The sequence below is a fragment of the Mustela erminea genome, chromosome X, assembly GCF_009829155.1.
Source record: "Mustela erminea isolate mMusErm1 chromosome X, mMusErm1.Pri, whole genome shotgun sequence".
Lineage (NCBI taxonomy): Eukaryota > Metazoa > Chordata > Mammalia > Carnivora > Mustelidae > Mustela > Mustela erminea.
In genome coordinates, this window is record NC_045635.1 from 35,137,636 (window position 1) to 35,381,428 (window position 243,793).

A 243,793-nucleotide genomic window follows, 5' to 3' on the forward strand; every position below is an offset into this window, starting at 1 on the left:
ACGGACACACATGGGTTAAAGTTTATCTTCCCTCCCTCACGACCAGGTGGTAACATGTGTACACCTTTGTTGAAGAGAGTACCACCCAGTGTTACATTTTTTCTCCCACCTGTCTTCTCTCCGTTACAGTTATCTATTGCTTCATAACAAATTACCCACAATGTAATGGTTTAAAACAGCAACATTTATTTTGCTCATCAATCCGTGATTTCAGCAGGTGTGGTGAAGACAGCTCATCTCTGCTCCGACCCACGGAAGGCTGGGGCAGCTGGAAGGCCCCTCTCGTGTCTGGGGGTTCACACTGGCCTTCACCTGGGGCTGGGGTCGTAACCCCTCCCTCTGGCTTCTACACATGGCTAAGTAGGTCCTTCCCAGCATGGTGGCAGCTTCTGGGAGCGAGCACCTCCTAGTGCATTTTATGGCTTCACCTTGAAGGCCACGCGGCATCACTTCTACCATAATCACAGGCCCTCCGATGCGCCAGAAGGTTCCCTTGACACTTCAGTAGAGAAGTTGTCAGTGGCGAACTGGGAGACCCGCATGTCCCACAGCCTGTATGTCCTGTATGTCCACACAGCCGTCTTTGGAAAGTACAATCTTTCACATTCTGCTGCTAGACTGTAGGATCCATGAGGACAGGCAGCATTGGGTCATGCAAAAAAACAAAAATCAAAGGCTTACAGAGGAAGGAAAGGTGGGAGGGATAGAGGGAGGGATTTTATAACAAAAGTGGAGACTCTTTACAGTTGGAAGTTACTGGGGGGGGTCACTAGTCTAAGCCGTCCATTTTACAGATAGGATAACTGAGGTTTAGAGGTGTACATACCTGCCCAAGTGCACAGAGCCAGTTCAGTAAGATCTGGTCTCTGAGTCCCTCTCCTCCCCAAGGTGGGCGGGGTTCCCCTAAGGCCTGAGGCCTCCCCCAACCCCCGACCCAGTGCCCTCATAGTACTGGGGGCACATCAGCCCCTCCTTGTACTCAGTCTCCCCAGACTCTGTTTCTCAGGCCTGGTCCTCACTACGTCTGTGCCGCAGTCCCTCCCTGCCTCCCCACATGTGGGCCAGGCTGGGGCCAGTGGCAGGGCCAGGCTGCGGCCAGTGGCAGGGCCTGGAGCCGGAGCCTGCCCTGGGTCTGGGCCTGTGCTCAGCCTTCCCAGACCGCTCTGGAGTCAGCCCATCCTGAGCTGCGGGAGCGTCAGACTCCTCCCTCGACCCTCCTCCCAGCCCGCCCCAGACAGTCCAGGGTCAGGGAGAGAACCCTGGCTGGGGAGCCTGACTGGTGTCAGTCCAAACAGGCTCAGGTTGGTGTGACCCAGGAACCGAGGCCTCCTGGCTGACAAACAGGGTGGATTGAATGGAATCTCCAGCCCTGGAGGAATCCAGTGGCTCACTGGAGGTGTTCAAAAATAGCAGTTCCTCGGGGTGCCTGGGCGGCTCTGTCCACTGAGCGTCTGACTCTTGGTTTCAGCTCAGGTCATGCTCTCAGGGTCGGGGATCAGACCGAGCACTGGGGGCTCTGTGCTTGGTGGGGAGTCTGCCTGAAGATTTTCTGTCTCTCCACTCCCCTCTGTCTGCCCACAAAGAAAGAAAGAAATCTTTAAAAAAAAAAAAAAAAGGAGAGCAATTCCTTTTCTCCACCTTTCCCTGATCCTCTCTGGCCGCAGGCGTGGCAGCTGCCCCCAGCCGGGGGCTTTCCTGGATTCCAGAACATTCGCCTTGGGAGGGAAGAGGATGTCTGTCCTCTCAGCCCTGGCCAGTCAGGGAAGGTGGCAGAATCCACCCTGCTCAGTCTATGGAGGGGACAATGAAGGCACTCGCCCCCCAACCCCAGTCAGGCAAGAACATCCCTCAGCATCACGGAATCCCCTTCCCACCTCGATAGTCACCAAATAGTCCACTATCTATCGCGGCATAACTAATGACCCCAAAACTTAGTGACATAAAACAACCATTTTATCATCTCTTGTGATGTGGGGGGGGTGAGGAATGCAGGCAGGGCTCAGCTGGACAATTCTTCAGCAGGACCTGACCCTGACCAGGGTCACTTGGTGGCATTTGTATGGTGCCTGTACTGTCTGGGCTATCCAAGATGGCAGCGTTCCTGTGCCTGGTGCCTTGACAGAGGACAGTGGGAGGCCGGCTCGGCGGGGCCGGCCCTCTGGCCATGGGACATCATGACCTCTCCACAGGGTCTCTCCAGCAGCGTGGTCCCACTCTGACACGGTGGCTCAGGACCACAAGAGACCCAGGCTTCGTTGGCATCACTGCTACCCTCTGGAGCCATCCTTCCAGCCCAGACTCGGAAGAGGCGACAGACTCGGCCTCTCAGCAGGAAAAGGGTCAAAGCATTCAGGAGTCAAGTGACCTTCAGACCCAAGGCCCAGGGCTCCTGGGTAGGTCTGTCTGCCCTCCAGGCAGCTCTGTGGGCAGGGTCAGTCCCACGACTCACACCAGACTGAACTGGTTAAGAGTTGAATTGTGTCCCCCACCCCCACCCCCAAATTCATATGCTGAAATCCTAATGCACAGGACCTCAGAAGGTGACTGCCTTTGGAGACACAATCTTTAATGAGGTGATTAAGCTAAAATGGGCCCTTAGAGTGGGCTTAATCCAATCTGACCTTCGTCCTTCTTTTTTTATTTTTTAAGATTTTATTTATTTATTGGACAGAGAAAGACACAGCGAGAGAGGGAACACAAGCAGGGGCGGAGGGAGAGGGAGAAGCAGGCTCCCCACTGAGCCTGGAGCCGGAAGCAAGGCTCGAGCCAAGGCCCCCGGGATCATGACCTGAGCCGAAGGCAGACGCTTTACCAACTGAGCCACCCAGGTGCCCCTAACCGGTGTCCTTCTAAGAAGAGAAAACGTGGACACACAAAGAGACCCCAAGAGTGTGTGGACACCCAAACGGAAGACCACGCAGGGAGAGAGTGAGAGGGTGGCCATCTGCAAACCAAGGAGAGAGGTCTCAGGGGAAACCAGCCCTGATAACCCCCTTGATCTTGGACTTCTAGCCTCCAGAACTGTTGGAAAATAAACGCCTGCTGTTTAAGCCCCTTAGGGGTGGCCTTCAGTTCCAGCCCTGATACAAACCCCCTCCAGGTCAGTAAGGACCGGCATGTGGCAGTCATCACTCCCCAGGGGATTTGGTGAAAAGTCTGTTACTCTGGGGCTTTGAGACTTTAACTGGCATGACGAAAATTCACAGAATGGGTAGAGGAACCGAAAGTCCAGTGGGGATCCTGCAAAGGTGATGCTTGGGGAGCCCCGCCAGAAGCAGCCCAGGGGAGAGGCTGCCTAGAGCAGGCAGCCAGTCAGCGCCCGCCCGGGGCCCACAGTGCCCCCCATGCCAGGGTCCAGTGAGGAACAATGGGCCTCAGCCGGGCCTCAGCCGAGCTCACACTAACCTGTCAGAGAGACCCTGAAAGGACAGATTAAGGGCAGGTCTGAGACTCGGCATTCGGTGTCCCTGCACAGGCAGGGGTGACCCATGTCTGTCACCAGGACCAGAGAGGGCTCCCCCATGGATCCCCTTCCTTCGGCCCCTCCCATGGCCCCCTCCACAGCTCTGTACCACAATTGGTCCCCTCTCTACGTGGACTGGTGCTGTCCAGCCCCAAGGGAAGGCCTCCCAGGTGCAGTGTCCACAGAGACTTTGACTTCTAGGGAGCAGGAGGTGAGCACCTGGGTGGTGACGATCGCTACGGCTGTCATTTCCAGCAGGAGCACCTCTGTGAGGCAGCCATGCCCCAGGCCAACTTCCAGTCAGCTTGCCCCACTGGCCTCCTCCGGGGTTGGGTCCCTTGGTGAAAGTTCTCTGTACCCAGAGAAACAAACAGGGCACCAAGAAGGTCACAGCCTTGCTGGGAGTCCTGCCTCTCAGAGAGCAGGACTCCAGCCCCTGGGCCACCAGCCTGGACCTTATGCTTCCACCAGAAGTGACCCACACACCCACCCAGGGTGGCCTGGCCTCCCAGGCTAGGGGAAGAGGGGCACTCAGATGGTGTCCCACAGAGCAATCTCTTCTGGTAGCTGGGGGGGATGGGGGGATGGGGGGTAGGGAGGAGGGAGTTGGGCAGGCGGACACCCCATGGAAGAAGAGGTTTTAGCTCCCCCTTTCCAAAAGTATGACTGGCCTATGGCGGGTAGAAGCCGAGGAAAGACAACCACGAGAGCTCACAGCAGAGACCCGTGGTTCCTGAGCTCTGGCTGAGAGCTCAGCCCATGGCCAAGGGCCTGAAGGACCAAGTGCAATCCCCCCACCCCGCCCCCGCCCCCGCGCCCCCAGCAACTTCCACAAAACATGCCTTAATTTAACTTCATTGTATAAGGTCAAACTGAAGCTAGGAGAGGGGAGGCGATAGCTTTACAGTCACACAGCTGGTAAGAAACAGAGCCCAGGTTCAAAGTCAGGCCTATCTGATGCTGTTTCTGGGCCCTTAAATTCTGCCCAGGGCTTGGAGACCAGAGTAAGAAGGCCCAGGAGTTGTGTGTGCGTGTGCCTGTGCGTGTGCGTGTGTGTGTGTGTGTGTGTGTGAAAGAGAGAGAGAGAGAGAGAGTGAGTTTGGAGTCTTGGAAATAGATTTCAGCACAATACAAGGAACAAATGACACTTGCACTATTTTAAAAATTCATCAGCACTTCCTGCGCTTAGGGAATTTCTCTCTGGCCCCGATCCACGGCCATGTTCGCAGGCTTCTCTCCTTTGGTCCCTCTTGTCCCCCTGCCCCTTTCCTCCCCCACTGGCAGACCGCCCCCTGGACGGTTTTTCCTGACTTATTAGGCAGAGCAATTCTGTCCTCCCTCTGCCTCACCCACCCACGCCCAGACTGGGGAAATGCCCAAGAAGCCTCACCAAAGTGTTGCGTTGATTTTATGCTGGTCCGAGAGAATCCTCTGGCCTCTGCCCATCGCAAACCTCGGTGGCCTTCCTTACTCTCTGCAATTTGAAACCCTTCAGCTGGAGAAAGGCCAGCATCAGCTAGAGCAACGGTCTCACTTTCCATATGAGGAGACACTGAGGCCCAGATTGGCGACATGGTTTGCCTGATGCCAAGGAGGATGTTTCTGGAAATTCGGGGCCAGAACCCAGGGACGGAGATACTTAGGTGCTACCAACTAATTCTTAATATCCTATGGGTCATATCTGCAGGATTGTCTTTGTTTGCTCCAGCGACAGGAAGCCTGTATTCATTACCTATTGCTTGGTAACAAATTGCTCCAAACGTAGAGGCTTAGAACAGCAGACATTTATTATCTCACATGGCTTCTGGGGGTCAGGAATCCAGGACCAGCCTGTCTGGGGGGTTCTGTCTCAAGCTTCCGTCAAGCTGGTGTCTGCAGCAGCCGTCTCTCAGGTCTTCTCTGGGATAGAGCGATCGGAATCCAAGCACACTCATGTGGCTGTTGGCAGAGGCCTCTGTTTCTTGCTACATGGGTCTCTTCATGGGGGTGTCAGAGCCAGTGACCCATGAGAGAGAGAGAGACAACCCAAGTCAGAAGCAGCAGTCTTTTTATAACCAAATCTCAGAAGGGACATGCCATCACTTCTGCCATATGCTATTGGTCATAGAAACCGACTGAATTTAAAGAAAGAGTTGATCCCAAACCATAAGATACCTAAGAATAAACCTAACTAAAGAGATAAAGGATCTGTACTCTAAAAACTATAAAACACTTATGAAAGAAATTGAGAAAGACACTAAGAAATGGAAAAACATTCCATGTTCATGGATTGGAAAAATGAATATTGTTAAAATGTCTATGCTACCTAGAGCATCTACACATTCAGTGTGATCCCTATCAGAATTTTTTCACAGAGCTGGAACAAATAACCCTAAAATTTGTATGGAACCAGGAAAGACCCTGAATAGCCAGAGAAATGTTGAAAAAGAAAACCAAAACTGGGGGCATCACAACGCCAGACTTCAAGCTCTATTACAAAGCTGTGATCATGAAGACAGTATGGTTCTGGCACAAAAACAGATGCATAGATCAGTGGAACAGAATAGAGAGCTCAGAAATGGACCCTCAACCCAAAGGTCAACTAATCTTCGACAAAGCAGAAAAGAATGTCCAATGGAAAAAAGACAGTCTCTTCAACAAATGGTGCCGGGAAAATTGGACAGCCACATGCAGAAGAATGAAACTGGACCATTTCCTTACACCACAAACAAAAATAGACTCAAAATGGGTGAAAGACCTCAATGTGAGAAAGGAATCTATCCAAATCCTTGAGGAGAACACAGGCAGCAACCTCTTCGACCTCAGCTCCAGCAACTTTTTTCAAGACACGTCTCCAAAGGCAAAGGAAACAAAAGTGAAAATGAACTGTTGGGACTTCATCAAGATAAAAAGTTTCTGCACAGCAAAAACTAAAACGTAACCTATGGAATAGGAGAAGATATTTGCAAATAACATATCAGATAAAGCGCTAGTATCCAAGATCTATAAGGAATTTCTCAAACCCAATACCCAAAAGACAAAGAATCCAGTCAAGAAATGGGCAGAGGACATGAACAGGCATTTCTGCAAAGAAGACATCCAGATGGCCAATAGACACAGGAAAAAATGCTCAACATCACTCAGTATCAGGGAAATACAGATCAAAACCACAGTGAGATACCACCTCACACCTGTGAGAATGGCTAAAATGAACAAGTCAGGAAACAACAGGTATTGGCGAGGATGCGGAGAAAGGGGAACCCTCCTACACTGTTGGTGGAAATGCAAGCTGGTGCAGTCATTCTGGAAAACAGCAGGGAGGTTCCTCAAGAAGTTGAAAATAGAGCTACCCTACAACCCAGCAATTGCACTACTGGGTATTTACCCCAAAGGTAAAATGTAGTGATCCAAAGGGCACCTGCAACCCAAAGTTTATAGCAGCACTGTCCACAATAGCAAAACTATGGAAAGAGCCCAGATGTCCACTGACCAATGAATGGATAAAGAAAGCATACACACACACACACACACACACACACACACACTAGAATTTTATTCAGCCATCAGAAAGGATAAAATCTTACCATTTACATCAACATGGATGGAATTGGAGGGTATTATGCTGAGCAAAATAGGTCAATCAGAGGAAGACAATTATCATGTGGTTTTACTCATATGTGGAATATAAGAAACAGCACAGAGGATCATAGGGAAAGGGAAAGAAAACTGAATGGGAAGTCCTCAGAGAGGGAGACAAACCATGAAAGACTCTTAACTCTAGGAAACAAAGTGAGGGTTGCTGGAGGGGAGTGGGGGTGGGGGGATGGGGTAACTGGATGATGGGCCTGAAGGAGAGCATGTGATGTGATGAGCGCTGGGTGTTAAATGCAAATGACAAATTATCAAACACTACATCGGAAACATAACAATGTACTATGTGTTGCCTAATTCAATTTAAATAAATAATTTAAGAGGGGGGAAAAAAGGCCCCTTTCCCTTTAGGAACACCACCTCCCAGAACTTTCAAATGTCTACTTACATTCTCTTGGCCAGCAATCAGTCACAGGTCACCTCTAGCAAAGGAGTCTGGAAAATGTAGTCCAATGCCAAACATGGCTTATGTGTCCAGAAAGAATTCAGGGGCTCCATCACTTGAAGAAAAGAAAAAAAATAAATAAATGTTGGAGGTCAACTAGCAATCTTTGTCTTTGATAACCCAGTAAAGGCTATGAACCCTTTCACAGATAAAAAAGAAATCACGTACACCCAAAATTGTGCATACAACGTCAGAGGGCTTGCAGACACCCATGACATCAGTTCATGGACATCGTGTGCAAAACTTCTGCAGCTCTGGCCAGGACCTCCCCCTATTCCCGTGTGTGGACAGTATCGACTCAGTCTTTCTGGTCAGGATCCCCTAAGAGGGCAAGGAACACCCCAAGACAGTTCCAACACATTTCCTCAAAGGTGTGTGAGCAGCCCCATCCTCCCCAGCAGGTGTTTGAGCCTGGGAGGTGGGGGCGTCAGTGGGGGTGCTGTGCCAGCTTCTGGCAGAGTGCAGACCTCACTCTCCCACAGTGCAAAACAAGTGTGATAGGAGGAGACGGAAATGGATTGGTGTCATGTATTACATCGAGAGACACCCTATTGGTGTTTACAGAGATCAGCAAATAGTGTTCATTGGAATTCCTACTCGGCTTTTCTCTGTTGATATTTCAAATAACAATCACACAGGCATGGAGCCATTCTCAACATGGCTCGAATTAATCATTCTGTTCCTGGAACTGAAAAACGGTCCAAGGTTAAAACCACAATGTGAAAAGGCTTCACATCTGCTGGGATGGCTAAACTAAACACGATTGACAACACCAAGTGCTGGCGGGGCGAGAAGCAGCTAGAGCTGTCAGACACCACAGACGGGTGTGTAAAATGGTCAGGCCGCTTTGGAAAGCAGTTTGGCAATTTCCTCTAAAATGATGCACGCAGTTGCCGTAAGACCCAGCTTTCTCGCTCCTGAGCACCCAGGCGAGAGAGATGAGGGCATTGGTCCACAAAAAGACTTAAATGTGAGGGTTCATAGTGACATCACTCATCCCAGTGCAGACTGGAAACGACCCTAAAGTTCAACCAACAGGTTAGTCAATACACCAACTATGGTACATCTGTACAGAGGAAAGTACTCAGCCATCAAAAGGAGCAAAGTCTTGCTAAATACAACTTGGGTGATCTCAAATGCATTCTGCTCCCTGAAAAGAGCCAAGCGTGAAAACGGAGACACTGTATCATCCCGCTTCTGTGAAATTCAAGAACAAGCAAAATTAAACTATGGTAATGAAAGTCGGAAAAAGGAAGGAGAGGGAGAGAGTGCGCTGGGGATGATGGAAATGAGCTATGTCTTGATAGGATCCGCTACGCCAGAGTAGACTTTTGCCAAAACTCCTCGAACCCTAGCACTGAAGGTGGGTGCGTTTCCCTATATGTTAGTTACACCTGAACTTAAACAAGGGGAAAAAATGGTGGGCTGAAACTGCAGGAGGTGGCACCCCACGGACCAAACTGTAGCCAGCTGCCTGCCCTCTGAGCAGCACCAGGCTCGGCGCTGGGTCAGCCGTGGCAGTGCACACTGGAAGCTATCGAGGTCCTCCAGGGAAGACGGTTACACCCTGGCCCTCCCCGAGACAGCCCCAGCCAGTCCACATGTGAGTAGTAATGATAGTAACAGAGCAGCCTGAGATCCCACCTGTCCGACTTCTGCTGCCTGTGGTCCCTCTTCCCGGAGCAAGTGGCTCCCCAAAATGCATGAGGGGCTCAAGCTGGGACCACTGCCTTAGTGTGTCCTTTTCATCCCCTTCAGCCTCAAAAAGACCACCAGCATGACCAGGATGGAGCCAGTGTGGACACTGCCAATGTTGGCTCCCCGAGGACCTCCCTGTCAGCTGCCTCTGACACACACGCAATCTAGAAGCCTCGCCCTGTTCCCTCTCCCTCTCTCTATGACTCTCTGGATTTAATATGACCAATGCCAGAGCAGCTGCTGTTCGTTGAGCCCCTACTGTGTTCAAGGCACTGCATCTGTTAGCTAGAGCTTCTCCAAACAACAGAAACAGAGTCTGGCTAACTTGGACAAAAGGGAATCTACGGTGGGTGCCTGGGTGTCTCAGTCAGTTAAGCATCTGCCTTTGGCTGAGGTCATGATCTCAGGGTCCTGGGATTGAGCCTTGCATAGAGGTCCTGGCTCAGCGGGGAGTCTGCTTCTCCCTCTGCCCTTCACCCCTGCTCGTACACTCTCGTGCGCTCTCTCTTTCTCTCTCTCAAATACATAAATAAAATCTTTTTTTAAAAAAAGGAATTTACTGGAAGATGATCGGAAATTGGCATTGTAAATTGGAAGTCTGGATAAGAATGTTTGGCATTGTCGGGGACCAAGGCAGACCCAGAGACAGACAACCTCTTTACTCTTCTGCTCGAAGATTCAAATGGCAGCCAGTAGTATACAACGGCAGGACCCTCCACACAATTGCCTGGCATCTTCTCACAAGGTTAAACCTACAACCGTCCTAGAATTCAGCCATTCCAATCTGAGGTATTTACCCAAGAGAAATAAGAGCGTATGTTCAGGGAAAAAAAAAAAAAAAGTTGCATGAGAATGCTCGTAGACACGTTATTCGTAATAGCTCCAAATTGGGGTCAACTCCAATATCCATAACTGGTGAATGGATGAACGAGCTGTGGTGTAACTGGGTCACAGAATAGTACTCGCGATATAAGGGGATGTGCTCGTGGGGCTCCCAACAATGTGAATGAGTCTCGCAGATGTTATGCTGAGCAAAAGAAGCCAAACACAAGAGAACACATGCTGGATGATCCATTTATATCAAAACCAAGAAGAGACAAAAACGAACCCAGGGTGACAGAAATCAGAACAGGCGCTGCCTCTGGTGACCGACACCATTGCCTGGGAAGGGGACGGGGAACTTTGGAGGCTGGTCAAATGTTCTGTGTCTGGTGCTGGTAGTTCCACAGATGCATATATTCGCCCGAATGCATCACGGTGTACACCTCTTGTGCATTTCAATGCAAGCAAATGAGGCTTTAATTAAAAAATTAAATTAAAAGGAAGCCCAAACAGAACTTGTGCCAGGAGCAGGAGATATGATAGTGAACATGGCAGACAGAGTCCTGTCCAGAGGGAGCTTCTGTCTGGCCCCAGAGCTAATAAGTGACAGAGCTGGAGGCGACCTGACATCCTCCTGGACCCCAAGTCACTAGCAGCCTGCCTTGGAGTTGCCTGGGACAGCAAGCCCCAGAGCATGATGGGAGCTCCCAGGAGGTGGCGGGCGGCTGCCCCAGAGGCCAGAGGCTGCTCCCACAAAGGGTGCCAGGCTGCCCAGTGCCCTCCAGCCCGCAGGCTCAGAGCCCATTCCTACCCCGCATGGGGTTACCAGGCCCCTCTCTCTGTCTCTCTCTCTCTCTTTCTTCTCCTCTCCTGAAGAATTCCTTCCCCCAGGACCTCCCACAAAAGGGAAACTTCAAATTTTTTTTGAAGATTTTATTTGTTTATTTGAGAAAGAAGGTGAGTGAGAGAGAGAGAGAGAGCACAAGAGCAGGGGCAGAGGGAGCTGGAGACGCAAACTCCCCTGCTGAGCAGAAAGCCCAATGTGGGGCTCGATCCCAGGACCTGGAGATCATGACCGGAGCCAAAGGCAGGCACTTAACCAACTGAGCCACCCAGGCATCCCGGGAAAACGTCAATCTTTTATTTTTGACCGGAGGAAACAAAAAACACTCAGGACCAGAATCAAGAATGTCACTTGGAAAGTACCAGACTGTTAAAGGACTTTTCTCATCCATTCTGGCCAGTCAAGAGGTGGGCGGAGAAAGGTCTAAATCAGAGATGGGGAGAGCCAAGGACACTAGGAAGAATGGAAAGGACCAGGCGTCGGCTCCGGCGGGTGTGGTCTGCCGGTCATTACCTGCCAGCTCCCGGACTGAGATCCTCACAGTAGCACCTGGCAGTGGTCTCTTACTGAATGACCATTCAGGCTTTTGTCACTCTGGCTATTGAGCCTTGAGAGGCCGGAGTGGCCAGGATAGCCTGCCACAGTAGAAACGGTCATCCACATAAGCCCCAGGCCCCCCAGTCCTGGCTGGGTAGCAGCACACCAGGGAATGTTCTCAAGACCGCCACCGTAATTCCTTCCATCTTAGAGCAACTTACAGCTCATGTCACCCCACTAGCCCCACTTTACTGAGCTCGGCATTGCTGTTCCGTATAAGATAGATGCAGAAAGCAACTCTGAGAGACTTTTTTCTTTTCTCTGACATAAAAAAAAACGAGAAAGACAGTCAGGGCAAGTACTAAGCTCTTGCAAGTCTCAAGTTTGAAACTCTTCTCTCCAACACTTGTTTGTAATGATGACGGCAACTTTCTCAGGCCCAAGAACCTTCTAGAATGCTGGGGGTGGGGGAGGGCCTGACCGCCGTGGCAGGCGGCCTCTAAGATGGCCTCCAGTGATCCCCATCTCCTGGTACTCACACCCCGTTGTGGCTGGGCTGGCCTGAGGGACAGAAGTAAGAGGCTGTCACTTGGGAGATTAGGTTGCAAAAAGACGATGACTTCAGTCTCAGGCTCTCTCCAGCACACTCACTCTCTGTCCCTCAGGTCGCCAGCTGACATGTCATGAGGACACTCTGGCAGCCTCTAGAAGACCCACATGGGGAGGAACAAAGGCCTGACAGCAACCACATGAGTGAGCTTGGAAACGGACCTTCTGATGCGTCCTGTCAACGGCCACATGTCTGAGCCGTTTTGGGAAGCGGGTCCTCCAAGCCGGGTCAAGCCTTGAGCTCACTGCAGCCCCATGGCAAACCCTGAGCCCGAACCACCCCACTAAGCCACTCTGGTGTCCAGACCTGAAGAAACTGTGTCTTGTTTGTAAGCTGTTCAGTTGGGGGGTAGTGAGTTTTTCAGCAACCGATAAAAAACTCAGCTCTAACGAAAAGCCTCATACTACATGCTAATAACTAATTCTCCCTCCGCCCCAAGACTGATGGGGCCAGAGCACATGGCTCTGACTTCCCTGGCCTGCTAAACACACACACACACACACACACACACACACACACACACCCCTCCTTGGATACCTTTGCATTATTTGACTTGGTTTCCTTTTCCCGTTCTTCCCTCTTCCCTCTTCCCTGAAAAGCACATCAAAGTTGGTCCTCCATAGAGAACGTCTGAACTCGCAGGTGTGTCATCCCAGGGGTCTTAAGGTACCACACGCCATCCCCATTACCCTGGCTGCCTGTGCTCGGTCCCCGGCGCCTTTTGCGTGACTGCCTTTGTTTCCAGCACACCCTAAATTGCCACTGTGCCAAACGCTGAATGTGACCAGAAATGACACGGGATGAATAACGTGGCATATAATTATCACCACATTTCAGATGAGGGCAATATGCATTTTTCTCGGAGCCGAAGGGATGCAATTTTATTTTGTAACACAAAACGCTCCATTTGGCGGTCAGTTTTCAAGCAGCCCTTCATTCTGAAGCAATTTCACGTGAATAAAAGCATTTGTATTCATGCACTGCGTCAGGACCATTATCCCGGGCCCGACTGCCAGCGTAGACTTCTCCGCATGACTCCGGCTCTTTGCCGTGAACCAGTCCCGAACCTGAATAGGAGAAGGTGTCTAGGAAGATGTTTTTTACTTTTCCCAGGTCTCTAGATCTTTATCTCCATCTCTGCCCAGGAGCAGAAGAGCCGCATTATTACAAACTGCTCTCAGACCCTTCCCCACCCCCACACCCCCGCAGAGACCAGGTCTGTAACAGCCAAAATAAGACCCTGGCAGCTTGAATGTGGCACTGACCTTCTGTTCCCCGGAAAACGATGGCCTAAACCTCCCCCGCCTCCAAAAAAGCAGATGTGGGTGCAGGTAGGTGATTTTGTCTGCTGGGGCCGCCGTAACAATAGCCCAGAAGTGAGGGAACTTCCAGAATGGAGATTTATCTCTCGGTCATGGTCACGGAGGCTGGAAGTTCAAGATCAAGGTGCCAGCAGGGTGGGATTCCTCTGCGGCTTCTCTCCTGAGCTTGCAGAACTCTTGCCTCCACTTCACAGGGTCCTTGAGAGAATGTGTAGAGCATCACAGAATTGTCCCACCAAAGCATGAGGGAGCCGGGCCACCTGAGGGACCCATGGATTCCCAATGGTGTCAGTTAGGAGTTTACTCCTGGAGGCGTTTCCTCCCAGGCATCCCCCAGGCTGCTCGCTCCCCCTCGAGCGGAGACTCCCCTCAGGGAGAGCCACCATACCCAGAGTGGTCTGCAGAGGAGACGGCAGAAATTCAGAACGGGAGGCCAGCCGGAAGAGAAGAGAGACCATCCACAAGATTTTATTCCCAGGTTTGAAGTGCTTGTCATCAAAAAGTCACAAGAATAAAATGACCCCAGCTCAGAACCGGACCTGTCTACTTTAAGCCCCTTAGGATACAGATAGGCAGCTGCAGCCCAGCAGGGTGACCTGACGGGCCCAAAGTTGATCAACAAGAACGAAATGAGGAAGAGACCGTAATCCCCAGACTCCCCGGGCCTGCGCCACCCACCCCACACCAAGCCAACAGGCTGCTTCCTTGTGTTAATCTCTTGCACGCTAAGAGCACACCCAGAGCTAAGAGTCCCTTTGCTAGCTAATAAACTCTCAGCTCACTGGAAAATGCAAATGCGCCACACAGGACATCGAGGAAAGGTCAGCGGTCATTCCCTTCCCGACTCAAACTGTTTCCATGCAGCCAGCAGACTGGGAGGCATGCAGAGAAGCCAGGCTACCCTCCCATCACAGAAAACTGCACACAGAGTCATATCCAAGCCCCATCTGTGAGCAGCAGAGGCTTTGAGAGCTACAGGACCTTGCCCAAAGGCACCAGATTCTTCTAGGGCTCCGCAAAGGTCCCCCATCCTGCAGAGCAACAGGCTTGCCCCAGGGAGTCTGCTCCATCAGTGACAGCAAAACCAGACACTTTTCTAGGTTTCCTAATTTATGTCACCCATTTACCCCTCACACAACAACTGGGCCAGGTCAGTATCGCTGGCCCCATTTTATGGATGCACGAACTGAACACCCTGTCCCAGTGAACGTCATCCAAGACCATGCCTTCAGGTGAATTAAGCCCTTCACATTGAAACTGGAAGGCTCCCGTTGTGAGGCAAGTTTCTTCCTCTAAGGCAGCTGGCAAGAGTTGATGGGAAAGTGAGGCTCTCTCATTTCCATCTGTAAGGTGCACCCAGGGCTGCTGGCACCAGCAGTGAAGTTAAAACTCATGAATCTCTTGCTGGGGCCCAGGCAGTTTCTCAAATGCTCCAAGAGCAACAGCCCAGCAGGAAGTCATGCAGAACCGCTGTCCGTGACCAGCCACAGCAGAGCAAGCTGAAAGCCATGAAGAGTCACTTGCATCTCAAGAGAAGGAAAATGGTCGGTGATCACTGTACTGTCCACATCAGGAAAATCTAAAGTCAGCTGAGGAGGAAGAAGTTGAATTCCAGGACTGATGACCATGGAGTTTCTGGAGTCTCTTTACTCCCAGACTTAATGGTCACTCCATCAGTCCATTCCTCCATTCTTCTTTCATCCAACAGATACTTGATCGGTGCCAACTTGGTGCCTGGCATAGCTCCAGGATACCAAACAAACTTTCTGCTCTCGCAGAGGCTTACAGTCCCATGGGGATGGATAGGCAATAATCAAGAAAGATGGGGCGCCTGGGTGGCTCAGTGGGTTAAGCCGCTGCCTTCGGCTCAGGTCATGGTCTCAGGGTCCTGGGATCGAGTCCCGCATCGGGCTCTCTGCTCAGCGGGGAGCCTGCTTCCTCCTCTCTCCCTCTCTGCCTGCCTCTCTGCCTACTTGTGATCTCTCTCTGTCAAATAAATAAATAAAATCTTTAAAAAAAAAAAAGAAAGAAAGAAAGATGTGGGGTGCGTGGGTGGCTCAGTCGGTTAGGTATCTGCCTTCAGCTCAGGTCATGATCTCAGGGTCCTGGGATCGAGCCCCATGTCGGGTTCCCTGCTCCATGGGAAGTCTGCCTCTCCCTCTCCTTCTGCTCCTTCCCTCTGCTCAGACTCGCTGGCTCTGTCTTGCTCTCTCTCTCAAATAAATAAATAAAATCTTTTTTTAAAAAAAGATGCATAATCCCTTAAGTGATAAGTGCTAGGGAGGAAGAAAAGCGGGGAGAGGGGTAAGGAGTGCTGGGGAGAGGAATTCAGTTCTCCAAAGGGCTGTGGGAGAAGTGTCACTGATCAGGAAATGGGAAGGAAGGGAGAGGACTCAGGGAGGAGCATTTGCAAGTGCAAAGGGCCTGGGGCCAGATGTGTCCAGGGAGCAGGAGGGAGTGGAGTAAGTGAGGGGGGATTGAGAGGTGATGAGGTCAGAGAGGTAACAGGGACCATTCTGTAGATGGTCACAGGCCATGGGGAGGTCTTGAGGCCCCCTGGAGCATAATGCAAAGCCACCAGAGGGTTCTGAGCAAGGATTGCCATGATCTGACTTCTGTTTAACAAGATGGCCTGGCTGTTGTGTGGAGAGAAGGATCAAGAGGCACCAAAAGGAGAAGCAGGGAGACCAGTGGGGTGGGGGTGCTGCCTTCATCCAGGTGAGGGAGATTAGAGGTTGTACGGGGAGGGGAGGACCCTGAGAGAGGCCCACTGTGGGCTGCACTGTAGCCGGTGACCGCAGGCTTTGAGAAAGTGGCAGTCTGAGACCTCTCGGCCTCACTCAAGGAGCCACGGGCCCCAGAAGTGGATGGACCTAAAAGTCTAGGAGACCGGGTCCAAAGGAAGAGACAGCAGGTCAGAGAACAGCCTCCGGGAGTTTCCTCCATCAGCACTTTGGGGTAGCAAGGCAAACGGGACACCTCAGGCCTAAGGGGCAGAGGGGTGAGGAATCCATTGGTGTGCACACAGCAGGGGGTGAGGGAAGAGGGGATGGGGTGGAAAGGACCCCTTTCTGGTTTCATGACTTGCCAGCTTCAGGCAAGGCACGAGCTCTAGGACAGGCTGTTTGAGGCCGACCCAGGCTGGTAATGGCCAGTTACATATGTCTCGATCGACTGGAAAGCAATAAAATGAATGAATTCCTGGCTTAACGATTTACAGACAGACTCGGAAGGCAACATCCAAGCTGCCTCCTGACAATAGAATAGGGGTGATCCAGAAGGGGCTGGAGAGAATTCTTCTAGAAAGAGGGAGAGCGAAGTCCTGTGGGCAGCACTCACAGAGCAGGCCTGGAGGACTGTAGCTTGGGGCCACTCTGAGCTGCGGATTTAGCCATGCAGGCTGAGGACAGGGAGGCTTGAAGCTGGAGAGGTAGAGCCGAAGAGGGGCGATAACCCACCAAAAGGAACTTGGCCTCCGTCTCCAGGCACTGGAAACCGCACAAAGGGTTTTCAGGAGGGAATAACAGAGTCCAATGTGCATTTTAAAGAGATCATTCAGGCAGTTCTGCAGAGAACAGATTTGAAAAGCCTGGGCCAGGCAGCCCAGAAGCCTGCGGGAGGGGGTGGGGTGGAGGTGGGTTCCTCTGACCCAATCAGGGGCTTCTCCCCGCCCCTCCCCGCGGAATCCAGTGGGTCAGGAATCTCTCGCCTTCCCCACAGAGCCACTGTCAACCTGGGAGCCCGGGAGAGATATCATAAAAGGAGCTCTGGGGGGAGAAGGGGCGGGAACCTTCTGTGGGGTCGCCCTCATCCATCAGCCCTCCCAGCAGCTGCTGACAGCAGGCCCCTTGGGAACGCTGGTGACAAGGGGTCCCCAGGCTGAGCAGGAGGCTGAAAGGCGAGGCGGGAAGGTGCCCTGCTTCTCAAGTCGGCCTCTGGGCAGCACAGGAAACATTCATGGCGGTTGTGGGCAAGAGGGGTTAGTGAGCCACTGGAGAGCACCCCCAGGAGAGAGCGCACCTTGATTCCGCAGACTCCTTGGTCTCCCGAAGGGGAGAAAGGGGATCCAGAGCAGTCCCCAGGAGAGCACCCCCTCACCCCACTTAGCCTCCTGGTTCTGCGTGCTTTGAAGGTGGGTACTACATTCCCAAATCAACACAGTGGGGCCTACTGGGTAAGAGAAGGCAAACCAGGTCAACAGAGGAGGACTAGCCACCCCAACTAAAGTCAATGCTGAGAATTTCCATCTAGACCCTGCTCCCCCAATCACTCCCTCCCACCAGGCACACCCCCTCCTCAGAGCGCCCCCCCCCACCCCCAAGTCCTTTCTCACAATTACTCTTTGTTCCCCACCAGGATCCCTCATCCTGGTTCAGGGAAGGCTGTAGTGCTTGCCGGTGTTAGCTCTGGTCTACACTGCAGGCTTGGGAGATTAAAGACCTTTCCCCAAATCCCCCAGCAAATCAGAGTAGTGCGAGGGTAGCCACGACTCCCAGGCAGGGAGCACAGAGCAAATCCCATCCGGGCACCAGGGAACCCTCTCTCGGGCCTCGAAAGGCCTCAGAAAGCCACGGGCCGGCCAGCCCGAGACTTCATTAAAACCGCTCGGTGGCCTGGGTTTGCTGCAAACCCATTAAACAGCCAACCTAATCCATTCATACATAAAAATAAGGGAAAGGGAAGGAGCGCAGTCCCACAGGATGTGTGTCTGGGAGAAACAGTTTCCATAAAAATCCCAAACAGAAATGAAGTTCACGGGGAGGTTTTGGCTGCAGTTGCTTTTTGGCTTCTGGAAATTCTAGCCAGGGAAAGATTCCCTTGGTGGCCCATTTGGAAGGGCTCTGACTCAGATTCGCAGAAACAACAGAGGGGAGAGGGGCTCCCTGTGTCTTTGCTGACCACCCTGCAGCTGAGGAATTGTTCTAGACACCTGGGGTACTTGTTCAAGGCGGCCAGCTGGGGTTCTGGTGGCAGTTCTGGGGGCTGGGTGAATGATGGTGCCACCACAGGGTTACCACGGACCGACCTCGGCCACCCCCAAGCCAGGCCACTGGGCTGAGTGTCCACAACAGCTGGGGCTATGGAGACACTCCCAGAGCTTTGGAAAGAGGGAGGAAGATGGCAAGATTTAAATAACTCAGGCAGCAGAATCCCTGTTCCTTCCCATGGGAAACTAGCGCACAGGCCAAGAAACCCCACCAACAGGACCCCTCTCTAAGGACTTCGCCAAGGCCAGCAGCCGTGCCATGTGTACGCGTGCACAAAGACACGTCGTCTTGCAGAGGAAGAGGTTAGGAGTCATCGGATTATTTTTTTTTTAATAAGCTGGTAAGCCACTATTTTTATTCTCTGTCATCTTTAAGAGAAAAAAAAAAAAAAACCAGAAGAATGCAGCTAGTTTCTTAAATTAGAGATCTGTTGTGTAATTAGCCCATTTTATCTTCTGCGAGTTGTTGCTGTTTTCTCTCCGTGGTTTCCAGAAATGTCATTGGCTAGGCTTAAAAGTAGGGTTTTTTTTTTTTTTTACTTCCAGAGAAAAATTCTATAAATATTTTCTCCCTTTTAGCATGTTTTAAATTTGAACGACATATTGTAAAGATAGCAAGAGTTAGGAAAGTCTCTCTTGGCCGCCAATGAAATGCAGTGGGAAAACTGATTAGAGAGGGAACTTCTGTCCATGGAGAACACCACCGGGCCACTACCCATCCCCCCACCAAGGGTTCAAGAGCCAGTGTACCCCAGCCATCTCTGCTCAGCTGGTACTCAAGCTTGAGAGCTGGAGAGAGGGGAGGGCCATTCCCAGGGTGAGCTGGCAGCCTCTACTCAGGCAAATGGTGTCACTTGTTGATGGTCACAATTCCACGCTTAGTGATTCATTTCTTTGGATATGCTTTTTAGGCATGGATCTTCCATAGTTAGGTATGCTTAATGGTTTTTCATTTTAAACTGCACACCTTTTTATCCAGCAAAAGTATACAGGTATACCACATGTGAGTAAAAGCCTATGTAAAGGAATATTCATAGCTGGGTTATTTGGAGCCCTAAAGGACGAGAAACAACCTGAATGAATATCCATTAATAGGAGACTGGTTAAATAAAGCCTGCACAGCCTCATAATAGAATGTTATGCTGCCATTAAAAAGAAGGGCACTAGAGCTCTAGGTATTGCTGTAGAACATTCTGTGAGACGAGTGATAAGTGAGAAAACAGGATGTATAGAACTTTATCATATGTTTATAGTATCCCATCATTTGTCTTTTTTAAAAGGATATATATGTATCCCCTTGTATTAGATGTTGGCAGCAGGGGTGGCCTTCAGGAAGGGGAAGAGAGTTAGAGGCTGACTTACTTTTGTATATCAATATACATGATATAGATGTGTCCTATTGTGCTGCTGGCTTAAGGTGTGCTCTCCTTTGCAGTTTTTGCAAAGGCTACATTTATATACAATCGCATACGCACATCCTCCTATACCCCTGGAAGGATCCAGAACTTGGGGTGAGGGCGGCACAGGGGAACATCTCTTGATTCCAAAGAACGACCTTGAAGTCATTTCACATTGTAAAGAGGCTAGTCTCCCAGGCTGGGGAGGGCGGGGGGCTGTGGTAGGGCTGGTTCCGATCCCAGGCAGGTACACCGTGGCCTCAGAAGGTGGGAGAATGCACTTCATGCCGCTCCGTGTGGCTTCGGGTCCACACAGGGAAGCATTCACAGGAAGTTATGCTCCCAAATGTCCCACGTGCCCCTACTCTGGGCCCGCCCTACCCTGTGCCTTCTGCCACTCCTAAATGCTGGTGACCGGCCTATTTGCCTGTCCCCGCTGCAGGAAAGAGTGCTTCTTGCAGCTGAGGACGAAATGCATTCCTCTCTGCGGCCCCAGGGCCTAACACGGGGCCTGGCACCTTCGAGGTAGGTGTTAGAGCCAGTCAAGCCGGGGGCCCACCTCTGGGACCTTGGGCAGGTGATTCAACCCCTCGGGAGCACTTTCCTCATCTGTGAAATAGGAAGGATGCTAACAGGTTCTTCGTAATGCCGCTGGAAAGTTAGATCACTGTGCCTGGAACCTGGCGGGGACGCACACTGATAACTTCTGATAACTTCTTACCAGTTGAGACCCCTTCGGCTTCCTGAGAACACCAAGTACCCAAAGACTGAGGGCAGGTGCGCGAGGACGGGGTATGCTGGCCACCGAGGACAGAAGAGAAAACACACCAATGAATGAGAGCGGCTACGGCGCCGAGCACCTGCTGTGTGGCAGGCATGGTGTGCCATGCTCACATCGGAAGGACTCTGTTATTGGCCCTGGTTTACACACCAGGAAGCTAGGGATCAGGGAAGGAAAATAACTCACTTGAATTGCCATCCCGGAGCCGGGATTTGAACCCATCTGATTCCCAGACGCATCACCTAACTGCCTGCCTGTCACACCCCAGAGCACCAGTCCACCAAACACCAGGGCCATCTTCAGGCCAAAACAAATCTCTGTTCTGGGCCCGTGCGGTTGGCGGCGGCCAGGCCCTGGGGAGCGCGCCTCCTCGGAGCCATCACCTGGAAGGCCAGCAGCCTTTTTGGCATCTCCGCTCCCTCTCCCTCTCCCCGTTGGCTACTGGGAGGCTGCTGACCATTTAGAAATCACTGAGCTCTGATCGGAAATCAATGCTGGAGCATGAGGAGTATGGGGGGGTGGGAGGAAGAGAATCCAGGCTGTGTTTCCTTTCCCCCTCTAGCCTGGCTTGAGAACATTCCAGAAGTCCTGGAAGAAAACTCCTAACTCCCCGAGGTTGGATGAACTAAACTGCCGGGTGTTTGGCAACTTGTCCTCAGCCAGGCCCTCCCAAAAAGGACCCATAGCCAGGCAACCCTCTGTCCCCCCACTCCTGTATCACCTTGCCTCGGTTTCCCTTCATGTAGACTTGGGGTGCAGAGAGCAACAGGATGAGGGGGAAGAAGATGCCCGGTCAGCATACACCACACACACACACACACACACACACACACACACACACACACATGCACGCACATGCACACACACACACACGCGCGCGCTCACAGTGGACCTCGCTGGGCCCACAGGAATTTTCAGGTGCTCTATTAAGGGGCCCACGCAGCCAGGAGCCGGTGACCCAGCTCCGGTCGGATACTCCTCCCCATGGGAGAAGGCTCAGGCTGCTAATATGACACCAGCAGAAGGAAAGTAAAGGGCATCAGAATTTTAGACAATATCTTGAATTGGGCTGGTTTTGTGTTTCCCTCAAACTCAAAATGTGCAGTTTCTGATACCTGAGCTCCTACAAGGAAAGAAAGATGTCTCTGCTCGGTGCCTGCCTTTGGAGGGAGAGATGGGACACACAGGAGTCAAGTGGTAGGGACAGGGGCAGGACAGCCATCCATAAGCAGAAGAACCATCTGCCTGTTCACTCAGTCCAACAAATGGCCAAACAAAGATGAGCTTCTGAGTGACCCCAACAGCTGAGAGCAGCCAAGGCCAAAGTCCATGGTGGGAAGACAAAACTCGGACACCCAGTAGCTTACAGGTCAACATTATGCTCTCTCTCTCTGTGTGTCTGCAGTCAGCAAGAGCACTGGAAGCCAACAAGCCAGATGCAGCCAGTCTGGAAGTCAAACTTACAGAAAGAAAAACTCAGTCCTCAAGGTACACATGCAGAGTGCTTAGCAGCAAAAGATCTAGAGGCCATAGTGGACCCCCGACTTTACAGATTTTAGAAGCACTCTGCTGTTGGACAGTTGTCTAGGTTCATTCTGGAGGGCTTTTCTGGGCCTGGTTGTCCTGTCCTATGTGGGGTACCATTGGGCCTACCCCTCAGCAAACTCAACCCTTAAGCACTGAAGTATGCTAGGGTTCCTTGGTTCCAAAGATAGGTCTGAACCCCAGCTCTTCCACCTACTAGCTGCGGTCTTTTGGTAAGTTATTCGCTCTCCGAGCATGACTTTCCTCTTCTGGAAAATGAAGCTAATAATTATACTGACATCAAGGTGGCATCATGAAGTTTAAAGAGCATTAAGAAAATATTCAGAATTTAGCCCAGTGCCTGGCACAGACTAGGCCCTCAAGAAACAGTACCTCCAGCACCCCGGAATCCTAGCCAGGGATAGCTCGGGGGCCTGCTTGCTAAAGCTCAAAGCAGGGACACAGCTGCCAAGGTGAATGTTCCTCACCGGCTGATTTTTCCAGAAGGCTCTCTGAATCTATGCATCCTACACTCTGTCCTGAAGAGGAAGCCAGACCCCCCACCCTCCCCAATCACCACCTCATCACCCTGCACCTTCCTCAATATCAGAGCACATTTTAGGTCTTGCTGACACATCTGCCCAGTGCCTTTCAGTTTGGGGGGGGGGGCTCTCCCTGGGCCTCCAGCGGAGGGAGCACCCATCAGCAGGTCTCAGAGGAGCTGGGCTTCTGTGCCCAGAAGAACCGTGGCCGCGGCCACCACCCACACAGGTGATGTTCCAAAGGGGCTGCATTCCGACATATCCGGAGGGAAAACTGTGAGACAAGCGTTGCGCTTATTGGTGCCATAAATCACCAGCCATTCAAGTTCCGCTGCACCTCCGTGCCCCCGCTCCCTTCCAGCCAAACCGTCCCCAGGGCCCCCATGCCACCACCCGCCCTACGTGACTTCCCGCACAGGGGCCAGAGCCAACTCCTCACTTGCAAGCAAGATGAGTTCAGCTAAGTTTATTTTTTCTCCTCTTTTTCACAGATCTCAACAGCCTTTGTTCCTGGACGATGAGCAGTGTGCAGCGGCAGAAGGTGGAAGGGACCAACGGTGGGGGGATGCAGAGGGAGGGTAGCGGGGGGGGGCAGTAGGGGAGGGCAAGGGTGTGTGCTAAGGACCAGCGCTCAGCTGAAGGCTGACTCCCAACCAGACCCCCCTCAAAGCTGCTTTCCTTAGCAAGTACATTGTCTCCTACACTGTCCACCGCCCTTTTAAAAAACTGGTTACGGAGTTCGACTCCTAACCCAATACAGGCCCCATTCCTTCCTTTGGGAAGCCAGGGTGGGGTCTTTGGCCGCATCACCTTCTGAATCCCAAAGCCTGCCGACCTGCCGGCTGGCCATGTACAGAGCAAGTGTTACCTCTGAGGGTGCCTTCCTTCCAAGGGCACTGCCACCAGGTGGTCTTCCTGATTTCCTCTGCTTCCGCAGGAAAGACCAGGCACCAAGAGACCTCTTTTGCTCAAGAGTCTTTTTGTGGGGCGCCTGGGTGGCTCAGTGGGTTAAGCCGCTGCCTTCGGCTCAGGTCATGATCTCAGGGTCCTGGGATTGAGTCCCGCATCAGGCTCTCTGCTCAGCGGGGAGCCTGCTTCCCTCTCTCTCTCTCTGCCTGCCTCTCCGACTACTTGTGATTTCTCTCTGTCAAATAAATAAATAAAATCTTTAAAAAAAAAAAAAAAAGAGTCTTTTTGTGACCTGGGCAGCGGAGACTGGTTGTGTCCTGGAAGGAAACCCTCCAAAAGCAGAGAAAAAGCCCCAAATCAGAGCCAAAGCAAGGAAGAGAGAAAGGATGAATGAGGAGATTGTCAGGGCACAAGGTTCGTCACAGACCTGCCGTCGAAGGCCATCCGGCGTGATGCGTGCGCACACGTTACCCAGTTAAGGAGTTCTCCAAAACCTCAACAGTGGTCATCTCCAGGTGGAAGAAGGCTCTGGGTGACTTTGGTTTGCCTCTATATCTCAGCTCCCCGTGGCTAGCTCTTATGATTTAGGGGACGTTCTCTATTCTCTCCATGTTTGGTTGCCTCGTCTGTAAAATGCGGGCACAACAATACGCGTCACAGCGTGTTGCAAAGACTCACTGAGTTTATATATATCAACATCTTGGAGAGGTGTCAGGCATATGTGGTCACAGAATCAATAAATACAACAATCATAGGGGCGCCCAGATAGCGCAGTCAGTGAAGCATCCGACTCTTGATTTCGGTTCAGGTCGTGACCTCAGGGTGGTGGGTTCGAGTCTCAAGTCGGGCTCTGTGCTTGGTGGGGAGTCTGCTGGAGATTCTCTCTCTATCTGCGCCTCTGTCCATTCTCTCTGTAAAATAAATAAATCTTTAAAAAATATATATAACCATTGTAATTTTTTTCTCGATTTCCTTAGCCTTTTACAAAGTATATGCATTGCTTTTGAGATTTGTAAAAAAAAAAAAAAAAAAAAAAAAAAAAAAAAGTTTTATTCCAATCCATGAAAGTAATACGCAATTTTTAAAACTTCAAACAATTCCCGGGGAAAAGGTGAAACTCTCCTCTTAGCATCCTTTGTGACATGGCCCAGCTCTGTAGGACCCTTCCACAAAGGTCAGCCCGGCCATGCAGCTCTAAGCCGTTCTCTCTGCATTTATACAGAGACACACAGATTGTTGGATATAAGGGAACTTGGGCTAGGCGCACGGATTTGCGGTTTCCTTTACTTGCTTCATGTTTCTTGAAGAACATTCCATGTCGGGACTTGTTACTCTTTCGAACTGATGCGTAGTATTTGCTGGCACCGATGCTCCTCATTTACTTACCCATCCCCTTCTGCCGGGCATTTAGCTTGTTCTCTAGTTTGTGCCCAAAAACAATGATGCCGTGACCATCCCTGGATATGTGTCCAACCGCTGGCGTCGGCTTGGACGAATGCGCATAGATAAAAGCCAAACTGTTCTCCAGAAAATGCTATCCCGGTTTAAACCCCACCAACAGCATAGGACAGCACCTGTTCCTTTCCACCTTCTCTACTGTCCTTCTCCATCAGACCGCATATAAGTGTCTTCACCTATGTTGTGGGTCATTTGTGCAGTGAACCCTCCCTACCCCGCAATCATTAAGTAACCCCACCGTGAGATTTCATCCAGAGTTTTGATGCTTTTGGGAACGTTGGGATTTTTAATCTCCTTGGTATTTATCTTTGTGGAAGGGTCCGACCTTTAGGCTAGAGTTGCTTACAAATACTTTTTTAAAGAAGGAGCCATTTGAGAAGAAACGCCCTGGGGCGCCTGAGTGGCTGTCGCTTGAATGCCCGACTCTTGATTTTGGCTCAGGTTGTGATCTCAGGGTCATGAGATCGAGGCCCCAGTTGGGGGCTCTGCTCTCAGCAGGGAGCCTGCTGAAGATTCTCTCTTCCTCTGCCTCTGCCCCTCTGCCTGCTGGGGCTCTCTCTCTCTCATTCTAAATAAACAAATAAATAAATAAATCTTTAAAAAGAAAAAAGGAGGAAGAAGAGGAAAGTCCCTGCACACGGACACCCGCGCACGCACGCACGCACACACCTGCTACTATGCGGGAAGGAGAAACCCACGAGACCCCCTGAAGCCCCAGCAAGCAGGCGTCAGCTAGAAAAGAGGGCTCTGACCATCTTTCCAGCCTAGACTCCCTCCTGCCGCCCTGCTGGGCCAGCCCCGTTTTCTGACCTGCAGGATTTGGGAAATCGAGGACACGGTTCTGACTCTTCGCCCTGCCCCCAGCACACTGACCGCGGACCCCACAACTAGACCCAGGCTTGGCAGGAGGACCTGTCCACAGAGCAGCATTCCAGAGCACAGACTGAGAAGGAAGGTAAACCCAGACACCAGGAATGCAGTCGGCCCCTGCAAAATAACACTGCTGGCCGCCCAGATCCCCATCATAAAAGTTTAATGTAATTACGCAGGAATGAGGAACTTCCGGTCAGAGGCAGGCTGAAGAAGGCGTTCTGAGAAGGCTGGGCCCGCGGAGGCAGGGGAGGCAGCGTTTTGTGGAGGAACAACTTGCCTTCCGTCCCCACCTAGCCCACCCAGAGCCTGGCGCGGGGCCAATTTCCAAAACAAAGGTCCCGCCCAGCCCAAAGAGAAAGGCTTGGGACAGCCTAACGCCAGCAGGCAGTGTGGCCCCCCACAGGCCCAGAAGCCCTCAGGCTCCCTGGGGCAGAGGGGGAGGAGAGGGGTGTTGTGACAAGGACTCAGATGGTAAGAGGGGCGTATGCTCTGTGATAAGGGTGTGCAGGAAGGGTTAGGGAAGGAAGGAGCAGGGCAGCCTCACGCAGCCTCAGAGGTCAAGGAAAGTTCTGGAGGAGGTAGTGTGGAGTTTGCTAGCCGGGGGAGTGAGGAGGGTGTGCCTAGCAGGAGATCTGATAAATGCCAAGTGTGAGTCCGACAGAGGGCACAGTGAGGCTGGGACGAGGAGTGGGGGGCAAGGCAGGCAGCTGGTGTTGGCATGCCCACCCCTAAGAGAGGGGCCAGAAGCAGCACAGAAACTGCCTTTTTCATAGCCATCCCCTTCTCGGTCCACCTTGACCACCAATGCCTCTCAAAAACCCTCCCCCACCACTGAGATAGACCACTATTGACCCGTCCTCATAGCCGTTGCTAGCCTGGAGACAGCTCTTCTTTGAAACTGGCATGAGAAGTCTAAAACTCCTTGGTGGGCCTCATCCCAGATCCTCTCTGGAGAGACAACCACAAGCCAAGTGGTCTCCTTGGTGCCCCCCACCCCCGTGGAGCTTCGCTTCCAGTGGCAGAGACGCAAACTAAACATCTCGACAAACCGAAGTGCCTATAATTAAAAGCTGCAGGAAGGATGATGCAGGCCCAGCAGCGGAAACCAGGAAAGAATATAATAGGGACCTGTTTCAAATTGGGGGCGGCAGTGACACATAAGTAAGCCTCGAGCTGGAGTGAGCCAGAGGAAGCAAAGAGAGAGCAGCGTGTGCAAGGGAGCTGAGGAGGGAAAGAGTTTGGAGCTTTTAAGGAACTTTAAAAAAAAAAAAAAAAAAACCACACACACACACAGCGTGCCAGAGGCCCAGGGAACGAAGGGAGGGCCACGCAGCAGAGAGCATTTTCCGAAGCATGGAGAGATGGGGGTCTATGTCCCTTTGCCTTGGATCTGGATGGACTTCTGTCGGGTCCGCAACCAAGGGAATATGGCAGAAGTGACAGCACGTGACTTTGGAAGCTGGGTCAGAGAAGGGGAATCAGCTAGCACCTTGGGGACTGGACCAGTGGATCCCTGGGCGGCCATGTGGGAGATGGGACCACCCTGAAGTCGCCATGCTGTGACAAAGCCTGAGCCACAGGGAGGGGCTGGGGCAGGTGCCCCATTAGCCATCACATCCCGCCACGGGGTAGGATGGCGACAGGTGCGAGCATAAACCTGCAGCCAGTCCCACCCGGCAGCCCTCCAGGCTTCCTGCTGAGTCCCCAGACACCGTGGAGCAGCGGTAAAACCTCCCTACTGTGCCTTCTTCAAATTCCTAACCCGTAGACTCTGTGAGCATAATAAATGGTGGTTGTTTCATGCCTCTGAGTGTGGGATGGTTGGCTATGCAGTGATAGTAAGCGCAACAAGGCTGGAGAGGAGGTTGAAGAGGCAGAAAGAACTAGAGCAGCTGGGTTATGGGCCAGATCAAGGCTTGGGAGCTGTGTACATGCACTCGGGAGCCATTAAAGCGCCGTGGGCAGGAGAATGGATGATCCAGTTTCTCGGTTTGCGGTGTAGAGAAGGGTCTGGAAGGACGGATGTGGCAGAGCAGGTAGAAGGCATCTCAGTGGTCCAGGAGAGAGGAGGGGGGTTAGATGAGGGGGCCATGGCCATGGGTACAAATGAATGGACTCGGGGCTCATGCTGGAGGAAGATGGTCAGGGCCAGGAGCCAAGTTGGACTCGAGGCATGAAGTACCAAGGATGGCTCCCAGGTTTCTGGAAGGAGCCCCTGGAGGGCTGGAGGGAGGGGCCGTTGACTAAGGTGGGAAATCCTGAAGGAGCAGCGGGTTTGAGCCGGGGCTGGTGGGGAAAGGAATCAGGTGTTCCGCTTTGGACACATTAGGTTCAAGATACCAGTGACCCTGACAAAAGGGATGCCAGTGGGCAGGGGGGCTGTGGACATCTGGACCTCTGAGAAGAGGTCTTGTCTCAAGTGACCTGCACACGATGGCATTTACAAAGCCATGGGAGAAAACGAGATCTTCCAGGGAGAGAGGCCAAGGGAAAAGCAGAGGGCCAGAGACAGCCAGCACTTGGAGGGCAGGCCGAGGAGGAGGCCCCAGAAAAAAGACTGAGAGGGAGCCCTGGAAATTCCAGACGCCGTGATGTCCTGGAAGCCAAACCAAAACACAATTTCAAAATGGTGAGGATGGTCAACTAGGCCACGCGCATCTTCCTAACATCCTGTACCCAGGACCTTTCCCTCCAAATGCACAGTATGAGTTGACTTATTAGGGACTACTCTTTGCAAAGGGCTCTTCTGGGTCCTAAATGGAGCTGCTCTAGATTTAAAGTCAACAGCAACACAAAGAATGCCGTTTTATATCAGGGTCCCGGCGGCAAGAGCCTTTCTTGGAAACCGAATGCCCACCTTCTAGAAGCTTGTGGGGTACATGAAAGAACAAGTCACATAATAGAGCCATACAGTTAAAATGGCAATTACCACCTCGAGCAGGGACTTCTTGCCACCCTCCTAGATCTGTCTTCCCCTCTTCCCCTGCAATCAAACTCTCAGATTTTTCCTACACACAACCACATAGAACAAAGACTACATTTTCCAGCCTCCCTTGCAGGTAGGTATGGCCATGTGCCTAAGTTCTGGCCAATGGGTTGTAAGAGCAGGGAAGGCCTACAAGGACTTGGGAAGGGAAAAGCGCAAAAACAGAGGGTTTATGAGCCCAGATTCTGAAATGAGACTGAGTTCAAATTTTGATTCAGTCACTTCTTAGCTATGTGACCTTGTGCAAGTTACTTAACTTCTCTGTGTCTCCATGTCCTTATTTGTAAAATGAGGCAAATAACAGCACTTACTTCATAGGGTGATATGGTACTTGGAACAGGGGTTGCCACATGGAAAATGATGTATAAGTGTCCACTATGATTATTATTATTACAAACCTTAAAAGAAGATGGCATGCCCTTTTCCTTGCCTTTCCTCCTTCTTACTGGCTGGAATGTAGTCATGATGGCTGGAGCTGAAGCAGGGATTGTGGTCCATGAAATGACCCTGGGAACCAAGGCCCTCCCTGGTGGACTGGGCTAGCTGGAATCCTCCTCGGGGAGACGGAAGAGAAAAGAGTGTCTCCTAAGGTCCATAGGCCAGGAGGAACAGAGAAGTAGGCCACATCAGCTAGCAGGACCCCAGCTGCTCAAAAAAGGAGGCAGTGTCTGCCTAAGAAGAATACTGACTTCAGCAGGCAGTGGGGAGCCACGGAAGGCTTGGTGAACAGAGGAGCAGCAAGACAAGCACAGGCCCTGGGAGCCTGGCCACGCTCAGCGAGCTGGTGAATCAGAGGAGGGAAGACCATGCACGGGGCTGCTGATCAGGGCCACCAAAGGAATCCAGAAAGGAGAGGAGAGGGCTGTGCTGGACTGAAAGTCACCAGACCTAAGTGACGCTGCTGTCTGCATGTGTGCAAATCACAACTTACTATTTCTTTTCTTTTCTTTTCTTTCTTTTTTTTTTTTTTTTTTTTGCAACTTAGTATTTCTGAGCCCCACCCCATACCTAGGACTGCTCCAGTTTCCTCCAGTATCCCAAAGAGCCAGTGAGGTTTCCATTCTGAGGTTACTGGCCCAGGGGACTGAAATCACCAGGGAACCTGATGCCCGAGGCTGCTTTGGCCTCTCAAGCAGAGTTCTAGCAGAATCCGCACATTAGCCTCCCACAGTTGGGAGAGAAGGTGTGCCCCCAGAAAATGCCACCACCAGGACTGTGGACGGGGCCGAAACGATCTGGAGCTCCTAGCTTTACAAACCGCCACCCCCCCAGCCCCCGGCCCTGGGCCTGAACATTCAGTACGCTCAAGGGTGAGGAATCGAATAAAACAAACCAACAACAAAAAGAGGAGGGGACCATTCCCACGCCAGCTCACAGACATAATGTGGGTCAAAAGAAGCCAGACACAGAAGGGGGCACAATGCTTGCGTGTGACCGGCTCTGTCGGTGGAGCGTGCGACTGTTGATCTTGGGGTTGCAAGTTCAAGTAAAATAAAATCCTTTAAAATTAAAAAGAAGAAGAAGAAGAAGAAAAAGGGGACAACGCTGGATGATTCCATCTTGCGGTTAAAAAGCAGGCAATCCATCTCCGGTGAGAGAGGTCAGGCTAGTGGTCGTCTCTGGAGGAGTTGGGGGGTGGGGATGGGGAGGTTCTAACTGGGAGGGGCATTACAGGACCTTCTGGAGCGATGGGGAAGTTCTGTATCTTGACCTGGAATGATAGAGGCATGTGGACATAACGTAAAACTCCATCAAGGTGCCGGCTTATCTGGTTGGATGCTCTTCCTTCTATCCATCGCATACTTCAAGGAAAAAGACAAAATACAAAAAGGCAAGAGACTCCCCTGAGGGGAAGGGGGAGTCGGTAGCCCAAGTGATCCAAGCCCCATGCAGAAGCTGCAGCCACCCAGCCGAGCTCTGCCAGGCCCCTCCGTCTATTAGCGTGGCTCTCCTCGGCTGCAATGTAATTAGGGGAAAACAATGTCTGCGGCCCAGATGCCACTGCGGAAGTGACCAGGAGGAAGAGCGGGGGAGGGGGCCGGCCCGCGGGAGCAGCAACAGCAGACGCCAGGCAGAGCCCGAGGAGCCTCGCCAGCCAAACCTCCCCAGGCCAGGCCAGCAGCTCAGGGAAACTCTGTCCCTGAGAGCAGAGGAGCCCCAGCCTTGCAGGGGAGGGCGAGCTGGGAACCCTGCTGTCGTCCGCTCTCCTGCCACTCCGCTGAGGCGGCGACACAGGACAAGACGTGTTTAAACATAAATAAACGGGAGCAGCAAAAGGAAAGAGAGAGAACAAAGGCGAGGGAGGTGGGGGAGGTAGGCAAACAAGACCAACGGCTGGAAAGCAAGCCAGTCTCTTGCTGTCATCCGGAGGGCTCCATGACTGTCTGTCCAGACACACCTCCAGGCTGTGGATGCAAGGGAGAAGGCGGGCACCCCACAAAGTGCCAGACTGAGGCAACCCCCAGTTGCCCAAATGCTCCAACCCCCATCTGTCCCCTCAACTGTTATTTCAAGACGGCTCCTGCCAGTCACAGGGGTCCCGGACGCCAGCCATTTCCGCCCTGCTGTCCTGCCCCGCCCCGCCCCGTGGAGCCTTGGGGCAGTCCTCACGTGTCCGATATAGGGACTATTTCACCCACAAAACTGCTAAGCCTGGGAACTTTGTGGTTTCGGGCTTGCCAATGATGAGAAGTATCTCCAGATCTGGCAGCTCCAGAAAAAATCAAAATTTCATATATCGATGGGCTAGTTTTAGATTTTCCCCCCAGAGCAGACCCAGAGACAGGGGTTTGGGTCACAGGTAGTTTATCTGGGGGGTGATCCCAGGAATCACCTGGGGAGGAGCCGGTGAATCATGCTTTGTTTTACTGAGTGGGTTTCCCGCTGCAGGCTACTGGGGAGTGATCCTGCTGGGGACCCTCTCAGGGAGACTGTATAGAAGGAGCCTCCAGATTGTCTTCTCAAGGGGCAAGGGAGCCAGGAATATGTATGCATCCACCTCCATCCCTCATTGGAAGAGGGTCACCCCTGAGTTATTAATTCCCGCCCTTTTAGAACAACCTCCCCTCCCACCCACCACCCACCCATGCACACGTGTGCACACACAAGCACACACACACATGCACACACACAGTCCATGCATGGTCCTAAAGCCAGAGAAGACCTCAAGCAGAAAGATACAGGAAGCCACTGGCCTGTAAGGAAACAGTCTGTCATGACCTCCAGCATGGGCCAGCAGGTCATCATCAGCACCTGCTAGATTTGGTCACCATATAGAGGAGCTATGCTCTGCCGCTCTGAGATGCCAAAAGCAACCCCCAAGTTTGCCCACTGCACTGCAAACAACACAAACCCACGTCAAAATAGATGAAACAAACAAACAATTGGGAATTTACTGACATAATGGGTGAGTCCAGAGAGAGGGGTGGCTTCAGGCATAGCTGGATCCAGGGGCTCAAGGGACTCCACAGCTCTGCCTCCCTTCATGGTTTGCCTTGACCTGACTCCATAGACAGGCAGGCCCACTAATCCCATAGAACGAGATCCACGGCCTCCTGGCTTAACAAGCCTGGCAGAAAGAAAGAACAGCCCTCCCCAGTGGCTCTGGCAGAGATGCCCTGGGGGAGATTTTGATTGGCCTGGCTCGAATCACATGCACATTTCTTACCAAATCACCACAGTCAGGGGAATAAGCCGTTCTGATAGGCCAGGCCAGGGACCCATGTTCCATGCCTAATGCCACAAGAGAGTGGGCCACTATGATTGACAGCCCCTTGTGCTACAAGGAATGGGACATGGGCCATTTCACAAGAAAAAAGGCCCCCACAGAAGAGTGACTTGCCAAAGGCTATGCAATTCATCAGATGCAAGGCCAGGACCTTGACCTAGTTGCTTTCTTCCCAAGCAAAGGCAGCCTGTTATCAATGAAGAGACATGGAGTGGGTGTCCCAACAAACAAGCTTCTTGTGTCATCTTGACCAAAGGTCTTAGCCTCTCTGAGCCTCGGTGTTCTCACCTATAAAATGGGACAAATAATCCTTGCACGCAGGATGGTCGAGATGACCCGACAGCATCTGGAAAATACTCAGCATGGATGCCCGCTGTATTACTTGTCCTATTCCAAAGCCACACGTCTTTGTTTTCCAGCTTCTGACATTCTTAAAAGCCAGGAGGAAAAAAGAAAGGCATCGATGAAGTCTTGGCAGCTTTCAAAAGACATTCTGAAGGACAAGGAGTGGTGTCTGTACCTACTGCTACGTAAAAAACGACCTCGAAACGCAGTGGCTGAAAACCACACACATCTATTATCTCGGAGTTTCTGTGTGCAGGAGGCTTCGGTTCTCACCACGTGGCAGCTGGCTTCCCCTTCGAGGGGAAGGGTGTCAAAGAATGTGTGGACTTCGCTTTCAAAGCACCACAGCGTCCAATCCAGGGTGGAGTTTCCACCAGCTCTTTCCTCTCCTTCCCTAAGGCCTGTCCGGCTGGGATCCCGACCCCTCCCCCCCAACCCCCGCATGGGTCCCGTTCTCCATGAAAGCAAGTTGCAGAAGCAGACGTGGCTTGTTTCAGAAGTGACCACATAGGTCATGCGAAAGAATAAAGAGACAGGCGCTGCATAGTGTTTGCACTGCTGCCCTTGGGTGTCTAATGAGCGAGGGCCTGTTGGGACTGCATTTTGCACCAAAAGTCAGGAGTTCCTCTCAGCTTTCAGTGCCCACTGTTGTGCTCTCACAGGACAAAGGCCACTGCACTGCCTGGTGGCTACAGTGGCCCCTGCCAGCGGCTGGGCTCAGAGGGAGAAGCAGACTCTCCGCTGAGCAGGGAGCCTGACACGGAGCTTGGGACTCGATCTCAGGACCCTGAGATCATGACGTGAGCAGAAGGCAGGTGCTTCACCCACTGAGCCACCCTGCACTTGTTTTCATATAAATGCAACATTAACCGCGACTTCAAATCAAATACAATTGATCCTCCAGGAAGCCGGGCCACCCTGACCCCTCTGGTCCCAAGTGTCCTGTCCCCCCTGAGAGACGGCAGCGTGCACAGACCTCCAAATGAAATCACAGATGAAAGCCCCCAACCAGTAGCTGCTCCTCCTGCTCCCACGACCTGAGCCCCACCCAATCCCTGGGGGGGAGGTACCCCCCCCCCAGCTCTGCTCTACACTGAGGCAGGAAGGGGGAGAAAAGGGTGGGGATGGGGACTTCTCCCACCTTACTGCGGCACTCACATTCCCCTCCCTTTGCTCCCTCCCCGCCACCCCTGCCCCACATCAGCCCAGAACAGAACTCTGTACATTCTGGAACCGATCGCAGTCAGCTGCCACCGACGCCTGAGAGGAAGGGGTTAAAAACATCTTTCATCTCTCAGCAGCGCCTTTATATAGCCTACGTGTGACTCTGAATGGTTATGGCTTTATATAGAGCGCGCTCTGTGCGGAGGGAGAAACCGCCATAGTTAAGGGAACAAAGACGGTTCTAGTCTAACGACCTGCTTTTATTTGTAGGGACCGCATCTCCAAGGGCGGCCTTCAGGTGACATCTGCCACGACGAGTGGGCGGCTGGAGAATTACACCAATAAACACCGGAGATGCAAATGTAAGAGGGATAAGAACGGACACAAATAAACCCAAGCCACTCCTGTTTATTGTTTCTGGGAGGAAAAAAAAAAAAAGAGAGAGAGAGAGAAGAAATCACACGTTTCCTTTTGGATGTTTTCACACATAGCCGAACCTTCAAATGTCAACTTTTGCAGAGTGTTTGACCTAAAAATAGTATAATTTCTGTGTCATTTGAAAAGCTGTTTAAAATGACAGACTTGAGCCTGATTTTTCAAACATACGTCTTGGAGGAGAGACTGAAGTTGCATGATTTAGGGCACCATCTCTGAGAGAAGCCGCTAGGCCTTCATTTTGCTAAAATGTACCTGTTCTGTGGTTTCTCATTGGTAAAATTCTGCTTGGGGGTGAGTGGCGCAGGGTTTCCTCTTTGTGCCTTGGTGATTAAGAGAAAGGTGAGGTGGAGGAGGCATGGCAGCTTAGGAGAGGCAGAGGGAGTAGCAGTCATGTCCTGGAGGGTTCCCCACACTTTCGCCTGGTAGATTAGCGCCAGCGCCAGCTTCCTCCACTCGCTCTGGGGAATGGAAGGCCACAGACCTGCCTTTATACTGGCGAGTTCTCCAAATGAGCAAAGCCAGGAGTTCCAACCCAACCCACCTTGCCGGGCCAGAGGATGTCACAAGCACCCTGGCAGGCAGGCTGCCAGAAGCTCGTGGTTTGTTTAGACAGCGCAGGTCATTCCTGTCCACACCCCAAGCTGACGCAGCTTTATAAACACAGAGCACAGAATGCAGTCTGTAAAGTAACCCGGGTCAGAGATACACACTGCCGATGGGGAAGAGCACAGCGCCGTGGACAGGTTCCGGAGTGAGGGGTCCAACCGGTTCTGCTCAGAGACAGGCACACTTCGCCACCGCTGAAAGGACCCCCGGCTTGACACAAAATGTGCCAAGCACCGGTGTCCCTCCCCAGGATGGCGGTAAGCCAGGAGAGGCAGTCACCGTACTTGAAAACCACTCCAAATGTGATCCTTAATCCCAATGTATCAAGGCAGGGGCAGGCTGGACTCCTGTTGGCAGCCCCACAATCCTTGGGAGCCCCAAACAGGGAGGCAGGAGCCCCAGGTTAAAACCTTACACTGCTGGTAACTGGCTGTGTGACTTCGAGCAAGTCACTTAACCTTTCTGGACCTCCAACATCTCAATACGAGAATTAGGCTGGCTTCCAAAAGTCTGATCGTTCTGCTGGCTCCTCGATTCACATTCATGAAATGTATGAATGAACAACAGAATTCGTGTATAACTGGCCCACAACGGGGACCCCAAACCTGAGCCACCTCTGCCCTGGGTTCAGCCTCACATCTGCATCCCTTCCCACCGTCTACAACTTCCTGAGAGCCTCTCATTGTGGAAAAGGTAAGCGCTTGAAAAATGCTTCCTACGAACGTGAATTCACAGACACATTTTCAACGCTCCAGCGCCCAAGCCTCCCCCCTCCCCCCACAACCCCTCCCCACCCCCCCCCACCTGGAGCATTTACCCAAGGCCATGCTCTCTGGGGTTTCTCCAGCCCACTTGGGCAATCCAGCCTCTGCTTCCCGCGCTAGAGCCCCAGGGAGCCGCAGGGAGCCCCAGGGAGCCCCAGCCCACGAGCTGCTCCACCAACCACGCTAGAGAAACAAACCTGCCGCCCTCTCTCTCCTTGCGCTTCACCAGTGGGTTCGTTTCAAAGCCTGTGGGTGGATTTCAATGAGAACAACATGAAAACATGGGCGGATTCTTTTCTCTCTAAAAGAAAAAACCTGGAACAATAAGCTGAAGTAATAACAAGGCAGAATGTGGACATCTGCTCCCCGCCCTGCACGACTCCCCAGCTCACTCCTCCCCAGCCTTGTCACCCCACCCCCCACCAGGCACAGATTGCCAAAAAGTCCAAATTAATTCACCTGTGTTGACTAGGCATCATTATCTGCTGATGTGGGGCTTGCTACTTACTTGTTCATTTATTAAACTAGAATGTGGTATGCCCTCCCTAGGTGCAGGGTGCTGCATGTTGGGGGGCTGTGTGAGGCTTCATTTTGAACATGGCTTTAAGGAAGACTGCAGTCTAATGGAGGCGCTTAGACAAGCCCATTAATAACTATGATACAGGGAGAAACGAGGCAAGGCATAAGTGTTGGAAGTGCTGGAGAAGCAAAAAAGAACATTGGTTTGTGGGGGGAGGCTGGAAGGGATGGGCAGGAAGGCTCCATGGAGGAGGTGGCACCTCACCTGGGCATTAAAGTCTGGGTGAGATTGCACAAGCATGGCTGGAAGGGCAAGTCTCTGGACAGAGTGAGGAAGGGGACAGAGGTGGCAGATGCTAGTGACAGGGGTCCCCTTATCATCCACATTCAGTATGAGCCTGTGGGGACCACAGCAGAAAAAGGCCAGAAAAGTGGACAGCAGAGGACCCAAAGCATGTAGAAAGACTCTGGAGTTTGGAGTCTATTTAGTAGGGAGAGGGAACTACAGAAGGCTTCTTTGCCAGGGAGTGTAGATAGTCACTTGTCTCTCTTCCTCTCAGATCCATTCCCTGCCCTTCTCCTGTTCTGCTTGGCATGGCAGGGAACTACATTTCCCAGGCTGCCTTGCACCTGTCCTCTAGCTCCTTTCAGCCAATGAGAGAGATCGGGGGGGCAGGAAGAGGGAGAAGCCAGGGTATTTCTCCCCACTCTATGCCAGCATCAGTTGCTTCTCCAGCATCTTCTCTGTGGTTCCAGCTCCTATTAGCTTCTAGGTTCCTGCCACACTCCCTCTCCTGTTGTCCCTCCAGCCCTGGGGAGGCCAGCAGCTACCTGATGTTACTAATCTCTGGGTTGCTAATCTCTGTGCTACCTCACTATACCCTGTTCAGCTTTCCAGCTCCTCCACTTGTCTGTGAAGCCAGTTACCTGGATTAAATTCCTATGTTTAAATACCTAGAGTGGTTCTGTTTTCTTGGTTAGACCCTCACTAATACTGGGTAATTAGAACTGATTTGGCTTCAGAAGACACATTGGCTGCAGAGGACCCCATTCAACAGGTTTTCCCATCATCTCCCAGGAGAAGGATGAGGAAGGCCTGAAGAAGAGTGGTGGCAGGAGAAAAGACAAGGGAAAAGATGTTCAGAGAACCCCAGAAGAGGTGCCGCAGCTGGACCTCCCAGAGGAATGTGGTGGGGGGGTCCGAAGGTGACGCTGATCCTCTGCTTGGGCACCCGGGGAAATGGCCAGGGGACCCACAGAGATGGGAGGGTCGGGGGAGAAGCTGAACTGGAGAGGAGCTGATGAGCTGGACTTTCCTTTATTCTTTTTCTCCTTTTTTTATTGCTTTTTTTCTTTAACTAATCCATGCACTTGGCTGTTGGGCTTTTCCTCATTGATTTTGGATTGAGGAGATTGATGGAGTAGACCTCTAAGGGAGAGAGCCCCCGGAGACAGAAGCAGGAGGCAGAGCACACCTTGGGACCAGGAGAAGGGCTGAGCCCGACTTGGGGGCACACAGGGAAGCAGGGAGGGGACACTCAGGAGCATGGAGAGGCCCACGGAAAGTGGAGGGCCTGAGTGCTGAGCAGGGGGCCAGAGGGTTGGGGTGGGGAGAGCAGCAGGACGGGGCACACGGACCAACGGGGCCTGCAGGAAGCAGGGTCAGATGCACACTGTAGGTCACGACGTGGGGACAGTGAGCACAGAAGGGTGGGTGACAGCAATCCAGCAGAGAGAGGAGAGGGAAGGCTGGGGAAGACTTGCTGGTGGCTGAGGCAGATTTGAGCCTGTGGGAAAGGACCCAGTGAAGAGCAAGGACCCAAAGGGCCAGAGTGAGAGCATCCATTCATTCCCTGAACAACTTTTGCCCACATGGCTGACCATGCTGAGCACTGTGTTGAGCCCTGGGGACAGAGCAGTGAATGACAGCAGTGAAAAGTCCCCGCTGGCTCAGAGCTTCCATGTGAATGAGGGGAAATAGACAATACACAAAAACACTTCAGATATGATACCCTGCAGATGATGGTAGAAGCTACAGAGCAGGGCGGGGGTGGGGAGGTAAGTACAGGAAACAGGACAGAAGGATGGGCTGTTGTCATTTCAACAGCATGTTAGGGAAGGGATCGCTGGGAAGGAGAAGAAAGGAGGTAAGGAAACAAGCCAGGAAGATAGCTGGAGGAAGAGCATGCCAGGCAGGAGGAACAGTCAGTGCAAAGGTCCTGAGGTCAGAGTGTGCCTGGTGTGTTCCAGGAAGGATGAGGAGGCTAAGGTGGCTGGAGTAGGGGGAGGAGAAGGGGGTGTGGTAACAGGATATGAGGTGAGGGAGGTAGGAAGAGGGGCCAACCAGGGAGACCTGGTCAATCAGAACAAGAACTGGAACTTTTATTTGAGCAAAATGGGGAGCCACAGAAGAGCGCTGAGCTGGAATATGATGTGGTCAGGCTGAGAGTATGGACTGAGGAAGGGAGGTGAGCGATCTGAAGACTGGGAGACTATAGTGGCAAACTGCCTTCCTGTGGGAACCACCGCCCCTGAGGGCAAGCCAGGGCATGCGTCCTGGGAGACAGATGGCTTCCCTGGGGGCAGGTAGGAAGGGGCTGGGGCCCAGGAGTATCCTAAGCCTTTGCCATGACTGGGGTCAGGGTATGCCAGTGCGCTGGGATTTGACGGCACACAACAGGTGCTTCCCACCCCACAAACGGCCCTCAAGTGCCATGCTCACAGTTCCACAGTACAAAGTATTAACGAACCTCCTGGCACCTCTCCCTTTCCCAGAGGCCTTAAGCGGGGGTCTTTACTGTTCATCCTCAGTGTCCACTTGACAGGGTGGGAACCATGAGCATCCAGCCCTCCGGACTCTTCTGCTCCCAGAACTCCCCGCGCTGAGGTGAGGCCTGCCTTCACACCCTCCCCTAGGTCTCCAGGCTCCTTACTGACCTGTCAGAGAGGCCACCCACACACCAGGACATCCTGATGCACTACCCACAGGTTGGCCCAGCCCCAGGCACCATCCTCTTTCCCTGTATACCATCCACCCGTGCTTGTGGTGGGCCTCACTGGAAAAAGCTCTCACCCTCCACTCCTAACATGGCCTGCCTCTGGGAAGGCCCTGACTTCTACAAACCTCTGGCCAGCAATGGAACCCACAGAGCCAGGATGTCAACATGTTAGGGAAGAAAAGAGCTCATCTGTCCTTGGCTGGCTGTGTTTCACTCTAGAGCTTCAGCCTAACCTCTTCTCCCAGTCTCTTTGGGCATCCATAAGAGTGTATAAGTCTGTGTCCATGTACACAGACCTACTAGACACCTCCTTTAGAAGAGTGGCTCTTGGGGCACCTGGGTTGCTCGGTGGATTGAAGCCTCTGCCTTCGGCTCAGGTCATGATCCCAGGGTCCTGGGATTGAGTCCCGCATTGGGCTCCTTGCTCGGCAGGGAGCCTGCTTCCCCCTCTCTCTCTGCCTGCCTCTCTGTCTACTTGTGATCTCTCTCTCTGCCAAATAAATAAATAAAATCTTAAAAAAAAAAAAAATAAGAGTGGCTCTTCACAGCCTGGGACAGCAGTTTCCCCTCAAAACTCTGAGAAGAACAACAGTCCCTGGTAGGTACTCAACAGCACTAATCGGGGGCCATGTTGGAACAGGCAGCCATGTTGGAACTGGTGGCCGTATTGGAAAGGGTAATTCTGAAAACAGACACTGAGATCTCCACTGTGGACCCAAAGGTCTTTGTAAAAATGGGGCTGCTGCTCTCCATCCTCACAACCCCAAACTCTCAGGCTTGGGGAGCCCAGATATATTTGGCTGGGTATGGAAGGCACCACTGTTGGCTTTAGAATCTGTTGCTAAATCCTCCAAAATAATAAAGTTTAGTCTCCCTGCTTGCCTTATGAAAGTTGACACTTTTTGTACTCTACGTAAAGTTGAGCGTTAAAAATAATAGCTTTTGTGTTGGAGTACACACTTTCAATATGCATTTTCCACGCTTCAGGATAAAATATATGACCATTAAGTCACTATAATAAGTTGAAAAACACAATTACTGCTTTCACATCCTGTGTGGGTTGCTAATCATCTTGCTATTATCCTGACATTATGGTCAAAAGCTATCGCTTTTAAAGTTATTGGGACAGAATGTGCCCAACATCATGGTTTTCTGAAAGGGAAGACAGAAAAGGGGAGACTATGATTTTATTGGGGTGGCTGTAACGTCTTTTCAACCTTCTTATTATGGAGAATTCCAGACATAGGCAAAAATCGAGAGAATCCAATAAGGAACTGTCGAGAAGCAGCAGCAGCCTCACCAGCCTGCAAACCCAGGCCCACTCTCTGTCGTCTCGGGCCCCAGACACCACAGACTTCACCCGCCTGGTCCTGGGTTTTGTTAATAGCGTAGCTGCAGATTATTGTCAAGGGGTGAAACCTCTGTCCGTAGCCGTCCCTCTCTACTGCAGGGAAACCAAGAGATGAACTTCAGCCCATCCAATCCCCAGGAGGCTTCAGTTTCCAGACCCGGGCCACCTGGACCTTACAGCAGCCTGGACAGAAGGTGTGTCTGCGGCATAATGAGGGCCAGAGAGGGAAACAGGGATGGAGGGCTGCATGCAAGGCCTCGCTCAAGTGCCCGCCCAGATCCCGGCTGCCCGTGGGAAAAACACTCCATCTGTAAGACATGACCTTTGGAAAAGAGCTCATCTGATCCCATCATTTAATATCAGCTTAAAATTATTCATGGGGCTTTCTTCAGCCCTCAGGAGCGAGGCCAGACCGTCTTGCAAGCTCCAGCTCCGAGGGTCTGCCCCCCCCCCACGACACCACCCCCCCCAGCCCTCATCACACGCACGCGCTGAAGGGGAGAGGCCCCGGCTGGGGCCCGCACTCCAGGTCCCTAGTGATCTCTTCGTCGGGAATACACAAATCCCTTCCTACCAGCTATACAACCCCTGATCGGTGAAAAGTCAGCTTGTGGGGGCACCTGGGTGGCCCAGTCGTTAAGCGTCTGCCTTTGGCTTGGGTCATGATCCCAGGGTCCTAGGATCGAGCCCCACATCAGGCTCCCTGCTCTGTGGGAAGCCTACTTCTTCCACTCCCCCTGCTTGTGTTCCCTCTCTCACTGTGTCTCTCTCTGTCAAATAAACAAATAAAATCTTAAAAAAAAAAAGTAAAGTCAGCTTTTGTCACCTCCTCCTGGCAGGCTTTAATGGAATCCCCAACAAAAGCCAGCCTCTGTGCTCCTAGAGCATGCTATCTTGCTTATCACGGAATCATTTCCTCTCAACAAATATGCACAGGTTTTCTAATGTGTTTTAGGTATGGTGCTAGCCACTAGTGATATGAAAGTGGAAGGAAAAAATATCAATAGGCACGTCCCCTCCCTGGCATCCAGGCAGGTTTGCAACTGCTTCAACCAATAAAATTCCAAAGTAGGCAAGAGAAGGCCACAGAGTTTCTGCTTGGTTCCCACAAATGCTCATGCTGGAGCCCTGAACAGCCATGCGAGGAGTCTAACTAGCCCAAGGCCACCATGCTGTGAGAAAGCCCAAACAGCGAGAGAAGCCCCATGTCTGTGCTCTGGCCAGCTGTCCCAGATGAACCAAGGCTTTGAGTCACCGCAGCACAGGTGCCAAAATCCTCCAGAAAAGTCCAGGGCCAAGTGGCCGGTCACCACCAGGCTTTATGTCTTCTCAGCGGAGACTACAGTCACAGTGGAACAGAAGCAAGCTTTTTGTGCCCTGACTGTACTCCTAACTCCTAGAGCCCGTGAGTGTAATAAAGTCCTCATTTCAGGCCCCTAACTTTTGCAGTGGTTCGTTATGCAGCAGGAGTAGCAGAAACACACTGAGTTGTGAACAATGAGAAATGACAGACAGGCAAAGAGCTGGGCGTGAAGAGCCCAGCACATGCAAATGTCCTGAGGCGAGACCAGGCTTGGCCTCTTGAGAAATAAGAAGCCCCTTATCACAGGCTGTGTAGAAGAGTCAGCATTTTATTCTAAGTGTTACAGGAAGTCATTTGGGGGGTTTGAGCAGGTCAGAAACAAGGTGATGTATGCTTTAAAAAGACTCTGCAAACATGCCAAGTGTTGCTAACATATGGAGCAACTGGAACTCTCGTCCACTGCTGATGGGAGCCTACATCTTCTAAGAAAGAAATGCCATTTTGGGGGTCAGGCAAATGGTCCAGTGTGGTCCCCAGAAAACCCTGGCTGTGAGGGGCAGGCTACCATCCCCAGCTACTCCCTCAGCTCTGTCCCAGTGCTCATGGTGCTTCTCCCACTTCCCTCAGAACCTCCAAACTTCCCCCCCAGGCCATCAGTGGGGCCAAGTGGTCTGCCTTTCCCTCACCTTCCCGCCTTCCCCCACACCTTCTCCCTCACCAGTAGCCCAGGTGAGTAGCTTCGACCTTCACCTCTCGGCTTTGGTTGCTCACCTGGACTATGGCAATAGTCTCCTCCTGAGTCTGCCTGCTTCTACCCTTAACGCAATTCCTGGTCTCCGTACAGCAGCCTGGGGGAGTTCTGTAAATAACCTTGTATTTGAAGCAAAATGTTCACAAAGAACAGTACCCATGTCATAAGCGTATGCCTTGGCAGCATCTCGCAAAACGAACTTACACTCATGTCGTCAGAGTCCCAATCAAGAAGCCAAGGAACATGACTGGCAGTCCAAAAGCTACCTGTGGCCTCTTCCAGTGACTACCCTGCGTCCCCAAGGGTAACCATTGTCCTAGCTTCCAACAGCCTAAATTAGTTCAGCCTGTCAATTTATTGACCCATTCTACTGCTAATAGGCACTTGTGTAGTTTTTGAGTTATTTTGTTTATTTGTTTGTTTGTCTGTTTTATAGGTAGGGCTGTAATCATATATTGACCCTGAGGGAAACTTTCTTGAGGCATAAGGTGACACATGGCAGAAAAGAGCCAAGAGACTGGCAGATAAATGGAGTTGGAGCCCTGATCACATCACACCTGAAGCCCATCCAACTGTCACATTAGTCAGTTACTGAAATCATTATATCCCTTTATTGTTGAAGCCAGGTTGAACTGGATTTTCCATCATGTGCAGTGGAAATCATTCTAACTGCTTCATTAGGCTAAGAAGGAAATGGCCTTGAGGAGGTGGAAGGAATGCTGTAAAAGCATGTATAGGATTGGAAGATGTGAAGAGCCTTCGATCAAGGCAAACAGGAAAAAGGGTATGTGGGTTCATTCCAAGACCAGAGCACCACTAGGAAGGGTGAAAATTTGAATTATAGTTTAGTAAATATTCACCCCCATCCCTCTCCCTCTGTGGTTTAGAGTATACTACTGCCTCTCCCCAGTTGATGGTGTGCTGGACCACGTGATTTTGTTTGGCCAATGAGATGTTGGCAAATTCTGTGAGAAAGGACTTAAAATGTGCTGGGGTGGCCAAGTTTGGCCTCTTGTGCTTCTGTCGTCACCATGAGAAAAAGGTGCTCCAGGTAGCCCAACGGTCCGACAAGGATACACACGGTGCAGATCTGAATCCAACCTGAATGCTGTAGATCTGGGGAGTGGTTTGTTACACAGCAGGATTACAATAGCTGACTGATACATAAGGCAAGAGGAAGTATCTAGAAGAACAGGAGAATTTCACCTAGGAGGGTAGATTCGTTTGCTAGGGCTGCTGGAACAAAGTTACCACATGCTGTGTGGCTTAAATAACAGAAATGTGTTATTTCACAGTTCTGGAAGCTAGAAGTTTGGTCACAGAGTCAGCAGGGTTGGTTCCTTCTGAGAGCTGTGAGGGAATGTGTTCCAGGCCTCTTGGCTTGTAGAAGGCCATCTTCTCCCTATGTGTTCACATCCTCTTCACCCTGTGTGTGTCTGTCTCTACCCAAATTTCCTCTCTCTATGAGAACACCAGGCATATTGGATTGGGGACCCACCCTAATAACCTCACTTTAACCTGATGACCTACATAAAAACCCATTTCCAGGGGCGCCTGGGTGGCTCAGTTGTTAAGCGTCTGCCTTCCGCTCGGGTCATGATCCCACGGTCCTTGGATCAAGCCCTGCATCGGGCTCCCTGCTCAGCGGGAAGCCTGCTTCTCCCTCTCCTGCTTCCCCTGCTTGTGTTCCCTCTCTCACTGTCTCTCTCTCTGTCAAATAAATAAATAAAATCTTCAAAAAAAAATAGAAAATATAAAAACAAATAAAGAAAACTAAATCAACTATATGTCCAGACATAAGCACTGGTAACAATTTTATGTCTTTTCTATCCACCTTTTATACCTTTTTTTTTTTTTTTACTAATGAGATTCTATTGAATATACAGTACAAAGCATTATAGAACAATCAGTTCTCCAAAAACGTGATGTTACCATTCTATTTTGTTTCCCTCACTTTTTTTTTTTTTTTCTAATTTAACAATACCATGTAACCACTGTGGAAAATTTGGAAACTACCAGAAAAGCACAGAAAAAGAAATATAAATGACCTCTAATTGCAAGCCGAGGATTTTCCACGGGTAGCAAAGCCCCATGTTCCTTTTCAGAATTGTTTTTCCGCACACATTGCGCAGCAGTGGTTTCTGATAAGATCACCCCACCACATTCCCAGGTACTCTCTACCCAGAAGGGGGAAAGGTATTTCTGGTGGGACCTCTCCCCCAAACCCCCCCCCAAGCTGCTGAACTCGAAGGGCAGCCTCTGGGGTGGGAAGGCTCCGTGGGGGTCTGGCTAGAGGCGGTTGGCTGGGGGGGGGCATTGGGGGGGCCACCCCCACCCGCACCCCCACCTACCCCAGGCCCCAGGGCCTTTTGTGTGCCCCAGGCCTCCCGCGAAGCCGCAGAGGCCTGGTGTACTTTTGTAACCTGATCACCTTCATCCCTGCGTCCCTGCAGGTTTCCTTAACAAGGCCAAATTTATGTCCCCCAAAGGGAACCCAAGCTGTGGAGCTGTCCTCTTCCCCTGCCCGGAGCCCACCCACCACCGCCGCCACCACCACCCGCCCCCTGCCAAAGCCACAGGGCATTCAGGGGGTCGGGTGGGCTTTGATAATACCGATCAAAGATCAAACCGAAGCCGTCCCTGGTGTCTGGTCGGAAACTCCACCTCTCTGAGCTCTGGGGACACAAGACAGGGAATCATAAACAGGAAGCATTGCCACTGTGCCTAGTGGAAGGCAAGTGGGGCTGCTGGATGAATTCAAGTTTGCAAAATCCAGAGCCACTGGGTGAATGTTTGGGGCCACCCTGGTGGGTGGGTCGTGGTGTTGTCAGGGGGCTTCCAGTTGTCATTTCTACCTGGATGGCGTGAGGTCAGGGTGAAGGCGGGGGGTTGTGATGCTCGGCTCTGCCCCCCAACCAGGGGAGGTAGGTGGGCAGTGCCAACATCCAAACATGTCCGAAACGGGGGTAACCCCACCCCGAAAGCCCAGGATAAATCTTTGGTGGCAGGAAGCTGGCCCCCAGCCCAGAGCCACGGGAAGAGCTAGCTGAAGCCACCACAGCTGTGACGAGGAAGGCCGTCCCGAACTCAAGCCTCCGGGAAATGCCTTCCTGGAGTCACAGAACACAGGAAAAATCAGTTTCCCGGCCTGCCATACAGTTCCTAGAACTCCGCCTCTCAGGAAGTGATACTTCCAGGAGCATTCCGCTCACTCCCCAACAGTGGGTGGGCAAAAAGTCTGGTGGTGACCGGAGGTGAAGAAGAGGGACATCATGGGAACAGCCCATGTTTCATGGGGAAAATTCCCGAAGGAGACATCCCTGATGGAGTGGGATGTGTTTGGACACCCGCCTCCAGCCACGCCTCTAGCCAAATCCCGCCCGACCAGCAGGATCCAGATTTGTCACCAGCTCCCTCCTGAAGCCACTCAGAGCGTAGAATCCAGGTATCAGAACCGCAAAAGATTTCAAGCATTGCCAGTCAAGGGTTTCTCAAAGTGTATGTTAGGAGAGCCAGTCAGATGTACAGAGGAGTTCCTTGGTCAGGTGACTCTGGGAAACACAGTGCAGTAGGGTACCATGGTGATCCCAATTCTTTGCCCCTCCGGGAATCGATGCCCTTTGCCAGGAAGCTCTGTAGTGTCCTCCCACTGCAGGCGGGGACACCTGTCCAGCCCTGGGCCTGTTGGCCAGTATCATGCTAGCAGGCCTGAGGGAAGGAGGCTTACAGTGAGCTGCCATGTTGAGGCTACTTCTCTTCAGCCATCACGAGAACGTGTTCAGGTAGCACGCGGGAGGAGGAGCTACCGGCGGGACAGAGCAGACCGGCCGGGGCCATCCCACACAGGACCAGCTTAGGTGGCCCTCCAGCCAGCCACCCCCAGACACGGGAGCGTGCCCAGCCAATCCCCAGCTGATTCTAGACCCGTGAGCCATATATATGGAATGTGGTAGGGCGTTGAGGTTTCATAGTGTTGTTGAAGCAAAAGACAACTGATACAACATTGCATACTAGAACTCTCCAGAGACAAGTCACAAAGCACTTTAGTTACAGTAAAGGCCCTGGGATATTCTATATAGTGGAGAAACCTGTTGAATTTTGCTGAATCCAACACTCCCAAACTCATTTGCTAATGGAACACTTTGTCCAAAGAAACACCTTAAGGAAGCAATGTTCTGAGAGATATACAGCAGGAAACACGAATGAAGGCATGCCCCTCATTTTATACATGAGAGAACCAGACCCAGAAAGGGGGCTGTCCTGGATTCTGGTCACAATTTCTTCTCTCGGGGAAAATGCCACTTGCTTCAGGCAACAGTGGCCTCTCCCTCTACTGAATTGAGGTCTGAACCACACATGTGAGTATTTGCTGTATGTTTTTTTCTGATTCAATGAAGTTTTATTGAGGACCTACTATGTGCAAACAACATAGGACTGTGTTTTCTTGGTGAAAGCCAAGCCTAGCACCAGGATCACCAAGAAAAGACAGAGTCCCTATCTTTAAGCAGTTTTTGGTCAAGTGGAGGTGGAAGGCTCAGAAAGAGATGCTGATGACCCAATGGGAGAAGAGCCATGAAGGGAAGTGTTGGGTGGTATTGGGCATGAGGGATAGGGAGGTGACATACATATCAGGGAAATCTTCCTGGAGGAGGTGACATGTGAACGGAGTCTTGAGGAATGAGTAGGAGTTACCTACATAAGGAAGATGAGCTCAAGGGGACAGAGTGGGATAATGGCATGGGCAAGAGCCTAGAGGCAGCAGGAGTGCAAGCGTGACTGAGCGGAGCTGTGCTGGTCAGGGGTCAGTGCCGAGACTAAAAGCCACTCCAGGTAGTTTAAACAGAAAGGGATTCCTGGGGTGCCTGGATGGTTCAGTGGGCTAAAGCCTCTGCCTTCAGCTTGGGTCATGATCCCAGGGTCCTGGGATTGAGCCCCACATCGGGCTCTCTGCTCAGCAGGGAGCCTGCTTCCTCCTCTCTCTGCCTGCCTGTCTACGTGTAATCTCTGTCTGTCAAATAAATAAATAAAATCTTTAAAAAAAAAAAAAAATATATATATATATAAACAGAAAGGATTCCTTATAGGGTGTTAAGAGGCTTACAGGGTTATTTGGAGGCCTGAAGAGACCCACACAATGCCGAGCTTCCAGAAGAGTCCCCGAAAGCCACCAGGACCAGCTTGAGAACCATGTGGCCTCAGCCACAATCCACATAAGCAAAAGGCGTGCTTCTCTCCCTCTTTAACTGAGATCCGAAGTCAAATTTTACACAAGAGCATCCAATCGGCTAACCCTCATCGCAAGGAAGTCTGCGCGATGTACCGTGTCGCTGTCTAACGCAGGGCAAAGTAGATGCCCAAAGTCAATCCAGCGTGTCTTTCCCAAAATGCACTTAAGGAAAACAAATTCAGCACATAGTTAGGACTGATATTCCCAGAAATATTCTTAGCTCTTATGGCTTCTTTTTTTCTGTCTCCCTCATGGCCCCTTGCCCCACTACAGAGCACGCCATAGGCGCTCATTAAAGACCTCCAAAAAGCCAGCCTCCTCGCTGCTTGATCTCTGGGGAGGGCAGGTCTCAAGATGGATAAAGGTAACCTTTTTTTTTTTTTTTTTTTTTTAGTCTTGCCTGGAATAAATTGCTACTTTCTTGAACACACAGAAGGATGTATTATTATGAAGGTGTTCTGTATTATTACCAAGAACAATTATTCAGAAGCCAGAAGCCTAGAGCTGACGAGGTTATATTCTCTGAGGAGAAATTCCAGAAACCATTACTCATTAACTTTTTTGCCCGTGAAAATAACCTTTTCCTTTCCCTGCGTGGCTTTCTACCCAAGGAAGGACTCAGCCCTCCGTGGTGGCACCACACTGGTGAGTCAATGACCGGGAAGGCGGTGGTCTCCACTCTGATGCCAAAGCCAGCAGGCAGTCACCGGATGGAGCCTCGCTGTGGTGCTCCAAGGAGGAGGACTCACAAAATGGCACGTGGGCTTGGGAACACCTCGCCCGTGTGTTTCCACCGAATTCCCACGATCACCCCTAGGAGTGAATCCCCCATCTGCCCAGGCTTTTCTGGTGGCCACAGGTCAGGTGGTATGGTGCTCTCCTCACTGTCCAACCAAACCCCTCGCACTCTGCCCTGATACCGGGAAGACGGGGCCTCTGGAATCAGACATCTGTCCAAACCCCACAGGAAGCGCGGCGGGCCTAATTAATTAATGTCTGTGGAACACCTGTACAGCCTCAAATGAGAGGTGCGAGGCGACCACAAGCCCAATTAATTAGCACCACTGATGGAGGCTTCCGTCCCCCCTCCTCTTCCATTCCAGCCGCCTTGCCCTGTCTCAGGGCAAAGTCAGGCCGGTGGTGGTGACGGGGCCACTGAGAGGCCAGAAGAGGATCCCACACCACAGGGCCGGCCACCAGCCCTTGGCATTCCCTGGACATTTTCTGGACACGACCTTTTTCCTCAGAGACAATGGCTGTCTTCCTCAGAGCCTCTGAGCTTCTTCCTCAGATTAAATTCCTTCTCCCTCAGATGGGAGTATGAGCACCAAGCCAGGCCACTGACCTCAAACTCCCGCCCCTGCTCGAAGCGGCCTGGGTCTCCTGAAAACGTCCGCAGAGGCCAAGCCCTCCAAGGGCGGCGCTTCCGCTCCCCGCGGATAAACGCCAAGTTCTGACACCTACTGAGTTCTCTGCTTCCGACCTTCTCTTTTTCTCCTCCACTCTCCGCTGTCACGGCTCAAGGGGAGGGCAGGAAGGGAAAGGAGAAAATGGACATGAGGTTGGGGGAAGGAATGTTTTATTAAAGCAAAGCACGTATGCAATCATCCATCAATGGAGCGTGGGAAATCAAACGGGGGCCTATTTCACATCGGATTCCTTGTACCTTTTATTACGTAAAAGATTGCTGCGTGTCTAATTGTCCAGCACAGACTTCAGCCGGTCCAGCTCCCTGCGCGTAAGTTCAAGGCTGCCGTGATGTTCCTTGGCTCATGGGTCACCAGAGTTCAGCAGGCCTGGCGGCTAGCACAGCTGGGACCTGGGGCATCAGGGAAGCTGGAGGCGAGAGCACGAGGCGAGAGCGGTAAGGTCAGGGTCTGTGCGACCCGGGTGTGCATGGCACTGACGTCACTACCCCTCCCCAAAACCAGTCTGAGGCCTCCTCGCCCGGAAAAGGGGGGTACCATTCAGCTCATAAGAAAGCTGTAAGGCTCAGGGAGCGGGGGCTGAGCTGACGAGGTGTTGGGTTGTACGTGAGCTCTCCTCAGGGCAACACTTCCATGCACAGGGACCCCTAGTCCCCCTTCTCTTTTGGCCACAAGCCTCTCTCCTCCTCAGGTTCCCCACCCCCCGCCCCGCATCCACCTCCTGTTTTTCCCTCCGCCACCAGCTGTTTTCCTGTCACCGGGGAGGATGAGGACAAGCCTGGAGCCGCGCACAGTGGCCCAGGCAGGCACTCCTGCCCCTCTGGGTGACAAGAGGGTTGTTTTCCTTACCTCTCCTGACCTCAGAGAGCAGGGGCCTCCGGCCACATGGCTCGGGCAGGGGAAGGGCCTGGGCCTGCTGGCCTTGCAGGCTGGGGAGAGACACGCTCAGAAATACCAAGAAAGGAACTGTCAGCCTTCATTATTAATCCCCAGTGTTAATATTTAATGTCAGAAAACTGCAACTCCCTTCTCCGCACAGGTCACGCCAGCCAGAACTCTTCTGTCTCCGTCCTCACAGCCGCACGCCAAGACCAGCAGAGCAGTCCAGGTTGAGTTCAAACGCGAGGTGCGAAGTGAATTCTAAAAAAACAAAAGTAAAACGACATAAGACTAAGAAACTATTTCACGGCTCTTGAAATCAACCTTGCTCTTTAAACGTCTCTAGAACTACGCGTTGGAGCGCCAGAAAGTTTCGAAACGAGGCCAAGCTTACGTGTAACCTTTAAGCTAGAGAAGGGTTTTGATCTGCGCAGGGTTTTCGTGCTGTTGACGTCGCAGACAGATTTCTTAATGGACATCCCGAGATGAATTCAGGGATGGAGCGCTGGGCTGGCTCTGTTCAGCAGAACATGAGACTCTTGATCTCAGGGTCGTGAGTTCAAGCCCTACATTGAGCACAGAGTTTACTTTAAAAGAAACTACCCCCCCCAAAAAAGGATGAATTCATGGAATTGAAAAAACAGGAATATCTGCCATCGAGGCAACCGATTAACTCTTACCAACCAAAACCAGCTTGTTTCTGGGGCGCCTGGCCGGCTCCGTGGGTTAAGCAGCTGACTCTTCATCTCAGCTCATGTTTCAGTTTCAGGGTTGTGAGTTCAAGCCCCACGTTGGGCTCCATGCTGGGCATGGTGACTACTTTAAAAAAGAAAAAAAAAAAAAGGTTGTTTCTCAACCCGGGTCACACTGTCAGTATCTGGGGAAGGACAGTCCTTTATTGCACAGGGCTGTCCCACACAATATCCCTGCCCATTCACCCCGTATGGGCCCCTGATGTCGTGATCCTCAAAAACACCGTTTCCAAACCCCCCTAGGTGGTAGGCAGTGCAGCTCTGGGTTGGGAGCCCCTGATCCAGGTGCACGGGGCTCTCAACGTGGGATTTTCAGTGGGCAATGAAGGCAACAGGGTCTGGGTCTTGCCTCTACAAGGTGAGCTGCAGGGTATCTTGCTCTGGTGCCCACCCCACTGAGACACCAAGCCCACCAGCCCGACCCCAGGGCAGTGGCCTCCGCCCTTCTTGGCCCAGAGTGGGCTGCCACTTCCATCAGCGGTTGGGGAGTGGCTGCGGTATGCAAAGCTTTCATCTCTAGAACTTCAAAGAACAGCCTCGAAAAAAAGCCCAGGGCACAATTTTCCAGGATCCAGGAAACCAGATGAGTCACCTGTGCCTTCCTCAGCTGGAACCACATCTACCAGGCCCACACCTCACCTTGCCACCAACAACTAGCAGGCTTTCTTAAAGGTCCTATTACACCCAGAGCCAGGTTCCTGACTTGGTCAGGAAAGTCATTTCGAAGGATAGAAAGAGAAGATGAGGGGCGCCTGGGTGGCTCAGTGGGTTAAGCCTCTGCCTTCAGCTCAGGTCATGATCTCAGGGTCCTGGGATCGAGCCCCACATCGGGCTCTCTACTCAGCATGGAGCCTGCTTCCCCCTCTCTCTCTGCCTGCCTCTCTGCCTACTTGTGATCTCTGTCTGTCAAATAAATAAATAAAATCTTTAAAAAAAAAAAAGAAAGAAAGAGAAGATGACTGAATTTCAAGGGACTCTTCTCCCTACTTTGTTGTCTATAGGACTTTATAGAGAAATGATTTATATCCAGTAAAATGCAGACATCTCAAGTGTGCAGCTTGACAAATTTTTACAAATGTACACACTCAGGATACCTAGGTGGCTCAGTCGGTTAAGTGTCTGCCTTCAGCTGAGGTCATGATCCCGGAGTCCTGGGATGGAGCCCAGAGTTGCGCTCCCTGCTCAATGAGAAATCTGCTTCTCCCTCTGCCTGCTCCCCACTTATGCTCTCTTGCTCTCCCTCTCTCTCAAATAAATAAATAAAATACTTTTAAAAATGTACACAGCCACATTCCTTATGGAGTCTTAAGGTACATAAAAATGAAATTTTTAAAAAGATTTTATTTATTTATTTATCACAAGTAGGCAGAGTGGCAGGCAGGTGGGGGGGAGCAGGCTCCCCACTGAGCAGAGAGCCCGATACAGGGCTCGATCCCAGGACACTGAGATCATGACCTGAGCAGAAAGCAGAGGCTTTAACCCACTGAGCCACGCAGGCGCCCCATAAAAATGAAATTTTAATTAAAACACACACACACACACACAAGCTGGGATAGATGACACCAGATATCGGCAAGGAGGTAGAGCTGTGTCTGATTGGACTGGAAACTGGTACAACCACTTTGGAAAATGTTTTTTTAACAAAGTTGAACAGAAACTTACCAGATGACCTAAGCATTCCTCTCCCGGATGCCTCCCTGGGAAAGATGGAAATACAGGCACACAAACGTTCATGGCAGATTCATCCGTAAGAACCAAAAACTGGAAACAACCCAAATATCCACAAACGGATGAGTGGTTAAACAAATTGTGGTATATCCGCACGGTGGGGTACAACTCATCAGTAAAGGGAACAAATACGCAAGACGAATAAATCTGAAAATAATCACGCCGAGTAAAAGAAGCCAGAGAGTGCATACTGCATGTTTCCATTTATATTAAATTCTAGAAAATGCAAGCTAGTCTACAGTGACAGGAAGCAGATCAGCTGTTGCCTGGGGATGGGGAACAGGGAGAGGCAGGCAGGAGGGATCACAGGGGGGCACGGAGAAACCTTGGGGGGCAGTGGATATATTCATGATCTTGATTACAGTGATGGTTTCATGGGTGGACGCATATGTCAAAACCGATCAGATTGTATCATTTAAATACATGCAATTTATCGGATGTCAATTAGACCTCAAAAAAGCTGTGTTTTTTTTAAATGTGTGTTTCACTGTACAAAAATTATACTTCCTTATTTTAACGCTGGAATTCTCCACCACTCTCCCCTCGGAACACAATCACATACAAGTAGAGGCCATGAGGTTCCACATATCCTCTCGTCTTTGGGATCAGGCAGGAGAAATCCTACTTCAGGCTCAAGGCTGTATGGCTTAAGCGTGGCTCTTCCTTGTACCTGGGGCTGAAGGGCACGTCATAACCACACGATCCTTCCTGGGGTTAGCCAAGTACAAGGCACGCGTTTCTACCTTTTCCTCTCTCTGATGCTTCTGGTCCTCCTCCTTCTCGGGTGACTATTCACGGCTGGGGCACGGCAGGAACTCTACACCAGCAACCAAAATACTACACCGTGACAACTTCATCTCTTAATTACAGTAAACATTTACATAATGCGCGGGCCCAGCCAGTGCAGAAAGATTCGTTAATGCAGAAACATGCCCTTTAACCATCCCGTTTTATTACACAAACCCCCCAGGGACCTGAGCAGCCCACGATTTGCAAAAGATGATGCAGAAATTGGCTGAGATATTAAGCCCCTTTCCAGGTGCAATTAAAAGTGAGACAGAGAACCGCCTGCTCGCCCAGATAGATATTTTCTTCCTTCTGAATTCACACTGTAAGGATTCCGGGGACCTAGCTGCTGTCGGAATGCTAGCATTTGCCGGAGCCGGGGCTTTGCTTTTATTCTCTTCTTCCCCTTCGCCATTTCTGAATTGACAACCCGGCAGGTGTTGCTGGGAGGTCTAATATTTCCGCAGCCGTCCAAGCACAGGGGTTTATTCCAACATTATGAACATTCTGCTTGCTTCGAGCCTTTGATTCTTTCAAACAGACCCTCTCTGGAGAGACCAACTTTAATCACATTTCCTAGAGCCAAACCCAGCTGGCCTGGGGAGGGACAGCCCAGGCCAGGCTGAGAGCCGGTGAGGATGCACAGGGTAGCAGGGCCGGCTCCCTGCTAGCAAGAGGATTTAGGCCAGTGCACAAGGGGGGGGGGGGCAGATTTGGGGAAAAGTCAAACTTGAGCTTCCTCCCAGCTCCCCCCACCTCCTCTCCATCCCCAGCCTCTTCCTGGTTGTGTGAACTTGGGAAAGTGACTCTGGCTCTCTCTGTAAAGCAAGGACAATGGTTCCTCCTTTGCCAGGATGTGGCAGGCTTCAGGGAGGGGACTCTGTACAGAGTCTCCAGCAAGGTCAGGGCCACACACGCGAGGCTTGATGGCAGCTCAGATGTCCCGTTATTATTTTCCTACCACCGGTAGTATGATCGCCACACTTCTCAAACTTTAGGCAGCCGGAGGGATCTCTCATGCCCAGTCTCACGATGAAATGATACTCGAGTGCTCTTAAGCCATTTCTCCCTTAGTGACTGAAAAGAGGAGTTGTACATCAAATCAACCCACGAAAGCCACCTCCAGGGTTCCCACCCAGACTGGCAAGAAAGCACCTGGGCTGCGGCTGAGATTGGAAAGGGCAGCTCTGAGCAGTGTGCCATCCAGGGATGTACACAGCTACTGGGCGTGAGAGCAGCCAGCTGCGAGAGCATGGGGTAGACAGGCTGAGAACCAGGCTAGCCAGGAACCTAGAAGGAAGTTCAGAGTCCAGGAAGAGTGAGACCCCAAGGCCATCAAATTCATGTTAAATTTATTCATTTAGTCTTCATTACCACTCTACAAGACTAATAGTGTAAGGATCCCCATTTCACAGATGACTCAGCCGAGGCTCAGACAGGCTCATTAACTCACCCAAGTTCACAACGTCAGTAGGCGGCAGAATTGGAATTCGAATCCAGGGAGTGGGGCTGCGTGGCCCTCACATCCCCGAGCAGGTAATACCCGGGGTGGGGCATTGCAGGAGGCAGAGACTTGGTGGGGCTCGGGCCAGGACTTGAAGGATCGGATCAGACAGGGCAGGTAGGGAGAGAGGGGAGAGAGGCCAAAGGGCTTTGCAGGTGGAGGGCAAGAACTCGCACCAAGACTTAAGGCTGAAATGAAGGCCACATGGCTGGCTGGGAAGGATGGGAAAAAAAGAGTTCTTGTCATTCAGTGGGGGATGGAAAACTAGGGTGTCAGGGATAATTTTGACTACAAATTATGGAAAACACCTCCACTCAACCTGGCGTTGGTCCTTGGCTTTAAAACTCTTTGACCACAGCCCACAGTGAGAAATACCCTTTCCATTCTGGCTCTGTGCACGCTCAGCCGTACCACCAGACAAAAGTTTCACAAAGCACTAGGGGTCGTGATGTGCCCTGATATCTTCGATTCTCCTCTTCCTTCATCTAACTCATTGTTTTGTTTTGTTTCTATTATTGGTCGTGATGCACCCAGTTGATTTCATGGCTCTTTGATCGTTTCAGATCTACAGCAGGGAAAATGCTGGCTTGAACACCAAGAGAACTGATGATACCACGTGAGGGACACTCATCACCTCAGCAACATCCACAAGGACCTGAGTGCCCCCATCTGCCCACTCAGCTGGCCTCATGTCAGCCTCACACTCAGGCCGGTTTCTCTGGAGGTCATAATGTGCTTCTGGCCATCCTAGACAACACATTGTGGCAGACACAAGTCCAGAGGCAAAAACAGGCAGGCAAGGGGCACACGGGTGGCTTGTGGGTTAAGCAACTGACTCGTGATTTCAGCTGGGGTCATGATCTCAGGGTCCTGGGATCCAGTTCCGAGTTAGACTCCACACTCAGCAGGGAGTCTGCTTGTCTCCCTCACCCTCTGTCCCTCCCTATGCTCTCTCGCACTCTCTCTCTCTCTAAAATAAGTAAATAAATCTTTAAAAAGGAAAAAAAAAACACACACAGGCAAGACTCTGAGCATCTTCCTTAGGAATAAGTCAATATCAAGTCAGTATTTTTCAGAAGCCCCTAGGTCCCGCCCCCATCATGTCTCATTGGTTAGGACCAAGCCACAGGTCCGTTCCTGACCCAATCCCTAGCCAGATAAATAGATGGGCCACCCAGCAGGGTGACAGGCATCAGAGAGTGAGCCACCATGCCTTCCACATGCCCACAAGAGCAGGCCGTCATTAATGGATGCCAGCCAAGAACCACCAAATGGATCTCATGGGGTTTGCAGCAGAGGTGACGGGGTTCCATGTGGCCAAAGGAATGGGACCCAGAATGGCCACCCAGTGAGAATGCTGGGCTGTGGGAGTGGGGCACATGCTGTGGGAGTGGGGCACTCACTGCAAAGCAGGAGTTGGCAGTGACTCACTTCCCCCAGGGGCACCCCTACCAGTCCGAGGAGGCTGCCTGGAGGGCTAAGGACAGTACATGTGTTGAAGGGAGCACCGGGGCACCCGTCCCAGCCCTGCCTCTGGGGAAGATGTGGGGGGATACCTGCTTGAGTGTGGGTCTGGGGGCGTCTGAAGGGAGAAAGCCCCAGGGGCCAGGCCTGGAAAAGGGGCGGCAAGAAGCAAATTGAGTTTGAAGTGCAGCCAATCGGCAAGAAGGAACGTGGAAGCTGTAGGACTCTAAAAGGAGGATCCCAGGGCCAGAAGTTCATGTGTGTTTCAGTTGTCTATTGCCAAGCAACCAACCACCCCCACACTTGGCGGCTTAAAATAAATAACAATCACTTTACTTGCTCACAATTTTACAATTTGAGCATCAGCTGAGCTGGAAGGCCCATTTCCTAAAGAGCCAGCAAGTCGACGCAGGCTGCCGTCTGCCAGCTCGGAAATTCATTCTCCCAGGTCTGGAGGCCACGAGCCCCAAATCCAGGTGTTGGCAGGATTGGTTCCTTCTGGAAGCCCCAGAGGGAGAGTCTGTTCCAGGCCTCTCTCCTGGCTTCTGGGGCTTGGTGTTCCCCATCTTCCACTCTGCCACCCTGATCTCTGCTTCTGCTGTGACAAGCCATAGCTGTGTGCCTGTGTCCATGTTGTTCCTCCTTGAAAGCACACCTGCCATTGGATTGAAGAGCCACCGACTCCGGACCTCACCTTAACTTGATGACATTAGCCACCAGCCTGGCTCCAACAAGGTCCCGTCCGCCCGCTGGCAGTGGGGGCTGGTACTCCAATGTGTCTTTGCAGACGTTGGGGGGGTGGGGACGGCCCCGCCTCCCTGCCCCCTGCGAAGGGAATGACAAGGAAGCTGCAGCTACTTTGAAGCCACCACGATCTGCAGGATGCTAACAGGAAGGGAAATGAGGGCAGAGAAGGGAAAGGCGGTTGTTCCTGCAGGCCACTGGGTGGGACAGAGTCCCCCAGGGGACCTCCGGCAGACAGTGTAGAACACGCCCCTGAACTTGCCCCCAGCCAGCAATAAGGCAGCTGTGCTATTTGTCCGCTGATTCCCTCCTTCCCTGCTTTGTCGTGCTCTACGCTGCCCTGGGGAACCCCCACCCGCCCCACCCCAACCCCCACCCCCGGCAGGCAGGAAGAGTGTGCTGCCAGAAAAATCTCGGGGCAGAGAGTCATAGGTGTTTGCCGTGAGCAGCCTCCCAGAGCACGGACACCGGGGCTACTGGCAGGTGGGTGGGACCGCGAAAGAGTCTGCTGCCAAGGGCAGGTCAAGGCAAGCCTGCAGAAGGAGCAGAGCCGCCCTGCCTGCGCAAGCGCAACCTGATGGGTTAAGCCGCTGGGAAAAGGCCGAGGGGCACAGGGGTCGACATCCCTGAACCCCAGGGGCTGCTCCCGACGATTTGAATCAGACCAAGAGGAGCCAGTGAGGGAATATTATGGACTCCTCTTGGGTGAGCCGCTAGAGGCCAGGCTGAGGACAGATCTGCCACCAGGCCAAAGAGGGGCCTGGACTGTGTGGCCTCAGCCAGATCAGGGGCAAGCTCCAGGCTGAGCCATGGGGGAGCAGCTTATGGGCCCGGGACGCGGGAGGGAGGGGGCGACAGTGGGGAGAGGACCCTACCATTGCCATGCTTCATTCGGCTTTGCCCAGCCAAAACAGCAGCTCTGCTGACCCAGGCCTGGCAGGGGAGGCACGGGGGCGCCCACTGGGAGGGTAGAGGGGATGGGAAAGCAGGCCGAGTGGTTTCCCTCTCTGCTTTTCACCTTCCCTACCAGGCGCTCGTGGCCTGCGAAGCCGCCTGCAGAAAGCACAGCTATGAGTTTCTCATGAATGATTTTAAATGATTCTTGTTCTGTCCGTGGGGGGAAATCACGTATTGGAAATCCAGCAAAAGCGAAGCCAACTGAGGACTGCTCCGGAGGGCTGCTGAAGAGCAGACAGCGTGGCCACTGGCGTTCAAACAGCAAGGGGCCCTGTTGTGTCTGCTAGTGTTTGGTTGATGTTTGATTCCCTCTGGGACTTCTTATGCTTCTGGTCTTTTCCTTGGAAGGAAAAGTGGCCTGAGTCCGGACTTGAGGAGTCAGATGGCCTGGCTCAGCCGAATTCAGGGCTCTGACACCCAGCCATGGGCAGGGTGGTTTCCAGAAGCACAAATCTGGGTTTACCTCCTCCTGCCGTGAGTTCTTTTCCCCTCCGTGACCCAGAGTGGCCAGACCTTGGCGTCTCCAGCCTTTGGGCTTTGGTGGGCAGGGTCTTGGCTGAAGTTGCTGGGCACCCAGGAGCCAACCCCTCCCAGGCTTTTGTTTTCACCAGCAGCCAAAGCTGCAAAAGGATTATATGGGATCAGCCGTTCCCAGAGCCTGTTTTGTATACCGCTGGAGGTACACAGACCCATATTTTTTAATAATTATGGTTATGTATTTTGATGTGCTGGGAAAAAAAGAAATGGCACAATCAACCCATGACTTCATGAATATTATTGCTCAGGAGGAGGCTAAAGTATTTTGGCTGGTTTTTTTTTTTAAGATGATTTAAATTAAAAATGTGATGTTACTAATACCATAAGAAGTACAGAATACAGCCAACTTTTGTGGAAGGGCTACAGAAGGCGGCTGCGGTAGGTTGTCTTGGGTCGGGGAGGAGAATAAAGGGACGGGCTTCCCCTCCCTGCTCCAGCAATCCAAAAGGGTTTTAAAAATATATATCCTTTTAATATAATGGAAGAACAGGCACACAGCAGAACGTTACTACGTACAGACCATCAGAGAGGTTAAAATAAAAACCTCACACTCTCACCTCCCTGATATCACCGCCATTAACACCTAAGTGCACATCCGTCTTGGCTGCCTACAGCTGGGTAGCAAATGACCGAAACTTTGGCAGCTTAAAATCCCATCCATTTACTACCTGTCACCTCTGCAGGTCAGAAGTCCGGATGGACTTGGTTCTCTGCTCTGAGCCTCAAAAGACCAAAGTCAAGGTGTCAGCCAGGCTAGGTTTTTACTTGTAGGGTCTGGGGAAGAATCCACTCTCAAACTCATCTGGGTTATTACCAGAAGTCAGGTCCTTGTGGCTGCAGGACTGAGGTCTTCCCAAGTTCCTTTCCGGCTGTCCTCTGGTTCTTGCACGTATTCAAGCCAGAAACAGCCCATCTAAACCCTTCTCCTGGGACACCTGGGTTGCTCAGTGGGTTAAGGCCTCTGCCTTCAGCTCAGGTCATGATTCCAGGGTTCTGAGATAGAGCCCCACATCGGGCTCTCTGCTCAGCGGAGAAGGGGAAACCTGCCCCCCACCCCCCCGCCTACTTGTGATCTCTCTCTGTCAAATAAATAAATTAAATTAAAAAAAAATTTTAAGGGCACCTGGGTGGCTCAGTGGGTTAAGCCGCTGCCTTCGGCTCGGGTCATGATCTCAGGGTCCTGGGATCGAGTCCCGCATCGGGCTCTCTGCTCAGCAGGGAGTTTGCTTCCTCCTCTCTCTCTCTCTCTGCCTGCCTCTCTGCCTACTTGTGATCTCTCTCTGTCAAATAAATAAATAAAATCTTAAAAAAAAAAAACAAATAAAATCTTAAAAAAAAAAAAAAAAAATTTTAAACCCTTCACCTGCTTCGGATCTCTCTGACTTCTCCTTCTGCCTGCCTCTTTTGCCATGAGGCAGAGAAAACGCTCCACTTTTAAAGGGCTCTTGTGATCAGGTGAGGGATAATTTCTCAACTTTAAGGCCAACAACTGTACCTTATCACAGGACGTGATCACAGGAGTGAAATCTCCCTGGCACAGGAGCTGAGATCAGGGTGTGGATACCACTTACCACACTATCTTTCTACATTTCTCTCTGCACATATATATATATTTTTTTTTCTTTTTTATTTCTTTCTGCACATATATATTTTTAAAGACATATTTGTAAGGCACCTGGGTGGCTCAGGGGGTTCAGCACTCAGCTCTTGGTTTCATTGGCTCAGGTCATGATCTCAAGGTCCTGGGATAGAGCCCCTCTTTGGGCTCCCCGCTCACTGGGGGTCTGCTGGAGATTCTCTCCCTCTCACTCTCTCTCACTCTCCCTCTGGCCCTTTCCCTGCTCTCTCGCTTTATTTCAAGTAAATTCATAAATCTCAAAAAATAAAAAGAGAAAAAAAAAAAGGCATACTTGTATTCTAGATACAATAAGCAACCTGCTTTTTCCAGTCAAGGATCTCTACCTTTCCATTTCAGGAAATCTTCATCTCAACTAATACCCAGAACATACCTATAGCTCCTCAGCTCTGTGCATCAGTGTACCCACAAACGTTTTTGCAAACCAGTATCCAGTCGAGACCAGACTTCATCTGGTGATGTCACTTCAGTCTGCTTCTGTCTGGCAAGGTCCTTTTTTGAATGAACCTAACATATTGAAGGGCATAGGAGAGTCGTTCTGCATCATGTCCCACCTTCTAGAGCTATCCGGTGGCTTCATTGTGACACCATTTAGCTCGTTTTCCTATCCCCTGTATCTGCTCTCAGTTGGAGGTCAGACACTGGTGTGGCGGCAGATGTTTAACACCTGGGGCGTTGGCCCATTTCCATGGTGTAAATGCTTCCCCCGTGGCTGCTTTTAAGCTACCAACGTGACACCCCAAATTTTGAGTTAGAAGGAGATGCGCACCATCTGCCAGCTCAAACCAGTTCCGGCAGCCACTGCTTGAGGGATGGGCTAAGGTTTTGGGAGGGGAAGGAGGGCGGCGGAAGGCTGTCTAGAGAAAGACTCGAAGAGCTTTCCCACCCCTATCCCCCAAGACTGTGGAGGAGACAGGACAATGCGCTCCAGGGCCCCTCTTACCTCTAAGGGGAATGTCGGGGGTGGGGTGGGGGCGCCAGGAGGGGGTTTTGGTGAAGTGGATCTCGCAAGCTGTGGAGCGTGGCCAAGAAGCAAGCATGGCAGCTAACCCCCCTCCAATCACCCTGGCTCCTTGGGTGAGCTGCTCTCCTCGATGGCCGCAGACCCCCCGCAGGACTGAGCCCCAGCTGCCCACAGTGCTGAGTTCCCAGATAACCATGGCTTTATTGGTTTTCTTTCCTCCCCTTCCCGGGCTCATCTCTGCGCCCCTCTCCTGGGACTTCTTGAGACCACCTCTTCCATAAAGGGCTGGCCCTCCAAGCTGTGTGTCGGGGGCCTGCTTCCCAGACCCGAGCCGAGACCAGAGGAGGCAGCGAAATGGAATTGGCAGAAGGCTATTTCGAGGCTTTACGTTTTTTACAAAGGCACGTACTCATTTATTATTAATGCAATTAAAAATCAATTTTAAATAATAAATTTTTAAGAGGAAAAACTATAGCTAGAAGCCACGGAAGATTCTCGGAGAGAGGCCACAGCCTCGCTCCCTATCCGCTCGCCCTGACAGAGAACGCCACTGTCCCCCTGACCCTCATACCTCTCCCCGCACACCCCAGGATACGACCACAGCAGGTGATCATTTTCAGAGGAGCTAACATTTGTCGAGCAGCTACTCTGCAGAGCGCTTTGCCCAGATGATCTGTTTTACATACTAAGAGCACATGTATTTTTCTCCCCCCCCAAACTCCCTTTACTATAATCATGAAAGAACAAAAAAGGTATAAACCCACAATAAGGAAGGGGGGCGGGCAGGGTGTCGCCAGATGAGGGATTTCAACACCCTTCTGGGAGACAGAGAGCAGAAGGAAGGGTGGTGACAGGTGACACAGAGCAGAAAGAACCGCGGCTGGAATCCTCCCAGGCGGAGAAGCACAAAGAAGAGACTCCGGGCTGAGACTGCGCACCCCCTGCCCCCACCCAGGGCAGGAATGGGAACTGGGGCTGGAAACAGGATTGACTGAGGGTCTGCAAGCAGACCGGCTGCCCACCTCACCCCTCCCCCGCCCCGGCACCAACACCACCATCCCCACCTCGGGGAGTAAGAGAGCCGTGAGCCATGAGTCTTGGTTTCTTCAAGTTGACACTGGAGTTCATGCCAAAGCGGGAGAGACCCTCTTCTGAAGAAATGGAACATGCTGTCTGAGGAGAACTGGAGTGGCTTGTGGGCACATAACTGGGCTTGGGAGAAAGCCCCCCACGACCCATCATCTGGGAGACCTCAGTGCCCCCAAAGGCTCACCTAAATGGAGTCCACCAACCACCAATCCCCACCCATGCAAGGCAACGCTTCTGGTCCATGTTCTTCCTGCTGCCCAGGAAGAGACACCATCCCCAGCTGTTCATCTAAAGAAAGCCTTAACATCGAAGAGAAAGAAAAGAACAACAGGAAGATTGATCCTGGTGGAAACCGATGATTTGGTAAACTGGAGAATTTACAGAAGGATGAGCAAGGCGGGGGAAGGCAGGGGGCGGGGAGGAGGAGAAGGGAAATAAATTCTTCCAGATCCCAGAGCACAATGAAAGAGACAGAAACCGTGAGAGAGAAGATAAGAGACGTACAGAATCATCCGAGAGGTGCCACATGTCAGGTCTAGCAGGATCTTCAGAAAGAAAGACTAGCGAAGACGAAGGGAGAGAGCCTGCGGACTATCCCAAGCAACCTTGTGGCTTAGGACAGTGCTGGAAGGGGCAGCCTCTGCGAGGATGGGTGTGACCATGGACTTCTGCACTTGGTAAACTAGACTGTTTTTATGTTTTGTGTATTCTGTGTCAATGTCCCTTTGGATCCCCCCTCCCTTAGTGCTTAGAGGTCTCAAGAGATGCCAAGCTTGGGTGGGACCCAAGGGGGAGCCCAAGGTCAGAGCTCTTCACTCCTTATCCCGCTAAGAGACTGTCTTTCCAGAACTAGACCCTAGAAGCCCTCAGTTTTGTTTGGAAAAGGAGGGGAGTTTTCCCTTACAGCTTCTCTTTGGGGGGGGTGGTTCAGCTTGTCTGACATGTCTTCTATCCAGAGGCAGCAATTATAAAAGACTTCCCAGCAGATGTTTCTAATACCAAATAGGCTGCCTGGCAAAGGAGTGAGCCCTCTGTCACTGGGGTATTCAAGCAGAATCCAGACAAACATCTGTTGGGAAAACTAGAAAAGCAACTGGAACCCTAGAACAGGTAAATTCATAGAGATATAAAGTAGAATAAAAGTTAGGCCAGGAGGTGCACCTAGGTGGCTCAGTTGGTTGAGCATCTGCCTTCAACTCAGATTGTGATCTCAGGGTCCTAGGATTGAGCCCCACATCCCTCTCTCTCTGCCTGCCTCTCTGCCTACTTGTGATCACTGTCTCTCTGTCAAATAAATAAATAAAATCTTATAAAAAATAGTTAAAATGGCAAATGTTATGTTATATGTACTTCACCACAATTTATAAAATTTAAAAAAGGGAATTGGAACCCACATACACTGCTGGTGGGGATATAGATGGTACAACCACTGTGGAAAAGAGTCTAGCAGTTTCTCACTAAAGTTAAACATACAGTTACCATATGACCCAACAATCCTGCTCCTAGGTATACACCCAACAGAAATGAAAACACACGCTTGGTATATGCCCGAGAGAAATGAAAACTTACGTCCACAAATGTTCAGAGCAGCACTATTCGCCACAGTCAAAAGGTGGAAACAACCCAAAGGTCCACCAAAAGATGAGCGGAGAAACCAAACGTGGTGAATCCACATAGTGGAGTGTTATGCGGACATAGGGATAGACCCTGGAAACATTGTGCTGAGTGAAGGGAGCCAGTCACAAAAGACATACGCTGCCGGCTTTCGTGTCTACGAAATCTCCAGAACAGGTAAACCTTTAGCAACAGAAAGTAGATGAGTGGTTGCCTGGGACCGGAGAGTGGTTGAAGGGAGATGGGGAGTGACTGCTAATGGATATGAGGTTTCTTTCAGGCATGATAAAAAGTGATGATGGTCGCACTCCTGTGCGAATGTACTAAAAATCACTGAATTGTACAGTTTAAATGGGGGGATTGTATGGTATGTGAATTATATCTCAATAAAGCTGTTGTTTCGTTACTTTTTTTTTGAAGAGGAATAGAGGCAGGGCGTCTGGGTGGCTCAGTGGGTTAAGCGCTCAACTCTTGGTTTCAGCTCAGATCATGATCTCAGTGTCATGGGATCGAGCCCTGTGTTGGGCTCCAGGCTCCATGTGAATCCTGCTTGAGAGTCTCTCCCTCTCCCTTTCCCTCGATCCCTCCTTTTCTCAAATAAATAAATAAATAAATCTTTAAAAAAAAAAAAAGAGGACTATAGGCTTCCCACCAAGATGGGAACTGGGGCTGGATGACCTCTTTCCGTCCCAAGGCTAGGTGATTTCTATTCCAAGGATGGATGCCCCTCAAGGTTCGGCCCCAGGAGAGCTTTCTCTCATCCCGGTGCCTGCTAGTGGCTGAGTCAGAAGCTTTGAGCAGCCCCGAGCTGGCACCCCCAGCATCACACTGTCATTCTGGCCCCCTGGGCTGGTTTGTTTTTCCAGGGCATAAACGTATTTTATGGAGAAATAAAATGCACAATAATAAAAAGGGGGAGGGGAGTGTTTCCACAGGCTCACATTTTATCCAAAGGGGCCGTGATTTGGCATCCTTGGCTCGAATATGAAATTATTACCCAGGAATTGACTCTCGGTGTCTCCGATGCTCCCTGGGATGATTGCTTCTATAACTTATGGAGACAGCTGAGCGTTTGTATTCAAGTGATCACATAAATTAATATCCATATGTGGAAATGCTGGGCTGGGAGCACACCCGGTTTAAGAATGCTTGCCTTGTAATGATCCTTGCACCTGAAGGAAAAGGCCCATCCCGGGCTCCCAGGGAAGGTCTGGTTCAGAAGGGTTTGACGTGAGAGACGGCATGCAAAATATTTCCCCTTCAAAGTGGTGCAGAACTGTGTGCTGTGTTCAGCCGTGATGTCATCCGAGGGAATGAAGGGAACAGCTTTTTTGGAAGAAAAAAAAAAAGTAAAAATAAATAAATCCAAAAGCATGTGCCTTAAAATGTAATGTTTTGCTCTTCGGGGATAGGTTTAGCCCAAAGTTCTAATTATACGTGTGGCAGTAAAGGCCTCCCAGGCTTCGTGCTTGCCAAACGCTTTGATTTTGCTACGTGACAGGAGACAAAATTATTCCTTCCTCCGTAAGAGATTGCCAACATCATGCCAATGGAGAGACGGGGGTGGCGGCGGCAGCTCCCGCTGGAATTAACGATGGGCTTCTCGAGGGCAGAGCAGGGGATCAGGGAGTTGAGGACCCAGACCCTGCCCTCGAACCATGGACCACGGACCACGTAGGTGAGGCCACAAGCCATAACCTGGGCAAGGCTGCCCCCACGGGGGGACCTACAGAGTCATGGGGGCGCAGTCCGCCTTCACAGCTTGGGGGACCCAGAAAGCTTCGCTGAGTGAAAATACAGGGGACCCAGAAAGCTTCGCTGAGTGAAAATACATGCAAGACTATTTCCACCTCCAGCCCCTCACTCCTTCATTCAGTGAGTTCCTTGAGCTCTCGTCCTGTTGGCAAAGCCCCAAACCTGAGGTGAAGGGGGGTCAGCCCACAGAGCCCTCTCACGTGGTACACCTCTAATTCCATTTCATTCATTCTGGAGCTTTTCAACACTGCGTAGATTTATAACCTTTTCAGGAGGTGAATGACAATCGTGCACTCCATGGGAAAGGACAGATAGGGACAGCCCCCTGCAGATCCAGTCACTCCCGCCATCCCCAGCCTTCTACTGGTCCCTTGTCCAGCGAGCGGCCCCCAGCCTCACCCAGGGCGTGCTGAATTTAAAAATGAAGTGTTTGAAGGCTTCTTTTCTATATCAAGAGGTGGGGGCACCTGGGGGGCTCAGTCGGTTAAGCGTCTGATTTCTGCTTGGGTCATGGTCTCAGGGTCCTGGGATCGAGTCCCGATGCGGGGCTCCCTGCTCAATGGGGAGACTGTTTGTCCCCCTGTTCCTACCCCCACTCATGTTCTCTCTGTCTCTTTCTCAAATAAAGAATTTTTTTTTTTTTTTAAAGATCTGAACAGGGGCACCTGGGTACATCAGTGGTTAAGCATCTGCCTTGGGCTCAGATCATGATCCTGGGGTCCTGGGATCCAACCCCGCACTGGGCTCCCTGAACCGCAAGGAACCTACTTCTCCCTCTCCTTCTGCCCCTGCCCCTGCTTGTGCTCTCTCTCATGCATGCTCTCTCTCTCTCTCAAGTAAATAGAATATTTTAAAAAGGGAGGGGGTGCTGAACAAACATGGGATAGTATAACACCTTCATTCCTACACACACACACACCCCTTGGTTCTCCCATATCCACCCCACCCTGCTCTCAAAGTCTCATTCTGCCTTTACAAGCAGAACAGTAGACTTGCAAGAAACTCCAAGAAAGATGCTTCTAAGGACCTGACGGCACGCACGGACGCATCCCTCAGCAGCAGCAATGTTCTGATAAACATTTAACAATGGGCTCCGGGGGAGGAGAAAGCCTGTCGGTAGTGTTTGCCCATTTCTGTGGTGTAAATACTCCCACCGGGGCCCGATTTCAAGCTCTCGACTTGACATCGCCGACTGCAGAGTTGAGAGATGTGTATAATTGGTTCTCCTCCGCTGGTGAGTCCCGACTCCTTCATCGACCTTTGGGAGCAAGCCTGGAATGAGTTGACTGGGGAAGCAAAGGAGGGTGTGGAGTGTCGTCATCAGCTGTTAGAGGGCCAAGTCTCTCCCTTGCACCGCACGGACTCTGAGATGCGGGAACACATTGGCTCCCCTCCAGACTCTGTTCCCAGGAGAAGCAGTAAGAAGAATCTAGAAACATTCCAGGAAAACCTCAGCCGTTCCCCCCTCATGCCAAGAAGATCCCTGGCTTTTCTCTCTCTCTCTTCTGGCTTTTGAAGGACTCAAAACACCAGACACCTGCGAGAAAACTCTTTCCACTCCAGAAGCTTCACTGTCATTTCTTTCCAAAGGTTCTGCCTTCCCCCAGTCTAATATTTCATACTAAGTAACCGGCAATCAAGATTATTCCCCACTAAGATGAACAGCGGAATGACCGAGAAATCACGGAGTGGGGCAACTGACTGGCCATGTCTGCCACAGATTGCACGTCCTCACCTGGACCTGGCTGAGCCCCGCTTCCACCCGAGACTGGATTTACTTCAGAGCCATGTGCTGTGTTACTAGGAGCACAGCGCACGCAAACCATGAATGAGGCATGGCGGGTTCTGATCCCAGCTCCCAGCTCCTCCCGACTAAGGGGCCCATGTGAGCTCTGACCGAGTTTGGCTTCCTCCCAGATCTGCTCGGACCGTCCCACACAGGCCAGTCCTGCCCCTCTGACTCCAGAGCCTTTGGAGCCAGACCCCCCAGTCTCTGCATCTGTGCCGTGTCATTGCTCAGCAAATGCTCCCTCCTCCCTCCTCCACTCCAGCCCCCACCCCCACTCCAGCCCCCACCCCCCACTCCCCCACCCCCCGCAGGGGCAGAGTAGACTCCCCAGTCTTGCTAATGCTGGCTTCGGCCAAGCGACTCACTTCAGTCAATGGAATAGAAGTCAACAGGGTACAGAGAGAGGTCTTAAATGCGCTTCCTTGTTCTGGCCTGGACTCCCGACCCCCAGCCGCGGCCATGAGGACAAGCCTCCGGCTCGCAGTTGGTGCTTCAACAGGGGACTCTGGGATGAGAGATGGGGCGTTGGTGATGCAGCTGGGGGTGGCAACAGTTATTACGTCCGTTCCAGGCTATGTCTACATGTAGAGCCTCGATCAACTTGTAAATACAGAACACGTGGCTTTGCACCACCACGGTGGCGGAGACGTCCTTGCAAACCAGCTTGCAAGCACCAGCAGGTAAAGAGTTACGGAGCGGGGCGCCTGGGTGGCTCAGTGGGTTAAGCCGCTGCCTTCGGCTCAGGTCATGATCCCAGGGTCCTGGGATCGAGCCCCACATCGAGCTCTCTGCTCAGCAGGGAGCCTGCTTCCTCCTCTCTCTCTGCCTGCCTCTCTGCCTACTTGTGATCTCTGTCTGTCAAATAAATAAATAAATAAAATCTTTAAAAAAAAAAAAAGAGTTACGGAGGACACCTCTGCCCACCTATGACCACACACACACACACACACACACACACCTTCCTGAAGTAGCAGCGGCGTCTGGTTTGTTCTTTTGGTCTGGCGAGTCATTTGCTAAGCGCCTGCTGTATACTACATACTGGATGGCGGGTACCTGAAAGCCATCTTCGAGAAGGCAACAGAGACACTTGGGAAGGCAGGTACATAAAAGGCATAACATGCGAAAGTCTAAGTGAATGACACAGAGCCAGAGGGCAGGGAAGTCAAGAGAGAAGACACCCTCACTTTTAAGATTCCAGGGAGAAGCAGTGGGAATGCGGGAAGGTCTCCCAGAAAAGGAAGAAACGGAGATTAATCTGAAAGGAAGACCTGGTCTCTGATGCCAGCTGCAGCCTGTCATTCCAGGCAGGCGACAATGAGTTCAAGTGTGCCCGTGGAGGGTGTGAGGGACACTGCACAGATCAGACCAGCCCGGGGTTGGGGTGGGGGCGGGGGTGTAAACTGAGTCAGCTCCCGGTCAAAAAACTCAGTATTCTCACTCCATCTGATAGGAAAGATCACTCAGAGCTACAATAATCAAGACAGTGTCATACTGAAGGAGGGGCCGGAGGACGGATCCACAGCGGTGAATGCAGAACCCCTAAAATAAACCCACACTTTTACCGTGTGATACTCTTCCTTATTCTTTTTTTCTTAAAGATTTTATTTATTTATCTGAGAGAGAAAGCATGAGAGGGGAGAAGGTCAGAGGGAGAAGCAGACTCCCCATGGAGCTGGGAACCCGATGTGGGACTCGATCCTGGAACTCCAGGATCATGACCTGAGCTGAAGGTAGTCGCTTAACCAGCTGAGCCACCCAGGTTCCCACTCTTCCTTATTCTTATGTCAATGTCCTTGTCATTTCCTACAAAGTCCACTGGACCCTCTTACAGATACACGGGAGAAATATACACCTATTTTCTTCCGGTTCTGTGCTTGCTGTTGTTGATGTATTTCTGCTTTGGGTTTTTTTGTTTGTTTGTTTGTTTGTTGTTGGTTTTTTTTTTTAAGATATTGCTTGTTTATTTATTTATATAGAGAGAGCATGAGTGTGAGCCTGAGACCATGAGTGTGAGTGGGGGGAGGGGCAGAGAGAGAGGGAAAGATAACCTCAACCAGACTCCCCACAGAGCACAGAGTCGGATACGGAGCTCAATCTCATAAACCCAAGATCATGACCTTAGCTGAAATCAAGAGTCGGACCCTTAGCCGACTGAGACATCGAGGTGCCCCCTCTGCATGTTTGTATAGTTAAGTCTAACTCATCCAGAATTGGGGAGGGGGGGCAGGGGAGGATAGGGTCTGGTAGGGGATGCAAATACAAATCCAAGTTAGTCCTCTATACCAATAAGTTGTACTCGTGGCATTTGTTAAAGAATTAGACCTTTCTATGCTACTTGGTGATTTTGGTTTGTCAGGGATTTGGTTATCACAGCATTTTATATCTCTTCTAGAATCACTCTAATTCAGTGGATCAGTGCTCTGTTTTAGGCCAATGACATCAGATCTTAGTTATCACAAAATATATCCACCCCTTGATATCTGTAGGGAATAAAGAAAAAGGGACACAGGGCTCTATTTTGTGGGTAAGAAGAACCATCAGCAATTTTCAAGCGTAACAAGGCAGACGTCCTAGATTTGAGGTTAATCGGAGGGTGGTGTGTGAAATGTAGAAGGAGCGGTCCTTCGGGAAGTCAGGAGACTGGGTGGCAAGTGTTGGATGATAAGGCCTCAACACAGGAAGAGACAAGGGGGAAAGACAAAATCTACTAAAGCATGCGTACTCACAAATATTCATGCTACACGTGAGGAAAGCAAGGCCCAGAGAGGTGAAGTCATTCATGCAGGACCACACTGTGAGTCAGAGCAGAGCTGGAACAGAGCCCAGGCGTATCAAGTTAAGAATGCTACAAGCAACAGAAATCCTGGGGTGTCTGGATGACTCAGTCCCTACAGCGTGCAACTCTTGATCTCAGGGTTGTGAGTTCAAGTTCTACATTGGGTGTGGAGCCTACATTAAAAAAAAGAAAGAAAGAAAGAAATCCCACGAACAGTGGCTTGAGTAAGGGGTTGATTTTTCTCCTCTATGAGAAGTCCAGAGAAACACACAGACCAGGGCTAGGTCATCTACTTCAGTTAACACAGACCTCTATTTTCCTGCACTGCTGTCCACTATTTGTGGGGTTCATCCTCATGATCCCAGGATGGCTACTGGACCTCCAGGCACAGCCTCTGTATTCCAGCAGGGAAACAAACAAACAAACAAACAAACCAAAAAAGACAAGGAATAAAGGTCTTCTCAGTTCCAGGTTTTACCTATTTGGGAAGAGTAACCCTTCCCAGAGACTGTTGCTTAACTCTCATTGGTCAGAACTGAATCATATGGCCACCAAGGGAGCCTAGCAATTTGAGAATTTCACTATCTAGCCTCCATGGTAGAGAATGAGAAAGCAGAAGGGAGTTGGAATGGGTGTGAGTGAGACTAGCTAGGGTATTTGCCTGATACCAAGTCTCTTATCTCCTGTTCCAGGCCTCTTGGTATTTTACACTGAAGACAGGGCTGGCCGCGCTGCGGGGGAGGGGGGGTTAGGGATGGTGGGTAAGGGGGCCACAGTAGTTTATCTAGGCCAGAGCCAGGGAAGATGGCCACCCCTTTCTCAGATATTGATAAGGTTTCAAGAAAGACTTGAGGCCCTAGAAGCTGCTCAAAAGAAGGGAGACAAAGTATCGATGTCTGGTGGACAAGGCGAAAGAAGGGATATAATTCACACAACAAACTAACAATTACCAGGCACTTACAACTATGTGCTAGGCACTGTCTCCAGACCCCGGCCTGGGAAGTGTCTTTAAAGCAGAATATAGAAGATCAGATTAAAGGAATGGATGGGAGTCAAGAAAATGTCCTTGGAATGAGGGCAAGAAAACAAAACAGAAAACCAAACGAAAGGAAGTTAATCTTGGGAGGACAGCTTAGGAGGGGTTTGAGAGTAAAGCATGAAATCCTAAACAGTCCCGGCCAGAAAGAAAAGCAAACACTCCCCCCCCCCCCCCACCAACCATGATGAAGATGCCCCAGCATACTAAGTTTACTTCTGGATCGGTCCTTGGAAACATCTAGAGGCCAGAGAAAGAAAACTCAAATGATAACAAAGCTCAATGAGCCAAGCACGGTGGAAGGAGTGATCTAGGTTCCCATCCTGGCTCTCTACCACCTGGATTTAACTTCTGGGAACCTGTCTGGGGGTAGTGACCTCCAGGTTTCCCCACGGTGGCAGGTAAATCAAGTGACAGAAAACCCAGGTCAAAGTGATCTCAGGAAAAAAAAAGGAATTTATTGTCACGTAAAACTGAAATTTCCGAGGGCAGGGCCACTTCAGGTTCAGTGGGATCCAGGGGCTCAAACAATGCTGTGTCTGTCACCTGGCTCTTCTTTGCCTTTACTGGTTCCATTCTCAGGCAGCCAGCCAGCCCAGGCTTACAACCTATCTTTTCAGTAACCCCAGTAGAAAGTGTGATTCTCTTTTCCACTAGAAACAGCAAGTTCTGAAACGGTCTCTCTGGGTCACACTCAGGTCACCTACCAACCTCTGAACTGATCAGTGTGGCCAGAGTGGGGTGAGGGGACAGGTTCAAATGCCCCATTTATCCCACTTCTGCAGCCAGGAGAGGATGTCAGACCTGCAAGCTAAAATCAGAAAGGAATGGTTTCCCCAAACACAGTGTGGGTTCTGGATCTTGAAGGGGAACCAAATGTTGGACAGGCAAAGCTAAAACTGTCTACCACAGTGGTTCTGGGGAGCTGCCAAAGAACCCATAAACACCAAAACCTCCCAATCAACCAAAAACTGCCTTCTTATATCCAGTCTTGAGGGTTAGAATCCCAGTTCACTTTCAGCCTTGTCAAACAAATTGTCAGAAAGTCTGAGCTGAAGAGGACCTTTGAAATCATCTCTCCCCACACCAGGGCACAGAGAGGGGAAAAGGCCTGCCTAAGCCTGTAGGGCTAGATCAGCCCCAGAACAGACTAGAAAGACCTACAAAAATTCAGCCAAGCATTCTTTCACTTCCGCCCGCAGCTGCTCTGGGAATGGCGCATAAAGGACTAAGCAAAAGCCTGGAGAATGTCACCAGAAATGGGAACAGGTCTGGCCAGCCTACTGTGATAGCTCAGTGAGGAATTTCTTTAGGAGGAAAACAAATCCTCTTGGGAGTGAAGGAGACTAGGCTGCAGAAAGAGCGGGGATGTCTGAGGCCCTCAGGCCCAGATCACACGTGGAGGGTGTGGCCAAAGAGGGGGGAGGTGGTGGCACGGCACTTTTCCAAGACAGGCTGATCCAGGGCCGAGGGACCCCTTTGGGACATCACATTACAGACTGCAATGGCAAAAAGTTGGCCGAAGGAACTACAAGAAAGCACACACCTTCTTTCTTTTTGGTTTAAGGTAAGCTCTCAGCCCAAGATGGGGCTCAAACCCACGACCTCGAGATCCAGAGTCCCATGCTCTACCAACTGAGCCAGCCAGGCGCCCCAACACACCTTCTTTCTGATACCAACAGCCAGGTGTCTCAACAGCATTGCCTCCAAAGGCCTACCACTCTATCCGGTTCCCCACAATGTGATCCATTTCCCCCGGCTCCCCAAGAAGGTCAGGCATTCTCTCCACATTTTCACCCAAAGGAAAAATCTGGGCCCCCAACCTGGCTTCCCTTTGATCTTTCCCTTCCCTGCCAATATCCAGGCCTGACAGTACCATTGTTCAGAAACTGGGGGACACACTTGGTAAGTTTACCCTGATAACACAGCCGTGTCAGGAAGGAAAGTTTTCCAAGGGATATGTCGTAATGCCCTTTATCATGGGCTGCCTCTTTCTCTCCTTGTCTTTTCTTTTAGGGAGAAGGACTCAAGTGGGAACACCAAATGGCTTCAGACCCTAAGGACTCTGAAAGGATTATCATGATTACTTAAGCAAGGCTTCTCTGGAACTCCCAGCCAAGTGGGAGACAGAAGGCAACTTCTCAAGTTATATACCCTTTCAGCCTTTGGTTAGATAAGTATGGGCCTGAGCAAACAGACAAACTGTGAACATTTCTTCCATTAACTCTTTCAAGGTCAAGAAAACACACGCTGGAGGCCTTTCTATATCTCACGGGGCCCTGGTACTCCAGAATTTACCAAGACGAGCCTTCATTCCTTAAATAAAAGTTCATGAACCAACCCTTTTTCCACCTGCTTCGACTCCTCCCGGGTCCCCCCAAATAGTCAGGCCATCTCTTACTTCCAGGTAAAAAGTACCCCACTTCTTTGTGGGGTGAGGGATGATTTAGCAGGGAGTTCTGTGTTCGGTCACAGGAGCACCCCACTTCACCTTGCCCCCTTCTCGGCTGCTGCAGGGCTAGGCAGAGGCTAGCCGCCCCAGAGGCCTCACAAGGGGTGCTGGGGAGAGACATCCCACCTGCTGGTCACCCCGGCAGGAGACCCGCATGGAAAGCTTGGCCTGGGGTGCAACTGTGCACAGCCTCCCACCACTCCTCACCTGAGTCTGAGGAACACTTGAGAGGTGCCTTCAAGCCACACAGCTCATCAGGAGCTTTTGCTAGAAAAAAAAAAGAAAAATGCTGGAGACAAACGTCCCAGTAAGCGTGGTGGCTGACCTTTGCCCAGGCAATGATGTCACAGAGCGAGGCGCCCCAATGTCAGAGCATAAAAGGAAGGATTCTCTGCTTTCAATTTCCCCTCGAATTTGCAGAAAAGAAAAAGAAAACCAGAAAATCAAGAGGGAGCCCTAGCTGTGTAAACCTGAGGGTTCAGAGTCCTGAGTCCAGGCCTGCCCGTGGCTGGGGGGAACCCTGGCTGCTTCGCGGGATGGAGTTTATGCAACGCATAGGAAGAGAAATTGATATATATATATTATATATATGTGTGTGTTTTTCAGTTCTGGTAACCACCATGCTGCAGGAGTGCACCAGGACAGGAAGGAGCTGTAAGTGTCCCAGAAACTGGCAATCCCTGTGGGCCTTGCCAGTTCCCCACCTGGGAAAGTGGTGGGGGAGGCACAGAAGGGGGCAAGTGGGGGTCCCACGGGGTGTGGACAGAGTTTGATGAACCCCTGTTTAGGCTTCCTGGAAATGAGCCCATCCAAAGCCAGCCCAAGGCAGGGGCCTCCCCAGACCACGATGCACTGAGGCCTCCTTTCTCCCCTGCCAGAGCCACGAGGGGCCTTGAGTTCCACCGCCGAGGGAGGGGCCCCCAGAACCCTCCCCACCCCCGCGCCATTTCCAGGCCTGTGGGCGAGGGGGGTCAATGTCGTTCAAGTAATTTCTCTGCGAACACAAGATGGCAGCCTTAAATAAATGCAACCCTGCGCAGCTTTTAATCTTACACATCATTAAATTCCTAATTTACACATTATGTTTTCGTGGGCCAACCCATAACTCATTAGTGTTGAACTCACGAGGTATAAAGACCAACGCACGACGGGCGCCGGGGCGCCGTCACCTGCCTGGGTTAACAGTTCCTGCCGCGGGGGCAGGGAGGAAGGCGCTAGAGGGCCGCCTGGGCGCCCACGGGGCCGAAGCTGGGGCGCGGTCGATCCCTGGGTGCCAGGTCCCACGCTGCACGCCGCCGAGGCGGCACCGGGGCCGGCTCCCTCCCTCCTCTCCTGAGTCTCTTGAGCGCGCGCCCGCGCGCGCACGCACACACACAGACACACAGAGACACACACACACACACACGCACGCACGCTTACACTCGCACTCGCATACTCGCACACCCGGGTGGCCGCGCGGGTCTCCAAGCGGCGCAGGCCTCCTTGGCAGACATCTTCCTGTGGGAGGATTTCAAACGAGCCGTGAAAGCCAGAAACTACACGGGTTACAAACTCCGGAATCCCTGGCCGGCCCGGGCCCCCTTCCCACCTCCGACGCTGCCCCTCGCCTTGGCGCGGGGCCAGGAAGCCGCCAAAGGGCAAAGCGCGCCCGCCGACGGCGCGGGGAGATCCGGGGGTGGGAGGGGTGCAGGGGATGCCCGATGTCCGATGTCCCTCCCGACCCGGGGACCGACGGCCCAGTGCCGCGCAGCCCAGCTTGGCCTCGCCCCGCTGGGGTGGCCCAGGAAGACCCGAAGCCTGGGATGGGTGGAGGGCTGGCCGCCGCTCTCCAGGGAAAGACGTCACCGGGGCGCCGCTGACCGCCCCAGGCCCCGGCCCAGGAGCTCCACGAGGCGGAGGGAGGCTGGGGCCTGGAAGGGCCTGTGGGCCAAGGGAAGCGGCCTTCGCGCTCGGGCCAGGCCCCAGGCCGCAGTGCAGAAGCCGGCTGTTCCCGCGGCGAGGGCTGGGAGCCACCTCGCCCCGCGCGGAGTCGGCCAGGCCCTCGAGGTGCTCCGCGCCCTCCCAGCCGAGAGCCAGCTCCGCTCGGCGGCGGAGTGGGAGGGAGGAGGCCGGGCGGGCGCCCCGCCCTCGCCGCCCGCGGTCACAGGGGCAATTACACTCCTCGCTGCAGACGGTTACCAGTTCGCCCGCGCATCTCTCTCCCCCGCTCCTCTCCCCTCTCCTCCCCTCCCCTTCTCCGCGGAACTGCTGGCTCCATCTTAGCCCGCGCGCCTGGGAAGCCCGGCCGTGGCCAGCTGCCTCTGGGGACCTCCCGAGGCTTCTCCCGCGCGACGCGCCCCCCCGGGGGGCCCGGGCAAGCCTTCCACACCCCGCAACGCGTCCCACGAGCGCCGCAGTCCCGGAAGCGGCTGTTGCGGTCCGGAAAGGGCGACAGGAGCCTTCTCCACGCGCTGCAAGACCCCCGCATTCCCGCTTTGCCCCGCAATTCTGCCCCGGGCCAGTGCAGCCACCCTAACGCCCCAAATCCCAAGCTCGCCTCCGTTTTCCAGGCCTCTCCCGGGTCCAGCCGGTCTTCTTTCCAACTGCCAAGTGGACGCCTAGACCACTTGCCTGAAACGTCCGAGGCCTTTGCGTTACCAGGCGTCCTCTGCTGCACGGAAACCGCGCCGCCCCCCCCCCGCCCCTTTCCCGCTGTGGTTTTATACCATTCCGGAAGGTGTCTTTGAGGCTGTGAATGAAAACTCAGGTTTGGGATTAAGGGCTTCATTTCCAACCCACTGCGTGATTTGAGGCAAATTTCTTAACCTCAGTTTCCTTATCTGCAAAATGGGAGAAATGGTGCCCATATTAATGCGTGGCTCTGAGGTTTAAAGAAGCTAGACGTCTAGAGAAACTACCTGGCACACAGTCCTGGTGGTTAGCATTATTATTACCATCTGGCCACAAAGTGCGGCGGCACTGAAAGAGGGGTGGCCTCCTTCCGACCAGGAGCTAACCCATACGGAGTCCAAGACCACAGCTCCCAAATCGGGCTGAGCGCAGGCCACCAGCTAGGCCTGAAGGGAGGACAGAAGAGACGAGGGGCAGCCGAGGGAGCGAATCACTCAGCCTTCCGCCTTTGCAAATGAATAGGGCTCTGTCTGCGGCTTCCGCCATTCCTGGGCCAGGTCTGCGACGCCTAAGGCTTCAACCTGGCGCGGCGGTAAATTTCGCCTGAAGGCAGCGCCTCCTAAGGGGCGGGGACGTCTCCTCGGAGGAAAGAAAGCAAACTGGGTAAGAAAATGGAGTTGCCTCTAGGAAGAGGAATCGGGGAGAGAAAACATTCAGGGCCGCTGGCAGTCCACTGGCAGAAAGAAATCGGACGCAAGGCGGAGGGGGGGAGGCTCCCCAGAAATTGGGCCACCGTGGGAGCCGCGAGACAGACTTCCCATCTGGGAAGGGCTGCCTACGGGTAATTGGGTTTGCTCGAGTTGCCTCTATAATTAATAAGTGATTTGACTTGGAGATTGGAAATAGTCGTTGAAAGGAAGCCGCGGGCGTAGGGGTGCGAGGCCCGCGAGCCTCCCTCCGAAATCCAATGACCGCGGAGGAGGACGGTTTAAGGAACACGAGGAATGTGATAATATTGGCATCTAACCTTCTAGTGTTTGAGTAATTCGTTGCTTAGCTACTTTGGATAGGCCATTATTTTGCAAACTGGAAACATTTGCAAGTGGTGATATTTTGCTCCTGCCTGACGCAGGGGCTGCAAACCTACCCCGGCTCTGCTGAACTCTTCGAAATATATATGCATAAATTGTTCCTAATGAGACCATCTGTTTTTTATGGCCCCTCTGGAAGCAGGAGGAACCCGAAGACTGCTCTGTCTTGCAGAAATCTGTAGCCAGGCAGGCCCGGCAAATAAATAGGGAAGATTAGAAGGGTATACATGATTTAACAATATGCAGAAAGGGGGTTCGGTGGTCGAAATGTATACTCGGGTTCCCAGGGGTGCGGAGCACATAGGGTGACTCCGAGCTGACTGGAGCCTGCGGCTTCCAGCCGGCAGATCTCCTAGAAGGCCCAGGAACTGTGCGGGTTTTCAGTGCACGCACGGACCTCGTTTGTGCAGGCCTGGAACGTCACCAGAGCCACCACGGGAAACCGCGAAACAGCGGCCCGCTGGCGGAGACCCAGGATACTTACCTGGAGGGAGGTACCCCTCCCCCCCCCGCCCCGCCCTGCGGGCGTCGCCCACCGGCCTGGGCCTTCCCCTCCTCCCCTGCGGAGCCTGGGACTCCCAACCGGAGAACGCGCCTCTCCACCCTACCCCGGGGCCAAGGCCAGGCGCTCACCCTCGGCCTATCCCAGAGGCTGAGCTTTCTGCCCGACGCGCGTCTGGCAGGCCCAGCGGCGCGACCGGAGCCTGCACCAAGGGTGGCAGGGCAAACACTTTTCACATTACCCGGTGGCTGTTAATTGGGCAGTGCAAAAGACGCCGAGCCTACCCCTTTGTGGCGGGGGGGAGGGGGGTCAAGAGTGGGCAGTGGGGGCTGCTTAATAATAGAGGGGCTGCCCTGGGGAGCCTCAGATATCGGTAACCCCCATGATTAATTCATAACTCTCCACTGCGCCTGGCACCGTCTCGGGTCTTTAATCGGTTCTGAATGTCAGCGAGGCTTCCCCGACAGGCTGAGCGCAGCCTTTTGAATGTGTTGAAAGTCGCTGCGCGCACACCAGGAGACAAAGTTGCCATCTGCTCCGGGGACCACGGCAACTGGGCGCTGGGAGGGGCCTTCCCGCGGCTCCGGCTGCCCCGGGCGGCCTCCTCCTCCCGGCTGGCCCCAATCCTGCCCCGGAGCCAACACTGGCCCCGCGCAACATCCCCCCGCGCCCCCCCCCCCCGCGCCGCCTCCCAGGGCGCGCGTCTGGTGGAAACCCGGGCTTGCGGCGAAGTAGAGCGCAGGGCGGAGACGCGCTGGGAGCCTCGCCATCACCCAGACCCAGGCCTATGCTAATGAGATTATGAACCGGGGTTGTCTGTGTGCTCGGACATGGTGGGGCCGGGGGGTGCAGATAAAGTGTGGAGACCAGAATGAGTTAGGGAAGACGGGGAAAGCCCTTGGAGAACAAAGCTCCGGACCGTCGGCCTCTAAAGAGTCGCCGAAGTGACCTGCACAGGCTCGTGCGCAGGCGGAAGTGGGGGGGTCGGGAGGGGGGGTCGGGAGAGAGGCTGGGCCTAAAGCGCCCTCGCCGGTCTGGAGAACGCGGAGAGGGCACGGAGGGCAAGGGTGGGGGGTCGGAACCCGCTGCTCAGTGTTTAGCCCTTGGGCTAGTTTTTAAGGAAATGGATCTCAGGAAGGGGAGGAGGCACACCGCGCCGCGGAGAGGTAGGCGGGAGAACCCCGGCCCCCTCACCCCACACCCCAATCCCCAGCCAGCAAAGGGTGTGCAGTGACCCACCTCCCCGCTTGGGACCAGAAGGGGGGACGGTGCCGTCTGGCCGCCGCGGGCCTGTGGCCTGTGCTTCCGCACTCCCCAGCTCTGCGCGTCGCCTGTCCCCGAGCGCCTCGCCTCCCAACTGTAATTCCACACTCCCGCGAGCGCTGGGGCTGCGGAATCGTTTGAGAGAGTTGGAACTGCTTCAGATGAGCACGCCGGGAGGTGAGACAGGGTAGGAAATAGTTGAAACTTTGAGTTGTGAGCCGTCGCCTCTAACCACCCACTCAACACACACATAATTTCCCCCTCCCCCTTTCCAGCCGCCACCTCCCCCACCCTGTCGATTCTTCAAGGTTTGCAGCCCAGTCCTGTCATATGGTTTTGTTTCTGTGCTGCTGCTTTTTTTCAGACGCGAAAATTGGACACGTGGAGAATTAGCCCGGCCGGAGAAGCGCTGGGTGCAGATTCAAACAATGGTTTCCAGCAGCGAAGCTAAAGGCAGCACCTTCCCACTTCACCCCCAGTGGCAGCAGCCTCCGCCGGCGGTGGGAATACCCCATGATTGCCCACCCCTCCCTCAGAGCCTAAGAAAGGTCCAGCGTGGCTTGCCCCCTTCAGGAGACACACAACCCTAGGCGCCCTTTGGACCAGCATGCTGGCTCAGAGCATTGTCCTTAGGGTCTTTGGGGACTTGTAAATAGCCTATTTTCCCCTGGGAAGGTGTGGTAGGAAAGACACCACCTCAGATATTCATGTGTAAGGACCCAACCAGGCTCCACGCTATGGTTTGGCAATTCTGCCCTTCCTAGGCTGCTTGGAGCACCCCCACCACCCCCCACCACCCCCCACCCCCGTAGCGCGCCATAGAATGAGCCAGTCTCCAGGTCGCTGGGCCTCAAGAGCAGCTTCCTTTGGCCATTGTCTTCTCCAGAGGCCCCATCCTCCACTGCATTCCCAACCTTGGCCCCCACCTTCTGTGAGCCACCACCCTCCCTCCGCTGGACTGGCAGCAGCCACAGCTACCTGTGCCCCTCGCCAGGGCACACACACCCCACACAGAAGCTCTCTGCCTCCCAGAGCTGGTTTCCTCTTACAGGCTCCTGTCAGGCTCCTGTCAGAGTCGCTGGGGCTATGGCAAGCCTGCTGGTGGCTCCCCGTACAACCTGGGGTCTCCCCGCAGCCCAGGTGGCAAGCTGTGAATCTGCCTTCTCTTCCCTTCCTGCAAAGGTCAAGCCATCTCCTCTCACCTGGCCACAGTTCCCTTCTGGCCTGCCGAGCAGACACACTGAAACTTGGTTGTGGGGATGGGGTGGGTGGCGTGCATGGGAGAGGTCACCCCCCCAAGCCAGAGGGCAGGGACCAGGGGATGTGAGATGCAGAAGGGGGAACACTGCAGCAAACCCCCAGGAAGCCTTATTCAGGAATTGCAGCAGGAGACTGAAGAAAGGGAGAGAAACCCAGGCCCAGGCTGTTGGGCCTTGGCTCCTGAAGAGTAGGCCTTTCTCCCCCAGGGGCTGCCCTAGGGACCCCAGTGTGTGCACTGTGTCCTGTTCAGAGGGCCGGAGCACCTCCTTGGGTCAGGTTGCGTGCAGGAGTCCAAAGCTAACAAACAGGATAGGACTTAAAATTCAGAGGCGGGCTGCGCCCCACATACAAAAGAGAGACCCCAGAGAGGCCTTTCTTCCAGGCCAGCTCCAGAGAGGCTCCTGAGTTCTGTAAGGAGCTCAAAGACTACATCTCGATATGGAGAAAAATGAGAGGAAACGCCATTAAATTTGCTTCCTCCAAAAAGCACTACCCCCAGTTTTCTCTGAACTGTACCTAAGAAGTCAGGAGAGAGAACTCGTTAACTTTTGTTTGGTTTAACATTGCCAGCTTCAAGTCAACCGTGGGCCCCCCGAAGGTTTTGTAAAATATTTAATCTAGCTCAGACAATTTCCTGCAGTCCCTAACCGGACCACCCCATTTACTGAAAAGCTGCCAGAATGCAGGCTTGACTGCAGGCGGGCAACCACAGGCCTTATAGCGGCCTGGCCCGCAGGGTACCCTGCCCTCAGGAGCCTGGAGGAGGTCCGACTAGAATCCGGAGAGACCTGGATCCGGGTCATCCGGGAGGTCCAACGCGGTAAGGAAGCAGCCCAGGAAATGAAGTTAAAGAGGCTTGCTTGCTGTGTGACCTGCGGGCCCCTTGCCCTCCCTGAAGTCTGTGCAATGGGTCTGCAGATGTCTCCCCTTTGCTGGGGTGCTGTGTATTTGGATGAGCAGCACTACAGGACGGGGGTGGGTGGCCCAAAGTGTGCGCCCCAGCGCCCTCTACTCCCAGCCGTTCCCCGTCTTCCTCCAAAGCATCTCACTAGGGAACCTAGCCAGCGGGAGAGGGATGCTTCGACTGCGCTGAGCCTCAGCCCCTTCCAAACGTGAGGCTCACGGGGAGAACTCCTGCTCTGCCCAGTTTCCATTCCCGCTTCCAGAATAACGAGCCGAAAACATGTGTACTGTAAATAAGCCTGTCTAAATAAAGCACTCGGGTAAAGGCTGCCGAGAAAACACTCGGCATCGCTCTGTGCTCAGAGCGTGAGTCAGCTTCCCAGCTCCCGGGGAACAATGGGGACCTTGCCAAGGGTCCCCTTCTGTCAATCCCCGAAGGCCCCCAGGCCCGTGTAGGTGGCAGAGACGCCGGCCCCTGGGGACCTGGGGCCTGGAGATTCGGGAGGGGGAAAGGGGAGCTCCCGACGGCGCGAGGTTGGGGTCCAGCGTCAGCGCCGCCAGGAATCCGTCTACCCGCGGCTGCCGCGGAAGGGTCGAGGGTTAAGCAAACACGGGGCAGAAGAGCCAGTCTGGGGTGCAGTGGGGCTGCGGCCCTCGCGCAGCAGACATCAGGGAGAAGGCGACGCAGGGGGCGCTCGCTACGGAGTCTCCCGGAGGGAAGGCGCCCCCTCCTCGTTCCCGAGCCAGGCGTTCGCCCGCTTGGCTGGCCGCCTCTCTTCCTCCGCAGCCTCCCCAGCCTCGGCGGAAACGAACGCAGCCGCCGCCGGGGTCACCTCACTCCTCTGCAGTCCCCATAGGCCCCTACGCGTACACCAGCCGCCCCACACACGTGTGCTGGGCACTGAAGGAGGCCCGGCTCGCGGTGCGCGCCAAGGCCAAGAGAAACGGCGTCCCTTTGAGGGAGGGCCGTGGTGGGACTCGTGGCGGCCTCCGCGCTCTGTCCTCTGTCCTCCGGGCTTCCGCAACGGAGTTGCGCACTCCCCCCCACACACCAGAAGGGTTCCGACTGGGGCGGTGGCCTCTGCTCCGGCGTGGGCCGGTGGTTTCCCCAGGCCCGGTGACCTTGAGGGTCAGCGATCCACCCCGCAGGCCCGCGGTTTCCGGAGTCGCGCGGCCAGCCCTTCCTCCCAGCCTCTCCGGCCAAGGCCGCTCAGCCTAGTCGCGCTCAGCCGGCCGGCTCCCGACCCGGGGCGGGGGCGCGGGGGTGAAAGCACTGAGGGCCTCACCCACGTCCTGCGGACACGCGCCCCGCCGGGGCCGCCGTGGGCGCTCCAGCAGCCTGAAATTGCCAAATCGGCCCTGGGCAATGTTGGAGGCGAGGCTTGGGAAGAGGGCGACGAAAACAAGTGAAACGGGAGGGGCGGGGTGGGGTGACGGCTCATAAATCACCCAGCCCCACCCTCGGGCCTCACCGCAGAGGCGCCCCAGCCCCGCGGGGGATGGAGGGTCAATGGGCCACTCTTGGCGGACCTCTGAGCTCTCCCAGAGCCAGTGCCCCACCCTGAGCTCAGGCCGCGCTAGGACCAGCTCGCGGCTGGGATCGTAAACCATCCGCCCGATTCGGCGGGAAGCCGCCCTTGGACGCAGCGCGCATCCGCCCAAGGGGAAGTTTATTTATAGCTTGTAAACGTAAAGGAAACCAGACCGCGCTGGCTCGCCGCGCTCCGGCTCCTACGCTCCCCACCTGCCCACCAGGGAGGGCGCGGCGGGAGGCGGAGGGGGTGCCTCACATCTCTCCCAGCCTCCCAGCCCTGATCCGCTCCCGGGGGAGAACAGGGCAGGATACTAAGAGGCTGGCAAGCCTTAAATTTCTCTCGGGGTGCCTATCAATGCCGTGAAAGCCAGAGAGGGAGGAGGAGAGGGTCCAGGCACCGGCGTGCTGAGGGTAGGGACGGCCGAGCTGTCCCAGTTGGCGAGCTCCAGCCGACAGACCCGGCAGTGCGGCGCGGGATTCCGCAGCTCCCGCTCCGGGCCAGAGGAAGTCCTGGAGAGCCCGGGATGGGGGCGCTCCGGGAGCCTCTCCCGGGAAGGCGGGATGCATCCCCTGTTCCTCCCGAGCACGTGTCGTCAGCAGAGACGGCAAGCGTTGCGCGCCTGGGGCTTCGATCCGCGGGGGACAGCGGCTGAGAGCGCCCCTCCCCACTCCCACCGTCGCCGCTGCTTCTGGGGAGCTCGAGGCCCTGGGGTGCGCTCGGGGCAGGCCCGGGGAGACAGAGAAAAGGAAAAGTGCCGGGGAGAAGACAAGGGAGAGAAAACATTAAAAAGCCCAGCCCTAAATAGACGAGCAGCACCCCCCGCCCTCGGCCGCAGCGGCCTCTCCCAGTCCCCGCGGAGCGCACCCACCCCCGGCCTCGGCCGGGGAGGCGGGGGTGGGTGGGGGGAAGAATTCGTGTGTCTGTGTGTGCGTGCGCGCGCGCGCGCGCCGGGCGGGCAGTTGCGAAACGGGCTCTTGGCTGCAGCGCGGCATAATGGAGGTGGCTGGAACAATGCGCGCTTTGTGCGCGCGGGGAGTTGTTTTCCACCCGCCTCGCCCCCCTCGCTCGGGCCGTATGGCACTTTAATCCCCGCCACGGCTCGGCACAAATGCACTTGTGTCCTGTGGGTCACCGAGGGCTGTGCGGCTGGAACCGACCCCCTCCATCCGCGGACCCCACCGCCGGCTGCCCCATCTCCCTTCCTGAGTACCCACCACCTCCACAATTCCCGGCGTAGCCGGGTCAGCCGGCTTGGAAGCTTCCGGGCCCGCGGGCCACTTTTCTTTTCCGTGGAGACGGCGCGCTCCACCCCCACCCCCTTCCTTCGCGAGCTCACACAAACACACACTCGGGCCGACTGCAGGCCCCACACCCGCCACCCTCCCTCTCCTCGCCTCCATCCCGCCCCCGCCCCGTGCTCCGGACTCCTGCGAACAATAGTAAATGTCAACAGATTCCGCGCGGCGAGTGTCTGACTCGGCCGAGATAAGGGTGCGCGGTTGGCCCCGCGCTCCGCGCCGCCGCGGGGGGAGCCCGCCCTGACCCCGGCAGGAAAAGAGCCGGCTGTGACGAAAGCCATGCACGGGTTGGGGGCGGATAGGAGGGGAGGCCACCAGTCCCAGCCGGGTGGGGGAGTGTCGCCGGGAGACCAGGCCCTGCCCCGCCCCCACCCTGCAGAACCGGGTGCTAATCGGGGGTCGACGGGCACTGGGAAAGCGGCCGGGTGGACGAGGCACTCGGGCCTGCTTTCAGCTCACAATTCCAGAACCCCGCGGACGCCGGAAAAACGCCGATCCGGGTCCGGACACAGGCAGTTTGGGCCCTACTGGGAGCCCGCACCCGAAAGACGCGAAAGATTCGACCGCCTGTCTCCGGAAACTAATTAAAATACATTTTTTAAGCGCGCACGCACTTTCGCAGGTCGTCCTCGGTCGTCCGCAGCCCACCACCCAACCGAGTTAAAATTCGCAAATTGATTCTCACGCGTTGGTATTAATGGGTTGTTCCTCTTAAATTGTTGCCAACTTTGTTAATGGATTATTATTTAAATGATTTCTTTTTTATAAAGTACGTGTTGTTTTATAGATGCGTATTTACTTAAAGAAATCAACTGCATCTATTAACATATTAAAGAGAGAATAAAGCATCGGGGCCGGTGTAATGTACTGTTCAGCCTTACTTTGGGTGCTCGCGAAGATAGGAAAATCTTATTTGTTTAATAATAAGTCACTCATGAATATGCAAATGACACCGGTGCAGTACCTCACTTCTGTCACTATTAATGAGTTGCAAATTAATGTGACAACAAAAGGAAAATCTATTTAGTGGAGGAACTCGGGTTCCTACCTGGGGAGATCACAAGCCGGCCTGGAACCTGGGTCTCCGGGAAAGACTGGAGGGGGCATGGACGCTTCCCCACCCAGTCTCTTCCTGGAGTCTCCACTATTGTCTGGTCTCAGGGACGTGCTTTGTCAGGAGCCCCTTAAAATTCCTGCCCCAGGCCCGAGGACGAAAGGCTGCTCCAGGGTAATTAAGGCCAAGTGTGATTAATGGAAATCAGCCCACAGTTTGAAGTAAACCAGTTGGTGGAGCAGATTTTGGAGGGGGAGCCCCCCCCCACTGCCACCCCCTACCCCCAGGCTTCAAGATTCCCCAAAGCCCTTTTGGCCTCTGTTGCTTTGGGCAGTTAGGACTCTAAGTACCGAATCAGGCGTCGCAGGCCTGACCACAGGTCTTAAGACAGCACCCCGTGTGCTTGCATTTTACGAGGTGACTCTGCTGATGGGGAGTTTAAGAGCAGATCAGCTCATTTTCCTGCCGACCTACTTCCAAGAGGTTACAGACTGCAATCTGGTTGCGTTCCATTTGAGCTTCGGCTTCTTCCTGGCCCGCACATCAGAGCCTGTTTTTATTTCATCGACGGATGCTGGAGAGAATGCTTCTAATCCAGTTAAGTTTGGAAACGTCTCTGAGTGAAAATAAGCGCGAAGCTGCCCAGAGCTGTAGGCGACTAGTTCAGGTGCCTGGGTAGTATTTCAAGAAGACTTTTGACTAAGGGAACCTTCTAGGGAGATGCAAATATCCTGTATCTCTCCTGATGGATGGTTACACGGTTATATACAAATGTAAAAATTCATCAGGCTGTACACTCGGGATTTGTGCCCTTTACTGTGTGGAAGTTATATCTTGTTTTGGTTATCTATTACCGTGTAAAGCCACCTCCAAGCTTAGTGGTGTAAACAATAATCATCATTTATTTTGCCCAAGAATCTGCGATCTGGGCAGGGCTCGGCAGAGACAGCTCACCTCCAAACCATGCTGTGTCAGCCCGGGCGGCTCGACTGGAACTCGAGGATCCGTTTTCAAGATGGCTCACACACATACTTTTGGCAAGTAGGTGCTGGCTTTGCCTCTTCTCCAAGTGGGCCTCTCCAAAGATCACTTGGGCCTCCTCGCAGCATGGTGGCTGGTGGACAAGAGCGAGCACCCAAGAGAGGGGGGAAGTGGAAGTTGCCAGTTGCTTAAGACCGGAGCTTGGAAGCTAGTAGTGTTCATTCTGCCATATTCTATTGGTCCAGCAACCTCAGAGCCCAGATTCCCGGTGCGGAGGGCGGGGGTGGGGTGGGCCCTCCCTCCCTCCTAGCTTTCCATGGGGAGGTGAGTCAAAGAATCTTGGAGCTCTCTTTTAAAAGTGACAGAGGGGGCTCAGTGGGTTAAGCCTCTGCCTTCAGCTCAGGACATGATCTCAGGGTCCTGGGATCGAGCTGCACATGGAGCCCCACATTGGGCTCTCTGCTCGGTGGGGAGCCTGATTCCCCTCTCTCTGCCTGTCTCTCTGCCTACTTGTGATCTCTCTCTCTCTGTATGTCAAATAAATAAAATCTTTCTTTAAAAAAGGTGACACAGACTCGTTTTAAATGAAAATGGAACATGTGCCTTCCTGTCTGGCTTCGTGGCTCACTCCACCTGTCCCTTCTTCAGCCTCTCCTCCCACCTCCCAGCCGTCAACAGGAATTCCTTGACATCCCAGTAAGCTTGTGTGCATGAGTACAGAAAAGACCACTTACACTGAGATTTTTAGTTGCTATTAATCTGTGAGCGTTCCAGACTTTAAAATCTAGACAGTCACAAGTCTCTAACTTCCGCTTATTAACCTTGTTTTTATTTTTTAAAAAATGAAAGCAATCATTTTCAGAGCGGTCTTGATCAGACATGTTGACTAAACCAGATGAAATAGTCTATTTTCAGACTACATGTTCTTAAACTGGTCCATTCATATAGCTTTAGCTGATTTTTCCTAATTATTTTATTTTATTTTATTTTATTTTATTTTATTTTATATTTTTAAAGTAATCTCTAGGGGCGCCTGGGTGGCTCAGTGGGTTAAGCCTCTGCCTTGGGCTCAGGTCGTGATCTCAGGGTCCTGAGATGGAGTCCCGCATCGGGCTTTCTGCTCAGCAGGGAGCCTGCTTCCCCCTCTCTCTCTGCCTGCCTCTCTGCCTCCTTGTGGTCTCTGTCAAATAAATAAATAAAATCTTTTTTAAAAATAAAAATTAAAAAAATAAAGTAATCTCTACACCCGACGTGGGGTTCGAACTGACGACCCTGAAATCAAGGGTCACACGTTCCACCGACTGAGCCAGCCAGGTGCCGCTGGTAAATATTTTAGACTGCAACATACATATATACACGTATATATATGCATATGTTTATTTCGTTTTTTAATCTTCTTTTCAAGCATTCAAGGGAACGCTTGAATGGACAAACTTATGACCCTAATAAGCAAAACTTCCCCAAGGACTCAAACATTTGTAAATCAAATCAATTAAATTTGTAAATATAGTGAAGCTTCAGTTGTCTTAGACAATTGCCACTCTGCTTTCCAAGTCAAATCTTAATTCCTTTTACCGGAAACCTGCAAGCTTAAAGTCTGTTCTACAATTTCAAGTCGGAATCCTCAGGCTCGGCTGTGAGATTCTTTACTAACCCCTAAGTTTTCACAAACATTCCACATTAAATGGTATACGCAGATTGTTCTGGAACATACCAACTACCTATCACTGAAGTATGTTTGATTGATTTCATCTTCTCCCTTTTCCAGTCTCAACCTTCCGGAGATTAAGAGGACCCCCCCCCCCCCCCCCCCCGCCTTGAGGAACGTGTTTGGCCATCTCCAGGGAGTTGAGGTTACTCGAAGTCAGGGACAAATTTAAGGGTTTGGAATAATCAGGAGATTACTGGCTATTCTTTGATTGAAATGTTGGAGACTGAGGGGGGTGAGTGGGGTTGTCCGAACCTACTGGGACGTGACCCTTTGTCTTTCACTCTGCTATTTCACAACTCTAGAAGGCACAGATACCTAATAGCTCTGTGAATACTTCTGGCCTACAAACTAGCAAACAAACTATTATTTGGGAGAGGGACAACCCCCAACCCCAATCCCAAAAGGCAGTTTTGCATTCACTTGCAAATTTATTTCAATATTCCCTACTATAAATGTTTCTATTCCTGGAATTCTCCTCTGAATGGGTTGGAGCAGCTCATCCATTCCTTCATTTAATTAATGGGTTAAATAAAATCTTTAACACGTATTCATTTTACGTGTTATGAGAGTCGTGCTTCGGCCTTCTTTTGAGAATCTCCCTTTGACGTCAGTCAACAGTTCCTCACACTGTATGGATGCTATTTGTTGCCAGCTAGAAACTGGAGGCCACAGGACACAGGATATGGGCCCTACAGATCTCCTGGGAGAATTTGCTTATACCCCAGACAGACCCCAACAGAGCCCTTTTTAATCCTGTTTATAGTTGCTATGACAACTGAAGCTCCAGGACCATACCCTTCAGGTGGAATTATTTTCTTAACCTCAGGTTCCAAGTTCAAGGCAAATGCCAGGCTGCTTCTTTTCTAACCACCGAGCTCTCTGCATTCTGTCATCTGATTGGAGGAGAGGGAAATATGTGGTCACCACGTTGCCTCACCACTTGATTGGATCCAATTAACTTACTTACCATCTGTGCTGGTTTTTTAAATATGTCCACAAATTCTTTGCTTCTCCTCCCTTCAAAAGGTGGAACCTGATTTTTCCCTTCCCGTAGTTGTAGGCGGTACTCAGTGACTCACTTCTAATGGATAGAATGTGATTGTAGGTGACATCCATGCGTAGAATGCACAAGGCGTTGTGTCTTCTTCCTTGCTCCCTGGGGGAAGCCAGCTGCCCTGTCCTGCACACATTCAAGCATCCCTGTGGGACGAGCCAAGCGACAATGAACTGAACCTCCTGCCAACAGCCTTGGGAATGAGCCATCTCAGAAGAAGGTCTCGGGCCCCAGCAGAGCGCTCAGACGAGGGCAGCCCCAACCAACATCTTTTTCTTTAAGATTTATTTATTTATTTGAAAGAGGGAGGGATACAGAGAGTGCATGTGTGCACCCACAAGCAGGGGGGAGGGACAGAAGCAGAGAGATGGAGAGAGAGATTCTCCAGTGGACTCCCCTGCTGAGCATGGGGCTCCATCCCAGGACCCTGAGGTCACTACCTGAGCCAAAACCAAGAGTCAGACATTTAACCAACTGAGCCACCCAGGCGTCCTCCCCACTCCCTCAACCAACATCTTGACCCCAACCTCATGAGAGTTCCTGAGCTACAACCATTCAGCTAAGTGGCTCCAGAATTCCTGACCCACGGAAACGCTGGGATAATAAATGTTTGTTGTTTTAAGCCACCAAATTGCAGGGCGGCTTGTTAGGCAGCAGTAGATAACTAATACATGAGTCAGTCTTGCATTCCGACGTAGCTCTAAACCATTCTAATGACATGAAAGCATTTCTCTTTTGCCTAGATTGGGTGAATGTGCCTCTTATTAACCTCAGAGGAAAACACCCGCCCCTTGCTCTCAACCTTGAGAACCATTACCTAAATGCGGTGAGGAAAGCAACTGCATCACATTGCGGGGGGTCAGAGCGAAGGATGAGCTAAATATACAACAAAATAATGTTTCTGGCAAGAACAGGGGATGATAAACTAGCAGAAGAAATAAAACAGTATTAAAGAATTCTTTGATCGCTCTGCAGTTGGAAGTCAGATCTTTGTAAGAATTCATTACCATTTCAACTTACTGAGAGGAGCCGTGCTTGGAGACAGTCAGAATGAAACAAAACACACGTTCACAGCCTACTGGAAGCCACCAGAAGCGAGAAGAGCAAAACCTGGATGACTAAGTTCTAGAGGAGCGAATCTCCTGTAGGTATGCCCCAAAGTGGGACTTAAAGATTCAAGAACATTTCTACGTGCATGGTAGTTTTCAACGACCAAAATGATAAAACATTTGAAGGGTGACCTAAATGACTCAGGTTGCTTCCTGTCACAGGGACAGGGACTTGGTAGTGTCACCAAGACTCTCCTTCTCAAAAAGAGTGGGTAAACCTTCACATATTCAAATTACTTTTTTTACATTTTTTTTCCTAATGACTTTATTTATTCATTTGAGAGAGTGAGCGAGGGAGTGAGAGAGCATGAGCAGGGGGAGGAGGGGCAGAGGGAGAGAGAGAAACACACTCCCGGCCAAGCAGGGAACCCCCATGGGGGGCCCAAACCCGGGACTCCGGGACCATGACCTGAGCCAAAGGCAGACGTTTAACTGACCGAGCCCACCCAGGAGCCCCTCAGATTGCTTTGTTCCACTCCTTTCTGTGAGCTTACAGGGGAAGAGGGATGCTGTGTGTGTGTGTGTGTGTGTGTGTGTGTGTGTGTGTGTGTGTATTTCATACTTCCACAAAGGATTTGAGTAAATTTGTAAAACAAAAACACAAACAAAAAACAAAAAAGTAACACACCAATACAAAAGTATAAATAGTCAAGAACAGAATCTGGAATATCGAAGAATAGAAGGATGAGACAATATAATGACACAGAATGGGGCACCTGGGTGGCTCAGTGGGTTAAGCCTCTGCCTTCGGCTCAGGTCACGATCTCAGGGTCCTGAAATCGAGCCCCGCATCAGGCTCTCTGCTCAGCGGGGAGCCTGCTTCCCCCTCTCTCTGCCTCTCTGCCTACCTGTGATCTCTGTCTGTCAAATAAATAAATAAAATAAAATCTTAAAAAAAAAAAAAAAGACCACAGGAGGAGTAACTTCTTGTAGCAATTTATCAGCCTTCGGTATCCATTCATTTGAACAATATGTATCTCACAGCTACTATAAGGTAGACGGCAAGGACACACACAAAAAATTTAAGACGGGGCCCATGGGTAGAGATGCTCTCAATCTGGAAAAGGGAAGCAGAGACACAAAATATAGTGATATGCAATAAAGATTTGCAGACATTGCAACAAGTCTGTAGGTTAACTCACAAGTTTGTAGGTCACGGGGTATAAACGCAACCGGAATTGTGTACCCATGTTCATCAAAAGTTGGGGTTCGCTGCAGTGCTATTGGTAATGGCTTAAACTGGAAACAAACCAAATGCCCATCAACAGCAGAAGAGAGAAAGAAACTTGTGTCTTCCCACCATGGAATACCATACAGCGGAGAAGATAAGCAATCCAAAATCACACGAAGCAGTAGGAAGGATGTCATCACCATGACATTGAGCGGGAGAAGCCAGGCATGGAGAGGCACACACTGTAGGATTCCGCATGTGTGAAGTTTAAAACTCGCCTTGGCAGTTATAGGTCAGGATAATAATTACCCTCTGGGAGGAGGGCATAGTAACCAGGAGGAGACATAAGGGGCGCCTCCGAAAGATCGGGAAGGTTCTGTCCCTTGTCACCCGCACACCAGTGTGACAAGTCTTTTTGGCTTATGACAATCCTTTGAGTGATACACTTAGGGTACATGCGCTTTTCTGTGTGTGGGCTATCTGTCAATAAAATGTGCAAGGAAAAAATCCACCCTTCCATAGAGTGGGTGGGCGGATGAGGGAGAGAAGCAGTTCATTCATCTCAGGGTAGGGAGCTTAAGAAAAGCTTCCTGGAGGAGGTGATGCCGGCCTTGCTGGTCTTCACAAAGATGTCCGGGTTAGCCTTGGGGATGAATGTGGGAAGGTGTTCCCAGAGGCTGGATGTGGAAAAGCAAACCCAGAGAGGCTGGAACCAGCCTGAGCACTGGGGAGCTATCGGGGAAGGGTTGCGAGGAGAGAGGACATGACCGAAAACTGGAAGAACCTTCTCTGTGGTCCAGGTCGGGGATGGGGGGCGACAGGGGCCTGACCCCCTGGGTTCTGGGCACGGAGAGGAGGAGAAAACACTAAGGGAGAGCAAGAGCTGCCGTAGAAGAAAAATGAGAAAGAACATCAGAAAGTGAGAAGAATGAAAAACGGGTATTTTTAAAGCTTCCGGTAAAACACATTTAAAAATACAGTCTGTTCAGCTGTCTATAAAAGCAACTTCACTGAATTCTTAAGAAGGACAGAATCCGTCATCAAAGGGATGCCCCGATTTCTCTCTGAAATAGGGCTTCTTAACTTGGGATCTGCAGCTAGAATTCGGGGGACTTGTGAACTTGGATGGGAAATCTTTTTATTGTTCTTTTTATTCCTCTCTAAATGAAAGTTAGCACTTCCTTTGGCCGTGCCTGTGGGTAACAATTATAACTATATTAGTAGTATCTATGACTCGGTCACCAATCAAAATCAGAGACATTTTCATATCACATTATAGCTGACGCCAATATCTCAATATATTGATTACACTCATCGCTAATTTGAAATTATGGTATTTGTTAGGCCCGCTGCTAGATCTCGTTATTTAATTCCTAATTAAAGAGGCACATCAATTAGTGTTCTGGTTATCTTTGCTATGTAACAAATTGCCTCCAAATTTAGTGGCTGAAAACAGCAACAATCATTTCTTTTGCTCTTGAACCAGCCATGTGGGCAGGGCTCGGCGGACAGTCTTGTCTCTCCATTCCAAGCAATGTCAGGGGCCTCAGATGGAATGATCCAGATGACTGGGACTCCTTGGGCATTTGTCTGTGCCTCTAAGCAGTATCCCAGCATCTCCACGTGCTCTGTCCAAGCGAGCTCTCTCTCTATCACAGCAGCCTCTGGGACGGGGGCTTTATACATGGTGGCTCACAGCTCCAAAAAGAGTGCTCTAGGGGTGCCTGGGGGGCTCAGTGGGTTAAGTGTCTGACTTCAGCTCATGATCTCAGGGTTCTGGGATCAAGTCCCTTGTCAGCTCTCTGGGGGGAGTCTGCTTCTCCCTCTGCCCCCACCCCCCCCCCAAAAAAAAGTATTCCAGAGAATAAGGAAGAAGCTGCCAGGCTTTTTCTGACCCAACCTTAGAATTTCCAGAATGTTGAGTGAGCAAAATGGGCAAAAGGGGTCACAAGATACACACTTCCAGTTATAAAATAAGTAAGTCAGGAAGATATAATCTACAGCATGGCAATAGTAGTTAATAATACCAATACCGTATTACGTATTTGGAAGTTACTAAGAAAGTAAATCTTAAAAGTTCTCATCACAAGAAAAAAATTTTTTAAGAGATTTTATTTATTTATTTGACAGAGAAAGACATAGTGAGAGAGGGAACACAAGCAGGGGGAGTGTGAGAGGGAGAAGCAGGCTTCCCGCTGAGCAAAGAAAGAGCCAGATGCAGGGCTCAAACCCAGGACACCAGGATCACGACCTGAGCTAAAGGCAGACGCTTAAAGACTGAGCCACCCAGGTGCCCCCAACAAAAAACAATTTTGTAACTATACAAAATGTCACAAGGTGTTATGTAGACTTACAGCAGTTTCACAATACATACAAGTATGACAGCTTTGTGTTGTACATCTGAAATGAATACAATGTTATTGTCAATTGCACTTCAATTAAAAAAAAAAAAATTCCAAAAAGTCCCTTGTTCCATGTTCTATTGCTCGGGCAAATCTCTTTCCGGTCAGCCCAGTTACAGGCTCTCAGTGAGGGACACGTCAAAGACTCTGTACAGGGTCGCAATGACTCTATCACAGATTTGTGGGGTTTTGGTGTTCTTTGTTTTTTGTTTTTTTTTTAAGATTTATGTATTCATTTGGCAGAGAGATAATCCAAGTGGGGGAAGGGAGAGAGGGGGAGGATATCCAAGCAGACTTGTGCAGAGCACAGAGCGTGACACGGGGCTCCATCTTACGAGCCATGAGATCAGGATTGGAGCCAAAACCAAGAATTGGATGCTTCACCAGCTGAGCCAGCCAGGCGCTCCGTGTTCCCCTTTATTGTACTCACTAGAAGCCAGCTACCAAGTCTAGCCCACAGACAAGGAAAAGAGAATTTGGCTCTACTTCTTTTTTATTTTTTCTTTAAAGATTTTCTTTATCTGAAAGAGAGAGAATGAGTGAGAGAGAGAGCATGAGTACGGGGAGGGGGAGAAGCAGTCTCCCTACTGAGCCAGAAACCCAATGCGGGACTCGATCCCAGGACCCTGGGATCATGACCTGAGCCGAAGGCAGACACTTAACTAACTGAGCCACCCAGGCGCCCCTTGGCTCTACCTCTTGAAGGGGGAGATGTTAAAGAATAATTTGTAGACGTATTTTATAAGCCATCACAATTATCTACCTGGACAGAAAAGCATGTAGTATTAATATGATGGATGAGTTGAGACCATTTGCCTCTTCAACCATCACATCCTAAAGCTCTCTTATTCAAACTCCCCACAAATCTTTGACATTGGTGATTTCACCTGCCCAACCCCCAATGCAGCTTTCCTTACCTGCTGAGTACTTGGAGACCCTACACCTTCTGTGTGGAAATTTTATCCAAAGTTACAAGTACTTATTGTCCAACCATTAGGCTCTTTTTTTCGGTGTGCATTTATGGTCCCTACAATTGACCCACGGACTGTTGCTTTTTTTTAAAAGAGCATTTATTTATTTATTTGACATAGAGATCACATGCAGACAGAGGCAGGCAGGGAGAGGGGGAAGCAGGCTCCCTGCTGAACAGAGGGCCTGATGCGGGACTTGATCCCAGGACCCTGAGATCATGACCTGAGCTGAAGGCAGAGGCTTAACCCACTGAGCCACCCAGGTGCCCTGCCCCAACTGTTGCTTTTGAAAGCAAGCTTTAGTGGCCTTATTCAGGGACGCCTGGGTGGCTCAGTCTGTAGGGCATGCGACTCTTGATCTCAGGGTCATGACTTCAAGTCCCATGTTGAGTGTAGAGCCTACTCAAAAAACAACAACAAAAAAGTATAGAGACCACAGTTTGGACACTAGTATTTCTTAAGGGGCACAGAATGCCCAGAGTCAAGGCTGTGTAAGACTAAGTTCTCATCCATGGCACATAAATGGAGACGTTGGAGATGACTTCTGGGAGATAGATATCTTACAGGAGGCAGGTGTTACTCGTGTCTTTCTTTCCCCTGTTGTCTGGACTGTGAATATGATGATGATGGCCAGCACTCTGGCAGCTTCAAGGAACCATGAGGTAAAGCCGATGTGTGGAGAGAGCCAAAAGTTGGTATGGCAATACAGCACTGCTTACCTCTATACGTCCTTGATGTTGAAAGAGATTTAAACTTCTATCTTGTTAAAAAAAAAAAAAAAAACCTTCTATCTTATTTAAGCCACTCTTATTTTATTCACGTGCTGGTGTTGTTCACGCTTTTGGTTTGCGCCCTCAAACCCAAAGCTAGTCTTACTGTTAAAGCGTTGATTAAATACATCCTAGAACAATGAGATACCATGTCAACCGTCAAAAATATTGAGAAAGAGGTATATTCATTCATACTGGAATGTGTTTGCCACATATTGTTTTAAAAGCTGCTTATAAAGCACATTAAAAAAATTAAAAAAAAAAAAACAGATGCTCAGAAAAAGAAAGTTGAAAGCATGATCATGCAAACCTTGCCTTCCCCCACCCTCATGGGCCTACAGTTCATCTGTATAATAAAAAATTTAAAATTTTTAAATTAAAAGAATTTTTTAAACTCCCGCTGTACACTGGATTCACTTATTTATTTATCAGGAAATTAACCAAGACCCCAGGCTCACGGGCCTCACTGCACTGTTTCTCTGGGGAACATTCGAGGCAGAGGCCCTTGAAGTGATCTCCTTGCCCCTACACAGAGGGCGAATCATCCAGACACAGCACGAATCTGGAAATTTTTTTGCCGTATTTTTGTGTGAGTGAAAAAAGCCTGCAGGCCATACCCTGGAGTTTGCAAACTGGGGAGCTCGGGGCCAAACCAGGATGTTTTCATTTGGGTTACACAGCGTTCTCGTCAATGTCATGAATGACTGTGAGAGCCCACACAAAAGCCCGGATCACTGACTTCTCTTCTGAGAAGTCCGAAGACATAGCAACGGTCAGTGGCACCGGCTCCTTTCCCCGGGGTCCTGCTCAGCCCACGGGTCACCCCAGGACAGGCCCGCACAAGCAACCGGGCCCTCGTGCAGGTTGCTTTGTGAGACATTACAGCCCTCCACAGGCATTTCCGTGAGGTTCCTTGCTTTCCATGCATTCAGGGATTTCCCACCTGCAAAGATTTGGAGGTGTGTGGGGCAGAGGAAGCGTGATGGCTTTAAAACATGCCTCCAAGTTCTTTGACACTCTTCCCACAGAGGATGGAACCTAAGCCATCTCTTTCTTTCTTTTTTTTAAGATTTTATTTATTGGGGCGCCTGGGTGGCTCAGTGGGTTAAGCCTCTGCCTTCGGCTCAGGTCATGATCTCAGGGTCCTGAAATCGAGCCCCACATCAGGCTCTCTGTTCAGCAGGGAGTCTGCTTCCCTCTCTCTCTCTCCACCTACCTCTCTGCCTACTTGTGATCTTGCTCTCTGTGTCTAGTAAATAAATAAAATCTTAAAAAATATATATTTATTTATTTGTCAGAGGAAGAGCGCAAGCGAGTGGGAGCAGCAGGCAGAGGGACAAGCAGACTCCCTGCTGAGCAAGGAGCCCGATGTGGGACTCAATCCCAGGACCCTGTGATCACGACTTGAACGGAAGGCAGATGCTCAACCGACTGAGCCATCCAGACACCCCCTCTATTTCACATTTGGAAGCACTACCAAACTGTTTTCCAAAATGGCCACATCCTTTTATGTTCCCATTAGTGGCGCACAGGGTTCTAATTTCTCCATATCCTTGTTAACACTTGTTACTTTTGATTACAGCCATACTAGTGGGGGCGAGGTGGTAGCTCACTGTGGTTTTGATTTGCATCTTCACGATGACTAATGAGGTTGAACATGTTTTCTTGTAGTTATTGGCCATTTACATATCTTCTTTGCAAAAATGTCTATTCAAATCCCTTGTTTTTTTAAAAGGTTGGGTTTTTTTAAAGATTATATTTATTTATTTGACAGAGAGACACAGTAAGAGAGGGAACACAAACAGGGGGAGTGGGAGAGAGAGAAGCAGACTCCCCACTGAGCAGGGAGCCGGATATGGGGCTCGATCCCAGGACCCTGGGATCGTGATCTGAGCCAAAGGCAGATGCTTAACGACTGAGCCACTCAGGTGCCCCAAAAGTTTTTATTTATTTAAGTGAGTTCTCTACCCAACATGAGACTTGAACTCACAACCCCAAGATCAAGAGTCACACACCCCTCCAACTGAGCAAGCCAGGTGCCCCACCTTTACCCATTTTTCAATTGGGTAATTTAATTTGTCTTTTTATTATTGAGTTGTAAGAGTTCTTTATATATTCTGGATAGAAGTCCCTTATCAGATGTATGATTTGTGAATATTTTCTTGCAGCATACGGATTGTCTTTTCACTCTCTCGATGGTATCATTTGCAGCACCAGAGTTTTTCATTTTGAAAAAGCTCAATTTATTTTTTCATTGGTTGCTCATGCTTTTGATGTCACATCTGAAAAATCATTGCCTAACCAAGATTGGCTCCTGATTTTTTCTTGAAGTTTTAGAGTTTGGGTTCTCACATTAGGTCATTGCTCCACTTTGAGTTAATTTGAGGTATGGTGTGAGGTAGGGGTCCAGCTTCATCCTTTGCACATGGATTCAGTTTTCCCAGCATCATTTGTTAAAAAGAATATCCTCTCCCCCACTGAATAGTCCCGGCAACCTTGCCAAAAGTCGGCTAACTATCTATGTGAGGGTTGATTTCTGGGGCTTTCTATTCTATACTATTTCATTGTTCCATATGTTCTTATGCCAGTATAAGCCATAACATTTGGGGGTGACTGTCATTTTTTTCAACTAGTCCTTGATTAATAGTATGTGGGCTGCTTCCAATCTTTTGCATTTACAAAAACTGCTACAGGGACACCAGGCATCCTAAAATCTTGAAAAATCAAAACAAAACAAAACAAAAAAAAAACTGCTTTAAAGTATAACTTTCTGGATATATCTTCTCATATATTTTCCAGTAATATCTTTGGGATGAGTTCCTAGAAGTGTGATTGCCGGACCAAAGGGTAAAAGCATGTATAAATTCGCTTGCTGTTGACAAATTTCCCCGTATAATGGCTGGACCATTTTGTATTCCAACCATCAACGTACGAAAAGTCCTATTTCCACACCACCTCACCCACAAAGAGCACTGTCAAGCTTTTGGGCTCACGTCCATGTGACAGGTAAGAAGGGGCAACGTAGTAATTCACATTCTTCTTCTTATTAGCAAGACTGAACATCTTTTCGTATGTTTAAAGCCCATCTGCATTAATTTCTATGACCCTTCTGGTTACATCGTGTGCATTTTTCTATCACGCTGTTGACCTTTCTCTATACTACTTCCAAAAGAAGGAGCTAACGTGCTAAAGAAGGACAATAGGCACATCCACAGAGAATTACAATAAAATGTAATAAGATGGGGTGTCTTTTATGCATCTGTCACAAGTGGAACAGGGGCCAGCAGGGAGGGAGAATGGGTAGAAGGAACAGAATGAGGGGCGCCTGGCTGGCCCGGTCAGTAGGGCATGAGACTTTTGAACTTGGGATCAGGAGTTTGAGCCCCATGTTGGGTGTGGAGCTCACTTATGAAAAAACTTTAAGGGGCGCCTGGGTGGCTCAGTGGGTTAAGCCTCTGCCTTCAGCTCAGGTCCTGATCTCAGGGTCCTGGGATCGAGCCCCGCATCAGGCTCTCTGCTCAGCCGGGAGCCTACTTCCCTCTCTCTCTGCCTGCCTCTGTCTACTTGTGATCTCTGTCTCTGTCAAATAAATAAATAAAATCTTAAAAAAATACAATATTAGAAGAAATCAAGTGGAAGATGGGGAAAGAGAAAGGCAGCGAAAGGAAGGAGTGACAGGAACCTTCCTTGCTTCTTTCATTGGAGAACTGAAATCCAGGGGTGTAATCCAGCCACCAGGCCAGCTTAGAAAGTTCTCATCCTTTTACCCTGAAGCCTTTGGGTGGGAGCATTAGTAGCACTTGGACAGACCTTGCAAATCCAGTGGAGTTGGGCGGTGGGCAGAGGCAGAGGCAAAAGTTAAGCTTTGGGACAATTCCCTAGCCTCACGGTTGCCTCCAAAATGTGTTCGGGGTCGTGCTCCTGCCTGCCAGCAAGATTAATCTGCAGAGAAAAGCCATGCAGATAAGAGATCATGGCAAACTCTTAGGATTTTCCTTCTGGGACTGTAGACGAAGGATATGCCCAAAGACCAGAAACGGTTTACTTCTGTTATTTTAAGCACCACACGGGTTTTAGTCAAAAGAAACTTCTGCTTCCGAAGTTCATATCCTGACCATGCTTGCTTGCTAGCTTTCTCCTTTCCTTCCTTCCTTCCTTCCTTCCTTCCTCTCTTTCTTTCTTTCTCTCTTCTCCCTCCCTCTCTTCTTTTTCTCCTCCCTTTCCTTCCCCTCCTTACCCCTCCTCCCCGATCTGGTAACCAATTCCCTCCCTCTACTGCCCCCCTAGGTGACAACTATCCCGAATTAGGTATGTATCACTCCTCTTCTTGTTTTTATATCTTTACTAACTAGTCAGAAGCCCATTAAGACTATAACGGGATTGTGCCTGTCTGCAATGTTACATAAATGTGTCATGCCATGCGCATTCTTCTGTAAATTACCTTCTATTTTGATCAGTTACGTCTGTGACATGCATCTGTGTTGGTTGCCGTAGCCGGCGTCTACTATCTAGCTGGCTGACTGTAAGCCAATTTATTTATCCACTCGTCTGCTCAAACACCCCGTCCCCGGAGAGGCCTTCCCTGGCCTGCCCATGCATCTCGAGCCTGCCTTTTTATTCTTTTTCCTTTTCTTCCTCTAATAGAAGCCTGCGGAGAAAAAAACACCAGCCTCCGGAAGCAGATCTGGGCCCTGCTAACCCTGGCCCCAGTCCTTTCTCATAGCATGTGGGACAGAGGGAAAGTGTGTTCCTTTAGGTCAGCCAAGAAGCAGATGCAAGGTGGAACAGGACAGGAAAGCGCGTCTTGGGAGATGAAGCAGGAAAATGTGAGGGGAAGAGAGGTGGGACACTTGCAGAGGCGGGGGCGGGGGTGGGGGGTGACTATGGATGGGGTGCGGTTCCAGTTCAGCCAGAACTTGGGTCGTAAGAGCAGGTGCCCATTGGAGGAGCCCCACGTCTTGCCAGAATGAGTCTGCCACAGCACAGCTGCTGTGCTCAGTCCTTGGATGGGAAGAGCCCACAGGAAGTGTGGCCTTGGCCTGAACGTGGGGCGGGATTCAGGAGAGCGGGCGGCTTGGGGCAGCTGGGGACTGTGCCCCCAGAGGCAGGTGTGAGCAGAGCGGTTTCGTGGAGGGCCCACAGCCCTGACCAGGGGCTCCATTCTGGCGGCCTGGGTCCCAATCTATCCTCAGAAATCTGTTTGTGCAAACCAGGGGGCCCTGGGCAGGGGGGTGTTAGGAACTGAATATGCGTGTCCCCTGATCCCTGCCCAAATTCACCTGTTGAAACCCTACCCCTGATGTGAAGGTTCCAGGTGGTAGAACAGGTCCTAGGTGGAGGCCACAGGACTGGAGGACTACTTTTCCACCATGCAAGGACATGGTAGGAAAACATCTCTCGGGGGTGTCTGGGTGACTCCGTCAGTGAAGCCTCTGCCTTTGGCTCCAGTCATGACCCCCAGGGTCCTGGGATGGAGTCCAATGTTGGAGGTGGCTCCCTGCTGAGGGGGGGGGGGTCCGCTTCTCCCTCTCCTTCTGCCCCTCCCCCTGCTCATGCTCGCTCTCTCTCTCACTCAAAAAAATAAAATATTAAAAAAAAGAAATCTCCGTTGGTGAGGAGCTACCACTCTAGTGTCCTCTGTTATTACAGCAGCCTAATGAATTAAGACGGAGGGGGGTGACTTCACCATAAGAAGGAGAGACATCCCCCTCCGCCAAATCCAGACCCACATCCAACCCCCCAAACTCTGAACCTGGGCTTCAGGAGGGGCCTTGATGGAGAGGAACATGAAACCTCTTGGGCCTTCTGGTTTTGGCAGTATCCTAATACCTTTTAGAAAAAAGAAGAAGAGTGACAAGGTAATAAATGTTTTAACCTGCCTTTCTCTCATCTTTCCCTCAGGAAACCACTTTGAGAGGCGTTGAAAAAAGGCTGAGATGAAAATTACAATTTTTTTCCTTTTTTCCCTTCAACTTACTATTTTGAAAAATTTCAAATCCATAGAAAAGTTGAAAGAACAGCTTAATATACCCTTTACCTCGATTCACAATTAGTAATATTTTGCCATGCTTTTGTTATCTGTGTGTGTGTGTACTCTTTGCTGAACCATTTGCAAGTAAATTCCGGATGTCATGAAAATTCACCTCTAAACACCCGAGCGTACGTCGCCCCAGAAGAACATTGTCTTACATAACCGCAATGCCGTCATCACTAAGAAAATTTATGTTTACTCAATAATACCCTCTAATTTATAGCCTTTCTTTCAATTTCCCATTTAACTCTATAGTGAGAAAAATCACATTGGGGGTTGCCTGGGGTGAGGGGATCATTGAAAGCAAAGGGGCACCAGGAAACTTTATGTAAATTATACCTCATTAAGATTGATTTTTTTAAATTTCTCCAGTAGTCCCCAAAGTGTTTTATTTATACTTTTTAAAGATTTTATTTATTTATTTTTAGAAAGAGAGCAAGAGAGGGAGAGTGCAAGGGGCAGAGGGAGAGAGGATTCTAAGCAGACTCTGCCAAGTCTTCTCTCCCTGATCTCATGACCCCAAGGTCATGACCTGAGCTGAAACCAAGAGTCAGACTTTTACTGAATGAGCCACCCAAGTGCCCCCTCAAAGAATTTTATAGCGACTTTTTTCTCTGTCCTAGAATTCTAGCAAATTTCATGTGTTGCATTTGATTGCCTTGTCTCTTCATCTTCTTTAATCCAGAACATTCCCTTCTGCGTTTGTTTTGCATGACATGGATTAAAAAATAAAAATAAAGGAAGGTGGGCGCCTGGGTGGCTCAGTGGGTTAAAGCCTCTGCCTTCGGCTCAGGTCATGATCCCAGCGTCCTGGGATGGATCCCTGCATCGGGCTCTCTGCTCAGCAGGGAGCCGGCTTCCCCTTCTCTCTCTCTGCCTGCCTCTCTGCCTGCTTGTGATCTCTGTCCGTCAAATAAATAAATAAAATCTTTAAAAATAATTAAAAAAAAATAAAGGAAGGCTAGGCTAGTTGTCTTGCAGAATGTCCCACATTCTGGATTTATCCATCTCCTCATAATAGGATTCAGGTTACACATTGTTGAAAAGAACACTATGGAGATAATGCCGTGTCTGGACTCAACACACGTGTCAGTGTCCCCCTCCACAGGCAAGGCTCACTTTGTAGGCTCCTTGCTACAGACTCGGGGGCAGCCATTTCTTCAAGCAGTTCCTGGTTTTTGATGGAGAATGGTATTTAGAAACCAAGAACTTGCTACTAGATGTGCTCATTGTTACTGGAGCGTCAATGTTTTCTCAGACTTTTTAGTATACAACTTAAAAATCCACATCATATTTGTTTTATTTAAATCTTGAGTTGACAATTCAAATCCAACATCACAAGGTACTTTCTCTTTCCTCCATTCTATGTTCGTAATTCTCTTCTCACACAATGGTTTCCAACATCACCGATGTCTTTGCTTTGTCCTACAATGCACACAAAATACATTCAGAATGACAATACAAATATCACTACAGGAAACCTGCTAAGTAGAGTTCAAGGTAACTTTGCAGTAATTTTCTTTTATATTTATTTGACAGAGATCACAAGTAGGCAGAGAGGCAGGCAGAGAGAGAGGGGTAAGCAGGCTCCCTGCTGAGCAGAGAGCCTGATTCGGGGCTCAATCCCAGGACCCTGAGACCATGACTTGAGCTGAAGGCAGAGGCTTAACCCACTGAGCCACTCAGATGCCCCAGTTTTAAGACTTCCTAAAAAACTTTTTTATTTATTTATTTGAGAGAGAGAGAAGACAACATGAGCAGGCAGAGGCAGAGGGAGAAGCAGACTCCCTGCTGGGCAGGGAGCCCGACGCAGGGCTCAGTCCTGGGACTCCTGGGATCATGACCCTGAGCTGAAAGCAAACGCTTAACCAACTGAGCTATCCAGGAGCCCCAAGATTTTTTTATTTTTAAGTAATCTCCACACCCAACGTGGGGCTCAAGTTTACAATCCCAAGTCACATGCTCCAGTGGCTGAGACAACCAGGTACCCCAAGTGTCCAGCTTTTTTAAAAGGAGGAAACTAAGGGCGCCTGGGTGGCTCAGTGGGTTAAGCCTCTGCCTTTGCCTCAGGTCATGATCTCAGGGTCCTGGGATTGAGCCCTGTATCGGGCTCTTTGTTCAGCAGGGAGCCTGCTAACCCCTCTCTCTCTGCCTGCCTCTCTGCATACTTGTGAGCTCGTCTGTCAGATAAATAAATAAAATCTTTTTTTAAAATTAAACAAAAGGAGGAACCTAAACATTTATCCAGTGCCTACTATCTATTGGGCATTGTGCTTGGTGCTCTACATATATTATCTCATTTAATCCTGACAACTCTGAAAGACAGGTACTGATGTTCATTTAAAACATTTTTTTTAACTTTTTTTTTAAAGCAGGTTCCACGTCAAGAGTTGCATGGTCTACCAATGGAACCAGCGAGGTGCCCCATAAAAAATTTTTTTTATTGTAGAAAATTTCAAATATAACTAAAATTCAACAATTCAAAAACTCACCAGCTTCAACAATTACCAACTGATGATCAGGCTTGTTTTGTCTATACCTCTTCCTTACCCCTCCTCCTGGATGATTTTGATGCAAATCCCAGATATCTTATTTCACTCATAAATATTTTAACATCTATTACTAAAAGATAAGGACTCCACCAAAAATGTTCAGTGTTTTTATTTCCCTGGTTTTCACAAATGTATCTTTTAAAAATTCTATTTATTAATTTTTTTTAAAGATTTTATTTATTTGACAGACAGAGATCACAGGTAGGCAGAGAGGCAAGCAGAGAGAGAGGAGGAAGCAGGCTCCCTGCTGAGCAGAGAGCCCGATGCAGGGCTCGATCCCAGGACCCTGGGATCACGACCCGAGCTGAAGGCAGAGGCTTTAACCCACTGAGCCACCCAGGCGCCCCTAAAATTCTATTTAATTTTAACGATTTTATTTGAGAGAGAGGAGGAGAGCGAGAGAGCACAAGAGTGGGGTGAGGGACAGAGGGAGAAGCAGACTCCCTGCTAAGTAGGGAGCCCGATGTGGGGCTATGACCTGAGCCAAAGGCAGATGCTTCATCGTGAGCCACCCAGGCACCCCAATTTATTTTTAAGCTAACTCAATGCCCATCCTGGGGCTTGAACTCAGGACCCCCTGAGATGAGAGAGTTGTGTGCTCTATCAACTGAGCCAGCCAGGCACCCCTGGTTTTCACAAATATTTTTTTTAGTTTGTCTGTTCAAATAAGACTCTGAGATCCATATTCTACAACTCTTAGTGTTTCTCTTAAGTCTATTAGTCTGCAGGTTCCCCTCCATGTTTCCTCTTTACACTTTGAGGAAACGGAATCCTGAATCTTGTAGAGCCTCAGTCTGACTTGTGCTGAATTCATGCCCATAGCATCCTACCATGTTCTTCTGCCCCTGTATTTCCTGTAAATTGTGATTTGATCTAGACTCGCATTGTCCAATATGGTAGCCACTAGCCAAATGGGCTATCAAACACTTGAAATGTGGCCAGTCGAAGTTGTAAAGTGGTGTGTGTTGTGTGTGTGTGTGTCTGCGTGCGCACAAAATATACATTGAGTTTCTTTTTTAATGGTTTATTATTATTTTTTAAGATTTTATTTGAGAGAGAAAGAGAGAGCACAAGCTGGGGGAGCTGCAGGCAGAGGGAGAGGGAGAAGCAGGCTCCCCGCTGAGCAGAAAGCCCCCCCATGGAGCTCGATCCCAGGACGCTGGGATCATGACCTGAGCCTAAGACAAACACACCCAACCGACTGAGCCACCCAGGCCCCCCTCACATTATATTTCTACTGGGGACCACTGCTCTAGAGCCTTGATCAGTCTTCAGGTTCAAATTTTTGGCAAGACAACTTCAGATGAGGTGAAATGTTTTCCCTTCGGGAGGCTCACAATGACTGGTTGTTCCTTTTTGTATTTTCCTTTCTTTTTGGTAATTTTGGCATTCATAAACAATCACTGCCCAGATCCACTGTTTCATGAAGGGTCGTAAACTGGTAACGTTCTGTAATTTCTTCAGATCCTGGCTGGGACACTGTCATAGAACAAAACATTTCTTTCGTTTAGGAAAGGCAGGGAAAATGCTCAGTTCTTTCCCTTTGTTTGCCAGTTTTCAACTGATGAGGTTTTCCCCAACAGGGTTGGGGGTGGGGTGTCAAGGAGTTTGGTTTTGCCTACCTTTATGAACTCAAAATGGGAACATATTCATGCTTATTTATATTCACTGCAGCTATCCCCACTGATGCTCAAAGCAACCCATATTTATCCTATTGGGGGCTTCTCCAAGTTGGCTGCTGTCTTCCTGATAAAGCCCCACCAGCTTATTGTGCACACCCATACTCCCCTCCAACTGTCTCCCTCCTCAAACTGCAGTCAACCATTGCTCGAAGGGAGCTCAATTCTTTGTAGTGGGATAAGGTATTTAGAAACCACAGTCTGGGACATAGTGGTGCCCATTTCTAAAGGTCATTGTTTCTGGGCCTTTTCAGTAGACCGAGCTTCAATATATATTTTTGGTACGAAATGTATTTCTTAAAGATTTTATTTTTAAGTAACCCCCGCACCCAACGTGGGGCTCGAACTTGTGACCCTGAGATTGAGAGGCACATGCTCTGCCAACTAAGCCAGCTGGGTGCCCCGATATATTTTTTTAAGATAAAATTCATCACGACTTCATAGTGATACTACTTCTAATTCAGCTTCAGGACTGTGTAATTTGTATTCAACCTCACCAATCGTACATTTGCATCTCCTTTTTCCCTTGCTGAAAATCTCAGCTCCCAACAACAACAGATACTTTTCCGCTTTATCTCACAACACAAACAGGACCAGCTCAGAATAACAATGCGGATGCCACCACCAAGGATAGGATTACTGAAAACAAATTTGAAAAATTTTTTTTTTTTTGCCCTTTTCTGTCCTCAAGGTAAATCCACAAAGGATTATATAATCAATTGATTGTGTTCTAAAGTCACTTGAAATCATTCTTTTCCTGTGTGGTTGTGTTATCAACTGGGGTCCAAGTTAGGTTTGCTTCCTTTTGTTTTATTTGCAGGCATTGCTTACAGTTGAAAACTACAGAAACTCTAAAGTCAATCTATACAATAAGGAAATTCCGAGATGCTTAGCTCCCATCCTCTTTCACTTGTGGCCAGCTCTATTTTCCCCAGACATAAGAATTTTTTCAAAGGTGTTTCATGTTTAAAACAAAACAGAGAGGTGTCTAGGGTTAACTCCCCATTCCCAACTTGAATAGCAGGAAACCACGCATACTTTTCTTCCCCTTGTCTTTTCATTGAACAATCTCCCCAGGAAACCCCGCTGATGGAGACTTGGATGTCTCTGGTCCCCTACTATAACAACTATTAGGACAATTTGCCAACAGAGAACAAACTCAAAGTTCACACAGGTGGGAAGTATATGAAGGTGAGATTTGGGTGGAGCAGTAGAACAATTCAAAATGAACAGTGGCCTGGCTCGACATCACTTCCTTGTCTCCCACCTAAAAGCCAGGCAGGGGAGGGCAGGGATGGGGTTGTGGCTCCGTCACTCTAGGGCCTTGGGGACCCAACACATGGACAATGACTCCCACATTTCTTGGTCGAGGGATGCTGCTCAGGTAGCGGTCACAGCCAGTCTACCTGGGAGAGGGAGGACAGGACACCTTCAGAAGCAGAAAGAACCATACCGCTGCCCTCTGTCCGGGGTGAGCAGTGAATGACTCACTTTCCCTGTGGTCTCACCGCAGCCACGGGGGTCTACATGTCTTACCCTGCATCTTCACTGTCTACACCGGTGTCCCCTCGATTCCCACAGGGGAGCTTCTAGACTGTGCTATCTCCTCTGTACCCACGGTCAACGCTTTGGCTCTCCTTCATCCATGTTTCCACACACGCTGGCGGTTCAATCCACGTTCTTTAGGCTAACGCTCCTCCAGCCACGGGAACCACCGCCTCCAGTGTTTCCTGAACCAAGTGCATTACTCCCCCATCCATCCCTTAAACCTGGGGCTCCCACCTGTTTTCTTGGCCTGATTACTAAAAATGCCCCTCATCTGGGATGGAACCTCAGCTGGCCTTGAGCCCTCCTTTGCCTCCAGCCCAAATATAAAACTACCTTTGTAGTTAGTTTAACCCAAACTATTACAGAGCTGAATGCCTTGGCGTTTTTCTTTCCTTCTGTTTGGGTTCACTGGTCCTCTTGTGCTTAAATTATTTCCGAGGGCCTGGGTGACGGGTCTTGCTATTTGTTTTTACCTTTTTGCCACTCTCACCTGATGTTGGAAGGGACTTCCTAAAAGACGGTAACTCGGCAAATGATTATCGGGTTGTTTGTGGTAACTGAGTGGGAGATGGGCAGAAAAGGTGGCTGGGAGGGAGGCCAGGAGCCTGTATTTTTGAAATGTGTGGTTTCCTCCTTTCCTTCCTCCCTCCCTCCGTTTCTTTCTTTCTTTCTTTCTTTCTTTCTTTTTTTTAAAGATTTTATTTATTTATTTGACAGACAGAGATCACAAGTAGGCAGAGAGTCAGGCAGAGAGAGAGGAGGAAGCAGGCTCCCCGCTGAGAAGAGAGCCCCATGCAAGGCTCGATCCCAGGACCCTGGGATCATGACGTGAGCCGAAGGCAGAGGCTTTAACCCACTGAGCCACCCAGGCGCCCCACCTCCCTCCGTTTTTTACTGCTCAAAGAACTTTATTTGGGGGGGTGGATACTTTAAAAAAAAAAATTCAGTTAGTAAAAGGCATGGATTGTTTTCTTAATAATGAAAGTGGATTTCTTTTTAAATAGAAGCGTTAATGATTTATTTTATTCATTTGAGAGAGAGAGAATGCGCATGCGCACGAGCAAGAGCAGGAGGAGAGGCAGAGAAAGAAGCAAGCTCCCTGCTGAGCAGAGAACATGATGCAGGGCTCGATATCAGGACCCCAGGATCAGCGTAAGCTGAAGGCAGACACTTAACGGACCAAACCATCCAGGCGCTCCTGGAAGCATTAATAGATCAAAACCACTTGTTGGCTGCCTTTTGTCTTCAGGACCCATCCCAAACGTTATAGGTACTCCAAGCCTTCCCCAACAAGAGGCTCTCTCACTCCATACGCCAGGCTATCCGACGGTGCTAGAAGTCCCCCTTCCCAGCTCTGCCTCGCTGTTCCCGCCTACTGAGGCCTGCTGACGCCACCCTTTGTGCGCTTCGAGACCCCACTCCACCACATCATCCCTGCGGCCTCCTCCCAGACCCCAGCACCCCTGTCCGACTGCTCTGCTTTCGCGTTCTCAGCGTTCCAGGTAGGCCCAGAAAGCACTCAGGACATTCTGAGCACCAGTGGATTTGATACAAGGAAGCACATGCTTATAAAATCTTTGGGAGGGACCCCTGGGTTCCACTACAATCCACCAGGGTTGTCATCCGGGCACTGGCAAGCGGCCACCACGACCCCAACTGCTTTTGAAGACTCGATGTTGGAAGGCTGGTCTAGTCACGCCAGCCAGCCAGTGTGTGTCGATGAGCTCTCCAGGCTTGTTGGCAGCTACTAGAGCAGGAGGATGCCTCTCCCTCCCCTCTGCCTTCCAAACCAAACGGACGCTGAGATCCTAGCTGCAAGGGAGCCTAGCAGCTCTCAGATTTCCAGCCTCTGCAATGAAGGAAGGATGTAAAAGGACATGGGACAGAAACTGAGCACCAACCGAGAGAACCCAGCACGGATACTGCTAGAAAAGGGCGGGCGGCTGAGTGTCAGGGTGGTCAAAACTATAGGTCTGGACTGCAAAAGGTAACAAAAAGACATGAGGTCTAGAGGGAGAAGGGACGCAACCCCCCCTGTTTCTGGAAGGATCGCTCCTTAAAGACGAAGGGCTGGTCACGATGTTATTACTATAGTTCGCCGTCACGGCCAAAGACAATGTAAGGGAGTACCGGGGCATTAAGAGAAAAAGCTGGGAGAAGGATCCAAGAGACATCCAAATGTATTTAGAACAGGCCTCAAAACTTTGTTCTGAGTAAACTCCCCTGAAATCTTCCATCTGCTTTGGTTTCTAGGCACTACAGATTCCTCTGAAGTTCACTGTGGGGCCCTGACCATCATTGTTGCTTAAAAAGCATCTGTGACAACAGTAATGTTGCAGGGAAACATGGGACACGAGGTGCTTCCGTTTTCTCCTTTCCTCAACAGGTTTATTGCCTTTTAAGAAAATTTTTGTAAAATATAAATACAAAGGCAGAGAATTTACTTACAAAGTTAAAACACAGATTTCAAACATAAACACACAATTCAGAAAATTTTAGTTTTATGTACATTTTCAAGCAACCTCAACATATTATGTTAGTTCTCAATATTTTACAGGGTACAGAAAAAAATAGCTCAAAGTCTTCTTTAAATAAGAGCATAAAATGTTTAAACATATAAACAATCCGGTTTGATGCGTGAAAACTAATTTCACAGCTTTTAAATTAGGATATAAAAGTTTCATACAATTAGTTGTTGTGTGTGGCTATGGTCTGAATTTATATTACACGCTACTGGATTACATCCAATAGCATTTCCCTGGCCTGAGCAGGTACTCTGTAAACATAACATAAAAGTTACAACAATTGCCAAGTGCCTTCACCCAATTCACGCCCCCAAACCAACCACGGGGTTGTGGCCACACGTGAAACCATGGTGGTCGCGGTCACGGGAGCTTTGTGGGACACTGAGTCCAAGTGTGCAGCTCCTTTTCCTCATATTTTTGATTTCCTTAAAAAAGAAATGAAAAGAAAACTAATGTTCCAAGTAGAAATGAACATATCCCAGAAGCAGGTGTGCATTTGAAAAGTAAAGAGACATTGTAACAACTTCATACAAACCGATGGAGAGGTTTAAAAAGGAGAAAAAAACAAACAAGAAAACAAGAGAAAACCAAAACAGAGACAGAAACAGAACATGTTGCTAAGTCCTTCTGACTGTGGAGTCGTTTCTCTTATATAAAGAAGAGATATTTTCCTATGTAATAGTGTCCTTTCTTTACAGAAATAGTCATATTATGACACATATGCACAGAGATTAACACTATGACACACTGTACACGGCGGGCCCAGCCAGCTCACCAGTAGTCATCTGACGCCCCATCGCTCGGATGCAGCCACTCCATGGACGAGCCCAGCAGAGTCTGCAGCTCGCTGGTGAACTCCACCAGGTCTAAGAGCTCCTTGCTCTCGGGGTTAAAGGCCTCCAGGTCTTTGGAGCAGGAGAACAGGAGACTGGCCGACACCTGCCGGTAAAATTCGGCTTCGGCGATGGTGACAACTTCCACGTTGGGGAAATTGCAGCGGAAGATGCGGGAGGACATTTTCAGCTTCTTGAGCACGTCCGAGAGCAGCAGCCAGTTTCGAGGCCTGCAGATGAGACAGGAGAGTGGCTCGAGCTTCTGGGCCAAGCTGAAGGTGCCTGGAGCTACAACCCCCACGCGAATGGGCTGGCCGCTCCTGTGGGGACCCTGCCGGGACCCCGTCCCAGGGTCTCATCATCCCCAGAAAAGCTGGTGAGGAGGTGGGATGTGTCTGGATTGTGAAGCGACCATTGAAAGAGGACCGGCCGGACTTAGACAGCAGCAGGGACAGCACCTTGAAAGGAGCCTCATCTCGGGGAGTCCTGGGGCAGCCAGAGGCTGACAGGCAAACACACCTGCTCACGCAACTCCGAGCACAGCTCTCAGGTGACCCCTCTCCAGGGCAAGCACCTCACTCTGGTCACCGTGGGAAGCCTTCTGTATCCCAGCCCAAACGCCGCCCACAGACACCCCTCGGGTCTCTCCTGTCCTCTGCTTTGACCCTCCCGAAGGGAAGCATTATCAACACAACACAGAAGGCTGGCCGGCTGGCCTTCCCTTCCCGGCGCCTGCGCCTCCACCCCCACCCCTCGGGACTCCTGGGAGTGTCTCTTCTGAGAAGGAAGGTGTGACATTCCTCCCAGCTACCCTGCCAGGCTTTAGGACTTCTATCACGAGTAACATGTCACTGTAGCAGCATGCGTGTTTACGACTTTGGAATCTGAGGAGGAGGTTACTCATTAAGCACCTGTGTCAACACGCAGCCAAAGAGTCCCCTGTCGCGTACACACCCCCAAGGGACTGGTCATCTGCGGCCCCAGGGCCCAACCATCAGGGCAAGGCTGGATCTAACCATGTCCAAGGACAGTCAAGATCCCAGGTACCACAGAATGTTCTTTTCGATCTTATATGAGAGGGGGGTATATCAGCAGAGGCCAACAGACCGCAAGTATCTTGGAAGGTCACAACAGTGGCATGTTATGGGGGGGCTCATGAAGAGGACCCCTTTCCAAGTTTAGTGACTTAAGGATCCGAGTTGCCCCAACTCTTCCATGAAATTCCAATCACTGAATTCAATGTCCTTGGGGGGGGGTCCCCTGATAAGGGCAGTTAGACCATGCTATACTCCCCCACCCCCACCGACCTTTTCTAGAAAGATCTACTGCATTATGTGGGGTTCACAGCATTCACTCACCCACCCACCCTCACCTGCTGAAAGGGGTTTCTAACCCCTGCCCCTCCCCCTTTACCCCTCCCCCTTTACCCCTCCCCCGAGCAGCCCAGTTAGTTCTCAAGCACGTGACAGACAGCCATGCTCACCCCTGAGCGACGGACACTTGGATGTTGTAACACGGTAAGAGGGGGCTTTCCGAAAACTCAAATTCAAACACATCGCTGTAGGCTTCATCATCATCATCCTGGTCCTCCGGTCCTGGGGGGTTCGCTAAAACATCATAGCCACTCTCATCATCTGGTTCTAAGGGAGGGCAGACGAGACAGAAAGATGTCAGCAAGCAGCCGCCGAGAGGTTGGCTGTTGTCAAAAGAGGACTCTGAAAAACTTGCCCAACTCAGTCCTGCTTACAGCACCCGCTGCCCGCCAGCCCTCACCCACACCAGAAAGTTCTGTAACTCATTCACTTGCCACTGAACGAAAAAGGACAACTGCTCACCACACACAGAGCTGCCATAGAATTCCCAAGAGCCATTGGAGTCTTCGTCACTGCGACCCTGTAGGTCATTTAAATAATCTGGAAGGAGAAAAACAAGATAAAACCAGCTGTAGGGGAATGAAACGCTGGCCAAGGTAGGGGGCATTTCCCGGTGAGAGCTGGCACGGCGCTTCCTGTCTATCCCACAGTGCTCCTTCTTGGGCAACGCTTCCAAATCCCTGTTCTCAGCTACGTGTGCCCAGACCTACGTACCCGTCCACCTGCTTTCCAGACAGACGGACCACCCTCCCTGCCCCTGGCCCACCCAAAAGGCTAGATGGGTAAGTGAAGAATTTTCTCAGCCCTCGTAGGCAAAGACCGTACGTATCTGTCCTCTGAATTACGTATCCGTTCTCGGACAGACTAACTTTCCCCAGCAAGTGTCCCTTAAAGTGAAGGAGAGTGGGCCCAGTGAGGAAGGGGCAGTCCCCGGACATAAGTGTGTGAAGAAACTGTAGAAAACAGCTGGACTACTAAGACCATCTCCTGAACTTTGTCGTACCTGTTAAAAACTTTTCCATAAGTTCGCTGTGGGTCATTTTCATGATGGTTCTACCTGAGTACGTAGCCAAAGTGGGGTCAGCACCATAGGAGAGGAGCAAGCGGACAATTTCCAAGTGATCGTTCTCAACGGCATCATGGAGTGGTCTAGGAGAGACGCGTAGTAGGATTAAACCTGTGCTCGCCATGGGACATGTGTGCGTCAAGCCTCCCAGGCACCCTCTTCACCAAGGAGCTGTGCCGCTGCCATTCCGGACAGGGAAATGGAGGCCCTGGGAGTGGCCCAAGGTCAAGCAAGGACTTACTCTGCTACTTCTACACATAACCCTTTCTGAGGCAGGTGGAAGGGCCAATTTCAAACCTAATTCCCAAATGCAAATCTATTTTAATCCAGGGCCCAAGGGGGAACTCAAGCTAAAATGAAACTATTTTCAATGAACTTGAAGTAGCGACACAGACTGGGAAAAAAGAATTTAGGGCGGGGGCGGGGTGGGGTGAAGGACTCACACCATCATGGAAGCCAAAAAACCAAGCAACTTTTCTACCATAATAATAATAATAATAACAGAAGTAATAAAGGGTAAATCCTACTCCTTTTTAAAAAAATGAAAACTAGGTACAAAGTGGGGCCTCTCCAGAAGACGGCATGCCAGCAGATCAGAGATGAATGAGCCCGCCTCTGGCCCAGAAGCAGAGTCCCGGGCAGGGCAAGGGCAGTTGAGATCTCAGAGCCTTATGGCCCCTGTCCACTGGGGTCAGAACGCTGCCCGCAGTCCCATCTTGGGGGGAAATCCTGTTTGGAAACCACGAGACACCAAATACCTTGCAGTTTTGCTAATTTTACCCCTGTCAGGAAAGCCCTAGGCCCTGTCTCCCAGCTGCATCCCACATGCAACTGGGAAAGATGCTAGGGCTGACTTCGACCTGGGCCTCTGACCTGAGGTCAAGGACAGGATAGGGGACAGGCGTGGGGATGCCAGTGGACATAGCAGGTCCTACGGAGCCAGTGGCCGCTGGCCCTCCATCTGTATGTGTTCCTGAGACTACCTATTCACACGTATTTCATACACTGTGATTTCACAGATGCTGACAAAGGGGGCAGGGGTTAAAAAAGTGACACCCTCAGTTATCACAAAAGCTCTGACGTCTTTAGGACTTTCAGTCCAGGGCAGCCCTTAGTAATTTTTAGAGTTCCACCTACGTTTGCCACAAAGGTCTGCTTGATTCCGTTCTGGAAGACTCCAACATTGATGTGCTTAGGTTATCGCTCTCCACCTTCCCTTCTGGAGTTTACCCCATGCCCCAAGAACCAATGCCACTCACCTGGTTCCGTCCTGGGCGCTGCAGTTGACATCCGCGCCGTATTCCAGAAGGTGTCGGACGATGTTGAGCCATCCCCGTGCACAAGCCTCGTGCAGGGCGCAGTAGCCCGCGTTGTCTCGATGGTTCACATCACAGATCTTGTTCTCCAGGCAGTACAAGACCACCTCCTGTTGGGGGGGGGGGGGGGAGACGGGGACGCCATCAGACCTCTGTGCCTACAAGGGCGACCTCTCCAGAGCCTGGCAGTGCCTACTCTCAGAGGTGCACGCGCGTGTCCCTGGGTCCCTGAGCCCAAGAGCAGTTCGGGCCGGCGGGGGCCCTGCTGGTGAAGGTGGCAAGACACATGTGACGGGAGTCCGTGGGTGCATTCAGTAGGTGGTAGTGGAGAGAAAAAGGTAAAAAATATGGATGACCGACGCACAGAGATTAAATTAGCCAGAGAACATTCCTTCACACTGAGAAGGAGGGGCGGTGGGTTAGGTTAGCCAAGTCCTCCCGTGCTCCTGCTTGCGGGGTAAGCAGGGTCCAAGAGTGAGGCTCTTTCTGTACCGCCACTGAACATCGAGAAAGGACAGGACACCACTTCAGATAACCCCAATCTCTCCTTCACCTTGCGCTGCCCCACTGGGAGCAGAATCGATATGGGATATTTGCATAGCTACTTAAGTTAATAAAGACAGGGATCCGAAAAGTCGCACGCTGCAACCTACTCGTCTTGAGAACTAAACAAAACAAGTCTGCCCCTCCCCCCGCCATCTCAGAAGGTATTCTGTGTCAATGGGTTGCGTTAGAATCACTGTTATTAATCTGACTTCTTTGGTGTGTTAAAATATTAATACGAACAGCTCCTGGTAAGCAGAGCAGTAATTTATTCAATGTTTTATTACCTTGATTAAGAAAGTTTTCAAACACACAGAACAGCGTCTGCCACCAGAAAACACACGGCCCTGCTCTCCTACAAGTCATGCCCAGCAGAGAGCTGTCAGGCTCCCAGGGCTGGGGCTGCGCGAGGCTGGCCTACACACAGTCTACTTGCCAAGGGGGAGCTGGATGGGGCCGGAGCAGGCCTCCCTGTGACAACTTTGAAGTAACTCCTCTGTTAAACCCCAAACAGGGGTCATTCCAGCCACCCGCAGATGTAAGCTGGGATCTACAAACCTTTCGGGGTCTTTCCAGGCCCCATCCAAAGCGACCACTTACTTGGGAGCTAACTAGAATGTTCTACATGCTCACCCCGTGAACCTCATGTGGCATGCTGGCAGAGCTGGCCATCAGTGTCCTGTGGCTTCAGGTCACACCACAGCAGCTCCCCTCCGAAACAGGAGGCGGAAGAAAGAAGGCATGCCCACAGATGCGTTTCTCCGTTCGGGAGCCCAACCTGCCAGAAAGCCCACAATCCTCCGGGCTCCCAGGCCACCTGCCCCAAGCCCTCGTATCCAGGATACCGCATGAAGCTGCTGCTCTTTTAGCGGGCCCTCACTAGCCAGACTCGAGTGGACGGCTGCAAGCTAATGAGTTGTGGTGCCCTAGCCAGGGAGAGGCCTCGTCACGTGGCTCCGGGATCAGGTCCGAGCGCCACCGACTGCTGTGCGCAGATCAATTTACCCGGGTCCCGGCAGCCTGCCGGGTGTCCTATCCACTGGGGTTTATTTGCTCTGACAATTACGGCCTTCACCTGGAAACACCCCCCATCGCTACCAGGGTACCTCGAGGTACCAGGGTACCTCGAAATCAAAGGACGGCCAACCTGATGGGTAGGTTAAGTTGACTCTCCTCTCCCGGAGGGCAGAGGAGAGGCAGCAGGCACGGGACGGCCACAGGGCTTTGCCCTCACTGTGCTGTGCTATTTACAGCATTGTCAGTTTCCCCAAATGAGGATGTCACCTGTTACCCCACAGTAACCTCTGCAACAGCCGGAAGGGAAAGTGGCACCGTTCTCCTTCCACGCTTGGGGAAACTGAGGTCTGGAGAGATTAAGAGCCCCAAGTTCAACGAACATCATGTGCTAGACTTACAGCTCGTCTTCTGGTACCTGGTCAGTGGGGAGATTCAGAAGTCCCAAGAGGGCCCCTTGAGAGAGGGACGCAATCCAGCTGCTATGAGCAGCCTGCAAGCCTCAGTCTAGTTAGGGGGTCAAGCGGCCTAAAGAACTATGGCTTCCTCGCTGGGAGGGCAGCGGCCTATCGCCTGTCCACTGCTGTCATCCACAGAGAGGACAGGCAAGGCTGTCCACCCAACAGTTCCTGGCTTACGTTCTGTACTAGAAATGGGAGTGTTTGAAGGGCAGCTCACCCATTTCCAAACAAAATTAAACTGTTTTCGTTGGACAATTCTCTGTTAAGCGGCTATAAGCTGAATGCCATTAACCGCAAAATGTAACCATAAAGGCCATAAACCCGACATTGTTAATTAATTAAATGCCTCATTAACTTTTTTAAAAACATGATTTATTCAATTCATAGAAAATTTAACCATCACCACTAAACGCACAAGCATGTGGTTGCACACGGGCATTTTAGCCTAAGAAACAGAAGCCTTTCTACCGGGAGGGAAAAGCTTCGAGTTTCTCCAGCCACGCAAGTGCTCTATTTAACGTAGAGGGTGTTTCTGAACCTCAAGGAGCAGAGAAGCCCAACACAAAGCTCGGACACCCTTTTCAGGACACGCAGCACCCCTAGCTAAGCAAAAACACATGGTGGTATAAACGAACTTCGGTAAGACTCTTCCAAGTCAGTGCTTTCATGACACATGCCTTTCCGGCGTTAAACAAACGGTCCTTCAACCTTCAAAGATTGAGACTGCCCAATCTAAATGGCCATCCTCACGCGTTTTAAATTCTCCCCAACGAAATCCCAGAAAGTTGGGAGTTAAAAGTCACTACATACATGCTCAACGTCAAAACTGGTAATCTATGCAACTTACATGCTGAACTTGAGGCATGAAGGGAACCCCCCACCCACAGTTGTCAGGACATAAACATTTCCAAGGGTTCAGGTGCCATCAGAGGCCTAGTACGTAGCTTAAAAATGCATGGACTGAGTAAATGCTCCTTGGTCCAGGCCTCAGACCCACTGGTTCCACAAGAAAACCAAAATGGAAACTTCCTTAGAGAACCAACAAGGGTCTCCCTAGGTCTCTGGGCCCAAATGAAGACTGCTGGAAATGCCAAGATCAGAAGTGAAGCAGGGAGCCCTACCCTCCTGCTCTCACTCCTCTCATCCAATGTTTGCCGGGAACACAGACCCCTTTTCTCAACCACGACCAGTCATGACCCAAGGAGCTAATAATGCCGGGCACGCGGGGTGTAACTAGCTCAGCGTCGGGTAGAGTATCTGTCGGTCATCCTAGGTGCTGCAGCTCTCAGCTCACGGGAAGCCAACCAGCTGCCACAGGGACTTCACCACCCCTAAGAATCATTCCAGAGAGTTCTCTCCAGGCAATCCAGAGATCTCCAGAAGAGGAATACCACCAGAAAAGGCATCAACAATAGCATCTTTAACGGTCCACCAAAACTACCCTCAAGCTAAAAAATCACGGGTGCTCTGGACTTCCTACCAAGTTGTGCCCTGGGAGGGAAATGGGGGTGTGTGTGTCTGGCTTGGGGGTCAAGGCGGTCACACCAGGAAGGGCTCCCCCACACAGCAGACGGAGCCACAGAGCTGGCCAAGGTCTGGGGGCCGGGACTCCGGGCCCATCCCGAGCATCCTCATCTCGCGGGCCCTCATGGCAGCCCTGGGCCACACCTCCACACTCAGCCTGCTGAGCCCTCTTTTTTCCACCATTCAACTCCCAGAGGGCTGATGCCAGCATAAAAAATGCCTTTGCCCTGTGGGCTCTTACATCACAATTTCATCTGACAAGCGTGGTGGGGGAGCCGCGCGGGGCAGAGGGGGTAATATATCTCTCAGAGGGCAAGTCCAGCAGCGTGAGGCGGTCTGGGAGAGAAGCAGGCTGGGGGAGGGGGCGGTGAGTCTTAGGCATTGACCGAGTCCCCCCCATCCTCCCCCGCACGCCCTCTTGGAAAAAAAAGACTCTTCAGGTTGTCCCCCAACCCCAAGCCCTACCCAGACATCTCCTACCCCCTCCCGACAGGGGCATCGCTTTGCCCAGAACAGCACAGGCAACCCAAAATAGAGCTAATAACTTCTCTCCCCCTTGCTAATCAGAATCTAAAAGGGCTCATTAAAATTCCCCCAGTCGCCAAGCCCTGGGTTATGTCAGATTTTGTATCAGAGATAAGTGAGCGAGACTAGAGGGTGCCGAAGCAGCCTACCTGCCTGAACACGACGTGAACATCAGAGAGGCCTTTCTCTTCACGTGGCGACTGAACAAGCCGGCAAAGCGGCAGGAGCCGGGAGCGCGAGCGGGGAGAGCGCAAACACCCCGCTGGAATACCGGCCCAGTCCCGGGTGAGGAGGGGGCTGTGTCCGGACCCCGCCACTGCCCGCCCCCGCCCCCGCCCCCAGCCTAGAGGAGCCATGGCCAGGGCTCCTGGGATCCAGGCAACCCCCAACAAGGCCCCTCACCTCGTAGCCGAGCCTGGCGGCCCGCTGCAAGAGAGTCTCGCCCGCGTTCTTATTGACGATGAGTCTCCGAGCTTCTGGAGGCATCGGGCGCGACTGGGTGGTCTCTGGAGGGGAGCTGGAGCGTGGCAGCTGCGTGGACTGGGAAGCTGGCAGTAACTGTTGCAAACGGTCGAAGGGCTTCTGGTCCTGCTTGGCTGGTGACAGATCGTAGTCGGAACTGGGCTCAGGCCGCTTCCGGAACCTCCGGACGGTCACCTGTCACAAAACCGGGTGTGCGCACGGTTAAGCCAGGCTTCACTGACCCGCCTTCCCAAGTGACAGACCCGAACGAGGGAGGAACTTTCCCCCTTGCTTTTGTTTTGGGAAGAAAAGAGGGTTGCACGGAGCAGCCCTGGGGGGTGGGGTGTGATATTTGGGGGAGGAATGTGGGGAAAGAGAACCTCTGTCCCCAGAAGCAGAGGCGGCAAGCAGGTGGGGTGTGCGGTCCCGGGCCCAAAGGGGAGTGGGGGTAGGGGGTAGGCAAGAGGTACCTTGCCGTCCGTGTTCTCCACATAGTAGTCTCCCGCTAGGGATAAGCCCTGCCTGGGCTCCTGCGGGATCAGATGCTTGGTTTTGCACAGTCTCTTCCCGGATGGTTTCTCGCTGTTGTCGGTGAATTTCTGCAGCAGGGAGGCAGCCTGGCAATCCTCTTCTTCGTCTGTGCACAGCACATCTGTCTTCTGGCTTTCTTTAATTTTCTGCTGTTTGGCAGGCGGCCTCGAGGCTGGCGTGCAGCTTGGCTGAGTCTGCTTTTTGCCGCTCGCATTGGTGGATGAAAGGCTCTTCATGGGCGGAGAGCCGGAGAACACAGGCAAGCCTAAATCCAGAGGGGGTGGCGGCGGGAAGGAGGGAGGGGGAGAAGAAGCGGGCGTTACACAGTTGTAGCCGGTGCGGAAAGAAAAGCCCATTGTTAGCACTGATCACTGGAGCGGCTTCAGTTTTTAAAGATATACCAATTATGTTCCCAAAGCATTAATATTTTAATTATCCCACATTCAAACAGCAAGTAGGTTAACCCACAAAACGCCAAGTGGCCCCAAGTTTCCTCAAAGGACCTGGACAGGAGGAGGGCAGGAGCCAGCTCTTCCAGATCTCCCACCCCCCAACCCACGGGGCCGGGGTGTGGTGTGGTGGGGGGAGCTGGGTGCCCAGGACCTAAATAGACCTAAATAAGCAGACACAGGCTGAGGCTGGACCGAGGGCACCGGCCAGCCCGCTGGGGTTCCCCAGACGATGAGCTCCCCTCACTATACACTCCCTCCCCAGGGCAGGACGGGAGGTTGGAAGGATCTGAAAGGAAAGCACTCCCTGCCTGCCACGACCTGGTCTGTCCATTTCTCTGGCACTCGGCTCCTCCTGGGGCCCTTGCCCACGGGAAGGCCGGTGACCCACCCTGCAGGAGCGGGGCGGCCTCTGCGTACCTTGTTCATTGTCACTGGATTTGAGGGACTCCTCCGACCAGCTTCTGTTGCCTTTGGCCTCAGCCCTTTTCCTGCCGGGTTTCTCTTCGGGGCTGTTATTGCCCTGGACGGTGACCTCAGGCTGAACCGCCTGGGTCACTTCCTTCCTGCCCTGGCGGCCAGGTTTGCTCTCTGCTGCCGATACCTGCTGCTCCCAGCGCTCTCTAAGGTGCAGCAAGTGGCGTTGCTTTTTAGGATGGAGCCCTGTTAATTCAATGCACACCTTCAGGTTGGTCAGCTCACTATAATGTGGGTCTTCTAAGTGGTTAGAGGAACTGTTTGTCATTTCCCTCTCAGGCCAGTCATCTAATGGAGAAATAACTACAAATTAATCAAAAAGCCCCCTGGGGGGGGGAACAAATTGTCTTACGCATCTCTAATAGGGGTGGGGGTGGGAAGGGGAGTGAGCGGTCCCTGCCTCTGCCGGAGCCGGTCACCAAGTCTCTCGGAAGGGGACTTATTCGGTATCTTTGGCCATCTTTGGGCTCAAGCTCCTGCATCTGGCTTTGGGCACAGGGGAGGCATGAGTGGCTTCCCCAGGGCTCCAGGGCGGGAATGGGGGACCGCCACTGCTCCGCACGAGGGACTCCCCCTGGGCGCCCCGTGGTGAGGGCAGGCAGCACAGTTTGGGTCTGGCCGCCCCCCCACCCCCCGCATGCGCAGGCAGCTGAAGCCAACTGAGCTCACCTTTGGAGACCCGTCTCCGCTTGGCTTTCAGCAGAGGGTCCTCGGGCACCTCTTCCACAGCCGTCTCGGTGAGGCTGCTATCACCTGATACTTTGCGCTTTCTGTCTAGCCGGAGGGTGGGGCTGTGTGGCATGTCCACAGCCGCCTGGTCAGTGGGGGACTCGCTCACAGGCTGCCTGTCCACGAAATATTTCTCCACAGGAAGATCTTTGTCCTCTGGAGCTTCAAAAGGATCATGTTTGTTGCCAGCACTATATTCGCCTGGGGAGGGGGCGACAACGGCAGGACAAGGAATGAAGGCCCAAAGGTTACCGTGAGAACACAGGACCTCCGTGCCCATCCATGGTAATCTGCCACACACAGACCCTTCTTCAGAACACCGGGGCCCTCACACGTTGGAAGCACAAAGGCCACCAAAACAGAAGGTCCCAGGGCTAGGACAGCTAAGCAGAAAGCGACTATGACGCTCAACTTTCTCCTTGCACCTTTTTTAAATTGGGGCGCGAGGAGAATCGGAAGATGAGGCATCACAACTTCACGACGCTTAGGTCCCTTCCGGGTCCCTTCCCGCAGGCGGGCAGGTGACCCTGCAGCAAGAGCCAACCAAGCCAGGGCTGACCGAAGAAATCTCTCGGGCAACATTTGCTGAGGGCATTATTTTGAAATAAAAGGAAGGCTGTGTAATAAAGAGAACAAATAGCTCCTACATGTCATCTGCAGAAGGGACCGCATCTGTGTCCCCTTGGGTCAACTGGGAGATAGCGAAGGAGGGGGGCTGGGGCAGGGAGTGTTGGCAGGCAGAGAAGCTGGGGGACCAAGGGAGATGGGAAGAGGAGCCTGGGGAAGCCAAAGGAGGCTTCTTGGTGTGCACACGAGGGTCAAGGGCAATTTCGAAGAACTCAACCTTATCGCTACTCGTTCCCCGTCTTTCTCACATGGGAGGAAGGGAAAAAGTGGAAAGAGTGTATATTAGCCGCCCCCCACACACACACCTCAGTGACACCATGCACACCCATGGGACGTCAGTTACCCCACCTGGCACTCCCTTCTTGCCTTCCTTCACAAGCAAGCACCTGAGGACATTCCAAACACCAGGCTCCGCCCCCTTGGCCCACAGGTGTGTCTCCTTGCACTGCTCCCTCCAGCGCTCCCTAAGCCACGAGGGTGGCCTCACCTCGGGACCTTTCCTTAAATCACCTCAGCTCAACATCACGCGCTGCTGTTTTTCTAGTCTAAAAAATGGCTCACCAACGCTTTGGGTCACCTTTCTTCTAATACACACTTAATTCCCTAAGCATCGCTGGGATGTTAAGGAGCGGGAGCTTGGTATTCTGCTAACACTGAGCAGAAACTGTGCGAGTCCATCTCTCGATGAAGTCAGAAACACACTCTTCATATGCCAACCCCATTCCTCTTGCGTTCCCCACCCCCACCCCCGGGGGCCACTTCAAATATCCCTCCCTGCTCCTGACCAGCCCACGTGGTTCCCCAATTGGCTTTTTCCTGGGGACATCACCACCACTTAGTGGTGGTCAGTTGCGTGTGTGCGTTGAGGGGTGGGATCGATCCCTGGCCCCGGCTAGGCTGTGCTCTCAATGGTGGAAGGACCCAACCATGTGGGTCTACTGTCATGGCTGCGGGAGGATACAAGGCTCAGTGGCAGCCGGGGCGGGGGAAGCAGAGGGGTGGGCTGTGAGTGTCACACGCCCGCTGCTCTGTGACCCTCCTAACTGCTCCAGCAGTAACAGCTCTACTCTACAACTCGGCCCCCTTCACTTGTAAAGTGGAACTATTACCGCCAGCTGCCTCCCGGACTGGGCTTCATAAACACAGGCCAAGACCAGTGGAGAGAAAGGCTGGGGAAATCAGTGGACGGGACGCCAAGACTGTCAGACAAGCTTTCATGTTAGCCCCACTGCATAAAATCTGGAGCCGTGAGCCCTCCCAGTTGACACCATTTGGCGTCTCTGGTCGGCCTTCACAGAGAGCCCCGGGGGGAAGCGTTGGGGATCAGTGCACAAATATAGGAACCAGCTTATGCCATTTTAGAGTTAATTCAGTGTACGCGTTGTCCCCGCCCCGAGGTAGGAAAGATGGATCAAAGCAGGTGATCTGAAAGCAGGGGTGACTGGGAGGTGATGGACACCTTCTACGGTCATAGTCAGGCAGCAGCTTAGCTGGTGTGGGGCCCTGGCCACCTTGGTGCCCACACCTGAGACGTGCCCTGATCCGTTTACGCCTCTCTCCCTCCCAAGATGCCACTTCTGGATTTTACACTCTAACTGCAAGTGTCATAATCACCTGTACCTGTAACAGCCCCAGGTCCCCTAATGAGGCGTGCCTTGCTCCGGGAGAAGGCTTTCCGTGCATCTTCACCTCAGCTGCAAACTTGCAAACCGTGCAGTTCACGTCCCACCTAGCCTGCCCAGCCGTTCGCCGTGGTCAGCAAGCAGCAACCGACTGGACACATCAGCTCCCTGTTGCTCACTGCACCACAGTGTCCCCAACAAGCGGACAAGAGCCCTTCCCCAGGTCTCCTCCAGGCTTCCCACAGAGAAGCTGCCGCCTGAGGGCAGAGAGCACCCCGTTACCCACAAGGAGAGGGAGCAAAGTCGCACCCGTGCCCCCCCAGGAATCCTCCTGCCGCTATAGTCACAGGTTGACAAAATCACCTATTCACACTACATCACTGAGCTGCTGTCTCCCCTGTTCCGCTAGAGGGTCTTTCCCCAGACTAGGGTCCCCCATCCTTTCCACAGCTCCCAAGCCTCTCAGGCAAAGATCCCAATTGGACTGAGCCAAGACCTGCCTCAGTAAGAACCCTGAAGAGCAGCCACCACGAGGAACCAGGAGACACATCGCCACCAGCTAAGTTTGGGGAGGGGGGAGACTCCACATCACAAACCCGGCCCAGGGCTCGGAGATGAGCCGTTCTGGCCAGAGCTCATGGGGTTACCCTTGAGAGCGAAGGAGACAGAGAGCTGGATACAGGGGACCTAACCACTGGGTCGGTCACCACCACTACTCTCAGCCCTTCTACAGGCGGGACGGCACGCGCTCTTGGTCACCTGATCGACGCAGACGTGAATGTGGCTGTGTGGCTCGTGGCTTAACACCTGCTCCCTGTGGCGCCAGTCCCGTGACTCAAGGGCCTCCCACAATTTGTTCTGATTATGTCATAGCGCCACCTCACAGAAAGCTCGCCATGGCAACATTTATGCCTCACTGGGGGCAGCAAAGCAACCACCCCCGCTGTCAGGGGCCAGTCCCCCACCCCCCTCCCAGTGAGCCCTCAACAAGGCAAGAGGGTTCCCCATGATGGGAACTCCCTCCTCTGCATGTGACTGTAGCACCCCCGGTAAAGGCTAACCTTGTGGGGACTCAAGGCCTCTACAAAAGGGATACAGGGGGAACCTCTGATCCCAAACTCAGTCTAGTTCACCAACACGCAGGTCCAAGGCCCGAGAAAAGCTTCGTGAAGTCCTCTGACCGAGGCTTCCTCCAGGTCCTGCCCAGGCACCCAGACAGGGCAGATCCCGGGTCTGCTCCAGCCAAGTGGCTGCCGAGGGAGACCATCACTCCCGGTTCATGGGGGAAGGGACTGTCCCTGTCCCTCCCCACCTTCAGAATGCCACTGATGTTTCCTCTACTGATAAACTTCCAAAGCGGCAAAGCCTCCTAAAGGCATCAGCTGGACTTTTAAAATAAAAACTGACTCTGACCACGAAAAAGACATGAAAATCCCGACCATGGGGTTTCTGACTACATTCGCTCCTGTCAGGCCAGCCCCTCCCGGAAGCACCCATCATCTTAGAAGCTCCTGGGGTCTGCGGGAGGGAAGGGAAGCCTGGGGAGAAGGAAGTCATCTGGAAGGCATCCCGTAACTTCCTCAGAGCCCCTGCCCACCCCCACCCCCACCCCAGCTCCCACGTGCTCACAGCTTGGCTCTTGGCCACATGGACCCCTGTGAGGAGAGAACCAACGTGGGGCAGGGCCTGAGCCCACGTGGGCTCAAGACACGAGGGCCAAAAGGACAAGACAACCCGTTAACTTGAAGCCAAATGGATCCAGCACCTACTGTTCCCTAGTTGAGGACGTGACAGCAAGGACAACGGTTCCTCTAGGTCACTCCTCCACAAACTGCCAAGTCCCCATAAGACTGGGGATGGTGACCTACCCCCTTCTTTGCCCCCATCCTTGAAAGTGAGCCCCCACCCCCGCCTTCCCCAATCCTTCTCCGGCTCCTGGTGATGACCCAAGTCTTGCTGCGTGTCCTGGGTGCTCCAGGAAAAGAACCCAACGGACTGAGCCTGGAGGGACTCCGGGGAGGGGAAGGAGGGAGGCCTTTCTGAGTCATCTGGGCTCTCCTTCTCCATTGACCAGACCGAGTACTCGACTCTAGGATCAGCAGGAAAGATGCGGAGGACATAAACTTCCCTGGGAAGGCAGCCAGGGTGAGTGAGATGGGAAGAACAGCAGCCATCCCGGGTCTGGCCAAGTTACTCGAAACCCAGACAAAGGGCAAGAAGACTCAAGGCTGCCTAACTTGCTGCTCCCTTCCTCCAGCCTACCTCACCCACTCCCTCTCCCCTCAGAGAGGCACCTACCTGTTAACTCAGCTTTGCTCACGTCTATCAGGTCTCCCTGAGAGGCTTCCCCAAGAGCTGGCATTATGGGCAAATCAGAAACAAAGGCTGTCCTCGCTTCTGCTTTACTGAACAGCAGCTCAGACCCTCCAAGCTTCCCTATCAATCCCCCTGAGGTAGAAGAGTAAAGAAATCTTTACTCCAGGCACATCAGAGTCCCCGCCACTGACTAGCAACAAAAACTCCCTTCTTCTGAGACTGAAGGAGAACAAATGGTCCTGGCATGGCCTACCCAGAAACCTGGCCACAGGCCTTTGTCTGACCCCAAGGCTGACTGTGGGGGACGGGGGTTGGGGGCTGGGGGTGGTCTGTGCCCACAGCAGTAAGAAGCGCCCTCTCCGGGGCCACAAAGTCTCCCAAACTCCATCCAGAACCACAAATTCTCCCCCAAACACCATCAGGCACCAATGAACGCCAAACCCATGACGCCCAACAGCCCGGAGCCCGCACAAATGCATCTCCCATCCCTGCCTGCCCCGTCAGGAGGATTCTGCAACCCCCGTCACCTTGACACTCAGCCAGACACCCAAATTTACCCTCACGAGTGAGGTTTCCAAGGTCTGGAGCGCCCTTTGGGCTCCCACGCGTGCACATTTAAAAGAGACGGAGAAAGACCTTCTCCACTTGCCGCCCACACACCGTGGTGGCCAGGGACATCTCGTGGGCAAATCCCATGGCCCCAGACCACAGCGGGGAACCCACTGCTGGGCCTGAAGAGCGATTTGAGAAAAGCCCTTGCTTCCTCTCCATTTTGACCAACCCAACAGAATACCACCTCTGTCTGGCGGGAAGACCCCCTCTTTATATTGGTTTATTCCACACCCCTGGATCATGCTGTCAACATCTAACCGTGGCCAACAAACGTGCCACTGAAAACAATGATCTCCTCTCTCTGGTGCCCTCAACAGACCCTGTCCCATTTTAACAAAACCTTTATCTCTAGAGGGAGAACACGAGAACCCTCCGTTCCCTGGGAGGCTGTCGCTGTGGTGGGTGGGGAGGCACCTTTGGCTGGAAGCATCAGCCCACTGGTACCAAAAAGAAGGGCAGGGCAGCTTATCTGCACCCACTACAAATAGGACACAACACACATGGACACACTTATGTCTCCTGTGGTCATTCTCCTGCTGGTATCGTATCAGAACGTCACTAACTACAGGACCGGTATTTCCCTAGAAAAGGAGAAGCACCCCAGGAAGTCGTCTTCCACGGGTGCCTCCGTCCCTGGACACCACCTTGTTCAAACAGACGATCGGTCCTTCCCTCCTGGACTGGTGACAGCGGCCTATTTCTCTGAGCAGCCCATCAGCCACAGGGCCGCAGCAATGAACCGCTTCCCCATCGCCTCCCTGAGCTCTGGGAGCAGTGCCCCCCACCCCACGCACCACGGGTAAGCCGCTGGGGGTTTACTTACATCTCTCATTGTCATTCTGGTCGGCAATGGCCTCTTCCAGGGCGACCGACTTTGGCTTTTTGTCCTGATTTCCTTTCAACCTGTCCCAGTCTGCAGGGCTGAATTTGCACACCTCAGAGTCTTTGGCTGTCGGGTGGCCACCTTCTCTCTCTTTCATCTCCAGCTCTGAGAAGCGCATCATTGCACGCTAGAAAGAGAACGGAGACGGGGAAGAAAAAAAAAAAAACACGACACCTTACCATAAAAGCTATTTCATTTGCCTTACCTTAAAGGAAAGTAGTTTCAAAGAAAAGTTTGCCCAAAACCAACCACAATTTATGATACGACTGAGATATTTTAAAACGTAATAGATAAAAACGTAAGAGTAGCTATACGTAAGCAATCACACAGTCTGTACTCGTGAAGCCATATGTAGAGAGAGAGAGAAACGCGCTGTGTATGTGTAGCCACGCATACACCATAGCACAGAGACATTCTCGTTTGGAGGTAAATAAAAACAAAACAGAAACACAACGCAAAGGAAAACAAAACAAAAACAACAGAAAAGAAAACAAAATGCACAATGAATAAAAGACGACCATGGCCCACAAACTTCCCTTTGTATATTTGGAAATGAAATTTAACTCAAAAGGTTTATGTAAGATTCTAGTAATAAAAATTTGAAGAACTGACCTCACAGTAAGCAGCGGGTAGACATAAAATACTGTCCTCTTGTAATCCTTCCATCTATGTAATTAAAATGGGCACTCAATGGATCATTTAGATAACTTCATCCATTTTTATAAGCATAAACCAATTTTTTTCTTCACATTGCAACACAATTTGGCTTTATTTAGCTTTTAATTAAAAGTAAAATATCTTAAGGAAATTCCTATACAACATCTATCATTCACTAGCAAGTTAAACACATAACTCTATCCCTTTAAGCGAGGTTTTTTTTGGGGGGGGTGGAAAAAAAAAAATTGCCCGAATCCCACAGACACGCGGCTGCCACACATCTCCACCAAGTATCACGTAAGACATTTCTAAGCAGTATTGCTAGGCATTATTCGTTAACATACAGTAATGGCAGAGAAGTCAAAGCAACTGATAGGGGACATCATGCAGTCTTTAGCTAACCTTCGCAATCATTAATACTTCTGTTAGCAGCGTCTGCGTGGAGCTCTCTTAGCATCTACAGGATAACGGCAAGTGTCTGGACACGTGAACCTCCTAAGTGCTACCACTCACGTCCCCTTACTGGACACGTGTCATACATATATTTACGTGACCATAAGCTTTCATTAACCAAAATCTGCCCGGCGCCCTGCCCTACCATACTCCCCCAATCCTCTTTCCACATTAACAAAAACAGAACTGACAACTGGTAAAGTCACTGAAATTTGGGGGTGGGGGGACGGCTCACCTGCAAGGCGCGCTGCTCCCGGCTGAGCTGGCTGGAATCTGCGTACAGTTCGGTAGTGACACACTTGAATCGGTCACCCACGTAACCAGCGGAATTTGCGATCCTCTTTGCCAGCTTCGATGGCTTGGGTTTGAGAACTTTGCCATCGGTGGATTCGGCATCGTCGGCTCCGTCTTTGGTATAGGTAGGGGTGACGTCCACACTCGGCGGGGCGCTGCCCACGCAAAACGGTTTGGGATCCTCTGGGGTTTTCCCAAAAGTCACGGGTGGGCCATCATTCGCCAGAGTCGGCTCCAGGAAGGGAGTGGAGACGGGCAGCCCCAGGTTCTCCTTGGTGGTTCCTGCTGGAATGCTCTCCTTGCTTAAGCTGAAGACTGACTGGCCAGGGGCCTGCTTGAAAGCGTAAGCTTCGTGGAAATCACTGATGCGCCCCAACTCCTCCCTCAGGGCGACGAAATCGCGGTGTGGCTGCAGGGTGGGCTCAGCCGGGGGCTTACTGGGCTCGGTGCTCTGGCCCACGCTCTCGGCCGCGAAGCCCGGCTTGGCCGCGTTCACCTCTGTTTTAGCGTCCGTCTCCTCCCGGAGGAGGTCTACATAGACAAGTTTGTCGCTCTTGACTACCGTTTTCCCTTGGTTCCAGCTGGGGCTGGGCTTCAGGTTCTTGTCGGAGGGGACTTCTGGCTGTAGCTTGGTGCTGCTCGCTTCCAGCATCTCAGAAAACCGGTTCCGGAGGGCTGGGTCCTCGTAGCGCCTCTCGTGGGAGCGGGACCTCCTCTCTGGTTTCTCCTCCTTAGTGATCTCGATGGGCGTGTGAGGTATCAACATGGGGTGCACCATGCCCAACCCCAGCGCGTCCTGGTAGGTCACAAACTCTGGTCGGCCTGTGGGCAGCCCGTAGGGCAGTCCGGGCTTCGGGGCAAGGTGCCCGGGGAATAGACTGCCGTTGGGCAGCAAGACTGGGTGAGGGTAGACAGGTCCCTTGCCGTGTAAGGAGAGGGGGCTTATAGCGATGCCCTCGGGTGCCGGGTAAGGGAGGTAACTCCTGGGGTAGGGAATCGGTGGGGACCTAAACGCCTCGTTTGGCGACAGAAAGATCGAGCTTGGCGGGAGGCCATTCTCGTTTGCTTTGAAGCTCGGCTCCGGGTTGCTGGCTTTGGCGCCCTTGCTGCTGGTGCTGCTGCTGTGCTTGGCAGGTGTGGTCGGGGGCTGGCCCACGTGCTGAATGACGGACGGCGTAGTATCCACGGAGCTCCTGCTGGTCTTGCAGCCATCTGCATTGGCATTGGGTGCCGGCGACGCAGAGGCCGGGCGGCCGGCACTCGAGACCGAGCCCGAGACGTTGGTGACCACAGCGTCTGTGCCGCCCATGCGGGGACACGATGAGCTCCGCTGCTGTGGGATCGCCCAGTCCAAAGCCTTGTTTTTCAGCGGCAGGCCTTTGCCGTTGTTCTCTTCATTAGGGCTCGGCCCAGGCACCACCCAGGACGAGGGAGCCGTGCTGATGATTTCAGATCTATAGATAGCACAGCCGTTTCCGGGAGGAGATAGGGTTTCTTTCGGAATCTCACTGCCGGACAGCACTAAGCCGCTTCCAGCTCGGCTGTGCACGAGGACCGTGGGGGCCATCTTCTTCATGTGGTCGGCTTTGGAAGCATCCACGTCCACCACCTTTGCGGACAAGTCCAGTGGCTTATCGGTGACATCTTTGGTAACTGTCTGCTTCTCCAACAGAGGAGGGGAGCCACCGTCTTTTCTGTCCTGGCCCGCTGCTTTCCGGGTGTGCCCGGGAACCGACTGGGCCCCTTCAGCCCCTTCCGGGCCCTTCGGATACTTGCCGTTGGAGAGCCTGGCCGAAGGGAACTCGCTGCTGACTGTCATGTATGGCTTCGACAGGGTGACAGACGGCGAGGTGGAGATCCTGGCGTAGTGCTTATGAAATTCAGAGTAGGTGTCTGCAGTGGGCTGGGAGGGAAGGTGGACCCGGGGCGAAGGTCGAGGCGAAGGGGGCAGCAGGAGCGCTGTGTCCCCGGGCAGACCGCTGGTGACCCCCTTGGTGGAGGGCACCCTCGGCTGCTTACTGTTCTGGATGTGGGGATAGGCATGGGACTCGACGGGGTTCCCAGGACTGACGCCCATCTTCCAGGGCAGGCTTTTGTCTGCGCAGTGGACCAAAGGTGGGATGGCCGGGGAGGCAGAAGGCGTCGAGAGCCTCATGGGCGAAGCCAGGGACGACGGGATGTGGGGACTGACGTAGTGAGGCGGCGGCAGGTAGAGAAAGCGCTCCCCGTTGGTGCAGACCGGAGAATACAGCGGCTGGGCCAAGCTGTAGGACTGCTGAGGTAGCAAGGCCTTGTACATGTTCAGGGAATACTTATTTGGCGAGTCGAGGAAAGGGTAGATGGCTGGCGTGGCCCCCTCCATGTAAGGGTTGACCCAGGGCAGCCGCAGGTAACTAGCACCATTGATGTTGAGAGGGCTCTGTTTGTCGCTGGCAGGCCTGTCCAAGCCCAGCGTTTCTGCTGTGGGCACAGCACTTTTTTGTATCCCAGGGGGTGTTTTGTAGATAGCACTGAAGCCATTGGGGGCCTTTCCAGAGACAGCGGAAGCCTCCACCGTCTCAGGGGTGTTCGGTTTGAACTGCATTTCCGGATTTCTCTCGGACGAGAACCCAAGACCACCCAGAGTGCTCGTGGTAGCCTCCCGACCTTTCTCTGAGCCCAGTCCGCACAAGCTAGAATAGACGATGTTGCCGGGGACACGCAGCCCTTCCCGGATCAGGCCGGTGCGGTCCATGCTGAGCGCGGCCAGGCCATCGATCCGATGGGCCGTAGTGGCCTCCACCTTAGTGGAAGAAGAACACAGGTGTTAACTCGTGACGCCCCCATCAAAGCTGTAGGGCCTGTCCCAAGGAGAAACCAACAGCTAGGCTCACAGGACATCAGCCTCCACATCTGAGCACAAAGGGTTAAAAAGAGAGGCTTCACGGGGACCCACCATCCCTGGCCCACATATCCAAAAGCCTTTGATGCCTGCCTTCTCACCTTGGTTCAGCTAGTATCCTGAAAGCCTGTAAAAGGTTGATCCCTTTAGACTTGGGGCCTATACATTAAATTTAGTCATCTATTAACTCGGGAAAATTCACTTTCTCAGCAAAAATTCTCGGCTGCCACAGAGAGGACGCCAGCTCTACTACTCTAGGCACCGCCCTCATAGGGTACGGACACGGGGGTGGATGGGTGGGTGGGCAGACGGGACCTGAACCTCCCAGGCCCTTATGTTGGGGGGCAGGGTGGTGCTCACTGGGGTCTCTCCCCACCCCCCCCCAGCTAGGGAAGCATGGTGATTATTTAACATAACATGCAAGAAACAATCTTTGGTGGGATGGCAGGGAAGGAGGACTTTAGCTGTCTCATTTCTAAATCAATAAAGAGGCCAGGGGTCAAACTGTGGTAGTGCCTTTTGACTTCCTCTCCTGCTGTCTGAAGACGGGTCTGTGTTTCGTATTTTACTGGAAAAGGAAACCCTAAGGGTCTACTTGGAGGCTGGAAATTTATCGAGCTTCAGAGAGCATGGAGGCAGCCTGTGGCTTAGCCAAGAAAAGGAGGCACATATGCCACCGGGTCACTATGGGACTGACTCGGACACTCCTGGGACAGGGCTAGCGTGTCACCGGGAATGCAAGAAGAGCTCCGGTGAGGGCCAGGTCCTGCAGAAGCAGCATCCTACTCAGACCCACCCGGCCCTGCCCTACCCCCAAAAGACCCCTTGGCAGCATGCAAATTAATGCACCAGGGATTACAGATCGATGGATATTCAGACTGAAGCCACGTCTCTTACCACGTTGTGGTTCAAGGGATTTTCTTCCCTCAGTTCCAGTCTGGCCTTTGAAGCGTCACCATCGTTTACAGGAATTTTCCTACGTGAAAAGGACATACGAAACTTCATGAAAGCATTCCCCCACTTAATCCATCTTTCACAGATCGTCCCCGAACGGACCAGTTTCTAATAACTCCGTTCCTCAAACCGCCCTCACCGAACAATTCCTCCCCAGTGCCCCTATTGAAAGCTGGCCCCAAATGGTGCTTCAGCTGGGCTGGGAGAAAACAAAGGCAAGGCAGGGCACAACGGGGCCAGGGAATCCCAGACAGGGCCCCAGGCCAGCCCAGCCGCCGAGGGAAACGAAGATTCTGTGCTGTTCTCTTCTCTGGAGAAGGGGCCACGGGGGCCAATACATAGCTCCGCGGTCCTAGCAGGGACCTCCGAAGCTCTACCTGAGGTCAGACATCAGGGAGGACCAATGGCCAAAGGCCGAAGTGGAGACACAAGGCTGTAGTCACAGGACCTGCTACACCAGGCACTTCTGTGCTCCTCACCAGGGTGGGCTTTCAAAACTTTTCCCCAAAGTTAGGTACCGTGGTCTACAAAATTGGCTTCCCTGGTGATAATGAAGCCGTATGTGACTGCCCGTCTCACAGCGACGGGGGATACACACGAAGAGCCTACAAATGTCATGTCAGCCGCTCCGGGCTCCAGAGCAAAGCCGCCCATCTGTGCCAGGCTGCCGCGGCCGTCCTGGGACTTGTTATCAGACAGCATCGATATAGCAAGTGTACGGTGCCAACTTCCAAATCCCCAGGATAAAATCGCTGACAGGCAGCAGCGGATACCCCAAGAGCTGCTTCAGGCCCCCGCCGCTTAGCTGCTGCTACCCCACACTCCAAAATCACTGATTAGGAAGCCCAGCGGAGCTGTCGGGTGACTGAAACCAGGAGCCGATGGCCTCGCCGAGCAGGCGGTAGAGGACACCGAGAAACCCGGGGCTTGAATGGAGTAAGGGGTGGCCATCTCCCCATTTATTACTGAGCAAACTATTTGTTTTAAAAGCACATCGAATGCCGATCCACCTGGGCCCACACTCCTGACATTTAGAGTTAAAGCAGCATATAGACTGGGATTAATTCTCCTTCATAAATATGAAATAATAAATTAAGGACGAAAGTGCACTGAAAGGCCGCTTTAGGGGCTAATCTTTTAAAGGGCGGCAATGCTTCGCTGAGCCGGGTTGCCTGTTAAAACTGTAAATCAAGGGCCGCCAGCTAGGCGGGAGATCGTTCTCCCCCACCCCTTTTGGGCCCACTCTGGCTCTGAGAAGGTAAGGGGGGCTTCAGCAGGGCTCTGGAGCACCGGGTGGGGGTGGGGCGGCACCCACCCTCTCTCCCCAGGCCTCACCCAGACAGGGAACATTCACCTGTCTTCGTTGATCCCACACATGCGGACCCTCTCGCTGTTCATCCAGCTGTGAACGTTCCCATACAGGGGGGTTGCTGAAAGCATGTCGTCTTCTTGGATGGCAGCTTTTCTTCAAGCGTCTAGTCTGTTTAAAAAAAAAAAAAAAAAAATCCCGGGAGGTTGAATAAAGAAGAGCTGAACAGGGAACCAGAGAGGCCCGCTTTCTAGGCAATTCATACAGAATGCAGAGTCGGGAAGGCAGGCTGCGCTCAATGGTCTACAGATGTCTGGGAGTCAGGGAACGCACCTGACCCAAAGGGTACAGGGGCAGCCCGCGACTTTCCTGTGGGCGGGGAGGGGGTTAAAGGGCCACGGGCCACACCATCCGCGACAACTGCACACATCACCACCACCACCCCGGCCACTCCTGCCTTGTCCTTCCCCAGCCTTTGGGGAACACGCTTGGCAGCTTGCTGGGCAGCGATCTTGGGGGGGCCACACGCCGAATCTTCCGCTGGGGTGCGGGGGGGGGGGGGCGGACGCGGACTAAGAGGATCAGGTCTGGGGGAACGCACAAGAGTTAGGTGTAGTAACCCAAACTACCCTGTGTCTCTGGGGCAGTGGTGTGGACCGACTTAACAGATTGAGGGTTACACAGGGTCAGTGGGCCAGCGAAACACCCCACCCAGCCCTCGATCAGATGAAGCACCAACCCCGGGTGGTTTGGCCTGGGAGCTACAGAGGGAGGCGGCTGAGTAATTCCATGATGCCTGCTCGCTGGGGACAAGAAATCATCAGCGAGCGCAGAAGCCTTAGCAGCCCAGCTAGGCTGCGAGCCACTGGCAAGCTGGGAGCAGGCAAACGCCACCGATTTTCCACCTACAGGGAGGGGGAGGTGGCCCGGGCAGAGGAGGGGAGAGCACCTCTCCCCGCCCTTCCTTACCTTCTCTGCTCACCACCCCCACCCACATCACATTCTAGTTTGCTGCATGAGTGAAGGGTCAGGACAAGCTGCATTTTATTAACAGGATTATCACGGCGCGTGATTTATCCTCGTGCAGGATTTTAATTGCTCTTTGGAGGTTGAGCCGTTTCTTTTGACTGCGCTTCAGCCCATATCCTGCTGTTAAATGCTGGGTTAATAAGTAGGGAGCCTTTAATGCCTGGGACCGATGGCCCTGGGCAATTCCCCAGTGCACAAACACATCGTCATCTCCCTTGTCCAGGCCGGGCCCGCAGGCCAGGCCATCTTTCCCCGGGCCCCAAAGCAGACTCTGAAATCAGCGGTGTGTGCAGATCGTCGGGGGAACTTTTCTTTCTCCTCCCGCACACACCCACCCACACAGTTTCCGAAAGCCCAAATGTTCCCGAAGTCGACACATTTCCTTTGTTAGCAGGGAAAAATATGCAAATGCTTGCTTTTACACTTGAGCACAAGGAGCAGACTGCCAGGTCGGCCCGGTTGGAGGCTCCGGGGTCCGGGGACTCTTTCTGGGAGTAACTAAGGCTGGGAGTGGGGGAGCACCTGAGAGACCTGAATCCAAAAGCCAGGCTGGTCTGTCCTTCAGCAGTTCTTTGTCCTAACTAGGCCTTTTGTCCACCAGTATCCCCGTTGGCCCCTCTATACACAGAACACCGTCTGTTAATCAAGAGCCACACACACAGACACGCGGCACGGAGTTGGAGCCCAACAATGACGCGCTGGAAGAGGAGGAGGAGGAGGAGGAGGAAGAAGAGGAAGAGGCCTAACTAGGCAGTTGCAGCAGGCCTGGTGGGATTCAGAGAAAGCGCCTTCTCCTTCCAAGGGGCTAGACACGGTGCCCTGAAAAGACCAGCTGGGGTCCTTAAGAAGGTTCCGTGGGGGCTCATGAGCTTCTCTTCCTTCTTCCAAACCTACAGATCAAGCGAGGGCGGGGGGACACCACTTAGTCCAGGGATGACCACAAGGCACATCCAAAGGATTGTCTCCTCCCTAACCCCTGCCGCCCCTTCTAACAAAAGGAAGACATTCTGGGTGGCCTGACTGGGAAGGTAGAGCAACATTCCTTGGTTCGCAGGAGGCAGGAGGCAGGCGTCCTGGTCACCGGCTTCAACAGGGGGACCAGAAGTGGGAAATGACCGCTCGGAACCAGCCTCTCCCGCCATGCGCCCGTAGGAAAAGCAGAAATTACACCAGGAGCAAAAAGCATCACTAGATCAAGTCCTTAAGAAAATGATGAGGAAAGGAAAAACCGTGTGTGTGTGTGTGTGTGTGTGTGTGTGTGTGTGTGTGTACGTGCGCGCACACGCCTGCGAGAAAGAGAGAGAGCGAGAGCCCCTCCATGAACCTCAAACTTCCGCAGTCCCCAAAGTGGCCTCCCCTTAAACAAGCCATAACCTCCCCACGTCCTTTAGCCAACACCTTGTGACAAGGACCTCTGAGCACCTGAGTGAGGAAAACAGGAAGGGTGCTGCCTTCATGCCTCCGCCTGGAAAAAAGGGGCTTTTCCTGAGAAGGGGCAGCCCGGACTTGACGGAAGGGTGAAAGCGATGTAGGGACATCTGGGAGCACTGGGTGCTTTCAAAGCCCTCCTGACCCCCACCCCCACCCCTCTGGGGCCCTTCCTGTGGACTTTTCAACATTAATGCCACACACTTAGGTGACCTAATGAAGTGGCTTCAAGCGCGTGTGCACAGGGTCAGATGGAGTGGTGGGGAGGGGGCAGAGGGAGGAGGCTGAACATGAAGAAACGAGGGAGGGGGAGGTCCACTGCTGGATCCTGCTGACTACACACACACACACACACACACACACACACACACACACACACACAATCTTGAGCTGCCCCATGAACTTTTTGTGAACTGTTTAAAAGTGGAGGTCTGTTGAACAAACAGCGGCGCCACTGCCAGCCATAATTTCATTGCAACAAGCTAAAGACTTTTAACTCTTCAGGTTCCTGGCCAAAGATGGAGCCAAGCAGAAAGGGCCAGTGAGCCAGGGCCTGGGCTGGCCAGGAGGCCCTTCTCTGGGGTGAGAGCCTGCTCCGGGAGAGGGGAGCCCCGAGGATCCTGGTGGGAATCCCCAGCAGGAACATCCTGGGCAGGCGTCCGGCTGGGCGGCAGAGGCCACACAGAGTCCAACCCCGCTGGGGTCGGGGTCGAGGCCCTGGGGACCTCCCCCGCCAACCTCTCTGGGATGTGGAGCTGAGGGGACGCCAGGGTGAGAAACAACAAAAAGACTGAGAGGCGGAGATACAGCGATGCTCATCCCACTCCACTTCTAGAAGGGGCTGTTGAAATAGTTGGGGTCTTTTTTTTTTTTTTTTTTTAAACTCTAAGAGAAAGTGCTTCAAAACTGACTTCGCTGACCCTTGGGCCGTGGTGGAGAGGACAAATAATGTGATTTAGATGACAAACAGAGCAGGCACTATGCCACTATGAGAGGCTTGTTTGCCCTTATTTCTCTCTGAGTGCACCAACCCCCGCCCCCCACCGCCCCGCTCTTCCACGTGCAGACTAGAAGTGCCAAGATGTGTGAAGTCACTCAAGAAAAGCACTTTACAAGCACCAACCTGTTTCCATGTTAGCTGCTAAAGCTACACCCTGGCTATGAGGTTTTAACCCTTTTTCCAGTAGTGGAGAGATGGGGGCCAAGGATGAAGGACAGGGATGGGGAAGGTGGCTGAGAGAGAAGAGGTCGGACAGGGAGACTGAGGGAGTCTGGTGGTTTCTGAAGAACAGTAGGAATTGTAGTGGTTGCCCACTGGAACACCCAGTTCCGGGGAGAGACCAGGCTTTGCAAAAGCCCCACTGCCCCCGAGCATGGACTCCAGCTCTCTGAATGGCAGTTAACTGAAAGCACCAGTAATGAAAGCAGGAGGGGCCTGGGTCTCCCGCAACAGACGTGGGCAGTCACCTGCTCTGGAAGCCAAGGGTTATGCTTCGAGTACTCGGCGTGGCGTGGACACCCGTGAAAGGACATGACTGGCAGAAAGAGGTTGGAGGGACCAAAATTAGGAGCTGTCATCCCTGAGAAGAGGCACTGCCAAGCTTGTGACAGGAGAGGCTCACGGAGCAGGACCAGTCACCACCATCCCACCCATACCGGCCAGGAGGACACCATTATGCCCTGAGGAGACAGAGAGAACTGTTTTTTCTTTAAAGGCGATCTACCCAGATAGACAACAGCAGCAGATTGGAAAGGGAAGCGGCAATGACCGTGAGTGGCTGGGATGCGCCAGGGGAGGGGGAGGCAGCATCAGACCAAGTTTGGCACCCTTCCTGTCTCTCCACTGGGCTCCTCCTGGCACCAGGCCACTTTTACTGCCTCCACCCTTGAGGCAGTGCTCAGTTCGAGTCTGCACATCACAGGTGTCAAGTCACCATCAAACCATTCCAACTCCTTCACAAGCAGTAATGGTGCCCCTTCAAGGGTCTCTCTCACCTGGCACCCCTTGCACCCATCAGGCGGTTATCCAGTCAGGGGCCAAGAAGGCCTGGGTGGGTGGAGGGGGGCGGGGGGTGGTTGCTCCTGGCTCAGAAGGCCTAGCTGACATCAGAGAGCCCAGACAGTTTGCGTGCAGGGTGTGCTGGGAAAGGGGACTCCCTCACGTCAGAGCTGGCTCTCTGTGGAGATCATGCAAGAACACGATCACCACCACCAGTCTCCCAGCTCCCACCCTCATCCACAGTGTGTCCCTGGGCAGGTGGCCGAACCTCTTCAACCTTGGTCCCCTCATCTGTAAATATCTGGCACCGTGTTTTCCAGAGGATTAAATCGCACTGGTGACAAGTTTCGCCAGGCAAGAGCTACTGCCCGCCACGTCGAACCCCCTCAAGCAGCATCTGAGTCCACCAGGCATGCTGTGTGCCATCCCCAGATCGGGGCACAGTTTTTGCGTGGGAAGGCTGAGGCAGGGACACAGAGGGGCCCAGGCCAGGGAGGGGTGACCTTCAGGAGACTTGTGTGGATTTCATCAAAGCCCAAAGCGAACCCTGCGGGAGCCCTTCCTGGGGCTGCTCCAAGAGCAGACTGAGTCACGCACAGCAGCACTTCTCTCCTGGTGTCAAGGAAGGGAGGGGTGAAGAAGTTCCTATTTTAGGATGGGGGGAGGGGGAGCGTGTGGGGGTAGAAGATGAGAGGAAAACGCTCTCCCGGATGTGCACGGTTGGGGGCGGGTCCTCCTGGGCTGCTTTCCGTCCCCCTCCCAGACATGTAGCTGCCGGGCGAGGGGGACCCCAAGACTGCCCCCGCCACTTCTGGACAGGGCCACAGGCTTCCGGGGGTGTGGCTGATGTTGGTGGCTGGCTCAGTCCACCAGCCCTCCAAGGGTGTCAGAGGGGGTGGGGGGAGAGATCCAGCCGGCCGAGGCGCTGTCTCTCTGCACACTCCAAGCCAGGGCATTGCCTCTGGGGGCGTCCCCACCCACGCCCCAAGTTTTGCATTAGTAACAGACTGAGCTGAGGAGCAGGAGGGGAGAGGGAGCGAGGAGGATGAGAAACTCGCGCAGCCCTGACCTTTCGAGCAAACCAGAGCCTTCCCTGCCTCCTCCTAGGGCGCCTGGGTCGGAGGAGAGAGCCACTGGGGTCGGTCGGGGGGTGAACTTGGCCCTCGGCGGCGGCGGCTGCCAGGGCGAGCGGGGGAAGGGCGCCCCCTCCCCCCCGCCTCAGCCCCGAGCGCGATCGGTCGGCAACAAAGGGATTTTCTCTCCCACCACACACACCCATGCTGCTCCGGGCTCGCCCGCCCCTCCTTACGGCTCCTCCGCCGAGGTCCCCGCGCGGGGGCCGCGCCACGGCAGACGCCCACACCCTCGCGACGCTCCCCCGCCCCGTCTTCCAGGAACTCCGGCTCTCTCCCGGAGGCGGCCCGACCTCCGCAATCCCCAGTGTCCTGCCCCCCCCTAGTTAACCCCTGGGGCCCTGCGGCCGACGCTCCTCTAGGCTTCCCCTTTCCCGAGCCCCCGCCGAGCCCCCGCCGCTGAATATCTGACAAAAAGGAACTTTGGGTGGGCACACGCAGACCCTCCTGGCCCTGATCCTGGGATCCTTCTGAGCAGACCGGAGTGTTATTCTCCGCAGACGTGCCCCGCCCCCCGCCCGCGCCTCGGGCTAGCCAAGTGTAGCCAACTGTAAAGTGGGAAGGGGTTCCAGGAGGGGAGGCCCCTGCAAGGACCCACGGGAAGAATGGCTGCCAAACCGGTGGTGGGTTCCTGCCATGTACCACCCCCCCCCCACCCAGGGTGGCCTACTGGACCAACACGGGACACTTCCCCTTCTCCCCTGACACCGAAGCAAGCCACCGCCTTGGGTTTTTGTTCCTTTCACTTTCTTTCAGGGTTGTGCCCCACACCACCACGTGGGCAAGAGAGGGCCCATCTGGAAGCTGGTGTCCCTCAACAGGAGGCAGCCCAGAACAGGAAAACCTGGGCAGAATGCGATTAATCACTCTCAACCCCCCCCCCCAAAAAAAACCCGCACACCTCCTCTGGGCTAATCCCACCAGAGGAGAGTCGGGTTGCCACTTGGGAGTCTGCACAACCTGGGGGAAATCCAGAATAAACCATCCATATCCCAACTCCAGAAGGGGTGTCCATGCACTGCCATCTCCACCAGGGTCTTGCAGGAATACAACATACTCCATGCCCCCCCTCCTCCACCAAAGGGACAAGCTATAGTGTGAAGATATTAACAACAGCTATCAGGAGTAACCGGGAGGCACAAAGGAACTTTTTACACTAAAAAGATGCCTCACACACGGCCCGTGATCCGCACTCTGGGTTCCCTGGCTGACTGTGCGCTGCCTGCGAATTCTGGGAGGGCTGGGGATGAGGGTTAGAGGACAAGAGGGGGCTCCCACTTTCTTGACAAGGAACAAAAGAAACCCCATGTCTGCTACTCAATCTTGGGATTCGGAACACCCCCCCCCCAACAAAGCTGTGGAACCACGACGGCAGAGAAGGGGGCCCGTGAATTTCTGTAGCTGTTCAGACCTTAATTACTCCTCCTTGATCCGTGGGACTAGACACGACACCGCCAAGGTTAAAATGCCCCGAACAGCGCCGAGCAGATGTGAGCGAGCTGGCAGACGCGCAAATGAGGCCTGCCTCGGAGCACGATAACAAGTGACTAATACATTGCATATCGTTGAAAGAAAATTATTTTTCTCTAATTTGCATTTGCTTGGGGAAAAAAAAAAAGCCAACCAGAGTCCCTCTTCACAAGCACGAGTCTAATCCTGGAAATACAGCCCGGCTGCTTTAAGAGAGCTGGAAGGAGGGAAAGACTGCCAGTGTTTTGGCGTTACAGGCTTGTTTATCTTTCCGCCTTTCCTCCAAGGCGAAACTCGTTTTGCAAGCAACATTCCTACAGAAAATGGCACACGTCATAAAAAGAGACCAATTTATAGAACTGGCACCGAAGTTCATGTATCACTCCAGAAGCATCTCCCAGCTCCCCACTGGGGAACCCAACCGGATGCAGAAGTCCACGTTAGGATTCAGAGAGGGGAGACCTGGGGGGCTAGGGGCAACAAACTCCATTTGCAGCTGTCCTTGGAGGCCGTACACCCGGGGAACAGTCACAGAGAAAGGCCATGCTACAGAATTCAATCAGCTCTAAATGATCCTCCAAAGCCGGGGGGGGGGGGGGGGGGGCAGGGCTGTGCGGGCTCCCACCTTGGGTGGGGGGGAGCAACTCTGACACCCCTTTGGCCCCAGGACTCCTCAGAGGCAGGCCCAACAGGGTCTCTGGCCATCCTGAACCCACCTGCCTGGGCCAGTTCTGCATCTCCAGAACTGGCGCGGACAAGGGGTGACTGCCACCACCAACTGCCCTCCCTCCCACCCTGGAGCCTCCTCCCAGCACCTAGTGGGCCACCGGGAGCTCAGAGGAAGCCCGTGGCTGTGGGCATCTAACTGATCAAGTCAGAGTGGGAAGCGCCGTGGGCACACCTCAGGGCCACATCTTTGTGTCCTGAAGCTGAAGGCCAATGTGCTCTTGGAAGCGGGAGGGCTTGCGAAGGAAGGTTAAGGGGTGTGGGTAATCAGAAGCCAAAATGCACCCCTTTCTCCACCCTCACACCCCCAAAACACCCCCTTCTGGGTCCTGAACCTAATGCACAGTGTTTCCAGCCCCGAGGAAAAGAGTGGTGAGTGCACAGAACGTGGCGCCAACCTGTCTCTCTAACTTGTCTCAGTTAGCAGGGCCATTTCCAAGGGGGAAAAGAGGGCCACCAAAGCGTCTCTGCAACTTCCAGAAAGCCTTCAGTTAATAACACATTGTTTCCAACAAACTTCCTTAGGGCTGCAAGTTATGCTCCCCAGTCTTAAAAATCCGGCCTCCGGGCACCTGAGGACCAAGGTCCAGCGATCCTGGCCACACCCCTCTGGAGAGGGACACTCGGGACCCTGTGGGCCCTCTCTCCCACCACCCCGCGGTTCAATCCCCCTAAAGCACGACACACCACACACCGACCTGAACCTCCACACTGATTCTGGGAGCCATCAAGGTGTGTGTTGGGGCGCATGGTGGTGGGGGGGGGGTGTTGTGTGGGGCGGTGAGCCGCATGGCTGACTTTTTCCCTCATGAGAGGATAAGGATACCGTGGCCAGAAAGCAGCGGCCACCTCTGCAGCCGTCCGCACGCTCGCTCGTGCACCAACAGCTGTCACATTATTTGCACTCGCTGTAAACAGCCTTCACATTCCCCCCTTACCGCATAGTTAAAGCCAGACTAACAATCCACAGTTCGAGATCAAACCAACAACAGCAGCATTGTGTCTGCCTCCACTGCCTTCGCACCAAGCCCAGCAGCTGGCAGGTTTCTCCGGAACAAGGGGACCCCCCCTTCCCCCCACCTTCCAGCTCCAGCCGAGGCTAGCCAAGGCAGTGTGCAGTTTGTCGCCCCTGATTGTAAAAGCGCAAGAGCACAGCCATGTCACCAGGATTTCGGTTTGGTTTATCAGCCCTCTCCCAGAGTTTGCCCCTCTTGGTGGCTGGGGGAGAAGCACCCCTCCCCCACACCCTCGGCTGGAAGGGAGGTGGTTCAGACTCCCAGGGTCGCTTTCTATGCTCAGAAAGCGTAGGTTGCCCCGGGAGGGGGGGCGCGGCCAGGCTGCGGGTCAGGGCAGGGAGGCCAGCCGCTCCCTGAGCCAGGTCGCAGAGGCCAGGCGGCTCTGCACTTTCTGCCGCCCGCAGCCCCAGGCCTTCGGACGCCTCAAAAAAATGGTCCAACTCTGTGCGTACTTACTGGCCGCCCCACTGATCAAAATGTCTCCTTTATGATTTTTGGTTAAGTCGAACATTTCCATAATCGTCATTATTAGCGCAAATTACACGCCTAATCGGTCCTTAAATAGATTTTAATTAAATAATCATACAAGGCTCATTTTATGACTTAAGAAAGGCATTACTTTTCGTTATAAACTTTCCACCAGGATATAGACTCACGATAGCAGACAAACACTTACTCTTTGAAAATCTCCAGTAACTGATGGTTAGAGAGAATCCTGAAAAGATACTGTTTCACCTTCTGGAATCCCGGCAGAGACCAGACATAACCACATCTGTGCAACTTCCCTCTCGGGAAGAGATAGAGGATCTCTTCCTCCAAAGGCTCACTTGAGCTGTCCTCTCCTTCGGACCAGCAGAAAGCCCCAAACGCTATACTTTTCCCTTACCCAAATGCACAAACTCCTCCAGCTAGCTGGCTCCTTTAGGGACCACCCCTCCCCACCACCCTCCACCCAGCATCCCCCCCCCAGTCTGCCGAGAGCGAGCTGGGGCGCAAAGCGGGCACGGCTGTGCTTGTTAACTGCTGTGTAAAATGCTGTTAATAAAATAATAAATACAAAGGACGGAGGCTGCTGGTTCCACGGCTGTTTTGACTGGAAATGCCTTGGCACTTGTCATGTGTTTATGGGAGGGCAGACAACTCCAAGATTTGCATAGTTTGGACATTTCTGTACTTCATTTATTCTGTCCTAAATGACGTAGGCCTAGAGCTATTTCAAGTTTGCATTTGTACAGAACTGTTGAGTGCCTAAGAGCTGCTCCAGTGAGACCAAGTTTTAAATCAGACCCAAGGCCGGACCCGTCCCTCCTCTCTGACCAGACCCCTTCTCCACCCTCTGCCTCCGTTGCCCGAGAAAAACAAACAGACCCTCAATGATGACCCCGGGGGGTCCTGGCTCTCCCCATCTTCACCCCATCTGGGGGCACATAGGGTAAAGGTTAAGGTGTCTTCAGATTACAGGTAAGGCCTCCGGCTCTACGGTGTGGAAATCAGCGCAGTTAGGCGCACCAGGGCCATACTCTTACCTCTAAAATAGTGAGCTAAGATGCGGGGGAAAAACTGCTGGCCTGGTAAAACCCACTGTTCACAAAACAATGTCAGCAAAGGCTGGAAGGCATTCTTTAGAGAGGGACCAGGGATTCGTGCCTACTGAAGCTCTTTCAGCACAAAGGCTTTTAGGGGAAGAAGGGAAAAAGAGGGAGGAGGAGGGTGGGGGGGAGAGGAGAAGAGAGAGGGAGGGCTCCTGTTTCAGAGCAGGCATCCCATGAGAGTCAAGAACCAAGTGTAGCTTCAATCAAATGCTGACTTCCCCTCTGGGAGTCACGGAGGAAACCTGATCACAGTAGCTTACTACCGGCCTGGATCCATACAGGTCTGGTTTTCTTCTCATGCTGGTAATTTTTAAAAATACATATCGATATGTACACACACACACACACACACACACACACACACACACATATATGGCAGCAATCCCTGGCAGACTTTATTGAAAACCACACTGAGACCTCGTAACATCCGGGCTTAATCCCTATCAAACAAACCACAGCACCTCTGGCCTCCGCAGCAGGCCACCCCCCTCACCTCCTCCAACCATGTCTCTCCCCTCTGGCCACTGGCTCCCCTTTGCCCTGCAAGAAGAACGGGGAGGCTGGCCAGAGAGCACCTAGATAGGTGCCCGGTTCTGGAATCAATTCCTAACCATATAATGACCCCACTTAGGGGAGGGAAAAAAAAACTACAAGCCCTTTCATATGGAACCCTTTAGAGCGAAGAACTACAAAACAAAGAACAGCCCAAGAAGGCAGACCAGAGGAGAAGCCTCCCAGGCGAATTTAACCTGGGTCCTGCAGTGTCCCGCTCCCGCCCCCCCCCCAGGCTGGTTCTCAGGGGCTGTCCGAGGCAGCGGGGAATGCAGGCACAACCTCCAGGAACACCACCAGTCATTCAAAGCACTCCCTAAATCCTCAGGGCCTACTATGTGCCAAGTAGTCTTCTTTGATCCTAAAGGTGGATAATTATTCCCAGTCTTACAAATGAAGAAACTTACTGAGGCTCAGAGGCCATAAATAACTTGCCCCCAAGGTCACACAGCTAGTAAAAATGGGCCACGGTCAAACTCAGTCCTGGAGTTGCGGAGAGGAGCCAATTATTGGTCTAACTGTGCCATCGGAGATCCCCACGAATTTCGGAAAGCTTCCTGAGCCCTTGTATTCGAGGGCAGGGCAAGAGGGAAGCGCTGAACACCTATGTAACTTAGTCCACAAGGAGACCAGAACCCAGTTTCCCCTACAGCCAGTCAGCTCTTAGTCCCCTTGCAGTCTTTTCCCCATTTCCGACACTTCCTACCCATCTCCCTGCCCAAAAATACCCTGGTGTGAGGTGAGGTCAGGGCTTCCAACAAAGCTCCACTTCCAGGACCCCAGAACAGGCAAGGGTAGGTGGGTGGCTCCTCTCAGGGTTCTGTAAAAAGTGCTGACTCCTGGTACTAGGGCTGGGCCCGCCACCCTAGTTTTGCCACATAAGGCAATAAATCAAATTATCTGGATAGAGCAAAAAGCCCTTTGGAAAGAGTGCCTACACCTACTTTTCCCAGGGTTTTAGGAAAAACCCCAGGGACCAAAGTGGGGTGGGAGGAGGAAATTAAGAGGGAAGTGGGTCCTAAGATACGAGGCCCTACTGGACCCCACGAAAGGCCAAGCCCTGAGCCAAGCGAGGAACTGGGATTATCTTTCATTTCTCCAACTTATCGCAGAAGCGGGGGTCTGGGCCTAACGTCGCCACCCGGCCCCATCCCCAACTTCCAGATCTGCCCCAGGCTTTCAGATGCTCCGGGAACTCTCCACACCCGACGACACAAGCTCCACAGGGCCATCTCCCGCTCGGCTCGATGGCGACCGGGAAGGGCAGGGGCACCGGACAGTTGGCTGCCCCTGCGGGCTTCCCGGGTTCGACCCCGTGGCTCCTCCAAGAGGCCAAGGCTCCGGATGTGCGAAATGGCTCCCGGAGCGACTAGGCGGGCAAGGGCCTCGGTAGCTGGAGGGATCGAGGCGATGGCGGCGCCGGGTCCTCACCCCACTAGCCAGCCAAACACGCCCCCGACCGCCCGGCTGCCCCTGGCTCCCCGCCAGTGGCTCTGTCTCTCGCTCACTAGCTCGCTCTCTTAAACTTTCTGGCGTTGGCGATGGGGGCAGGGTTTCCAGCCTCCGCCCCCCTCCCCGCCCCCAGCTCGAAGCAGGCCCTTCCAAACCTCCAGGGAGGCGACCCCCGCCACGGCTCCGCGACACAGCGGCCCCGGAAGACCCCCGACACACACACCTTGAGCTACCTGGAGTCACCTGGAGCGGGCGGCTTCCCAAAACGATCGGCGTCCGGCCGAGCGTGGGGCTGCCGCGACCGGGGAGGAACTCCCGAAGCCGCCAACCGTCCCGGCCTGGCAGCGGCGCGCGTGCAGTGCGCCCCACACTCGCACGCTCTCCCACAGAACTTACGCAGGGGGGAGGGGAGGGATTGGGGCGGGAAGGGCCGTGGGCTGCTGCTGCTGCAGCTTCTTCTTTAAAAAAAACAAAAAAAACAAAAAAAACAAAACTCTTTAGTAGCAAGAGTTTTGGGTGTCCCTGGCACGACTGCGAGCGCTCGGACAGAACAATAGAAATAGGGGCTTGCCGGAAATGGTGCAGGAAGACCCCTATAACCCTATAAACCTCTCCTCCCCTCGCCAGTTACTATTAGCATTAAAAGACCCCAGTGCCTTCAATGCGACGGTGCCTGTTTATAACTTTTTTCCTGCTGGGTCCCCCTACCCTAAACAAGTCCCCCTCCTCACATTATGAAATCACAAGGGCAAAGATCGCTCCCCAATCCGTGACCTCTGGAAGCTCTCTGGGACTTTCACCTGCTCTGCCCCTGGCACCCCGACCTGACTCACCCCCTCCCCCAGTAGTTTCTCCGGTTTGCACCTAGACAATAAATTTAGTTTAATTTAGCTTCCGGTCTTTAATTTTAGCAGGTCTCCTTTTTGCATGCAAATCAATATGGCAATTACCATCTAAAAGCTCGCCCAGCCCCGGGTCAATGTAAATTGATCATTGTCCGCCTTCCACAAAATAACACCGGGAGTCTGTGGTGCATAATGAGATTATACTGGAAACTGTCTTTTAGATCACAAATTATATTTTATGCTGTCAGGATCTTCCAGCGGACTTCCCCGCTAGTCTAATCAAGGGGAGCTGAGCCCGTGGGTGCTGGGGGTGGGCGGGGAGGGGATGGTTGGCTCGGGGAGACATGGCTCAAAAAAATAACCAAGTGAAGGTCCCCCGTTTCGGAGACCTCCTCGACTGGGGACAGGCACAGATGAGCTTGGGATGGGAAAAGGGGGCCTTCTACAGAAATATCGCGGAAAAGCATCGTTCATTAATTCCCATCCAGCACAAAGTCAGATATTCCTTCTAGGGGAAACACGTTGGGGACAATCAGCAAAAAGCCGTCGGGCCGGGCCGGTGGCCGCGTGAAGTCTCCGGCCAAGTACTCGCGCCGAAGACGGCTGGGCTACCAGCGGGGGCAGCCTGAGAAAGCCGTCCACTCCTGCCCCAGCAGCTTCTCAACCCCGCCGCCGCTGCCACCTAGGCCCCAGCAGCACAGCCTGCTCTGCAAACAGACGGAATCCTGAGGGCCATACACACCCGCAAAGCAGCTGGGGCGGGCCTGGGCCTGGGCCTCCCCTACCCGAACCCTGTGAGCGGGCGGCCGAGGCCTTGGAGCAAGGATAAGGTCCTTTCTGGCCGAAAGCACCGCTCTCCCGCCCCTCCGCCCCTCTGCGGCCCCCAGGGCACGGGTGTGACCCTGGGGCCTAACAAAGGGCCTTCTGAGCTCCTTTCGGCCTCGGGCTGGCGGGGGGAGGGGTGGGGCTCGGCGGCCGTAGTGGACCTTCGAGTTTCCCACCCGACTCCGCCCCCACCGCGCCTGGCTAGCTCCGCCGGGCCAGGCGCCCTCGAGGAAATCACCGAGGTGGCATTGTCAGGGCTGCCTCGCGCTCCTGAGGACCGTCCCGGAGTTGGGGCGGCACAGCGGCCTGCGAGCCTCCCGCCCAGCCCAGCCCTGCCCCGCCCGACCCGGCGCGGGCTCCACCCGAGTGCGGTCTTCCCAATAAAAGCTGGAATTCCCGGCTGGGCTCAGACAAAGAGGGACCGCGGCAAGTCGACGCCGCGGGCAAACCCAACCCTAGCCTGGTTTACGTGAGCGTCTGGGGGTCACACAGGCGCCTGCTAATCCACCCTACCCCGCAAGGTCTCCTCCAGAAAAGGAAAAAAAAAAATTAAAGCATACCAAAATGAAAGCATACCTCCTCTTTATTCCTCCCGGAGGCCGAACTTCGCACTTCTTTCGGTTCTATCTTTATCAATCCACCAGGCTGACAGCCACATTAGCAAACAGGACTTCAGAGCAGGGCCCCCATTTATCTATTCCTCCCGACCTACTCCTCTTTTTCCTCCACCATCCATCCACTCAAGGTCAAGAACTCAAAATCTCTCAGAGATCCTCCTATCTGCTCCACACATGCCTTGTTCCCTACCCGGAAAGGGAAGAAACTATAACCAAAAGTCCTGTTAGTGAGCAAGGGCCATCCACCCTTAGCTAGGCCGCTTTGCCCTCAGTTTCCCTCCAGCCTACCACAGTTTTTTCCCTGGGAGGGAGTGCACGAAGGTGGTTGGGCAGCCCACACTTCCTCACCCACGCTGTTCTGTCCCAGCAGGAAAGTCTTCCTCGGCCTAGGAGGAGTTTTTGTCATTCAGCCTGTGTATCTAAGCATGGATGTATGCATATGAATGCTTTTTGTGTTTCCAAGTGACCCTCTTCACACCTTTAAATGGGCTTTTGTCTCTGGAACGCACTTACAGAATTCTGCCCCAGTTTCTAGCTCAACAAAGTCTGGGATTTTCTCTTAGAATATCACTATAGATCCCCATATTTGCATACCCGTGTTTACATTCTTCTTGGCCAGTTCTTTATCTCTTCTGTATCTCTTGTTCCATGTGGGCATCGGAGCCCGAGTGTCTTGATTTGTCTCAGCACATGTCATCTGGGCCCACATCTTAATCTGAACATTCCTGTCTAGCGCCTACACCTCCCCACTACTTACATTCTTGCTTTGCCAGTAATGTGTGGCCCGTTCCCAGGCTAGACCAACATGGGTTTGCAGTTTAAATATAACTAGAGGATCCCCTGGACCACAAACCCTGAAAGAGGATGAGGAAGGAGGCAGAGGTGTGTTAACTAATTATTTATTTATATATAGGGTAACCCCCACCAATTTCGACCTCTAAGAAAGAACTAGATCACTGTCTGTAAAGTTGAGTTTAAATTTCTAGACCCGTCCAAGGCTGACACCACGACTGTGCATACACATCCCTACCCAACTCCTGTTTAGAGGTCGTCTCCTTGCACATATCTGATTCGAACTTCCCACAAGTTCATGGTTAAAAGTGCATCTATTTATGCAGACAACTCAAGGACCTCTTGGCTGTCTCCAACGCATACCTGGACCCACTGGCCTGGCATTTCAGCCTCAATTCTTCCGTTTGCAGCACTCTTGGTCAGAAGCCCCACCCCACTACGGTTCTGAGCCGACCTTCCCATTACTAGATCATCTGCACTAATTCTCTCTGGGAGGTCTAGCTCTACATCTCCCAAACTCAGTTCCTTAAGTGAGGGGTGCCCACTCTGTGTGTTCACGCCTCTCCCATTGAGAAGTCCTGGGTCGAACTAGATCATCTAGCAGCTGCGTTTGGTTTGTCGAAGAATCGAGTCCAATGCACCAGGATGTGAGCGTGCAAGCATAGAAGAGAAAGGAAAACCCTAGGCCCAGACTACCGCCCCGCCCCCTCCGGGGGGGGTACTCTGCCTCCAGGAATTTCTACCACGAACTTTGCCCCCCACCCCCCATCACACTCCCCCACTGCCTTTAAAGGGTTAAGAGAAATCCTCACAGCCTTCCCTCCACCCTGCTCGCTGGGCCCGCAGGCTTGCTCGCTCACTCGCTGCTCACGGGAGTCTGCCGCCGCCTCCGCGGCCCGCCCCCCCCTTCCCGTCCTTCAGCCGGGAGGGAGCCTGCATGCCTGTCTAGACCGATCTATCACAGGCACACCAACAACACCCGCGAGAGCGCGGAGACCCTGCCCAGGTCCCCCTGCTCGCACGGTACCCGGCGGACAGAGCCCGGGGAGCGTGACCGCGCCTGCGGGGTCGGGGGTGGGAGCCTCCGGGCGCGGGCCACCCCGAGCGCACCGCGGGATCTTGCCGGCCCTGGCCCCGGCCCCCGGCGCTCCCGCCAGCCCGGCTGCTGGGGCAGTCACAGCTCTGCGCGCTGGGCAGCCCTATTTTTATCTTGTCTAATCCCAAACTGGGCGGGGAGCACAGGCGTCGTGCTTAGAGAACAAGAGATAGGCGAGGGAGGCGGGGAGGAGCAGCCAGGCTGCGACGCGAGCAGGAGCGAGTTAAAGACACAGTCGAGGAGACCAAGAGCAGAAGAAAGAGCGGGCTGCGCGGGCCTCGCGGCGCCGCACGCAACGCGCAGCCGGGAGAAGTTACACTAGCCTCTCCGCCGCCCCTCGCTGCCGGTCCCTCCCCACTTCCCAGCCGCGCTCTCCGAAGCCCGGGCCGCGGGGCCCCGGCCTGTGTGGGAGGCAGAGGCCCGGCCGGCCCTGCAAAGGGCTGGGGAGAATCGCTAATGAGCTGTGCGGCCCATTGATCCGGAGAACACTTCCTAATTAACTCTCAGTCACCTACTGGTGACAGCGCCTCAAAGGACAGCGCAGGGGCCGTGCGAGCCCCAGCCCCGACTTGCCTGCCGAGCGCCTGGCGCCCGAACCCCGCGCGCTCCCCTCACTACCCCAGGCAATCCCGGCGAGGGGCGGCGGATACCCGCACACTTAAGGCCAGCTTCACGTTAAAGCTGGACGGCACATTAATCACCGCCATCTCCTCCACCCCCCCCAGCCCCCGGTCCCTCCACGCGGTGAAATCGTGCCCAAAATAAACACGAAAACCGACACTGCAAAGCCCAGACCAGATAACAGGTCGGGATATGAGTGGGAAGGGTCGAGAAACAAACGTATTCTCCAAGTGCCCACGTACAGAAGTCTCCGAGGCCGACAATTAAAATGCCTTCCACACAAGCAATTCCGCTGGCAAAACCGAATCCAACACCTCGTAAGGATTGATTTCGGCCCGCGGTGTCCGTTTCCAGTGCCACAGGAAGTGTCAGATGGCTAGAAATACCCAACTCTGTCTGCGTTCGCCACCCACTACCTTCTGGGGTGGGCCATTTCCTCCCTGTTTTCACTTCTAGGCCATTTTTCAGGATTTTTCGACAAGAGGCTACCCCTAGCACCGAATACCACTACCCCTCCTCTCGCCTTCTCTTAAAAAAAAAAAAAAAAAGAAAGAAAGAAAGAAAAAGAAAAAAGAAAGAAAGAAAGAAACAGAAAAGAAAAAGAAAAGAAAAGAAAAAAACAGCTAAAACCCTGAGCTGTCTGGTCTAGACACAGAGAGGCTGTGAGAATACCTATTTGAAGCGCGCTGGTTTCTTTTTAAGGTTTGTTTTTAAATACACATAACCCTCCCCCTTCCTTCGCTCTTCAATTCCCCCAACCCCCACCCTTCAGACGCCGGCGGCGCGCGCCCTCGCGCGCAGGCACTCACAGCCTCTAGCTGGAGATCGCGGACTTCTGGAAAAGATTCATTAACAGCAAATTAAGCCTCGCCCGGCCTCGGCCTACACGCGGCCAGACTCCGCCGTCTCGGGGACCCGGGGAAGTGCCCACTCGAAAGTGCGAACGGCGGGAAGCCCGCCGGGACCACGCGTGCCTCGAGCCGCCCTACTCCGCACACAGCGCCCCAGGGCTTGCTTGGTAAACAGCAGGCGTACGTTGCCGCCGCCCTGAGCCCCCGAGTTGGCGGAGGCTCTGCGGCGCGGCGGCCAGCCTGCTCCGAGCGCGGGCCCCGCGGCGCGGCGGCGCCTCGCCCTCCCCGCCTCGGCCGAGGATCGCGCCCGGGTGCGCAAGTTCCTCTTCGCCTTCAGCCTCTGCGCCGCACGCCCTCCGAGTGGGACCAACTTCCTCCGGCCGCAGACACGCACACGCCCAAACAGCTTCCCCACCAGACTCCCCGCTGCCCAGTGGAGGGCCCCGGTCTCTCGCGCCCCCCCCCAGACGTCCGCGCCCTCCCTTCCCGCCGCCGCCCCCGCACATTCTATCCCCAACCTCTCCGGCCCCCCCCGCCCCGGGCTCCCAACTTAAAACCTACCCCGCAACATCGGGGAGAGCGTGGGAGTGGGAGGGAGTCGCGGATTGTAATTTCACAAGAACATTTAAAAAACAAAGCGTCTGACCTGGCGGGCGGGCGGGACGAGTCGGAACCCCTCGCTCGGCTCGATTTCCTAGTAGTTTCTACCCCCCCCTTTTTTAATCCACGTGATTCGAGCTTTGGGGCAAGCCAAGAAAAAACCTGGGACTCCCCTCCTGAGCTGCGCAGCGGCGGCGGCGGCAGCAGGTCGAGCTCGGCTCGGCCCGGGGCGCCCGCCACACACCCTCGCGCACGCACACGCCGTCGTTCCACTAGGAGAAACGACCGGCCCCTGGAGAGGCGAGACCAGGCGGCGGCGGCGGCGGCTGGGGGTTTTTACAGTTCTTTCCCGAGTCGAAAAAGAAAGCAGACGGGAACCCGCCGCCCTCCCCTTCCTGCTCGCGAGCTAACGCCGAACCTAGCTTCCCAGCTTCCAGCCCAGCACCCCCCCCCCTCCTGCGCCCGACTCGCGGCGCTCAGCGGCGACCGCGCTCCCGCGCACAGACACACACGGGCTGCAAACTTCCACTCCGCGAACTCCCTGCTCTCCTCCCGGCCCCCGGGGAGGCAGCAGGCCCCCTCGCCGCGCCCCTCCCTCCCCGGGGCCCACGCGGGGCCGCTTAGGGTGGCTGCATTTTTAATAACTTACATTTAGGAGATAAAACGAAAGCGAGCCAAGCAGCCGAAGGGACGCGCGAAGCGAAAGCTTCGAGCTCCACGGGGTACGCGAGAGAATCGGAGGAGCGACCCGCTGCGGGCGGGGGCCCCAAGGGAGGGGACCGACTGCAGCTCGCGGCGCGCCCGCCCGCCCGCCGCCCGCGCTGCCTGCCTCCCCGGGGAAAGGTGTTCCGAGCACTGACCTGAAATCCCCGGCCGGGGAGTAGGCAGGGAGCCTGCGATCTGGCGCTTTGAAGTTTTCCTCCCGCCCCCCCACCTCCTCCGCGAGCAGAGTCGAGGCGGCGAGGAGCGAGGGGCGGATGGCTGGGTGGGGAGAGGTGTGCGGGGCTGAAGGAAAGTGGGGTGGCGACGTTAGCTAGCGGAGAAGGAGCCGGGCCGGGGAAGCGCGGCGAGCAGCAAAGTTTGCCGTCCCCGGCTGCCCGCAGCCCGCTCGCGGTGCCGCGCTCGCTCGTCTCCTTCGCCGTCTGCTGCCAGCCGGCTGCCCTCGGGGTCGGCCCCGCCGAGGGGTGGGCTCTGGGCCGGGTGGGGGCGGGGCGGGGCGGGGCGGGCTCAAAGCCTCCGGGCAGGTGGCGACAGCCCCGCGCGATCCTCCGGGCTCCCGGGGCTGGGCCGGGCTCGGCCGGGCTCAGCAGCTCCCGCGCCGCCGCTGCTGCCGCCCGCGCTCCGGCAGGAGCCCCAGCGCCATGTTGACGGATCGCCGCGAGCGCCCGCTCGGGCTGGGTGTATGTGAGTGTGCGAGTGCGTGTGTGTGTGTGTGTGTGTGTATGTGTGTGTGTGAGTGTGTTGGCCAAGTCGTCCCTGCGCGGCGACAGCGCGGCTTGGGCTCCCCGCCCGGCGGCTCGCGGGCTCCCCCTCCGCCGCCGCCGCCGCCCGCCTCGCTCCCGCTCTCGGTCGCGGTCTGGGCTCCGGCGCGTCTCCCCCGCAGCCGCCGAGCTCGGCCCGCGTTCAGCGAGGAGCGTAGCTCTACCTCACCTTGCCGCTGGGAGCCCGGGCTCCGTCTGCCGCCGCACGCCGCGATCCCAACGCGTCCCCCTCCTCCGTTCCCTCCTCTTCCTCCTCCCCCTCCCTCCGCCCGCCCTCCCTCCCTCCCTCCCTCCCAGCAGCCGCCTCCCCTCCCCCCGCAGGCGCAGCGCTCGGGCGACAGCCGCCCGCCCGCCGCCGCCGCCTCCAGCTCTCGCAAGTTTGAGCTCCCCCAGCCTCCGCTCACCCTCCGTTGCGGCGCCTCGGCGGTGGGGTTGCGGAGGGGTGATTCCCTAGGAAAGGTTTGCCCGAGTTTCCCCAGCCGTCATCGACTCCCGGCCGGGCGCGTTTCGCCTTTCTGGGTCCGGAGCCCGGACCACTTGGGTGGCTCCCCACCTCGCCCCTTGGCCTCCCCTCCCCCGCTCGGACCGAGTTGGCTGCGCACACCCGGCCCGGGCGCGCGTCCTGGGCGAGCTGGAGACCGGCTCGGGCGGCGGTGGCGAGGGCGGCCCGCTGATCCTGAGCCGAGGGGATGGGGGGCGGCGGGGGCGGCTCTCCCCGCCGCGCGCCGAGACTCCCCTCGCTACCCAGAAGGCCAGTGGAGGACCGCAATTACCATAAAGCGCCTCGCACTCCGCGCAGCCAAAGCTGTCAAACCCCAGCGGCAGCCACCGCTGCCTCCTCTCGCCACCAGCACTGCGCTCTCCCGCTCGCGCGTCCCCTCCGAGACCTGGCAGAGCCCGGCGAGTGCGCGTCGGCGCCCACCCTCGCCCTGGGTCGCCCCTTCCTGCGAGAGGAGACCTGGCCCATTCTGGTGTCCCGAGCTACCTGGAAACACCGCGCCGGGCCCCGGTGGCCGTTTCGCCCGAACTCCGCACTCGAGTTCCCCGGACGTTTCAATTGTGTGGGAATTGTTTGGAGAGGCGGGGGTTGGGGTGGGGGCGTGAGGTGGGGAAGGCAGTCCGTGGGGCACAAGGAAGCGGGGGTGGGGGCGGCAGGGGAGCGGAGATCCGCCAGAATTTCTCCCCCGTTCACGGATATTTTCGTAGTCTGCACCTCTGATGGTTGGAGGCTCCGTCCTGGCCCCTCACCCCGGCCTCGGGAGATTATCTCCCGCGTTTTATTTTCCTTGGCAGGGAGCAACTTTTGGCTTACACCGTTCGCCCCATAAATTTCCACTCGGTAACGTCGTGCTGATCGGTGCTCGGCGGCGGCGTACAGCCTGCGCCCGCAGCAGTTCAATTCAATTGACACGTATTGAGCTTCTCCAGCGCACCCCGCGCGGCGCTGGCCGCGGGGGGAGGGCGGGGGCCGGCGGACGGGAGGGGGAGGCGGAGAGGCGAGGTTCCGGCCTCCCCGGAGCGCAGAGCCTCTAGGGCGAGCTGTGAAGCCCCAGTTCGTGAAGCTGGCGGGAAGGGGTGGGAGTGGGGGAGGGGTGTTCCGGCCTAGCCGCACCCAGACCGGGGGCCTGGACCTCATGGCAAAAGGTGATCCTACTGGGGCTCTTCGCTAGAGTCTTTTTATGCTGAGGGTGGGGGAAGTCTCTTTCTGCCTAAGGACAAGATGGTGCAGGCTCGATGAGAACATCAATCCGAAATGGAGGTAGCTTGTAAATCCACACGGAAAGTTTTAAAATATCCTGGAGTGTCTCCATGCCAAAAATAATCAAAAGCATCTCAAGTTGATTACGAAGTCAAGGTCAAGGCCAAAATCAGCTCTAGCTAGCAGAGCCCTTTCAAAAATTAGACTTAATACTGACTGCGGGACTGGTGTTAGGTGCGATGTTATTTATTCTGTTTTAGTTCTCAGTACATAGTTATAAAAAGAGCCCCTTTCAAAGCAGAAGTGAAACATCTCTACCGTTTGAAACCCGAAACTTCGGGCCGAATTAAATCTTCATGCTCCAGAGCTGCTTATAACAACTGATGTAAAAGACAGGCGGGCAAGTGCCCCCTGAGAACAGTGCCCAGCCCTGCTGGGCCGCCACCACTTCCAGGACCCGCGCCTGCATAATGGCATGCACGCCTTTTTCTTCCCGGTCTTTCTGGAGGTGGATGTCTCTGAAAGCTAACCCACACATTTTTTTAATCTCCGGTAACAAGCAGAAAGACACCTGGACTATTATGCTGTAAAGCTATTTTTTATAAAGACATTTTAGGGCCAGACATTAAAAGTTATTAGACTGAACGCATGCGAGTTACAGACACAGCTGGAGAAAAGGCCTCTGGTTGTGTGTTGTAGCAACATTTCTTTTTGAAGCGACTCCTTTTATTCAAAACAAGTCTAAAATAACTGGGAAGGCTGAAGTTGGGTATTTGTGGGGAAAGTCTCTGAACGTGGTTCCAGGCAAGGAGGCCGCCGTGCCACTGTGGGCCACGCAGGAGAGCAGAGCTGGCCTGGGTGAATGTGGAACCGTGCCAGGCTCTTCCGGCTCGGTTAGGCCGCCGCAGAGACCCTGGCACCATGCCCGGCCACCTTCTCTCCCCTTCCCATGCCTCCCCAACTCTCCCCCCAGGCACAGGCTTTTCCCGGAGTTGCATGTAACCGTCCAGAACTTTTGGAAAATCCAGGAACTAAGCGAGACGCGGAGCCTGCAGCCTCTCAGAACCCTGTGGCCTCCTGGGGCTGCTGACAAAGGGGCCTGTTTGTCTAACTTTAAAAGTCCTAGAGTTAAAATGAATGGGGGGGGGGTTGTGGTGCTGTAAATTCGAGGGGGCCGCGAGGAGGGCTGACTGTGGGAGAAATTTGATGCTGGAGACAAACAGGCCAGTAAATTCGCCTTTGACGTAATTTGCAGCGTTCACCACCCGCAAAATCCCCCCCCGACTTTTTTTAAGGAGCCGAGCCTCCCTGGTATCCCCGTGCGGGCTGGTGGGATTAAAGGGTTTTGCTTCCATCTCTGAGGGATACATTTTCCAACTCCGTGGGATTTTAAAAATATCTTATTAAGGGAGTCCTAAGAGGCACGAGTGTGTATGTGGGGAAGGTGGTTCGTGACTCACTGGGAATTAAAATGTGAGATTTTCCGGAGGTGCTCTAAGGCAGGGAAGGGTTGGGAGTTTACACCTATTGGCCTGGGTAGTTGGAATTGTTCCAGGGTGGAGGAGGAGAAAGCTCACACAGGGCAGTCCCATCCTGCGTCCCCCATTCAGGAAGGGACTCCAGGTGCTGGGGACACCTTGGAGCCAGCAGAGTGTAATGCAGCCATGGCCTTCCAGGGCTCCCTCTTCCCCTGCCCTCCTAAGAGTCCCCTGGGAGCTGACCTGGGGGTCAGGCCGCTATACCCAGCGCTCAGCAACGGGAGGATTTCAATGAAAGCAGAGGAGGAGGCGGAGAGAGGCCGTGAGTGATCGCAAGGGAGGGGAGGCAGCATGGGCAGTGGAGAAAGAAACGGGATCCTAAAGGAGAAGCACGGGGCTAACCCTCTCCTACCTGCCTCTTGTCCCCTTGGAAAGTCTGTCCTGGTTAGAACATATGGTTCGACCTCGGGCTCTCAGGCACTCTTCTGGTGCAGATTCTACCCCACCTCCGCAACTAGGCAAGCAGGTTGGTGCCTCAGGGAGCAGGCCTGGAGCCTGGCCAGACTTTCTGACCCAGGCTGATTGTGCAAGACCTGCCAAGACCCCTTCAACACCATCAACCACTGCCCAAGTCTGGGGGAAAAACCACACATCCCATGATGAGGTCCTTACCTGATATTTGGGGGACCCTGGGGTTCCAGCATTGTGGGCACAGTTCATTTGTAACCTATGCATAGGATCTAAAGCACAAGGCTCTGTAGGCCCCCGGTTATGCTCTTCAGAGACTGTTCTCACATTTATGCCGCTGATTATTGTGATAGGTGGGATCTGGGTGATCACAGATAATGTATTTTCATTTCATATGGTATGAGGCAGCCTCTTAACGGTAACTATTTTCAACAACACATACTAACAGTCTTCACTGATTCTTTGTGAAAGAACTCTGGGCTTACCTAGCAGCCCCGGAAGATTCACTAGCACACCCACTCCAAGCACAGGGCATCCTTGTTCGGGGAGTTCAGTCATCTGGAAACATCTAAAGGTAGCTGCTTTCCGTGCATTAGTCTCCTAGACGTAGGGGTCCCCAGGTTGAAGATGGCTGTTCTTTCTGCCTAGCCTTTGAGGGGTCATTGGGCGTTTCAGGGAGGAGGGTCCAAGAGGCAGGCCCAGCATGATAGCACCAACTAAATGCTTCTTGCAATTTCTGGTCTGGGCTTTATTAGTGGCAGGCTCTGGGGTCCTCCAACCCAGGCACCCCTGAGTGAGCTGCCCTTTGGTTTACACTGAGGGGTTCGCTGAGTTGATAGGTGTCAGCCTAATGAGCATAAATACCGGGAGGCTTCAAGGAGGCCTTGTGTTGAACTCCACCTGGCCCTGGCTTAAGAGCCCTCAAAGCTGCGGCGCGGGGTGGATGCTCCCGCAGATAAACCCGGACGCCGAGACCCGCCCCAGCTGCTTACTTAGCAAGTGGGCCTCCCGCTCCTATTTGACCCGGCCGGGGTCAGTGGGGTGGGGGGCAGTGAGTGGGAACAGCGAGGTAAGGGGGCGGAGTACTGTCAACTCCTTGGTTGAGGACCCAGCAGGCTGGCTTTCCTCCCCAGCCATTTTGTATCCAGCTTCCCTCCTCCACTCCCAGGGGAGCCCTGCGGAAATGCATCCCCCGGAGCCCCAGCCCCTTCGCGGGCATCACCTGGGGACTGAAGGGATCTGGAAGGCTGCACCAGCCTCTCCCTCAGGGAGAAAGGGAATAGGGCCCCGCTTAGGTAAGTGCGGCGCTGATTTGTCTCTAGAAACCTGTAAGGCCCCCCGCAAAGTCGGGTGCGGAGGTGAGTGGCCCCGGGTGGTGGCTTCGGGGAAGGTCAGCCGGAGCAAAGCTCAGGGCCAGCGCCAGGAGGGGATTCCACGCGGCCTGATCCACGGCACTTTTTACCTGCTCCCATTCCCCCTCCGCCCACTCTGCTCTGCCTTCGCCCCTAGGGGCCCCCTCCCCATCCCCTGAGCCCAGTGCGTTAGCAGCCGCGCAGCCCCTGGCCGTCAGTGCGGGGGAAGGGGGGCGCAGGGTGGTTTGTGTTGCGAGGCCTGACAGAACCTTCTGTGTGCGGCGGAGGGAGGAGGCTAATGCATAATGCACAGCGCCTGGAAGCCCGGCCATTAGCGGCCTGTCGGTGACACAGACAAACGACTGAGAGAGAGGGAGGGGATCCAGCTCGCTCTGGAGTTTAAATATACCAGCGTGGAGGGGAAACGCCATGATTTAAAAGTGTGTGTTTGCAGACACTCGCATATATTTTAATGATTTCCAGCAGGCCATGCGTCCCAGTCTTGCATCCCCCTCCCCAAAAGGGGGATGTATATGGGGAGGAGGAATGAAGGCAGAGTGAGAGGCCTCAACCCGAGACCCACCGCCAGCTTTTGAGACAAGGGGAGGAAAGGCTGGTAAACGTAGCACCGAGAAAGCAGGGCCTAGGGAAAGCCACACCACCCAAGGCCATCCCCAGAATTTTTTTTTTTTTTTTTAAATCTGGCCATCGAAGGCTTCCATTCTGGACTGGACCCTCTAGTTGTACTAGACAGGCCTGGAAGAAAGAATAAAAATCCTGCCATCCTTGTTCTCCCCCCTCCCCCGCCCCAGGCGCCCACAATTTGAATCTTGCTTTTCCACTGACAATCCGGAGACCTCCTTCCTCCCCATTTAACACACCAGTGTTTTTTAGCAATTAAGGCGAGAAGGGGGTGGGGATAAAGATAAGCCAATTTTTTTTCCGCCATGCAAGTGTGAAAGATAAGATAACGCTAAGCTGGGGCAAAGCGGCTGCTTACAACCTCCCCTCAGCGATTTTGATCGGTCACTTCTTATCTCGAAAAAATGCTTTCGAAAACTGCATCAAAAAAAAAAAAAAAAAAAAAAAGGAAAGGAAAGAAAGAAAGAGAGAGAGAGAAAGAGGCCGAAGGAAAGCATTTTCATTTGGAAGTGACATTTAAAACCCACCTCCTCTACACCAGCAAACCCTTCCCCGACCGCGGGGCTCCTCAGGAAAAGTCGCACCTCGACTGCAGGGTTTCAGGCTTTCTCGTGGAGGGGTAGGCAGGATTACTAGTGTAATTAGGCTGAATAAAACCAGGGATACGTGATGAGGGTTTATTCTGCGTCCGACCTCAAGCTCGCAGCCCGGCTTTCTGCTCTTAGTTACTGACCAGCGTTGTGTTTCTCCATCGCGCTCGCGTGTTGAAGCTAAACAGGTAGTTCGTGTATTTGGGAGGCCCATAGACCTATGTCGACACGAAGTGGTTGTTAATGCGAAATGATAAGACACTCTGCTGGGTTTTGCAGTCCCCCATCAAGGAAGGAAAAGGTTATCATATCATGCACACCAGAACCCGAGAACTCTCAGACGAACGGGACTCTCGGGGAGTTTCGTAAAATCCTCCCCACCCCCCACCCCCGCACAAATATTTCACGAAGGGGTTTCCGGAAGACTTTGTATTTGTTTAGGGAGGTTTCGGTATTGAACTCCAGGCTCTCAGGGCAGCCTGTAAACTCCCCCCAGCCCAGGAGCTGGCTCCAGATCGCAAACATTAAGGCGGGCGCCCCCGGCCGAGTGGCTGAGCCACAGTGCTCATCTCGGGCTCAGAGCTCCTAGGCTCCCACCACCTCGCCCTCCATCCCGGGCTCGCACACCGAGTCTGCCCGCTCCGGGCCAGGCTGTGCGACCCACAGCCCGGGGCCAGCCGCGGCCGGATTGTCCCCCAGGGAGCCGAAACCGCCGAGTGGGGAAACCCCTCCTCTCGCCCTTCCCCGAAAAGCCTGGCCGCGGCGTAGGCGCCGAGCGAGCGGGCATCCGCTGACAGCCGGGCCTCACGTAAGGCCTACACGCGTCCCATTAGTCAGCCTGAGTTCCCCTCGGGCGAGCCGTCTGGCGCGGCCCCAAGGCCGGGCGCGGGCGGGGAGGGGTGCGGGGCCGCAGCGAGCGGGGAGCGGGGCGGGGGCGCGGGCTCTGCGGGACCCGGCCGGGCTCGGTTCCGCGTTCCTGGGCCGGCGGGTAAGCCGAGCCGCCGGGGCAGGCCGCTCCCTGGCTGACGCCGAGGCGCCGAGCTGCGCTTCACGTGCCCGCCATATCAGCGGCCGCCGCGGCGGCGAGAAGAGGGGGCAGGGAGGCGCGCCGCAGCTCCCGCGGGGTCTCCGGCCCCCGCCTCCTCCTCCGCGCTGGGGGGCTGGGCCGGGACCACCCCGCAGCCCCGGTCCCCGCTCCAGCCTAGAGCGGCGCTGCCGGACGCCGAGAAGCTCCTAGGGCGCTGCTCCGAAAGCTGCGCGGAGGCAGCAGCCAGGGGAGGGTGCTCCTCGCGGCCGCCCCGGGAACTTCCCAGCCGCCCCGCCGCCGCCGCCGCCGCCGCCGCAGTCACCGGGACCGGAAGCCCTCGCGCCGCCCCGAGCGGCCTCTGCTGGCCCCCAGGGTTGTTCCAGACGAGGGATGGCCGCGCGTCACCCTCCATCCCTCCTGCCCCGGGCGGCCGCTCTCGCCCCGGGGCGTCCCCAATTAAGCCCGGAGGACCCTTCTCGCGGTCCAGGGAGACCTCCTTCGGCGACCGCCATAAGACCCCCCCACCCCGCCCCCAATCCCAGCCCCGCAGCTGGGACGGGAGGGGCTCGGAGCCGCCACTCTGACCGGGCAGGAACACCTGCTCCCGGGGCCCTGCAGCTGGGCGCGTGGTGCCGAGAGAGGCTGCCTACTGTTGTGTGCAGAGATCGCGGAGGAGAGAGCACGGGGCTCCGAAGCTCTGGGCCAGGCGCAGCCGCGTCTCGGCCGCCCCCATCTCCCATCCCTTCTATGCGATCACGCTCGAAGCCTGGGGGTTCGGGTCTCCGGGGTATCGAAGGGCCACCACCCCTGGGATCCGACTTCTGTCCTTAAGAGGTCGTTCGCAAGGCAGATGGGGCAAAACCTGTTTTGGGAGCCTTCCCGGTGTCCGCCCCCGCTCTCCAAACCAGACACACTCATCTCCCCTCGGCCCCGACTCTAGCCTCCGGCGAGGGACGAGAGTAGGTCATGGCGGCACCCGCACCTCCTCCCCCTCCCCCGAAGGGGCTGGTATGGGGTTCGGACTTTGCCACTCAGCGTGGGGAGGGCGGATAGACCTTCCGCATCTTCTCCGTGCCCGGAGAAGATCGGGCAGCCGAGATGACCTGCGCTGCTTGCCCTGCCTCACCGCCCCCCCTCCCCCGTTCCGCCCTCCCTGGCGCTCCTGGCCCAGGGCCCGGCCGGGGAAGGCGTTGTTTTGCCAGCGGGGGCCGAGCGAGTGCGCAGAGAAAAGCCTCCTTGCTCTAATGAGAGTGCACACAGCGCTGCAGCGAGGAGGATGATTACCCGGCGGGCGGGGGGGCGCAGGCCCGGGCCGCGGGCGGCGTGTGCGGCGGCCCCGCGGGCCCGGAGTCCCCGCCTGTCTGGCTGCTAATCGCACGCTTTCTGCTGTTACGGAGGCAGGCGGGAGCCGGCGGCCGAGTCCAGCGCCGGCGACTCGGCGGGTGACACGGAAACATGGCGCAGCGCCCCTCCCCCGCCCGCCCTCCCCGCGCTCCCGCCTCCCGCCTCGCACTTCCTCCCGCCCGCGCGGCTTTTGCAGTTCTAATGCTCTGCTGTCGGCCCGACACCATTACGCTAGCAGCGGCTTCTCGGCGGCCCCGCGCGTCTCTTTCCCCTTTGTTTTCCGGGTCTATAGAAAACGTTTGCTTTTGTCCCGAGCTCTCGTTAAACCAAACTTGTGGTGGCAACGGAAGGCGGTGCGGGCGGGGAGGGGCCCGGGGATTTTGGCAGAAGCCGACCAGAGCGTGGTGGAAACTTCTCTCGCTGGGTTCCCCGCCACCCCGCCTTTCCCTCCCTCCCCCTCCCCTCACAGACACAGGCCAGCCGGTCAGCCGACGCTTCCCCCTTCTCCCCTGAGAGGCCTCAGCGCTCCAGGAAGGAGGTCTGGGCCAGAGGCACGGTGACCAGGGGTGAAGAGCCTAGGGTGCGTGTCTGCGAGCCCCGAGTTTTGGGGCACTCGGTAACCTCGATCCTTGCAGCCCTGATGGGCCTCTCCCTCCCTTTGGTCATTCGAGGCTTTGTATCAGCCGGCGGAGAGGAAGGGGAGGGAAGAGAAGAAAGTGGTTTGTGTGTGTGGCTTTTCTATTAAGGGTTTGTTGGAATCTCTCATTCCCAACCATACAGCCTCCTTTATAGGATCTAGGGCGAGAAGGAGGGGGAACGGGGGCTCCACGGGTCAAAGGGTCAGAAACCTAGGCCTGGGAGCTGGAACGTACTCTACTGGCCAACTCGTACTCTACACAGCCGCACGAAGGGTGGGACGACCCTGCAGAGTGGTGGACGGCAGGGCCAGATCCCTGGATCCAGGAAATGCCAGACCTCCCACCCCTGGGCAAGAGAGCAGGTCCCGTCCCCGCCCCGTCCCACCCCTCCCCCCGGCGCGCTCCCCAGCCCAGCGCGCACGCCTTGGCTCTCCGCACCGGATCTGCTCAGGCGGCAGTTTTTTAAGCCTGCAATTAAGCGAGGCGTCGCCGTGTCCTCTGCTAGTGTCGATCCTGTCAGTCGCACATGGCCTTGGTGCTCCGGTCCGAGGCCCCGCGATTAGTCACAGGCTCGCTTCGCTCCTTCCCTAATCCGCCTCTGCAGGCAGCCTGGGGACGCGGCCGACTTGGCGGCGCTGGCAGGGAGCCACCGCGCGCGGGGCGGGCCGCCTGGCCAGTACCAGCCCCCTGCGCCCGAGCCGGCGCGGGCCCCAGGGTGCGGGCTTGGGACTCCCTCCCCCTTCACAGCCCCCAGGCTGGGGCGGCGGCGCCCCTCCTCCTCTCGCCCCACTCCCGGGCCTGCGAGATCTATTTGTGTGGTGTCATTTGCATAAAAATAGGACAAGTGTTTCAGTGCGTTCGAACGCGGGAGGCGAAATCCTTATTGATGTGTCTGTGTGGAGCCCTCGGTTGTCGGAGCGGTTTGATTTAGGGTGTTTGTGTTGCTTTCTGCGAGAAATGAGAGGAAATCCTGCGCAACGCCTTCCGCGGCCGAGGACCCCCAGAGCATCATCCCCCCAATGCGCGGCCCAGAAAGGTCCACCGCCTGGACCCCAGCGCGCCGAGTCCACAGCGAGCAGGTTGAGGGCCAGGCGGGCGGCCCATTATGACTCATAAAACCGGGCGGCCTAATCACCAGCTGCCAACCCGTTTACGTGTGGCGCTTCCCAATGCTCCCTTCGCCTGGCCCGGGCCTCCAGCGGGCTCGCCCGGGACACGGGGAGAGCCGCTCAGTAGAGGCTAATCAAGTGGCCGCTCTTCCCGTCGGCAACGCGGCTTCCCATCCCCGGCGACCCCCGCTCTCCCGGCCTCTGCGCTGCTCGCCAGCAACTCCTCAGCTTGGACAAATAGCTGGGAGGGCGCCGGCCGCGCGGAGCCAGTAAATCAATCATTAACTCCCGGGCGAGGCCTGGCCAGCGGAGGGAGGGAGCAGCGGCCAGAGCCGAGGGCGCGGGGCGAGCGCAAGGTCCCCCGCCCCGGGTTGGGAGCCGTCCACGCGCCAGCGGCCAGGGTGCGTGGAGGCGGGTCCCCTCCCCCCCGGGGCGTCTTGATTCCCTCCAGAAGCCTCCGCCTGCCGGGACTCTCACGCCCGCACCTTGCCTCGCCGGGCAGGTCGGGTTACTGTGCGGCCCCGGGGCGGGCTTGAACATTAACGAGGCGCCCGGGGCCTCGCGGCCTGCTCTCCCCAGGAGAGCCTGCCCGCGCTTGGGCAAGCTCCTCAGCTTCTGTTGGGCTCCTCCATACTCGCGCTTGCCAAACCAAACTGATCGCCTCCGTGCCGACCAGCCTCCCCGCGGCGCCGTCCCCACGGAGCCCACAGTGGGGCGGCGCGCAGGGGGTTAAAAGCTCGGATTCGCCCTGGCTCCTCAGCGGCGCTGAGGAAACGCTGATCAAAGTGCTTACGGGGAAGGAAACACACGCACACTCGGGCTTGGGTCGAAAAAGGCCGACTGGAGAGACGGCTGGGAGCCGCCTGCCTCGACCCGCTTCCCACACTCTCGGGAACGCAGTGGCGGCGGCGGAGGCGGCGGCGGCGGTGGCGCTGGCCCGCGCGATCCTCCTGGAGGAGCTCGGCGCGGCGGGGCCGCGAGGACGGCGGCGGCGGGGGGGGGGGGGGCGGGACGAGGGGGCGGGAGGCGAGCCCGGGCTGCGCGCCAAGAGGCCCGGAGCCGCAGATTAGTCACCGCTCGGCTAGGCACTCACGGGTGCGCCCGGGAACCGGGAGGGCAGGCGGCGGCCCCGCTCTGCCGGGCTCCCGGGGCCTCGGCGCCGCAGCGAAGGTGCCCCTGCCCCCACCCCCCCGCGCGCGCCCGGCGCAGCTGGACAGGCTCGGGGGCCGACGCTGCCGAGATCCACTTGTCAGTTCAAGGGCAGGACAGAAACTCTGCAAGCGGAGTCTTGCGAACAGGAAATTTCTCATTGACAAGGTGCTGCCCCTCCCCCACGCCCGGCTTCAAAACAAAACAAAAACCCGGCGCGAGCGGTCGACTAGGCCTGCACCCCTTTGCCGCCTCGGCGACCCCCGCTTCTCGGCCCCGGCCGGGAAAGCGGAGAGCTCGCCGAGCCCCGGGCCGCGAGCACAGGCGGCGGCCAACGAACAGGCCCAGCGGGCGGCTTCGGCTCGGGCCCCGCCGAGGGCACCCAGCTGCCACTCTCCGGGGCCCGGGCAGGGTGGGGCGGGGGCGCTGAGCCCGGAAGGCTCCGCACCTTCTCAGGTTCTGAACCCAGCGGAGTGGTTCCGCCGGGCTGGAGACCGCCGGGGCAGCGGCTCCCCGAGGGCGTGGGGGGCGGGGAGGCGGCGCCGCCGACAGAGCGAATCCCGCGCGGCGGGGACCCGGGAGGGCCGCGAGCTCGGCCTGGCAAAGTTCCTGCTCAAACTCCATGTTTAGAAACTCCAGCGGCTTTGCGGGAGGAGGGGGAGAGCCAGAATGCGCGGAGCGTGCGGGGGCGGCCGGAACCCGCCTTTCACTCCCCCGGAGGTGGGGGGAAATCCGCGCTCCACCGCCCCCCACCCCCCGCCGGCCCAATGGGAAGTCTGCCTGGAGCGCGAGGACCGCCGGGTCCCCGGGCTCATTCTTTTGTGTATGCCCCTCTTCTTCCTACACACGCTAAAGGAAATTTCTAAACCTTTGTCATTTATTGAATTCAGCCAGGAGAGGAAGCCCTTTTTAGGGACCCTGATATTCAGGGTAATTTCGTATTTGACACATGTAAATACTTAGTACTCTCAGGTAAGGTCAAATTATTTATCATCTTAATTTATATTTCAATAGGCCTACAATTTGGAGGCGCGAAATGCCTCCTTATGAATCATTATGGTCTATTAGGGGAAGTAATGTATAAACAGCACTATTTGGGAGGGAATCACTTATGTTGACATTTAAATGGCTCTTCAATAGTTAAAAAAAAAAAGACATTTGAGTGCCTTTGATTAAATATACAATTTACAAGACCATCAGCATAGCCATCAGGAATATAAATTCTTCTTGGGATATTTATTTATTTATTTCTGATTTTTTTTTTTTAAAGCCTTCCAGGGCACACATGTCATTTAATCCCTATGGGAAAAATGTACAAATTTCAGGCAAAGTATCATTCTCCTCTCCCCAGCTAATGTTTTTTCGGGAACCCAGGGAACCATTGGAAATGTGAGAAAACTCCACCAGCAGGCACCCCAGTGGGAAGTTTGTAGATCTTTGTACCTCGGAAACAGAATCAACTGCTTTCTAGCAATATTGCAACTGATTTGTGAAACACAGTAGCTTTCCTGCTGGAGTGGAAGCTTCCTTATGGCCTGTGTCCATCTATCCATCCACCCATCCTGGTGCTTCCACAGCACCCAGGACGGAGACTCTTACCATTTTAAGTCATCCTTCTACACCTGCTAAATAAAATATCACAGCAGAGCCTCTTCCTGGCCGCCCCCTCCCCCACCCCTATGCACTCTTTATTGAATTACCCTGTTGTATTCGTTTTGCCTTGAAGCATCTCCCATCTTCCAAATGCCCTTCCTGAACCCCACATCTCCTTCCCCAGCTCTGTTCCCATGTATAGCTGTACTTCTTTAAAGAGGTGTCTACAGAAGTGTGGAATTTCTATTTACCTTACCTCGGGTGCACTCAAGATCTCCTAGTTTTGAAGACAGTCTATGATTTGGGGGAAATTGTAGCTTTGTTTGTAACAGCATTAGATTAGACACAACCTAAGTGTTCAGTGATGACACTGATGGTACCTGCACAGGACGAAATATTCTGTGGCTATTTTAAAAATTAAGCTCCCCTCCGAGGACTAATACAGAACGACCCAGAAGGACTACTGTTAAGAGGAAAACATAAGGTGCATAAAGAAGCAATGTGCATAGTATGTTACCATTTGGGTATGTTACAGTTTGTATAAAAGCAAATTAGGGGGGAATATAGACACATATCTGTAGCCGCAGGAAACATCTTCGAGCTGCTGGGAGCACTCCCCCACCACCCCTTTCTTTGTAATATGCTTGTCCTCCTCCGTTTTATTTTTAGAAATGGGTGTACATCGGCCAAACTATTTTGTATCTTACCTATGAGATTTATCACTACATCTTACAGATCATTTTCTACCAGCACAGGAAGATGGGTCTTGTCTGTGCCAAGGTTCATGGAGTTTCACTGCCTCTAGGTACATCATATAGCAAATTCGTCAACCTACACCTCAGCCTACACCAGCCTCCCCGGCCATTCTGCAGACAGCACTCAAGATCACTGCTGCCAGTGATCACTTCCCTGTTGCCAGGAATGGGGGGGCATTTTCCCATTCCTCCCTTTGGCCTTAGAAGCACTAACCACCCCTCACTACTCCCAGTCGAACTGCTCTTAGCTTCCCAGATACCATACACACATACACACACACGGTTGTCATCCTCCTTCAGTCTCTTTCTAGGTTCCTCTCTGCTTTACTAGTCACTTTGGGCCAGGACCCTCCCACCTCTCCCTCCCCCAATCTCATCCAGGCCCCTGGCTTTAAACGTCACCTATTTGCTGGTGATTCTTACACCCCCCTCACCACCCCACCAGCCCACCCCCCGCCACCCATTCCACACCGTCATACAGAGCTGCAGATCTGACTTCTCCACTTGGCAATCTCTGTCCGGTTTAAGAATGACAATAGCTAACATTTGCATAGTGCAGGCTCCTGTGAGCACTTTATGTAAATTTACTATTATTAATCCTTATCCACATTTTGCAGATGAGGAAACTGAGAGGGGCTATAGAACATTCGCAAGGTCACTCAGAAAATGTTGGAGATAGGATTCAGTTCTATCTCCAGAGCTCATGTTGGCAGCCATTCTGCGTCACTGACTCCTAGCATCCTAGAACTGAATTCTTAAAATCACGAATTAATCTACAAATACGGAGGGGGGCAATTTACTAAATTCCAGGCCTTGGGACAGGAGCTGCGAAAGAGCAGTAAGCTGGACAAACTATCCCTTAAAGAGAATGTGCTCTTTGCTTGAAAACTGCCTTTTGTCCCAATCCTCCCCCACCCCAGTTGCAGAAAATGTTTCAGCCACCCAAGTACTTAAAGCAGAATCCTGGGGTAGGGGGGCGGGGGGCGGGGGGCGGTCACTCTTGACCTATCTCCTACTTCACCTTCCAGTGCCAGAGCTCTTCCTACTTCCCAATGTCCTGTCCAGTAAGCCTGCTTCCCATTCTCCCACATCCACCTAAGGCCAGGCCACTATCTTCACTTGCCTGGATGATAACCAAAGATTAGGGGACACCTGGCTGGCTCAGTCAGTAGAGCTTGGACTCTTGATGTCAGGGTTGTGAGTTCAAGCCCCGCGTTGGGTGTAGAGATGACTTACAAATAACATTAAAAAAAAAATAACCAAAGATTATTATTCCAGCCCATCTCTTTGCTGCCACTCTCAGCCCGGCTCTGACCCAGCAAGATATTATCAAGTCAATATTCTGTATCACGACAAGAGAAGAAACCAAGTTTAAGAGAACAAGACAACTGTGGGTGTGTGCTAAAAGAAAAGGGGGGTGCCTGGGCTTGCAGGGAGGGGCTCTGTAGTTCTGGTGAGGATTGAGGCAGAATTTGAGAAAGGGCAGGATGAAGCCAGAGGACCCATTAATGTCTGGGAAGGTCCAAGGGAGGCCCAAGGGAGCATGGGATGCAGGGGATGCATGTACACAGGTCTTTGTCAGAGAAGCCAAAGTTCCTGGGTGTGCCCATTGTGGGGAAGGCCTTGGACATCCTTTTTCTTTTCTTTTCTTTTTTTTGAGGATTTTATTTATTTATTTGACAGAGACAGCGAGAGAGGGAACACAAGCAGGGGGAACTGGAGAGGGAGAAGCAGGCTTCCCGCCGAGCAGGGAGCTTGATGCAGGGCTTGATCCCAGGACCCTGGGATAATGACCTAAGCCGAAGACAGATGAATGACAACTGAGCCACCCAGGCTCCCCAGTCTTGGACATCCTTTGTATCCTTGCTAAGTGCCACAGAATATCAACCTCAGGAGATAAATGAGGGGCAGCCAAGAGTAAGCCAGAAACCCAGAGTCAAAACCAGAATCTCTTTAGAGTACCTTGCCTATTGCCAGTCATTTGGTCCTTACTTGGTGGCAAAAGATGGAGACTGTCTTCCTATCTCGAAATCCTCAAAAACTTTAAGAGTGGGTTCTGGCCACCCTTGACCTTAGACAACTGGAATTCTCAATTCCATGCCATTTGACTTCTAACAGTAACTGCACCACGACAATGCATTTGGTAGCAAAGCAAGTCTTTTTTAACGATGAATAATTCCTACGGGATAAAAATAGCTCCTGTTTACCGAGGGCCTCCGCTCCTTGCAGTTACTTTATTAAGTGCATTTCCAATATGTTTATTTATGTTCCTCCCATGAGCCCCCAAAATAACCCAATGGGTAAGGTATTATGATTCCCATTTTATAGCTGGGGAAACAGAAGCTCTTACAATTGCCCTCTAAAAATACATAGCTAATCTAGCCAAGCTTGGCTACGGGGATTCTACCTGCCTCCAAATCTGGGCTCTTTCCAGCAAAGTATACTGCTCGCCTCCCCCACACAGGCACTATTCCCCCAAACCTTAAACTATTTTTGGGATCGGATCCTATATAGCTTCTCTAATGGTGTTCTTCTGGGGTCATCCTGGCAACTGGCCAACTGCAGTAACTATCACAAAAGGAGTTTGTTTCTTTCTGGGATCAGCAAGTCTCAGTTGATCTGTTGTGTTCACCATGGGAACCTAAAAGTTTATCATCTGAATGAAGAGTTGCCTTCTTCCCGGCTAAGCTTTGAAAAAAGTGTGGGACCAAGTTCAAGGGAAAGCCTTCCTCCCCAGAACAAGCAGATTCTCTAGCTGTTTGGAAAGCTTCTGCACTCCATAATACTAAATAATGGTTTGTCAAGATCATTAACCAGCTGCCCTTTCATACTTCCAAGCAACATTTTTTGAGGGGGGGTGGTTATTTGTTTGTTTCCCTCCTGCTTGGAGCTTTGATAAACAATACTCTGCTCTTAGCATGGGGAGAACTAGAGCAGGGGAAAAGTTGATCCAGAAAGAACCCACCACACAGCCCTTCTGAAGCTGGACAGCTCTTAAGATTTGGGGAGAAGAAGGTCACTAGCTTTCTCCAGTTCCTAAAAAAACAATAGCTAGGACTTATTAAGAGCTTAGTGTCCGCCAGGCACACAGTTCTAAACATTTTATATGCATTAGTAATCTTCATTTCATATTGAAAACCACCCTATAATAAAGGTGCTATTATTATCCCCATTTCACAGATGAAGAAACCGAGACTTTAGAGGATAATTAGCTAGCCTGCTTGCCTGGACACTCATCGCCTGATTCCTAGAGCCCAAACCTTTCCCCACGCAGTTTTTTTTTTTTTTTAATAGGCAGTGAGGAAGGAAAGCAGGCTCCCCGCTGAGCAGAGACCCCGATGTGGGGCTCGATCCCAGGACCCTGGGATCATGACCTGAGCCGAAGGCAGAGGCTTTAACCCACTGAGCCACCCAGGCGCCCCTCCCCACGCAGTCTTTCAGACTTTCCAGGCCCCTGTGGTCAGCTTTGTTACTCTGCCAATCACAGAGGCCTGTCCTAATTGGGTGCTTTACGCAGATCTGCAAGGAAATGGCCTTCACTGCATCCTGGCATGCCAGTGATGTCCCCTGAGGACATGACGGCAGTGAATCTGTCCCGCAGGTCCCTCTGAGGTAAGTGCTTCTTCTCTTCCCTAGCTTTCCAAGATGAGGCCCCATTCTGGGTGAACGGAAGCTCTGGTAGGATCCCCACGACAGAGTGTGGTCATCCCCGCCCTGCTCTTTGACAAAGCACGCCGGTCAGTCCGCGGGTGCCCTCGCCGTTTCAGTGCCAGTGGCTGCGCGGGGACCTTTCTGACCTGCTTGCTGGCACAGGGAGCGCAGAGAAGGGAAGATCAATCACCAAGATAATTTAGGTTCTGTCTTTGCTCGATCCAGCCTCTGTCCTCTGCTCTTGGGCTGACGACTATGATTAATGCGCCACCAAGTACTTCCTCTCTTCGGCTTCTTCCCTGCTTTGGGGTTTATTTTACAGCCGTTGCCAAAGTTTCTCCTCTGAAGAGAGTAAATACTCAGAGACTGGAGCACAGCCCTTGGTGTTACTCAGAGAGCGTCGCCGGAGGCAGGTGGCACCGGGCCATTTCTGGAGCAGGTGATGTTGTGTTTGGGGTTCAGTGCTCACCCACTACTTCCACTGACGTTAGCCTAATCTTTTAATTATTCTGAAAATACCAAGAATAAGGATTGCTGGGAAGGCAATTAATAGGATCACACAGCCTATGCCTCATTTGTAATTATATATTATTATTTTTCGCCCTACTTTGTTCCAATAATGATTTAAGGCTGCTTCCAAAGATACACAAAACCCAGCAAAGATAAATACAAGAAGTGGGACATGAATTATAATGTCACTCCTGCTCACAGCATCTTTGCCCCGGTCCGCAAAATAGAACCGAATTCATAACGCCTTTCAAAAATGAGGTAATTCAGCTCTTTTGGTGGCAACACAGGGCTCTTTGTAAAGGGAGGGGGGGTATGCAGGAGTAGAAAGAAGCATGGAAGGGACAAGAGATCTGGTTTCTAGAGCCAGTGCCCTCGGTGTTGTGACCTTGGTCGAGTCACTGGCCCTCTCTGGATTTTGGATTCCGGACTTCTCAAATGTTTCTGCCAGTCTCAATCCCTGGGGCGCCTTCCTCCCTCTGTCTTACCTCTTACCCCTGCCATCATCATGCAGGAGGAAGCCAGCACTGCCCAGCTGGCAGGAGGCCCCCTAGGAATGAAGCACGCTTTCTCTCTCCCTCTCACACACACACACACATACACAAAATGAAAAATGTTCGCAGACACTGCAGCAATGAAACTTCAATTGCCTCTTCCCTCAAGGCAAGGACCCCACCTCCTTCTAATCTTTAGCTGAAAGAGAGACTCCCAGGAGAGCCCCAGGAGCCTGGAGGACATCCTTTAGGGAGGCAGGAGTCACGCCCCTGGCCCAGACCTTCTGTCTCTCCCTCCTTCCTGGCAGGCGTGAGCTACTTTCTTTTCTCCTCTTGCCCTTGAAGACCCTCTTACATATATAACCTGGCCCAGCTCTCTGGATCCAGTCCCATCTTCTGTTCATTCCCTTCTGACCCTGTCTTCCCCTTGCAGCACCTAACCCAACATTTAGCCTATCCTTTGGGCCAAACAGCCATGCAGTCCCCGCCCACCCCCACCCCCACCCCCAGTCTCCGTGGGCCCTCTACTGCCTCTGCTAGGGATTCTCCAAGATTTCCTCAAAGGATTCCATAGGCCAGAGGAATCTCCGGAAGCTCAGCCTTCATTACCCATCTAAAGTGGGAGGCCGCTCGGGAAGATTCTTTTTACAAAGCAAGTGCGGACAACGTGGAGGCACCCCGTGAAAGAACACGCATGGGAGGATTCCGTGATCATCAAATTTGCAAGTGGGCCAAGCCGATCGAACAGTGGAAGCCAGTCTAAGGTGTCAGAAGTCAGCGTAGGGGCTACCGGGGAGAGGACGAGCATAAGGGGGACTTCAGGGGAGGCCCCCCGACCCTGCAGGGAATATTCTGCATCTTGATCTGGAGACTGGCCACTTGGGTGTGTTGGGCTTGTAGAAATTCATCAAGCTGTACGCTTAGGAAGTATATACGTTTTTCTGTTGGTGTGCTGCCCTCGATAAAATGTTCACAAATTTAAAAAAAAAAAAAACCAATAAAGCCAAATGTACAGAAACAAAGTGCGGAAGAGTAAGGCTCATCATCATATGGGAGCTCTGGGTGGGAGACCCTGTGGCAGGAGGGTGGGGGCAGCGGGGGCGCTCTGGCTTGGGTGGGGGGGTGCGCAGCGGAGTGGCTCCCAAGACAGCCCGTAGGCGGGGAGTGAAATCAAAATCACGTGACCAGAAGCCAACTTGCTGGCGTAAAGCAGGCGCAGCTGGCCGTGGGCCAGGCCTCCACCCTGGCTTTCCTCTTATCTTCCTCTCCTCTACAGGAACTTCCTTCCACTCCAGCCAAGTTGGACTCGTCACTCCCTGCCCCATATAGGCACAGCCGCTCTCCACTGTTGCATACAGGCATCCTGCTCTGGGAGCCCTCTTTCTCCCACCCTCCCTCTCTCCCTGCTTCCTTTCGACCTGGTCACTGACCACCTGCTCATAATATGTCCTTCAGGCATGAACTCCAGGCACCTGGGAGTCCCCTTTGCCCATGAAACATTTCTGGACCTGGGCCCAACCCCTGGCTTTGCAGACGCAGAGACAGACGCTGGTTAGGAGGAAGGCCCGTGTATCCTGGGCTCCCGGGAAGGCCACCGGCTGCCAGGCCACAGATCCACCCATCTGGTTGCAGGAAGCCAGGGTGGGCTCTCTCCTTTGCACTGGGAACCTCCTGTCCCCTCTGTATGGCTGTACTTGCTTTTATCTGTAACCTCCAGTGGGTCCCTGTGGTTGGTCAGTGTTGTCCCTCCTCAGAGGATATATTATATTCCTTGAAGGCAGGGTGGGCTTATTGGTGAGGGATTTTTTTTGTGTGTTTTGTGTTTTTCTTTTACTTTATTCTTTACTTCCATGCCTGCACACTCCCAGTTGAGGGCTTCCAGGAGTACCAGCCACCCCATAAGCTTCTACCTCCCATGGCTGGAGGGCCACGGAAGTCAGGGGGCATTAACTGGCCTGTGGTCAGATCTGTGGCTGGATATTCTTAGCAGCCTTTGGCCGCTGATGGCAAAAATGTCAACCTCCCTGTCACCAGGGCTTAGATCCCTCACCACCCGAGCAGAGATGTTTTCTAAGCAGGCAACTCTGAGCGCAGAGCGAAGCAGAGCGTGCTGTTTAAAAAGGCCCAGAGTCTGGGGCCAAGCCCAGCGTCACACTTAGCCTGTTGCTACCCACGGCTGCCCCAAGGCTGACCGACCAGCCAGACGGTTTGGAAAACACATTCTGCCTTAGCAGAACTGCTCCGCGGCAGGAGCTCTAGGCCACAGCATGGTAGTTTCCATGTCTGACCTCGTTCCCGGGCCCTGGGGCAACTCTGAGGCCTGGGAGTCTCAGACACTTGCTGACCTTCCTTTTAGAGGTTTCAAGACATCCACTGTGGGTCAAACAGCGACTTTTACAAAATGGGTCATGGGGACCAGAAATCCCCATTCTGTTCCTTTCCTGAAATCCCTGCAGGAATTCCTCTTCCGGATACACGTGCTTCTCCCATTCGGAAGGGGGTGTCACCGAGCTGTGTGCAGCAGTGAGGTGGGGAAGAGGTTGCTAAAGGGTCTCAGGGACCCTCAACCAGAGCATGGTGGCCTGGGGAGGGCTGTGTAGGCTTAGTAGGGATGCTGTGGTCACTTCTGCATGTTTTATGAGGAAGCCTTCTGCAAATTCACCATCAGCTCATGACGGCGTTCACGGACAGAACTAAAATCCTCTGCCCTACTGAACTGCAGCTCTGGCAACCCAGGGGGGCTCTGTGGGCCTTCTCTGTTGGGTGCCCCCATCGCTGTGTCTCTGAGCTGCACTGGGCACCCATCAGGGATGCAAGTAATTCGGCGTTTGACCTCCCCCAACTGCATGCCATTTCTCCTCGTCTTCTTCCCCGTGTTCTCATGTCTCTCGGCATGGCTGCACCTGCCGCTGTCTTACCTTCCTTCATTGATCTTGCTCTGGAAGTGCAGGGGCACAGCCTGGGAGGAGATATTGCCTGGGGCGCAGGATGGCTTTCCGGGATGTGTCTGTGTGTGTGCGTGTGTGTACATGCATGCATGTGTGTGTAAGGAGATTCAGGGGGAGCAGACATGCTTCCTCTCTCCCGGCACCACTGTCCCATCAGGATCCTGAGATCGAGCCCCACATCAGGCTCCCTGCTCCGTGGAGAGACTGCTCCCTCTGCTTCTGCCTGTCTCTCTGTCTACTTGTGCTCTCTATCTCTCTGTCAAATAAATAAAAATAAAAAAATAAACACCCCCTATGTGTAAGTCAGGCGTTATGGGAATGAGTCTCCATGTTTTCAAGAGCGAATGCCCTGGAAAAGACACTCCAGGAGCCCTGGGGGAGGCGACCAGTCAGGCATAGGGTGGAGGGGTATGCTGGGCAGGGGGGGGCAGGGGTTGATAAAGGCTGTTGGGGCCAATCTGGCTTGTCTGGTTCTGGGAGGCCGCCCACATAGTCCACTCAAGGCCAGCTGAGCGAGTGGGAAGGTGGGTAGCCAAGACGGCTGAGGTCCCTACAGCCTGCTCTCAGCTGTTGGGGCAGCCACACTGGGGAAGGCGTGTGATTGCAGGAGAGGGTGAGTCTGGGGGTTTAGGACCTCTGGTGGAAGTGTTTCCTCTAACCTCACAATGCGAAGGTAAATAAAATAGTAATATTAGCAGCTGGCGTGCGGGAGCGTTTGCTATGGTTGGGTACTCCATAATCCTAGATTATTCTCTGGAGCTTCTTCCACCAAGGGGTTGCGTCATGGGCTGAGTTGTGTCCCCCAGAATCCACATGCCGAAGTCCTAACCCCTAGTACCTCAGAACATGAGTGTGTTTGGAGTTACGGTCTTTAAAGAGAAAATAAAATTAAAATGTGGGCATGAGAGTGAGCCTGAATCCAGTCCGACTGGTGTCCTTATAAAAAGAAGAAATATGGACACAGACCCAGCCAGACGGAAGACCATGTGAGGATACAGTGAGAAGGTAGCCATCTCCAAGGCCAGGAGAGAGGCCTCAGAAGCGAACGCTACCAATACCTCAATCTTGGACGTCTAGCTTCCAGAACCGAACCATGAGGCTGCACATTTCTGTCCTTTCAGCAACCCCCTCCCCTGGGTGTGTGTGGCACTTGGTTACGGCGGCCCAGGCAAACTAAGGCAGGGTGGAATCTCGAATCTACGTCCCCTCCCCTAGAATCTGGGCTGGCCTGAAGACGTGCTCTGGCCAAACAGGACACAGCAAAAGGGATGCTGTCCAACTTCGGAAGCACATTCTTGAGAGACCCTTGTGGCCATCTGCTTCATTCTCTCAGGCAGTTCTGAAACTGACCCCCCGGAAAGAAGGTACCAAAGGATGTTAGGTGACAGGGAGGAGAGCCACTTTTCACCCCAAGCAGGAGCCAGCCACAACCACCAGACTGGGCAGGGGGCCACAGTGTGCCTCCCCATCAATGTCATCCGGCCCGCCCCCAACCCCTGCACCTGTTCCAACTAGCTATGAGCAGGAACCACCCACGAGTGAGTAAGAATACATTGTGGTTTTCAGCCACTCCCTAGCAGGCTCCTCTGTTACAAAGCAGCAACCCACTGATACATTGCATTGAAACAGTAGAAAGGTTTCAGTCCAAAAGTTTTGGAAGAAGGTATGTTTCCTGTATACTGTGCAAAGCCCTCAAGGAAATGACAAAATCCTTTATCCAGAACTGTTTCTTCCCTTAGGGGCTCCCAGCTCCCTCTAGGTTGCCCCCCCACCACACACACACTGCATCTGTACCTGCTGTTCCCAATCCTGGGGCATAGCAAGGGGTACCCCACAGGCAGGTAAAGGGGTGCTCTCTCTGAGTCATCAAGGGAGGATGACCTCCGTTTCTGTAACCAGGCTCTAGCAGTAAGTGGCCCCCTATGCCAGTCAAATCCCTGAATGTGGATGAATCAGATACCTTCTGTATACATAGCCGTAGCACCATTATGAAAAGAGCCCCCATTTATTAAGCACCTACTAAGTACCGGCTGCATATTGACTGCACTCCCCTGTTTAAACCTCACGGGAGTACAGTCAAAACAAGTCAGTAGTCACAATTATTACCCTTCTTCGTAGATGAGGAAACTGACTCAAAGAGGTTAAGTAGCTCTCCTGAGGTCACAAAGCTGCTGGACCGGCACTCCCAAATGGATGGTCTTTCTTCTCCCCCAAGGCTTAAGGAGAATGGGGATTTGGGCCCAGGGAGGAGAGCTAGGAGGAGCTGGGTGGCCACTGGGGTGAGGGAGCGGCAGGCCTCCGTGGGGGGCCCGGGCCAGGCCAGGTATGGCAGGAGGCAGAAGGATGGGTGCAGCTGCCTGGCATTGCCTCAGGGAGAGGGTGAAGCAGTCTGGAGGGAGGGAAGGAGGAGCTGGGAGGCTCTGGGGAGCTGGGGGAGGGGTGGGGGAGGGGCCGAGCTCCTCCACTGTCCTTCCCTGGAGGCAGGAACTTCCATGGCGCACCGGCACACGGCACACCGGCACACACCGGCACAGGGCACACACCGGGTCTCTGCTCAGTACTGAACCCACCCCAGGAGCTGACTACCCCTCCCGTGCCCTCTGGCCTCCTGGGGGCTTCTCCTTCTCAGTGACCCCACCGTCCCTTGCTACCCCTCCCTTCCTCCCCAGCTCCTGAGGAGGAAAATTCCTACTTGAAGCCCCACCAGACTAAGGGCTCAGTGTGCCTAGCCTGTGCTTATTTGCACCCCCACATTTCATCCTCATGACTCCCATTTTACAGATGGGGAAGCTGAGGCACGAAGCCCCGAGCGGACGGCAAGCCCGCAGTCTGGACTAGTGGTGACTGTGAGGGAGTCCTCTCCAGGCCCCCCCCAGTCCTTCTGCACTCACCACGGTTTCCCGAGGCACTTACGTGTGTGTATCACTCGCTCGGGCAAGTGGTGTGTACTCATAGACACGTGCTCCCGGGCCAGCATCATGGAGGCCTGGAGACCCTCTCTCGCCCTCAGCTTGGTGTCCGTGTGTAGAAGGATCCCAGTAATGTGAGGTCTGGTGGTTAACCTGTTGGGTCCCGGTGTCGCTCTGCGCCTCTCACACCCCCTGCGCTGAACGACAGTTGACAGTTGGCCAACATGAGGCTAGTGGTGATGATGGGGGAGGGGAAGGAGCCCCAGAAAGAGAAGCAGGAGGACCAGACAGAGCAGCTTCCTCACATTGCCAAACACAGGCTCCATTGCCTTTTTCTAGAATAAGAGTGTGAGCCAGAGGGGTAAATGGGACCCTTCCTAAGCGAAGGCTCTCAACCACCCTTGTTCCCAAATGACAGCAGATTGTAGCACAAACATAATGCTCTCCATCCTCTGTCCTGTCTTCCTAATCTCCCCCTTTAAAAAAAAGAAAAAAAAATTATTTATTTATTTGACACAGAGAGAGAGATCACAAGGAGGCAGGGAGGCAGGCAGAGAGCGAGGGGGAAGCAGGCTCTCTGCTGAGCAGAGAGCCTGCCGCGGGGGGCTCAATCCCAGGACCCTGAGGTCATGACCTGAGCTGAAGGCAGAGGCTTAACCCACTGAGTTACCCAGGCACCCCTCCCAATCTCCCTTTTAATGCTGCCTCATCCAGAGTCCCCCTGGAAGGCAGCTCCGGAGGCAGTCCATCCTTCACCTCCCTCTGGGAGCCTGCGAGCTGGCCCAAATTGTTTCGCATTGACTTCCTCAGCCCCCTGGCTCTCTCCAGACCTGGGGTGAAGAAAGCAAAGCCAGAGAGGGACCTGTTCTTTAACATGAGGTACAGGAACTGTCCCCACAAAAGCTACTCTCCAGTTGCCACCCAGTTCACCATCCCAACACAGCTGGGTCTCCCGAGGGCCCCACGCCACTGTGTCTGTCCTAAAGACACGGTGTCCTCAGTCAGTTGCTCCCATTTGGAGCCCAAGAAGCTTCCAGTTGAGACCAGGTACTTGCTCAGGGTTGATATGGGGTCACAGGGAACTGCGGGACACCTCGTGCAGCCAGTAACCCCAATCAGGGAATCTGAAGGCGCTGATGCCCTCTACAAACTATCCAAAAGGACTGGAAATAACTAGAAATCAAGACTGTCCCTTCACCAGGTCCCGACAGCCTGGTAGATACAGATAATGGCAACTGTGAACATTGCCCCCGGGCACCGACACTGACCTGTGAGCTCTGGGCCTTAGACTAGAAGGGGAATCCACACTGGCCAGCACTTCCAAGAGATCAGCTTATTCCATCTTGAAAACAACGCCATGAGATACACAGCTGCAAGTTACTGACACTCTTCCCACCGGGAGTCAATGTCCCCACTCCCAGAAATCTGTGTGGGCTCAATGTCTGCTTTGAACACAACAGAAGCGATGCCATGAGACTTCCAAGGCTAGGTCAGAAAAAAAGCTATACAGCTTCCTCCCGGCTCTTTAGGGGTGCTCCTTTCCAGGAAAAGTCAGAAGGAAGTCAACCACCATCGACAGCCCCACCAAACTTCCAGAAAATGGGCCACATCAGCTAGTTGCCGTGTGAGTAGACAATCTTGCACAAGATACCCCAAGTGGGAGCCACCCTGGAGGAGCCCTTCCTGGAATTCCTCTTGGCAAATTACCAACAAATCCCAGGTAACTTACTGCAATGGAACAGCTAGCCCCATGGTGTTTGTTCCCACTGCCCAGAAGAGAAAACTGAGGCTTGGAGGGGTCGAGGAACTCGCCCATGGTCACACCCGTGGTAAGCGAAAGAGCTGAGACTCCCACACCGTCTCTCTGAGCCCAAAACCTTCCATCACCGCCCCTTCACCCCACACCCTCTGACATTTCCTCATTTTTTAGAAGAGAACATCCTTTTCAGACTCAGTCTCCCAACCGGGCTGTGGTCAGCCACGGCGAGTGTTAAAAGGTAGAGAATGCCAGGGGCGCCTGGATGGCTCAGTCGGTTAAGCATCTCACTCTTGGTTCTGGCTTAGGTCATGATCTCAGGGGGCTCCTTGCTCCGCAGGGAGTCTGCTTGGTATTCTTTTCCTTCCTCTCCCTCTGCCCCACCCCCATTCTCTCTCTCGGTCTCAAATAAGAATAAATAAATCGTAAAAAAAAAAAAAAAAAAGGCGCCTGGGTGGCTGAGTGGATTAAGCCTCTACCTTCACCTCAGGTCATGGTCTCAGGGTCCTGGGATCGCGAGGCCCGCATCCGGCTCTCTGCTCAGCGGGGAGCCTACTTCCTCCCCGCCCCCCACCCGCCTGCCTCTCTGCCTACTTAGGATCTCTCTCTCTCTCTCTCTCTGTGTCAAATAAATAAATAAATAAAATCTTTTTTTTTTTTTTTTTTAAAGGTAGAGAATGCTAGGCCCTACCCCAGGCCTACTCAGTCTAACTTCGCGGAAGCAGCCAGAGTGTGAACCAGCCCCAGGAGCTCTGAGGCTCAGCCAGGCTGTCCTAGACAGAGGAGACCATAAGCTTTTCCGCAAAATACACCCAGTGTTGGGAAATCACTCATGATATGTGCTCATCTGATTATATTCAGACCTTCTGGACCCTAGGGTCGCAGACAGCTCATGTGTTTTGGCCCCTTCCTAGGCTCTGTGGTCCCTTACAAATGAATCAAGGAGCTAAAGATACTCCGGAGAGGCCAGAGGACACGTTTTGTGGCTGTGACCATGAACACAAGGACATCCTGGATGATCAAACCTAAACCAGTAGGGGCTCTGCAGAGGAGATGTGGCTGGAGCCAGGCATCGGGGGTGGGGGGGGGGGATTGCTCCGGCCCCGGGCCCAGGGATTGAGGCTCCCTTGAAGGGCAGAGCAGGTGGAAGGGTGTGGGTGGGCATCTGGAAGCCTCCGGCTTGGGGCAACCAGTGCAGAGGGGGACCAGACTGGGGGAAGGGGAGCAGGGGCTTGAAATTTGATCCAGATTTTTTATTTTCTGTTTCCAAAAGCTACCATCTTTTTAAAAGATGAAGGACCACATTGCAGATTTTCTGAGGACAAGAAACCATAGACGTGCTTATGTCCCAGGGTGTCAGCTAACATTTTCCCCACCTTGGTTTTATGGGAGACACTTGGGAGAATTTTCAAGGAAGGAAATGACTTTGAAATCTAATCAGGTCCACTGGACTGCCTAAAAGGAAAAAGAAAATCCTAAGTGCTGACAAGGGGAGCTCTCCTACTCAGTTGTAGGAGTATGAATCGGCCTGACTGCCTTGGAAAACTCTGGCAACTTGGAGTCTGGAAAATTCTAGTTAAAGCTGAACAGAGGCTTCTAGCCTCCAGGTTATAGCCCAGAAATACAACCTGTGGGTAAACAGACAGCCCACAGTACCATGTCCATCTCTTTACTGGAAGGCAGGTGCACAAGTGTTCATAGTGGCACAATTAGCACAACACCAGAGCAAAGCTGCCCAGGTGCCCCTCAACAATAGGACAGTAGACGAATAAATAAAATGTGGTATCTTCACACTTTGGGATATCACACAGCATAGAGAATGAGCACACCACACTAGACACACTGCGAGTAGAATTCATAAGCGTCACGTGGAACAAAAGAGGCTGGACACAAAAAGTTCACCTCGTCGATCCCGTTTCTGTCCAGCACCAAGTCAGACAATGCTCATCAATGCTACTAGAAGTCAGGACAACAGGGGCACCTAGCTGGCGCAGTTGGAGGAGTGTGTGACTCTTGATCTTGGGGTTGTGAGTTTGAGCCCCACGTTGGGGGTAGAGATTACTTTTTTAGAAAATAACAAAATTATTAAAAAAAAAAAAGGAGAAGTTAGGATAGCAGTTATTTTGGGGGCTGTAGTACCTGGAAAGGGAGCACTAACTGATTTCTGATTTCTGGGTGCTCGTTAACTGGGTGCGGCCATCAAGCTGTACACGAATGGCATGTGGGCTTTTCCGTGTAGCTAGTTTGCCTCAACAAAAAGTGAATCATCGCCATTGTCCTTATCATCATCCAATGGGGAGCGAAGGTTGAAAGCACAGAAGGGCCTCTGGGATAGAGTTGTGAAGAGATTAACGCTTCGAGTGACAAAGAAACAAAGCCCAGTGAGGTTCAGACACGGACAAGTTCCAGAGAGACCCAGTTAAATCGAGCGACCTTGCCAGTGGAATCGGAGACCCAGCTGTAGGGTCAGGAATGGTCCCCCGCGCTCCACAATGGCGGCGGTTCTGAGAGGTGATTACATCCAGCTGGTCCCTCTCCCAGTCCCAGGCTAGGATTAGTTACAGAAGATGGATCACCTCACACACCTTCGAAGACAGGAGCCAGAATTCTCCCAAGTAAGAGATGGACGGAATCCCTACGGGGTCCCACCATTAAACACCTGCCCCTGGGCTCCATTATCTTTGCTTACAAGATGTAAATCTTGATGGTGCCACCCTGAATTTTTACACAGTGGATTCCTCTGATTGGAATCGCTTTGGCCAAAGGCGATTAGATTCCATTAGCCATCGGAATCAATTGGATGGCAAGCTTTCCTTCCTAAAGGGAAGGGCTAGGTTCCAGTACTTGGCTGACTGCAGAGCCCTGGAGGAATTCACTGAAGAGAAGCCCGATTGTAAACATCATTGCTTTCTGAAGAGACCCTTAGGGATCCCTCTCACCTTATTCAAGGATGGCAAAAGAAAAGGAAAGAACAGCCTGGGGGGAAAGGAGACGCAGGAAAGTTCTGGGATGTTTGACCTATGCCCTTATACAACGAACACAAGAATATGTGTCCTAGACAGCCAACGAGACAAGCTAAACCTCTAGCTGTTAGTACAGTGAGGCCCTGTGTGACACACCTGGGGCCCATTCCAGATTTGCGTCACTCTAAGACACGTTTGGAGGCCAGCAAGGACACTTGCTGGATCTGCGTGTGTCCTCTGGTCTTTCCACCTGCACCAGCCCCACAAGGGAAGCCCAGGCAGGAAGAAAATTCTCTAGCATGGCTTTCTCTCTGAGCCCTGGGATGCTCTGTGGTCCATCTTCCCAGGTTTCCTGAGGTTTGTGGCCATGACCCAGAAGCCTCTGGTCCCATAATAAACCACCTCAGAGATGCTAATGTGTAATTATTGCATGGATTTATTTAAATTTAATCTAAAACAGAAGACTCCAGCAAAGGCGGTTATACGATTTGATATATGTATTTGTATATACAAATGCCATAGGTGGAGATACATAGTTTGGGTTTGAAACATATGTTTCAGATTGCGTTACTGTTCCCAAGTCTTCACCCCGCCCTGTGTCCATGGCCTTTTGTCATGTGACTTTGCAATTCCTCCTGCTGGAGGTGGCTGTACCTCCCATCTATCCCATCAATGCCAGGCCAAAGACGGTCTTTTGGCCAATGGAAGGTAAGCAGAAGTAATAGAGTGTGAGTTCTGAGACCAGGACTCTGCAGGCACAGTCCGGATCATCCACTCGTCCATGGAGGATAAGAGAGACATGTAGGGGCCTGAACCCGACCCACACTTGGAGCCAAGCTCAATGGAACACAGTCTAGAAGAACTAACCATAGGTGACTCACAGACACATACGTGAGAAACAAATGCTTATGGTTGTAAACTACCGAGTCCTAAGGTGGTTTGTTACACAGCATTACTATGGCAAGCACTGATCGATACACCCACCACCTAAGCACATGATTTTGTCAACCCCAGACTTTTAATGGCCAGTGTGTCATCAAGAAAAACACCCCACCTCTCTCAAGCCCCTTACCCTTCTTAATTCTTTTTTTTTTAAATTATTTATTTATTTCTTACAGAGAGGGAGGGAGCAGGGGGAGGAACAGGGGAGGAGCGGAGGGAGAGGGACAAGCAGACTTCACACCGAACGCGGAGCCCAACTCAGGACTTGATCTCATGACACCGAGATCATGACCTGAGCAGAAATCAGGAGTCAGATGCTTGCTTAGCCGATGGAGCCACCCAGACACCCCACCCTTAATTCTTCATAGCACTTATAGCAACCAAAAGTACGACATACATGTTTGTCATATTTATTCTCTCTCTCCAGTGAAATGAAGTTTTACGAATAGCCAAGACACCGTTTTGTTCCCTCCTATAAATGCCCAAAGACTTGGTAGGTGCACAGTAAGTGTTAAATTCCATGCAGAATGGGGGTGCCTGGGTGGCTCAGTGGGTTAAGCCTCTGTGTTCCGCTCAGGTCATGATCTCATGGTCCTGGGATTGAGCCCCACATCTGGCTCTCTGCTCAGCAAGGAGCCTGCTTCCCCCCCTCTCTCTGCCTGCCTCTCTGCCTACCTGTGATCTTTCTCTCTCTCTCTCTCTCTCTCTCTCTGTCAAATAAATAAAATCTTTAAAAAAAATTCCGTGCAGGGGCACCTGGGTGGCTCAGTGGGTTAAGCTTCTGCCTTTAGCTCAGGTCATGATCTCAGGGTCCTGGGATCGAGCCTCACATCAGGCTCTCTGCTCAGCAAGGAGCCTGCTTCCCCCTCTCTCTGCCTGCATCTTTGCCTACTTGTGATCTCTGTCTGTCAAATAAATAAAATAAAATCTTTAAAAAAAAAATTCCAGGGTTAAGCCTCTGCCTTCGGCTCAGGTCATGATCTCAGGGTCCTGGGATTGAGCCCCACATCGGGCTCTCTGCTTGGCAGGGAGCCTGCTTCCCCTTCTCTCTCTACCTGCCTCTCTGCCTAGTTGTGATCTCTTTCTGTCAAATAAATAAATAAAATCTTAAAAAAAAAATTCCGTGCAGAATGGGTGAATATGGTCCTTTTGGTCCTTAGTTAATACGCCCCTTATCTAATTTATGTCCCCTATGAAGCTCAATGATTTGGTGATAGGTGAAGCGGAGGGAGAAGAAAACATCTTGAGGGGAAAAATCTGCAAACAGGAGACCTCCTCATGTTGTTCCTGATGCAGGATGAGTTATTCGTCCTCAAGGAGCCACTCACGGTGGTTGGGGCCCTCAGAAACCACAGCAGGCTTCTAGAACTGGGACAAGTTGGCCCATCGCTTGGCCAGTGCCATCCAGTATAACTGCAACACAGCTGCATATCTGTACCCTGGATTGGGGGCTGTCCTCAACCTTAGGGGGTTTCTCTGTGTGCTGGTTCACTGTGGGGGGAACTTCAAAGGGACTTACGTGGCTTCCAAGAGCTGTCAGAACGCTTGACTCTCTGGCATCGTGCCAGCATCACACGTTAATTAAATTATATGGCAGAAACACTACAATGTCAAGGTCAGATATTACAGCCGTCAAAGCCTAACATTAGGCACAGTATTTTATAGCACAGAGCAAAGTATACCTTTAAACAAATTTCTTTATCTTTCCTGCGTCCTCTCTTGCCTCTGGCTGTGAAGACATCCACCACTCAACCATTCCTACGTGAAGAGCATCAGGGAGAACTTGTCTGGGGGTCCGTAAGACCCTCTTTGGCTTATCAGACAGGAGGACTCCTGGGATCGCACCCACTGGCCTGTCTGACCCTCACCTTGGGATGGAAGTGGGCCTTTTGTGAGCCTGAAACTCCCTGAGAGATAGAGCAAGAGCGAGAGCGAGAAAGAGAGGCATGCTCTTCCTGGCTTTGCCCCTAAAGTCAATGTTGGTTCTCCAAAGATGTTTCTATCAGCAGGGCAGTGGCTAGCTAGACCAGAAAATGGGGGGCGGGGGGGGGGGGCGCTTTCCCTCCAAATGCCTTTTGAATAAGCAAGGCTAGACGTTCTCCACCAGTGTGGAAACTGTCCACAGAAAAGCACTTGGGGCTCATACACCGCTCCGCCTCAGCTCGGAGCACAGCTGAGCTGGGCGATGCTCTCAGGGGGATGATTATGCAGCCGCATTCCGGGTTTCCCTTGCCCTCGCCAATGAACTTGGGGCCAAATGACTCATGGGCAATCACCAAAGCAAAGTTGATACCAAATGCGTTTCAGCGTCCAGACTCCCCCGTCCTTTTGGGCACCTTCTGTACATGCCAGGCATTCTTTTTAGATTTTTCTGAAATCTGGCGTAGGACTACCCTCCATGTTAGAAGGGCAAAGGGAGGCCCCAAGAGTGACTGCATAAAGCTACGCAGTAGTCAGGTGACAGAGCCCGCTTTCCAAGAGAGCAGTCTTGGTTCCACCCTGCCAACTACGGTGTGGTCTTTGCTGTTTGAACTCCACAAGATTTATTAAAGGCCCACCATGAACAAGGCACCCTGAGATGGTGCCAGGGGCTGGCAGGGCAGGGGGGTTGGCACAAGGAGAAAGGATGGACGAGTGACATATCTACGAGGGCAAAGTATTCCTAACTAACACTGGAAGATAAAGTTAAATTAATTCAGATCTTTGAAGGGGTTTTGAATTCTTTCCAAGGGTAGGCGTGTTGAATAAATATAGCGCTTTTGAAAATCTGCCTTCCTATATGGGTGTTCATTGTACTGTTCCTTCGATTTTTCTGTGGGTTTGGGGTTTTCAAAAATAAAATAAAATAATTTTTTTTTAAAAGAATTAGCCTTCATAGATGATCTCAGGGAGGGTAAGCAAGAATTCAGGGAGCAGTGACCCCCCCCCACAAGAGAGACAAACTGGAAAGGGGTAGGAGGGGCTTACTTTCCCTCGGCACACCCTTGATATCTATCCTTAGAATTTTGGGGCACACACAGGTGTTCCCCCTAACATCTGCCGCTAACCATGACCTTTTCTGGGTGGAACCCCAGGAAAGAGAACACAGAACTCCCCATGCCCCAGTCCCCATCCAGCAGGTCGGCAGCTCTGAGTTGGGGGGAAATCTTTGGTTTTCCAGCTGTAGATGGAAAGTGGGCAGAAGCATGCCATCCGCCCTTCGGCTTGAACAATATATGCCTGAAGAGGAAAACCAAGGGCAGCTCTTTCCCCTGGTTTCAATTAGTGTGAGCACAGTGAGATTTTTGGCTACGTGGGGCTTATCTCTCTTCGGGGGGATTGTAAGTTCTCTAAGGAGGGGCCCAAGGCCTGGGGTCTCCCCTAGCCTCCCCCAACGGCCACAGATGCAATGCCCGACCAAGAAGAGGGGCTAGGTGTTGAACAAATGCTCACCTCCCGGAAGGGCCACGGGCCTGGTGCACATTATATGTGCATGTGGGTACCTCTCAGAGCCTTGGGTGTCACACTTATCACAAGAAGGCACATCCAATGTGCTATTTTCATGGCACCCCACTGTCAACAGTGGCCAAAGGTCTGCAGCTGCCCAGGGTCCACAGCTGCCCAAGATGGCTGCTCAAAGCCAGAAGCTACCAGTCAGGGGCCCCGGGCCACCCCCAGATGCACTGGGCCACCCCAAGGGGCTGGCCACTGGCAACCCACTCCCTCTTGGGAAGTTCTGGGCTAAGGGGCTGGGGGACCGTGGACTGGCACTGGAACTAGCACCCTGAGTGGCGAGAGGGAGGGCTGAGAGGACCACCGGGGCTTGGGCTGGGTTCGAGGGTGTGCCCAGGTCTGGGGGCCAACGAAGGCCTGAGTGGTGGGCTGGAAAGGGCACGCTGCCAGCTCAGGCTGGCCCACAGCCAGGAAGTCTGACTGAACTTGGGCCAGCCCTGTTGGCCCACAGACTCTGTAAGCTGAACTGCTCCCCGGAGCTCCTTGGCCTCTTTGTTTTCCCTTCCCCGCAGATCTCCCTTAGTGTTTAGGAATGTGCTTTGAAGGTTCCAGCATGTTTCGCCTCTGCTTAGGGAAACCAAGAGCGGAGGCTGGGCGGAGGCCAGATGGCTGCAGGGAGGGCACCTGTGATCACACTGCGAGAGCCCCAAGGGGCAGGTGGAATCCGGGGGGTACAGACTGGGGGGCACTTCTGCTGGCTCCCCTTCTGTGCTGGGAGATTCCGTTTCCAGTGCTAAACCTTGGAGAGTCTCGGGTTTGTTTTGTTGAGGGAGGCAGTATTCCCTTACCGGCTCCCCCAGAGAGCCTACATTTGTCCAGGAGCTTTTGGGGATAAGCTCCACTTTTCTATTTGTCCAGAGTAACAGAAAGAACTCTAAGGAGTGCTCCAGCAGGGAAACTTGCCTCCCTGATTTGCATTAGACTCAGGCTCTGGGCAGACCCTGCAAGGAAAGTGGAGCGAAGGGGCCTGATCCGGATCTCCTCTTTCGCACCTCCAGCCCTGGGAGGACAGTCTCACACCCAGGCCACCCCACTTGTAAACCTTGCTGTGGGCAGCGTATAAAAGCAGACCCCTGCGAGTGGCCAGCTTCTTTCTTCCCTTCTCCAGCCCCGTCGCCCCTTGTCCTTTAAGGCCTTTGTTACCAGGCACAGAAAAAGGACTGTGGCTTCCCTGTGTATTCCTTGGAGGGCTCACAGCACCGGATCCAGAGTAGGGCTTTGCACACAGCAAGTGCTTAATATATGCTAAATGACTAAAATCCTGGGCCTCTGCAGTGACCAAGAGCACCCTGGATCTTCCTCTAGCCACCAGTCACCTTCCTCCTCGGATTTGGTCTCCCAAACCAGGGAGCTCTGGGTTCCGGTCTTACTTTCACCAGTAATGGGTTACTTCGAGCAAGCGTTTTGTTTCTTTTTTACCCTCTGAACCGATTTCTTCAGCTTCAGCAAAGTGGAAGGGGGGCTAATGAAAGCCCCCGAGCTTCCATATTCTAGGGGAATGTGCATCCCCTCCCCTTCACCAGCCAGGGTGGGGTGGGGTGGGAAATGACCATGACCCAGGTCGCGCCATTTTGATCCTGCCCAGGCTCAGGTCTTTCATGGGATCCCTGGCCTTCGGCTGAGGATTCTCCCCTGCTTTTCCACGGTCTGTTTAGCTTCACAACACACACCTGGTCCTTGGGCTCCGGACACATCCGTTCCTTTCCGTCCTCACAGCCATTTATAAATACAGCTGTAGCTCCCGCGTGCGACGGGGGCCAAGGCACATGAGCAATAACTCCAACGCCGCAAGGGCACCCGAGTCATTTTTCTGCAGCCAGCATTGTCCCTTTGGAGCTACGGTAGACCTCCCTCCTGCCTGGTGGTGACACAAGGCCCTGTGTCCTTATCCATAGGCTCGGGATTTGCTCTGTTTTCCCCTTCCTAATTTCCATTTCTCCTTGATTTCAGCAAGACATTTAACGTACACTCAGATGCTCTGCTGAGGGTAAACAGAAAGCGTGATCGGTGGGATCCCTTCCTCCTGGCTCTCAGAAGATGCACTCTGTCTGCCCAGGTAATGACCCCCTTTTCCTCCCAGCTTCCTCTCAGCCTCCGTATATTTAGCGCACGTTGCCCTGGATAGAGTTTAATTAGGTACCAATGCACCCAGGGGCAAGAAGCGAGGACCCTTCTCCAGTTGAGCAAATGGGGCCCGGCCCAGCACAGGAGCCTGCAGCCAGCACCCCCACTCCCAGGTAGAGGTTGTCCTTTCTCAGCTAATGATCGCCTTAGGCACCAAGTGATGGAAAATCCAGGCGGGCTGGTGAGCTGCAGGGCACAGCGAGGGACGGTTGTATGGACCAGTTTAACATGGCTGGGGGAGGGATGGCAGAAGAAATACTGTGTGTGTGCTTCCTGGTCTCTTTTCTCTCCCTTCCCTGCTGGCTTTCCTTCGTTCTTGCTCTCGATTTCAGTTTTCTGTTCTGTTTCTAGCCCACGCGAGTCGAAATTAGAAAGGTCTTTGCATTCATTTATTTGTTTTAATAAAGACAGCATTTTTAAGCGGCATATTTGCAGCAATTGAGTGTTAAACTAAACACCAAGCCGACTAAATGTGTTAGGGGGAAATGAAAAGTCGGTTTACAAGAAACATATAATTAACACGTTCTCTGACTTTCCCTAAGCCTTTGTCTGGCTGGGGACAAGGCAGAGGAACCATAATCAACTTTAATAAAATGAAAGATGGTATCGAGGCAAAAGGGGAACGAAAAAGTTTGGAGTGGGAAACAATTCTCAAGAGGGAATTCCTGAGTGATAATAAAATATGTTTAAAAAAATGAATCTCCTGTTGCCTTGTTTTAGTCAACAGCCATTTCTCCTTACCACGACGAAGGCTCCAGAAGGCTCTAATTTGTACTGTACTTGTTAGCCACTGAAGCTGAGACCTGGGGGGGGGGGATAAGGAGGGGGTATGGAAGAGGGAAGAGAGGTGGGAAGGGGAGGAGGGTATGAGGGGCAGGCAGGAGATGCAGGGGAGTTTCCGGAGGCTGATCTACCCAGGCTAATGGAAATTACTACTGCACAAACACCAGAGTCTTCACGTGGCCTGACTTCCAATAAACTGTTCCCCTCCTCACCCCTTGGAGAAAGTGAAATAAGACATTAGACTTTCAATAATCTCATATGGTGATGATCAATCAAAACCCAGAGGAGAAGGCCAATTTATAGAAATTGTATCTGCTTCACTGGGCGGCTGCAACCAGGGAACGGCAAAGAACGCCGTGCTTGCCTTTGATGTGTGAAGTTGCCTAAAAATGACAAATGCCAAAAAATATCGCCTGTTCACACGAGGGCTTTTCAAAAGGGAGAAGGTGCCCAGGCGAGGCTTGTTTGAGGCAGCTGGCGGCAGGGATCTGCCTGTTTAGGGCACATCCAACTATTTTTACTGTCTTTTGGCCATTTTCAGCTGGCAGTTCCATCTTTCTTGTTTGTTTTATCGCCAATAAAGTTTATTTACTGAATTAACTTTTAAATAGATCCTCTACTTTGTTCTTCAAAGTTGGCTTCTGGGACTTGAGCCTTTTTAGCTGGGACCTCTCCTGCCTTTGTGACCAGCTCTCACCAACCTCCACTGCTCCCCCACCACACACACCCCATTCCCAATCCCGGAGGTGAAGGGCTCAGCTTGTTAACCCCTTGCCGGCCGGTGTCTTTTCTCTGTAGCTACTAATCACCTCCTTTTGATCACTGCCAAGTTCTCAGGTTGAAGGAAGGAGAAGACCTCTTGACCATTCTGGCTGCCTTTCCACATGAGCCTGAAAATGTCGACAAATTTGAAACATCTGCCTGGCTGCTTTGGTCTGATTGCTAAAATATGCCGACCTCAAGCCCCCTCCCCCCCCGCCCCTTTTAATCTGTTTCATATTCACAAATTAAGCATTTAGTCTGGGTAATAAATCAGGGCGGTTTACGAGGCTCACACGAGACAAACAAGCGAGCAGGGCACAACAGGAGCCCCTGATAGCGGAGTGCGCGCGGAGCTGCCAGGAGTCGGGAGCTCCACGCGCTCGAACGCCAAGCAGCCCCGGCGCGCCCTGACACGCCGCCAGCACCCACACTCCGGCGGGTCCCCGAGCGGGCGGATCGGAGGAGGGGGGCGGGAGGGGGGCTGCTCCAGCCTGGGCGCGCACCCCTCCAACCTTCCCGAGAACCCGCGGCGCCCGGTCCACCCCAGCCCTGGGCAACTCGGCGCCCCCGCCCTGCCAGGGAGCGGCTGCTGGCAAAGGCGACAGCCTCACCCCGCACACACCCTGTGGTGGGCCCATTAAGCCTCTCCCAGCCGAGGAGACTGGATGCCCCCTCCCCCACCTCTCCCGTCCCGCCGGGTTCGGCCTTAAAGCTCCCAGGCCCACTTTCGGCCAGAGAAGCAAACGATCCCCCTCCACGTCCACGTGTGACCTCCACTAAGCCAGGGCGCTAGGCACCGCCCCCCACCCCATCTCTCCGCGTCGCCTCCTCCCAGGTTTTCTGTCCCAGCAGCCACAAAGCTACTTTCAGATTCAGAAATGGGGGGGGTGGGGGTGGAGAAGGGCTCTCCTTTAGAGTGGATCGAGGCTTCAGAGAGGCAAGCGGAGGGGAGCAAAGGCACAAACAGGGCCCAGGCCCCCGCTGCAGAAACCCTGGCCCAGGCTTTAACGACCGCCCAAACTCAGGAGGGTTCTAATCTGCGCGTTTCCCGCCCTCCCCCGCGCACCAGCGAGAAGCGGACCTGGACGGGGGAATCTCTGGCCAGTTCCAGCCTAGGACCTTGGGAGACCCCGAAGGGGATAGTGGCTCCAGGTCACCTCTTCGGGGCCTGCGTCGCCCTTCCATGCTCAAGTTCCCTATCGACTGGCGTTCTCGACGCTACCGTGGGACGCGGCCGTGGAGAGGCGGAGGGCGGGAAATCGGGCAGCCGGAACCCGCAGCCCACCCCAGACCCGGTGGGGGAGGCAAAAGAACGATTCCCCCACCTCGCAACACTGTACACACATCGCCCTTCCTCTCTTCTCCTAGCACACATTCCGACTGCGAAAGCCATTACCGCCGGCGCGCGAGAGACTTTTTAAATATTTACAGCCCGCTCTCCGCACGGTAGCCTGATCCATCTTGTGGGCGCGGAGGCGGGGCGCGGGGCTCCGCTCCGGGGGAGGTGCGGACCCGGGGCGGGGGGCGCCAGCCGCCTCCCCCGCAGCCCCCGGGTTCTCCTGTAGGTCCCCACCTTGTCGCCCCCCCCCAGATGGGGAGGGGGCCAGAGACGGCGCGCAGCGCGCCCCGGGCGCTGCCGGGGCCTGAGCAGGCGGGGGGCAGCGTCGGGGAGGAGGGAGGGCCGGGAGGCTGATTTAAAGGTTCTCACCGGGAAGCGAGCGAGGCACAGACCTGAGAGCCGCCGCGCGGTGAAATCCGAGGAGCTCTCTTGGCGAGGAGGGGCTGTCAGAGGCCATTTATCTCTCGCCAGAGTGGAGGCTCGGCTCCCACACCGCCCGCGAGTAACAATGGCAGCGATCAGCAGCTCTGCACGCGCTTCAGTGCATGAATGGATTGCGGAAGATGCCTGCGCTCCTCTCCGCTCAGGCGGCTCTCGGAGCGCCCCCTCCCCGCCCGCCGCCTCCGCCCCCCGGCCTTCTCCGGCCGGAGAGCAAGCGGTGCGCCTCGGGGTTCGCGGGTCCGGCCCCGCGGCGCGGTCACTCTCACCCCGACCCCGGCCGCCCTTCCCCCTGCCGCCCTTTCCCGGGCCTTGGCACCTTGCCACCGAGTGTCATTAGGGGCTGAAACTTGACACAAGCCTTCCCGACGCAGACACCCCCGCCAGCCCCCTCCCTCCTTCGCTCCCCTCGCAGCAAGTTTACTTTCAAGGAGTTGGACGCAGTTTCCTCCTCCAAGGCCGACAGTGTGCTGGCCCACGGGAAGGGGGCGGGCTCGGAAGGGTGTCTTCACCTGTCCCGCGGCCTAGGGTGTTCTCAGGCCCCTGGCTGGCTCCCTAGCCCGAGCACCCGAGGCCAGTGACCCCTTCCCCTCTTTGTAGTGGTTAATCCACCGAAAGTCCCTGCGATTGGCACAGGCACATGCACTCAGGGCACCCCTACCCGGACCCACACGTCTGGCCAATTTTCAGGTCAAAGACAGAACCCCGTAGTCAAATTCTCCGCCGCTCACAGTCTCTTTGGAGAACGCCACAGAAGGCGCGAGGTCGGCCGCTGAAGAGTTCCCCCTTAACTCTGCAAAGTGGGTCTCATAAAAGCCCCCTTTCAGCTGCTGTCTAGGGCTGGGTGCATCAGGGAATGCAATGAGGGATACTCCGACCCTCTTCGGTTTACTTCGGCAGAGCTAAATCAGAACCTCGGGATGTTTCAGTCCCCGAGGTCGCTGAGCCCGGGACACGTCGGCCTGGGCCGGGGGAGGGGGCATGAGGGGTGGACACTAGCAGCGATCCCAAGTCAGTGCCAACTAGCCAGCAGGAAGAGGCCGAGCTGAGCCCCAGGGTCGAGGGAAGGGGGCCACAGGCGCGCAAAGAGCTAGGCAGCATAAATGCCAAGATGCACTCGGCCAGGCAGAGCGCGACCAGCCGACCCAGGAGACTGCCGAGGGCAGGCGAAGAGCTGGCAGCGAGACAAAGCGGGAGGAGAAAGCTGGGGAGGCTCAGCCGCAGACCCGGAAACGCAGGCAGCAGCAGATGCCGGAGCCCCGACGCGGAGGCATGCGCAGCCAGGCCCAGCCTGGCATACCCCTGGTGGCGCGCCTGGGGGACAACGACCAGGACTCCCGGCGGGGCCTACTGCCAGAGCTGGTCTCTGTTTGGCCTGAGCGGATTTGGCGAGTCAGTCTGGACCTTCCTCGGCCGCGGGGAGGTCTTAACTAACAGGGACCCCTCTGGTCTCCGCCCCTCCCTGAACCCCAGACAAAGGTCTGGGTTAGAGAGTTTCAGCCCCTAATCAGGGCTCAGAGCACGGCCCTTGGAGAACTCGTGTCTCCGCCCTGCGGGCCTCGGACAACTGTTTACCTGACTTGGAGGCAGCTGGAGGGCCGCCACTGTCCACCGAAGTAACATTTGGGCTTCCCGATCTTAAGACTTTTATGACCAAGCCCACGCCCTGACTTTCCAACCAGCGGGAATCCAAACTGAACTTCCTGCGACAGGGAACAGTGTAATGTGGCGAAGAGGACCCCAGCCTCAGGTTCTCGGCCACTCCCTCCCACTGCCCATACAGTGAGCCCAGCAGCCCCTGCACTGGGCCAGCAGCGGCCCCAACTCATTGCTTCCCCCAACCCAGCCAACCCTGGCAGCCGCTGCAGAGCGCGACTGTCCTCCCTCCAACGGAGGAGAACGCTTTCCCGCGGCTATTGGCCATATTGGCCATGAACACACCAGCTACACCCCCCCCCCACACACACACACGGTTGCTCTGGCCCTTCCTATCTCCTGCTGGGCGGCCTGGAAACTTCACTGCCCAGTCTGAGGGCAGAGCAACGCTAAGCCAGGAGCCAAGGAGAGCAAGTGGATGGAGGTGGCCAAGGGAGAGGAGGCCAGCAGCCCGTAATGGAGGAGGGGGCTCCTGCCTGAGAGAAAGAAGCCAGCCGGGAGACACAGCCTGCAGGAGAGGGGGTGTATAAAGGGAAAGCCAACACTAATCCCTTAGCTGGCCTCCGGTGGGGCCTGACAGTCTACAAAAGCCTTTTCCCTGAATATTATATCATTTGCACCAGCCTCGCTGCCTCGCTGTGAGGGAAGTCAGGCAGATACAGCATTACCCCCATTGGCAGAGGAGGAAAATGGGGCCCAGAGAGGTTAAGAGAGTCTGTACCAAGGTCATAGAGCCAAGGGTGGTGGACGAGGCCCAAGGCCTGAGTTTCCTGCCCCCAAGTTCACTTTCCTGTTCAACAGCTGTGTGTGTGTGTGTGTGTGTGTGTGTGTGTGTGTGTTTGGGTGAAGATCCGTGTGGAGGGGAAGGGGGATGGCTGGACAAGGAATGCACAGTCCAGTCAGGGAAGTCCAGGAAGGAAGGACACAGCCCCACACCTCTTCCTCTACCCAGGTCTCACGGAGCGGACCACTCTTTCTGTAGCAGCCTGAGAGCTGGCCCCCAGCCCACCTGCCCAGGGGTGAGCTGCCAGTGCCTGGCCGTGCCTTCAGCATGGCTACTCCAGAGGTCTTGCAGCTTTGGGAGGCCTGGCTGTGCCTGTCTGCTCAGCTCTCCCCTCCGCCTGTCATCCCCGCCCCCAGCCTCGGCTGCAGGGCGCCTCGCGTCCAACTGTGGTTTCCGGGCAATAAAACAACTATTAAAGTCTCAGGCACGGCTGGTGATTTGCATCACATCCTCTCGTGCATGGATTCAATATTTAATACACAATATTGAATACGGATATTAAAAATCAATAGCTGAGGACCCCTGGGGAGGCGGCACAGTGCGATCCTGCTTCGGGAACACCACCAGCTCCTTTAAAAAGACAGGAACGGCGAGTTCAGCCAAGCCAAGCCCAGTGCCAGGGGAAGTGAGGACTAGGGGATGCCTCTCAGCTTCCTGGTATGCTTAACTGTAGGAACCGTAAGTCGAGCGAAAGGGAGGCCGAAGGGATTGTTTGTCCCCAGGCTTTCCTGGTTGTGGGGTGGGGGAGGGTAGGATTTGCTTCCGAACCAGCTACCTGGTGGTTGGTGCTGGTTTGGGGGGTTTGCTGTTTGCATTTCAGTTTGGGTCAGGTCTGAGTCCTGCAGGCAAGCTCTCAACTCTTCCCACCTTGAGGGCTCCTTCTCCTGGCCCTCCTGACATCCATCACCATAGGCCCCATGGGGAGCTCTTGGCAAAAGCTTTCAGGGACCTGTAAAAGGAATTCCAATGTCTCAGAATATTCTTTGCACGGGAAAAGAAACATGAATGCCTGCTACCAGACTCAGAGTCCTAAGCCCTTCTGAGGCACCACCAGCCTTCAAGACAGAAACCCTCTAGCCCTGTGGCCCACTCAAAGACCTGGAGATGGCTGGGTGGCGACAGAGGGAAAGGGATGACAAGAAGGAGGCTGGGACACCGAAGCACTCCTGCTCCAGAACAAGAATCCAGATTGTTAAACAGCCAGGAGAAGAGCAAGCTCCCAGGACACATAATTATCTTTTCAGGCCCGAAGAAGAACACAAATTACTCTCTTCTTTATCAAAACACAGGAATACACTTTACCCTGTACAGAAACAAGTTTCTGGCAGACTGATAGGATACGGGTGAAGAAGAAACATCTTTGAGCAGATTCTTTTTTCCACTACATTAAGAGAAGAGAAACTAACAGTGGGGAAATACACTTCGATCATCTGATTAGAAGGGCCTGGAGGCTCTTAGATGCCAAAGAACTAGGTGAACTTGACCTGCTGAAGTGCCATCCTGGATACCAAGTTATATTAATCTTATAGAGTCCTTTTTTTTTTTTTTAAATCATAACTCAAATCAATATGGACCGAGTTGGAAATCTTGCTCTGGTTATAAATAGAGAGGACACCTCGGGGAAACCCCAAAGAGGGGATCTGGGTAAAAGTTAGAAGGGAAGGAAAGAGGTGTTAGAAAATGAGCCAGTGGCCTTGCCTCTTTGTTCCCTAACAGTTGCCAGAGAACCATCAAAGGGAGGAAAAGGGTGCCCTTCTCAGAACCATCACAGGAAAAGCTGCTGCTTTCTGGCTGCTACAGGTCTCCTGGGTGGTGGTTTGTAGACACCCCCCACCCCGGAGTTTGACTGTGTATTTAGGCGTTTCCGGGCTGGGGGTGCAGCCACTTTTACAACATTGGCCCTGGGCCTGTGAAACCCACCAGCAAAAAGTTCTACTCAGAAGTCACGTCGTTTTTAGGCGGATGTTGGATATTGGGCAGTGCTCCCTCCAGCATAGCGAACAGCGTTTTCTTGAGTCCCTCAGTACTTACTACTGGACTGCCTCACTCCTTTCCCCCTTGGCCATTAGGCCAGGCTCTGGCTTCCCTATAGACCAATGCAGAACTGACAGTGTGCAGACCCCATAGTCCGCACCAAGCGGGGACATATGGCTAGGCCAGAGAGGGGGGCCAAGCAAGAAGGGAGGCTCAGCTGGCGGGACCAAAGGCCCAGGAGGGCCTGTTGGCACAAGCTTAGAGCTGACCCGCCTTAGGGGGAGGTGCACCTCCAGAACCCACTGAGGCTGACAAAAGCCCCCTGGACCCACCAGGTACTTCAAATGGCCCTGTCCTGTTGGGGTAGGCTAGGCCTGGGTTTAGGAGAGCTCTGCTGTATCAAGTCCCAAATGCTGAGAACTGGGGGGGGGGGGGGGGCAGGGGGGTTGCGGATAGCTCGAGCCATCCCAATGCCCCCACCCCTCGGTAAAGTCTTCCAGGAATGAACTGCAGTTTCTACTGGAATTGCTCCTGAAGCCCCTCGGGGACTTTCACTACTCCTGGTGCGAGGCAGCGAGGACGATGGCTTTCTGCCGAGAGGATCCCCTGGATAGTATTCGCGCTCACCAAAACGAACCTCAGATTTTGGCGCACAGCATCACTCTTCGATAAGACTCTACCTCCCTTCCCACGCCCCGCAGAAAAACACCCCCGAACTGCTAGGGTGAACGGAGTCTGAGGCCAGGGTCAGCGGAGGGGCGTCCCCACCACCAACAAGTTGCCGGCCGAGATAACAGCTGTGGGAGGGGGAGGGGAGCCGGAGGCAGCCACGACTGAACGGTTGCGATCTAGAAAATTCAACAAGAGGCTGCCGCGGTGGCGGTGGCGGCGGCGGCGGCGGCGGCGGCGGCGGTTCCAATTAGCTGAGCCAACTGGGAAGGCAGAGAGCGAGGCGGTGGCCCCGCCGATCGTGCCCGGGGCGAGCAGGCGGGCCAGGGCGCGGGGCCTCGGCGCTGCCCGGGCGGCCCTTGCCCGGCCCCTCCCGTGGGCTCTTGGAGCGCGCCTGGTGTTTACACACTGTCCTTCCGACACGGGATCAAGTTTCAGGACGCGCTGAAGGCGCCGGGGGCCGGCCACAGGCCCGGGAGAGGGGAAGAGCTGGAGCGGGATCTAAGGCAGCACTGCGCGGACAAGGCCCGGCTCGCGTGGGCACTGCTAGTGCCGCGCCCCCCCCCGGGGGTGGGGTGAGGGGAAGTCCACCAGGTAGGGTGGGGCTGCGGGGCGCTATCTGCAGCCAGAGGCAAATCCGAGTCGCGGGAGTGGAGTGCTTTGCTCACTCTGGCGAGAGACTTACCCCCAGGAGGGGAAGGGCTGCGGAGAACCCTGGCGCAGGGACTGCTCGGGGCGCCCCAAGAGAGCTCTTCACCCCTTCCGCCCCCCCTTCTCCGTCCCTTTGATATGCTACCCGATTCAGTCCATTGTTGGGGAGAAGGGGACGGTTTGTGGGCCAGACGAGGCTAGCGCGATTGGAGACCTCGAGTTTACCAGCGCGCCCTGGCTCCAGGGCTGCGGAGGCCTCGGGCGGAGTGCTGGAGGGCTCGCGGCTCCGCGCCTCCTCTGAGCTGGCGGCGCGCGGGGGCCCCACGCTGTCAGGCGGCGGTGGGCGAGCTTCCCGCAGCACAGGCACACTGTAAACAGCTGCGTGCGCGCCCTCCCAGCCGGGGCTGGGAACCTCACCCAAACACCATGTCGCCTTCTCTCCGGCTCCCGGCGGTGGCTGGGGGAAGCTGGGGCGCGGCTTTTGTAGTCGAGCCTGAAGAAAGAGGGCCCCCACCCCATCCCCAGGCCGCCGGGGCCCGGGAGCGAGCGTTCTAAACCTGCAGGGGTGCGGGGTGCTGCGGGGAGGGGAAAGAGTCAGAGCCTGCCCCCTCCCCACTGAATGTCTGCTTTGTTCCGGAAAACAAGGGAAGCATTAGGCTGCTGCCCCCGGGGAAACACAAAACTTCTTTTTGAATCTGGGGAAGGGCGGTTGACTGCGCTACGGGGCTCCCGAGACAGACCGAGGAGGGGATAAGCTGAGAAGGCGGGCGGAGAAAGGGAGACTCCGGAGAGAGGACGACGGACAGAGCGGGGGCTGGGGGAACCGCTCAGGGTGACTGGGCGGGAGACCCGGGAACCCGACTCAGCGCGAAGGTGCCGCGCGAGTTCCAGAGACCAGCCGGCCCGGCCAAGTGGCGCCGGCCCAGCCGGCGGCCGTGCCAGCTTCCTGCCCTGCCCAGGACCGCGGAGCAGTCGGGGACGCCGCCGCAGGCTGGCCCGGAATCGCAGGAGGACAGCGGGGGTGGGGGTGGGGGCGCGAAGCCACAAGTAAACCCCAACTAGAACTTTCTGCACGCGCACACACACACACACACACACACACACACACAAACACACCAGAGCGGGCCCGGACTCCGGCCGGGGAGGGGGTTGTCAGCTCCAGGCTTTACACCTTGGAGGAGGAAGGGGGCAAAGGCCCAGGGAACTCCCCCGCGGAGGGTTGGGGGGGACAGTCTGAGGTGTCTTTGGTCTCATTTGGGGACAGCTAATCCGATCGGCTCCCAGGCCCAATGTACCATTCCGAGGGGGCGGGTCAGTTCTGCCCTAGTCGCTAGGACCGGGCGGGGGACAAGCCAAAGCAGATCTGGAGCTCACTCGCTCCCCAGCTCCCTGTCCTCCGGCCGCCACCCCTCACAGCATCTAAGGAAGGGGAGGGCACCCAGGCTCTGCCCCACCCCCCCGCGGGGCGCTCCCCTCCGCCTGGGAAGCTCAGACCGAGAGCGAGGGTTTTCCCCCTTTCCCCTGGGCTCGCTGGGCTTCTAACTTCCTCTGAACCTCCCTCCTCGCTCCGAAAAGCCCTGAGGAGAGGAGCCGAGAGGAAGCACGCCGCGAGTGTGCGAAATGAAGACCATGTGTGGAAACGGCGGCATCAGAGTGCAGCCGCCGGGGGTGAGGGGTGGCGAAGGACCCCGCGCAGCCGGAGGCTCGGGGCAGCAGCAGCCAGCGCCTCTGCTCGGCGCTGGGAACGCGGAGCCGCAGCAAGCAGCAGCGAAGAGACTGGGCTGGCCTCGTGGCGGGCGGCAGGGAGGGGGATGCGGGGGCTGCCGCGCCGTGGGGGGCGGGGGGGCGGGGACGCAGCCCCGGCTTCCTGGGCCGCAGCTGCGACCGAGGGCTCAAGAGCAGATCGTGCTCGGCGGCGGCGGCGGCGGCGGCGGCGGCGGCGGCAGCGGCGGCGACGGCAGCGGCGGCGACGGCGGCTCGGGCCCGCCGCGCTCGCAGCTGAGAATCAACAAAGGGAGGCGGCAGGCGAGCGGGGGAGGGGCGCCGCCGAGCGTTCGCTGGCTGCTGTGGAATAATAAAAAATAATTAATAATGATAATAAGAGAAAAATCCCCGGGCTTTCATGGCTCTAGGTTTCCGTGTGGCTGCAGCGGGAAGCGCGCTGTCCTTGAGGCGGCCTCTCGCGCCTGGTCTGCCCGCCCCTCCCCCTCCCTCGCCCCCTCCCCTCCCCGGGAACCGGGAAGAGAAAGGTCTGCAGCTGACAAATATTATCCATTCTCCCCATCGATCGCGGAGTGTACAGATGTGAGCGCTTGATGTGCCCGCGGAGCGGCGGATCCTCCCTGCTCGCTCGCTCTCGCCCAAGCTCCGCTCACCGCCCCCCTCCTCCCCCTTTGTTCTCCTCCCCTTTCCCTCTCTTTAAATAGATTTCAGGGCGCTGCCTGTTGGAGAGCAGCTGGCGATCTCTCCCGAGAGAGGGAGCGAGCGCAGCCCGAGGTGCCCTGTCACCAGCCTCCCCTCCCCCACCTCGCCTTCCCAGTGCGGGCCCACCCCCCCAACCTTTCTCCAGTTTCCAAAACAGAAAACACGGGAACACCCACGTCCACTGCACCGCGAGTCTCTTGGAGCCTTTAGACCCCTCGCGCTGTCCCTGTACTGTTCCTGTGTCGGTGTCTTTCTGTGCGGGGAAGGGAGGGGGCGCAGGGAGGGGACCCGGGGACATGCCGGAAGAGCTGAGGGTCGGGATCTTTCTCCAGCAGCAGCGGGGACGCGGCCCCGGTCACGCTGAGTGGGGACAGTTTATCCATTAGGGAAAGTCGGCGGAGGCGGACCTTTTATTCCTCTTTTGCAGATGGCAGATTAAGCCGACAGCGTCCGGCCTCAAAGGGGCCGGCGGCTCGGCGAAGGGTTAACCCGTCAACCGGTAATCGCGAGCGGGGGCGCGCGCGCGCGCGCACACACACACACACACACACACACACGCGCGGCGCAACCTCCCCGCCCGCCCGGACGCCCGCCACAGCCCGCAGTGCGCCCAGGGCTGAGTGGGGGGGCACTCAAGGGGGGAGGGGAGGGGCGGGCTTAACCAGGCCGCTCGACTGAGCCGAGGCCACCTCGCCGTCTGTCACTTAAATGATTGTCCTCCGCTCTGCTCGGTGCGGTCAGTACGGGCTGTTAACAGGCAGTTGCAATCAGTTTCCGAAAGGTCAGCCAAGGTCCTCCGGCTCTCGCAGACGGAAGGCATTACGAAACCGCTTTTGTATCTGCAGGCACTTTAGAAAAAGAGGCGAGGAGGGGCACACCGCTGCGCCGCGGTGCTCCGAGCCCCTAGAGAGGGGCGGGGGCCGCAGGGCTTGCGGGGTATCTCGCCCGCCCACCCCGCGGCCTGCACCCGCGGCGGGGAAACCACCCCGCGAGTGACCCAGGCCCTCCCGATTTCGATGGGGAAGCAGGAAAGATTGGGGGGGAGTAGGCAGGCGGCGAAGGAAGGAGGAATGGTAGGAAGTGGGAGAGCCGTCCCGGCTCCCCTCCTCGCCCGGCCTGCGGCCCACACCAGGACCCCAACGAGGGCGGGCGGCCTTGGGTGCCGCAAGACCCCGCTTGGACTCTCAAGTCCTCCTTACACCCGCAAGTGTGCGAGAGGTGGCTGGGGGGCGGGGTAAGAGAGACCCTCGCAAAGCAAGCGAGTCCCCGCACGGTATCTGAAGACGCTGCTGCTGCCGCCGCTAGAAGTCGTCCATCAGCAACCAGTCCAACCTGCCAGTGATAATGTGCGATCAACACCAAATCACCCCCGCCAGGCGCGATCCATCATCGCTGCGCGCCGCGGGCCCGCTAGAGGCTGACTTGGGGCTGGGGGCCGGGGGGGGGGCGTGCGGAGCAGGAAGCGGTCGCCCAGCGCACCGGGACTCCCGGCGCACCTACCTGCCCCTCTCGGAGGCCTGCATAACTCTCCAAGTTCCCCAGCTGCAAAGCGCAGACCGAGTTCCCGGCGCAGGTCACTTAGGAGCCCGCGCATCCCCAGCTCCCTACTACCCGGGTCACACCCAACAAAGCCATCCTTTCCTCGGAACTGCCCTGTCGGTCCCTTCCCCCTCCTCCGAGAAAGCCTGGCTGGCGGGAAATTAATATTTAATATCGTGAAATTGATTAAAGGGCTGGAAGCCGGCGATGGGGTGGGGGGAAGGGTAGGGGCGTAATTAAAGATATGAGAGTAGTGGCCATTCCTCGTCTTCTGCCCCAGCCGCACGCTGCCTTTGTGAGGGTGAGGCTAGGTCGCGTAGGGCCCAGTCTCGCGGTCCCGGGGCGGGGGCACAGGCAGCCCAGGTTCCCGCCGATGCCCGAAGGCAGAGGGCAGGGGCGGCAGGGAGGGGTCTGACTGTCCCAGCGATGGCGAGTAACCCTAGAGCCCCTGGAGGAGCTGCCCTGAGAACCGCGCCTCCTTTGCCTGCCCGCATCGGGGGCTCATCTCTGCCATCGGGGGCTCATCTCCGCCGCAGAAGCCTGAGGGTGGGGTACTGCAGCCCCTCGCTGCTAGTTCAGTGCAGAAGCGCCTTACATGCCCAGGCCGCGTCCCTCTCCCCTGCTCCGTGACTCCAAGGTCCCCAGCGCAGCCTCACACTAGGCCCGGCTCCGAGGCCGCCTCCCCAACCCCCGACGGGGGTCTTTCGGGCCTCTCACGAGCCCTTGGAAAGACAGGTTCACCTAGTTATGTAACTGGGGGATCCTGAGACCGAGGCTGCCCGGAGCTGCCGCTGGTTCGTTCTCATCCGGGCCCCACCCCAGGCTGCTCACGCTGGGGGCAGCTTAACTCGTTCAGCTGCACTGCAGATGGGGCCTGCCGCTGGAGGCGGCCGTCTCCGGGAAGTCGTCACCAAACCTGCTCGGTGGGCCGCCTGTCGTGCCTCTTGTGGTTACTGCGCCTCCCGGAAGGAGCATGGGGCTGGACAAGGCCAGAGGTGGGTGCGCGCAGGCCACCGAAGCTGGTGTTACTAGAGGAATTCCGTGGGCACATGGTCAGCGGTAAACCCGTTGGTGCTGGCTGTGGCTTAGAAAGCGGAGGATTGGCTCCCCCGCAGGATTGACCCCCAGCTCCTGGAGGCCTGGCTTCAATGGGCCGCTTTGAACTTTTTCTTGCATACGATTTATTTTTTGGCAAAGCATGGTATCTGAAAAGTACCAACAAGTGTGCAGAGAGGCGAAAACGCACATAAACACAACAAGCAGCGCCCTTGGCCCTACTGAGTTGGGGAGGCTGGTCCTTCCAGGCCCCAGCCGCTACAGGGAAGGTCAGGACCAGGGAGGGTTAGGTCCAGTGTTGGGTTTACGGCTGTCTTTGAAAAAAGTTCAGGGAGCTGCCTAAACTGGGGCAAGAGACAGGCAAGATTACAAGAGGGGCTGCAGAAGGAAGGAAAGGCTGGTGTGGCTGTTGCTTAGGTGGGTGGAGGAAGTGTTCTGCATACGAATAACAAGCCTGTGCAAACCTTATGCAGAAGGGGTTTATTTCACCAAAACAAAACAAAAGCAAAAAAAGTTCACATTCAGCCTTTCACACTGAACTGATAAGCCACCTGCAAACTTTGGATGGAACCTTGAACTGATGGGAGGTGCCAGCCTGAAGTTTACGGAGGACAATGGCCAGCTTTTCCAGGTACACCTCCGTTCCTACCATTGTGATTCTACCTGCATCAGCTGCTGGGGGGAGGGGGCGGGGCGGAGGGGGGAGGGGCCTTCTGACCTCCCAACCTGAGCCCGAGGCGATCACTCAGAATGCACCGCATTCATCAATGCCATTTCTGGTAAATTGGACCTCAGGTTTTGGAGTGTCCTAAGAGGAAGGCAGCCTACACGGCGCGCATACCGATGCCAGAGCTAATGTGACAAGCCGCACACGTTCTGTAGCCTTTACTAGATGATTTTACGAATTTCACAACCGGATGTACCAGATTTTCCAAGAGAATTCTGATTTCAAGAGCTCTGGTCCCTGTGTCTTCATCGGGTCTGACACCCCCCCGCCCCGCTCCCTGCGGGCACTGGCATTGCGTAATTGTGCTCCGAAGGTGTTCCAAGCCGTACTGGTTGAGCCGCCAAGGCGGGAGGAAATGGCTTGGGGCCGGGGGGGTGGGGTGGGTGGTGAGGCCTGTACTCAGTGGTACCCGCTGGTCTTCCGTCCACCATGTCTACTCGGGCTGCCATCCTTACAGACCTTTCAGCCAGGGACTAGCCTCCCTCCTCGGAACCCGAGTCTGGGGGAGTTGGCTGATAAAATGTCCCTTTAGGGCCCGTCCAGGTAGAGCGCCTGGCAGGGTGCCTATCTGGGGAAGTCTCAGGAGGGAGTCCTCGGGGGTCCCTGCGGGCCAAGGAGGAGCGGTTCCCCCCCCCACCCCCGGGGGGAGGATACACAGCTGCCCGTACCAGCTCCCGGGGTTGGGGAGCGGCGCGCCGCCCGCCTCCCCCGCCACCCTGGGCGCCAACAGCCCGCGCGACTGCTCGCCGGCCGCCATCTTAGCCCGGGCGGCGCGGGCGGCGCTGCCCCCGGCGGTGGGACTGCAGAGCCGCAGGCCGGGTCCCGGGCGGCCGCGCGGGCGTTCCCGGGCAGCAGGGGGGGTGGGGCGGGGCGCCGCGCCCTCTCCCTCCGGAGCACCCCCTCCGCGCCGCGGGTCACGGCTGACCCCCGCCTAGGGCCGACGCTCCTGCTTAGAGCGCGATCTGGACTCGCCCCTCGCCGCACCGCCCGTGTGCATTTCAATCCCTAGAAACGACCTCTCGTTCCCGGAGTCCTGCAATGGTCAACACGTTGTCACCTCTCCCGCCGAACTTGGGCTGCTGTTTCCCGACTGCAGCGTGCGGTGGCTGCTCCTGGGGCGGTCGAGGGCGGTGTATGGCTGGGGAGCGAGGCCTGCAGCGCAGTGCCCACCGTTCAAGAGATTTCGCAGTCTCTTTCGGGGCAAGAGAATATTGGAAAGTTACCTCCCTTTAAGGGATCTTGATTGGAGAAGACTGCCACTCTATCTGTCCACTTTTTTGACATGCGTTTATGGAGACCTTGGTAAGGGCAAGGCACTGTGTTAGGTCCTAGGGGAATCCAAAAGTACAAAAGTGAATTTTTTAAAAAAGCATCCCTCGAGTGATTTACAGTCTAGGTGGGAAGGCAGACTTGTAAATGACTAACTAAACACAAATAAAAGGCAACGTGAAATGAATGTAAACAAAAGGCATGAATCCTGTAGTAAATGGCATGGGGAAGGGCCAATTAATTATTTTAAAAATAACCTTTACTTTCTAAAAATGTAGTATCCATTCTGGGAGGGGAGGAGAGGAAAGGATAAAAATTTACTAACACTGGCTCATTCCAGGGTTCCAGGGAATAACAGTCATCACTTCTGAAAGGCTGATGTTTAGGAAAAATGGTGAAAGTTTATTTAAACTAAGCAAAATACCAAGAATCAGAAACTTGGGATTCATTTCTTAGCTCCCGACATTAGCTGGATGGTAGAGTTGCAGTTTTCTATCAAAACACAATACTCCCGTTTGAAATCGGTAAAACTCCCACCACACTTCATACAAAGAAAAGGGTTTTTGTGTGTGTGTGTGTGTGTGTTTTCAAAGAAAAGTTTTTAAAAATAAAATTAAAGGGAGGGTTAGAAACTTCTAGAAAGCTTTCAGACTTAAAGATAATGGGAATTAAAAGGAAACAAACACACAAAGCAAAATAGGTCAGCCTATTTATTTGCAGATGGTCTCCAGGATGTGAACGTGCAGAAAACTGTCCCAAGATGATTTGTACAGAGGTTAGGGAGTGTGGGAAAGTTAGTCATAGGTCAAACAAAATTAAGCAAATTAAAAACTGAGGCAATTATTAACCCCAGGGGGAAAAAAATACAGGAAAGGGAATGCAATCACTGAAGCTCATTTGCCTCGGCAATAAGCAATATGTATGTGGTCGCAAAGGAAACACTGGATATGAATTTTTTAAAGATTTTCTTTATTTGATAGAGAGAGATCACAAGTGGGCAGAGAGACAGGCAGAGAGAGAGGGGGAAGCAGGCTCCGAGCTGAGCAGAGAGCCCAATGTGGGGCTCGATCCCAGTACCCTGAGATCATGACCTGAGCCAAAGGCAGAGGCTTAACTCACTGAGCCACCCAGGCACCCCTCTTTTTTTAAAAATATTTTATTTATTTATTTGACAGAGAGAGACACAGGGAGAGAGGGAGCAGAAGCAGGGGCTGTGGGAGAGGGAGAAGCAGGCTTCCCGCTGAGCAGGATCCCAAGACCCCAGGATCATGACCTGAGCTGAAGGCAGCTGCTTAAACACTGAGCCACCCTGGCACCCCTGGATATTAATTTCTTAAGAAATTATGATATAGCTCTATTGTAAGAGTAGGAGAGGGGAAGTATGATGCAGAAAACCAAAATCCTCCTCTCTTATACTAAGAGGTCAACAGATGATAGATAGTTACAGTGGATTATTTAAGAGAAGGCCACATCTACATATTACTTAGAAAAATTATGGTATCTGCCAGAAGAAACAGGTAGGACAAGGGAGGGGTCTGCTTTTTTGTACCAAGACTTTACATACTATTTGGCTTTGTAAACTTTGGGCAAACAGTTCTTTGTGAAAAACTCCAGTTTTTAGAAAAACTAACACATTCTGGGGCACCTGGGTGGTGCAGTGGTTGGGTGACTGACTCTTGGTTTCAGCTGCATCATGATCTCTGGCCCAAGACTGAGCCCCTGGTTGGTCTCTGCACTCAGCAGGGAGTCTGCCCCAGATTTTCTCTCCTTCTCCCTCTGCCCCTCACCACCCCCAACCAATGTAGTCTCTCGCTCACTCTTCCTCACTCAAATAAATAAATCTTCAAAAATAAAATAAAATAAAAAACAGGAGCACCTGGGTGGCTCAGCCGGTTAAGCATCTGCCTTAGGCTCAGGTCACGATCCCAGAGTCCCGGGATGGAGCCTGGCATGGGGCTGCTGCTCAGCAGGGTGTCTGCTTCTCCCTTTGCCTTGGCCCTTCTCCCCAGCTCCTGCTAGGGCTCTCTCTCACTTGCGTGCGCTCTCTCTCTCTCTCTCTCTCTTGCTCTCTCTCATGTAAATAAATGAAATATTTGAAAAAATTTTTTAAGACACATGATTTTTGGGGCACCTGGGTGGCTCTGTTGTTAAGTGTCTGCCTTCGGCTCAGGTCATGATCCCAGGATTCTGGGATCAAGCCCCATATCGGGCTCCCTGCTCAGCAGGAAGACTGCTTCTCCCTCTCCCAGTCCCCCTTCTTCTGTTCCCTATCTGGCTGTGTCTCTCTCTGCCAAATAAATAAATAAAATCTTTAAAAAATATATACATGAAATTTTTTTAAAGAAGATTTTATTTATTTATTTATTGAGAGAGAGCGAGAGAGCGAGCGCGGGCAGGTGGGGGAGCAAAGAGAGAGGGAGAAAAAGAATCTCCAGCAGACTCCTTGGGGAGAGCCAGCCATCGCAGGCCTTGATCCCAAGACCCTGAGATCATGATCTGAGCTGAATCAAGAGTTAGAGACTTAACCAACTGAGCCACCCAGACACCCCCCTCCTCCACATTTAGAAGAATAAACTTGAGAACTCTCAGTCAAGAGGATGTAACTAATGTCCTTCAAAACCGTCTAATTCTTCAACAAACCCAATTCAAATTACCAAAAGTGGGGGGAAAAACTGGGGAGGGAGATGAGTGGATTTGGGGCTCCCAGACTACACATTCCTGGTTAAAGGGGAAGAACAAGTTCTCTAAATTCATCCTTCTCAAGAGAGACCCTGTTTGTGGCTTTATTGTGAAAATACCTTTCCAAGTATTCATGGAATTTGGAATACCAATACCATCCACTACAGAAATGAATGGGAGGAACAGGAGTTGGCTTTCCAGGCCTAATATAGAAGGCTTCCAAAGGCTTTCGCTAGCAGCCTATTGCTAACACCAGAAAAGTCCCTCTTTGGAGTTGTTTAATTTTGATTAGGAATTGCTTTATCTGGACAATCTTACTTTTTTTTTTTTTTTTTAAATAAAGTAGGCTCTGCACCCAACATGGGGCTTGAACTCATGTCCCCGAGATCAAGAATTGCAGGCTCTACAGAATCAGTCAGGTGCTCTGAGCTTCCACTTTTATTTATTTTAGACATTTTTGGTTTTTAACCTTTGTATTTTTTAAAGTAATCCCTACATCCATTGTGTGGCTTGAGCTCAGGACCCCAGGATCTAGAGTTGTATGCTCTAGGACTGAGCCAGCGACTTTTAAATGTAAATTATCACCATCCATTACACAGGAGTGTGAATTTTCTTTCACAGGTGACTTGTTAGGAAGTCAAACTCCATTGTACGGGCTATTTGGGTCTTACCCTCAAAGGCCTGAAGCTAGCAACATCCCTTAAAGTCTTCATATTCACAACTGAAGAAAACATGGCACCCCCCCCCCCCCCCCCCCCCCCCCCCGCTTGCTAAACAAGACACATAGATAGAGTGACACCCGTCTTTTTTTTTTTTTTTTTTTAAACTCCAAATAAAGCCTAGGAGGGACGCAGTAATTTAGGAACACTGGCCCCTGCAGATGACAGAGCAAAGAGTAAGTCAGTAAATGGGCCTACTATTCTAACCTGCTGGGTCAACACTGGCTTGGTCTGCAGCCTTAGGCAGGCCCACTCTGCTCCCAAGACGCACTTTTGACCCCTGTCCGGCCCTGTGTCACTGTTTCTCTTGTCTTCTTGATCAGAGAGAGAATCTGTTTCTCCTCCGCCCTGAGAAGAGAATGGCCACTAGCCTCCTGGGTGACTTTGTAAGAAGGGGGGAAAGGTGCCCTGGGCCTGAATTCCGGCCCTCGCTCCTGGTCTTGGCTGGGGACCTTCGTGAAAGGCACAGCCGGAAAAACCCCATGTATCGGACCCTGTAGCCTGAGAAGCCCGCTGACTTTAGGAGCCAAACTGAATGTTGCTTGGCTCTGACCTGCCAGGTTCCTGCTGAATTTGGGTTTCTTTGGCTTCCAGAAGCAAAGCAGCCAGCCCCACACAGACCAAGATCACCCGAAGGGAGGCCCCGAGGTCCACCAGGTACATCCTGGCAAGTCGGGGTGAGGTCAGGAAAGGGGCAGATGGGTCAGAGTTCACCCAGAAACTCTATGCTAACCCCGGGGGCACTTAGTTTTCATGGAGATCTCAAACATGAGCATCCTGCCCCCAAAGTCTTTGCTGAAAATTAAATCTTTGTGAGCAAAAATGAAAGCATGCCAGAGGGGGCACATGCCTTTTGGATTTTCAAAAACGGGGAAAACAATTCGATTTCAGGTTTAGGGAAGGTGTGTCACGTTAAGGGAGCCAGAGAAAAGAATCACTGTCAATTCCAAGGCAAAACAAAATCATGTTTTTCCACCACGTTTCCATCTCTGTCTCCTAGTTGAGCCACAATGAAACAGCGGATCAAGGAGCAGATCAAAGGCAGAGGCAAATACAATTACGTTGCCTGTGAAACCCCTAGCATGAAATTAGAAGTCAAACTCTCCATTCAGGGGTTAGAGACAAAGATAATGAGAACCTGGGGCCCTAGAGATGTACACAGCCCCAACACTCTTCGTGCTGGATATTTAAAAACCACCCCTGAGGGTAGGGGACAAACATTAAATATTAGGGTAATTTATTATTAGACTAATGTATTATTTTTTTCCACACTTACTTTCGGAAATGCATCGACTACATCTCCAGCTTTGTACCAACACAGAGATGCCCATATGCTGGCGGCGGGGGGAGGCGACTTGTAAGCAAATAGTACATAATCCTGTGTTGTCTGAAGCAATGAAGGGCTGCCACAGATCCCCCAAAAGTGGAGGGCGAAGGATGGGGGCAGCTAAGTCCTGTGCCCTACCTGCTTTCCCTTTCAGTGCTGCAGGGCCTAGAACCCATCCGATCCCAGCACACAATTCTTCTCCATCCTTCCCAGGTTTCCCAAGCTCACAGACAGAGCTGTCCTCGGATATTGTCTATTTTTTCATAAAATCCATACTTGCTGTACAGACCCATTTCTTTTACCCTGGCCTAATTTCAACCCTCTGCCTCCCCACCTCTTGTATAATATTTTTTAAAGGATTTACTTACTTATTTTGAGAAAGAAGAAGAGAGAGAGACGGCAAGGGGCTTCAAGGGGCAGAGGTAGAGAAACTCAAGCCGAATGCACTGAGCATGGAGCCCGATGTGGGGCTCGATCTCACGAGCCTGAGATCATCAGACCTGAGTGGGAATCAAGAGTCCTGATGCTTAACCAGCTGGGCCACCCAGGCGCCCCTACCCACCCCTTGTATAATTTATGTGGCCTCTTGAGAGTACCAGTTTCTATTACAATATAGACCATTCTGTTTAGAGCCACTGTTCATTGAGCTTAGCTCTCAAGAGTGCTGGGCATGCCCCCTGCCCTCACCATGGCCACAAGTTCTTTGCCACTCCTCCTGATGAGAGGTAGGGTCTAAGTCCTTTTCCCTTGACTCTGAATGGGCTTGTGACTCCTTGCAGCCAGTACAGTGGAGCTGAGATGACACCATGTGACTTCAGAGGCTGGGTCTGAAGACGTGATGCAGCTTTCTTCCCATTTGCTGGCAGGGTTGGTCTGGGAGCCTCAAGCAGCTGCTGTGTGACTTCAAGGCCTACCATTCCGAAGCCACCATACCATGTGGAAGCCTAGGCCACATGGGGAGCCCTGTGTCCATGCGGCGGGACAGAGCTGAGGTCCCAGGCACCAGCCAGACATGTGGGTGAAGCCGTCCCCAGACGATTCTAGCTCCCAGCTGTTGAGACTTTCCACCAAATTTGGACCCACAGAACCCAGGAGCAGAAGTCAGTTGCTTTGGAGCGAGCACCCCTGCAGCAGATATGCGATGACCCTTGTTTTTGTGATAGTAAGTAGGGACAATCATTGTTAAATCCCTAGAAGAATGTGAGTGGGATAAAAAACAGAAGTGTTGACAGCAAGACATTTTTGATCGGGACTCAAATCCTCCACCTTCGCTGACACAACTAATCTCTTGTTCTTTATGGAATCCCTGTAGGACCATGAGCCGTCTTCTCAAATCTGATCTCACGCTTCCCTAAAGGACCTGGTTGAAGGAACTCTATATGTTGTCCCCTCCTGACCCACACTGGCTGCACGAGGGACCCAGTTCACTGGGCAGGAGACAGGGACCAGGCATTTCCACCCGGCTGGCTTTGCTCACCCATCTGTTCTCTTCTCTCCCCACCTTCCTCTGGCCTCTTCTTGAAGGTTCTCCTATTGGGGATGGGGAAGGATGGAAATATGCAAGGAGTGTCGGCATCAGGTTCTTCCCCACAAACTCCACATCTCTCATTCCCTGTCTGCAACTACTCCACTCGTGTCACCCTCCAGACTCGTGTATTTTCATCCACGATACTCAGAGTCACAGTGGCTAGGCCATACACTCATGGAATCACCCAGCAGTGCCCTTTGGCCTGACCCTCCCTCTGCCCCCACTTCAGGGACTGAATTCATAGCCAGCCCTCCCGAGGGAAAGGGCTGAGCTCTGAGGATTAGTCCTGGGAAGGGGCTGCAAGAACCTAGCATGTGGAAGACTAAGGAGGGGGATGTAGGGACCCCCAGGGGGACCCCCTCACGCCCCACAAGCAAGAAAGCCAGGGAGCAAAAGAAAAGAGACTGTGAAGTGAAATTGTCAAATTGTGCTTACAGTGGGGTGGGGCGGGCATGAGAGGTGGGGTGCTGAACAGGCCAGAAAAGACAAGCAGCAAAGAGAGGCAGGTAACGTTCCATCTCTGCCCAGCCAAAGGCTGAAGAATGAACTTGTTGAAGATAAAATACGGCCATGAAGCAGGAGCAGAGGTCAGGCAGAAGGGACAGTCCCGTCCCCCCCGCCCCACGACCACGGAAAGCCAGCACCAACTGGAATCTGCCAGTCACTCAGCCCAGGAGGCCTGACCCTCAGAGCACAACCAGGGCTCAGTCCCAAGTTGGCCCTGCAGAGGAGAGCCCAAGGGCCTGGGACCTAACCCCTTCCCCAGAGTGTGAGTCTGAAGGCTGGCATGGCTCCCAGAGCTCACGGCGGGGCTGCCTGCCTCCTCTGGACAGTGAGGTCCCACGGCTCCGATTCACAGTGCTACTGGAACTGGAATAATGAAAGATTTTATTTATTTGTTTGAGAGAGAGAGAGAGAGAGAACAAAGCAAGGGGAAGAGCAGAGGGAGAGAGAAGCAGACTCCCTGCTGAGCAGGGAGCCCAACATGGGGCTAGATCTCAGTACCCTGGGATCATGACCTGAGCTGAAGGCAGAGGCTTAACCTACTGAGCTACCCCAGGTGCGCCTGGAACACATATTTTAGAACCAAGAGTCTCTTCTGACCCAAATCCCAGGCCAGTGAGACTTTTACCCAGCCAGGGCCTTGCAAGACACTTCCTTCCTATACTCCAAATAACATCAGCACAAACTCTCTCTCACTCTTTCAAGAACTAGGGCACATTTATTAAAATATTATTATCTTCCTGGTGTTTTAAGTGCCGTTATTTCACCTAATCTTGCCCCAATCTTGGGATGTAGGCATTCTCATACCCATTTCACAGATAAGGAAACTGAGTCTGAGGTTATACAACCATTGCGGGGTGGGGGGAGCAGAAGTTCCCACCTTAAACCCACATATGTCTTGTTCCAGAAGTGTCTACCATACCTGCGACATCCCAAAACTTTTAAAAATGATTTTATTTATTTATTCGCCAGAGGGGGAGAGAGCAAGAGAGCAAGGGCAGGGGAAGAAGCAGGCTCCCCTCTGAGCAAGGAGCTGGACATGGGATTCCATCCCAGGACTCTGGGATCATGACCTGAGCCAAAGGCAGCCGTTTAACCAACTGAGTCACCTAGGCGTCCCCTAAACATTTTTTTTTTTTAAAGTAAATTTTACACCTAACAATGTGGGCTGGAACTCACTACACGGAGATCAAGAGTTACATGCTTTAGGAACTGAGCCAGACAGGCGCCCCAATCTCCCAAACATTTCGATCATGTATTTTGTGCCAGGCCCTGAGGTGGGCATGCAAAGATAAATAAGACCACCTCTGCCCTTGGGGAGTCAAAACACCACAATACAGTGGCACAAGGGGGCTGAGGGGGAAATGGTCCATGAACCCTGGAGCCCTTCTGGATATTCTGATCATCACTGCCTTTCCAGCCCACCTCTGTATCTTGGTTCCTTTGGTTCCTTCTCATAGGCCCCTCTTCTTGTCCTTCCTTAGGCATGAGCTGCTGACTTCCCTCCCACGTCTGTTTTCTCCTGTCCACGGGATCTGTCCCCGCACACCTGGCAGGGATGCTGGTACCCTACTTGCCTTGGAGGGGCCACAGCGGTTGAATAGTTGTCCTTGGCTTCTGGGGGATCCCAGAGAAGGAGCTAGCCCCGGCTGCAGCCCCAGGCTTCTGCAGCTGGGAAATGGGCACAGGGTCCCCGACACTGAGCAGGCTGGTAGGCCCTAGGAAGCCTTTTATTGAAGCCTGTTAAAGGGCTTTGGGCTTCCTCTGATGAAAGGCGCTTAAGTGCATCTGGTTTTGATTACAGGGGAGGAGAAAACCAGGCAATCTCTAGGGGTTGGACCAGTCATCTGGCTCTGCCTTCCTCTGGGCAGAGCTGGTTGCTGGTGAGGCCAGGAGGCCAGGTGTGGGGGGGTGGCAGGCAGGAAGCAGAGCCAGGATAAGAGCCCCCAACTTTCCAAGGCTCCTGACCCCAGCCCCTGGCTGCACCAGCATGCAGGCTCAAAGGTGCCAGGATCCTTTGAGAAAGTCAAGTTCAGAATGGCTGCTGCCCACTCTGGACCATATGGCTCTTTACTGATCACGGACACCTTAACTTCAAAATCCCACCAACCCCCTGAAGGTCCAACAACCTTCCCTACTGCACGGCTCTCCCTCTGATGAAGTTAAAATAGACTTGTGCCTCAAGGGTTTGCCCAAGCGATGAAAACTAAGGAAATGAAGACTTTTAAAAGTTAAAATCCCCTCAACATATTCTTTCTCCTTTTTGGCTGGCCAGTTATCATTTCCCATCAAACAGACGTGGCTGAGGAGTCCACGTGCCTGTAACTGACAACATGCTGAATTAAAGGAAGAGATTAATATTGAAATAATGTGGCTGGCCCAGAACGTCATCAGGCAGTCTCCAGCTGCTAAGTGCCCACCACCTGTCCCTGGGCTGGACTCCACAAGGGTACAAAAAGCTCTTGGGGAATCGGATGGGTTAAAAGGAGCCCGCGGTTCTAGAAACGAAAATGCATTTTCTTATTCCCGCCCTGATTTAATCCTGCTGCGTGTTATTATTGTCAAATCTCTTCGCACCACCGTTTCTAAAAAGAAAACCCGTGGGTCTGCGCGGCCCTTCGCCGCCTGCTCGGCTTTTATTGTGCACGCAGCCCGGTCTGTCTGCGTGGATTCAGCACGTCGTGACCGCTTCGCAGGCGCGCACGGACACCCTCAGATTGGCATTTCGAGAAGAGCTGGGTGCATTGTCTCAGTGGCGAGACACACACACACACACACAGACGCACACACACAAAGATAATAAAGGGCTACAGACCTCTGGCCAACCCTCCTCGCAACCCATAATTAGAGATGACCTTTGCGAAAGGCAATTAAAATATGGTAATGATCGATGCGTTCCCCCCTTTCCAAAAAGGGAAATACACAGGTGTGGGCTTCAGGAGGCTCCACCTGGCTCGGCCAGGAGGTCTCCGCCAGCTCATGAATGAACTCTTTCTCTGGGGAAGCTTCGATTCCCCGCTACCTACGCGAGCGCTGGCTCCCCTCCTCCTACTCCCCTCCCCCACCACTGCTCCGGCAGCCAGGAGCTGGCTGGCGGCGGCGGGGCTTTGTCATCGGAACGCACACACAGACACGCACACGCGCGCACCCGGCCACCACGGGACCGCGGCGGCCGCTGCGCTGTGTCCTTCCTCCCCGCGCTCGCCTCCCCGCCCCCCCCTTTTTAAGAGCTCCACCGAACCCTTTCTTCCGTCCTTTATGTATGCGGTCCTTTCAACCGAGGAGCTCGGGAAGCATTTTAGGGGGGCCTCCCGCAGGGAGCGGGACGGGACTCAGGACGCGCGCAGAGAGGACGCGTGGGCAGCCGGGCTTTGTTCTGTCCCTTGTCCGGGTCCCGAGGGCGGAAAAGTCTCCGCCGCGCTGGGGCCCACCGGCGAATTGGCGGCGCCTAACACCAGCAACCCCCCGCCGCCACCAAACTGCAACGTGAAATCCCCTCCGGAGTTCACTTCGGACTCGGGCCGGGTGGGGTGCATCGCCTCGGGGAGGGTCTCCGGGTCCACAAGTGGCTGTCCCCGTACAGGCAAATGTGCAGTGTCATTATGGTGGCTCCTGTTGCTCGGGCCCCGGGGTGCTCGGGCAGCGCGCGCACCCCATCCCTGCACAGCGTGGAAGGCGGAAGGGGGGCCCTGGGGCGAGGGCTCCCCGGGGGGCTGCATGGAGGAGACGCAGCGTCGGGCGCTCCCGCACCTTCCGGCTGCCTTCTGAGACCGCGAGCACGGAGCCAGGGCGGCCTCTCGCCTTTCATTACCCGGCCTACGAAAGCAGCAGCCCAGGCAAATATGTAGCTATTAAAATTAATCGCCCTGCGTTGTCAGCTGAACATAATGCAAATTATTTATGGGCTGTCTGCGCAATATTTATCATCGTGCAGGCTCCAGGCGCTTCGTGCCTCCCGGCCTCCCCCGCCCGCCCGGCCCGCGCAGGGTGAAGGCGCGCACAGGCTGCGGCGACCTGGGGGCTCGGGGAACGGGAATGGGGTTCCGAAGGCGAGGCCGCGCGCCAGGCTGCCTTCCAGGCCGAGCGCCTCATTATAGCTTTTGACATTCATTCCACATGTGTTGGAGGCCTACTGCGTGCAGAATGGGAGGGCTGCGAAATTGGGGAAGGGGGTAAAATACCAACGGGGAGCAAGCTCAGGCCCGAGGGGAGATGCAGGCGGGCGGCTCCTCGGCTGCGGAAGTGAATTTTCTGTGGTTCAAGTCTGTCCTCCCACCCGCAAAACATGTTTGTGGGAGCCGGATTCCCAGTTAAGAGAAACCGAGAGCATCAGAGGTGCCCACCGGACGGGAGCGCGAACGACCCTGCCAACGGGAACAGGAATTCGGTGTCCTTGGAACCTCAAAAAACTTGTTTGCAGATCGCAGATAACAGATTAACTGCTAATTGGCCGAATCGGCCAACCATTTAGTTTATCACTGCTGGGGGCCCGGTGGTATTCGCTGCACTTTTTATCTGTAAAAACAGCCCCGGTACCTCCTAAACGGCTTTTGTTTCTCTTTCAAATACGGTGTTTTTAAAAAACAGCAGCAACATGCCACCCCACCCCCCTCTCCAACCAAGCCTTCTCTTTAAGGGGAAAAAAAAAAAAAAAAAAAAAAAAAACACCCAGGAGGAGAAATAATCTATAGGACAATCCCCCCCTACTGGTCGGCGCTGGCGTTGGGGCTTTTTAAGCAGATCAGTCGCCCTGGGCTGCGGAGGTAAACAGGCTTTCTGTACCGCCGCTAAATGAATCACGAGGCGGGAAGAACGGGGACGACGGGGCGGAGGAGGCCTCGGGATCCAGGCCCGGCGCCAGGGAGGGGAGGGCGCCCGGCGCACAAGGGGCAGTGGGGTGGAGGCTAGCTGACCCTGCCCAGAGGCCCCAGGGCAGGGGAGGGGAGAGGAAGGGCGGTGAGCGGTCCAGCCAGAGCCCCCCCTCCCCACCCAGCAATCTGCTAGGCTGGGTGCAGGGCACAGCCTGGGCCTCTGTCTCCAGCGTGCCTGGGTGCCACTTGGGGCCGTTCACGCTGAGTGAGTCCATCTGTGGGGAAGGAGTCCCCGGGGCGCCCCCTCCCACACACAGTTTTAGCGGCTCTGGGCCTTCAGGACCCTGAGGCAGGCCTCTGTCTGTCTTCTGATGTTCATTTTAAGCATATTACCCTTCGTCACTATCCCCACCCTGAACTCCAAAGTCACCTCCACCTCGTACACACTTAGATGACCCAGCCAGAGTCACGGCCTACTTTCGGGGTCCTGAGGGATGGAGTGGCTGTCTCTGGCATCTGCTCTCCAGAAGAACTGAAGGAGCTAGAAAGCTACTTTGAATTTCGAGTCTTCATCCGGATTTCTCCTCACAATGTGGCTGGATCCACTTCGAAGGTCCTTTCTCTTTCCGTTTAACCCCCCCCCCCCCCCAGTTGGGACAGAGCTTTCTCTTACAACATTCCAAAGCTTCTCCCATCACTTCAGAAACTTAATTTGAAGTGATGTAAAAGAAAAAGAGGTTCAAAATATTAAGTTGCTTTTGGATTCCCTTGACCTGGTACATTCCCATATGGATTTGAGGAACGGCTGCTTTTCGCTCTGTTTTGTTGTCTACTGACCAAGTCACTGTGTTTTCTAGGGTAAGAGAGGCTGCACATTGATCCCAGTGAAATGGAGGGCGCACTCCCCTTTAACAAAGCGCTTTGACACTTTGGGCCTCAGAATTCCACCTGAGCTGGGGGGGGGGGCGTCACACTTCTTGTTCCCATCAGCCAGCAGGGGAGCCTGAGCCCCTTCTCCCCACCAAGTTTTAGGGATCCAGTCTGCCTCACAGAACTAGGGCCAGGATTCGGTTGACACAGGACTCCTCCTGCCTGCACCCCCCCCCTTCTCCAAATCAGTGCCCTGTAGCAAATGCTGCATCCTTTTCTGAGCTCTGTCTGCTGGGTCCTGGGCCACCCTCCAGGCTGAGACTGCCCTCACCGCCTCCAACTGGGGCAGCTCCTCCCCAGCCTGCAACCCCCACCCGCCTGGACCCTTACAGCCTCCTGTTTACTCACTTGCCTCCCCCGAGTCAATTCTGACGGCAGACCCGGGAGGACAATTTTAAAGTGTTTCTACAGACAGACCCTCTGGCCGTGCCGGAAGTGTTTTATGGACCTGTGAGCCGAGTTAATCCCAGGAGGGGCGGCAGGATTAGTCCCTAGTGTGGGTGGGGGATTCCTGTTTAAGGTTTAATCCCCACGGGAGGAGAACAGACGGGGAGGGGAGAAATCGGGTGGTTTTGGTAACGTGAGCCCCCTCCCCATTAGACTCTACGATCTGGGCGGGGGGGCCCATGGAAACTGAGGCACGTGGCCCTGGACCTCGATCTTTGGCAAGGCGAGGTGGAAGGAGCCCGAGCGTGCCTCTGCCGGCTCACCCAGGGAGGCCAGCAGGGACCTGGTGTGCGAGTGGAGCGCAGTTGTGTTTTTCTCCAGGTTTTATTCTCCCAGCCCTGTGGAAAGGAGGCGAGCCGCAACCCGGGGAGAGAGCCGGAAAGAAACACTTAATCACCGGCGTCTCGCTGCTCGTCACGCGAAGATGGCAGCGACTCCCCTGGGTTTCAAGGTTCCGGGAAAGGCGTGTGTTCTGCCTCGAGGCGCGCGGGCTGCGGCGCTCCCTCCCCTAGCTCGGCGGCCGGCCCGGGCTCTCGGAGTCGCGCTCATCGCGGGCGAGTGCGGCCAGGCCGGCTAGCCTGCCCTTCCGCAGACCCCGGTGGTGGGGAGGGCAGCGGGGCCACGAGTCCTCGCGTGCTGAAAGTAGAGGCTCGAGGGGGTGGGGAGCTGATCGCCCAGCGCCGGCTCTGACCACGAACCCCCACCCAACACACATACCCTCACTCTGGCCAGGCATGCAGGGGAGTCAGGCTGGTCCAATACAAGACGTGCCAGGTAGACCCCTTGGAGGGATGGCTGGAGGCCGACCAGCCTTCGCGGGAGAGAGGATTCATCGCCATCGCCATCGCCATCCACGCGCTCACCCTACTGCCTGGCCCTCTCCTTTGGATTCCCCACCCTCCCCCAAAGAGCCATCAGGAAACACAGTGCACAGGTCCCCGCCAGCCACCGCCACTTGCCGGGAGGGGGTGGGTGGGCAGGAGGTCCACAGGCCTGGCTGCAGGGCCCAGGGGTGCAGCATGCGCACTGTCGCTGGGGAAGAGGAGGGCAGCTCGGCCCCTCCACCCTAACTCCCCCACAGCCGCCCTACCGGGAAGGAGGAAAGGAAGGCGGAGGCCTGGGTGGCCCGTTGTGCGCTTGGAACTCGTGCGCGCTCGCGTGTGTGTATGTGCTTGCGCGCGCACTCTCGCCCGGAAAGGGTGTCCCGTGTTTACGAGAGGCAGGGTGGGTGGGAGCAACCCAGAACCAGCCGTCCTCAGAGGGAATGACTGGCTGGCCTCTCCAGCTACCGCCCACCGGCCACCCCCCCTCCGCCCCATCCCTCTGCCCCCCCTCCCCCCGCCACGGGGCTCCATGCCCAGGACTGGCGTTCAAGAGGAGGGGAGCCAGGAGCTGCGGGCTGGGCTATGACATCGGTCCAGTTCTGCTGGAGGAGCCCAAGGATCCGTGTGACCCAGCCACCCCCACAAGCGTCCGTTTAGCTCCGCCTTCCAGGACCACTGACACTTGGTGATAAGGGGTTCCTCTATAATCGGCTGTCCCCAGCCCCCAGCCGCCTCCGCTGGTCGTGACCACCGGATGCTCTGCGGCAAGGTGGGGCATGGGGCCTTTGCACTGCCTTCTCTGACCCCTTCTCCAGCACCAGCGGCGAGCCACAACAACGTGCTTCTGTATGAAGCCCCAAAACTTTCTTTTGGAAAACAAGGGCCAGATGTTGGGCCTTCTCGGATCTTCCCATAACTTCTTCCTTTGGAAGGTAGGGGTTCAGGCAGTCCCCCTTGAAACATCCCCCAAAAGGGCTTGCCTTCACTACACAACACTGGACAACAAGCAGCACAGCTCTGCCTCCCCAGCTCAGGACCCTTCCTGCCCTATCGTAAGCTGTGCTGCTTTAGGCCAGTTGCTGAACAGTTCTGAGCTTCCATGATGAGACCTCATCTGTAAAAAGAGGCCAACAACAGTTTCTAATTCATAGGGTTGTCTTGAGGATAATAGAAGTTAATATGTAAAACACCTAGAGCGCTGCTACAATGTGTGTGTTGCTATGATTTGGTACTCTCCTACCTTTGGTTAGGGAGAGGGTAGAAAAAAAACAGCCGGTTCAAGTTCCCAAAGGCCGTATGGAGGCAGGGGTTGGGGCAGGGAGGAAAAGAACACTAGTACCCACCAAAAATGGCCAGAAGGCAAAATGGACTCCAGCTGTCTGAACTACACTTTGCCTTAAAGGCGCGCGCGCGTGTGTGTGTGTGTGTGTGTGTGTGTTAGTGTTAGAGTCAGAGATGTAGGGAGGAAGGCGTGCTTTAATGGTGCTCAGTCAGACTGGATTAATGGGAAGCTTCTGCCAGGGCTCAGGCACCATTACCCACCACCCTCTCCCTGAGGCCTTGGGTAAACAGCACTGGGGGAGAGAGGACCTCCAGTAGACTCTCCCAAGCCACCCTTTTTTGATGGCTCAAAGCCACCTCCTATAAATCAGCTCTTGGAGGTCCGCTCTCCGAAGCACTTTAGCCAGAGTTTAACGCTGCTCTAGGTCTGGAATGTGGCAGGCCTTGTTCCTGGGCCTGATTTTAGGGATACATAGGTGCACTACTCTTTATGTCGATAGAACTGGCCAGATTTCGAATTTCAAGAAGCTTCACATTCCCTTTGAAACAGGGTCTCCTGTTGATGGGGAAGAGCTGGGGCAAAGAAAGGTCTGAGGAGGTCTTAGCGCCTCTCACTCCGGGGCTTGGCCTCTCCCGGGTCACCCATAATTCATTAAGTGGGACAGCCTTTTCCTTCTCAGAGACAACGCAAATGGCCTTTCCCTGACGCGGCTGCAGGCATTCGCCTCGACACTGAAATGTGCTGGCGGTGCGCTCCCGCTCTGGGTTGATCCTTATCGGAACTGTGCGTGCCAAGCTGCCAGGCCCGCGGAAGACAAAGACGCGGCTGCCTCCGGGTTTGCTCCCGAAGCCTCAGGGTCACCTACGGGGCTTCCCCTTTACAGCTTCCGGGCCCCCAAGCCGCCGCCCGGGACACCGCCGGAGCCCGAAGTCAGAATTCCAGTTCTCGAGCGCCACCCGGAGAGTTGACATTACCCCTCTTTCGAGGCCGCGTGGTGCGCAAGCGAGAGACTGAAGGTGGTGGCAGCACAGGGCTGGTTGCGGGGGGTCGGCGGGGGGGGGGCAGTTTCCCCAGACCCTGCGGCACGTACGCAGGAAAAGAAAAAAGCCCGGGGGTGGGGTGGGGACGTGGGCTTTAAAAGCCAAAACCCAGGGCAATCTACTACTCGGTACAAATAATCCCAGACGGGAGTTTGCAAGGACTCAGCAGCCTCCAAATAGAAACTACAACTAAAATAAATCCCCTTTTAGAGTTATATTCAGAGTCCTCCAAGGTGGAATGCATGGGAGACCGCGCCTTCTTAGGAGACACACGGGTGGTGCCAAGAGACATCGTGGTCAGCCGAGCACCTTCTGCACACACACGTTTAATACCAGGCAAAAAAGTGAGGTTCTCAATTCGCATCTGATTAACCAGTTCTCACAGTGCTTGTAACTGACTCAACGTGCACTCGATTAAAAAAAAAAATTCATCTTGCTTGAAAGATACACGGACGACCTGTATTTAGATAGGCTAAGTTCCCGCAGCTGTCTGACCACATTTGTCTAGTCTCTCTAAGAATCCACGTTTTCTAGCCCGGGAAGGGGCAGGCGGCCCTCCTGGCTCCCCCTTCGGCGGTTTCCTGGTGAGGCGCCCATCCTCCCCAAGCACCGGGAACGGAGGCGGCCGCATTAATACTCGCGGGCAGCCTGCTCTGACCTATACTGTCATTTTTTCCATCGGTCAGAATCGGGCTTTGGGGGCGGGGGGGGACGGTGGGTTCTCCTCCGAGGGACTCTGCACGGATGATTGGGTTTTCCCCGGCGAACTTAACACGGAGGCGAAAGGGGCAGATGGAAACCAGGCCTCCGCTGGCCGGGCGCGCGTAAGCGCCGCACTCTGCAGCTCGACGCAAAGCCAGGGCTGGATTTTCGAGGCCCGGGCCCGGCGGCCTCCCCGCGCCGGCGCGATCCTCTCTCCCTCGGGCTGAGCAAACGTGCTCGCCTAATTCCGCCCTGGAGACAGCAGCTGTGCGGCGAGAGCAGGGGAGGGCGGGGTGGGGGGGGCAGCAACTTTTCCAACAGAAAGTGTATGCGCACAGGAGAGGTGAAGGCCCACCCCGATTCTGTGCACGTACCGACACAGCATCTAATCAGTGTCACTGCCAGGAATACGCTTCCGCGGCGGGCGACACCCCCGCCCCCGCCAACCTGCAGGAGGGAGGGGGGAATGCAAATGGCGTCTCACGTCGTCCCAGACTCTGCACGGCTCCCGCTGCCCCGCGACCCAGAGCAGACGTCGCAGCGGGCCAAGCGCCGCCACTCTGGGGACGCGAACACACTGGCGGCCGGCGCCCCTCTCCTGTGTTCCGGTCTCGGGAAAAGGAACTAGCACTGCTCCCCGTTCCGAGGCCATTCCCCCTGCCCCCACGTCCGGAAAAGCCGCCCTTCCCTGACTGGGGGTAGGGTGGGTGAGGGGACGCGGGAAACTTTGCGAGACAATTGTTCTGCGCCTTCCTCGCGTGGCGCGGGAGAGGAACGTGGGTGGGTTTCCCGTCCGAGGCCTGCCCACACTCCCCCGCTCTTCCAGGTCTCGGACCTGAACCTTGTGGGCTACGGCGGTGGTGGGAGAGGTACATTTCAGGCCAGCGGGTGGGGGGAGGACACCAAAGTCAGGCGTCTTCACAGGGTCTGGCGGGCGGCCAAGTTTGTGTCCTTTCCCTCCCACGCTGGAGTAGCGCGCGCCGCTTTGGGAAAGCGTGAGACTCCTCACCCCTGGCCACGAGGCCACTCCAGTCTTCAAGGTGGGGCCGATGGTTTCTCTACAGCACCCTCTCCCGCTCTGCGGCCGCCGCAGGGCTCGCACGCCCCCGGGGAGTCCCCAAAGAGCCGCCAGAGACGGCCCGCGCCTTCGCTCGCCGGCTCTTCCGGGGGAGGGGGAGACGTGTGTGTCGTGTGCACCCCGGCCCCGGCTCACCACCCTCCGCGGAGCCACCTCGGCAGCCCTCCCGGGCCACGGCCTCAGCCGATCCCTGCCCGGAGTCGCCCAGCGGGATGCAGCTGCCTCCACGCGGAATGGGGCGCCCCTGGGACGCAGGCAGGGATGGCGGTTCCGGTCGTTCCGGGATTTGCGTGCAAGAAGAAAACAAGGCCGGCGACTACGAGAGTGGCGCCTCCATTCTCGGGGTTCAGACGCCCGCGCGCTCTCCGCGCCGGTCCGGTTATGGCCACTCCGGCCTCGGGGACCCGCTTCCGCACCCCCCCCGCCCCTCCCCCCAGCAATTCCTCGTCCCGCCTGTGCCGCACCGCGCAGAGCTCCCAGCCAGCACCCCGGCTCCCACACCAGCTCCCCCCGCACACCCCCCAACCTCCCCGTAACTCGCGCGCCTGCCTCGCCCCGGGCTCCGGGCGTCGCTCGCTCTCAGCGCCCGGAGCACGCCGGTTCCACCCTCGGCTGCGAAAACCGCCACCCCCGCCCGGCCGGGCCCTTGTCCCAGCCTGGCTCCCCCGCCAGCTGCGCCGCCACCGCCGCACGTGACCCGCCCCCGTCGCGGCTTCCGCTGAGCTGCCTGTTCCGGAGCACAAACAATTTCTGCTCTGACGCGGGGTCTCTCGGGCCCTGGCGTCCTCTCCTCCCTGCCCCCCCTTCCGGGTACGAGAACTCAAAACAACTCGCTGACCTTCGGGCCGACCAGCTCCGGCTTCCACCGACTCCGGCATTCCGTGCAAACCCAGCAGCGGCGGCTTCTAAGATTTCACTCCGCGCTGGGCTGGGGGGAGGGGGTGGTTTCTCCAGGAGGGGGTGTCTCAGATCGAAAGAGCCACTTTACGCTCCTTCCTCTCCTCCGAAGTGAGTTTTTAGACTATCCGGAGGCCCTGGGGAAACGCTTGCAACCGCGCGCTAAGAAAGCACCCCCTCCCTCCCGACCAGGCATATGCCGCCTTGACTAGTGTCTGACCCGATTTCCAGGGTCACAGCCCGGCGGCAGAGGGCCTGGCCAGCCTCAGAAATAACACCCAGCGGTGGGCTGTGGCACCGAGCAGAGCTGGGGTGGGGTGGAGAGAGTGCGTTAAATAATTAATAGTAGCTCCCACTTCCGCTTTGCGCTATTTCTGAAGTCTTCCAACTTTACAGATCAAGAAACTGAGGCATGGGGCGCCCGGGTGGCTCGGTTGTTGGGCGTCTGCCTTTGGCTCAGGTTGTGATTCCAGGGTCCTGGGACGGAACTTCTCGTTGAGCCCCACGTTGAGCACTGATCCGGCTCCCTGCTGGGCTGGAGGCCTGCTTCTCCCTCTCCTACTCCTCCTGCTTCTGTTCCCTCTCTTGCTGTGTCTCTGTCAAATAAAGAAAGAAAAGAAATTGAGGCATAGAGAACACTCAGTTACATAACTAGCTCAGGGTCACCCAGTGTAGTTAAATGACTTAGTGAGAATTTGAACCCAGGACACTCCAGCCCAGGGTGGTTAAACATTCTGTTATGGTGCTCGCCTTGGAATCAAAAGTACAGACCCGTGTGTTTGTAGTGTTCTCTTGAGGGCTCTCTTTCTCTCACTAGGCACAGTGGTTGGCACGCAGTAGGCATCAAATTCTGGTGGAATGAATGGGGGCCTGAACGAGTGACTGACAGAACCGGTGATGGCAAGTGATTTTGGAGAAAGCAGCCTCAACTCTTGATCCTTCTAAGATGATGGTCCTACCTCAATAAAACCTCTGTTTTCGGAGTGTTTGCAGGTAACAGGAAACTCTTATTCAAAAATATACTAACCTTCCTCCTCTCCCTCCCAGCCAATCAGCTTGGCAGCATTTGAACTTGCTGGGGCACATACCCAAAGCGGCTTTTACTGGGTGTCAGCCCTTTCTTTCCCAACCCTGTTCTTTCTCTGGAGGCTTCTGCTTAGGGTCAGTGAGGCTGGAACTGAGTTTGAGATGATTCAAAACATATAGCAAGAAGGAAGGAGTGTATGTCCCCCCAGACATGGCCCATTGGCTTCGCTTCCACAGGCGGGCCGTGGGGAGGGGGTGGGGAAGCATGGTTTACAGCTCAGTGGTTCTTTTTTTAAATTCACGGACCACATCAGGACCACCACCATCCTGCAGCCAGCTTCTGTCACAGCCCTCACCAGCTGTGAGGCCACATCTGTCCAAATATGAGGCTGTCTACCTTAGCCAATAGCTCTGAGATGCTGATCAGTAGGACCATATCTGCCATTTGGAGAGCTGCCACTGACTCTCTGTGCTGTCCCCCTCCTTCCGGTGGCCCCTGAGAGAGGATGTGATTAAAAAAAAAATTCCTCTATTTAGAGAATCCGATAGAATGTACTTTTATACCATATTGTTAGTTTTCCCCTCCTCATTTTCTGAACCTACCCAGTTGTCCCTTCTGTGTCACTAATTGGGCAATCTGAAGTGAGGACAAATTTCACTTCCGGTTACCTGAAAGCAAACTTTCTCCTTTCCAGTTTGATTCCTCCAACATCTGTTGCATATGCCTCTGTGGTGGAAGTCACTACATTAGGCAGCACATGGAGGAGGAAAACGCCTGGTCTCTGTTTCTGATTATTGATATAGTCTGTTCTCGCTCCCTCTCTCCCCCTGTCCTTTCCTCCCTCCCTCCCGCCCACCCTTTCTGACAGTTGTCTATTTTGGCTCACGTTCCTAAGATTATTAACCAAGAAATGAAAACGTTTATTTTCTCTCGAAGTAACAACCCAGTCTTGAGTGTAAGACGGGTTTCAGCGACCTCTTTTACAATCTGGTCTGGAATGACCAGCAGGACCCTGTGACCTCGGCGTGGCCAGCCCAGGTTGGAAGCATCAGATGATTTCCAAAGAGGCCACAGGCCTCCATCCCACGTGGCCCGATTGTAGCTGAGAACAGTCTTGCTGAAACTCACTTACCCCTTGTGCCGGGGGGACGGGTGACAAGTGATGTTGAACGGGAGGTTCAGGATGCTAATTTGATTTATTATCTGTGTACAGCCTGGGGAGGAGAAAAGGCTCATAAAAGTGTTCTAGGCTGGTCATTCTGAATGTGAGCATTTATTTCTCTGCAAAGCTCCCGAATGTCCCTGCAGGAAGTCTCCGGCCCAGCAACCCGACTGCACAGACAAAAGTCTCCCCTTTACACAGGGCTGCCCTCATTGTTTCCAACAGCTTTGTGCTTTCCCTGGGGGAAGACGAGAGTCACAGAGCAAGTTTTCTTCCTCTTTTCTCACGCTGCAGAGGAAGTGATGTTGTGGAAACAGTCGCTTCAGCTGGGTCTGCAAACCGCATCGTCGGAGTCGGCGTTGGGAATAACACAAAGCTGGGTGGCATTCCTAGGACTTGCCTCCCCCGGGGCTCCAGGCAACCTGATCTGGGTCTAAGCATGGGGATGACGGGCAATCGCAGGTGGCAGGAAGCAAGAGAAGCAATGCTGGAGAATCATTTCTTCCCCGGGGCGCGGATGCTTCTGACTCCTTGAGCCTGCTTGCTCTGGGAGCGCTGTTCATTTACTCTCTCCGTTCATGTATTGGACCACATTTCGGGATCACCCACTCTGTGCCGGGCATCCTGCGAGGTCTGCGTATCCAAAGGTAAGCCCTGCTCTCGCAGAGCTTACATTCTACTTTGCTTGGCACACAAAAGGTGCAGGATATGGTCCCCACCATCAAATCGTGTGGGTCCTCCACCCATAACATCTACCCTGCGCTGACTCACCGAACTGCCTTCATTCAGATCCTCTAGGACTCTTTGCCAGGCAACTGAACACACCCTCCCCCAAACTCCCCTGATCGTGAAACTCACGGCTTTAAAATCCTTCAAGCAGCAAGAAGGGGAGGGACAAGGGGCACAAGGGACGCCCCCTTCCATTTGAGTCAGCCTCCTTTATAAAAAGATTTCTCAGAAGTCTCACCCAGTGATTTCTACGTCTGTCTCATTGACCCCCTCTTGCTGCAAGGGAGGCTGAGAAGTGTTACCTTCTAGCTTGGGTGCCTTGGCGCCTCCCATTACTAAAGGAGGAGGAGGCACAGCCCACTGGGTTAGGAACAGGCCTCCTCTGCTCATCTATGCATAGAGAGTATGTGGCAGATAGTAGGAAAACACTTGGTGGGTGGTAGGAGAGTGTTCAGGAGGGACCATTGGGTCCCTGTTCTTGGCTCGCATCTCAGTTCTCTGGGAAGTGGCCCATCATCTCCTCTTTGCTGTGGGGTCACTGGCAGGCTCCTTGTTTGCTATAGCTCCAGGGGGAGCCTGACCCTGGCCGAGACCCTTCTGTTCTTTTCGCTGGGAAGGGCAGATCAGGAGAGAAAGCCGGGTCCAGCAGGTCAGGGCTGGCTCCAAGGTGTGTGACCACTGCAATCACGCCACCCCCTGGTCAGAAGGGCCCCACGCTCAGGGTTCAATGCTCTGCAGTTGTTGACCTTGACCTTTTGAAGACTATGATCTCTAATTCATGTTTGGTAGGTGAAGCCGAATGGGGCAGTGGAGCATGAACCAGGGGCATGGAGACTTGGGTCGTACAGGGCCTCACCTCCCGGTTTACCTCCTTGAGATGGGTTCTCAGATGCCTGCTCCCCAACACCCAGTGCCTCCAGCTCCCCCACCCCCCGGCCTTCCACCCTCTCTGCCCCTAGTAGGGACCTGGGTGCTAATGTGGGGGTGGGGCAAGGGGGCAGCCTTCCCTGCCTGGGCTGGGAGGGCCACAGCACGGTTGACTGGCAACTTGGCAGAGTCCTCCCACCTACCCACCGCGGATCCAGGCACAGAGTGTGTCCCAGTGTGGTGGCTGTGATCTCTTGGAAGCTATGACCTGCCATGGGTGGAGGTGGTAACCACTTGGGAAAAAGAGATTGACTACCCTGCCCATAACTGGGGCCCTGCATTTTAATTTTGTTCTGGGCTTTGCAAATTCTGTGGTCAGCCCTGCCTGACCGTGGGGCCGTGGTGTTCCGGCCTGTGTATGCCAGGCCGGGGAAAGCCAGTCTGCAGAAAGGCAGAGAATAATGAAGAAGTGCAGCAAGTAACAGAGCGCCTTCAGAAACATGGGGCCCCGGAGAGGGCTAAGATGAGTTCCTGGAGGGGATTCAGTGCCCAGGTCCTGCCCCTGGGGAGGCCTGGCTGGGCTTGCGCTCCTCTGTTCTCCTTATCAATTCTCTTCTGTTCCTTGTGTTACTATGAATGGGTTTCCCTGATTGCCAACTACAAGTTCCCCAAGCAAGATTTAAAAAAAAAAAAAAAAGCTTGGTTTGTAGTTCATAGTACTGGGCTCCAGTCCCAAATTGGCCATTTAACTAACTGAGCGATACTGGACCAGTTAGTTATTCTCTTTATGTCTTCACTTTCTCAACCTTCAAAAACAACCGGACACCATGGGACCAACATCGTAGGTTGCTATGAGGATTATCTGCGCCCATCCTTGTTAATAGAGGGACTTAAGGCACAAAGCCTGCAGGAAATTTAGAGTGAAATGACTTCCTTCTTTCACTGTTTTCTCAGTGCTTAAAAACTGCTTATTTGAATCTGGTTAACTCAAGTGGTTAGAATAGGGTCAACCAAGAGGGTTGTAAGAGGTTCGAGCACGAGACGGGTTTGCTTAGCACATATCCATGGCGGAAGACGAACCGTGTAAGGTAGGGATCCCAGTTATCTGTTGCTACACAGGGAACAGCCACCAGACTTCGTGTTTATTTTTTGTTTATTTTTTTTTAAAAGATTTTACTTATTTATTTGACAGAGAGAGATCACAAGTAGACAGAGAGGCAGGCAGAGAGAGAGGAAGGGAAGCAGGCTCCCTGCTGAGCAGAGAGCCCGATGCGGGACTCGATCCCAGGACCCTGAGATCATGACCCGAGCCGAAGGCAGCGGCTTAACCCACTGAGCCACCCAGGCGCCCCAGACTTGGTGTTTAAAATAACAGCCACATTACTGTATCTCACGATCTGGTGAGCCAGGAATTAGTGCAAGACTAGGAGGGGCACTGGAGTGCCTGGGTGGCTCAGTCAGTTGGGCATCTACCTTCGGCTCAGGTCATGATCCCGGGGCCCTGGGATCGAGCTCCGAGTCAGGATCTCTGCTCAGAGGGGAGTCTGCTTCTCCCTCTCCCTCTGTATCTCAAATAAATAAATAAAATCTAAAAAAAAAAAAAAAAAACCAAAGGCGAGGATGAGCAAGTCTTCTGCTCCATGTGGGATTGACTAAGGTCTCTAAGTGGTACCAGGTGGTAGATGAGCCGGTCTGGCAAATCCAAGTTGGCTTCACGTATATGAGTGGCGCTTTGGTGGGGATGGCCGGAAGGCTGGACTTAGCTGGGACTGTAAAATGTGGCTCCCACCTGTGGCCTCTCCAGCGTGGTGGTCTTAGGAGAGTAGTCCTTGTTATATGGTGCCCAGGTCTTGCAGAAAGCATTACAAAAGAGTAAGGCAGAAACTAGAAAGCCTCTTCTGACTTAGCCTTGGACATGATGCAGTATCACTTCTGCCCATTCACTTAGTTACCAGAGAGTCACAAGTTCACCCAGATTCAAAAGCAGGGTGCGCAGAAGGGCGTGAGTGAGTACCCAAACATGCATCATGGGGCCATCTTTGAAGACCATCTCTCACTGTGGACCAACCACTCATACACGTGCGCCCTCAGTCCTGGGAGGCAGAGTGTGAATACTCAAATGGAAGAGCCCAGATCCATCCCCATTCATCATCAGAAGGGTTCTGGGAGATCCTGAGCGAGGAGCAGGAGATGGAAAGGCTCTTGGGAACATTAGACCTCACCGAGCATCTGAGAGCTGAGTCCCTGGGCTTTGGATGTTAAACCCTAGTCCTGCTTCAGAACCAGCCTTTTGGGCTCTTAAGCTTATAAAAGAAAAAAATCTCAGATTCGTATGAGAGAGTGACTATAATTATCTCCGTTTTCTCTATGAGGAAATGAATTAGATCACCTGGCATCCCAGCTAGAAAATGGTACAGTCGAAATTTGAACCCAGACATATCTAAGGCCAAAGGCGGTTACTTTATAGCTTAAAGTATCTTTCCAGGGGTCAGCCAGAGAAACCAGAAATACAGTTTAATACTCATTTATTATATGTTTGGTTAGTAGACTTAGAAGAGAATGGAAATTCCTTTATCTGAGGAAGAGTATATATGTGCAAAACTTACACCAAACGTTATCCTTAATGGTGAAATATTGACGGACACCCGGGTGGCTCAGTTGTTTAAGCGACTTCTGTTAAGCGACTGCCTTCAGCTCAGGCCATGATCCCAGGGTCCTGGGACTGAGTCCCGCTTCAGGTTTCTTGCTTTTCAGGGAGTCTGCTTCTCCCCCTGCTTGTGCTCTCTCTCTCTCTCTCTCTCTCTCTCTCTGACAAATAAATAAATAAATTCTTTTAAAAAAATAGTAAAATATTTGAAGCTTTCCCTCCTGAGATCAGGAACGACAGAAGGACACCTGCTATCACTCCTCCTATTCATTATTATTCTGGAGGTCACAACCAGTGCAATAAAGCAAGAAAAAGAAATATAAAGCATCAGAAGTGAAAGGAAGAGATGAAACCATCATTCACGGATGACATGACTTTGCACATACAAATCTGAAAAAAAGTCCTACAACTATCAGACTTAATAAGGGAATTCAGCAAGGTGGCTGGATTTAATGTAGGGCTCTTGTGGGGCTTTTTTTTTTTTTTTTTTTTTTTTTTAGAGAGAGAGAGAAAGAGTGAGCAGAACAAGTGAGAGAGAGCACGAGTGGAGGGAGGGGGGAGAGGGAGAGGGAGAAGCAGGCTCCCCGCTGAGCAGGGAGCTCCATCCCAGAGTCCCTGGATCATGACCTAAGTCAAAGGCAGATGCTTAACTGACTGAGCCACCCAGGCGCCCCTCCTGTGGGGCTTTAATGAGAAATTGATATCATATACTAAACCCCTACCTATTTATTTCTCACCACCACCCCTCTTTAGCCTGTGGCATTAGCTATGCTTCCTCTTTGACATTCCCTTTAGTCCAGCTTCCTTGACACTACCCTCCTTTGTGTCCTGTCCTGTCCCTGCAGATCTCTCTCCCAACCTCCTCTTTTGGTATCTGCTCCAAAAATAGTGGCCTGGCTCAGAGTTCTGTCCACAAACAGTGCTGGCTGAGCTCAACTCCATCAGGGTCTACACGGACAACACTTGCTGCGATTGTCTGACCCCCTTGTACCATTTCTTCCCTGGACTCTCTCACTGACCTAGTCCTTAACTCTCCCATCTAGAATCTTTTCTCCCCGCCCCGCCCCTCATTTTTTTTTTTTTAATTGTGGTGAAATACTCATAATATAAAACTTACAATCTTAAAAGAAAAACTATCTTAACCATCGTCAGTGTACAATTTGGTGTTGTATTTTTAAAAGATTTTATCTATGTATTTGAGAGAGAGAGAGAAAGCACAAGCAGGGTGAAGGGCTGAGGAAGAGGCAGACTCCTCACTGAGCAGGCAGCCCCATGTGGGGCTCGATCTCAAGACTCTGGGATCCTGACCTGAGCGGAAGGCGGACGCTCAACTGATGTAACCATCCAGGTGCCCCAGTTCGGTGGTATTGAGTACATTTGTCTGCTTGTGCAACCCTCACCACTATCCGCCTGCCTCCGCTCTTGTTGCTTTGGCATCTGTGTGTCACACGGCCCCCGGGGTTACCTTCCTAAAATGCGACCTTGATCCTTGCCATTTTTCAAGATCTTGAGACACCTTGTTAGATCCGGTATTCACCGAATGGTGCGATAGTCCTCCGCGATCTCTATCCATGCTCTCTTGCTTCCATTCCTGTCTTACTCTGGGTCCCTCCAAAAGCTGACCCCGAGCCAAGGATTTGGGGGCATAAAAGCTGTGATCTCAGGAAGCACAGCAGGAGAGCGGGAATAGAGACAGGCCAAAAAAGGGTGCCTTGGTGAGTAGGTTACCAAGGTGGGTGGGGCGGGCGGTGGTGGTGGCTGGAGATCCTGCTGATGCCTCTCTGGGATCCCGTGTAGCACATGCCTCGGAACTGCCCCAGAGAGGGGTGAGGAAGCTGGAGTATATCTATCCACCAACTCCCATCCAGGGGTGTGCTGGTAAACCAGCTTTCTGGGAGGACAAAGAAAGTCTTAATTTGCAGTGTTTGCCAATTGCCATGATATAAATATTCCCACTGTGGCTGATTCTAAGCTAGCGATGGTTTAACAATTGGCTTGCAAATTTTCTGAATATGTAACAATCGGGCTCTCCAGAGCTAGTACCACAGCTCCAACACACCCCTGCCCCCACTCCGCATTAGTTGAGGGTTATTTCTGGGAAGCCAAGCACTTAGTATCTGCCCATACATATGGTGGCCAGCTGAGCGTGCTTCGGAGGCCAGAGAACGCTCTCCGATGGAGTTTCAGGAAGTCCTCATTGTATCTGGGAAGTCCTTTCAGGTGCCTTCCGGGGAGGAGCAGGGACATGAGTGGGGGAGCAACAGAGCTGCTCAGAACGCCTGCTCCCTCTCAGCCCACCCCTGAGCTTCTTCTGCTCCTCCAGCCCTCAGCTATGGGGTCACCACCTCCATGCAGCCCTCCCTGCATTCCCACAAACCGTCCTCACTCTCATGACAGCCCCAGAGCATGCCCTTGGCTTCTTAACTGTCCCCTGCCTTTCTCGTCACTGAACTGCAAGGTGCTGTGGCCGGCGATGTTGTCTACCACTTTCTGTAACTGCCGTAGTAGCCCGATGCCCAGCACAAGCTTAGCTACTTAATACCTAACTCAGCCCACCCCACCTGGCACCTAGTAATGGTTGAGTCAAATGAACACTCTCCCCCTCCCCTATGTATATATATCCACTGCTCAGTCAATCAATGGGTCTCTCTCTGGCTTTTATTGCTTATCCCCATCCGTTTCCAAAGAGGACTTTAGGCAGCAAGCAGGTGCTTCCTTTCCCGTGAAGGTGTGAGCGACCATATTTTCCGAAGCAATGATCAGGACACGTGATCTGACACATGTTCCAACACATGGTCTGACAATGGGACAGAATATTTTAAATCTCCGCCGTCTCGGAAAATCCGGGCTGCGGGGCTCCGTGCAGAAAAGAGCCAGGAGCCACGGCCTCATAATGCATCCCCAGAACAGGCAGGAGTTCCGTTTTAAAGACCTCTGTGATTTTCAGAGCAGCATGTGAAGAGAGCTGAAGAGAGAAGTTGATTTCTGTGGCACTCTAGCTGGAGTGATTATAGGGAGCGGGGAAAAATTTGTGGCAGAAACAAGTTCTCATTAAGACCATATGCTGTATTTCTAATCGATGGCTCTTAGAAGTAATTCCCCGACATTTCATTCATTTTTACTGCCTCCCCTTCAGGGGCAGGAAGAACAGCGTTGTTAGCCTGCGTTTATAGATGAGGATATCTAGAAACAGAGAGGTGAAATGGCTCAGCCCCAGTCACAGAGTGAATCAGAGAGACACCGCCAGCCTTGGATTCAGAATTCCAACTTGAGCTTCTGTGCCAAGATCCCTCGGGGCACATTTCCTTCCTCATTTGCATAAATCATCAACATTTTTTTCCAAGCTTGTGCTGAGAAAGCCCCTTTTCAAACAGTGGAAACTCCCTTTGCCTTCTGTTGCCTTAGTTTTATTTTGTGAACCGAATTCTTTCACTTCAACACGTAGACTTGCTGTTTTTCCTTCCGTCGAGCCCTTTTCAAGAGAGGTCGTGACCTTTGCTTAGAGAGGCAATGGAAACGGGAGAGCCCAAACGAACGAAAACAGATGATCTGGAGACCATATAAAGTGTCATTCCAACTCGTGTTCACAATCCCATGCCGTTGATTGCAAATCTCGAATCATGGCAGGTTATCAGGAATAGAAGAGGGGCTGATGGTGTTACCAGCGTTTGAACCCTGTCGGGGATAAGATGTGCCTCCAGCTCGGGAAGCAGATTTCTAGGATCGGCAACTGAGGGGCGCACACCGTTAAGCATTCGACTCTTGTTTTCAGCTCAGGTCATAATTTCATGGGTCCTGGGATGGAGCCTCGTGTGGGGCAGTGGGGGGGTGTCCATGCTCAGTGAGGAATCTGCTGGAGATTCTCCCTCTCCCTCTGCCCCTCCCCCACCCCATGTTTGCACACACTCTCTACCCCTTTCTTTTCTTTTTTTTTTTTTTTTAGATTTTATTTATTTATTTGACAGAGATCACAAGTAGGCAGAGAGGCAGGCAGAGAGAGAGAGGAAGGGAAGCAGGCTCCTCGCCGAGCGGAGAGCCCGATGCGGGGCTCGATCCTAGCACCCTGGGATCATGACCCAAGCCGAAGGCAGAGGCTTTAACCCACTGAGCCACCCAGATGCCCCTCTCTACCCCTTTCTTTCAAATAAATAAATACTAAAAAATTTTTTATTTTTTTAAATTTTTATTTATTTATTAAAATTTTTTTATTTTTAAAGATGTCATTTATTTATTTGACAGAGGGGGACACAGCGAGAGAGGGAATACAGGCAGTGGGAGAGGGAGAGGGAGAAGCAGGCTTCCTGACCAACAGAGAGCCGGAGGCAGGGCTCTATCCCAGAACCCTGGGATCATGACGCAAGCCCAAGGCAGATGCCTAACAACTAAGCCACCCAGGTGTCCCAATAAGTACATCTTTATTTGTTTATTTTTAAAGATTTTATTTATTTATTTGATGGGCAGAGATCATAAGTAGGCAGAGAGGCAGGCAGAGAGAGAGGAAGGGAAGCAGGCTTCCTGCTCAGCAGAGAGCCTGATGCGGGGCTCAATCCCAGGACCCTGGGATCATGACCTGAGCTGAGGCAGCAGCTTTAACCCACTGAGCCACCCAGGTGCCCCCTCCCTCAGTAAATACATCTTTAAAAAGAAGGAAGAAACTGGACAAATCAGGGCCAATGCAAGTCTGAGAAATGTCAATCTGGAAACATGTAGGGAGTCATACCTGAGATTAATGCTATGTGAACTTGGGCTTCTAATCACCAGTGTAATTACATAATTACTCACAATCCTTTCACATATTTAAGGAATTCCTAGCTCATGACCTCATCTGTCTGATGGTCCTTAGGTGACTCCAGTATTGAGGTTTCTGGGCATGAACTGCGTTTCCTGGATTCCCAGGTCAGCACTTAGCGCATTGCTGACACTCACAAAATAGTAATAATCCTCTTGAAAGTGGAAACATATGCAATGTGTTTGGGAAAAACTTCCCCTCTCTGTCAAATATGTTAGATAATCAAAATAATTTATGGCTCGTTGGTTTAACCATTAGACAGAAAGAAATTATATCTATTCAGAATCTTCCGGAAAATAAAATTCAGCATAAAAGAGCTTTCTGTCTACATGGTGTAGTAATTTACTTTATTTCTTATCATACTGGTTAGCTATTGGTGCAATAACGCTGTGTAACAAAAGTTTTAAACACACCACAACTCAGTGGCTTAAAACGTGTATTTCCTGCAAATGGGTGGGTGACTCGTTCTGGTGATTTCAGCTGAGTTTAGCTGCATTCTGTAGCTTGGGTCCAGGCCTCCTCCCATGTCTCTTCATTCTTCTTCAGCAACTTCCTGGGGGGCATTCTGGGCTTATGGTAGATGACCAGAGAGCAAAAGTCAGGCTGAATGGTGCAAGCAATTTAAAGCATTCTCTGGCATCGTATCTGCTCACATGACATTGACTAAAGCAAGTCACAGGGTCAAGTCTGAAATCAGTGGGAACACAGCACCCCAAGAGGGAGAAGGAGGGGGAGGCAAGTGAATGTTTGCCGAACGACGGTCTTTCACGATTATCCTCCCTGAAAGGCTGCATCGTGTCCCCTCAAAATTCATACATTGACCCTACAAACCCCAGAATATGATTGCATTTGGAAATAGGGCCTTAAAAAGAGTGATTACGTTACCCCCCCAATCTAATACTGCACTATATGTGAACGAATTTGTATTTGAATAAACTCTTGATGGGGCTTCTTGGTGGCTCAGTGGGTTGTGTCTGCCTTTGGCTCAGGTCATGATCTCAGGGTCCTGGGATCAAGGCCCACATCAGGCTCTCTGCTCAGCGGGAGCCGGCTTCTCCTTCTCCCTTCCACTCCTCCTGCTTGTACTCTCTCTCTGCCAAATAAATAAATAAAATCTTTTTAAAAAAAGAAAATAATAAACTCTAGAAGAAGACAAAAAGTGATTAAGATACAGTGAGGCCGGTGGGGTGGGCTCAAATCCAGTCTGACTGGTGTCCTTCCGACAGGAGATTTGGGTGCACAGAGAGACCCCAGGATCGTGTGCACATAGAGAAAAGGCAGCGTGAGGACCCAGTGAGAAGGCGGCCAACTGCAAGCCAAGCAGAGAGGCCTCAGAAGAAACCAGCCTCCAGAACAGTGAGAAGTAAATTTCTGTTGTTTCCACTCCCTCCAGTCTGGGGTACTCGGATGTGGCAGCTAGAGCAAACGAACACAGGCCTGTAAGCCCCTTGTGGGTGACTCAGGGCTGTGTCGTACTCACCGCGCTGTGCAGTCTGCTTCCCTCCTGCACCGCTCTGTCACCCGCAGCACTTAGCACATTTCCTTGGGTGCCTTGTTTAGGTATCTTTGGCGAATGAATGAAGTCTCTCCGTTTCAAAATCAACAATTATTTATCTTATCAGCTAGGACTCATGGTTGCAAGTGATAGAAACCCACTTACAGTTGTTTAAGCAAAACGGAAGTCTCGTGGGTCACACGACTGGGGGAGCTTCTAACATCTACGAAGTGATTCTAGGAACCAGGGCCCTAGACCAGTAGGCCTGAGGGGATTGCACACTTGCTAGACGCTCTCTCCATATTCTCACACATTTTTTTTCCCCAAATGACATGACTACCAAGAGATGGCAGATTCTATTTTTCAAAAAAATGGCACCAAGACCATCTCCCATCCCAGATGTTCACCTTACAATGTGACTTCGACACTCCTCCTGTTGAGAGATGGGGTCTATATTTTGTTTTGTTTTGTTCTAGGGACAGAGAATGCACGTGAGTGGGGGCACAGAGGGGCAGAGGAAGACAGAGAACCTCGACCAGTTTCCATGCCCAGCACAGAGGCCAATGCAGGGCCCGACCCCACAACCCTGAGATCATGACTTGAGCGGAAATTAAGCATCATGTGCTCCACCGACCGAGTCACCCAGGTGCCCTTATATTTTTCTGTTCTTAATGGGGTTGTGATGACTGTGGAAGGGACCCTGTGGGACTTCCAATGCTAGGTCGTAAAGGACTATATGGCTTCTGTCTTAGTAACTGGGACATTGCCTTTGGAGTCCCGGAGCTGCCATGGCATAAGTCTGAGGCTGCCGTCCTGTCAGGAAGCCCAAGCTACATGGAGAGGCCACATGAAAGTGTTGTGACGGAGAGCTCCAGCTGCAGTGCCACCTAAGAGCCAAGATCAAGCACATGTGATGAACATGCTCCTGGATGATTCCAGCACACCCCTCCCCCACCCCTCCAGTCATCCAGTCCTCCCTATTGAGGCTCCAGACACTGGAGAGCAGAGACAAGTCCTCCCCACTGTGCTATCAGAATTCCTGGCTCACAGAAGCTGGGAGCATGAGAAAATGCTTATTTTATGCTGTTGCATCTTGACATAATTTGTTATAGAGCAATAGTAAGGGGAGAAAAGAGTCCGGGATTACATTTTTTTTTTAAAAGATTTTATTTATTTATTTGACAGGCAGAGATCACAAGTAGGTAGAGAGGCAGGTAGAGAGAGAGAGGAGGAAGCAGGCTCCCTGCGGAGCAGAGCTTGATGTGGGGCTCAATCCCAGGACCCTGGGATCATGACCTGAGCTGAAGGCAGAGGCTTTATCCACTGAGCCACCCAGGCGCCCCAACATTTTTTTTTTAAGATTTATTTATTTATTTGAGAGAGAGAGAGCGCGCCAGCACAAGCAGGCAGAACAGTAGACAGAGGGAGAGGGAGAAGCAGGCTCCCCACTGAGCAGGGAGACTGATGCTGGGCTCAATCCCAGGACCCCAGAATGACCTGAGTTAAAGGCAGAGGCTTAACTAACGGAGTCACCCAGGCATCCCCCAACCTCCACTTCCTTTTTAAGAAAATTGTGGGAAAGGTCTCCAACAGGCCAGGCTTGGTTCACATGCCTACCTCTTGAGCCAAAGGCTCTGTCTGGGAGGAAGCAGACTAGATTTAGTTTCATTTCCATGTTAATTCCTAGGGGATAGGTAGGGATGTCATAACTGCGAGTCACACCAGAGGCCCACAGCTGAGCTCTTTATGAAAGGAGTGGGGGAGTATCAGAAGAAGGGCTGTGAGATTGTGTTCTGGGCAGACTAAACTAATAGCAATATTATAGCAGCCTTACTTTATTTGGTAACATTTTTTCTTTTGAGGTTTAAGATAGTTTTAAAAAAAAAAAAAAAGACGGGAGAACATACTGTATTTCCTACAAGCTAGGTGACTTTGGGCAGGTTACCATTGCCATCCTTAGTCTAATAAGAGAATTTGCGGGGGCCCGTGGGTGGCACAGTTGGTTAAGCGTCTGCCTTCGGTTCAGGTCATGACCCCAGGGTCCTGGGATCAAGCCCCACATCTGGCTCGCTGCTTAGTGGAAAGTCTCCGTCTCCCCCTATCCTCTGCCAGCACCGCCCAACTCCTGTTCTCTCTCTCTCAAATAAATAACTAAAATCTTTAAAAAAAACCACTTTTTGTAATACTTCTTTGGCAACTTGTCAAGGGCTTGCTAGAAACACTTTCCATTTGAGCCACAGTACACGTGCAGAAAATCATTGCTTGGAAGCAGGGACTTCAACATCCTGGTCCAAGAGAGACACACATACATACCAGTCACATATGATTGTGTGTACACACATATTAAATTTGTATTTTCACATACTCCAAAAAATAAGCAAATTCTCTTCTCTACTGAAAGCCAGTAGTATTTTTGCAGCATAGAAATATTCCTAGGGCCAATATGCTCCATCAGAGATTGCTGCCTTTTTCTTATTTATTTATTTACTTACTTTTAATTAAAATATAATGTATTATGTGCCCCAGAGGTACAGATCTGTGAATCATCAGTCTTACACAATTCACAGTGCTCACCATAACACATCCCCTCCCCAATGTCCATCACCCAGCCACCCTATCCCTCCCCCGCTACTCCCCAGCAACCCTCAGTTTCTTTCGTGAGATTGAGAGTCTCTTCTGGTTTGTCTCCCTCCCAATTCCATCTTGTTTCATTTTTGTCCCTCCCTGCACCCCCGGGACCCCCTGCTCTGCCTCTCAAATTCCTCCTATCAGAGAGATCATATGATAATTGTCTTTCTCTGATTGACTTATTTCGTTCAGCATAATACCTTCTAGTTCCATCCACCTCATTGCAAATGGCAAGATTTCTCTGATGGCTACATAGTATTCCATTGTATATATATACACCACCTCTTCTATATCCATTCATCTGTTGATGGACATCTAGGCTCTTTCCACAGTTTGGCTATTGTAGACATTGCTGCTGCAAACATTCGGGTGCACGTGCCCCTTCGGATCACATTTGTATTTTTAGGTAAATACCCAGTAGTGCAATTGCTGGGTCGTAGGGTAGCTCCATTTTCAACTTTTTGAGGAACCTCCATGCTGTTTTCCAGAGTGACTGCACCAGCTTGCATTCCTACCAACTGTGTAGGAGGGTTCCCCTTTCTCCGCATCCTCACCAATACCTGTTGTTTTCTGACTTGTTAATTTTAGCCACTCTGACTGGCGTGAGGCGGTATCTCACTGTGGTTTTAATTTGTATATCCCTGATGCCTAGTGATGTGCAGCACTTTTTCATGTGTCAGTTGGCCATCTGGATGTCTTCTTTGCAGGGATGTCTGTCTGTTCACGTCCTCTGCCCATTTCTTGATTGAATTATTTGTTCTTTGGGTGTTGAGTTTGATACGTTCTTTATAGATTTTGGATACTAGCCCTGTATATGATATGTCATTTGCAAATATCTTCTCCCATTCTGTCAGTTGTCTTTTGGTTTTGTTGACTGTTTCCTTTGCTGTGCAAAGCTTTTGATCTTGACGAAGTCCCAGTAGTTCATTTCTGCCTTTGCTCCTCTTATCTTTGGCGATGTTTCTAGGAAGAAGTTGTGTGGCTGAGTTGCAGAGGTTGTTGCCTGTGTTCTCCTCACGGATTTGGAGGGATTCCTGTCTCACCTTGAGGTCTTTCATCCATTTTGAGTCTATTTGTGTGTGTGGTGTAAGGAAATGGTCCAGTTTCATTCTTCTGGATATGGTTGTCCAATTGCCCCAACGCCATTTGTTGAAGAGACTGTCTTTCTTCCATTGGAAATTCTTTCCTGCTTTGTTGAAGATGAGTTGGCCATAGAGTTGAGGGTCCATTTGTGGGCTCTCTATTCTGTTCCATTGATCTATATGTCTGTTTTTGTGTCATACCATACTGTCTTGATGATGACAGCTTCATAATAGAGCTTGAAGTCTGGAATTGTGATGCTGCCAACTTTGGTTCTCTTTTTCAACATTCTTCTGACTATTCAGGGTCTTTTATGGTTCCATATAAATTTTAGGATTATTTGTTCCACTTCTTTGAAAAAATTGATGGTATTTTGATAAGGATTGTATTAAACATGTAGATTGCTTTAGGTAGTATAGACATTTTCACAATATTTGTTCTTCCAATCCATGAGCATGGAACGTTTTCCCATTTCTTTGTGTCTTCCTCCATTTCTTTCATGAGTACTTTATAGTTTTCTGAGTATAGATTCTTTGCCTCTTTGGTTAGGTTTATTCCTAGGTATCTTATGGTTTTGGGTGCCATTGTAAATGGGCTTGACTCCTTAATTTCTCTTTCTTCTGTCTTGTTGTTGGTGTAGAGAAATGCAACTGATTTCTGTACATTGATGTGATATCCTGACACTTAATGAATTCCTGTACGAGTTCTAGCAGTTTTGGAGTGGAGTCGTTTGGGTTTTCCAAATAAAGTATCATATCGTCTGCAAAGAGTGAGAGTTTGACTTCTTCTCTGCTGATTCTGATACCTGTTATTTCCTTTTGTTGTCTGATTGCTAGCTAGGCCTTCTAGTACAATGTTGAATAGCAGTGGTGATAGTGGACAGCCCTGCCATGTTCTTGACCTTAGAGGAAAAGCTCTCAGTTTTTCTCCATTGAGAATGATATTCGCTGTGGGTTTTTCATAGATGGCTTTGATGATATTGAGGTATGTACCCTCTATCCCTACACTTTGAAGAGTTTTGATCAAGAAAGGATGCTGTAGTTTGTCAAATGCTTTTTCAGCATCTATTGAGAGGATCATATGGTTCTTCTTCTTTCTTTTATTGGTGTAATGTATCACATCGATTGATTCGTGGATGTTGAACCAACCTTGCAGCCCAGGAATAAATCCTACTTGGTCATGGCGAATAATCCTTTTAATGTACTGTTGGATCCTATTGGTTAGTATTTTGGTGAGAATTTTTGCCTCCATGTTCATTAAGGATATTGGTCTGTAATTTTCCTTTTTGATGGGGTCTTTGTCTGGTTTTGGGATCAAGGTAATACTGGCCTCATAAAATGAGTTTGGAAGTTTTCCTTCCATTTCTATTTTTGGGGAACAGTTTCAGGAGAATGGGTATTAATTCTTCTTTAAATGTTTGGTAGCATTCCCCTGGAAGCCTCTGGCCCTGGGCTCTGGTTTGCTGGGAGATTTTTGATGACTGCTTCAATCTCCTTACTGGTTATGGGTCTGTTCAGGTTTTCTATTTCTTCCTCATTCAATTTTGTAGTTTATAGGTCTCTAGGAATGCATCAGTTTCTTTCAGATTGTCAAATCTGCTGGTGTCTACTTGCTCATAATATGTTCTTATAATTGTTTGTATTTCTTTGGTGTTGGGAGATTAAAAAAAGAGTTTTAAAAAGGTATTGCTAAGATAAAATAGTTTAAAAACTTTAAAATAGGAAAGTGGAAAAATTTAAAAAATAGAATAAGAGAAAAATAAAATTATAAAAACTTAACTTTGAAAAACTGAAGGATCCTGGGAAAAAAAGGTATTAATTCTGTGTGTCGCTTTCCCCTAGGTCTGGAGTTCCACAGTTCTCATTGATTGGTAAACTTGATCTTGGCTGGATGTTCTTGCTGATCTTCTGGGGGAGGGGCCTGTTGTAGTGATCCTTACATGTGTTTGCCTGAGGCGGAATTGCACCGCCCTTGCCAGGGACCCAGCCAAGTAATCTGCGTACTTTTGGTCTTGAGACCTTTTGTTCCCTGAATGCTTTCCATAGAGTTCTGGAAGACGGGACTAACAATGGCGGCCTCTCAATATCCGATCCAGAGGAACTAAGAGCTCAGGCCTGCTCCTCAGTCGCCCTCAGAGAAAAGCGCTCAGTCACTCCTGTCTCCCTGGTCCAAGCTCACCCAGCCTGTAACCGAGCATTTCTGTCTCTGGCTCATGGCCCCATTTGGAGTCTCCAAACCCAGCAGGTTTCTGTCGCACTGCTTCTCCCAGAGCAGGAAGGTGAGTCTCCCCGGATCTGCCACTTATGGGGTCCCTCCTCCAAGAGCAGTGGCCCGACTGTGCCTTGGAGCATGGTTTAAGGTAACCCTGAGCTGAGAGCTCAATTCTCGTTTCCATCTCTGTAGCCGGCTTCCCTGCTCTAATACCTGGGAGCTCTGCTACACTCTGATATCCCCCGGTCTTTCTGTGACTTCATGGGTCCTGAGACCACACTGTCCCTGTCCCCCCCCCCCCCCCCCCCCCCCCCCGCCTTAGGCTCTGGAGCGACATCCCTCAGTGGAGCCGACTTCTAAAAGATCCGATTTTGTGCTCAGCTGCTCCACAACTTGCTGGGAGCCAGCCCCTCCCCCAAGGTCTGTCTTCCCATATACACCTCAGATTCACTTCTCTGCATGTCCTACCTTCCAGAAATTGGTCATTTTTCTGTACCTAGAATTGCTGCTCTTCTTCTTTTCCATCTCCTATTGAGTTTGTAGGTGTTCAGAATGGTTTGATAACCATGTAGCAGAACTCCTGGGACCTGATGATACTAGGTTTCCTACTCCTCTGCCATCTTGCTCATCCCTTTGGTAGACGTTTTCTGTAAAGGGTCGGAGGAGAAATAGTTCAGGTTTTGCGGGCCAAAAGGTTTCTATTGCAACTGTTCACCTCTGCC

The 243,793-nt window shown here is 53.2% G+C and overlaps 1 protein-coding gene, 2 long non-coding RNA genes and 1 other non-coding gene across 19 annotated transcripts; all 4 read right to left on the reverse strand.

The window, feature by feature from the left end:
* Nucleotides 1–49,679: 49,679 nt before the first annotated feature.
* On the reverse strand, nucleotides 49,680–51,043 carry LOC116583018. Of its 2 annotated transcripts, XR_004282585.1 has the most exons (4): nucleotides 51,009–51,043; nucleotides 50,723–50,894; nucleotides 50,299–50,589; nucleotides 49,680–49,858 (listed from the first exon to the last, which is right to left on the reverse strand). It is a non-coding gene; the product is annotated as an uncharacterized LOC116583018 (long non-coding RNA). The 2 variants fall into 2 exon arrangements; XR_004282584.1 differs by having other exon boundaries at nucleotides 49,680–50,589.
* A 13,966-nt stretch (nucleotides 51,044–65,009) lies between these two features.
* On the reverse strand, nucleotides 65,010–79,524 carry LOC116583588. Of its 2 annotated transcripts, none has more exons than XR_004282792.1 (3): nucleotides 79,354–79,524; nucleotides 74,119–74,178; nucleotides 65,010–65,429 (listed from the first exon to the last, which is right to left on the reverse strand). It is a non-coding gene; the product is annotated as an uncharacterized LOC116583588 (long non-coding RNA). The 2 variants fall into 2 exon arrangements; XR_004282793.1 differs by lacking the exon at nucleotides 65,010–65,429 and adding an exon at nucleotides 70,377–70,817.
* On the reverse strand, nucleotides 73,037–73,109 carry TRNAQ-CUG. The gene has a single exon. It is a non-coding gene; the product is annotated as a tRNA-Gln (tRNA).
* A 23,374-nt stretch (nucleotides 79,525–102,898) lies between the features above and the next one.
* Nucleotides 102,899–224,465, reverse strand: BCOR (BCL6 corepressor). Of its 14 annotated transcripts, none has more exons than XM_032329821.1 (16): nucleotides 224,378–224,465; nucleotides 133,888–134,013; nucleotides 132,477–132,555; nucleotides 128,640–131,480; nucleotides 127,907–127,960; nucleotides 127,235–127,421; nucleotides 121,175–121,435; nucleotides 120,449–120,793; nucleotides 119,519–119,844; nucleotides 118,989–119,243; nucleotides 114,463–114,629; nucleotides 113,141–113,286; nucleotides 112,600–112,677; nucleotides 112,248–112,404; nucleotides 110,707–110,994; nucleotides 102,899–103,052 (listed from the first exon to the last, which is right to left on the reverse strand). In XM_032329821.1, the coding sequence occupies exons 2-16, from the start codon at nucleotides 133,971–133,973 to the stop codon at nucleotides 103,031–103,033; spliced, it is 5,292 nt and encodes a 1,763-aa protein (XP_032185712.1). In that variant the 5' UTR covers nucleotides 133,974–134,013; nucleotides 224,378–224,465; the 3' UTR covers nucleotides 102,899–103,030. The 14 variants fall into 14 exon arrangements, with proteins under 14 accessions (XP_032185712.1, XP_032185710.1, XP_032185720.1 ...); XM_032329819.1 differs by lacking the exon at nucleotides 224,378–224,465 and adding an exon at nucleotides 154,137–154,225; XM_032329829.1 differs by lacking the exon at nucleotides 224,378–224,465 and adding an exon at nucleotides 153,347–154,180 and having other exon boundaries at nucleotides 120,449–120,691.
* Nucleotides 224,466–243,793: the final 19,328 nt, after the last annotated feature.

Bases quoted from the DNA above. Each gene is read 5' to 3' on its own strand.
- BCOR (XM_032329821.1), bottom strand. From the start codon at position 133,973: ATGCTTTCAGCAACCCCCCTGTATGGGAACGTTCACAGCTGGATGAAC. The intron at 127,422-127,906 runs GTCAGTTCTTCA...TTCTCTTTCTAG, and splicing joins TACCCGCTGCTTACTGTGAG to CGTGCAATGATGCGCTTCTC. The intron at 113,287-114,462 runs GTGAGTGGCATT...CGTCTCTCCTAG, and splicing joins AGCGCCCAGGACGGAACCAG to ACCACTCCATGATGCCGTTG.